This window comes from Aythya marila (assembly GCF_965140915.1).
Source record: "Aythya marila genome assembly, chromosome: 2".
Lineage (NCBI taxonomy): Eukaryota > Metazoa > Chordata > Aves > Anseriformes > Anatidae > Aythya > Aythya marila.
Window position 1 is genome coordinate 26,225,153 of NC_139043.1, and position 246,778 is coordinate 26,471,930.

Here is a 246,778-nt window from a genome sequence, read left to right on the forward strand (position 1 = left end):
TGCCTCTGTGTCTTGCAAAGTGGCAATAATAGCACTTGAAGAAACGTACAGATTATTTAGTATTACACATCACTCTGTTGGCAGAAAGAACAGTGATAAGAGTTCTTATTAGCAGTAAGAGGCCTAACAAGTGTTCTATCAATATCACAAATATCTAGTCAAACCCATCCTCTTGAATCCTGAGATAAAATTTAGTTCTAATGTAGCCCAATATTTTTAATCAAGCCCTTATCTGAATCGCTTTCCTTCCATCTCAGTTTTCATTAATCAAAGCTTGTGTGCTGAATGCTAGTTCACAGGTCTATGTTTAAGCTAGACGGCAATGTCAATAGTTATTTAACTGTTTCCAGTCCTAACAGAGTATTTCAAAGTGAGCACAAGCCATGAGAAAATGCCTCCTGATATGAATAAAGTTGTGACATAGGTCCTTGTACTTTACTAAAATGATGAAATTTTTCTAAAGTGAATTTTGAAGGACAGGGAAAGCTTGAGTTATCTAAATCCACTGCTTCTCTAGGCACTGTATCTGTGTAAGTCAAGAATGGGAAAGAGGATTTTCAACAAAAACAAAGCAAGAAAATGTTTGTTGCTTTTTGAACAGTCTGACAGTGAGGCAAGCTGGGCAGCCCAGAAGAGACAGATGGAGGTAGCTGGCTTTATTTGGAAGACATCCCCACACTGGCTGCTTCTGGAAATGAAATTCTGCATCTGGAAGAGGGAGGTTTAAGGCAGAACAATAGCAGCGTTTTTTGACCTGTTGTAGTGAGGACTCTCTTGCTGAGAGAGAAGAAAAAAGGCTGTCACCAGTGTTCCTAAATTCCCTCTGATCCTCCCTCTTTGCAGTGAACACACTTAATTTTTATTCTGTGGGCACCCAGCCTCACTTCCAAGCTTTGTACCCAAGCAGGTGCCAGATTACTGCCATTGTGGTATCTGACAGGGAGCACAGTGGGATCAGGCTGATTATAGTCATAGGAATTTGCAAGCCGTTAAAAACGCTGGAGAACATCCCCATCGCAGAAAAAAAGACCCGATTGATGCACTTTAATTGCTTCTGTTGTTGGAGTTAGAAAGAACAACAGTAAGCAAACCTTATTATTTGTTACTTTTTAACAGTTCTTTCCTTTTTAATCTTACTGTACTCTATTTCCATGCACTAGATGGAGCTGCCCATATGAGGCATGGGGGTACCTCATAATTTCTTAGTTTTATGAGGTACATATATTATTACTCGTAGTGCAGATTCCTTGAAATTTCATGTTGTCATATAATTCCTGATCATGCTTTTACATTTTCAAAGCTTCAACATATTGGATGTCTGCAAGTGGCAATAAGAAGAGACTGGGTTGTAACACCTGAAAGTCTGAACTTGAATAATAATAGCATAAAAATGGTTTCAGGGTTGCCTGGTGTTTTCTGTTAAATGAATTGTTTTTGCCATTTGGCTTCTCAGTAGAAATGTAGCCATATCTGGCAAATTTTCACTGCACTTCACAGCCTGTTAGGATATTTAAAGTACACATGGGCACAAAGCCTGAACTGCCCTTTCCCACTGGCAAACCTTTCCCACTGTTCCCTCAATGACTTGCCAACAGTCATCAACCAGATTACATTTTTTACCCCTCTTGCTTTATAAAAGGTGCCACCTACAAGCACAGAGACACTTTGCACGTTTTTGTGGCCAGTACAGAGCCATAATTTGGAAGTTCATGGAAATACAGACATCCACTTTTTAAATCGCTCTTTTAACAATTTTAAACCTGTACCCTGATTTCTGATGGGATCCAGTTTGACTGAAAACCCTACTGATTTATCCACGGAGAGAGCATGTAGGTGAAACTAAAGACAAAACCAGCCTAACACTGTTAAGGACTGTATTTTCCTTCAAAATCTTTAAGCATCTGCTTGTAGTTGGTCTGTCTTTAAATGCTGGAACAAGGAGCCCCAGACAGCACAGCCTACAGCGCTGCTGCTGCTAGTCATGCCAGCCTAATGCCAAGAAGAGGAGCCAGAGACCGCAAAGTGGCAACTCGGGACATTGGAAAAGGAAGCAGCACATCTTGATCAGCTCCTGCTCAGCCTCCAGCCAACCATTTATCATCGAGACAGGCTAGTTTTCCACTGTTGCTGGTAAAAGGTGAGGAGAGTTATTTCCTCTGTTGCCTCCTACTGTGTGCAGATCTATCAAGACCTCATGGGTTGCACAAGGTTTAGAAATATGGCAAGTAGGTTTTCTCTCTGCAAACATGACTTTGGCTAAGTATCAACAATTGTCTGCATACAGAATGGTCCTAGAGCATGATGCATTTTGTTAACGCATTCATTGCTAGTCCTTCAAGGCAATACTCAACAGTCAGCATCATCCAGCCCTCCTCCAGACACAAGCTACCTGTTAACAGTCTGTTGTTTGGCTGAAAGGCAGCAATACTCTGCCTTGGGACCTCCAGAACAAGGGACCTCCAGCACAAACTAGTTCCACATCCCCTGCTCTTCTCTCAATGAACTGCAGTAAGATGAGATTGGATTATAAAGAGGAAAAGGTTCAAAGCCAAAATCACAGATATAGGGCCTGGGGATCCCATGGCATAGGCAGGATCTCCATCTCTTTCTGCCCTTAGCAGCTGAAAAGCCAGCAGGGGAAGGAGATGGGTTGCCTGCATCCTTCTTCATGATCTTACATGGCCTTGTCATTGGGGCTGTGTGGAGGATGCTGCTGCTGCCTGAATCATCTTGAAAGAGTTAGGACTAAAACTCCTGACTACAAGAGAGCAAACTCTGCGCAGGTTTGCATGCGCATGGGCATGTGTATGCATTCATGTGTGAGGAGACTTGGGGATAGATCCCAGTCGAATCTTTGCTCTGATTCAGAACAGTTTTTCAACCCAAGTCAGAGTATCAGAACATAAAGTAATACATTCCCGTAAGCGTTTTAGCATCACTGAAATTTTATTTATTCAGAACCACTTACCATCTTGAAAGATCACCTCCTTTCCATAGAACAATATGTTATAGCCCATACACTACTTTTGATGGAATCAAATTAATGGTTGCGAACATGAACTTATATATATATCCCAAACAGAGTGAGACTGAGCACTATTTTTATAAAATGTCTGAAACAGAATTATTAGGGGGTAGGAGAAAAAGTCTGGTCTGCCATGAAAGGTGGCAGCTTTACTTTTAGCTGCAAGCACTGCTGGACCAATTAAAATGATCACAGAGGCTCAGCTCATTCATATATAGGATTTTTTTTTTTTTTTCAGAATGTGCTAAGACTTTTGGCATTGCATTTATCCCAAGGGATAAATGCCTGTAAATTAAACATAGAAGAGTTCAGTCTTTAAGATTGGAAGGAAGATTGAAACGGTCTGGGGTGGCCTGTGCTATTATATACCTTTATTAAACTCATAGAAGCCAAAGAGGCATGCCAGTTTTTCAGTATGCTGGAAGGTTTGCAGAGCTCTTGATGGGCTGCTGCTGCTTTTCTGAAATGCTGCAAGATACAGATGGGTCGGACACAGCAATATTTCCATTTACTTTCAGGATATAGAAGTAGCATTTCCCTGTACTCCCTAGGGTTTGCTCTTCTACTAAATGACAGTGCAGAACATGCTATTAGCAGAGATGCCAAAGCCTAGCTAGCATCTGACACCTTAACCTCCCTAAGAATTATATTAAAGTAGTGGAAAGATCTACCACAGTCTCTATTTGAAGAACGGCAGGGACTTCTGCTACAGCAGATGAGTGGGTCAGAAAAGATTGCTATATACAGCAGCTGTCAGACGAAATTGGTTGGCGGCTCAGAAATTTGTTTCTGACTATTTCTCCAAATGCGTCTTAAGCTTCGTAACACATGAAGTGGAAAGGTGACTATGTACATTATGCATTCCAATGACCTGCTTGATTTTAATACACAGCTAACATTTTCTTAGTCCTTTACCTTGCACAGGCACTCTATGTGCTACTAAATTACAATTAAGGTATTTGAAAAGAGGACAGCAGGGCACATGATGATTTTTACACCACTAGCACACTGTTGTGTTCTGTCATTTCCAGCAAGGGATGGCTAGTGATGCCTTCTGCTTAGTGCCAGAATACCTCTGCATTTCATCCTTGTATCAATGTAATGGATACAGCTGCTTAGGCTATTTGTACTGCAATTAGCACTGAGCTAGGTGATGTCAGTAGTAACTATCAATGGGGAGCTGCACTGCCCGACTACAGCAATAAGCCTACTGACTATTTTTGGGGAGGGGGCGTTGAATGCAGACAAGTTTGGTCAATGAAATGGACCTTTACCTGTTCCTGATAGCCCCACAAAAACCATGAGTTGATCAGGGACCAAGAACAAATAACTCTTAATACCTGAGGAAAAATAGATGGGAACAAAAGAGTAGCAACACTTGCAGAAAGTCTACTTCAGAATAATGCTCTCTAAAAGCGGGAACAGAATTGTGTGACCTATAAATACATGGACACTGGTTCATGCAGTACAAAAACGCCGGTGCTGCTGAAGGGCAGGGCAGAGCCTTGGCAGGCTACAAGCACACAGCATGTTGGAGAGCCCAGGCGAGGAGATGACACTGTGGTCAGGGCAAAGCTGTCTACTGACAGAAAGTAACATAGGTATTTTAACATCCACGCAGAGCAAAACTGACCCTGAAGACCCAGCTGCAGTGAGACCCATCGAATTACATCTACCTGCCAAAGCTGAGTCACTTCTGTTGTTTCCAAATGTGCACGGCTCCCTTGAACTCAAGGGCACTCTGTCATCTGCCTGTGTCAGTGCTGAACAAACCTCTCAGTGCCAGCAGCTCTCATTTTCCTGCTGGAAATCTGGATCCCAGTCTGTCACCTGGGTTCATTTCTCCCTTAGCCCTGCCCTTCCCTGTACTGTAAATCCACAGAATTTCAGTGATTTCTTTCTCTCCCACCTTATAGTGGTTTGCTTGTTGTTGTTGTTGTTTTTGTTGTTGTTGTGTTGTTGTTGTTATGTGTGTGTTTTTTGTTGTTGTTTTATTTTATTTTATTTTATTTTATTTTATTTTATTTTATTTTATTTTATTTTTGGATAGCTTTTGTTTGGGGCAGCTTTTTGGAACACTGAAGGTACAGTTAAAAATAATCTGTAATGAATTACACATACACATGCACACACAGACAGTAATGAGACATCAACAAAGTCAGACTCCTCTAAACTAAAGGAATTTTGACCAGCTGGAAAGAGAAGTAGTAAACTTTTATATTTACATTTGTTTGTGCAGATGTCAGGACACTGACTGTGCAATCTGCAGCTGTTGGGTAGACGCAGTACATTACGTGCCACAGCATTATTCCTGTCTTAAAGGTACGTAATGCAGTCAAACCTGGTGTGACCTTCAGGTTGTGCAGCATTCCAGTATAAAGCTGAGAGACAATTGCTTAATTATTTTTGCTGGATTAGTTAAGAAATTATTTAGAGGGCTTAACACAGGAACATTAAGATCTTCCCAGACCTGTTGTTTAAGACAGCATCTATGTATTATTTCAGTGTTTATGTGACTCCATGCTCCAGCATTCAGGGGCTGAATTTCCTTGAGGATGCAGATGGAGAGAGCAGCATGCCACCCCTCCCTGCACGTGTTGGCTTCTGCACGTTTGGGGGTGATGTTTGGTACTCATGACTTTCAAACTGCATTCCCTGTGGCAGCATACAGCCTCCCAGGGCTCATACTTTTAATATGAGTTTTACAGTGGTTTTCTATTTTTCTCTGTGCAGAAAATGGGGACTCTAGCAAGGGAGCCGCTGCACCTCTCCACAAGCCTGTGCCACCCAGAGCCAGGCCTGCATTTCCAAGCCCTCAGACAAAGTCCCTTGCTCATAGGGTGGGTGGACAGATTTGGGGGGCAGGCAGCTCTCTTCTTTCATCTCTTTCCAGCTGTTTAAAGCTGCACGGACACCTGGCTGTCACTGTTCCCCTCCGCGTAGCACCCACACACCTCTCCTTGCTGCAGGCCATACCCAGCCCTGCCTGGCCAGCACTGAGCTGTGCACCCTGTGTCCCCTTAATGTCCTTGTCCCTCTTCCATCCTCTCACAAGCTTTGGCAGAGGTTTTCTGGCTGGAGACGACAAGGAGGAAGGCTCCTTTTTTAGCTGACCAGGACACATAAACCAGTGTCGCCTGGCCGTGCTGCTGGGTTTGCTATTAAGTGGCAGCTGGTCCTGCCTGGTGGCTGGCACCCGCCGGAGCTGCCCTTTGCAGCCCTGGCTCGATTTCAGGTGAGCTGGGTGTACTGGCCAGGCTGGGGCAAGTGGCTCCATGCCGGCAGGCACAGACTGCCAGCAGCACCTGGAGCAGCCTCCAACATAGGCTTGGACTTCGGCACGGCTCCTTCGAGCAGCCTTGAGAGGGAGGCAGGGAAGGAGGGAATGAGGTGGCGTGACTGGCCCGGGCGGCCTCTCGCTGACTTGACACAAACATGTTTTCAAGTCCCCGGAGCAGCCAGCAGGGAACATGCTGTCCCCGCCGTTTCGCAGCTTCTCGCTCTGAAGAGTATGAGAGCAATGCCGAGAGAGGCACCGCTGCCTCCCACGGCCCCAATGTTTGTCCTGGAAACCAAAAAAGGGGAGAAAAAAAAAAAAAAAAAAAAAAAAAAGGATGGAAAACTGTAAGCAGAACAAAGGAGCCAGCATCTGAACAGCAGCCACGCGTTTCCTGAAGGTTATTTTTAAGGCTTATAATCGTTCTCTCCTTATTTACAGTACTGTTCTGTGTCCTTTTATCTAGCACTGGCTGCAGATCTGCCCTCTGCTTAAACCAGCCCATTCACATACAAGCGTCTGGGGCTACACTGCCTATGGGAGGCATGCTTAGCTTTTTTAGGCTCCCAGCCCCAAACAGCTGGAATAATCTTCTAGCCTTATTGAAGCAGGCCCTCACATTGTTCAGGTTTTGGACATTCTTAATCCTTTTTTTTCTAAAAAAGCCTCAACTGTGTGAAATGAGCACAAGCTGTGGCTGGCCACTGCTGTGTGCTGCCTCCAGGCGCAGGCATGCCCTTTTATCATGGTGGCACAGCCACAAGGACAAACTGACTGTTTTTCTGGGCAGGGACACACTAACACCTCAGAGCCAGCAGCAGCTCTGCTCTCAAGGTTTCCCAGCGTGGACCTGGGCTTTTGATCTCACATGGCTTGAATAGAGAGGCTCAAGGAGATCAAGGCTTGGTGGTTTACCAGTTGCACCACATTGGATTAGTGGGACAAAGCTGAAACAAGAGATGTCAGCTAGCCCGATCCTTTAAATTGTCCGTTTGTGCATACATGTTTCTGGTCAATGTAACTTGAATGTCTAAATGTACATCACATTCTCCTCTTCTCCCCCTAGGTGTGTCATTCAGCTGTAAATTCCTCCAGCATATGCTATCTTGCCATCCACATGACAGGTAACACTGTGATCCTCTTCTCTGATCCTACGCTCTGAAGGAGTTAAAAATGAGTATGTTTGTCTTCTAGAGGCCTCCAGGAGTGGATATGTCTCCCTGTTGACCAGCTGCTCAAACCATTTTGGCTCTGTTCACAGTTCACTGGTGTCAACTGGAAGCTTTTCATAGATTTCAGTGGGCGTAGTGTGAGGTCTAAAAATGAATGATTATTGCTCTAATGTTCATAATTTACATTGCTTAGTAAGTTGATCACAATTTATAGTACACTTTGTACTGCCTGACAAAGAAAAGATAAAGGTTTATCATAGCTTAGAAGCATGTTACAGAGAACAGTGTTCACTATGGAAAGTATAGTCACAGCAGCAGAAGTTCTTGGATCTGCTTATAGACAGCCTATTGCTATATTAGTTATATTCTATAAAAATGAGAACAATAACTGCTTCTGAAAGCTATTGCCTTACAAAAAGACTTTTAAAAGTGAAAACTTAATATATTGTACACTAATGTACTTTGGTTCTGCTAGAAATATTGGCCTTAAAAAAGAAAACTCAAACTTCCAGCGTTAACGTACATCAAAGAAAAAGTAAAAAAGAGCATATATTTTAGCTTTTCATTGTCAACAGCTTTTCTGAACCTCCTCCCTGTTCTTATGAAATGAAATGACCTCCCTCTGACAGAACATGCTGTTGAGGACAGAACTTCCCCCCAGACTCTCATTTCCTATAGCAGTGGCTGTGTTCATTCCTGAGAGGAAATGGGAGGATCCGTGGTTCTTTTCTGCTCTGTTTGACTGCAGTGGTGTAGATTTAAAGTCAAGGCACATCCTCTCCCTTAGCATCAATACTCTCAGGTGGAGAATATGATACTGCTGTAGAGCAAAGGAGAAGGCAAGGACAACTCTTTGGAGAAGGATAAAAACATCTCTTTCAGTCACTGCTAAATGCTAATCTCTATAATATAATTTCCAAGGTCTCCCTGCAGCAATTTGTGGTGCTCCAGTGAACAGTTTTGCCATTTCTCCAGCTGTTTTAGCATGGATGTTGTCATTCAAGAGAATATGTAGAAGGTGATAAGATTTTTTTTGCTTAAGTGAGCTGATCATCCAGTGGCTTTGAAAAATCATCAAAAGCTTTTGGAAGTGTGACATGCACTGTCCCCATCGTTCTGCCACAAAAGATAAACTCAGAGTGTGCACTGACTGGCACGAGAGCAAGAATGGGAATAGCAGTGGAACAGGAGGGCAAGGCCACAGAGGCAAAGCACATGAAGTTATTTGGACCAGTGGAAATTTTCTGGTCATCTCCACAAATAATGCAAATTATGAAAACTTAAGAGTGTTCCTGGTCACATTTTCAAAATGAAGCTTTCTTCATCATGTGTTTATGTAAAACCTGAGGTGAAGTTGATTAGAAACAAGGGAGAGTTAGACAATTTTATATCAGGTCCTAACTACGCACAAACAAGTTCTTCTGTGTCAACAAACCAAATCTAAGTTTTATGCCTGAGCAAACAGCTTCCTATGGTCTGTGAAGCAATGGCACGTTAATATCCAGAGTGGCATAAACCATCTGATCCACCCCAGCACGAAGGTTGAATTCCTCCAATAATACCTCTTGTAAGCAGGGGAGTGGCAGTGTGCCACCAATATCCTTTGCCATGCGTGTTATGGTTTGAGCTGCACGCTACACTGATTGGAGGAAAGGACAAGTATCCCTGCCAGGTATCCCAGACTGTTTACCAGCAAATTTGTTAAAAATCAACCAATAGTGTTGTGGATGGTGGTGCTGCTAGAAAAGAGAAAGCTGCAAGTGCTCAAAAAAGGGCTTTCAATGCAACTGGGTTCTTGATATGCCTAATACTGTTTAATAGTCAGTATCAGATGCAGTTAACTCCTAATTTTCTGTAAGGCTAGCAAGTAATCAGGTGTCCCATGCAGAGTGAGCGTTGCTCCCACAGGCTGTATGAGCTCAGACAGAGCTCTCAGGTGCCTGCACTGCTGCCAGGCAGGGTGCAGAGCCCCAGGTGATGAGCCTCGCTGTCTTCTGCTGCTGTGTGGCACCGCATCCAGCCCCAAACCCAGACAGACCTGTGATGAAAAATGCAGTGCAGTGGTGACGAGCTGCACAGAGGCATCTCCAGGCTGACACAGCTTCTGCAGGCAGCCTGCGGGGTTCCTCTGCAATGTTCCCGCTGGCATAAATATTGCCTGGGATTTTCCATTATCTATCCACTGTGGCCAGCAATGGCCGTGGTGATGTTGTTTTGAACTCGGTGTATCTGCAGCCTCCACCTCCCACAGCCTCCCAGAATTAGCAAGGGGGCCTGAGTCATCTACCTAAACATACACATTCACCGACACTTGAGAAAGCCGAGGGCATCCATACAAGGCGTGTGCATGGGCCTGGTGGACGTGACAAAGGACCTGCAGCAGATCTCTCCTCGTAGGGAGGGACAAATGAGAGGCAGGCCTTCTCACGTAGCATCGGGTGACTATTTTTAGGCAACTGAATTGGCTGGGAGTCAGCTCACAGCTGAAGCCATCTAAATGCAGGTGCCTACATGTGCCCCCAGTATCCATGGTCCCACCACAGGCAGTTGAGCTCAGCTGCTGAAGCCAGGAGAGCTATGAGCTGGCTAAATGGAGGTGTCTGCTTTGGGGGGAGCTGAGAGCCTTCTGCAGTCCTCTGGATAGATCATCCAGAGTGGGAGCTGGACTTTCGCGTAGGCACATACATACTAACATTTATGTGGTTTCATGACAAGATGTTATACCTGGTGTGCTGAATCCTAGGTCAACGTTCTCAGTTTCATGCCCGGACAACTAGGGTGACATAGCACAGAAAGCCCAACGTGTAAACAAAGATTATTTATTTATTTATTTTTACTGGCTTGTCTTATTTGAGCCTCCCAGGCAGGGCCTATCTGGATGTATCACATTCACATAACTTAAGTGTGGCAGCCCAAGCTCTCCCTCAGCTCCATGAGAATGCTCTGCATCCTTTCTCTCTCTCTTTCTCTCTCTTTCTTTCTCTCTTTCTCTCTTTCTTTCTCTCTTTCTCTCTTTCTCTCTTTCTTTCTTTCTTTCTTTCTTTCTTTCTTTCTTTCTTTCTTTCTTTCTTTCTTTCTTTCTTTCTTTCTTTCTTTCTTTCTTTCTTTCTTTCTTTCAAGGAATATATAGGAGAGGTGAAGAGGAGCAGCCACTGATAACTTATACATATTATTCTACTTTATTAAAAAAAAATAATCATTAAGAGTCATGAGAATGTTCCAACCTCACAGGACTGCATTCCAGTCTCTTGTTATGCCATCCAGCATTTGAGAGCAAAGAATTCAGACTCCCTGCAGGGCTTTTCTTCCTCTTCATCCCTCTAAGGTGAGTAGAGAGAAGCGGGGCTGATGGAAACTGCCTGCCACAGTGCCGGCAGGGTGTCCTGCTCACTCTCTGTTGACTGAGCAGAGGAGCAGCACCTGGCCAGGTGCTGAGTAAGTCATTCTGTCACGAACACGCATGCCAGCACAGACACGCGAAGCCACTTTAGGTCCCGTAATACAGGACTGGGATATGGGCATTTAAAATTGTGTTGCCAGCTTCTAGGGAATGCAAAATCAAAGACGTTAACAGAAAAGTGCTCCCTCCTCTTTACACCACAGCTCCTTCTCCCACTGCCTTTATCACCCATCCCCAAAATCAGATGAGCCAAGAAATGTCAAAAACTGCCAACTTCTACCTTCTGTTTGCCAAAACTACTTTGGGATTTCATATCAGAGTGTTACTGGGGGCTATAACCCGATGACTCAAGCCACCGTCACCACTGTAAGGGAAAAAAAAATTGTTTTTCCAGTCTGGTAGTGTTTCTTATCAAAGGTATCAAAGCTTATATTGTAATAATGCTATGGGAAGGACGTTATCGCCCACTAAGGGCAAAGTCTGGTGTATTTGAAAGCTTGGTTAAATGATAGGAAAGAGATGATAACGAACAAGCCCTTATCAGGCGCCGGGGAGATTAATTTGGAGGTGTGCCCAAGGCACTAGTAACAAAATCAGTGTAAGCATTTTAGTTAACGAGCTGGAAGAGAAAACACTGGATGCTTTTGTGTGGTTTCTGTTGACTTCAGGAACCTTTGTAAGGTCCAGATCAGGGGGCAAAGGGGGGAAGTGCAACATCTGCTTATCTTCTGTGAAACCAGAATGTCTTCCAGCCATGGGCAAATTTGCTGATTTCAGTGAACCTCTGACGTACTCAAAGCAAGCCAATTGCTGTACCTCCGGAGCTTTGCTGAATCAGGAGTTGGCCTCTTCCACTCAATGAGTTTATGCAGAGGAAGAAAAAAAAAAAAAAACGAAAAACATTACAACTTCTGGATCCTTCTGGACAGCAGGAGGTTGTCTGGAACTAACAGCCTGCGTGCAGCCTGCCTGGGGGACACCATGCACTGCCTGCTGGGCCACGTGCTTGTCTGGCTCACGGGGGATCTGGGCTGCACGCTGCAGAAAGGGGCTGCTGCCACATCCACAGCGTGCCTGGCTCATGCCTGCACCGCGTGCATCTCCTGAACCTGCCACAGCTGGTGTACAGAACAGGCATATGCATTTCTGCTTGGAAAAAAAGGAGGGGAAGTCCTGTCTCTAGGGTTAGTAACACGGTAAAGGTGGATGGGGAAAACAGGCCTGTTTTGTTTTCTTTTCTCTTACTAAAGTCCCAGGTGCAATTAAGTTGTGGGTTGTTTCTTCCAACACACCTGTACTGATTGATGTATGTCAGGGTAGTGCTTTTCCATAATTCCAAAATATTTGAGGTTCACACCATCTGATCTACTTCGCTGGCATTAGGGGTGGTGGGATAAAAAAAATTAAGAAAGGGAAACAGCACACAAAGCTGTAGGTCTGTAAGTTGTAGATTTACTGCTAGACACCCAGGGTTTGGCTATTTTTCACCTCTTGACTCTCAGGCTAAACACTCATAGGCACTTTTACAGTTACTCTGTCTTTTAAAAAATCCGGGATGCAGCATATTCCTGGGAAAACACAAGCCTCTTAGAGCACCACTTGTACAGGACCTGTTTATTATGGTACAGCCTGTTCTGCCCACTAACCATTGTTGTATTGCAAACTAGCTATTAAAAGCCCGTTGTCCTATTATTCCAGAGCTGAAACAGACTTTTTTTGTCATCATATGGAAGAAGTTAAGGACTGAATCCCACTGGAAGTCTGGACAGTTAGATTCAGTGCATGCTGTGAAGAGTCTCCCATTGGCAGTAAGTTTGATCCTTTCTACAGTAGCAGCCGTGGGTGATGACAGACAAAGTCCTCTTACCAACTTGGCCTCTGAAACCACTCATTTTGGGACTACCACAGATTTACGTTAGACAACATGTTTGTTTCTCCTTCAAAACTTCAGGAAGACCTGTCTATCTCTATTCTGCAGCTAGGACTCCGTGGGGGCAGGATGCATTTTTGGAAGCAAAATGTTTGTGGAAGCAATTATTAAATATGTATTCCTGATCACAGCCTTGAGGTTGGACAAATCAACCATCAGGAATTAACATCAAATGCTATATGATTAGAAATATGATGTTCGCATTAAGAGAATTGCTTAAGCAAGTCACTTAGCAGTGTGTTTGCCCCTCATCTTTGTGGCAGCGAACCTGAAAGTGTTTTTTTGATGACACAACTGAGGCCTAAGCCGGTTTTCTTGGAGGCAGATTTCTTAGCAACCACAAATTGCATGACTTGTGCTGTGTCTGATGCCTCTCAAAACTTCTGAGTGTCAAGATCAGATTTTGAGCTGTTACCTAGTAGCTTGGTAAGACAACCACAGCCAAGCTATGCAAGCTTCTTGCATCATAAGCCAGTTAATTTTAGCAAGGTGACTGTGATGTGTGGGCAATCCTCCTGCACCCCACCACCTTTAGGATGTTGGGTGAAAGGCAGCAAATTGCCTTCACTCATACAAGCTCACTACCAGAAACATAAGGGTCCAAGTAATTTTGTCATTGAAGCTTTTAGAAGAAAGTTGTTCAAAGAAGCCCATTGAAACTCATTGCCCAGATCCTACCTCCCCTTAAATACTTCCTGGAATTAGGAGCAACACAGGATTCAATCTACTTTTGATGTTTAGGACCCCCTGAAACAAGTGAGCTCCACTAGAAAGATCACCAATACCAGAAATTACCTCCTAGAAGAATTCTCCCCCCAACCAAAGAGGACCAACCCCCCAAGAAACAAACACACCAAATCCAGACCTCACTCACACTAAAAGCCGTAATTAAACTTACTGATTAATACTTAAAAGCCCATGCTTGCAGTAGACTTTAAAGAAAAAAGAGAAAGATACTAGACAACCATTAAAAAGATTTTATTATAAAATTATTTAAATATCTACAAACCAGTAAAAGGCTCAAAACTACAAGTCAGGAATAAGAATTCAATAAGTGTTGAAAGACACCATTTTATCTAGGTTGATAGCCCTTAAGTATTTTTTAATACTAAAGAGATTCCACATAGGTTCCTTAAGCACTACGCACATCTGTCTGCTTTGTGAATGTGTTCTGCATATACAGATTCAAAATTACACTTATCCAGAAAGCTTCTATTTGTAAGCTCTAATACACATTTGTTTACAACACTCATGTGCTTTGGCTGCTTAAAAATAGTTACAGCTCCAACCTGGGGTAGCTGCAGCTACGGTACATATATACAGTATATCATGAGATCACAACTCACATTCAAGCGTTCCCGGGTGCAGACAGTATTGTTTGTGTTTAACAACAACTACCTAGGCATTTTTTGTGACCTTGTATTCAATACAAAGTCAAAGTATTCAAGTATATTATGGCAGTGAAAGCAGCTTTTTCACACCTGTATCTTCTAAACAAAGATATTTCACTTTTGTTATCCATTTTACTCAGTAAGCTGAACTAAAATATACCTGAATTGGTGACCTTTGGTGATTGCAGCTTATTCACTGGGATAAGAGTGGCCCCAATGCAGTACTTAAGTCATCATGCTCAGTAATTATCACCAACACTTCAGGGTTTAGTTTTTGAAAGAAATACATCATAACAGAATAGTATCTTCCACTGAGAAGTTTACCCCAAGCAAAAACTTTATTCTAGAAGTTAGTTCTTGCTTTCTTATTGCTATTAAAAATTCGAGATTCACAGTATAGTATGGAGTGGGAGTGGCTTTCTGCCCAGTAAATACTAATCTGTCATACAACTGAGCAAGATGCTTTAAATACTGTATTTGCAACTTCTTTCCAAGGATTGTATACACTTAAGATAGCAATGCTGATCAGCCAACAAAAATTCAAGTAGTATTACACAGCCCCAGTGAACTTTGACTGTACGGCTAAGTAACCTCCATTAGCTTCACTTTATCCTGGCATTCAGCTTACCTTGCTTACAAGGAGGGGAAAAATCCAAAGATGGGAAAGGGAGAAGAGCTTACTGAGAATGGAGTGTTTTCTCAACGGCTCTCTCCCACTAGCACTGTTCCTATGGCAATTCCCCATTTTGCTGTTCTCTACAGTTTTCAGTGTCGTTGATATTTTAAATCTTCACTTCACAAGCCCTTTCCATGACATAGAACAGTTCTCAGAACAGCATTCTACTCCACCACCACTGCTCCTAAAAACCTTTCAAACAGACCTTCAGTGCTCCCAGCTCAAGGCTGAGAATTCCCCATGTACCACATGATATTGTGGTACGATACATATTTGGCAGACATGGTAGTAGGCAGATTTTGGTTTCATGTATCGAGCCCACTAGTCATCTAACAGCATGACAAAAAGGAATCACAGGACAACAGTTTAAGTATACTGTTCCCCATGCCATGCTTGCATAACACAGACCACCAAAACCTTTCAGTACAACTTGCATGTCTCACTTCAGTTCCCAGAAAATCCTAATCTACTTGGCACTTGTTTTCCAGAGTGCTGAGATATAGGCTAACTTTATGGATGTTACAAATAAGTGGCTTTCCAATTTGTCCCTAAAAAATCCTGATTTCCTTATGCACAGTAGCCTTGTTTCACTTGCCTTTCCACGAACAGCTTAAAAATATATACTTTTATAAAAATATAACTCTGAGCAAGGCTTCACGTAAGAACTATTACTGGAATACAGGATTGCTTCTTTTGTTAGAATGGGACTTCCTTATACATGGAAAACACTCTCTCCCTACCTGGCAAGGGTTCACCCCCTCCTTCCCATTCAGGCTGTATTCAGATACTGTTTATAAAACAGCAGTCTTGTAGGCAAGGTAAGTGGCTATTTTCCAAATGTTATAAATACAGCTATAAAGTACGGGTGCAACTATCTACCTGAGGAGTTCTGTAATAAGATGAACTGCTGATATCTATTCTAGGAGAAAAATATATACCAGCTTAACTGATATTTATCAGTATCCAGAATTCAAGCATTAGACAGGACTCAATTGCACGCTTCTACCACATCAAATCTTTGATCACAAGAATAGCCTGAATTTCCTCTATACACACCTCTTCTTAAAAGACATATACTTCTATTTTCTTCAGCCCGAAGTACACAGAAGCATTTCACATTTAATGCATACAGCCTAGGCTATAACATCCTTAGCTTCTTACTCTTTTGCCAGTCCTGAAACTGAAGAATTTGCCTGTTTGAAGGTAGCTAAGTACTTCCAAACATTAGTCCTTGAGAAGCCAGCTTGATCCCGTTGGGTGCCTCAGATACCAACTTCTTCAGAGAGCTGCACTCTGTTTTGGGCCTCTGCTTGGCACACACCAGTCATCCGCCTCTGATGTAGCTTGGTAATGCTTAGAAGCAGACTTGTTGAAGACTGGGAGTTTTTCTACTGATTCTGTTGATAGGGCCTAAAAACAAGAAGAGTTACTCAGTTATTCCCCTCTCAGTAATACCACTTTACAGAAGTTGACACAGTATGCTTCAACTGCCAAATCAGTGACAAAGTTGTTTACACAAATGTTTCTGTAATGGATACTGAAGCAAGTTAACTATAGCATTTAAGTTTGCAATGAGTAATTTGGCAGGACAAATGCCGTGACTTCAAATCACATTTATGCATTTTTATAGGCCTTAGAAGGTATTCTGTAAGCTATTTTCAAGATAATCCTGAAAGCAGTGTGTAAGAACTTTACAGAAGTACAAAGAAACTTCAAGATGTGATCCCTTCCTACTTCCATATTCTTCTGCTAAAAGAATAGCTTGTGTTTATTAGGGAGTGATATGTGCCAGACTATGATTCAATATTACTAATAACCAAATTGCGTATATGGGCTATATGGCAGATGCTGAATAGCAAAGTCTATATGAACTAATACTAAAAATGCCTGGTTGTCAGAGTAAAAAAAAGCACAGTAAAGAAAATGGATCTGTTGCTCACATCTTTCCATTTCTGTTACTTCACTTTTCCCTGGTATTTTATATTCCATGAATCGGTAAATATGAAATCTATCAATACAGGGAACCCCCTGAATTTGATTTAAAGCTCTTAGCAGTATGCATTCAAGTAGACTTGTTATAGCTGAGTTTTTTTTTTTTTTTTTTTTTTTTTTTTTTTTTTTTTTTTTTTTTTTTTTTTTTTTTTTTTTTTTTTTTACTTCTAAGGGCCAGTTAGAAAGTTTACTGGCATTTCTTAATGAAAATGAAGTCATTTTCTACTTATAAGCAGAGAATTTGTTTACTTTGTGATACTGAAGTAGTCACCTCACTGCATTAGTGGAATTTATCAGTATTTTTTATTTAAACCAAATCAAAACACATACCTTCAAGTAGATAATAGCATCTGTTCCATAGCCACATATGGAGTAGAGATTTAGGTCTCCTTGGAAGTATTTAGCATATAGACGGGAAATTGGCAAGCCATACCCAAAGCCAGCCTAAAAAGAAATTAAAACAAAATTATTTACTAGCTCTTAGGACTTAAGATGCCGGAAAGTGTGCTTATATTGGGGGATTGGACTAGATGATCTTTCAAGGTCCCTTCCAATCCCTAACATTATGTGATGTGTGTGATGTGAAAGTGTTCAGAGACTTTAGACTGTTAAAGTCTTTTGCAATTCTCTTAAAAGAAAGGAGTTTTCTAATCAGTTCCACATGCAAATTGACTATTTGAAAAGAATCTCTATTGAGGAGGAAAGGTACATATACAGGTGTTACTTTTACACATGAAACTTCTGTATTTCCCTGCCTAGTTTTTGCTAGCATATCTTGATTACTGGAAGGTTATTACTAGAGTGTAACTATATTCTATACCTATTCCAGTTGTGCTTGCCTCTGCAAATACAGTATTTCTTTTAAGTTCAATAACTGAGAGGAAGTGAAGAACAAGTAAATTATTGTCATTGGAGCAGAAGAAATGAGGCTCAGGTAGGACTATGCTTCCATTTATACCTTTAAAAACTCATTTTGTCCATTAAGCAAGAGTTAATGCTATAAGAGATCTAAGATCTATTACACTGGGTCTTAATACACTCCACAGAGCAGTAGGGCAGATATAGGGTTTCAGTATTTATTAACCTATCAATCTGCCCAATATTTATGGTAACCTCATTAGCAACATGAGCATTAAAGTAAACTTACAAGAGGAGTATTTCGGCCATCATCCATCCTTGGCCTTGGTGCTGTGGAATACATGTAGCTGAACAGCTGCTCAATTTTCCTCACTGGAACACCACCGCCTCTGTCAGAGATCTGATTTAAGAGGAAATAAAAGTTAACTATGATCACTTCCTAAAACTGATATTTAAAGCGCTGGTATTTAAACAAACCCTCCAGCAGTAAGAAGTGCTATTTGTTTCACACCAGATTATTTTCCAGTTAGATAATTGCTCTATATGTAGGCTATCAGCAGAAAGCTTATGCCTTGTATCTTTGATCTGTTGTCACAGAACTTGTAGCAAGTTACTCCAATAAAATTTGCTGTGACATGTGAAACCAAAGATTACATAAAGCCCATATTGTAGCTGGCCAAGAAGATACCTTAATTGCCAAGTCTTCTTGTCCTAGAACGACTGTCACTTCAATTGGAGAGAGGGAAGGACTGTTTTCTTGAAATTCAACTGTTGCCCTCATTGAGTTCTGTGGAAATGAAGGTTACCATCATCAGAAAGCGTTCGATCTGTGCACTTAATCACATCACTTTAATACTCCTGTTATTATGCAGAGGTTGAGCATTTACCATCCACTTCTACCACTGCCTAGCTTCAAGAAAAAACGCTTAGCAACTAAGCATAACAAGAATAGAAGTCTCACACTTAAGACTCCACTTCAGAGATTACATTGTTTTGATGAACACCAAACTAGGCTAATATCTCTTAAATAAACTAAATCCATGAAGTGTCAGCAGGTCTCTAGAAAAAAAGAGTTGAGCTCAACAGTTGCTAAAGACTGTCAGAACTCCACATCCCTTGTTGGCAGCACATAGTTCAGCCCCATTCAATGCATTTCCTACTCCACAGGAAGGGACTACAGCAAAACTGCTCTATAAGTGTAGTCTAAAAGCAGAAGGCTTTCAGAGTGGTTGTCACAGCCTCATGTCCCACTTTTACTCCTTTTCTCCCTTCCCCCAGTTACCACCACATCAAAGTGTCCAAATATCCTCCAACAAACTGCAGTCATTGTTTTCCCAACTGCCAAAGCAATTCCCCCACATAAGAAATCTTTCGAAATCTGTCCTATGCACAGCTCTATTTCACTCAGGTCTAGCTAGAGGTTTTAAATATTGATGCTCCTGCTCAGAATACTGAGGGAAGAAACAGCATATACTGACATACCTTGAAGAGCTCAAAAAGCATGTGAAAGAGATGAGATGGAACATATACAATGTTAATTGGCTCTCCTGGAAATTTTCCTAGATGAAGAGAAAGAGACAAGCAATACTTAGCAGGGAGATAAAATTTGGATACAATACCAACAATTTTTACAATAAGCAAACAAAAACCAAGAAAAAGTTTTAACCTGGGGGTATATCCCCCCCCCCCCCCCCCAAATGAAGGCGTTTGTATACTCATAACAATGCTTAGGTGGTAATCATCACCTGCTTAGTAACAGTTTATTTTCAAGTAAAGTTCAGTTTCATAAGTAAATTAAGTTTAGAGGTTCAGAAGGCTGCCCACAATCAGATACATGCAGGCAGCTTAGACTAGAACCAAGGTTTCTCAGTCAGTAGACTCCCTTTCCCATCTGAGGAGTAGAACTCCTCTCTAGCAACCTATTTTACTGTTACAGCCTAGTCTTCTTCATCTCAAATTTGTAAATACCACCTCAGGACATGTAGTGTTAGAGATAGTGACATCTGAGTTCAAACACAATATACTAAATGAGGCACTTAGAACAAAGGGAAGAGGAACCACCACATAAGTCAACTGGTATGTACCATCATGGCTATAGAAGTGGGAGCCTTTTGATTGAGTAAACACAGCAATTTGATCACAATAGGAAGAGAGACATAAAAGCCCTCATCTTACCATTCACTTGTTTAAGTTTTAGCTCTGGAGACGTTAAGTAATACTGGTCACATAGCATCTTGGAACTTTCAAAAGCATCTGAAATATTTAAAATACATGAAATGAAGTATTAAATGCTGTAGAACCAATGCATAGCAAAATACAATTTCTAACTGCAATAGCTGCTAACATGACACGGACTAAGCCTGTGTTTCACAGGGGATGATAATATTGCACCTATGCTGTGTGCACTGAAACTGAGACTAAGGAGGCAATTATAGCAGTATGGGGAAGTCTTCAGCACTATTTGGTGATTCTGTAAAACAGATGCATCTGGCGTATGGATTAAGAGTAAGTAATGCTGATTTGCTGATTTCAACACCACAGTTTTAATTCCTTCCTCATCTGTTACTTACTAGGCCTTATTCAGACATTTTTTACTGCTGCTTTGTATTTTAGATTCTGTCCTACAAAAACTCATGTTTTGATAGACTGCTTTCAGCTATTTCAACAAGAAACATTCGGCATCCTATTACACTTGCTGGTTACCCATTCTGCTTGCAAGCAGATAAATACTGATCACAGAAAAATTACGGTATCAGAACACTTACCATTCACTACTTCAACAACATCACAGCAAGGATCAATACTTCCAATGTGCCTTGGGTGCCCTGAGCTGGATTTATCATCAAAAAGAAGTGCTGTTTTGGATGAAAACAAATATCGTATTTAATCACAAATACTGTACTATTTGAAAATTAAGTTTATATTAAAACAGTGCAATCATATCATGTAGTCACATAAGATGGTTTGCTGGCAGTGGATAGCCTTTTTAAGATCTAAAAAGGCATAGATAGCACTACGGTGGTAGTATCTGTGTAGATACAAAGGCTTTTCGGATGTAAAGGAGATCCCTGCATTTTCCATAAGACTTATTTTCTAGACTACAGTCTAATTACAGTAAGTTCTCCCATTACTTTAAGTCATGCACTTTAACTTTTCAGCATCAGTTATCCAAGGCAGATCTCCAACAGTTCTAAGAAACATTTGCATTAAAATGTTTTTCACTAAATTGAAGGCAGTGGATTGGAACTAGGTGATCTTTAAGGTCCCTTCCAACCCAAGCCATTCTATGAAGTGTTTCCTCAGTTAAGAATTTCTACTTACTATGTTGGTTCATGAGCATCCGGGTGGAAATACGGCTCATATAAAAGCGATCCAAGAAATACTGAATGTTTTGATTGGTGACAGGATCTACTTTAAACATATCTTTGTATTCAATTACTCCTTGTGCCATTGTAGGGACCACATCATGATGTCTGTTTCGGACTCTAATTAGTGTATCTATAAAGCTAAGTAAAAAAAAAAAAAATCTCATTAGAACTTTGTTCTAAGACTACATGAAGGCAAGCTGTGTACAAAAGTCCTTATCTAATCCAGCAACACAGATAAGTAAAGTAGCCTTAATGTTACGAGAATGAAAAATAGACTGTATTTTTAAATTGACCTATATTGACCTACACCAGAAATAGGATATTTTTAATATAAACAATGTAATCATTACTCATGTCAAATTCATTGCCTGCTTCCTCATGCATAAGAGTTTAAGCAGGAGAATGCAGGGAGTTAAGATGACCCCTAGCTGACAGCTTGGAAAGAAGCAGGGACATGACATCAAGTATATTTTTTGTTGATCTTTGTCATGACAGTTCAGGAGGCACTACACCCTTAGAACCAAGCTGCCAAAGGTCATCTATGTGCAGTATTGCTCAACATATTGTTTGTGAGATGCTCAGCAATTCATGCTAAATTACTAAACTCAGTTCAGGACAGTGATCATTCTGAAGCAACAATATGAAAAATAGAGCATATGATTGAAAGCTCAATGAAACAAATGGAAAACTTACTCAGATAATACTTTTTGGTCATCTGGGCTTTTTTGATGGAACTCAACCAGCTCCATTAGACTTTGGATGTACCTATTAAAAATAAAATAAAATGAATATGATATTTCATTCATCTTGGAACAGAAAAGACACTTAGTATTGTCCAAGTTATTACTCTTAAGAAGTCAGCTAGAAGTCTGAAATATCTTTGAAGTATCGAAGTTCCATCTAAGCATGGAAACACAGTCACTTCTGCCTGAACCCTAGAAGTCATGCAAGTTTTTTCATGCCTGCCACCTGGACAAGAATTTAAAACATCACTTTAACATCGGCTCCTCTTACAGTTTTAGAGAAGAGGGGCATTTCAAAAGAAAATCCAAATAATAAATAATGGAATCCACCTGAGCAAAAGTTTGTCCAAGTCTAATCAGCTTTGTCACAAGCTAAGCACTTGAGCCTCTTTGCTGATGTCTGACAGTCTTGACGCATATTGCAAAGGCACAGCTGTAGTTTGCTAGATTAAGAACGTTTCTGGATCTTACTCTAATGCTTTTGCCCTTTGTGTCAGCCTTCTTTGCAAGTGCTGCAGTTGTGCCAGCAGAGCAAGGTTAAATCAGATCCAATCACCCTGTCAACCACAAGGTGAATGTTAACTGAATTCTAAGATGCATGGGCCAAGGCAATTTGCTACAGAATGGCTGTTCTGCTACAGTTGCATCAGTGAGAGATACAAACAAACATAGAGCCATCTCTTCCATTTCCATGTAACTCTGAGGGTCTGTGCATGTTATGAGAGAAAAGAGCACTGTCTTCTCACTTCTTAAAAAGCAGACAGTTTTGTTCTAACAGCAAATTCTAAACTGTTAAGAGATGTTTTAAAAACAACAACATGACCACATTGCGATTTCAGTTTAATTTTAGCACACCACTCAAGTGTAGAACAGCTTGCACTCAAGCTTTGATGAATGAACTGCATTTCTAGTTTATTTTGTTAGTGTCTTCTGTTACTCAAAAAAAGTCTACAACAACGAAGTTGTTGGAGCTGTGTTATTCTACAGGCCCAGTTCAAGCAGTTCTTACTTACCAGCTTTTTACTAACTGCACTGATGGTGTGCTTAGCAATCTGTCGGGAAGAAGATCAATTTCCCTCAGTATGTTTGCAAACCTCACAGGAAGCTCCTGTCTCAGAAAGGCGAAAGAAGTTCTCTCGCATCCATTCGTTGAGCCTACAAAGCAAATCCAACCAAAGAAAATGTTGTGTGTTGGAGGAAAGAGAGAAGTCACAATACAAATTTCTGTCTCTCTGCAGACTTGAGGACTATAATCCTTTGCAATCATCATGGCAATGCTGGCCAGTTCTCCTGCGCCTGGGTTTGCAGGGCAGCAGGACGCTGCCCACCCAAGGGAGGCACGTTTGTAGGTTTCCCATTTTGCCAGGGGGGCTCCGTAATCCTCCGGGAGAGCCTCCGCAGCCCTGTAAACACGGGCTCCTCCAGGCCAGCGCCGCTGAGAGCAGTCTGGGCGGCTGCCAGCAGGGCACCGCAGCCAGGTACAGGCTGTTCCGTGCTCGCTGCTGCCGCCCCCATGCCCCAAACCCCATTAAGGGCCCCAGCACAGAGCCCGGCAACCGCTGCGCAGCCCTCGGAGGGCGTCTGAGGAGAGGGGCGGCGGCGTCTCCCCTCACCCAAAACACCCCCCCGGCCACCCCCCGGCCCCAGGGTGAGCCCGGAGCGGCTCCGTGGCTCTCACCGAAGTCCAGCAGCTGCTTGATGGAGAGCGGCGAGGGGGAGAAGCGGGAGAACTGCTCCACCTCCCGCGGCAGCCGGCTGCTGCTGCTGCTGCCGCCGCCGCCGCCGCCACGGCCAGCGCTGCCGCTGCCAGCCCCCGCCAGGGGAGCCGCGGTGCGCAGGGCGATGCGAGCCGCCTTCATCGCTGCCAGGGGTCGCTGAGGATCTTGAGGGGTCTCCGAGGATCTTTTGGGATCGGTCGGGCTGTAGCTGCCCTGTGGCGAGCGGCGGCACCGCCGCCCCTAAGTAGAGCCCGCGGCGGGCGGGGCTCCCTCAGGCCCGGCCCCGCCGCCCGTGACGGGGCCTCGCCTCACGGGCGGCTCGTGACGGCCGCTGGCGGGGCGCCCCCGGCCCCTGGCACCGAGCCCCGGCCGCTGACCTTGGGTGTGCGGGGCCGGGGCACTGCCAGGGAGGCTCCGGGAGGCCCCCGAGGGGCAGCGAGGGGCTGATGTCCTGCTGCCGGCCCTGAGGGCACGCTGGTGGAGGGGATATCCAAACGGGGAGCCGCTACGAGGTGTGCAGGCTCCTTCCCTGCGCTAAAGGCAGGGGGTACTGCGGTTGTTAAAAGCCCAAGCTTTGTGTGGAGAGTACGCTGAAGCACAAAGGGAGCAAAAGTAGATCCTAAGCACACAGTTTGACATGTAGGTCATTGCCATAACCCAGGTTAACAGTGACCAAATACCTCCAGACAGCTGCTTCAGTGACGCACTGGCTGCAAATCGCCAAGTGACCCTTACTTACTCTTTCTGGAGCTGACCTAATAATTGATCGGCTGAACCGCTCTTTCACTATTAGCTTATCTTCCAGGGTCACAGATGTGCTGGGAAAAGTCTCAGCAACTTTCCTCTTTAGTGGAGAGAACCTGGAAGTCCAGCGTTGCCTGGGATTTTCCCAGGCTGTTGGGTCTACGTCACCAAAGACAGAGTTTGCACAGCGTCACTTTCAGCAGAGGAGTTCCCAACATCCTGAATCTCAGTCATCAACAGCAGGACCACGATAAAACAACAATACAAAACACAAATCCACAATACAAAATAATCTAGCTTTAATACATACATAAAACTTCAGTCCAAATGTAATATATATATGTTTACAGACAGTGCTGTACACGTTTGTATACATATACACAAATAGGTATGCTTTTTCATGGGAAGCAAGATATATTCCTAAAAAGAAATCTACATACTTTGATACTCAGTGGAAAACACTTTAGCTTATCATTGGATATGTTTTTGAAGCTTTATCTTGTTTTTGTCTTCCTAGTCATTAATCTATTATCACTGCCTAGTGTTCTACTTCCTAGTACTTGCTGTTTTATTATTTTATTGCTGTGTTATTGTTCCAACAGATAGATCAGGTTTTACCACAGTGGTAGAATGTTGGCATATGAAATGTGAAATAAAGCAAAATGAAGGCACCTAATGACAGCAAACATAACCTTTCTGATTTTTCTTGTGTTTGCCTGAAGTTGAAAATCTGGGAACGGATGATGGGGTTTGCTTTTGACTGGTTTAACTTTGCTTACCTGCAAGTTGCAGAGGACTCTTGGAAGTGCAAATATCCAACACAGTTGTTTTAATTATGGAGCATGGGTATGACAACCCTTCTTTTGCTTTAGTTTTTTCCTAAAGCTACTAACGAAGGCAAAGCAAGAATCTCACAATCAACATTTTGCAATAAAATCTGTGTCAAGAAGTCTTCTACGCTATGCAGTTATTCTAAGTTATAAGGTCACTGTTTCTGTTCCTATTGAGATACTTTATTTTAATTTACTGGCTGGTGACCCTGTTTAGTATAAGTAACTTGTATTACCTTTGTGAGTAGACTTACTACACTCTCTATTCTGAACAGAAGAATGTTTATTAGAAATAATTCCTGTTGTTTGTATGTATATTTTTTTCATTACCAGAACTTGTTTTCTGACAGTTTTTCAGGTAGTTAAATGCTGTAAGGGATGAACAAAAATCTTGCATGCTCAGTTTAGCTCATAACAAACCGTACAACTGTAGTTGCAGGAAATATAGGAAACGTGTTGCCTTCCTCAATTAGTGAAAGGGCAAGGCTCCAGTAATTCAAAACTTGGAAGCTTTTCAAAACAAAACAAACTTCTACAAGAATGTTATATACTCACAACCCAGCAACTAACAGAGTTTTATTGCTCTGGAAGAACTGTGTCTCCTTCATAATGCTTCTCAATGTATATGATAAGTAATACCTTGCAGTAGCTTCTAAGCAATATAACTTTTCACTCATGTGAACACAAACAATACATTTGGGACACAATTGCTTGAGTAATGGCCAAGAAAGATAAGTTTTATGTGTGAAGTTAACACTATATGGGGATTCACTGTCAGCCAAGCTGCATGTCAAGAAGACTAGGCTGTGAAAGTTGAACCAGTTCAAATAACTCTACCATCTGTCCCAGCTAAAGTACTGTTTGTTCCCGCTTTCTTTCCTCTCTAAACCACCATTTCCCTCTCCTCATGAAGCCCCTGTGCACGTGACAGCTGTAAGTGCTGGTGTCAGGGAACAGCATTTTGATAGTGAAGAACAGTGTCAGGTTCTGAACTGCAGCATTCATTGGATATGGTCTAATTTCTGCTATTTCAATATTTTGTTGTCCTGAACTGCCCTGGGGCATGTTTTGAAAGGCAATAATAATACTCTCCATCACTCAGTCACAGCCTAGGCAGTGTTGCTGACTGTCCTTAAGGAAATGGAGCTATGTGAACACTGCTTTTTTAGTGCAACAGCGAGGTCCAGACCAGTCAAATGATTGACGCGTGGATTCCTGTCTGTTTTCCCCCTAAATGCCATCCTCTGCACTCAGCTATGTCCCTCATTGATTTTCCATATGCCATCCAGGTGCCGGAGACGCATCGTGCTGCACTGAGGTCAGAGCAGTGTTCCTGGCAAGCCAGGATACGTGACAAGTGGCTGTGCTGCTGGTGTCTGACAGAAGGTCTCTTGGCTGTTTTTACCTTACCTTTTCCTCTGTGGGGACACAAATTTAAGGCTCTTCTCCCTCACCCAGCTGCCAACGAGTGCTAGAAGCACAACGTGCTGTTCTGGGGTGACACCTCTCCTGACCAGCCAGGATATGTGTGATGACAGCTGGTGGGGTTGCTGCTCTTCAGCGAAATGAGCTTTGGATGAGTTTCTCTTGCCTTTTCCTCAATGTGGACCAAAATATGAATCCCTCCTACCTAAACCCTTTGCCAGTTTGCACAGTTAGTGGGAAGGCAATTACCTGTTTGGATTTGGCTGTGGTGGGGCAGTGGTTAGGAGGGCTGGTTGGCCAAATGGGTCAACAGGCAGCGCTGAAGTTCTTCCCCTCAGGGAACCAGGGGAACCTCCCCACATCTTCTAGGTACGGAGACAGCTTCCAAGTCAGCGTTTGTAAGTACGGGTAAACAGTGACCCAGCATGAGCGGTATGTCAGGGTGGAAACTAACAGTACCACTGGGAAGTTCTGAATGTAAATGGAAGCAGCGGTCTGGTGACTGAGGGGTGTGAGTTGTACCTCAGCACTCAAAGAAACTTCCAGCAGCACTGCGGGCAAAGGGCTCCCCCCCCTGCACTTACGCGATGGGATTGATACTTTAATCCGGCAACACGTTTGTGTTCTAAATATTTATGCGTTCCTGCGGGTGGAAAAAAAAGTCAGAAATAGCCCCGCAAACAAGGGTCATATCTTCCTGTTCTCGTCTTTCTATCGGCTGCCGGGAGCTGCCCAGGGCTCCCGGCCCGACAGAAATAGCAGAAGTAGGTGAAAGTTTGCGGCGCGGCACACAAACAGGCTGACGGGCCAGGCCCTGCCGCCGAGTTCAGTGAGGGAAAGGTCGTGCTGCTCGGGCGCTTGCGCCGCCTCATATCTCCCAAAAGTCAAGAGTACAGTAGCTGGATCGCTTTCCTGCCGCGGCGCTGACTGGCAGCCTGCCCGCAGCTGTAAACAGCCTTCAGCATGCCCGTGGCAGCTGGGCGGCCCCAAGTGGGAGACACCCTGACTTCTGGTCGTCGTTCGCGTCTGAAATGTTGTGTTCACTGCTTCAAAAATCAGGGGGAAGGGCAGCGGATTTTCCAAATTAGCATTTGGGAAACGTAGCTAGGGACTCACATGAGATGAGCCGTCGGTGAGCGTAAGCATAGCAAAAAGAGGGAGAAAACAATTCGGGAGTGTAGCTGTACCTCCAGGAAAAAGTCCAGGACACAAACAGCAATAAAACATGACTCATTCCTATTTATGCTGAAAAGCTTGTCACTAGGGTGCGTTGAATACAGGAGGCTGCTGACTAGGTGAGGGAATAGCAACCCTCAGCCAAGAACCCCACTGCAGAGGGAAGGCAGGTGAATTGTCAGGTGGGCTGGGGATGACCTGAAGTATGTAGTTAGACAAAAAATGCCCTTCTCTAGCCTCATCTGGCTACCTTAGCAGTTCCTGTGGAAGAACATGTGCCATCCTCTATGATGAAGGAAAAAAAGGAGGAAAGGCACCATCAGGACAGCCGCTGGTATGGGATGAGGCTGTCTTTACTCTGAACAGCCCTGCCCTGAAAAATTGCTCCTGGGGAAAGGTGGACAGCATGAGCTAAGTCAGAAAAAATGAATGATAACAGGGGAATACAAATTTTAAGCCCCAAATATGTTTCAGCAGAATCAGAAAACAGGTTAGCATTTTTCTGAAGGAATATGGGAAGAAAGTTAGTAAAACCGGATAGTTTGGTTTGAAAGTTTTGGATTACACATCTTAAGAGCACCACACCATGAGAATAAGAAGCTCCACCTTCACCTGTACCCCTTACACTAGTCTTGGGCTTTGTACTGGCACACATTCTGCTTTTCCTTTTCAGCATGAGCCATTCTGGATGAAGATGAGATGCTTTTGCTAATTCTTTTGTATCTGCTGCCCTTGATGCTGTTGTCTGCATCAGGGCACTTGGTGAAGCGGATGCAATGGCTTGAATTTCTACACCAAATGATAACTTTGAACCATTATTCTGGGTTATTTTGTCTGAGGCTGATCTTAGCAAGCATTCTGTTTCCACAGTTGTTGCCTCTCTGCGTCCCTTTCATCAGATCTGTAAGAATTTATTTTCTTTTAAAGTCCAACTTAGGAACTCAAATGAGAAAAGTAGTCCAGGAAGCACTGAGACAAGACGAGAGGCATCATCTAGAAGAGGACTTGCTGCGTTGCTGTCAGGCCATCCTTTCCCAGGAGATGCGAGTTCATGGGTATTACTGGAATGCTGCTTGCTCCTCGTGTTTCAGGTTACCCAAAGGAAGTTTGTTTCCTGTTTGCAACATCATGAGTGTTATTACTGAAGTGTGAACTTGCAGATATTCAAAGACTGAATTTCTATAATACACACGACAGAAGGTATCCACACAGTAAGCTAATGAAATTTTTCTTATCTGATGAAATGCATAACCTCAGGCTACATCATAATAGCTGCGGTTAAATATGAAAACAAAGTTTGTGTGGTAAGAGTCCTGGTAAAGTAACAGGACAATAAAAAAATGTTGCACAGCACAATTAAGATTGTTTGCCACTGGTTCTGAAATAGTACTGCAATGCTTGTGTGTCATATGACTAACAGGCCTCTAATTATGGGTAAATCATTGACTGCAACATTGCTGGAACATTAAGAAAAGCCTAAACAAGGGAAGCTTTCCATTAGTTGTGGGATTGTTTGAATCTCGTGGTATACTAGACTCTAACAAAATACACAGAGTTTCACTATGCAGTATTAGTATGTTTTATTCTTGCTGTAATTCCTTTAATATCCTTTATTACTCTGCACACATTGGAATTTTCAAATTAAATTTTCAATGTAGTGCTCATCCAATAGTCACGGAAATGAAAAATAAAATAACCAGAGCTATGCTGGTATTTGGTTTCCAGGATTTCAATATATGTAAAGTGACATAAAAAGACATACTAGTTTAGTTTTTCTTCATTTCACTGGTTTAAATGACACCAGTATGCTAAATGCATTGCGGTGGTTATGTTTCTATGCAAGCATTCACAAACATATGTCATTTAGTTTCTGTATGGGAAAAGACCCCTAGACATTCAAAAACACTGAAAGTAGGTTTTTAATCAGCATGTTCATCTGTTTTAAAAATGTTCAAAATATGCACAGATACAAATCTTGATTCCCTCCTGTTTGGAAACTAATACATTAATACAAATAATAAAACCAATGACACATTTGCAGGCATTGGTTTCATGAAGCCTTTTTTGGGAAAAAAAAATAGTAACATATAATAGCAGTATGTTACAATATGCTAGTCATACTAGCAGGAGAACACAGTCTGTGAAATGGAGGTGAGAAATGTCTTTCTTTCCTGTGGAACCAATTGAATTACGAAATTAAATGGAAAAAGATGCATTGATAACAATATAGGTTTTCAGTGCACAAAAATAGATTTATCTGAAATGTTCAAGATCTCTACTTACACCTGATAGGAAACATTATAATTTCCCTTCATACAGTCACACTGCTGCTGTTGATGTGTGAATTGTCAAGCCTTCCATTTCACAGCTAGTCATTATTAATACGTACTTAAGTAGGTTTGAATACTTGGGGATTTCTTCATTCCTAGAAAGAAATACAAGCTTACACTCTGGTTCATTCAGCATTGGAAAGAAGTTATGACATTTTAATAATCAAATCAATTAATAAATCTACTTGAAACTGCTGGATGATAAACTAGCGAAGAGAAAACTTGGTGAACAGCACCAGAGGTCTTGCTGGCTTTCAGCAACTGAAAGGGAGGGCAGTGCTTCCCCTGGGCTCGCTGTTGGAACAGCAGTCTTCCCTCTGATGCTGTTATGGAAGCCTGAAAACCTGTTCCTTGTTTGCAGCTCCTTAAATGCTGAATCTTAAGGAACAGTGAAAATGAATTTATCAAAAAATGCAGATGTAGCTCCAGCCAGAAAGGAGTAATCATGTCAGTAAGATACATGTACACTGCTATTGCATGGGTGTTGTGACACTGAAGGGAAGAAGTGTTATCTGCATTTAATCCTACCGGTATTTTAGACTGTCCTAGAACAGAGTATGCATGTAAAATGATGTCTATGTGAATCTCTTCTCATACATGGAAACATAGCATCTTTTAATTGTAGGTACTAAATCCAAACATGGAATCCTTGATGGATTCAAGAATCCTAATTGGGATGTGATTTTATTGAAGGTGACCTTCTCTGAGGCCTTGGAAACAATCAGATTTTGTGAAAGTAAACTAATAGAAACACTCTATCATGTTTTCCATTAAACAAACAAACAAACCAAAAACCTTAGTCAAACCTTCATTACATTTTTTTCTCTTCTTCTTCAGTGTATGGAAATGTTATCCACACTTCCCATGAGAACGACTCAGAGAAGTGGTGGGCTGCATTTTGAAAAGCAGTCTGTAATTTGTGTGACTCCACTGTGGCTGCCTACTAAAGGCCATGAGACTCTGCAACTCTGAGAGACTTGGGTCAGATTTGTGAACCCATTTAGCCTTGGAAAATTAGGTGCTAGGTCTGACCAACATCCTGAATTTCACTGTACTTTTGAAAATGTGGGAAAAATTTCTGCCCCCAGTCCCACAGACAGATGGATTACAGCACTTTGACTCCCAGAGTTTTCTCTTTCAAGTAAAAAGGGGGTGTGTTCCATGTTTAACCATTCCTGGAGAAATCTATCTAAAATTGTACTTTTGAAACATCCAGATAATTCTAGCCCTTTATAGTCAGTTCATGTTTCAAATCTTGTGCCAAATGCTTGAAGACCTTGGAGTAGAGAAGACCCAGAGGGAACATATAAAATTATATAGGAAAGGCACCAATTCACTCGCGCTGAGCAGTAATTTGGTTTGGTTTAGTAACCTGTGAAGTGGTTCGCTAAAATGATGAACTTTAAGGCAACTATAAAGAGTGTGATTATTGATATCTGCTGTAGGTGACCTTTATGTGCTGAAAAGATCATGAGGTAGTCAAGACAAAAAAATTACAGCTTCTTTTTCTTCTTCTCTTTAATGGTCTGAAATTGAAAAATTGGATCTATTGAACCCCAGTTAAAAGTTAGGACAGCCAAATAAAACAAGGCTACAACCCGCAACTTGCAGTTTTCCAAGGATGTTATTTATATACCTTAGAGACTAAATGCTCCTGTTCCAGGGAGTCATGGCACCCTCATCCGAACACAAATCACTTCAGGTTATTTCCATCCATCCGCTGCCTCTGCCATTACCTTTCTCCTCCAGTGCAAAGAAACACATTCCAACATTTCAAAGAAATGGATGAGGGCACAGATGTAGATTATCCAAAGCTTTTTCTCCTGCTCTTTTTTAAGCGCCACGATAGGAACCACGTGCCTCGCTATCTTTTCTACTTTTGAATATCTTTATGGGTGCTTTTTGTTTACTGCTTGTATTAACATAATTTAAACACCTGTCAGCATTGCCAAACTTACACTTGCATTGATCAGCTTGCAAGAAGACATGGTAATGCTTCAGCAGGATAGTTCCTGGTACTCCGTCAGTCTATAGCAGGTAGCATTGCAGATGCATCAGCTATGCAGGTGACCTTTGGACTCCCCTCAGGAGCTTCTCTCACAGTTCTGCACTCAGCATGCCAATTACCACAGTGTTACGAGGGTGGCATTTGAAGTGTGTCACTCAGCATCTTGATAAGGGACCAAAAATGCAGTAGCATGCCTTTGGATATGTCCCATGACCCAGACACTGCCTGTGTGTGCTAGATGCTGGGAAATGGGGGAGGGTCCAGGCCAGAGCCAGGAAAGCATCACCTTTCTTGATTTAAATAGCCCCATAACAATTTCCTTGCAATCATGTCAGCTGAGTTATTTTTTTCCACAGTTCCTTCCCTGTTTCTGTCCTGCCCTCTCCTACTCTTTTCATTTCAACAAATGTTTTCTGGAAATACGCTGACCAACGTGACCAGTGTTTGTAATATATCATTGCCTTATTCTTTCAATTCTTTCCTTTAGGAAAGTTTCTCATTTGTACATTTTCAAAAATGAATTTCACACCTGATATACAGTTTACAGCATGGCCAAAATGTTGTGTTTTCTAGCTTCAGCAGAAATATATGGAATGTCTGATCCCAACTGTTGTGTGTACCTGCTACATAGCCTTGCTTTAGCCTAAAAGAAAGTTTTTATGCCGGTAGAAGAGATTTATTCTATGCTATGAGTGAAACTGAGCTGTCACCAACAATGTTCAACCCAGCCTTTCAAACGCTTTTTTAAGTACTTGTGGACCTGACAGCTGTGTGTCTGAAAACAGGTTAAAGGAAAGTTGTTTACAGCAAAGGACAGGCTGGATGTGCTTGCTATCTGCTGCATTGCTGAAGAGCCTGCTGTAATGTTCTGTACCAGGCGGAGTTCAGATAATAACTGACGTGTTCGTGTACGAGCAAAGTGTACAATTTTCATCAGGGTGGCACGAAATCTTGCTGGCTGTGAATAGCATTATGAATGATTCAGAGACATTGCAGCGTGAGGTATCAGAGAGGAGGGATCACCGGGACATCCCTGAAATGATGGGTTAACATCTCAGCGAGAGGAAAGCTGTTTATGTGTTATTTCCAGTTACCAGACAGTGTGTGAATGACTCTGAGTGAGGTCCTAGTCCAAAGTCCACTATATTCAGCCAAATGTTTCTAGTTATTTCACCTGTAGTGTTCAGTGGGAACTGGATCAAATGCCTCTAAGATGGGAGAGGCATTTTTTATTTTTTTTCATTGTTTTAGCCATATTCAGAAAAATACTTTGGAATCTAATTTGCCTCTTGTTCAGCTTCCTATATCACACATAAACTAATTCGATGAGTTGAACATTATTTTCTTAGGACTGTCAGTCTTGAGGAAGGCAGTGACCTAAACCACATCTACAGCAAAAAAAAAGAATAAGACAGACATTCAAGTTCTTGTTTTGAATCCCCTTAATGTAAGAAATACTTTGCTTGTTGTTTTGTTTTGTTTTGTTTTGTTTTGTTTTGTTTTGTTTTGTTTTTTAAATGCTGTGAGGATTTCATGTTCACCATTTGTTGTGGACTGTCAGAGGAAAGAGGTACGAGTGTCTTGACTGGGACAGACAGCCAAGGAGATCTGGGATCTGTTTCCAGGACCTAGGGGGTAGGAGAGGAGGATGAGCGCCACCATCCAAGTGCACTCAGATCCAGGAGGGAAGCAACAGACACATTACCCTTGAACTGCTGAGTGCCACAGCTGTGTTACCTGTCTCTCCTCCAGTGCCTTGTACAAAGTAGAAAGAAACTAGGAAGGTAGGGTGGAGCTCTGCATGAAAATCTATAACACACCACATTTTGCTTTATGTAGGATTGCAGTGAAGTGAGCCTCCCTTTTCAGCCAACTGTTGGGACCATGGTCGTAGTGGTCTGTTGTATAGCTCTTGTGAGCTTCCCAGATACGACATGTGAGAAACCTTCACTAAAACAACCCAGTTGTGTCCATACAGTGTGGACTCCTTCCAGGACGGATATCCCATGTCATGGTCCTATCAAGGCTCTTTTAGGATCCACATCACCGTGATATAATGGGCTCTGATTAACTGTTGCTATTAGCCTTTAGCACCTCATAGCTAATGGTTGAGAAGACATGGTCTTGCTGATTTTGTTTTGTTTGTTTGTTTGTTTGGTGTTAGGGAGTGAGAGGAACTGGAAGAGGAAGTGAATTGAAGACCCATACTCAAAATAACTAGTCCACAGATGAAAGGTGGATTCTAAGTGCTGCACACTTTATTCCCAGCAAGGGACACAAGCCTATATTTTTCTCAAGAACAGTAAAAGAAGTTTAAACATCTCAACTTTCCTTACTCCCTCTAGACTTTGTGTAGATGCACTTGCTATCAACTTTAACAAGACTATTTTTCCCCGTGGCTCAGTGTTGAACAGTTGTTTAGACTTAGACATTTTACAGATGTAATTCAGTTGCCTGCTTCACCTTGAACTCTGAAACTGGGTACTCAGCAGACAAACAGAGGCAGACCACCTGAATCCAGACAACATGACTTATGAGATATGGCAAAATAAAAAGAAATCTCTGTTTATGTGGCCCGTCAAAGAATTCCAGAAATTGTGTCCTATAAAAAAAAGTCTCTAGCTCTAAGGTACAGAAAATTCTTTGGAAGTTTTTCACACCCTACTCTGGCCTTTTGTATTAATACCTAAATCAAGGTTGTGAGCTTTCTGCCCGGTTAGTCAACACCTGGAGAGAAAAAACCCAAGGTTACTATTTGCTACTGTCTGCAGACATCCAGTCTGAAAATCCAAGTCAATGGAGATATCTCTCATGGTAGAAAGGTATCTAAAATTATCAGAAGCTGAAGGGTTTTCAGAAGGAAAAAAAAAAAGGAGTCTGAGCAGATTGTCATAAAGCCTGATTCTAGGAAATGGTCTGACTGCCTTTTACAGAAGATTAAAGGAAAGGGAGAGAAGACAAAGCTTAGGAAGAGAGAAATGCTAGGGCTTCTTACCAAGCCTATTCCTATGTCTATTTAGCCTTTGCAGCCACCAAATGTTCATCCTAGGGTACTGATTGTAAAAGTAGGAGCCAGCACTTTCGTGGTTATTAAACTGTATGTGAAGATTCCCCTTCTGCTCTTTCCCACTGCAGCCCCATATGTGACACAGACATGTATACATTTCAACCTTCCCCCAGGTGTCAGAGGTAGGCTGGAGATGCTACCATACACGTATATGCTTTCCAATAAGTCCTTGATCATTTCTCATTCCAACCATCCTCACAGGCCTGGGAACCCTATAAGCATCACCACAAATCTGGACTTTTCCATTCATCATTTTTGGAATCCCAGTCCTAATTCAATCCTAACCTAGTCCACTGCAGAGACAGAAGACTGAATGGGAGCTGACAAGGAAGAGTGTCAGAAGCCAGAACAGTTGGCTCTGGGCTATCTCATAGTGCCAGGAGGAGGTAGGCCACAATAAGAGGGAACCATGGAGAAAGAAGTCATTTCTGTTTGACTACCTGTTGGCAACAGAGTGGCTTTGCATGTGAATAGAGGTCAAACAAGAGTGGAGAAGCCTCACTTTTTGGGTGGCATGAGAGGACCTGTAGGGCTAAGGTGAGCTTCTCCTAGAGGGGGCCAAGCACCCCTCCTTGAGGTCAACTTCAGCTGGGCCATGCCTCCTTGAGGTCGACTTAGGAGGGAGCATGAAGGGGTTGTGAGAATGAGACAGATGACTCCTTCTTTGTGCTGGCTTGGTAATGAACCCTGGGAGATTATGAGAGTTGGTGTCCACAGAGGCCGGGAGGACACCTGAATGGAAGACCTCATGCTTTCTCAATAGGAAAAAAAAATAGGGAAGACAACTGCATGTAGATGCTTACCGGTTGGCAAAGCAGATAAGGAATGGGAGAACTCTCCTCAGCAGTGGAGACAGGATTCAGAGGAGGCTGAAGTAAGGGCTGGGCTTGGGAGGCACTGGGGGAATGTTTTATATCAATCTCTGTGTCAGAGTTTCCTAATCTTTTCAGATTAAGGTTGAGTTGGATTGAGGAGCAAGCAAAGGTGGTGGGTCTGAGGTGGACACTTAATCCCCAGTCTCAGCCTTCACTGACTGTGGGCATTATTCAGCACTGTGTTCAGAACCAATATCTTGTGCTTTATTTTGGGGTAGACAGTGGTGGTAGAATTAGAGCTACTGGTAAGGAAAGGAAGAATGAAAGGCAAAATGAAAGAACCTAGAGACTGCTGTGTCCTGGATGATCTTCATGGACATTGACTGTGGTGTTGTTGACAGTACACTTAGATGACATTTTAGTGTACATGCTCAGCTCGTGTTTCATTTTGTTGTGGGTACTGGTCACTTTGCTCTTTTCACTTCAAGGACTATTTCAGATTTATGTTTTTGTTTTCAGGTTTATGTTAGACCCAGAGTGGTTTAGTATGGCCTATGTACTATGGAGTTCAGATGAAGGTTGATATCTAAACAGGCCAACGGTTTATGACTGATATCAGTGAAAACTTCAGTCATAAAGTATGTTGAAAGCAGTGCTTTAGATTCAAAATGGTATTATGAATGCCCACCATTGCTGAAAATAACATCTAAAGCAAAGGGTTTCCTTCTAGAATTATCAGTGAGGTGGCAGCTTCTTTATGATGGCTGGAGTATGAAGCAACATGAAACACTTGAGTTCCTTTTCTGTAATTTTTTATTTTTCATACTTCATATTTTGTATATTGAGTTTTCTGAGGCTGGCATTGTCAAAAAAACATCTTGAGGCTGTTTTTTTTTTTTTTTTTTTTTTTTTTTTTTTTTTTTTTTTTGTCTTCTGTAAACCTGCATCAAACTGTTGTGCTTAATGGGAATTTATAGTCCTGAAAATCAGTCCATGGAGTGGACTGTTTTGAGGAGGGCTCTGATGACAGAAGAGTCTTCAGCAAAGGCAAACTTCTGTGAAAGGATCCTAATCTTATAGTACTGAAAGTCACATTGATAGGATGGCAGGAGAATTGCAAAGAGCATTGTTTGCACAATTCATGTCCTGCATCTTCCTCTGAAACACACTTCTCTCCCTACTCCCATGATCTGTTATGTACCTTTTCAAAGCCAGCAGTCCATAATCCAAATTTAATTAATGAGTTATAGCAAGTTCTGTTCAGAGGAGAACCTCACAATGCTTCCAGGCATAAAGTTAGTACTGACACTTGTCCCCCATGTATAGTCCAACTTTTTGGGTCAAGTCTTTCATTAAATCACAGTTTGTAGTTCCAAGGTAGCTGGAAGGGCAGAGCTTCCATGTCAAGGACTGACTGACATAAAAGTTGTTTTACCACTCATTGTGCTGAGAACATTGAATACAGTCTGTTTCCTTATATTAAAGGACAAATTAGAGGATTTCTGTTCTTAGCGCTGTTCAGAAATTCTGAATTAACCTGCTCCATCAGCTCTTCCAGAGCTTGCTGCTACAGTGTACCTTTTGGAGAGGATGCCTGTTTATTTAACTTCCTTTCACTGGTTGCATGAGTGCATACCTTCCATCTTCTCTTTTCCTTGCTTAAAGATGATTATCCAGTTATTATTACAGAGAAGCTTCTGCAAATGTTATTACAAAGAAGCTTCTGACCTGCTTTGTAAATGATGGATTTGTCCCTGAAAGTAACATGTCTATGAAACAAGTTTTCTTTTAAATACATATTGACAATATATGAATTGTGCATTAACTTCTGCCTTAAATTCTGACAGCATACAGGAAATGAAAGGTATGTACCTGTGGGCTCCATTTCATTTGAAAGGTTGGAGGGATAGAAGGGAGAAAAAAAAAGATATTTTTTTTTTCTGTGGGGGAAAAAAAAATTGAGGAAGTAATGGTAGTGAAAAAAATAATTGAGTGGAAGAAAGGAAATGAGGAAATGAAAGAAGAAATGGAAATAGACTCCCATATGTGTTCTTCCTTACATTTTGGGGTTTTGTTTTACTTCCCTTGTACTTTTGCCTTATTCCATCTTTTTATTTTCTCTGTTGTCCTATAGTATCAGTGACCTAATCACTCTCTTGATAAGATAATTTCTATAAATTGAAAAGTAGAGGTGCGATGACCAAGATACTTTTGAATAAATCTTAAAATTCAAAACCTCCCAGAGCTTAAGAAATATTTTTCATTTATTTTATTTTTGTTTCTTTTTCCAGAAACAGTGCAGTTAAAAAAGAAGAAGGTGAAAGAATGATTTTTACTTCTACTAATTTTCCCTTCAACTTACAAAAATATTTCTAAAATGTCAGGGAACTTTTTTTAAAATGCATTTTTATAGCATTTGTTTCACTTTCTTCCGTGAAGAATCCTTGATTGTCTCACGGTGGAGCATGTTTTATGGTTCTGCCCTGCCCGTAGTTTTGGAATAAAAAATATCTGTGTGAAAGGTTGCCTGCACAGATGCTGCTGAGGGTGAGTGGCAATGTACCCTGCAGGGTGAGGCAGTGCTGCCACCTATGTGCATTCACTCCGCAGCAGTTCCAGACCTTTTCTGAACCTTGACTTTCAGATGAAATTTACCATCACCTATTAAGAGTAATGTTATAGTCGGTGAAATGGAAGAAAAATACTGCTATGGAAGGAAAAGTGTTCATATGCAACCTGTTTGGCCATATCAGGCAGATAGAGGGGCTGGTTTACAAGCCTGATGTTTCCAAGAACCATTAGTATTTCAAACTGGTGACTGCCAGCCTATCTGATCACAACTTTCACAGAAGGGTTTACATTCCTCTCTGAAAATTTTAGCCATTTCTCCCTTTCCTTCCCCCCAAATATTATTTATTTTATTGAGCACTTAGGAATGTTTCACTATATTTCACCTCTCCAAAGAAGTCCCAACCAGTCAACCCCAAAGCAGCCAACCTGGTAAATCAACTCCCAAAAGCTTGGCAACCTTTATGCACTATTTATGCACTTCTGGTGTGCCATATTCTTCTGGTGGACAGAGAAACAGACTATCTTCCTGATCTGGAAAGCTTTATGATGAAAAGTTTTTGTGTCAGGAAAGGATGATGACTAGCTAGAAGTGACTTATCTTCATAGACGTGGTCAGATTTGATCTACCTGGGTAAACATTGGATTTCTGATGATTTTTGTAAAACAGATTGGTAGGTTTTATTGTATGAATATAATATAATGTAACATAACTGACAGCACCTGACAGAGTAAATGACAGAATAATATAACAAAAACAAAACAAAAACTACAAATTTTGAGCTACTATGGGCTACTGTGGGTTATGAGCAACATCCTTTGATGTAACAGGATGGTTTCTCCTGCTCAGGCTCTGTGCTGCTAAAGGTGAGGATGTATCCCGGTCTGTTCTGAGATCAGTAAGGTTTTTGAGGATATCAACTTTCTGTAAGAATTAAGCTCACAGAGCCTCCTTTGCCTGGCAGAATATTGGTGAGAACCGACCCTAGTTCTGCAAGGGACTTCATTGCAATTCTGCACCAAAGATTCAATGTGGCTAGGACAATGAGCATAATAGTATATTATTACCTAGTTTCCACACAACCAGGCTGTTAGCATTTGAGCTAAATATAGACATCGTTAGAGCCTGGATTACATCTGCTGCTTGACAGAAACCCAAAGCCACTAGCTCATATACATGGAAAATATTTAGTTTAAGAACAGTATGAAGGAGAGAAACACGGCTCAGACAAATCAGTTTGTCAGTAGCATGACAGTTATAGTTGTTGATCCTTTAAAAATAGCCCATTTAGGAAAAGCATGCAGCAACAAAACTGTATGGCATTCCTGTTTTACCCTAGAAGAGAGTACATGTATGTTATATCACTCTGCAAGTGAACACAGTAAAATATAAAATGTTATTTACATGGACCTCTCCCCCTCCCTGTGTCTGACATCCTTGAAGATGCATCGTTTTTCTCACTGGGATAGTGTCAGCATCTCCAGAACCCTGGACTCTTTTCCCACTTTAGACAGAAGCAGCTCCTGATCCATCTGCATTTGGCTGAGATCTTGGTGTGCATACATCACAGCATTGACATGCAGGTCAATTTGCATTTTGGCAATTTGTGTTTTGGCATCTGTGCAGAGATGGTAAGGGAAAATATGAACGAGGTGCACACAAATAGATTATGCATTTAGGATTCAAAACAAGTCATTGTCAAACCTAATCTAGACCTGTGATCAAGTTATACCTGTTTTCTCTCTTAACGCAGTGAAATTCTCTAACATTTTTTGGGGAAATGTTACTGAATTGAAAATGAAAATAATATTGTTCTTCTGAAATTATTCTATACATTTTCCATCTAAAATGTTCAAAGCTGTACCAGTCATCACTAACTGAAGGCCTATTCCTTTATTTAAACTGATACCAGCTGAGCAATTAACAGGGGGCAGTATTGCCACTAACTCTCTGTGTATCTTATGCATAAATGGAAGGAAATGTTTTTAAAACTGACAAATGCATTTCATACGCCCCAGTTTCTAGGAACACAAAGCATCTTAAATGGACAACTGATCCTTCTTTCAGAATTACACTGAGCAGTCAGACTCCATTGTAACCCCAGTTTTAGGCACAGTGAAAATAATTGTTAGCAATGCTGCTGCAGAACATAACGGATTGTTTGTCTTGTCCCCCAAAACTAAGTTCCTGTTAAGTGCTTTTAACTAGAGTTTACTCATGAAATGTGGAAAATCTTGGTGTGTACTTTGTAAATATGATATATGTGGCTGTTAAAAGAATGTATGTTGTAGCCATTCTTGGTAAATAATCAGAGAGAGAACTTGGAATTTGGCTAAATCCTGAAGTTACTGTATTTTAATATATGGAGAAGAAGCAACATTTTGAAAAAAATAAATATCCTTATTTTATATAGAGAGGAAAACTTTTTGAAACAGATATAATAACAGTAGATGAATTCTGGCTACTGTTCTTCAAGACATCCCACACCCAGACTTTTGTGGTGATGCAGGCAGGCTATCATGACAGCAAACCCAGCCTGGGTTAGATATACCCATGTGGAATCGTGTGAGCCCAAGGCTGATGCTTGCTGAGATCCTGACATGTTTTTTTCTTATTATGCTGATACTTTATTTTTCATGGTTACTTCTATTTTTCTGCCTTTTACATTCTTGCACTGTGTCATGAGATAAACAAAAAGTATCGTATCATATCATATCATATCATATCATATCATATCATATCATATCATATCATTACATATGAACAACAGGCAGCTCTGCAGGGTTTGGAGAGGCTGTAATTTGCAGGTGCTTTTTTTTTTTTTTTCAAATTCTAGTGGAAGAATCTTTCTTTTTTCCTGGACATTTTGCCCAGTGTTTCCCTTATTAGTTGCAGGTTAGCTCATGTTTCTGATGGTGGCAGTAACGATTTAAAATAAAACAGGAACTCTTAGCTACAGCCCACATAGTATTAAAAATATGGTAGAAGGGGTTCAGTTGCAAGTCCCTTCACCCACAGACAAAGTGGTGTTGACCCCCATGTGATTAGGTAAAGGGAATCTGTGGCAGTTCTGTGGATCCTGTTCAAAGGACTGCCAAACCCATGCAAGTGAGTGACGTTAACAGAATAAATCGCATTGAATAATAGACTCAATATACAGGATAAAAATTAGACAGTAACATCTTCAGGATAATAATGATAATATATTGTTAATATGTTAAACACCTTTCTATTAGAAGCCATCTCTTAAGTTCCAAAGTTACAGGAAACATTACATACTTTTACTCACTAGGAAGGTCACTTATCCGTTGTGCAGTATGTAGTCCTGTTTTTTCCACCCAGTCAGATTATTTATATACGTTAAAATAAGTGGGAAATTTTTAGGGGAGACATTCAGCATTCATTATGACCAGACACTACTTGCTTTTGAAGAAGTACAGACAGTCTGCCAGATAATCACAAATAAGATGTTTATGGCAGAAGCAGCACAGCATGTAAACTCTGGTGTATACATTATGTTCTTCACTTCTGTTTTGCTAAAGGAATAGATAGGCCTTTTGTCAAAACAGGCTCATGTTCAGCTTGGTGTCCATCAGCATCCCCACATCCTTTTTGCTTTCCAGCCAGGCAGCCCCCGGCAGGTCCTGGTGCCTGGGGTTATTCCTCCCCAGGTGCAGGACTCTGCACTTCTGGTTGAGCTGCACGAGGTTCCTGCCAGCCCATTTCTCCTGCCTGTCCAGGCCCCTCTGGATGGCAGCACAACCCCATGATGTATCCACACTCCTCCCAGCCTTGTGTCATCTGCAAACTCACTGAGGGTACGTGCTGCCCCATCTTTCAGACCACTGGGGAAGACATTGAACAGGACTGGGGCCAGTATGGACCCTGGGGAACACTGCAGGTTACTGGCCTCCAGCTAGACTTCACGATCAGTGGATCACCACCCTCTGAAATCACTTCAGCCAGTATTTTATTCCACCTTGCTGCTTGCTCATCCAGCCCATATTTCATCACCCTCTCTATGAGGATCTTATGGGAGGGAGTGTCAAAGAACTTACTGACATCTGGGTAGACAACATCCGCTGCTATCCCCTCGTTTTTATACTTTCTTTATACTTCTTTAACTTGTGGTCCCCTCGCCATGGTTGCCACAGTGGCAGAACTAAGTGCACTGTTATATAATCTTCAAAAAAGTGACCTCTATATAGCCTCCAAATTGGGCCCTCTCAAAGACAGCACTTCATAGGAATTCCCAAGTATGACCGACATTAACAAGCGTACCGTCACCTGTAGGATCGTTGACAGTTCCACTGCAATTTTAAAGGCCTTCGCTAAGAAGTGTAAGGCAATAGACAATATTAGCACTAAAGCCTTGAAGGTTGGGAGCAGGAATTTAAGCCACCTAACCTGTCGCTGTTGCAGAGTGAATTGTTGCTCTGCCACCTAGTGGCACCAAATCACTGGATAGCAGTAATTAAGGCTATACGATACTCGCTTCGTGATGATTCTCACACTTCTAATCTTTCCTCACATTTGTTTCTTTTTTATGTGTTAAAAACTCTCTATAGTAAAAGACGAGCAAACATCAATCAATGTCAAAGCCTTTATGTGTTCTTTATGAACACATTAATTCTGATGTGCTATGAGAAGCCTGAATAAATAGGAAGATCAAGAATACCAAATAACTGTATTTTACTAGCAGTGTATAAGACACCTCAAAGCACTGGTATTTGAACAAACACCAAACACAGAGGTGAGTAAGGAGACAAAATTCAGTGTTTTTGTATTAAGTCATTTAGGGATGGTTTTCTTATCTCCTAAAATAAACATAAAACTTAGAGCTTAAACAAGAATTGAAATGGACAAAAAAATAAAAAAGTGAATGTTGACTTCTCCAATCACTGTTATATCACATACATGCTCTACTCTGAAATGTGCCCATCCCCTGCCATCCACCTGTGATGTCTTCCTGAAAAATATGATGGTTAATTATACAAAATATAGTGAAACTATTTCTCCCATAAGAATTAACATAATAGAAGGTATATGAGCATGGACTATAGAAATATTCATAATTTAAATGCACAGGGCCAGAATTCATGGTTTGGGTGATGGACAGGAGGTTCATCAACTGGGTGAGAGCACTGTGGATCATCGCTCACTTTCTGGAAGATCCCAAGCACTTTGTATGGTGACTGAGCATCCAACCACTTCCAACTATCAGCATTTATTGATCCTGACTTATCTGAAGAGGATGATGATTATGAAAATGTACGTTCCAGTGAGGTAGCAAGAACACTCACAAAAGAAGACTTAGATTGGGCATCTCTACAGGTAAAGATCACAGGACCTGAGAGATGCTGAAGCTTTGGGTAGCAGAACCCAAAACATGTATCCAGGTATCCAGCCTAATGATATGCTGAAGTAGGCCCCAAATGCTTGCTATGAGAATGGCCATGCCAGACTGATCTCACAGCTTGAGAGTCACTTTGTACCTATCTCAGATGGTCTTCAAGGAGGGCGATTGTCTGAAATCAGTTCTGTGGAATGACAGTGGGATGTAATGCAAAAGCTTCTCCTTCAATGTGACACTTAGACAGTAATGCAATATATACCTTTGGTTTGAAGTTTTTCACAATGCACGTTATATGGCCTCTGAGCAAGGAGGATTTTGGCACTGGTTTCAGTATGACCAGCATCGGTTCCTGTACACAGTCATAGGCCCTTGTGGTCTTGTCACTGCAGTGTTGCACTCTTACATGTCCCACGTTGCTCACTGAAAATTTTTGCAGTCTGTTTCAGTCTACCAGAGGTTTTGGGACAAGGATAGGATACTTGCCAAATATGAAGAAAACCCATTAAAATAAAAATATGAAAGAACAGAACTGTCTCAGTATGCATTGAACTTAATTGAAATGGTGTTTCCTGTTCATACATAGAAAAGCATTCTTTAGGTAAACAGGGAAGATATGACATAAAACCTGTATTAATAAAGCAGAATATTAGCTGTCTTCCTTTAGGACAGTCAAAAAGAAAGTACATATATAGGATGAACCAGGGGAAAGCAGAGTAGCTGGTCATCCCCCCGAAAGAGATTTTTATTGATGGCAGAAAGATGACTGCATATTATCTAGACACATATACAGAAGTGTTTTTGTTTTCGTCGTAGTCATGGTGAGAAAACCATGCTGGGGTGAGATAGATTCATCTTCCTAGCATGGAGTGTGACACACAGGTAATGGTTCTTCTTGCACAGTTTGATATTTTTTACAGATATTTACTTTTCTGTTAACTCTATGCCTGCTTTACAGTAATATCGCAAGGATACTTTTAGAGGACAGGGGGAAAAGCAGTACACCTTTATAAAACTATCTACTCTAATGAGTGGTTACAAACACAGAAGTCCCTCATTGTAATAATTTACAATACAACATCAGGTGTGTCTTTCTAGACCCTTATATGATTATTTTTTTCCTTTATAAACTTAACACAGGATTTCTTGGATGTTTAATAGCTGCGTGGGGGACAACTATAGCACCTTTGTAAACTCCTGTTTTACTCCTAAGCTGATACAATACTTCTAACGTGATTCCATGTTATCATCATTTTGCCTTGGTGTACTTGTATTAATAGGACATGAATAAAAGCTGCTGCTGGTGAAAAGGACTTTACATGTGTACCGCACTGCAAAGCCTGACAGTTCATTTTCAAACAGTCATTCCTGCTAATGAGTTACTACTCCTGGATGTTTTTGGAGAGGCATTGACAACATGTGCCAGAGCTGCCAGCTGCACTGCTGGGAAGTCTTGAGACAGCAAGCAAGATCCAGGCAGCACGTATGGGCCGCAGGCAGCCGACAGGCAATTATGTAGGATCAGGTGTTACAGAAAGCTCCGCACAGCAGGGGCAGCCCCAGGAAGAAGAGGCAAGGCTACCTGCCAACATAGAAAGGGGAAGGATTGCTGAGATGTGAGCTGGTGGCACATCATGGGCACTCTCCGAAATACATGGTCCTGAGGCTGGGACCACACAGGACTATGCAGGAACAGGCTGTGAGAACTGAAGTGCTTGTCTTATCCACTGCAAAGCATGCCTTTTGCCTACTCCATGAGGAAACAACCCTTTCTAGGAGAAGGATGGTGCGGTGGGGGGCCTCTGAATGACATAACTCTGGCAAGAACTCCCTTTCCTCCTCCACATTGGGCATCACAAACAGTTTGGGGTTGTCACATTCCCTACGTTGTGCTTACACAGCCCAGCAGGGAGCGTGGGTCCGTAGGTTTCCTACTACAGCACCTACATGGTGCTCTGCCCTGCTCTGCTCTGCTCTGCCTGCATCACAGACGGCAGCCTGAGCTGGGACTGCATTGCAGCAGGCAGGGATTTGGTTCATTCTGCTAGGAACAAGTAATTTAATGCAACCAGGCTGTGCATTTTCTCTTCTTCTGCACAGACCGTTGTCAGATATCTAACAAGCTGTGTGGGAATATGGCCTGGGGGTGGACTCATGTAATTTGGCCATCACAGGGTCTGGCCACCTTGTAACAGTCTGAGGGAGGTAACAGACTTTTGTACACAGACCTCCACCTCCCTAATGCTCCCATCCTCTCCTTCATTTGCACTGTAGCAAAAATTTGCTTGCACCCTCCTACCAGCAAGCAGGTTTCCACCAAAGAGAACTCTTCTTTAAAGATGACCTTGGTCTTAGCTTCTCAGTCAGCAGCTCATCTTTTGCACTGTCGTCTGAAAATGCCGAATGTGCTTGAGATATCTCCTTTTTCTTGTATGTATACACGGACATGGTTTCTTTTCTCCTTCTGTCACTCTCTTGACACCATTTGGGCTGTGCTAGAGGGATGCCTCAACTTGACATCGCAACATCCTCATCTTTGACCATGACCGTCTCTCCCTTCACTGCTCAGAGAATGGTCTTTCTGTGATTGCTGTCATTTATTCTGAGAACTACCCCTGGAGTGACCACCATCTCAGCTGCTGCAGTGCCTGCCAGCCCCTCCATCCTAAGGAAAGGCTTCCTCCATCACCATCACTCTTTGCCCCAGGCACCTCGTTCTAGAGATGCCTTTTTGGTGCAGACGTAGTTACATTATGCATGCAGACAGCAGCTGGGCAGCCCTTGAAAATGGCACTGGGCATGAAATGCCTACCTCACGGGGGATGGATTAGAGGAGATGTGTCAGTTGCATATACATGAGAGTGGCATAGGCTTGCCTCAAACCAAAAATGTCTGAATCGAACTGCCCACCTAGCACAGACATCTCAACACGGGAGATGGACGTGTTATAAAATTGTGGGGAAGTAGTCAAGACGAATCATTGTCATGCACTGCAATGCCTGAAATGGCACTAGAAGTCTGCCCACTTTCAGTCACAAGTCATGCTCTCAACGTCCTGCAGTTTGAGAGATCCCAAATCACCTCACCTTCTTTATGCCGCTGACCTGCTGCTCTCTGCTGAGACACAAAGTGAGGACAGATAGCCTATTAATTTTGGCTACGTGGAGGCAGCTGCCTAATTCTGTACTGAAATGCATAAGTGATCTGATTTTCCAAAGAGCTGGGTATGAAGGCCACTCGTCTGCTGAATTTTAATTTGCATGTCTTGGTGGAACACCCTGTGCTGCCATATCTTCTCCCTTAGGCTTCCTTACTAAGACGGTTACTGTGTCTGAAAGCTCATCACATTCAAGAACAATTTTCCCCAGCTCCTCCACTATTTATTTTTAGATTTAAATAAGAAAAAAAAAATAATCTACAACTCTAGATACTGGCAGCTATTTGGGATCAGAAGCAATGCAGAAATAATCACGCTCACACACAGCAACATTAAATTCCCTTAACCAAGCAGTGATTCAAAGCACTGAAACAAGCTCCACCCCAGAACTGTTTTATCATCCGTCCGCTTTTAAGAAGATTAAGCTGTTATATTTCTCTGCTGCTTTCATCTTCCCTCTGTGAGTGCCATCCAGGCCTCCAGGCAAGCATAGCTGCTTATCCTCATCAGGAGACTTCCAGTCAGGGAAAACAAGAGAGAGAGCAGAAAACACAGGCTTACTTGTTGAAAAGCAGTGGATATGTACGAGGAGAGCTATACATATACATATAAGACTATGCATATATGCTGAATATAGCATAAACTCAGAGCTAGGACACTGCTTGAAAACTTTTGTCATGCACCAAAATATTGACAGCGTGGTCTAAAGAGATCCACATAACCACTATAACAGCCCCTATCATTGTTGTCTCTGCAGGTGGGATATAAGGATACAATTTCCTATTAGTTTACACCAACTAGTCAATCCAATTCATGGTTAGAGCATAGTGGATAGGCTAGCAAAGGTGCCTTTCTTCACCAGAAATATGGATAAGAAATAAGGAGCATTTCAAAGATACATTAGAGAAACACCTTTTTTTTACGGCTCTTCTCTCCAGAATGCATTTCTGCTTCTTTCAGTCATATGAATAATTTGCCACAAGTTTCAATTTGTTGTCAAAAGTACCACTTATTTAGTCTCATACACTTTAATGCATCTTCATGTTGTGTTAAATTAATGTAACACCTTACATGTGCCACAGATTTTACCTTTGGGTGGTACAGCTAAGCTTCAAGTTAATATTTAGTAGGTCTCTGGAATCGTATAAAGAAATGCACCATCCTTTGATGTTTGTTGTTGGTTTTAATCAAACACAAAGGACTGGATTTTAAACCAAAGGTGGTATGGGGAAATTAGACAGGATTTTGCAAAAAGAAGCTAACTACTGCAAAGATCTCTAACCTCTGTAAATTCAGCCATTTCTTTTGCTCCCTTTGACCAAGTTCTTGAGTCATCAGAAAGTTGACACAGACCCAAATGGAGTCATCTATTTAGTAGGTTTTTTTGTTTGTTTGTTTGTTTGTTTTAAATAGAGTAATTCAGTATATGTCTCCTAATCTACTCCTCCAGTCCCACTCCAAGCCTATTTCTCTTCAGGCCCTACATACAGAGCTCTGCAGCCCTCCTTTTGCAGCTTCCTCAGTAGTTCAGACAAGCAGTAACAAAACACTGTAAAACCCTTCAAACCTGAAGTCCTCTACAGGCCACTGAGTTCCACTGGCAGGCAGCTCCGGGAAGTGGCTTGCAGAACCATCCAGTTCCTTCCCCAAATGCCTGGTTTGCAGCTGTGTTTCCAAACTCTTCCCAGTACACTGAACCTTTTCAAATAAAATCAATGAGTTGCATTATATGGCAAGCACTGTTATTTTAAAAGTCAGTAATAAAATTTCCAAAGGCTTTCTTCCTTGCATGCCATTTTCCTTCCTCAGTCAGAAGTGCAAAAACAGAAGCTGGGTAATGCTGTGTTTGAACGGGCAGGGTCTCAAACATGAACTCATGCCCGTGATTCCTATTTCAGATGTGCAGTACTGTTGAGTTTCAAGGAGACACAAAAAGGAGTATTTCTTGGATAATGGAAGGAGTAGGATTCCATAGGATGAATTCCACCTTGAGAGCCAGGTTTAAGTCAGAGTCATACTGCTTGGTGTTGCTCTGCTGAGGTTTGATTCATTAATTTGCAGAAATGTACACCCAACTTCCAGCTAATTGCTGTTTTACTTACTGCTTATTATCATGTAACATTTATACTACAGTTCACCAAGCTTTTCCAATCACAGTTGACACATTAATCTACTAACTACTATATAGGTAGAATGACAGAAGAATTTAGTCTCATATACATAGCAAATATAAAGTGTACTACAATCACAATATATGGTTAACATTGTAAATGCAGTTAGTAGTTTTATTTTTTGAAAGCAGGATGGAAAGAAGGGCACACTGATATTTCTCCTTCTCTTGACCCATAAAAGCGTTCCTTTGTAGAGTCCTATATTGGGCCATACATTGTCCTCCATTCAACTTTGTATCTCCACAGGCCAAAAATCTGGGAAATCTTCCAAGGTGAGGTGAGCCCATCCAAAGAGAAGTCAGGGCTGCAAAGTGCTAGTTGCATGAGCAGTGGGGATGAAGCTGTGGCTTTCTGAAAAAAACATTTCATATACGCATTTGCATCAAATGCTGCTCTATCTGAGCGCAGATATGTTTTCCTCTCTTGTAAGTGTCACTGTGTTCTTAGTCCTCCTTCATTTGCTTTCCTGTAGCCTGAACAGCTGCAAAAACAAAATGAACTGTTGCAGCCTTGCTACTCCTACCCTGGACACCAAAGGCATTATGTGGGCCAGTGCAGTCAGGCTGATTTGTAAATCCTGAAACCAGTACTGCATGTCTTCTAGGTGTCCCAGTTATGTACCGATGCTCCCACAAAACCTTGTTGAAACCATTGTTACCTGACCTTCCAGTTGATCTCTTTGGTGACAGTGTTGTATGAAAGTGAAGAACAAAACAGGAAAAGAGGCTTAGAAAAGAGTCTGACACAAAAATCATTGTTTCTAAGAGCACTCAATTGCAAGGTCTTTGAAAAGTAACGTATGTCTGGACCCATGTGGAACTCACCCATTTGCCAGAGACATGGATACTGCATCTCTTATTTTGTCATTCCCTTCTGAAAAAGAGTTTGTCCTTTATAAGATACTTAAATGCTTTTTCATCTTTGAACATGCATCTGTGCAAAGATCTTGGAACTGGCAATCTACCAATAGCAAATCAACTGGCAGAGGAATTATTAAGTGTCTGTGTGCCAGATACCTTTAAATTCCTTGTTTATATGCTTCTATCTATTACGGATATTCAGACTATGTTGGTTTGCAGAAATTTCAGCCCAGGACTCAGTGATCTGCCCAGAGAACTCTGTAGCAAGCTGTTAAGAGAAGTTCTCCAGTGCCTTCTGCTTAAACAGCTTTTTCATAACTAACCAACCACTCATATTTCTTCCAAGACCAACAAATGGTTCATCTGTGAAGTAAAAATTTCTAAGGCCATGCGTAATAGTGCCCTATAGTGACATTACTGCCATAACAATAAACCTGACTTCAGAAGTGATATTCCACATTTTTTCTGAAGCTTGCTTTGATTTTTTCATTCTGCCTTTTGATCCTTTGTTTAATCCACTGCCTTTGAGAAGCTGGAAGGCATTTTGTAACATCCCCTGTTATTTGCAGAACCCAGGTGAGCACTATCATGCAAAGTGTCTGAAAAGTAGCGCCGTTTCCATTAAGCCTTAGAAATGTCAGCTTTGAAATTAATTTTTAATCTTCCAGTGGCACAAACTTCCAAGAGGGTTTGCCTACTTCTGTTACTTTCTCTTATTCTGTTTTGTGAAGTAGCAGTTGCTGGTGCCTAAGGCAGGAAAATACAATGTACTGATAATTACTTGTCTCATATTGCATCGTAAATGGTTATTGGTTTGTCAGAGCAACTTATACCAATCTTCACTAATAACTTACAAGTGAACAATGCTATATAAAGTAACTTCCAGAAGAAATTATGTCAAATCATTTTCCCTTCAACCTCTTAAATCTAGGAATCAAATGTATTGCACTTATTAATGTCCACGGAAACCTCTACATTTTACTTGTGTATCTGTTAGACTGGAGAGGAGAAACAGGCAAATACCGTATTTTTGTAATTTTATCAATAGACTTTTTTGTTTTCCCACACCATCCATGGGCAGTGATGAGCTCCAAATTTCCCCTTAATCTCCAGTTTCCCTTCAGATGGCACCATGACTGCTGTGTGTACATGTACAACTGACCTCTGCTGGAGAGAAAGCAGCTTGTCAGATGTGAGTAATTGCTAACTGTTTTGCCCTCTGTTGATCTAATAATGCAATCTGAGGCTAAAATAACTACCTTCTGAATTCATAGAGCAAGAACTTTAAATTTAAAGTTTTGAAAATAATCTTAGCTTTGCCCTACTGCACATTCACCTGGTAATTAAGCCAGATACAAAATCACATAATGCCTGCTGGCAGAATATAATGAGTTGGATAATATTATGGATTTGTGTTTAATGGGAAAATGTAAAATTAGTACACATCCCATGCCGAACTGAAATGGCTGGATGTTTCTCATGAAGCTTTGTTAAAAAGATTTTATTGATCATAATGATATATATATATATATTTTTTTTTTTAATAAAGATTTTATCCCTCTTTTGTAAAATTAGTAATGGTATAATTTACCTCCCTAGAACAAGAAATCCACAAAAATGACAAGAGCTTGTGCTGTGGAAGGTTAGGGAAGACCTCATGAGAATGAGGTCAAAGAAAACAGAGCATTGCTTGTAGGAAAATTAGTTATTCCTTCAGATGGCTCTTTAACAAGACTGGTTGTATGTTTTTCTTATGTTCCCAAAGTTCGTAGATTCTGGGGCCACCTACTAAAAATTTAGAGCTAGACTTGCTTACCTCCATCTCCTCAGAGTAGACAATTTCGAAGAGAAGTTGCATATTTTTTATACTACCCTGGCCACTGACATTCTTTCCAAACTCTTTTGTATGCAGTTTTCCATTACTCAATAAGCTTTGGACAAGATCTGTCATGTTTCATGAATAATTTTGTTGTTATTGTTGTTGTTGTTGTTTGTTTGTTTTTAATTTTTTTCTTTGACATTTCCATTTTGGTTCTTTGTTTTATACTTTAAAAAGAGTGGATCGCTCATGACAAATATTGCAAATTTTAAAAAATATCAAAATCATGTCCCATTTGACAAGTTCTTACAGTGCTTTTTAAAACGATTTCTAAGTGAGCTATTGGCAGAACATAAGATGCCATTACTGCAACAAAAATGTAGGACTTAACAATCCTTAAAGACTTATTTATCGTGTGTCAATAATACTTAATAATGTTATTTTAAATTTGTGGCTACTTAGTTTGAAATAGTTGAGAAAGTGTTACAAAAATGTAGGTTTTTGACCTTCATAGTCAAAAGGCAAGAGGACAGAGACACTGCACTCCTTTATGTTCAAAAAATGCTTGATATCATCCTACCATAGGATGGCATGATATGGTATATGACACCATGTTTTATGTATATGAGTCCAAGGAATCTTTGTATAAGAATCTATGTATAAGATATCATGTTAACAATAGTAAATCCCCACCTAGCATCATGGAGAACAAATCTGATTTGTTAATTCAGGAATACCAAATGACCCCAAAGCCCTCTTAGAAACCAGTCTTGAACACTTCAAATCAATCAGCTAAGTTTGCATGGAATTTGCAAATGACACAAAATCCAAAGAAACCTAGACAAATCTCAGGGGATTTATGCTAAAGCTGAAACTAAGACCAACACTTACAAAAGCAACCAGCACCTTCTGCAGCTCAGTTTTGAGTACCTGATTTTGAAAAGGCCTTATTTTCAGAAAGAGTGGCAAACTGCCCCAAACTTGAAATGTTTCAAAACATGTATTTAAAACCACAGACTTTTTCCATGTGCCCCAGCCTGCACAAGTAGAACATGTTGATCTTTAAGGAATCTTACAGGAGAGCAAGAAATGATTCTTTTCAGCTTCAACTCCAATTAAATTGATAAACAATTATTTCATCACCATGTCTTCATCTTCAATGGATGCTGTTGTTTCTCTTCAGGGCTCTTTGTTTCCTGGCCAGGTACAGTCCAGCTGGGTCTGAGAGGAACTGTATGTGATATGAACCCTCGATGGATTTTCAGTGGTCTGGATATACCACAATATTCTCAGAACAGGTCCTAGACCTGGAATGACAGTGGTTGGAGTTAGCGCTTCCCACCAAAATTAACCAAATGTGGCTCAAGGGACACATCTCAGAATGATACATCTCTGACCAGAGGGCTGGATATCAGTGAGACATATGTCCTGCATATTTTTTAAAGAGCAATCCAAGTACCAAGAGGCACATGTTTTCCTGTGGTGTGAGGGCAACATATTTGTGTGTTGGAAGAGGAAGTGGGAGGCTGGGTCGAGAAAATGGATGTACCTGTGCTGGGAGAGGAGCTGGCATACTGCTAGAAGGAGCTTGGCTCTCCTTTCTGGTCCCTGTTCCCTCAGGAACACTGTGAGGAATCAGGGCCAAAAGGAAACCTCCACTGTTGGTCAGCCATGCCCTCATCTATCTGTGAAAGATGGGGAGCATCCACCTGCTCTGGAGCTCTCCCCTTGGTTCCCCAGATGGACAGGGTGGGACCTCCCTGCTGCCACAGCATCTGGCCAGGCTATGATGGGGTTGATGGCCAGGCCACCACGGAGATGATGTTGAGGTGGCTGTGGGGTAGCAATTAGGGGACTGACATCTAGACTGCTTTGAAGGTGGTGGCTAATCAGGTGGCTAATTAGGTCAGCGTGGAGGTGCTGGCCAGGCTGGCGTGGGGGACACTGAGGCAGCCGTGGGGATGATGCTTAAGGTCCTGAGGGGACAATGGCGAGGCCACTGCAGGGCTGGCAGCTGGGCTGCCGTGGTGCACCCAGGCGGGGGTGACACCCGAGGGGAGATGCTGGTGGCCAGGAGGGGCTCGGGGCCTGGGGGGCTGGCGGGGGCTGGCCGGGGGCCATCAGCCAGGGCCACCACCTGCCCCCACTGCCCCGCCCCGCTCGCCCCGGCGGCGACAACGACAATGACGACGACAACGACAACGACAGGGGGTGTCGCTGCCGGGGGCGCGCAGGAGGAGGAAGAGGAGGAGGAGGCGGGAGGAGGAAGGCGGCAGCGCTCGGGAGGAGCCTGTCCAGCGTGAGACAGCACATTCAGCCCGCGGTCCTGCTGCGGGAGCGGGCGGCACCGCGCTCCGCCGAGGAGGAGGAGGAGGAGGAGGAGGAGGAGGAGGAAGAGGCAGCGGCAGCGGCCATTTGGGCGGCTGGCAGAGGTGAGGCACGGCCGGGGGCTGCGGGGGGAGCCGGGGGGAGCCGGGGGGACCCTCGGTGCTGCCTCCTCGCAGGGTGCCGGGAGGCCGGCACCCGCTGCGGGAGATGGGCGAGGTGAGGCCGGGCGGCTGCAGCGGCAGGGAGGGCCGCCGGCACCCCGCACCTGCACCGGCACCGGCCCTGGTCCTGATCCCAGTCCTGGTCTTGGTCCTGATCCCGATCCCGATCCCGATCCCGATCCCGGTCCCGGTCCCGGTCCCGGTCCCGGTCCCGGTCCCGGTCCCGACCCCGACCCCGATCCCAGACCGCCCGTAGGGCAGCCGCAGTCTTTAAACCTCCCTGCCTGTGCCTCAGCACCGAGGAGGTTAAAGAAGAAGAAGACACTCCCCCCCCCCCCCCAAAAAAAAAACCAACAACAACAACAACAAAAAAACAACTTTCCCATCTTTATTTTTTTCATAAATATACCTAATTTTATTTTATTTTTTTTGCAGTGTGAGCAACAGAGGGTTTGCCGAAGTCTGCAGCGACAGCAGATGGAGAATTAGATCGTTTCCAGCTCCAAAGGTAATTCCCTGAAAGGGTGAGAGGCCTTTTTTTTTGCTAGCGCTTGGAATACATTTTCAAAAGGATGTTGTTACAGTCACATCCCCCGGGAATGCCTCTGGGTCAGCAAAAGCGTAAGGCCCCTAGATATTCCCCAGACAAAGCCCTTGTTTCATTGACCAGAACAAAGTGTGGTTCTCCATCAATATTAACATTGGCAAAAAGTAAAAATTTCAGCTGTAACTACATAAAAAATAAGGATCCTAAACAGACTGAGCAATGTAACCTGCTGTTATACGGGGAATGAAATGGAAAGACCTGATGTGAAGTCAGCACGTGGCTTTGGCACTGCACCTAGTAATTTATCCTGACATAGAGTTTTGTCAGCTCTTCGTTTCTGCGTGAGGCCATTGAATTACCTTTGAAATTACTCTAAATATTACAAAGCACGGTGCTGCAAAATCTGTTTTCAGAATGGAAATCCAAATCGTGCATCTATCTCCTGATAGATGGTATTATCAGAGCCTCTGGGAGGAATTTCACTGCTGTTGCCACTGATGTGATTTGGTAAAGTGCCTCATTTGTTCTTGTTACGTTAATGGGAAGAAGTTTTGTGTTTTGCTTTCTGATTTTCTTAAGTTCCTCTTTCCACCTGCTTTCCACTTCAGAGGATATCTCTAGTGGGGAGTCTCCACTACAAGGGTGGATAAAATTCCTTCAGTAATTTCTATGTAGTGTTTCTCAGCAAGAATGGCTTTCTTCAGCATGATTGTATTCATTCCCTGCCTTGGAACTGCACCCAGGTCTTTGTCCCTGGGAGTGCTTCATGTCATAATCATCAGGTGCTCCATGTTGTCTTCCTAGAAACATCAATTTATAGTCCATGAAAATACAAAACGTGTTGCACCTTCCACTCCTCCTCTGTGCACAGACTGTTCTGGGCATTGCGTTTTGCTATCCTCTTCCTTGATTCTTGAAAGACTTATGATGTGCTTACAAGATACCAGATAAGTGAAGGTGCAAGAGATTGTTTAGGGTTGGATTAGTGAGATTTTTCCTAGCTTTAAACACCTCTACCTCACATTAGTTTACCCTAGAACTACAATAACTGCAGTGCCTTCTTATCCGCAATTTAAGAGAAGAATCTTCCTTAAGGGAGCAGTGGTAAACCACACCCTACACAAGCAGCGATTATTGAGAATTTGGAAATCTGTTTACTCAAATGACATTCAAGCAAACACTTTTTTTGTACCCTGCAGGTCCCAAATTAAGAAGCTGACCTTCCAGCTTTTTCTGTAGAAGAAAGGACAGTGTGCTACAGCCCTTCAGTAGCATTTTTTTTTCATTATTGAAATGCATTTGTTTGTTTTCCAGTTTGTGTTTTTTCCAGCGTCAGTTTCCTGGTTCCTTTTATGTTGTCTCGCATAGATAAAAGGCTTGGTTTAGCAGCTGTCTTTAGTGCAGCTACTCTAAGTGATGCACCAAGAACTTAGCTGCTTTGATTTCAAGGAAATTAACAGATCAGGTTTGCTGTTTCTTCTTTTCTTTTGTAAGACAGATTTCCACAATCATTCCTTGCTGCTATCGGTTTTCCAGTCTGGAAGAAGAGAGGGAGGGAATATTGGATAGAGCTGGATGCAATGTGCTGCGGCAGAGGTCTCACCATTGCAGTGGACTGGGCTGAGAGGGAAAGAGATAAGGGAGCAAACTAGGAAAAGATGAGGTTATAGAAAGAAAGAGTATGTATGCTGTTTTTCAGAGCCTTACCAATTTATACTAATGATTCAAGTAATTAGGTGGAATCTTTCAGCTCCTCAAACTTGACTTCCTCTCACAGAGATTTAAAATGTGTTCACGGTCTCTCTTTAGGACTGCTCAGGCTTATTAACTAGTGCTACGTTTCAAGAGCCTCGTTGAGCTCCTTTGGCATGGTTTGACTAACAACAGAAATAGTAATTAGGAATCTTTCAGAGTCTCATGTCTACTGCCAACGTGAGCTGCTACTTGGAGGTGATGGTGGGTTCTTAAATGTAAGATCCTTGCTGTCCTACCCCTGGGCTGTAATTTCCAGGGAAGTTAGAGAGGGCAAACACTGAAGTCCCCACTGAGGTGCATGGGGATATTCATATCTGCAGAGGTGTGATCTCAGTCTTTCTGCAGCCACAGCTAGACATTGTGCAATGCTCTTCTTATATTTTTGTGTTTTCATTTAAAAAAACCTTAAATGAAGCAAACCACGATGACCGTAGATGTGGTTTGTGTATATAAAAGGGACATTTTCCAGCAGGAATACTGATGGAGTGTGCTGGCAAAGTGCCCTTAGTACGGATGCATCTTGAATTAATAAAATAGCGCTTTTGCCAGTGGAGCTTATTTTAGTTCATCTGAGCAACACAGGTTATACAGGTGAGCACACATTTATATATCTGTAAGGAAGCTTGCTTTCCAGATGAGTGACTGTATGGTCTTCCACTCAGCTGACCTATAAAAGCAGGGAGGAATGGTAATACAGAAATGACATGCTTAAAAACAGAAAATTTGAAAAATCTGGGGAAAAAAAGCATCTGAAAATCTGCAATGGCAGCCTGAGGGAGACACTGTCTCCCTCTGAGTCTCGTATAGACAATATGTCCGTTTTGCTACTTGGTAATCAGCCATCTAAAACCATGCTAGCTCTTTTTAGGCAAACATGACATTGGGAGCTGCTGTTCACTTGGCCATCTGCAAGCACTCAAAATAAGGCACTACACAGTATACATGAGCCTGCTCCTCCAGTACTGTTCATTTTAGGTGGCGTAATCTTGCCAACTTCTGTGAGGAATGGCTACTTCCAGGCAGACGGCAGGAGATTCAGGAAGACGTGAAGCAGACTGATGTGTAGGTCTCACGGAGACAAGGCATCTCTCACCACCTGCGAGAGCTATGATGGCCTTGCCTCCAGAGTGATGCCAGGAGACAGCAATGTACGTTGTTTGAAGACCATGAGGCATCTCCAAATTCTTACTGAAGTCAAAAAGAGTTTATGCATTGATTTAACAGTTTTTGGATGAGGTTTTGTGTAAATTCTGCCTTGACCTGCATGCTAATACTTGTGTTACCTGATGATTAAACACTGCTCAGATGACTTGTGATTCTTGGCTGTTAATCTTTAAATACATGTTATTCTATTTTCGTATTTAACACTGCTGCCATACCTGCAGATCAGTTTGCCTGATCTGGAGAGACTAGGGTATATTCTCCTGAGGCACAAACTTCCCTGAAGTCCTTACGGACCCAGTTCAGTCCTACGCTATATCTTCCCCAGGTGTTTGCTGGCTGACCCTGTTTTGCCCTAGAGTATTTATTGAGTAATTCAGCAGCCGAAGAAGGCTCATTTACTGCCACTCAGCAGGTAATGGTAACACAGGCAATCTTTGAAGGATGTAGCATTTTGTTTCCATTGATATCTTCTCCTTTTTAGATTTCTTTTCCTTCTTGCTGATACTAATGTCGCATTCCCTCCTCACTGGTCTTCCCTTCTCTTTTGTCTTCTCTCCCTAGGACAGAACTGGTTTTAGTTCCTCTTTTTTTCTTTTCTTTTTTTTTTTTTTTTTTTTTCCTTCCTTCTGTGGTGTAGTAGGAGTAATTCCAAATCTTGCTCCTCATTTATTTATCCTCATTTTTCACTTTGGTCCAGGAGAAAGACATGGAGGGTTCTGTGTTCAAACAAGGGGGAGTTTTACTGCAATGATACAAAACTGCCTAATATGACTAAATATAAATAAGGATATATAAGGATATACGGATCTATGTGTCTTCAAGCCTGTTGTAATGCATGATTTGAATATTTTCAGGCTGAATCTTACAGAAAAAGCTGTCCCCTGGACTCTGCTTTGTTACTATTTAGAGTGAATCATTGGAGGTCCTATACTGCATGCAGGGAAAGTATGGATCTCTCTTGCTTTAAACTGTTTAGCCCTTCTGCTCTGTATCCATTAACACAGATCTTAGCTTTTAAAGGGCAGAGACAGTGGTATTAAATCCATACTATTCAAGGCATGTCCTTGTTTCATGTTTTGCACATTAGGCCACCGCTGTTAGGATTGGAGTGGTTACCAGGTCACTTGGTAATTGGGGCAAAGACATTTCAAATGATTTCTATTGTATATTTTGAGAAATTAAAATATTTAACAAAACAGGGTCAAATTAAAAAACAAACAAAAGAGACTGCTCTCTAGGATGGCTCCTAGTGTTTGAAGCTGTCCATGCTGGTTTAAAGAGTGAGCATTTAACAGGTTCTCTTCTCTGACTCTCATAGTGCAGACAAAGTCGGGGAATTATCTAATCTCATGTGACTACCTTCATAATGCATGTTTGTCTTCTCTTTGAGCAATAAAAGCGAATCACCATTTTCACTAATCACACTATTCAAAGTTGTATGACATTGTATTTCTTTTGCAAGTTTGTTTCTAGTTACATTTTGAGCAGCTGATGAAACAGATAGTTTTTTTTTTTTGTATCATAATCCTAAAGGATTTCAGTTCTTCATTTGCTACTAAATTAATTCTTTTTTCATTGCCCCTTTTTAGCTGGGAGTACTCATAGTGCTTTGTTACACTCTCATAGCAGTTTGCTACAGACCATCAACTTTTGCCAGTCTTCATTGCCTAGGAAAACAAATTACTTCTGGAAAAATCTGTGAAAAGATATTTCATGTTATATATAAGCATGGATGTAACCTGTGTGATGCATTAAACAATGAATGGCTTAAAAATCTATAGCCTTTTGGAATGAAATAAGAAATCTGACCTAAATCATACCCCCTGGTGTGCAGTTAGCTATTCATGTACATAATCTGCTGCACTTGGCAAAGCCTGTGAATGTTGTATTCCTGCCTTTCAGGATCTCCATAGTAGTAATAATAATACAAAAAAAAAAATAAATGTGCTGATGGGATAGGAGGGTATTGTACTGGAGACAAAAAAACAGTGATGCCATTCTCTGTTTGGACTGAAAGAGCCCGTGGGAAAACTGCCCCATTATTTCCCACAACATTTTCTTTTTCATGGAAAATTGATTAATAGCAAGAAAACACAGGAAAGCCTAGTTTGTTAGCCTGCCAGGGTCTCTTCATATATATTTATTTAAAAAAAAGTGCAAATTCAATACTATTTTTATCTGATAATTATAAAGTATATTGATTTAATTTATTTCTCATACATTCAAAGTGTAGAAGTCAAAAGGTAACAGTAGATTATATTCTTTGGAAGGAGCTAAGATTAAAAAAAGAAGTCTTTGCAGCTTTACTTCTAACGTTGCCCCACACTTTGTACAGCAGCCCTTCCTTTATGTACAAGACACTTACTGATTTTTATTGTTTACTCACATTGTATCCATGAATCAGAGGACAAGGAAGTAAAAGAGCTATTAGGCAGCCACCGTGACACATAAGGCTTTTCAAACAAAGTTATAATATGGCATAATATTAGTATTAGTCCATTTTGGTGTTGTCTTTAAGTCTTTAAGTGAAGATCACGCCTTCTCAGTGTTGATTCAGTAAACTTGGTTAAAGTTCTTCTCAAGGAAATTTCTGATCTCACTAAAATATTTAGTGAGATCACTAAATATTTTAAGAATTAGACATAACTGTAATTAGAATTAGACATAACTGTAATTAGTCAGTGACCTTTGAGTTCTTTGAATTATTTTTCTTAAAATAAGAGGTCCTGTATGTATTTACAAAGCAAAGGACTACTATGTTTTCTCATTTCACATAAAGGTAATTTTTTGCTAACAGGCTAACTGTATTACACACTTACTCCTGGGTTCTCTCTTGTGGTTTTGCAATGATTTCTAGGCTTTTTAAACTGTGCTCCCCTCTTAACCCTCAGGAGGAACTGTGGGAACCAGTAAGCCCATACATTTTACAGTTTAATGTGGCTGGAGACAAGGCATGGGGACCAGGCTGGTTTCTGGCTGCAGTGGTCCCATATTTTAAGAACCACAAGTAAAAGTCAATTTCTGTTCCACAAATATCTGTAGCACTGAGTTCCTTCCCTGAAGAGAACTGGTGGCATCGAACTGGTGTCCTGGGCTCAAATTCTGACCTCAAATTTTTACCTTTCCTTAAAGAAATTGTTGCCCACTTATGTGCTCTATTAAGCAATCTGTATGTATGTCTTCTACAGAAGTCACCCTCCCAGTATTTCCTACTGAAGCTGCTCCACACAAGTATTAAAGCTTCTTTGGGCACAACAAAGCATGTGGGAAACAAAAGAAAACATTCTCGAGCTCCTTGCATCAAGCACCCAGCAAGAAAAGAGTCCTGGGCTCCAGCTACTAAATACAGTGTTGTACTTTAAGATAAACAGTCATTGGATATAATATAAACTAACCCTGAAACAAAGGCTAGAACCTAGGGGCCTCAGCTAGGGACTAGTGTTTGCTCTCTTGCATCTGCTTCTCCTGAGCCAGTGAATTCTGGCAGAAAAGAAAACACTAGAAAATAGCTTCAGGGATTAGGAAAGTACTCTCCACGCCTCTGGTCTTTCTCACCTGCTAGCCTACAGCCACACTAGGCAGGTGGCTTTCAGTCTGAAAGGTAGCTGCCTTCTGGCAGGGCTAACACACCAGCCTCTGAGGGAAGTGTGGAGCTTCCAACCAGTTTCATGCCAGTTTCATAGCTTGTTCAGCACGACGACTTCTCAGTCCAGGACATCCGTAAGAAGCTGGGGTGAAGAAGGGATCTTTATAGGATCAGATGCCCTAAAATGGCCTTGCTGAGCATTGTAGTAACAGCCCCCTGAGAAGCTTTAACTCCTCGTCCTTAATTTGCCTTAGATCTTCCTAGGTAAAACTTGGATAAGTCAGTGCCGTTTGAATCAAAACTTCCTCAAGGCTGGAAGAGTCCCTTCCCTTGTCTTTGTGGCACTGAGTGCAGTGCAACCTTCAGCTTGGCTGGATCTTTTAAGTACTGATCATAGTGAATGCCACAAAATAATATCTCTCTGGTTTATTATCACATGGTACATTCTCTGGGTCAAATATGTAATAAAGTTCATCGACTGTCATTAAGTCTGAATCTCCAATCTCAAAGATTTCAGATGAACATGAAGCTCACAGAGCCAAACCAGTGTTAGAGTGCACAGATATCCTGAATTTGGTTCTTGTTCCCTTCTCATATACAAATTATTTGCAGTTCTTAAATGTCTTTGAAAATATGCCATTAGACATCTGCATTTATAGTCATGTGTTTTTATCTTAGCATATTTTTTTCCACATATGAGGATCAGTAGGGATGACTGGCTCTGGTCCATCATGTTGCTTTTTTACCATGATTGAGGAGGAAACACTGGGCAGTACAAAAGAAATGGTAGTGTTGTTCCTTCCACTTTGCTTCCCTAAAAATGATGAGAAATTGTGTGAGATATTCAACATATTTCTTACAGCAGGAGTTATTGCCTACTTTCTAAATCTTTAGGTATATTGATTTCAGAGATTAAATCAGTGTGTGTAGTTTTTAGTCTAATTACTTAATCACAAACATCAACTTCAAAGTAAAGGATATATTTGTTTTAAGAAAGAACTGATATCTGGGTAAGTCTTCCAGTAAAGCCTGTATGTCAGCAGCATACCTTCTTCGATTACCTGGCAGTTGTCATAACTGGGTTCAGAAGCAGAGACTAGAATGTACATTTTTCATGTTTGGGTAAATGGCTTGAAGTATCAGGTTGCTGGCCACACACCACTGGGATTATTTCTAGAGGATGGTAGAAAAGTCAGAGAGGTCACTCATATTTCCATTCCTCATTTCCATTTTTCTTCCATTCCCCAATAAGGAATGGAATTATATGTTTTAATGTCTGAAGTGTTGGCAGGATGGAGAAGACTTCAGGAGAGACTAACCGACAGCTTGAAGTGTAGTTCTACATTAGCTGTTAGCATACTCCTGGGAGGCACTTTGCTACTGTTGTAGTGAAGATCTACATAGAACCAAATATTCTGTATAGGTTGTGAAGAAGTGACGGTCCATTAGCAGCAGATACCATTGAAATACGAGTCTTGTATAAAAAAGACATGTCAAAGAAATTGAAATTAGAAACATGAAATATTGGGTGCTTATTTGTCTAGACAAGTGATCTTCAGCTGTGGATTAGATTTTGTCATCTCTTTGACATTATCCATCTCTAAAGTCACACCAGTTTATAGCTTGCGTTTGGTTATCTTTAAATATCAAAAATGTTCTTTATCTTGCCAGGTCCTCCAGTTCCTTTCTGAAGCAAGCTGGGAAAGTTGCAAAAGATAGCGTAGAATAGATAACATACAGTCAAACAGTAAAAGGTAACAGAAACGGATAGAGAGGAAAATGAACAAGAATACCCAGAGATCTTCTATTCCACAAGGTCAAAATGTTTTCAGGCATGCAGGTGATTGTTTTATTAAAAACCTCCACTCTTTACAGCTAGGGCAGTATTGCTGAGCCAGATCCTGAGGAGGTACAGGTCAGTGTTTGCTGCATCACTGAGGATCATCTCCCAGCACCATGTGAGGTCATTGTGCAGTTATAACTGTGCTTGATAATGTTCACTGAGGGGAAATCTAAGGCAGTTTAAAAGACCTGTTTTACAATTTACTTGCTTTGAGGTAGTATACCCAGAGAGTTCTGTGTGACTCAATATAAAGGAAGGATATTTAGTAGGAGATAGGCAGCAGCTTTGCTGCAGTGACCTGTTATTATGTAATACTTAGTTTCTTTATAATTCTAGCTGGAATGCTGTGTTTTTCTTACTTATCTCTAGCAGGTTGTTGCCAGCAGCTTGTTCTCTTCAACTCTGATGACTCTTTCGTGGAACTATGCTTGTTGGCATTGAAAAGGTCATTTTAAATTTAAGAGAATGAGGAGACACGAGAGAATGGCATGATGTGCAGGAGTTGCTCCATTGCCCCTAAGCCTAGTGCCAGAAGAATGGGCAATAGAAGAGCTTTGCTTCTATGCAGCAGGACCCCGTAATTCTGCTGTAACTGAGTTCTTTTTGTAGAAGGGCCATTACGGAAGAGCAAGAGTGAAAAAATTAAATGGGAATAGATTACAAGGGAAGCATAATTGAGCAGCTGTGGGCACATATCTTATACCCTGTCAGCCTCCAAATAAATAGGCTAGAGATGCACTGACCTGTTGCATAGCAACCAGGAGGTGCACGGTACCAAATCTCTGGATGCTGTGATTGTAAACCTTTACAGAACAAAGTACAAGACCGTTGCCAATCTGCTACAAATGTGCAGAAGCTGAAGGATAAAAACGTTACATTCCCTGAAATCTAACACTTAACAACTGCTTTTATTTATGGATAAATATACGGATGCAGTGTTAAAAGCCTGTCTGTTTTGCCTCAAGGTTATGTAAAAAAACAAATCTTAGTCTCTCCAATTTTATGTAGTTTCCCTGAATTCATCATACAAGAGACTCTTTAAAATACTGCAACTGCTAAGCTCTTGCATTTGCTAATATTTGCCCATTGTTGTGGTCTAGTAAACATTGATGTGTCTATCTAACAAAAATATTTATGTTATGTGACTGATGTCAAGTGCATATTCTGATGCATGATGGTACTCGTGTATTTACTTAAAAACTGCTGTCAAGGAGATATTTCTAGCCCCTCTTGCCTATTTGAAGTGTGTTTCAAACACTATTTTAAAATGAACACCATGGATTAGAATGCATTTATGCTAGGGTAACAACTCCCTCTGGTTTCTTGCAGACCAAAGATGTTTATCTGCTTTGTATAATTCATACTTCACATCTGTACTTTGACTTGTAAAAGTCCTAGGTAGATCCTATGGGAATATTTTCTATTGTAAAAATGTATAGTTCTCCTAACTCTAGGAAATGTGTTAGATTCTGCAAAAGAGAGATGAATGTGGTTCCTTATTCAAAATGAATCATTCCTTTCTGTAGAAAACTCCATTTGTAATAGTTTCAATAATAGTAGTACTCCCACTCTGCAAAGTCTTTCTTTAGAACCAAGAATTGCCAAGTAATATATTTTATCTACATACTTTATCTTTCAAACAAAAGACATTTTGCAGCTTTGGACTCAAGAGTAACTTGCTTTTTATTAAGGCATTTAAATAATACTCGTAAAGCATCTACAGGTATCAGATCTCTCATATATTTTAGAAAAGTGTATTAACTAACCAATTAATTATGGTTAGCTATACATGCTGACTAATGCTGTATGTAACGGTGTTTGATTAACCTCTTTGATAATCACAGGTGGAGATTTTCGCAGAAGACAACATAGGAAATCACAGAACAGGAAAGACTTTGAGGCTTATGAAGTGGTGAATACAGCTCTACTGCAGTGCAGCTTACTGAATGAACAGCATGTAAAAATTCCCCAACTGCCAGGAAGCAATAAAATCTGTAGGCTTTTTTATCTCCTACTAGCTTTGGAAACTGATGTTTCTTTCAAGATGAGCTTGGTGATGGCAAACAGACGAGATGCTATTCTAGGAAAGTACAGGCTTTAAGAGGAGGGAGATGTTATACCTCATTTTCTTTTTCTGCTAATAAAAAATTTGGACTGTCATCGTTTTCTTTGACTTTGTGTTTAATCTATTCACCATCTGTTGTGTACTTTGTGCTTCTTATATTCATTCCAAGCTATGGACTGAGTATAGTCCACAGGTCCACAAGTACCTGAGCTACCACTGCTTGTACCTCTGTAACTTGGGGTTTTACTCTAGCAAGTGTCAATTTCTTAGCTCTGCAGTTGTCGTAGATCTCTTTAGGTGTCTGTGGTGGTTCTCACTGTTAAGTGCTCATAGAAATGGTCCATGAAAATACCTGCTCAAATATTGTGGTGATGATAATTAATAAATTCCTTGTAGCTTGTTGTAAAACTGTAATGCTTACTGGCTTGTACTTATAGAAGGACTTGCATGGCTTTTAGTCAAATCAAGGGTAAAACACTATTATTACTTGCATCTTCCATGCTTACTGCTGCCACAGAGGAAATGGTCATGAGATGTTGCCACCTATGCAATACCGGTAATGGAGTAGTTCCGCGTGCGCCCCTTGTAGCAGAGAAGTTTGCACAAACACCATTATTATTTTAAGATTACTGTAGATGGCCTTCCAAAGAACTTGTTCCACCCACTGACAGGAATTACAGGAGCTGCTGGGGGGATATGAGGGGTGGGATTCCTCTCATCCACTTTGAGACACTGACAATGGTGATTTTGAGAACTTGACTACAAACCCGGGGCCCTTTATCATCGCTGGGGAGAAGCAGGCAGCTTTGGGGCATGGTTAATCATAGTCTCTTTTAGACATCTGCTTTAGGCAAAGAAGAATCACATCCTAGGATACCCGTCTCTTCTGACTATGCCTGCACTGATAGTAAGGCTAGCTCTGCATTTACGCTGTGGAAGTGCAGACGCAGTGAGATGAGCTCTGTGGATGATGAAGCCCAAAAGTGCAGTCCCCAGGAGCCTCGGCTCTGCATTTGCACATACTCAGGTGGCTGCTGTCAGATGACCCTGTCATATGTAAGTGGAATTGGCTTTATTTCCTAGCCTGAGAGAGGACTCTGGGGCTTATAGGATTCATTCAGGAGAAACTGACAGTTTGAAATACAACAGTCAAGTTTCATTAACAATCATGCCAGGAGGAGCATACTCGTGTATCCAGTGCCTCAAAGAAAGGAGAATTCCTTTAGGCTATGGGAAGTGCAAGCTTCTCCATGCAAGGCAGCTCACATCCAGCCACATCTCAAGAACCTACCTCAGCTCTTGGTCTGGGAGCTGGGCTGGGCTGGGCTGGGAGCACTCTCCTTTTGAGGCAATGTCACTTGGCAGCTAACTGTGTCAAATAAAAAAAAAATGGATCCAAGATAGCGCACTTCCCTTGAAGAGGGGAGTCCAAGGCTGCTGCCCTACTATGAGAACTGTTTCTACATTTAATGCAGTCTTCAGTGTCTTAAATCCTGTGTGCTCCTTCTGTCAGGTAGGTGATTTAATGGCTTCACTCCAAAACGTGCTCCTTACAGCTTCCCTCTGAGCAGCACCTTTTCCCAAAGTGTGGAAAATTAGGTCATGCACGAACCTTGGGGCTGACATTCAGCACCACAGAGAATGTAAAAAGTAGATAATTTTTAATGTTTGCCTTTATCTCTCTTCCATTTGGCACACGGAATGACAGTTATTAATAATTTGTTCCCTGTAATGAATACAGAGTATTAACTCCATGGTTAGTGCCAAACAGAGGGATGGGTACATTAGCATGTTTTCTGACACTTGCTAACCTCTGAGAAAGGTGGTCACATATCCCTGGTGTTCAATTTGGGCTAAAACTGTAAATGGCAAATTTTCAGGTTGATAAGCTGGTTGGGGTAGCTAAGGAATGACTATATGCAGGAAGAAAGTAACTTCAGATGAAATTATTTCTATAAATCCAAACTGGCATCATTCTTTGAAAGAAATTAAATACACCACCTTTGTTGTATTTAAGTTTTGTCTCTTTAAAAATAGGGCAAAGCTATAACAGAATTTGATCACCCTGACTGGAGCATTGTAAAGAAGGGGCCAGGCACTAAGTAGCTGATGCCTAAGTCAGAGAAAAAGTTAGTTTCCCTGACATGAAGGGATTGAATTTTTAGAAAGCCGTTCATTGATATCTGACAAACAGCTTGAAAGGGATGCCAAACCCTCCGGGTTTCTGTCATAAGCCTTAAAATGCATTTGCATATTTTCTGCATAGAAACGGGATTTCGCTTTCTGTTGCCAAACTGCAGAACTAAAAGGATGCAAAAACTCTATCTAGTCCAAAGGGCTTGGAGGGAAACTTCATAATAAGAATTCAAATGTGTACAAAAGATTAGGAAAATGACTTCAAATGGGATTTCAACCATATCTGAGAGACCCGCAAATCCTGAGCAGCCTGGTAGGCAAAATACCACTTATACTGTCATTAAAAATCTCCAGGCATTTCTCACTTAAATATCTTCACACAAATTAATGTTGTCGAAGGTGCTGTTGCTTAGTTTTATTGATTCCAAATGCAAATTTTCTGAGAGTTTTGATTTCTCTTTCTCAGACTCCCGGCAGTATGGCTTAAGTGTCATCATGAATAGGATCGGAGTGAGGGAGGAATAAAAAAATGGTCTTCCTAGTGCACCTGGTGGTGGGGTTTGTTCATTGCTTAATGTCCTTCCTAGCTGTACCATGCACTGAGTTGTTGTAGGTTGATCCAGGAGGCCCCGAGCTGGGAAAGGCGAGCAGGTTCCATGCCAGAAAGGGCAGCTCTGCTGCAGTAGGTGCACAGCCTGCAATGGTCCTGAGCAGGATGGGTGTGACTCCTGCAGGTGGGCTTCAGCTGGTTGCTTGGCTGGTGAGCATCATCACCCGTGGTGTGCTCTGCACACAGACACCCCTCTGGCATCCCTCAGGCTGCCCTTACGCCTGCCATTTGCATTGAACTTTCCTTTTGTGATTCCACGTTGTATTCTGGTCTCTCAGTAGAGGAAAAAGCTTGCAAAGACAACAAAACATTAGGGCTGCTTAATATGCAGGTGATGTTTTGTTGGCAACATCCTCCACATTGTGGGCTAATTATGCTTTTGCATTTTAAGGAGAAGGAAACATATGACTGCAAGAGGAATTGATGACAAGTGAAAGTCCCATATAATTTTTAGCAACTCTATTTACTCTCTGGTTGTCAACCAGCCCAGGGAGCAATATGGATGGAGTTCTCATTTGTATTAATGGAGAGCTGCCGTGTAATTTCCCGTGCATTGAGCAAACAATACACTGCCATTGCAAATACGTGGCGTTGCCATTGACCTGATTGATTTTGAGTTGCAGTGGGGGATGTGGTAAGTGATGTGTGAATTAGTAGTACAGGAAAGGAAAGGTTAATTTCCATTCATTTCCGTGAATGTCTGCATTAGCCAGGGCTGTCTGAAGTGAAGTGCAAAAAGGAAAATCAGTACTGATACAGTTAGATGCCTGCCCATAATGCCATTAGATGTTATGATGTTGGAGAATAAATAAATTATCTGTGATTTAAGTTATGAATCTGTGAAAGACTGGTGAGGTTTCAAAACTGTAGGAAAGGGTTGGTATCACAGAGATCTGATATCTTTAGAGATCTGTCCCTGTTTCTGTATGATATGGCTTCATATCCTTCTACTCCTCTGTTTCAAGGCTCATGTAACACCAGCGTAGGTTGGCAGAGTTTCACAACATGACGAGTGTAACATGGCTTCACATCACTTTCCTACAGAGAGTTGTGTTTAAGATTGAATGGTGGAGGGGGGTCTATTAGTAGCTAAGAAGTGCTTTTGCCAGATTTGCTTGTTTGACTGGAGTTCCCATAGGAAGAAGAGGCACACCTCCTGCCTCTTGGAAGGGTGATCTGAGCACAAGACTTTAACACGTGCCACCTTGTTAAAGACAAGTTCAGCTTTCTTAGGTTGCCTGGTTTTGTAATTTGTCCACAGGCTTTTGGGTGCTGTGGCCCAGCTTTCCCTGGAGAGCATGGAGGAGTTTCCTGCCCACAGCTTGGTTAGTGTGCTCCACTGGGGGGTGAATGAGTGGTGGAGAGTACTGCAACGGGGCTACCGGGCTGTGCCTGGCTGAGCAAGTGGAATGAGAGGGGAATCTGGGATAACAGTCACTCAAGGCACATGCAGAAGCAAAAGCTACCAGATTTTCCAGTTTTTGCCATTAAAATTCCTAGTTGTCTAGGATACATCAGACTGCTTGGGGCACATCTCTTTCAGGTACCTAAAATCAAAATCTGTTTGTGGACCTGGGTCTTACAGGCTGGCAGAGGTGTTGAATCTGATGAAAGTCAAAAGACATCAGTTTCAGTGCATAAAAGCGTTAAAGCATTAGTTTGAACAGCAGACAAAAATGGGTTTGCTTCACAAAGGTGGTTTTCTAATAAAGACAATTTGGAAATATATTCCATGGTTGGTGATGTTCTGGTCTGACTTCCTGAAAATAAAATTACAAAACAAATACTCTGCTTGCTATGATGTATTCCAAGGGGCAGCATTTATGTAGGAGTATATTTGTAGCAATTTTAGAAGTGCTATTTTTGATATAAGTATGTGGTGTTTTTTTCAGTAGATAGGGAAGATGTTTATTTATTTTTCACATTGGTTTCCATATTTTGTTTCCAGCAGAATCAAAATGTCAGACAAAAGCGATTTAAAAGCAGAACTTGAGCGCAAAAAGCAGCGTTTGGCTCAGATAAGAGAAGAAAAGAAACGGAAGGAAGAAGAAAGGAAAAAGAAAGAGGTAAATATGCAGAGTGCCTGCTCATTTCTGCAGAATGGTCTTGCTGAGTGTTGTATACTCCAAGGTATCTGTCATGAGGAATGAGATCCTGAAACCTGCATCAGTCTGGCCTTAAAATCAAAATGCTTATTTTTGTCAAGAAAGTTGGGATGAGGGTATTGCTTTTAAAACCAACGTGCTGTCAGATGACAACAGTTTAGACAACATGATGTGTATGTGTGTATAGAAAGAAAAATTGATTTGCCACGATGCTTTTTGCTGGGCTTTCCTTCAATGGAAAGGGAGTGGAGAGTGCAGAAAGACAGAAAGATGTCTTACATTTTTTTGAAGCCATTACAATCTAAATATGTATTTTGTTCTCTGAAGACCAGCTTGATTACTGGCTAAGGCAACAGATTTACAATTATTATTCTCCAGTAAAGTATAACATAATTGCAATTGCATTTTCATCTTCTGGCATGGGTGCATCTTTCAGTTCTGTTAAAGTTTGATTGACATATTAGTTTATTTGTCCTTGACAATATGCATTAGGTTTTTCATTAAGGGATTTGTACTTCTTTTTATTCAGTCACTTAGTGGAATAGAGGTGAGAATTGACAGGGAGTGGATATTCATTTTCATGCAAAGTCAGAGAAGCATTAAGTGATTATGTTTCTTTTCCTTCAAATGTCAACACTTACCATAGTTTAAAGCACCTGTTATCCTTTACTAATAACTGGTTTCCTTTTAAACTGACACTTTAATATTGTACATGAATTTCATGGAATTACCGTGGAAATGTGATGTGATCCAAGAAATCCATGTTCTAGTTTTGGCTGTCTTTTTAATCTTTTTTCATTTGAGACATTTTTGTGCAATTACCGACACACATCCCAGTGAGGCTTCTAGAGGTGCTACGGGAGTCCTCTGTAAACAAGACTTTAAATGTTAACATTTTCAGTGTTTGTCACTAACCTGTTGATGAGTTAAAGAGATGGGAGACAAGCTAACGTCTTAAGGAACCTATTAAATTCTTTTCTTTGTCCCCTGCCTCTGGTTTTACATCTTGTGGAGATCCTGCTGTGGTTGGAACTTTCCATCCACCCATATAGCCAAATGCAGCTAAGGACACCCAGCTCTACAAATTAGCTGTAGTGCCTGAGCGTGGCACCATAAATGTGGTATGCTGCCTGATTTTGAAGTTTCTGGTCTTCAGGAATGAAGTCTAACATTCAGTTAGATGAGTACATGGTGCAGAAGACTTGTCCAAAACCTCACATACTATAAGATACTTCAGGCTAGCTTGTGGGAACAGCTTGAGCTCAGGTATGTTCTTTTTCTGTAAAAGTTGGAGAGTTTTCCTCTGTCCTGGCTGCATCCAAACCAGAGAAGATGGAGATGCTTCTGAACTTCTAGGTTTTCCAGTGTACCTAGACCAGTATCAACAGCAGGCTGGGGCGCTCTGCAAGTCCCTTATGTCCTATCCTCCGGCTTCAACAGAGAGGGAAACCTCTCTGTTCGGAGGCTAGACAAGATCAGCCAATACAGAAGTAAACATAGGATCCAAAATAGAGAGGCAGGTGCCTCCAGGCATTGTCTATAAGAACTCTGCTGTAATTGGTATATTTCAGGCATGATAAAATAATAGACACAGCCAGCTGTGTTTTGCGTTGCAGCTTACTGGTTACTGCACTAGACTATGAAGTAGAAAATGGGTTCAGTTCTCTTGTGTGCTTGGGCAGCAAGCCTGGTTCTTTCAATGGACTGCTCTAACCACTTGTCTGGAGTACCACTTCTATCCATCTGCCCTACTAAATTAGAGAATGGTGACCCAAATATAAGGGATTCTGGCTAATGCAGATGTTGCTTCTCTTATTTCTGGGTTCTGGTAGGCCTGAGAAAGCCATTCTATGTGGATGAAATTTTTATATATTTATATATATTTTTAATTCAGGCTGATCTACAGCAAAAGAAGGAACCAGCTCAAGAAGATTCTGACCTAGACCGCAAAAGAAGAGAGACAGAAGCTTTGTTACAGAGCATCGGTATATCTCCAGAACCACCTCTAGGTATTTAAGAGGAGCATACTGTGAAGCATTCAGTTCTGCCATAATGAATGCGTTCTTTCTAATAAAGCATGCTTTGCTTTTTTGATTTTTGGCTGTATTAGTGAAGTGAACTCTTCTGTTTGAATGCCCACCATACCATTCACATATACCAGCTCATGGCATTTTAAGTACTTATCATTGCCAGAAACACCCGTTTCATTTCTTCAAGAAATTTTTGTGAATGTAACGCAGGCGGTTTTGCATACCAGTAGTGATTTCTTTTCTGATGGATTAATAGATCTTCTGTCACATCTATCTGATGACCCACAAAATAATATAATAAATGCTGTACTTCATTAGCCCCAAGTTTTGTTTCATAAATACAGATTAAGCGTTTGCTAAGGAAGGAGGAGCAAAATTGTGTGGGAGCTCCCATTGATCTTCTCTAAAAATCAAGCAAAATGGGAGAGGAGAAGTAAAAAGACAAATCACAATTACCAAAAAACTTATCATCAGATCATTATTGTAGATTTCAGATCTGGTTCCATGTGCTTTACTGCTTTTTTGTTGGTGGTATTTCAGTTGTGGAAACTGCAAAGTTTAAAAATACATGTGGCAAAGTTTTTAGTATCTGAATATTGGTTATCTTGATTAAGTTCTGGCTGACACATTGGGTGGCCCTAAAGTGAGAACTTCATAAACTATATTTTGTAAATTATATAGTGATATTACAAAATCAGATACATGTTTAATATTTGAGCATTTAAAATTTCTATTTCAATTTATATATAATTTATTTATTTATGAACTCATTTTATCTTTCAAAGAGGAGCCACGGATTTTATCTTTCTATATATGATAAAAATAACACACATTCATATTGTAAATTATTGGTTCTTAGTTAATTATTATGTATTTGATACTATCAAAAGAACATGAAGATTCACATATGAAATGATCTGTTTTAGATAAACAATAGCATTCTATCCTCTTTCATTCCCTATGTATACACTTACAATTAATATACAAAGGAATCTTTAATTCTGCCTTCACATATGCATATGATACCCTGATCCCACTGTGAATATGGATGGTGTGTGAATATACATAAACAGCTATGACATACCTGTAACCTGCCAAAGGACTGTCATGAAGATGAATTCACTTTTCATGCTGCAGTCATTTCTGTGACAGTCTCTAGTGAGAATCCATATGAAATGTTTGACCACATGGAAAATCCAAGTCTCTTGACAGGTCTGTCATTATACATTATAGAGCATAACAAAATAGTATAAAGTTTCACTCTGCAAAATCTATGAAAGGAAATGCACATGATTTAAGCCAAATGGAAAACTTATTTTTTGCATTAAAACCCCTTTTTGTGTTTTATTCAGTGTAGCTGCTTTGAAGAATACTTGCACTAAACCTTGAATTGAGCCATCTCTTCATTTTAAATATTTTTGAGAAACCATTTTAAAAGAAATCAAGATATTTCTACTTTTTTATTTTTTTACTTCCTTGCTGAAGAGCTTAAACTTGGGCTGACCTTGAGCTATTAACTTCTTTTCCTGTTAAAGGAAACAAAACTGGATTTGCATGAAATATGCTTCAAAAGCCCTGGCAAGCCAAAAAGAAAATCATTTCTAGAACTTTTGCAAATAGTATCTAAACCAAGGGAAACTTTTCCTTGAGTGTTGAAATCATGTCCCACCTAAAATGGCAACCTTATACAACCTAAATTACTTAAGAAAACATGATCACTACAGAAACTAATGTGTATTCTCACCATATTGGGAAATGATTTTAACTAGCTGGATTTCCTTGTTTAGCTTTTATTTGGGATGTCATTTCTGCACTGCAGTCTTAGAACATATCTAGTGGACATTGGCTTTTAATTTAAATGGAAATTTTGAAAAGTTTGCTTGCTCTGTTGCCTCCTTGACATTACCAGAAGAGTTCACTCAGCTTTCTGACAAGACAAGGCCCTGATATTTCTTCATACCTTTAAAATCTTTTGCAAATCATCTTCAAAATATATGTGAGAAAAAAAGTGCTATTTCCACAGATATCTCTTCCAGTGATTAGCTGTAGAATCACATTGGGCTTTCAGTCCTGTCTAAATTCATGTCAGTTTTAACACTTCTAGAAGACTTAAAATTCACTTGACTCTCTTCCTTTTCTTTTTCTTTCCTTTCCTTATTTGCTTTCACCATTTCAAACTCTCCTAATCATCCATCCACTATCATTTTGGTCCATTGGTTTTGATTTGTCTGACACTGCTCTTCATCAGTGCAGTCGCTGCATGTGTTAACATGGGATACCTGTTATTTTCATTATTTAGTCCCAACCCCTATGTCTCCCTCTTCGAAATCAGTGAGCACACCCAGTGACGCAGGCAGCCAGGACTCTGGAGATCTGGGACCCATAGGAAGGTAAGACATAGAGACAATGGTGTTGAATAAATGTGTTTGTTCACTTTGCACTTAATTCCACGCTTTTACCTTTGCTTCCATAACTAAGAACATGCTGTATCTAATGTGTACTTCCGTTTCTGCATTTTCCACTGTGTGTCACCATCCTGTAAGACTGGTCTTAGACGTGAGGTAAATAAGTGCACACAGCAAGCTGATTTTAAAATATGAGACAGAACCTTGTATTGGAAAGAAAAGCTGAGTTTATGGTTCTACAGAGGCCAATAGAAATCTGTCATTCTGTGTAGATAGAAGCTAAAAATAGAGGAAGTGCTCAGTTACAGTACCTGTTGCTCATGTGATTGTTTACAGTAATCTTTGTTCATATAACCAGTCCCCTGTGAAGTCCTGTAGAACGTGTCTTTCTGTGTGTAACAGCAGGCTGTCTTGGGCTCCTACATAGCTGTGCATTGCAGTGTGTGGAACTGGCAGTGGTAAAGCAGAGCTTGTATAGAAGCAGGCTGAAACACCCCAGGACCAACTGGCAATTTTGTCTTAGAAACTGTGGATATCAGAGGGTGGGAGGGAAGCGGCTCTCCTCTTGTGGAAAAGAGTGTAAGGGATGGGCACAAGAGCAACCTTCGTATCTTTGTTCATATGGCCAAAATTTGAAATGCAAGTGGCAATTCCTGAGTAATCCCTTGTCTGGAGTAAAAAAGTAACGAGGATGCTGCTGTTAAAGGAGCATGTGTTCAAGTAAGAAGAGGCCCAAGCAACTATTCTGTGTATTTTGAAAAATGTAAAACATGGGTCCAAATAGCTTGCCTTTTTTTTTTTTTTTTTTTTTTTTGTGTTAAACCAACTCAACATAAAACCAGCTCATCAAATCTGTGAGCCAAAAACTCTGATAATGGCTTGAAAACACAGTGATGGCTGTCTGCAGTAAACAGTTGTAAGGAATAGGTGACATACTTCTACCTACATAAACGCAATCTCACAGAGCTTCAGGTCACCAGGTTTAATACCACACCAGCCTTCCGCTTAAAAAAAATTACAGTTCTGCTAGCTGAAAGTGTATTGTGTTCCCCTTCAGCCAGATGCAGATACCTTCCATTGAGAGGAGGAGGTTGCACAGCTGTTGCTGAAAGCTGCTCAGCCCTTCTCTGTCTACCCTCTAGAAGGAATGGAGTTTGTTAGGAGGGAAAGCTCCAGCCTGTGAGCTTTATCTGTTCAAAACATGGTAAATAGTACAATGCTATATTCATAAGCAAATGCAGTAGACTTCAGCAAGTCAGAATACCTTGAGCAGAACAAAAAGTATTTAGACTACTGTTTAGGATAAAGTTATTCTCCACAGTACTACAGGCAACTGTGACAATGTTATCTGGAGACCTCTAAATTCCTGTTTTCCTTCTGAGCATTAGTGGTGTAACTTTTTTGATCTTAAGATAGTGAAATACCCTTGGAGGAATGTTTTTTAATATGGCCTACACTAGCACTTTAAATTCTGCCCAACAGCCAACAAAAGCACATGACCACATATCCTTACAGAGAACTTCATTTGGTGGCTTCTTCAAAGCTCACGAGGTATTACATTGTGGGGTATCATTTTAGATCCATTTTCTGGATTAGTGAGACCGTACTGGGAATTCCAAGACCTTACTTGCTGTCCACGGGTTTGCTTGCCATCCTCTCTGGTATTCATAATGCTGTGTTTTGTACCAGGACAGCCAAGGGTTTTTGTGCCTGGCCTGACTGATGTGTGGTAATGGAAGTTCTACAGGCCCTGGTGAATCCCTGTAACCAGTGGGTAGCACTGGGTGGCAGTGAGCTTGTCACTGGGTGTGGGTAGGTGTATTCGGTGTGGGTTTGTGTGCAGGAGTACACTTAGACATGCACGTGTGGTGGAGCTGTCCAACTTGGAGAGGAAAGAGGCTGCTACTGCCTTTGAGAGAGGCCCTACTGAGAGCTCTGAGGAAAGCAAGAGATCTTTGTGTGTGCCAATGTGAGATAACAATTGCTGGTGCAGAACTAGGTCGTGTTCATACTCCTGTGAGATGTTGGCACCTGGCAGTTGTCAGACTCAATCTATTTATCAGGTATATCTGAGGCTTGTTTCCACTGGCAAGCACCTGTGATTTCTTACAGAACCGTGAGGATAGTTGAGCTAAATCTAGAAATCCAAGCCACTTTTCAGGAAGGTTCTTGATAAATTGTGAGGGTTCAGGCAGTGTTAAGTAGGCCTTGTCCTGGAACCAAAGACCTCATTTGATTTTACATAAGAAGACGAAAACTATCTGATAGCTTGTTCACGATGGAAACTAGTTATATGGGGAGAAGAAGAGCCCCATCAGGCAATGTGTAACAGCAGCAAGTTTTTTGGCATTGAAGCTGGACAAATATGAAACCAGAAAAAACTTTGTAAAATTTTAATGATCAGACAAATTAATCACTAAAGTGATTTACTTAAAAACTCTATTGGATCTTCTATCACTGGACATTTCTCATTCAGGATAATGTGCCTGCCCAACAGGCAGATAATAGCTCAAACAGCCATTCATTCAGAAGAGTCATACAGCTTTTTGTTGCACAGGAAGAAAAGCTACGTGGCCACAATAGTCCCTTTTGGCAGAAGATCTATACATGAGTAGTGCTGCCGGCCTGCAGCACCATTGTCCATTATCTCCAGCATAATAGCTCGAACAACATTGCCTTTTCCCTGATGACATTAAGCTTATTAGCAGAAGGTGTGGGGAGGACTATGTAATAGCACTAAATTATGGAACCATTTCTGTCCTGTGTAGCCCAGGTTTTTATGTTTTTTTTTTTTTGGTTTTTTTTTTTTTTTTTTTTTTTTTCTGCTTGACCTTTAGTACCATGTTGCTATTTGTCATAGCCTTTTCACTAAGGACAACACCAGGTTTCAGGAGCATTCCAATGTCCCGTTTGATACACGGCAGGACAGTGTTACAGCAACAGTAAGAAAGACCATGTGGTAGATGAACAGTGGTGCTTGGAATTACTTTGAATGCTTTCAGTTGGACAGGACAGGAAACTTTTTTTTTTTTTTCTTGGTTGTAGTAGGGATCAATTCTGGGTGAGCAGTGATGTGTTATACGTTGATTCTGGAAGACTTTACCATAACTGTAAGCCTAAGAAATAGGTTTGGCATGTGCTGCTCTTTGTTACGAAGCTGCTCCGAACAGTTCATTACAGCCCTATTGCACAGAGAGCAGTTTTCCTATTTCCACATGGCTTTGCACACCCTGCTTAACTGTCATAAACCAGTGCCCATGGAGAGGCATGGTTTTCTAGTTATCATACCTCATACATTCTTACATCTCATCTCCTCAGCACTCACAGCTTCATCTGGGGGAGTGTACAAGGACAAACCTTACACAGTGCTTCAAAGCTATGTAATGCAATATTAGGTCTTGTGGGTTAAGCCAGCTTTCTGGAGGAGCCTCAGTACCCTGACACAGGTAGAGCCAGAGCACTAGGGGTCTGCACTTTGCATGCAAGCTCAACATAAGACAGTAGAAATGTGTCTCTGCTGAAAGGATGAGCTCCTGTGACCGAGCAACTTCCATTGCTAATATTAGCCTGCTCTGGTGTGTATCCTTGTGTTATCTGTAAGGTGTCTGTGTGCTCAGCCTGGTGTATTGCATGCTTGGAGGAGCTCCATTTGGGGATGAAGGTGTGATTTAGCCATTTGGCCCATTTTTTTCTCCTTTCTCCTTAGCTGTTTCTGTATGTTCCCAGTTGGATTCATTACCACACAGTTACAGGTTTGCACAGTGGCATCCCAGTTACATGTATTGTCGAACTGGGCTTTGTGTGCGTGTGAGTGCAGTGAAGCTCCATGCATGTAGCATTTTGCACTGGAACACAGGAATCCCATTAGGCTATGTATAAGGTTTCCCACCTTCCATCTGCTCAGTAAAATGCAAAAGGCTCAGCTGTCTTGGACATGTAAAGGTTAATGGTTGCTTTTCTTTCTGCAGCAACTTCATCTGTGCTCTTTTGATTTCTAACTTGCATATTTTGCAGCCCATATGTTTAGCTACCTGATTATTTTGTGGGCTACCACAAAGGCAAAGATGATAGGAAGCATTCTGAATCTTCTGGTAGCTGCTATCAAAGAGTGGTTACTTCAGTGTAGTCTTCTATCTGCGGTAATATAATTCAAGCATCCAGGTTGATTATTTCATACTATTTCTCTCACAGTCCATTAGTTTTGGTGTTTCTGTCTAGCTACAGCTATGCGTTCTATAATTGTTGATCTTGCTTGGATTAGGGCACTACATAATACTTAGTTTAAATGGTTTTTACGTGGATTATGTTGTTGCTCCATTGACAGCACAGTTTTTGAAATGCATTTGATGCATTGAAATCGGTTAGCTTCCTTCAGAGCCTGCAGTTTATTTGCAGTAAAGCTTTGCAGGGTCAGTCCTTGTAAAGATGAAGCTGTAAATATTTAATGAGAGATAGTGAGAAAATAACTTTGAGCATAGCATTAGGTAGCAAAGAAAAGAAAAAAATAAAGGGAAATCAAATCTTTCAACGAAGTTCTGTAGCAGTAATGTGCAATTTCTCATAGGAGTTAGACCACTATGTAACCCTGGCTGTCTCATCATCACTGCAGTTTTTTATTTCTAAGTGAAAAGCTGCAGCCATCCTAGGAATAGAACAGCTGTCTGTGATGCTGGAGGGCTTTTCTCAGGGGAGCTGTATCGCCTTTGGTTGGGGCTGTTGGCATGCTTTTTGTCCACTGTGTCAGTTCATCTTGCAGTGACTGTGACCTCTGAATGTGTCCCCAGATTGTGTTCCAGACAGCACAGTAGCAGCTGTCACATCAACTTGGATGTTCTTACTGACAGGGAATCAAGAGCACGTCTTCTGTTCTCTTACTCTCTTTTGAAGTTTGCTGACAATATTTGTCTCCATCTGTGTAAGTTTTCATCGAATGTGACTCTGAGTTTCTTCCATCTACTGTGCATGCTTTGAGCCCCTTGGGTATAAAAAGAATACCTCACGATATGTTTTCTTTCACTGTCTTGATGTCTACCCTCAGTTTGTATTGACCTGATGCAGGGAAAAGCAGATGTAATTCCAGACCTTTTTCTCTGCATTGTGGTATTTACTCCTTTTTGTGCAGTTATTCAGTGTTCTGCTTTTATACAATGCCTAAACACACTCATTGGATTTAACTCTACATTGCATCATGTCTGAATCTCAAACATAAACATTTCTTCTTTCTCAGATAATACAGTCACAGGAAAGGAGGTAGCTCTGGAGCATCTGGGCACTGAATGAGTCAGTGCATGGCACTTACTTAAACAATATATTTACCCTTTTGCAGTTTTGTGTGTAACCTTGCTCACTGTCAGCCAAGTCAAAAAAAGGTACATCGAGTTAATAAGCATGTCCTTTGCCACGTAACAATTAAAATCGTAAAGAATTTTTTTGCTGATCTCTCGTAAGTGTATCCAAATGTCACTGAAGTCTTTATGTTCTGTGCTTTTCAGACTTTCTGCCTGAAAAAACAGACTTTGCAACTCAGCTTTTATTTTCACTGTTTTATTTTTAAACAACTCCTTACATAGTCAGTAATAAAACACACTGACAAGCTGAAGAAAGGGTACCAGGATGCCACTCCCCTTTTTAGATGCCTGCTTTGCTGTTTAGACACATGCAGAAGGCAAAGGAAGAGGTTGGATCCTGTTCTCTAGTTCAGTTGTACAGGAAGGTTGGGTTATTGTAGTGGATTGTCTTTTACAGTCTCTGCAGCATGTTTTCTGTAGTCTCTTTAGGTACAGAAAACATCTCTTATAGACCATAATAAAAACACATTTCTGTAAGATCTGCTAAAACCACTGCCACATAACCACATTGCCTAGGGCTCAGCTACTTTATCATTAAGTAAGTGCATTTGACAGGTTTTCTGCACTGATGCTGTTCATCATTGCTGCTTAGCGTTAAATTCTCCACACTTCATTGTGTTACCCATTTCACAAATGACAGGGATCCTCCATAAATGTGACCGGTACAAGTGGGTCTATGTTGTGTTGCCCCAGGAGCAGCAGCTTTAACTGTTATGAGTATCAGATTTATTTATTTATTTATTTTAAGACCAGTTTATATGTGCAAAATGGCTTTTAAATGGCTGTTTTACTGGCATACATATTTCATAAATGTGCTGAGCCAAAGGGAAGCACGGAACAATGTAAAGATTTGAAGAGAGCTGCAGGAAAGACCAAGGGAAAATAGCTACTTTATGGTGATCTTCACTTGAATGGTGTTTTATTCAAAAAAGAAGGTTTTTGACCCTAGGGACTGTTGTGCAGCACAGACATGAATCTGAGTGGAGAGTCAACAGAAAGGTTTGTCTGGCGGCTAGAGGCACATGAGGTAACCCGTGGGGTTGTCGCTCTGTTTTGGTGGGTTTGGGTTTGGGATGGGATGTTTGTCATTACAAGATAAGGCAGAATTATACATCCCAGCTGTTCAATTTTCTCCTGTATTTACCATGGTACCCTCCTTGGGATCTCTTGGCACATGAGTTTCATCTTGCAGTTTCTTTCAGTGTTAGAGGCCAAACTGTGCCTTAAGTCTTCCTGGCCTGAATCTTCCTGGCGTGTGTGAAGCAGGAGTGACCTGGGGGCATCCGAGCTGCCTCAGCTATCATTGCTGTAGAAATTCACTGAAATTCACAGAAATTCTCTGCTTTTTAAAGCAAAGCAGCAAATCTCTCACATTTCCCATTTGCAACCCATTTATGTGACAGGAGCAGTGCTGGCCAATCCTTTTCCACAGAGCACAGACTGCTTGGCATGAATACTGCATGGAGCTGCTTGCAAACGTCGGGGCTTGCCCTATATAGGTCCATACATACAGCTGGAGGAAATGGTGGGTTTCTTGCATCCTGTTCCCTCCTTTTGTGCCTGCACAAGAACAACCATAATCCTACTCCTTTACATTCAGTGTATATTTAGCACAAAATTTCTGAAGCCTCTCCCTGCCGATTTTTTTTTTAGCCTGTAAACATAAGCAGACACCTTCGGGACTGATATTTGGCAGTCGCTTTCAAGTGTCTGCACATCTGACCTAGAAAGCAAGGAGTGTTTCTCAGTGCGTGCCAGTTACAAAGTCAGAATGGTCCATATTAATTAGAATCATCTGCAATCCTTTTAGCATGTGAGCCTGTGGCATCATTAAGGATTTTTGTGCTTTCATTCCTGAAGGATGGATAGAGTTCAGTCCTCCAGATCTTTGATTATTTTTCTCATTAGCAAGCATCTCCATGCTATAAATTAAAGGAGAAGGGAAGATTGCCATTCCCAGGGTGCTTCATAAAATGCCTTGGAAACCTGAGCCCCAGCTGCATCCAGAAGAAAATAATATTAATGTTTAAAGCCCCACTTAACCATTTAGATTATCAGCAGTAATTATTTTTCTGTAGCTTTTTCCAGGCATATCATGCATATATTTAGTCAGATAATCAGATGATTTGGGGGACTAATACAATAATGCTTTTAGAAAAAAAAAAACAGGTCATTTTATTAATCTTTAAAACAACTTACTTGCTAAGGCCAGCTCAGCCTAAGCAGAATTTCTCTTGTATAGAATCTCATCTTGATTTAATTAAATTTTGTGAGATTATCTCTAATGTTAAACTGTTTAACATAGTTAAACTGGTACAGTTTGTACATGTAGACTTTTTCTTCCTCACAAGCCTGCTGAAAAGCTCCTCAGAAAATACCCATTCACAATTTTATGTTTAATCTGGTAAAATAAAAATAGACTCTGAGTAGCTATTTCAGTAACTCCTTTTTTAGGAATTTTCTTCAAGTCCATAAAATGCAAATTCTTGCTACTGGAAAGATTTCACTAAATCCCCAGATCTAACAGTTCTAAAGCAGAATAAATCTAAGCTGGTCTATTAAAAGTCAGATAGTAGTGTCATGAACATTTTTGACATTTTAACTGTTGATGTGAGAAAATCTAACATTTTGATAACTGTCATACAGTGAGTTCTTGTTTTCAGTTTTCTATTTTGTAGCAAAAATCTTCTCTGCTGGAAGGATTTTGCTGTTTCTGTTCATACACATAGGTGCAGTATCACAAAATAAATTGTGTAAAGGAAGGAAAGCATCAACTTTTCTCCTAGCTAGTCAGTTACTCTGACACAAATGTGAAAATTTGCCTTTTTTTCACCTTCTTCAGTTGAATAATACCAGACAGTATTGTAGCTTCTGGCCTTCCTGGTAGCTGTTTGCCTCTTCTGAAACACTATGGATTGTCTTTACTAGATTTGATTAATGAGTATAGCCTTGTCCTTTAGGGGACTGTTTCCAAAACCCCCTGAAGTTTTTGAGAAAACTTTCCTTATCTACACATCCTTTTGGATCAAAGTGCCCCAATGTGAGTACTGCAGTTCCTTTAAAGCATCTGCAGGACCTGATAACATTTCTGATCATCTGAGTTCTGTTTTGTTGCTTAGACATATTCTTGGTGTAAAAAATAAATACAAATATATATATTTTTTAAAAAAGAGTTTTCAAACCGCTTCAGGGTTTGCTACAGGAACAAAGTGACTTGTGCCTTCCCCCTCCTGAACATGTTTTTTATTAATGCACATTCAAGATGACACTTCATGCTATCCAGCACTTACAGTAAATCTGTGTGAATTCATAGGCTCAGCAGAAGCTTCTAACTCTGTGACCTTTTGTCCTCGCAGATACTGCCTGCTGTTCACAGTGACCCTTCTGGTAAACCAGCATAAATTTCCAGACTAAGAAAGATTTCTGTAGTTGTAGCATAGAAACTGTGAGAATGACAAGGCTCATTACATTGCCAGGAGATCATATCCTGTAAAGTAGACCTGAATCAAAAGGACAGACTTCAAATACATGAAATAAGTTCAGCAGATTGGATGAATTTAAGTTCTGATTTACTTAGCTGAATTCTATGGAATTAAAATCAACAAGGCGTTTGTCCTGTTATATATCCTTATAATTAAAACCACGCCAGAATTGTCCATTCTGATTTAAATTTCAAGTGGATTTTGCAAATTATTAAATACGTTCAGCAATATAGCCTTGATTTAAGAAGGATGTTGAAATATACATAGGTTTTAAATATTACCATGTCTATAATTTTTTATAAATATACCTTAAAAAAAAGAGTTTTTTAAACTCATGCCCTTCTGAGAAGTGCTGCTAAGGTTGCCAGGCAGCTGAAAGACAGTGTTCTGCTCCCAGGGAGGTCATAGTTGCTCTTTTTATTGGTGAAGACTGGAAGTCTGAGGTGTCAGCCTGCTTGGGAGTGTAAATGCAAACCCAAGTATCTGGCTGAGCTCCAGCAGTGGTGCCAAACTCCTTGTTTGCTGAATGCATTATGGCATTTTATTTTATGATTACCAGCCCAGCTCTGAATACAAGAATCCACAGTGATGTCTGGCCATTCTGCTATACGTGAGCATCTGCGTGTAAGTGAGCGTCTTGTTGAGAGGCACAAACCCTCCCTAAATGCTGATAACCATCTTGCTTATAATGTGCTTCAGAAAACAAGTAGCACAGGGAAGGTATTTTGTTTTTGCCAATCCTTTCAAAGTGGAACAGATCCGCTAAACAGAGCACAGATGGCACCAGAACAGTGGCTTAAATGCAAAACACCAATTGAGGCAAGTGGCACTTTTCCATCTCTGAGTAATAGCTCTGAGTCTTCTTTTTCTTGATTTTTTTTTTTTGGAGACATCTTAAGTGTATGACAAATATCAGAAAGTGAAAATTACAGAGGAGAAAATTAAAATTACAAAAATCTAGAATGAAAGGAATAAAAACAAACAGCTTATCTATACACTTATATGTTTTCATACGTGCAGTAGTTTCTCACTGACAGTTTTCTAGTCTTAAATTCATTCTGGCAATGTTCAGACCTCGGGGAAAAAAAGTCTAGATACACAATAGATTACATATTAAAGTTGAAAATAATACTGGATTGTAATTTAGGTGAAAATATTTGGTATCATATTGAAGAAATGCATTTAAACATGTCTAAATCCTAGTATTTTACCAGCAATTTTAAAATAAAATCTCACAATTGTTATATCTGGTATTTTTAAGAATACATGAGTTGGGTGGAACCTATTCTTCAATACATTATCCATATGCAGATGCACAGTTATAATGTAAGCAGTGCCGAATCTCATGGAAATTGTGATCTAAGCCTGTATTTTAAGCATGGGGCTCATCTTTGCATCAAAGTAAGAAACAAGAGTCTCTTTATTCTTTACTAGTTAGGACTTTTGCCTAAAAGCACTTTTTTTTTTTTTTTTACTGCTCTTTTTTCCAAGTTTGCTTTTTTTCAAGTTGCATTTGAAGTTAGAAGAAAAGAAAGCAAGAAGTAGGTGGAACACTGCAGGCTTTCAAACAGCTTTCCTGTCAGAGCAGATAGCATCTTGACTCTTCAGCGCGTGCTAGCAGAGGATGAAAGGGAGAGCACTGAATCACACAACCCCAGAACTGGAAGGCTGAGGTTGGGAGGCGCCACTGGATGTTGTCTAGTTGAACACTTCTGCTCAGAGCAGGGTCACCTAGAACAGGTTGCTCTGGCCATGTCCAGTTGGGCTTTGACTATATAAAATGATGGAGACTCCACAAACTCACCAGTACCCTGGCTCTTTTTTCCTCAGAGCTGCTCTCCAGCCAGGCAGCACTTGGCATGCGTGGGGTTTTTCTTCCCCAAGTGTAGGACTTCGCCTTTCTTTTCATTCAGCTTCATGGTGTTGCTGCCAGCCCATTTCTCCAGCCTGTAAAGGTCCCTTGGATGGCACAGCCATCTGGTTTATCAGTGATTCCTCTCAGCTTTGTATCATCTGCAGACGTGCTGAGAGTGCACTTTGCTCTGTCCTATAGGTAATTAATTAAGATATTTAACAGTATTGGACTCAAACTTCACCTGAGGGTACTCCACCTGTGAATGGCCTCCAGCTGGACATTGTGCTACTGACTGCAGCCTTGTGAGCATGGCAGTTCAGCCAATTTTCAATCTCCTCAGTGTCCACTTACCTAGTCCATACTTCATCGGTTTGTCTATAGGGATAGTTTGGGAAAAGGTATCAAAAGCCTTACTAAACTTGAGATAAACACTATTCACTGCTCTCCATAAAACTAGTCATTTTGTAGATGGGTTTATGGTTGGTTAAGCACATTTTCCCCTTCATAAATCCATGCTGACTACTCCCAAACACCTTTACTATCATGTCCTTAAAAATACCTTCCAGGAGGATTTGTTCCTTCACCTTACCAGGGACCAAAATGGGTCTGAATGGCCTGTAGATTTCTGTACCCTCTTTCAAACACAAGTTAGATATGCTCACAGTCCCACCATCAGTGGCCAGGGAAGGAATAGTTTCTTGAGAATGGGGTGGCAGAGAGGAAAAGTACCTGTGCTGCTCCGCTGTGGGGATATAATGTAGGTACTTTAGTGGCATGGTCACCCACCCCAGTTAGCTGGCCTTTCTCCCCAGGTTCCCTGTGGACAGCCACCTCTGACACTGGTTGGAGTCTAGGTTGGGTACTCAGAACTCGTATATGGAGCAATCTCCTGTCGTTCTGCTCCTGTGTAGGAAGCCAGTGATGACTTGTTTCCCTGCTAGAGCACTTCCTTCAAGTACCTGAAGATAGAAGGGTATAAATACCCTTGCTACCTTGGACAGGGAAAGTGACAGTAGTCATTTCTTCCCAACATTCATATGATTATGAATGATAGGAAGAAAGCATTACTCTGGTAAGCAAAGGCGGTTTGAGACTTGATATGCTGTGAGTGACTCCCTCTTCATTTTTTGTCTTTCAGTTTGGGAACAGTCTGTATTTTGCTTAATGGGGTTGGCCTCTGATCTCTGAAAACATCTGAACAGTTCAATCTGTGGAGCCACGGCACACTCCTTCAATGTATTTTGGGTTAGAAGGGCACAGTTGTTTTCCACACAAGGGATCATTGTAAGATGTTGCTGTTAGTGCAAAGGAAGATGCTGGAGCTGGGATCTGTCCCATCCAATGGTGTTTCATTAAATAATGAAGTGTATCACCTAGTAGTACCTGGTGATAGGAGATGCTGTAACATGGTATTTATTTTTCTTCAGTTCTGCTTGAAGGAACGATTTGCAATGCAGCAAAGAGATTTCTACCCTGCAAGAGGCCCCTTGGAAAAGCAGGGTTTGCTGTTACTTCTGTGAGTAGCCTTTTTCAAAAGCACAAATTTTCAGGCCTGGCTGCTCTTGACCTGGGAAGGGAAAGTGGGGGGAGAAGAGAAGTCATGCAGAACACATGTTCTGCAGCATCAGCAACAGATGAGGGAGGATTTGATTTTAGCTTCAGGGAAGAAGAGACAGAACAAAGCTGCCAACATGCTGGATTAGGGCATTTACCAGAGCTGAGCTGTACCACAATCTGACCATAATTCAGGGTATTAAATATCCTTTCATGATGAGGTCTTAATAAGTGTATGTGTTGGCACTGATGCCTTACATGTTTCATATAGTATCATTAAGGCCAGATTCAAAGTTTTTTAAATCAGTTGAGAAGTTCTCACAAATTCCAGACAGTTTTAGATGATAAAAGTGATGTTTCATTAATGCATTATGAGGTTGGGAATTTCCTAAAAGAGTTCAAATGTTTTATTTTATTTGTAGTTTATTTGTTTTAGCCTTTTCCACATTTTTAATCTACATAAACAACATGATGCAGTCAGAATAAAACAGTCTGGAAGTAAGGTTCCACAGGGCACCCTAACACATGGCAGAGTGTCTGCTTTTCCTTTGTAATAATAAATACAGAAAAGGGAATGCTTCTGTTCAAATGCCTTTTACTTCCTTAAATTTTGCAATAGCTCCCATCCTCTTGGAATTCTGTTCTGAATATCTCCCTAAGGCTGTGGACATGAATTCAGAATAGAAAAATGTAACAAGTTGCTTTACCATCTAATCTTTTCTTAAATGTGTGACATCTTGGTCTCTTTCTCCCCTTGCTTTCTTCTTGCAGGTTATTCCCTTACTGACTGGGGAGAAAGAAGATGCATTGCATCAAAATGAACTAGTACTTTTTCAGTACAAATAGCTGAAACAGCAGCAGCATCTAAGAATGCTGTCCTAAATTCCTGAATTACTGAGATCATAATACATAACAAATAGAGAATACTAAAATAGAGGATCTAAAGGCATGAAAACAGAACATTTTAAAGAGAGGTAATAACACCTCTACCTTGTCTACTTAGTGCAAGATCTTAAAGTCCTTGTTCCCTTCATGCTGCTTTAGAGCAATCTGTTGTTTGATAATAGTTAGTTTTTATCCTACGATCACTCAAGGGCAGCCGTTGTTCACCAAACGTGTGGAAGGAAGATTGATAGCAGGGCTATTGTTTGTCACTGCGTGGGAGACTTATGTAGCAACCAGCTTTGAAACAATGGGTAGTTCTCATTAAAACAGTGTCTCTGCTTTCTGGGTGATGGGAACAGCCTGATCTGGCTTAGTCCTGGCTGGGACTCCCATGACCAGTGAGTTTCCTTCTGTGGAGTTTCCAGGGTCTCTTTCCATGCCATGTGCACTCAGTTCACCTGAAGAAGGAGGCTCAACTCAGGTGGACTCCAGGAGATTTGTGGAAGGACAGTAATGTGTAAGGGAGCGCTGCTTTTAGCTGCTGTATAATGCTCAAGTCTCTTTTCCCCATTAAAATGTGGCAAAATGCTTTAGATCTCTTCTACATAGACCTGTGCCAAAATCCATTCACCCTGTTCAAGGGAACTTTTCCCAAATTATGCTCACTCATACTGAGTGGGAGCACCTGTGCTTGACTGCTGAGCTACCAGTCAAACAGTTCTCCTAGGCCCATGCACTTGTGTTTGGGGTCTGCAATGTTACTCCCTCTGCCCCTATCTTTGGGTGGCCAAAGTCCCAAAGCCAAAATCAGTTTTTATATATGAGGAAGAAAGAAAAAAAAGAGCAACAATACATAATCATTTTCTTAATGAAAAAATAAATCTTTTGGGAAAGAATTTGTGTACTAGGTTTGATAAAGGTTAACACTGATTTTTCACCCAGATCCAATGGCATTTCACAATCCTCACTGAGAGTTGTCCACAGCAGAACAAACATAATGATAATACTCATCCAAACGATCAGGGAATGCCATACAATCTGCTCTTCACAAACAGATTAGCTTTACTTTCCTATTCCAGGTAACAGCACAGGCTAGTTAACAGCATCTCTGTGTTGCCAGTCCATCAAGAATCTGTTTATTTCTTCTCTGGTGTTATTGCCATGGGAACTGGCTATACTGCAGGTCCATATTACATTTCTCCTGTTCACTCACTTTCATTTTGATCTGCAGACATTCTTCAGGTAGCAGGAAGAGGCAAAGGGCAAACCAGTCTCCTTCCTCGAAGCCTGTAGTTGCTCCCTGATTTAAGCGTAGCCAATTGCATCATGTCTCCTAGGGCAAGACTTGGGACCTGATGATCTGCTACCTGCAGCCTCAGTTTTTGCAATAACGTTGTTCTGCTGAGCTTGGGAGGACAACACAGCAGATCACTTCCTTATTTATTTTTCAAGACTTTTCAAGTTGTAGCATGATACAAAACAAAACAAAACAAAAAAGTATTATTTGGAGTACAAATCTAAGATTTTATTATTATTATTATTTTTGGACTAGGGGTTGAATACATATCTTTGCATTGGAAATTTCCACAACAAGTATTGCTGTGCTCATATTTGGGGGATTTGAGTGCTGTCTCAAGTGTGTAAGGTCTCTAAATCTATTTTGTTCAGGCAACCAGCTGAGTGTGAGGTAAATGTGCTCTCTTGTAACTTGGTCTGGATTCTCAGAGGTGGACTGTAAGGTCTGGGTCTTTGCAGAGACCTGTTGCAAGCTCTTGCTTTAATCATTTGTTAATGGGGTTTTTCTGATGCAATAGTCTTTATTAGTCTTCCCTTGGGAAATTTTGTACATTTGGAAATGAATGGAGGGGGGAAATAACTGAAATGAGTTATGTATATTTTCTTGTAAATGTTTGGAAAGCCTTTATAAGTAGTCCCTAGGCAGCTATAACATTAGAAATAGGCATATGCATAGTGAGTCCTACTGCATGTTACTGACCTTGGTGACATTACAAGGCATTTTCACACAGATAGCATTTTTAATGGTGTGTATGTAATGCATTAGACACTGATGCTTTTGCATTGCATCAGGCATTCAGATCTTTATGTCCGCTTACGTTTCTGCCGCACTTGAGCTACAGTCCAGTTCAAGGGAAAATCATCTGTTTTTTATTACTTCATTGTTTTATCTCTAATCCTTTTGTAATACTGTTTCATTTTAGAGGAGTCTTTCTGTATCATTGTAGAATCTTTAACGCCAATACACATCACTATGGATCACGATGTCTTAAGAGGAAAAAGTACCCTTACACTGCATGTAATGCAGGCACCTTTTCATTACAATTCTTCATTGTTTTTGTACATGCAGGATGTTGAGATAGATTATCTTTCACTCTGACATAACAAAGTGAATCACATGCCTTTGTCTGTCTCACTAGAGGGTGAATTAACATTGGTAATAGAACGGGTACATTTACTGAGTATAGGAGTGGCAAAATTGTATGGCTGTATGTGATCTATTTCTAATCTAATTGAATAACTTAGTTTATATGAATGATTCATTGGCAGAGGTTGCTACTGTTGCAGAAGGGCTTGTGTAGATTAAAAATGGCTAGTTATATGGTTGGGTTTAGCTGGGTGTGATAAAAGTGTATTTTCTGTATCAAAATATTATTCAAAAGAAATGAGTGGAGTTTTTAATTTTGAGGACTATCATTATCTACTGCATAGACATGACTTGCTTGCTTTAGTGTGGGAGTGCTTTCCTTTACTTTAGCCTCTGCTAGTGAGTACAATGCATTATCTCGTGTTCGTATCGCAGAACAACGTGGCCACGAGCCACACTTTTATTCCTGATGCTGTCATGGACAGTTCTCTTGCATATGATGTATGGCTTCATTAGGAGGAAAAATAAAGTAAAATAAAAAAAATGAGTAGGCATTGTTGAAAAATTCTTGAATTTTTTTAAAATTTTCTGTGACAGTCCCACATGACCGTAGTCCATTAAGAGACTGCCATCATCTGATTTCTCCAGATGGGTCATTCCCCTCTCCCCCAGAAATTTTCTGTGGATGAAAAGAAGTGGAATTTATTTGTCCCAGGTGCCTCCATAACACGTCAGAACTGGTGTCAATGTGCCATTTGTTTGTGTTGTTTGTACCCAGAGAACTCTTTACAGGATGGCTTACAGTCAGTCTTAGGAGTATACAAAGGGTTAGACTGCTGTTCAGTGGAATTCAGGGCAAGTGTTCAATCCATTTGATCAAAACAAACCAAACAAACAAACCAAACAAACAAAACAAAACAAAACAACAACAACAAAAAACATGATTATAATAAATTTTGCCTACAAATTGTACATACTGAGTGCATCAACCATAACTGGAGAGTTAGAAGTCTTTCAGGAAAAAAAAAAAAAAAAAGTTTTATTAATTAAAATCTGAAAAGAAACCCAGCTTCTTCCCTTTTATTTACTGATAACATGTAATTTTAATAGTCCTGTCATAGGCTAGTAGTAAACCTTGTTTGACATACTGCAGCTTGCCCTTGCACTTGGAGGTTGAATGTTCTACGTACAGCATGTAACTAATGAGATGGGGTTTTGTTCATCCTTTCAGTTAATTCTGTGTGTTCTTTTTTTCCCCCCGTTGTGCTGCACGGCTGATTACCACCCTAGGACCTTGCAATGGGACACAGACCCCTCAGTGCTGCAGCTCCAGTCTGACTCTGAACTTGGGTATATGTCAGCTCTTTTTGTTATTCATTTATCATTTCTTTGCAAGAATTATGTTGCAAATGCTTCCCAGTTGAGCTGTATTTATGTGATTTTCATTTGCTTTGTGGACTCAAAAAGACCATAATTTAAGTTTCTTTTCTTTACTTTAATCAATAAGAAGCTTCAGCAAAGACATATTTGTGGAAAAAAATAACGCTTTGAAGGAAGCTCATTAAAACATAAGCTGCTGTTTCTGTTGCCTGAAACACAATACAAATAACTATTTCATTACAGATGAAATGTTATTATTGTGGCACTTCAATGTGCATGTACAGTTACACTGCTCTTGTTTGTACCTGTTGATTCAGACTTTTCTTGCTGAATCATTTGCAAGGTACTTTTGCTCCCTCCTTCCTGTCTTTGCCATAGTTATGTTGTTTCCCCCCTTTCCTCAGGAGCTGTATATGCATTTATAATTGTGCACTTAAATATGATCACAGTCCAAGGGTAAATGCCATATTATTTGACTTGAGGTTAATCAAGCATTTCCTACTTACACTAGGGCTAAGATTATTATTCTTCAGTTTGGGATGGAACTTCTCTACCCCAAGTATCTGGAAAAGTTAGTTACTTTAGATAGAAGAATCTAACTGGTGCAGTTAACCAAGCGTACCAAATTTTTACGTTTTAAAAGATCATTATATTAAAGAACAAAGGTTCATGTTTGTTGTGAATGTAGTATAGCATCATCAAGAAAATCCTGATAGCATGAACCGTTTCTCTTTTCTACTGTGGGCAATCAAGGAAAGTCAGAAACAATAGCTTTTCTCTGGAAGCTTAGCTAATGTCAGTACTGTGTTATTGCTGAAACTCCAAGTACACAAGTATGGCTTGGTAACTGCAAAATTATGTTTATACACGTTTCTCAATCTGGATCACCTGTGTGATCACTGAAGTTATTAGATTGCATTGGCAAGTGAAAATGCTGTTTATTAGCATCTCAGACTGAATTTTGCAGTCTTTTCCAGATGAGAAAATTGGTTGCTCTGTTTTCAATTACCTTGAAAAGTAGCAAAAGGAGAGAAAATTAATAGTATAGGAAAAACAGCAAGACTTGAAGATATGAAATGCCTACCTGCAGACATATTTAGGATAAATTGTTCCTCTAAAAAGGAAAGGTAAAGGTCCTTCAAGCTCTTCAGAACTTGAGTCATAAGCAAAACCATATCTCTGTGCTGAAGAAGTTGTTCCACTTGTGAACTTACAGTCTCTGCTGTCTGCATCTCCAAGCAAGCATCTTCTGTTTCGACTAGTTCTTGGTGTTTTCTCCCCAACAATTCATGTGAAATTCATTCACCTTTCTCTAGACTTCAAAAAAAAAAAAAAAAATCAAAGATTTTCTTTTAATTATTGATTGACAGTGCTCTCAGCTGCACTTGGGGAGGCTTGACTGCTGACCAGGAAGGAAGATCAGAAGTATCCGGAGGGCTTTCTAGGCAGGCTTTCTCCACACCCAGAACTGTTTTGTTTGTTATTTCCACCTGAGTGTGACTTCAGATAGATCCAGATTCTGCAACATCACCTGGATCATATGAAAAAGGAAAAATTTCTCAAGCTATTACAGCATACAGATATGTTTTAGAAATCTCAACTACCCTTTCCCAGAAGTTTGGATTTAAAGATGAGCACTTACAGAAGCAAGGTTCCTCAAATGGCTGTGCAAGGCAAGGTGGTTTGACACATGTAAAGATAAGCCTGCATATAGCCACAAAACCTTAATCTTCTAGAAGCAGTCAGTGCAAAGACAGAAAAGGATGTCAATGAGTGAACCCACAGGTATATTCTATAAGAGAAGTCCTGTCCCTTTTGAAAGAAAACTTCAAAACCAAGGCAGAGTTAAGACAAAGAACCACACTTTCCTCTGGTGTCATGAGACTAGATAGAAAAATATCAATACAAAAGAAATCCTGCAGTCAACATGCAAATGATGTGTTTAGCTAAATACTTCCAGAAGATACATCTTTGTCCTCCTGTGGAAAGAGGAACCAATTTTAATGTATAGGCATTAGATACTGTCTTCCTACTGATGCATTTTTGAAAGGAATCCTTAAAGTTTATGGCCTCTCTAAGTTGAATATTCAGCAAACTGTAAATGAAAAGAACTATGAGCATCTCAGATGGAAAGTATGGAAGAGAAATAGAAATAAAACATTTTAATGCTGCCCTAAGGAGAATTAGAGACCAGAACAATTATAGTCCATGTTTGAGAGAGTCCATGTACTGAAAGGATGTTTCAGTTGTCCCTAAGTGCTTGAGAACAAGAGTTAGGCCAACTTTTAGTTAGATAAGAACCATTGCAGGTTGATCATCAGGGTCAAAAAAGAAGAGATGATGTTCCTCCAAGTGAAGACCTCTCTGCCTTCACCAGTAATTACCAGGATATGAGTAACTCTGTACATTTGTACAACCATCAGCAATTACTGAATTATAAATGTTTGAGGTGAAAAATTCGATATATTCTCTCAGCACAGTGTTCTGGGGTGGTAGTAGCTCACATCTTGGTTAACAGCCTACACAGAAGCTAACCCAACTAGCAGTTACATCCAGCTCTCCAGTAGGAGCAATATTCCCCCATCCCCAGTCAGTCAAGGAGATAGGGAATGGCCTCATGTGAAACTGTTGTTAGAATTAGCTGAGATTCTAATTAGGCCTAGATTAAACACGTAATCAAAGCTGATACTTAACCAGTGAAGAAGCTCTTTTGATGAAGGAAGCTTAAGAATCTCACTAAATGGAATCAGTGGTTTGGGGGCACTGGAGGACTGATTTTGAAGGAAGTCTGACCAACCAAGTAGGCAACAGAGATTTTCCATCTGGTGTTGAAGGATAGAAAGCATTTTGCTGGGTAGGGTATTTATTGAAGCTTGAATTCATACAACCCCCTAGTTAAATCAGCTACAAAAATGTAGCAGTACTAAAACATTTGTTAGCTGTTACAGATTCTTGAAGTGTAACACAAGCTGCAGAAGTTTTTCTGCCCCACCCTAGAGGATTTTCAGACAACCATTGCTTTTGTTCGTATTGTAAAGTCACAGATGTTTGTAAGGAGGGTGACTTGTTATTTTTTCCTCTTTTAAAAGAAGATGCTTAGAGCTGTAACAACTATTACTACTCTAATTGTTTGTGATACAGCTGATTCATTCTGATTACCCATTGAACCAAATTGCATTCAGCTTAATAAAAACTCAGCCAGTAAACCAGATTAGATAAATATATAGATGATATAGCACTAACTAGATTAAGAGTTCAGTAGGTGTCTTCCAATGATGACAATTTCCTTTTAGAGACTCATTTACTTTCAGACATCAATCTTAACTGAATACCTAAAGCACTGTAAATGAATTAGATTTAAAAAAAACAAAAACAAAAACAAAAAAAAACACATTGACCTCTGTTCTTCTCACACTCTGGAAGACAGAGGGGATATGGATAATGTGTATGAATTTACTGCTTTTCCAAATTGCTCTTTTTAATAACGTGGCTGTTCAGAAACACTGTGTCTGTGAATTTATCTCCTCTAAATGTGTAAGCATGCTTGCACGTGTTGATCTGGGCGACTGGACTTATTTACTAGATCCATTTATTATTTGCATATTTTTTTGTCTGCTAAAAGTTGGCATTTTTTCCAGTAAAACATTTGCAAGCAAGTCTTTATTTATTCTTCCCTCCCTACAGACAGTCAAATAATATTCAGGAAACAAATTGATTTCCCCAGCACCATTGAGTGAACTGTGTATGACTAAAAGTGTTCATGATCCTGTTCAGCTGGCTCTCTTCTTCTTATCCAGTCACACCATTATTTGGCTTTACTGATATGGTTCATATGGCTTGTTTAAACTTAGGGAAGTAGAAAAAGAAAGCTATACTTGCCCCGTTCCAGGTGTGTCTCAGAGCTTGCATTAAAACTCACAAACTGGCAGCAAATCCACTGCTGATAATTCCTGTGGAAGAGAGAATCTCCTTTATGGAAATTGCTCACCCCGCTCATTTACTACTCTCAGATGGACATCTAACACTCCTAATCCAGCCTACTTTACACCTATAATGTCTCTTCCACTGTTGGATATCTCAGACTAAGAATTAAATCTCTTGAACAGGCAGAACATTGTAGTAATAATAGTATGAAAGAGAAGACTGTTTTGTTGCATGTTACGAGGGGCATGAGCAGGTCATTTCTCCCATTTACAGTCCCTTTCAGCAGCACAGTCTAGGTCCAGAGGCATTTACTAACTATATTTTATTATGGCAAATGGTTACCAGGTTAATTTTCTTCACTGTAATTAGGTGCTTCTCATACATAGTGCATTGTGTTTCATCTTAGCAAACACTGAAGTATTTTTTTTAATCCTATTCATAAAAGCAAACACTTTTGTTCCTGCTACTGATTTACTCCTAACAGTAACCTTTTGATGTCATGTATTCCATCTTAGACGCAGACTGCACAAACTAGGGGTGTCAAAGATTACCCAGGTTGATTTCTTACCTCGGGAGGTGGTGTCCTACTCCAAGGAGACCCAAACACCTCTTGCCACACATCAATCTGAAGGTAAGATGATTCCTAATTTTTCTTTCAAAAGCATTTTCTTAGAAAATAAGTATTCAAGTAAGACTAAAAGAATGTAAAAAAAATAATACTAAATCATAATATAGCTACTTACCACATATTTTCTGCAAGCCAGGTATTGTTTATGTGATTAATGGTTGTTCTGGTGAGAATAATTATAATAATGACTCTAAATTCAGGTGGAACCAAACTGCTTTTGGCTTACAATGGGTTGTGCTTAGATAACAGTATAATGAGAACATATTTTCAAATAAATCATTATGAATGTAATTTAAACAGTGCTTTATCCCACTTTTTGCTTTTTCAAGGAAATTATTCATTCTGTGCTTTGTAAAGAGGCAGTGATGGAGAGTTGCCCTCATGTATTTGGCGAGTGTAATTGTGTCCCCCTCCAGCAGGTTAATCCTAATAGAAGTTAGTTTAGCCGCATGTGCTAAAAAAGGAAGCTTATTTACTTTGTGGACAGTCCTGCTTTCTTTCTGCTGACAGTTGTATTATCTGTACTCGTGGAGCTGTTAATTAACTGTTTGTCTTTCCTGCTGACAAATAAACATGGAGGGGTTAGTAAGAGAGTACTGTACTTTAACACTGTACGCTTGCTAGTGTTGTGCTACAGAAAACTGATTGCAGGTAAATTGAAACTCTTTAAACTGAATATGAAACTAGAAATTAGCCCGACATAATTTACACTTTATTACAGTCAGGAAGAAAAAGAAAAACTGAAGAGAGTCTTGGTTATAATTTTTGCTGAAGTTACTGTCAGGTAAGATAGAGCGATAAACACAGTCAGCTTTTCTTCTGCAACTGGGTTTCCATTTTTGCCTCTGAGAGACTAGAAATTAAGACTCTTGAGTTAGATACAGATTCTGCTTTCCCAGACCACAAATTTACCTTAGTAATCTGTTGTCTGAAATGGTGCCTTCATCTACAGCCAACCCAGTTGCTTAGATGCAGCTTCATGAGCAACACATCCTGACAGCTTTGCCTTCTCAAAGGGAGAGGCTGCCTTAGAAGCCTCCCTAGTTCAATCCAGCTCATTTCTGCTCATCTGTCTGAGGGCTGCTGAAGCCCAGAGTGGATCAGGTTTTTCACTGACCAGTGGGACATGATCATGGAGTCATTGTTAGATAAGATGGAGAAGATGCCCTTCCACCCTAACACAGTACCTTTATCATGTGCAAAAACCTATGGATACAGGGATTTGAAGACATGTCTTTGTTTTACCTCTCCCACACCTGTTAGTGCAGTACTCAGTACCTACCTGCTTTTCTGAACAGGCCAACCTCTCTTGAGGAAGCAATTTCTTCCATTAAGTTGCTCTTGGGTAGTATTTATTTTTTTTTCCAAGGATTTCTTCAACAGTTACAAGATCTTTTTTTTTTTTTTTTTCTTTTGAATGGACAAGAGACCAACCTTCCACCCTTCAAGAGGAAAAAAAAATATATATATATATATGTTGCAGTGAAAGGTCGAATGGTGATAAGTGGTTTTGGTGACTGGGTTTATAACCTTTTGTATGCTCCGTGTTGTCACAGTCAAGGAAACTACACCAACGAAAGTGAAGTTTTAATATTTAAACATAGCAAAAATATTACCCAATCACTTCTCTCACATGAGTGATTGAGAAAGTTGAATTTACTTCCTTTCCAACCTGCTGCTAGGGAGTTCTCTATGGATAAATTGGAGAAATGGAATGTCACCATGCATCAGTAAAGACGAGTCATGAAAATTTGATTATTCAATTGAAATGGTACTTAACTGGAAATTTGCTAGAGGGTAAATAAGTTCTGTGACTTTGGCCTTCCAAGTCCAATGGAAATTGCTTCTCAGGTTTTCAATCCCCTCAACCTCTTTATGAATGCTGAGCCCCACTCAGCCCTGCTCTATACTTGAACAGCAAACAGAAAAACTCCTCAGGAGAGCAGTTTTGAGAAGTCTCTATGCTGTTCCTGTGCATTCATGTGACAAAATATAGCCATCATCTTTTCAAGAGAAATGGTTCAGCCATTGCTATGGTTATGTGCTCAGTTGTTTAGTATCTGTAGCTTTAGAGTTTGAGAAAGGGAAAAATAAACCACTTATTTACTTAGATAAGTCTGACTTCAGGTTTCAGAATTCACTCTTCAGCTGCCTGCCTTGGACACCAGAAATCTCAAAATGCAGGATTTTAGAATGAGACTGTCATACATTTGCTTCTGGTTTGAAAGAAGACAACTAGTAATGGTACAGCTGGATGGAAGAATCTTGCCTGTATAAGTCACCAGATTGTTTCTGAAATCTCAGTCTCAGGTTTTCTGCAAGTTGTTTCTCTGAGAAAGAAAGAAAGAAAAAAACTCTGAGGTACATTAGACGTACTGCCATTTTGGAGCTCGGTGGATGTAGGCCTCTGTTGTAATGGCTATTCCCCACCAATCATTATAAAACTGGTAAAGGAAAGCTTCATTGTGATAAGTACAGTGTGGTGCCGGAGAGCCAGATGCTATGAGCACTGAAGTCTCAGCTTGTCAGCTGCTAATTTTAGAAGAAATAATGTGGCATTATTCTTCAGTGTATAAAAACAGATTAAATCCTCTTTTCAGAACAGGTAATTCGCTTTATTTCAGAGAAATAATGACATGTCATTTCCCCCACCCACTATATTATTTAGGGAGATGTGTATATGCATCATTCAACCCTTTGATCACAAGTACCTAATTCTTCTGCTTTATTTAGGTCACAGTAAGCTTCAGCCTTTTCCTTTCTTCCTTGTAGGATGACTTCAAAAACACCCAGATCTTGGCTCTGGAGCTTGAGAAAAAAGAAAAGAAAAGAAAAAGTGTTCTTTATTTTCCCCTCCTCCTTCTGTAATTGAACTTAAATTTAGGTATTTGTAGACAGTGAGAGACATTTCACTTGTGCTGCCTTTTCCATTCTGGAGTCAATTAAGACACAGACTATGCCAAGCATTTTCTGAGAGGTCTCTGGGACACATTCCTTTACTGTATAGAGGCTCCCCCATTGCCCCAGAACAGCAGCCCCATGTAGCCTGCAACACTGGACCCTCCATAGCACTGCAGAACTGCCCCTTGCTGAAGGCACACCTTGGAGAAAGCAGCAACAGGAAAGCCCCATCCTGAGCTCTGCCCAGGATGAACTACTCACTGCCATACGGCAGTGGGAGGAAGTTTGCTTAAGATAACTTTTCAGGTAGGAAAGCAACCCGTACACTCAAGCTCTGCTGGGTGCCTGCCTCAGGTCCAGCCTACCACTCTCCTACATCTGATGGGCCAGGAGGTAAAGTCTCTGAGGAGAACAGCACGTTGTCCCTGCACTGAGAAGAAAGGTACTCCTCTGGTCTGCCTCACCTCAAAACCAGAGAGGGCAGCAAGAAGAAGGAGGTTTGTGAGCTCTCTGGCTTACCTGGCCAGTATCAGGAATGCCATTATTCCTTTTGCATGAAGTAGAAACTACTTCCTCATCAATTAAGTGAGATGTTTTCACCTTACTGGCTTCCCAGACTGTCACTGTAAATACGTTTGTCTGAAATGCATTTCTAGAAAATTACAGATCCCTCATACAGGAGAGATCTGGATTTATAGAAAAATGAAGGTCCCTTTTACTTCACCTATTGATCATCTTCACATGGGGAAAAATAGTGTCAGCATACGCACCTCACGAGCAGGGTAATATTGTACATTGCAAGAGTTTGCCCAGTTCTGGCAAAGAACACAATTCAGACCCATGCTCCAGTTGTTTATCTGCTGTATCCAAATAATGAGAATATTGCAGATATTAGGGAAAGAAGTGAAATAAGTTCTCTATTCCATTTGGAAGTAGACCAGACTGAAGTGGCAAAACAGAGGTAAAATTTCAGAGTTTGGGTTGGCTTCTGCATCTCTTTGACATTGCAATTCTCTGAATGAATATTCCTGAAAGCAATACTTATAAAGTGCTGAGGAAGGAGAGTCGGACTCTGCTCATAACCTAAGATTCAGGGTCTAAGACTAAGACACATGAATTTAGGTATCCATGTGAGGAAACAAGTGATGGTGACTACTGTAGGATGAACCAAAACTCTCTCTAGGCCCCAGCGACTGCCTGGTCTAGGTCTAGGTCTTGGCCAATGAGCTTAATAACAGAGAGCTACATGGAGGCATATTAATGTAGATTTCTCGTTTCCCCCCAGTTGCTGAGTGAGTTACATATGACTAAAACTGCCATTCACTGGCAATGTATGAGAGCTGTGTCCTACTTTAAGTTTTGGTAATCAGATGAGGAGTTACCAGTGACTAGGACTGACAAGCCCAGTTACCGTAAAAATGAATCAGGCCTCTGGATAAAATGTATTTATTAAGTTATTTTTATTTTGATACTCATGAGTTGAGATTCCCAGGTTTAAGCAGCATTGAACTCTGTCTCTGTCTGTCTCATAAGACAATGTACAGCAGATTCTGTGCCCCATGTCCTTTACCTGTGACTGTAGCTCAGCTCTAGCTTTGTGAATGCATTTGGTGCTTAAGCAGAGCCAGTCTCAGATCTAAGCAAGATCTTACCTGAGCTTTCCCATGCCCAGTCTTTCTAGAGCTCACAGATCAGCAGCTGGGCGTTAAGTTAAAGAGCTTACTTTGTCTTTTCCCTTCCAGGGAATCTTACAGCTCAGCTCAGTCTGAAGAGTGAGAGACAAGCCTGGACCCAAGAATAGCTTTGAACCCCTCATTTAATGGGAAATATGGATGTACATTTCTGCATTGCCATGCATGCAGTGTTTGTCAGGATGCATGAAAACATGTGCAATGGAAAGGCAGAATCTGGGAGGAAAGCAGAGACCTTCTGTTGTAAACAAAAGATGGCATTAGAAAGTAGAGCAGAACTGGGACATAAATTACTGCTTTAAAATAAAAAAGACAAACTGAGGATGAATCAGTGCTACAGCCAACTTCTGGTTTTAAAGAGACAGCCTTTTTTAATTTTTATTTTTTTAAGTACACATTAGTACTAATGAACACTAATTTTGTAAGAAAAATATTATGATCTATCGTAGGCAGTATCACATATCATTGGCTGGTTTCAGTTAGCTATAAAAGTCTAGTTTGCCTTTTCTTCTCAACCCTCAGTCCAGCAGAGTCATACTGTGGATGTCAATGGCTGGCATAAACACCCTAATTCAAAACTGCTTTGTTTGATTAAATCAACAAAGCTTATTTTGTACTGTTGTACCAGACAGTACAAGATTGGCTGCGACTAAAAAGAAGCAAAGCAAAGATTTGAAGCGTTGCACTGTATAACAGCCTTTCAGTAATTTCTCTATGCCTGTCACAGCTTCACAACTGCTCCCCCTTTTCTAGATTATGAGATTTCAAAGGTGAGATTTTTTATTTTTTTATTTTTATTTAAATTAGTCATTGAAATCTTTCAAAGGCATTCAGGCAGCTCCCTCTGGTGGTGCAGCAATGAACCAACACATCGTGCCTGAGGGATGCTGTAGGTGAGTGAGCAACACGGGGATTATGTGTAGAAAAAAACACTTGCCTTATCTCTGTCTGAGGCAAGAATTGTATTTAATAGAAGTGCTTGAGTTGTATAACTGAAAAGCTGTATGCAGGTGAGTGATGATGAAAGAAACATGAGAAGAGACCAAGTCATTGTATAAAAAGTTGGGGGAAAAAAGAAAAAGATACTATCTAGAAACTTAAAAAAAAAAAAAAAATCAGTTATAGGTGTTACAAAAATGTCCAGGGGTATAATATACTAGCTCTTTTCTTGCCAATCCTTTCTTGAAGTACAATTGGTAAAGTACAGTTTTTATGAAGTACAAATCCTTCAGGACAGCCACATTAGGCAGGTACAAGGCGTGGTGGGTCTGAGCCCCCCTCCTAGCAAGCTACAGGCAATAGGTGTGTACCTGTAAAGGATTTCTTTTACCAGAAGCTCAGAACTTTTTGTAGTAAAAAAATGAGCTAGGGCTTCACTTTGGAAAATGTTTCTCTGTTTATTCCTGTGCAGCATAATATATTTGGCTAAACAGTAACAAGGGTTTCTTCTGAGTGGAAGAACGAAGAGGTTGTAGTCTGTGGTCATTCATGGGTTTGGTATTTAAGAGCAGGAGCAGACATCGACTGCCTAATGTCCTAAAATAAGCTATGTATGGGCTAAAATAAGATTTCTGTAAGACAGTCCCAATCCATTTGTAAAAGCTGGCTGGTTACGAGCATGGTCTACTGTTTATTTATCGGTGATAGTTGTGCAGTATTTGCTTCCATTCTCCCTGTTTCTCCTCCCAGGTCCTCTGTAAAGACCTCTTGAGAAGGGTGTTTCTTATGCTTGGGATGGTTTTCAGATGGTTTTCAGCTGAGAGCACTCTTAATGCTGAACTGTTTTGAGCAGGCAGATTGGAGAATTTATTAAGCATCAGTAATTGTCTGGGATTTATCTGGTAAGAACTGATTTAACAGAGACAAGATTGGTTTTGGCCACACACAGTAGGAGGTTTGAGAAGGGAAAGCTCTTTAAGGATCTTAGACTTCTTCCCTGATCATGTCATCACATGGGGACAGAACAGTAATTTTACTCTTTGCAGCTCCTCCACAAAATCCAGGGAAGCTCTTCTGAAAAAATCAGGCCCATGTGCATCAGTTTCCTGCTCCAGAGTGACCCAGGCCTGCTGCAGCCCCTGGTTTCTCTAGTACAAGGTAACACTGCATTAAAAAACAAAAACAACAACAACAAAAAAACATGTCTAGCAGTCTTCTGGAAGGAGAACAGACACACCATGGCTGTGCCTGCACCTTCTCTAAACCATTCAGGCTCCAGAAGATCAGAAACAAAACAGAAAGAAAGCTGTGTCGTGCAGAACCCAGCCTGCTCCTTTAGCTGCAGTGGAAAATGCGTAATTCAATGAGATCCTGGTACATCTGGCGTCACTTGGTGGAAAACAAGAGCTCTGATGTTAGCAGTCTTGACCTCAAAGTACTTGAAGTAGCCGCAAGTCATCTCACTGTGCCTTTGACCCACCTTTTTGTCTTGACATCTGAAACTAGCAGTGATCCATGAGTTCAGAGAGAAGCCCGGTAACACCTGTATGTAAATTGCATCCTTTGTGGGCTGAAAATGAAAACCTTCCTCTAAGTCTTTCCTCTCTGGAAAGGATCCTGTCCATGTTTTACACATGAACAACTGTTATATGTTCCCCTCAAGCAACCAAATAGTTCTGAAGTTATTTGCAAATATACGACTATCACTATATTAGAATTGAGAGCTTTAAACAGAAGGAAACTCTCCCTCTAATGAACAGCACCATAATTTGTAGAGTCAACAGTAACACAGTAGCTGATTTTTTCTCTATATGCCATTTTGGTATGTTCCTAGTTCTCACTTCACCATATTTATCATTTCAGTAGTGTTTGAATATACTTTAAATTATAAATTATGTTTATGAAAATGTAAAATGGGGGGAAAGTTGGTTTAACAGTACTTCCAATAGAACAACAAAGACATAGATTTTCATTTTCTTCAGAAACAAAGCCTGCTTATTCCTACCACCCCTATAATTCCTTCTTTAGCCTAATGGATGATGCCTATTCAGTGTATACAAGAAAATTAATACCCAGCACCTTCTATTACATGTTTAGTAAGCTTTGGCAACCCCTGGCTTTGTAACATGGACCAATTCTACTGGAATTAAAGACAAGATTAAGAAAAATGTGCATTTCAGAAGTAGCAGTTATTAATCCTCAGTGCTCTAATTAGCACTTAATCTTTCTAATCCTGTAAGTAGATACAAAATCAGTGCTGAAATAGACACAGGCTGTAATGTAAAAAGCCCTTCATTAGTAGTGTAAAAAAAATGTACTAAAAAAAACATTGTTCTGTTACTTCACACTTCTCAATTTGCTTCTTGGCACTTTTCACTCAAAGAAGGGGAAAAGATCCACATGCCCAAATCCCTTCTTCTGTTTTAACCCATGCTACTGATGTAAATGATCAGAAATCACACAGCTGAAAATTCTCCTGTTCGTCACTTCTCTATCTTCAATTCTATAGCCAAGCCCCTACTTAAGGAGCTGCCCAATTGTGCCTTTTTGTAGTCCCTCTTAATTGGCTCATTTCCATAGGAGAGGACACCTGCCTTGGAGAGCATCAGCTGCTTGCCCTCAGCCTAACTGGAGAGGGAGCCAAATGGCTGGCTTGGGGAAAACGAAGAGGTTTTGCCAGGCACCACATTACTACCCGCCTTAGAGACAAATGGGGGATGCACCCCAAGCTGGGTCTTTGTTCACCATCTTCCTCTCCACGGTCTGACCCCAGCACCTGGGCAGAGCCTTCCAGTGGCAACCCTGGGACCCCCTTCTCCCTCCCAAGGACTGCTTGCAAAGCTCTGCAAAGCCTTTATTTCTTGTAATGACAGGTTGTAGATCTGATCTGCAGCGCCTGAGAATTCCCCCTTCAAAATCAGTAGTAGCTGGATCTCTTCCAGAGAATCTTTTTGCTTGCTCACACACACTTTCAAGAGTTACTACGAAAACTGAAGAAACTGGTAATGAAATGAATATGTCAGTGAAGTAAAAGTCTGTGTGAATTCCCGCTGACCACTATTAATAGAAGATGGAATTCTCTTCTGCTGCAACACAATAGACTGTCTCCACAAATAATGTCTCTTTTCACAGGCCCTGGCTGTCTCTTGCCCATCTATCTTATTTTAAATAAACTTAGCATAAATTCACTCTAATAAACTTAGCATAAATTCGCTGTAAGCCACAATTAATTCAGATGTATGTTCTAGCTATTACTCTCCAAAACAGTGCTCTTTTTTTCCTTCTGCAAGTTAGTGTCCTACTGAAGGCCCACAGAAAATGAAAAAATAATCAATATTTTTCAAAAATTTGTTGCACTCAAGCCATAGAGCTTCACACTTATTTAAAGTCTATAGCTGCATTGCTGCTGTGGGTACTCTATTTTTTTTCCTCACCCCTTGTGAAAAACTTCACAACTTGCCTTGTGAAGTTTGCCATGCCAGAGTTCAAAATGGGTCCAGTTCCTTTAATTTCGGCACAATCAAATCCTTGCATGTATGAAAACCCCCACTTGTCTCAGCAGTAGCTGCTGGGTTTTGAGGAGTCTTGCAGATCTCACTACTTGATTTGGAGCAGGAGTTTTTTGGAGGTTGGCCCCAACTGTGGAGCTGGAAATTTTTTGAAATTGTAGTCCTTCATCATGGTTGTTTCATATGTCATTTCTAGTTACCTCCACCCACTTAGCTGCTATGAAACATAGAAGGCACTGAAAATTTTGCCTGTGACTACATGAAGAACTCCCTATGCTCTGGTGCTACATCATAGATAATGTGCAGGTTGAAAACAGATCAAATTGAACTTCCAGAACAGAGCCTCGAAGTTGTGTTGAGCTGTTGTCTTCACAAATGAAAGCTGTGGAGCATGCATTGTGGTGGTTGACACTAGCCAGGCGCCCACCCAGCCACTCTCTGCTGCCCTCCTCAACAGGACAGGAAGATCATTTACCAGTTACCATCATGGGCAAAACAACCTCAGATGCAGAGGAAGTGCCTGGAGCACCTCCTTCCTCTCTTTCTGCTGTGACAGTGGTGTCTGCAGGATTGTTTCTGACACTTTTTTCTCCTCACTCCTTTCTCTGCCATATGATATTTTGCCCTTTCTAAAAGACATTTTCCCAGAGGCATCTCCAGCTGACAGGCTCAGCTGTGTCCTTTGGTGGGTCCATTGGAGCTGGCTGGAACCAGCTGTGTTGAGTGTGGGGCAGCCCCTGACATCTTCTCACAGATGCCACCCATTCAGCCCCTGCCAAACCTTGCCACCTGTACCCAATACATACACATATTTAGAAAAAAATGATAAATTAGTAGCCAATGATGTTTCATGAATTATGTGGCTGGGATCAACTCTTTGTTTTGCCTCACAGGTGAATGCTTTAACCAGTGAAGTGTTGGGGGATCTGGACAAGGTATTTTTTGGACTATCTTTTGGTACAACCACCTTTTGGTTGTAACATTTTTTTGTTGTTATTTTGTTTTGTATAATCTGTTTTACATTGGTATTTATAGATTTGAGACAAGGACTTAAAGTTACTGATTAATTTGTGTCTTCTCTGTGTAGTCTGGTGATAGAGAATTTAGTGATAGATTTGGTTCTTTGGAGGAGATCTATTGCTGAGGATGTTGAGAAGTTGTAGAAGCTTGCTTCTGCTCAGGTCAGCTACACAGGCTGTATGTTACTGGTGATGACTGTAGAAAATGGTCCATAATGCCTGTCCCTACTGGTATGGACTGGGTCATCCCATATTAAAAGTTTAGGAGCAGTCAGTTTTATTCATACTGCCTCTTGTCAGGCTCATAGTATACTGCGGTAGCTATCCCATCATCTTATACAATGAGACAGCACGAACCCTTTTTGCATGCATGTCACACACCTCTAATCCCCAAGCAAATTATGCTTGGGGTTCTCTTGGATGGATGGTTCAAGCCAAGAAAGGAATCCAACAAAGTTTTCTGAGGTGGAATATGGATCCTTCAGTCTGTGTCCAGGTTTCCAAACTAATGGAACTGCTGGGATGGGTCCAGATCTGAACTGGGTAGGATATAACTTGCGTACAGTTCATACTGATTAGGAATAAGGGTTTCTTCTTGTTTGCATTTTACTCTTTGCTAGATCAGGTGATGTGAAAGCTTGGATTTAGTGCTGGGGATTTCAAAACAAGCATGCATTTTAAGGATGTAGGATTTGCTGATTAAGCTAAGGTAGAGTAGATTTACATCTGGGTCTCAGTGGTGCAGTCATGAAAAGGTGGTCGGTGGAAGAAGTGAGCTTATGTTTTCAAGAAGGCCTTGGACACAGTTACAGTAGAGCATGCAGGCATAAGTGCTCCACTGGTGATGTGTGCTTGGGAGACATCGGTCCTGTGATTTCCAGACTAGAACATGGAGGCAGACAGTGAAGAGGAAATGAAGTTGGTGACCCTCCTTTTCTTATCCCTCTGGTTTGTGGACTGAACTGTGTTAAAAAGTTATGGTTACATTTATATAGCTATTTAAGTATTTACCTATAGTTATAGTACTTAGTCTTATCTTTTTACTAGTACTATATCTGTAGATGTACAGATACTTGTCAATGTATCTATAAAGGTGGCCCACTACAAGATCTCACCTGATAGTCTTGAGGACACAGCAATGGTGAATGTCACGAGTCTTATCTGTATTACAGTCTAGATGTAATTCAGGTCAAATCACAAACTGAGTTAGAGTCACCAGAGAAATATAAGTATATCTCTATCCCCAGGGGAGGCCACTAACAATCTAAACATGAATAAAGTAAATTCAGAGCAGCCAAATATGCTATGATACTTTTCTATCAGATAGCTACCTGATCTGGCAGCATGCTGATACTCATTCCCAAGCTAACAAGGTACATCCCTGTTGAGATACTGCTGTATTTCAATGTAATTATATTCAATGGCTCTACTGTTAGGTGCTTGACCTATTTGTTTAGGTTTGCCATGGTCAAAAGAGTGAGAAAGACCCTTCTAGAAGTCCTATATGCTAATACCTATAATATTTATCATAACACTGAAACAATTACCTTCCATTTGTGCCTTTCTCCATTGCCTACAGAACTTAGCCAATATATTTCAATTACAAGCTTCATTTTTAGATGGCTGGAGTTAGATGAGATAATTCTCACCATTTTGCAATGACAGCATGGACAAATGCATTATGCGGTGTTTTCTGTCAACCTCTGAAACAGTTCTGGGACTGTTATTACTCTTATTTGTTTTCTTCAGCTCCTTTATCCGTTACCTTTGAAGTTGCTTGTTGTGCCTGTGTGAAAGTGAAGTAAAAAACCAGACATCTTATTTTCCTCTAAAACCTGTGTGATTGAGAACAGTGCTTCTACAGCTGCTATTTAGACAGTTGGAGTGAGAAAAAATAGAAAAACAACTCTGCTTTTTTGTTTCTTCAATTAAGTACTGGTTTCTTACTAGACAGAATACTTTAATGTGTAGACTCAGTGTAGCACACTTCATGTGCTAACATTGATTTTGATCTACCCAACTAATCTTTGTATTGTATAATTGCTCAAATGCATGTTGCTGTCTCATCTTGCTTAAGGCGTATGTCTTATAGTAAATGTGGAAATAAAATCAGACAAATTATTTGGTCCGAAGAGCACTGAGCATCAAATGGATACCGATCTAAATCTAAAATTTATAGCACCGTGACTATGAAATGGTCAGGAAAACCACAGGCCTGATTTCTGAGGAGTAGGAAGAGGTACATACACTTTTATCTGCTCTTTCCCCTCTTTTGACAATATTACATAGATCGTGGGACTGTTCATGTGACCTGTGATATTTCTTGTATCTAGGCAAAGTACAGAAAATGAAGATCCACTCTTATGTATTAGCTATGCAGTGAGTATGTTTTCATACCTAATTACTGAATTAGTTAGTTCTACTTTACAATTATCCTTAATAAGTCTGGATTAGGAATGGTTAGTAAAAGTAACTTTGCTGTTTCACAGTTCATCAGCTTGAGATAATTTAGTAACAAAGACTCATGTTGCAATCAGGGAAAGGACTCCCACTGACTTCAATGGGACCTGGACTGGGACCAAACTGAAGTGCTTGCCATGAGTCTAAATAGCTGACTTTGTCACTGACTCATCATGTGAAACCCTTCAGTACATTGTAGAATCATTTTATTTGGATTTGATTAAACATAAAAGTATTTTGCAAGGCTTTCCAGCTTTGAAAAACAAAGTCATTTACATAAGAGCTAAGCGACCACATAGCTATCCTCTTTTACCCTGGTTAATAGCCTTAATCCTGCAAATATTTATGTATGGTTTTAGCTCTGTGTTCATGATTAGTCCCCAGGAATATATGATTTTCTGACAGGCATATATGTGTTTGCAGGAGGAGGTCTGGTGCCATAACATTCATTTGCTGTATACAGCTTTGCTAATGGACTGTAAGCTCTGAAGGGCAGGAAGTGTAATTGTATATCATAGTTATTAGTATGGGACATAGAGGACATGCCATAAAGAAATACTGATCATGACAAACTTTTACATATATGTGTATGTGTGTTTTAAAGGAAAAATATCCTTCTTCCTTATATTTTCATGTCAACTCACTTTGTCAGCTGCTAAAAATGTGCCTTTTATTATTAACACCTTTTATCGATCCAATGAACAATAGAAACTACAACTGTGCTCCATGACTGGCCACATCTTGCAATGATTTATAAATGTCCCATATTAAAAATAATACACTTATTCGAACTTTTTCAAAATGTCCCGGCGTGAGCTAATGCTTTTGTATTATTATTAGTTTTGACAAACCTGATTGTGTGCTGGCCATTGTTAAAGGGTTGTATCTACCCCCACACCCACTGAGAGACAAAGAATTTTTAATGAATTTAATTAAAACTTTATGTGGTTTATGGTGTTCACCTCCAGCTGGTGTGCCATTCTTCTCTGGTGAATGAAGTTTCCTCTAATGCATAATGATGTGTTTTATACGAGGGATGTTTGAACCCCCTTCCTAGTAGCCCTGAGGTAGTTTCCATGGTATGACACAGTGGTGAAGTATTTAAAAGCAGGTCTCTTAAACTTAAGTGAATTATGTATATGGTTAAATGCACATGCATGAATGCATAGATATGAATCTTAAAATAAGTTCCAGAATACTTTTTTTTTTCTTTTTTCCAGAAACAGTCCTTGTGGGCTAGGGTACATGACCCATACTGCTAAACACTTGCCTGTACAAATGGCACATTGACATGAAAGGGTCTGGTTATTTGACTACTTGTTTTGGGAGTAGGAAGTTAAATAACGTAGTCCCCTTTGGTCAACACAATGGAAACTGACATCTATACCAGACACAAGGTCCTGCTGACGGTAGGTGCTCCTAGTGCTGCTGTAACAAAAACGAACAGTAACATGCAGATAGTCATGTTAGCAAATATTTCAGTGTGTTTTATGAGACACATTGAGACGTTGCAACGAGCTGGGTCATTCTCATGGCTAGTTAAAGTTAATGTTGGAATTTTAGTCCTCCAAATCTCTCGTGCTGGTGGGGTTTGCATGCAGTGCCTCTAACAAAGACAATGACCTGTCTGCCTTCGCTGCAGACTGTTCAGTCAATGTTTCTTCCACTGAGAATCGAGGTCTTGCTAAAGAAGGTAAGTTGCTTATTTGTTTTAGACACTTGCTTTTCAAAATCTTGAGTCTGGGTGCGGCCAAACTGAAATGCAGAGCTGTCTTTTTGTGGTACTTTGGAGGCTGAGATCTCAGTTGTGCAAGAATCTTGAACAAGTTCCCCAGGGAATGAATGAAGCAAGATGTCTTCAGCCAAAGGAACAGAACTTAAGAAGAGCTCACAACTCTACAGGGAGTTGTGTGATCCCTGGAGAAGTCTCGTTATCGGAATCTACAAACTTTCAGTGGTTTTGCAGACACTAAAAAACTCGGATGAATGTGAAAAAGGCATCTTCATAAATAATGCCTCTTGTTCTGATGGTTGTGATAATTTGAATAGGAAACTGGTTACAAAATCACCATCTGCCAGCACCTCCCTTTTATATTATTGACCTACTCATTGACGTGGGGAGAGCCCTCTATATGGCCTTGTTGGAAAGTGACTAATAGGGGAGGCTTTCCAGGAGGTGAACCTTCAGTGTTTCAGCTGAAAAACAAATAATCAGTGCTTATCAAGAGATAAGACCAGTTTCTTGTGAGGAGGGATTTCAGATTTTGAATAAAAGTGTAATCTCTAACACAGTTTTCCAAGGATTACACAAAAATAATAATAGCAGTAAATCAGCATATGTCTTTTTCTCCAACTGATGAAGAAACAACATGATACAGGAGAAGACCAGCCATATGCTAAATCAGGAAAAGGCTTTGGAGAAAAAAATAGACATTTGGCACTTGGTGGAGTGCCAAAGAACTTAAGAGCTGCAGACGCATCATATGCTAAAGAATAACTCCTGGCTCTGTGGATGGACAAGAAGTCAAGATGAATAGAGCATGCAGGCGGATGAATAATAGATTGTAAAAGATGGAGAAATACTAAAAGGGAAGTGAAGGAAGTGCTGAAAACCACAAAGACATATTTGTATTTTCCTAAGAAATTAAGAGAATGCTCCTGGAGGTGGCAGAGGGAAAGGATGTGAGGAGTTGACATCCTGCACTGGAAGAAGTCTGACCACGGACAATGAGTCATTTTGTTGTATCGCTCCTGATTCCAGATGCTCTGATTTTGGTATCTCCACTGCTGTTTTGCTCTTTAGGTAGAGTGAAGGAGAAGTAAACTTGGTCTGGTCAGCTGCAATGTGCTCTTCAGAGAAGGTAAGGCTTCTGTCAGGCACCACAGAGAGCTCTTGGATGAAGTGTTCCAGCAGCTGAGCACTTGAAGATGTTCTGTCTAGGGGGCCGAACATATGTATCAGGGTAGAGCTCAGTCTGTTGTCAGCTGGGACATTAGGTACTGTGCAGAGGCAGTGTAAATCAGAACAACCCCGACTTAGGCTGGGAGTGGAGGTGCAAGTCTCAGAACTGCCACCATGCATCCTGGGAAGTCTGGCTCTGGGGGTGGGCAGAGCTGGATGAAAGGAAGGTTGCACAGCTATAAGGGCATCATTGCACCGTGCAGCATGGGGGCGTTCACTTCTCTAAACAGTAGCAGTCAGGGCACCAAAGGCTCTACAGCTCATCTCTCGTGTTATTCTTTGCCTTCTGTTCATGTTGCCAAGTATTCAGGCTGTGAGGTTCCTGTACATATTCCTCGGCTCTCCAGCTCTGAAACAATGCCATGCTTATCTGGAACCTTTTATTCCTGGAGTTACTTTTGATGAGCAGTTTGGGGAACAAAGTAAAAGAAAATCTGAGGACTAAGACTTGGGACTACAAGGGTAAACTTGGAACTGCTTATGTGCATGACACACATCAGGCTGTGAACACCGACAGTTTTGACACTAGGCCAGTGTGTCCTTTGCAGGCATGAACAGAAAGGCAGAACTGTGTGACAGCTTTAGAGTCTAGGTGTTGGTTGTAGTCCTGCTGTTAAAAGCAAAGAGAGGAAAAAATCAGGTAGGAGAGAATTAAAATTCCCGAATCCATGATTTATTTCCATGGTTCGTAGATTCTTTGTACAAGCTGACTAATTAACAAAGGAAGAAGATGTATGAGAGTCTGATTTGTAGCAAGTTTTATTAGCACATGAAAATGCCACAGCATGGTGAGGACTGAAGAATGAGCTTAGCTTGAAAAAGGGGAGCTTTCTCAGCTCAGCTGAAGGACAGAAGGTCAACCCCCCCTGCCACAGTCCTTATGCAGAAGGGCATTTTCTGAAATGGTGCTGCTAAGAATATTGGTGTGATGAGTCTTGGAAAAGCCACCTTGAACTCATGGATAAGTTCCTTTCTACTTCTTCACTCTTTTCTTTTAGACCCAGCCTTTCCCCTAATTGACATATTTCCCATTACAGAGTCATGATCCCTGTTTGCTCCACTTTTGCTGTACTCAACTCACTAACCCCATCCATCCTTGTTTCCAGCTCAGACCATGCACTGAGTTTCTGCTAGCCCAAGGCCCCTGCTCTCAGGAATGCCCTACATGTCAGGAACCCAGAAATTCATTTCTCTGTGGGGACTCAGAACCACCACCAAAACTGCATCTGTCTTCTATTCCCACCAGACCTGCTCTTAACACCATGCCAGGCTCTGCACTGTGTCATGTCCTACAGTCCTTGTGCCCGATTGCTCCAAACTGGAGCACATCACTCCTCTCCCTTCCAAAGGAAACCAGGGCACTGAAAGATGAGGCAGGTGCAGGAAAGATGTGGTCCATGAGTCTCAGCTTGACAGGTTGCAACCAAGGTACACATCCAGGGATGTGCCACAAGAGAGACTTCTCCTTCAAGGTAAACTCAGGTCTAGGTTTAGGTGATCCAAGTGGGAAAATTCTGGGTGATTTGAGCCAACGCTGGAATTTGGAAGCAAATCTGTGCACAGATGTCCATAGTAACTGGTGGCAGGACACAAGTGGGAAACAGAAGCAGGAAATCTGTGCAGCTCAGTCTTTCACCCACTTTAGAAGCTTATTGAAGGGCAAAGTGATTTAGTACCAGATAGGGCATGAGGAAATATTTTACATTCTTGTCTATATATAGAAGTGCCCATTTCTCTTTCTTTGCTTGCTTTAAAAGTGTCTTAGGACTCAGCCATGCTTTTAAAAGATGAGTTCCTCACGCTCTTCTGAGCTTACTGGTACTGCTATATGTACCGTTGCAGGACAGCAGCATGTGATGAGAATTAAGTGATCTTTCAGTTGTACTGTCTTGTGGCTTTGCAGCTGAAATCATGTAGTCATTGGAAAAGATATATATCTGGATAGACATAGACCAACTTGTCATTTTAGTGTGAAATTGAGTCATTTTGATGAAAAACAATTAGTAAGATGCACTATCAATATCCTTTAAATATTCTTGGATTGGAAACACTGATTCTATCAGAATAGGAAGATGATTTTATGAAGATAGAAAACAATAGAAATAACAGACTTTGAACAGTAATGGGCATTTAAGAATTCTGCCTGTGTTTTCCTTTGTCTCTGACTTCAGGCCAGATTGTCTCTGTGTGGAATGTCCTTAAAAGCATAAAGAAATTATACCACATTTTCTTAAGAAGAAATATGATATTTGGCTCCTGTATTTTCCTTAAATGCTTGAAAATCCCTGGATCAAAGCCCACAGAATCTCTCCTGAGGAGAGATTTGAATGTGGATAATTATGCAGGAAACTATGAGCACTTTTATGTTTTAGCTTCATTTACTATTTAAGTAGAAGTTAAAATGAAATAAAAAGATGTATCATGTCTTATCTTGACAGGTTTTTTTTCTTTGTTTTGGAATCCAGTACTCACACTGTCTCTGAAGACATAATGAAAAATTTTATGTAGAATTAGTTTAAATCTTTCCTCCAGTATTCTTTTTATTGAAAAATATTCTCTTTGAAAAGCAAAACTTTATACAAAGCTTGCCAGTATTGTCAAGATGACACACTTTTTGGTGACCTTTGCTAAATCTGAATAAATATTTCAGTCACTTGTGGTTGACTTTTTTTCTGCAGTTCAGAAAATGCTATCCTATGTGATCAACAAAACACATGAGCACCTCCTTTTCCGAGGGCAAATTTTTCTCTCCTAAACTCACCCACCCATCTGAAAAATGCAATCTTTAGCTTTGAGCCCTCAGAGGCTCTTGGGCCTTTCAGTGAAGGGACAGCAGTGAAGAGTCTACTCAGGGGAGGAGGGTGTGTACAGCAGAGGATGTAATCCAGTTGTGGGGCATATTAATCAGTCTTCTGCATAGGATATGATTCGGTCACTGTTTTGGCAGTTCAACATGCTCCTTTGATCACTTTGCATGGGATGCCACATGTAGCTAACCTTCTGAAGGTGCATGTCGTGTAGCCAGTGAAAGCCATTCGCTTCACAGACTCGAGGGCAGAAATATTCACTGAAGCCAACTACAGAATCCTCACTGACACAAGTGAGATCAAGGCTTTACCCTATGGGTCTGAATCCCCTGCATAGCCAGGCTGCTTTACGGTGTTGTGTCAGACTTTAAATCACGTTCATATTGGCTGTAATGCCCTTCTGCACTCCCAGGGCTGCACAAAACAGCTTCCATCTACCCCAAAGTGAGGCCAGAATTGGCATGCATTTGAATGATTTGCCCTGAATTGATAGCCATTTGAACCATAGTGCTATAGGAGGAAAATCAGCAATTACACTGAGGCCTCTTCCCCCTGCCCACCCCAGCCCCACCATCCCATTCCCAGGTTGGCTTCATTAGGTTCTGCTGTGAGAAGGATAGCCCAGAATTGATTCCTCTTAGATGTGGTACTGCATGGGGGATGAAGAAAAGCACCCCACCCTACAACTGCAGCTGGTCGGCTTTGGGTCTGTACCATGCAGTAACAGCCTGAAATCAAACAGCTCTCTGGGTTTCCTTCCAGTATAGAACCGATTCATTTCAGTGGTCATAATTTACAAGGTGGATTAATGAAAAAAGGCAGAGGATGTGTATTGATCAAAGTGCTGACGGTTCTTCAGCCTAAGGCTGACTCAGGAAATGATGGTCTCTCTGCCCTGCTGCTGGGATCTCCTGCTTTATTGAGGTGTACATGCATGTGCTTCATATCATTAGTCGGTGGCACGTTGTGTAGTTATAAATATGCTTGTTTCAGGTCAGGATTTAAAGAAAAAAGCAGCCTCTATGCTTTGTTGTAATGACGGTGTGCTGTCTGCACTGTGTCATTTTCTTTACCCTTGTAGTGGGATAACATACAATTAGGGACTGATGTCAGCCTGTAAAATTTTGGTGTAAAATTTTGGTCGCACCAAAATACCATACTTCTTAACAAAGCTGGCAGACGTGTCCTTTGGCAGCAGCTGCTTGCCATGTGATTTAAAACTTCCTGTCACTATAATTGATGTGTTTTTATTCTTTCCACTTCCTGAAGCCTGATCAGAATTAAAATTGCTGTTGGAATTTCCTGTCAAAGCAACTCATTTATTCGCTGAGCGGCGCACTGACAGTACTTTGATTGGACATTGCCTTCAGCTATTCTCAGGCAGAGAGATTGCTGTGAATTATGCTCCGTGCACAGGTTTGACTTCCATGCATGCCACATCTGCAAATATATACAGATTGTCCATCATGTGGTAACCTTGTCCTAATGAAAACTCCACATGTAAAATGTTAATGATTTGAATATCAAACTTGGCCACCTGCTGGGGCCCTGGCTTTTGTGTTTATTTAGGAAACCCCACTGAGTTTTCAACTGATCGTCTCACCATAACTTCTGCATTGCCTACCAAAAGGGCCCTGGTGTATTTCTGCGCTAAGGAGAATTTACACCCTTGTGCAGCTTTCCTTTAAAAAAGCCAACATTTATGTTTTGTTTTGTGTTTTTTGTTTTTTTTTTTTTTTTTTTTTTGTTTTTGTTTTTTTTTTTTCTTTAATTTTCTGTTTCAGTATGCAATCTGCATTCCTTCCCAGAGGTGGCTGTGTTATGCCGCCGTGTGGCAGTCCTCAGCTGCTACTTCAGAGTTTGCCCAGTGGTTTGGGATCATTCAGGGTGAAAGACACTGTATGGATGCAAGTTGTTATTATTTGCAGCAGGAGTGCAATGCGGTGCTGATGCTGCCCATTAGGAGGATAAGCCATTAAACTCACTGATGGGTGAATTTTTCAGTTACCCCATTTGTAACTTCATTTTCCTGTTAGAGTTGCTAGAGAATTATAGGTTATTTTGGGAAGCTGAATAATGGATAAGTATTGGATTGTTCTGCAGTTATAACTGACACAAAGTCATTGTCACCTCAGAGTAGAACAGGTATAATGATACTTACTTAACTGCCTTTGTAAAGTGTTTTGATAACCTAGGTTGAAAGGTACTTACAACCCTGCAAAGTATTACTATTATTATAAGGGGCAATATATTATTTTTAAAGTTTTAACCTACATTATTTTGAGGTTGCAGGAGTCATGTGCAGTCTCCTATCCTTGGCCAAACTGGAAGCAAGTGCTCTTCCAATATTTTAAGTAAATGACCATGACAGCTTTGGCTGGTAGCAGTGGTGTGAGATCATAATTGTCTGTATGGGGTTTGCACTCTACCTGCAGCTTGTGGAAGCAAATCCCAGTGGACTGTAGTTGGTGGCATAAGCTGCAGTTGGGTATTTCTAAAATCTACCATTTTTCCCACATTAAAAAAAAAAAAAAAAAAAAAGTCATTTTTTTTCCAGAACAGTTTCTTTGTACTTCAGTACTTGCCTTGTACTCATTATGTCTCCTTTGTGGTCAGGAGCTTGGTCTTTTTACTTAACACAGAGACAAGCAAACAGCATGTCACCTCCAAGCCTCCGTGCCTGCAGGAATAGAGCAGTATTCCCATGCTATCCAGCTGGAAAAGTGGGAACAAGCATGCAGGAGTTTTGTGGAGATGGGAAAGCGTAGTTACAAAGTAGAAGCTGTGAAAGGGAATCGGTTTGTAGGGAAACAGATGTCCACATGTGGAGCATGAGGCAGGGCAGCAGGAGCCCCACTGGCTACTCCTTGGTGGAGGAGGTAGAGCCGAGACATCTGGGCAAGTCGAAAGGAAACAGCATGTTTAAGCAGCTTCAGCAGGTCAGTCACTTACCCTAAGCTGACACCTATTTCTGTCTGAGAAGCTGTAGAGATGAAGGAGACTGCACGCTTCAAGATGTTTGTAAGAAGAGGCTCAGGGTGAGCATCCAGCCCTGGGCTGGCATCCTGCCTCCATGCATGGTGAGGGAGGGCATGCGTGCAGGTTCCTGAAGGGGAGGGGAAAGGATAGTCAAAGCCAGTTCTCCTCGTTTGGCATTTTTCTTTTTTTTTTTTTTTTTTAAGGGGGGAGGGGGGGCGGGCAAGGATAAAGAGCGAGGTAAAATATGAAACACAAACAAATAAAGGCGGTGTGCTGCTTCTTTAGCTGCCACGTCAGCCCAGCTGTAAATGCCCAGTGTAGGAACAAGCCAAACCAACAGTGCTGAAGGCTCCAGGAAAGACATAATGCTGACACGACAGTAACTGAGTTCCCAACTGATTTCAATCACTAGATAAATATCAGTTTCAGCCCTAAATGGTATTCCCAAGTAATCGTCCAATGCCCAGTTGGGCTGGAACGGTGTTCCCTTGGAAGCAGCTCAGGCCGACTTTAACTGCTGGGGAACGCGTGGCCAAGAGCAGACTTATGTGCTGGAGCCTGAAATGCCATTAAACAGGCTGTAGTCAGGAGGACAAAATGCCTCATGTTTAGTCTAATACACCATGGGACTTGTTTGCTACAGTTACAGTATTAAAGCTGTAATTATAGTCAGTGAACCGCAGATGTACTGTAGCCATAGGGTTTACACAGGGTGTTATTGCAGTAGAAACCACCCCCAGAAGGTTATAAGTTCATAGGGTCATTTCTCCTCTCTGTTTAATCAGATACTCAAGCCTACAGACTTCTTCATAATCATCGTCAGGTATTTAACATCCCAACCTGTTTTACGCAGTCCCCTCTGTTTCATTTTAATTTCTGTTTCTCTTTCAAAACAAAGGGTATAGCTCAATGCTTGCATATGATTTTGTATTAAATTTTTAGTGTGAAGTGCATTTCTATCATGTGGCAGTTAGACAGAGATATGTCACTCTGCTCCAACACTGAGCCACAGCTCTCAGTAAATAATAATGTAGATCCTTTTACTTGCATGGAGATTGAAAATCATAGCAGAAAACATGGATTTTGGTGCAGGAAAGAATAGGAGTAAACTTTTTGAGACAGTATGAGAACAGTATATTTGGAGATGGCATTATAAACATTTTTTTATAACCCTATACCAAAGAGATTCAGGATTTCTGATGCTGCCAGTGACCCTGCATGGTGGCAGTCTGTACACAAACAGTCTGAACATGAACACAAGTGCTGTGCTGGCAGGTATAGGTGTCAAGTCCAGATTTGAAGTGACTGAGGAAAAATGTCAAAATTCATATTCCTTTTGCTCCCTGTGCTTGACAGACAAAATTTCATATTGAACCTAAAAGAGATGATAGCTGAATATTGACTTTCCATTTTAGCAGTGAGCATAGCCATTTTTTTCTTCTGATTAAGCAGGACTGTAATGGTTACCATGTAGGAAAATATAGGTAATATTAAACTGAAATATGTCTGTCTAGGGATCCATTCATTTCCCCAAAATAGCCAGTTTCTATTTATATATGAATGTCTGTATGTTTATATATATTTAAATGCCCCATTTGCTACACTGGTTTTAGCTTCTTGTTAGCATCACTTCTTGTTAGCATGATGTTCTACAGCACAAGGCAGCTGGAAAAGTGAAACGTGTTCAAGAATTTATGCAGTGTCTTTACTTTCTTTCATTAAGAGAACTAACAATAATAGGTGCATATTATAAGTTAGCAGTGTTAAGCAGTATGTTATAGCCATGTCTGACAGACATGTTGTTTACATTCATATTTTATATTGGTGAAACTGTAGCTTTTTTATCAACATGACATTTTTCAAATGCAATATTTATACCTCTTCTTCCATACAGAGGAAACTTAGTCATCTAAAAACATGATATGTTTTAAATCCACTTGTCTCCTTTTCAATAAGAAAATACTTCAAATTACTTCCCCAGCAAAATGCGTAAGTCATCATGTTCTGTATCCCAGGCCTTCTGTTAACCGACGAGAGAAAAATTTCTCACCTCATACTAACAATAACCCATCTCATTTTAACATGGCTGAAACCTCCTCTGTGGGTGTGCATAACCCTTGCTCGTTGCCTTAGCAGTTTCTTTCGGGCTGTGTATAACCTCATTTTGTATGTGCTGTCTCTGCTAGAGTCAGTGGGAGTTGTTCAGACAGAGCAGGGGTGGTGGAGCACATCCTACCATTTTCCCAGAGGAATATCCTTGCTTAAATTGTCTGACTGTGGTCTCTGTGGGTCTTAGAGACAGCTAAAAATGCAAAATCGTTTCTTACCTATGTATGCCCCAGAGAGATCATGTGGTACCAAGCTCCAAAGTTTAATTGCACTCTATGCAAAATAATTATGTATGTGGCGTGAAAAGACATCTCTGTCACTAAAGTAAATAAATATACAAATAGATAATCAATCCAGCTGAACATGATGCCCATAAAGAAATACAGGCTGCATAGAGTAGTCTTACTGTAGTACAGTCAGCAGTACAGTGCACAGGAGATACTCGGTAACATAAATGACAGTCTGCATCAAGTCTGAGTTTACAGCCAGTGTAGTACTTTTATTTCAACAGCATCCAGGACCTGGTATTTCAGAGGAAGGTTTTCAGATGCTCAGAACAGCAAAGGTGGATAATTCCTCTCTCTTTTCATCACACTCAGAAAGATCTCTGTCAGTAAGCTGAGATTGCTTAAAATGCTGAAACATAAGGTTTCTTTTTTGTTTGTTTGTTTTTGTTTTGTTTTGTTTTCTCCCTGATATTCTTTCTTTCAGCGTTAACTATTCCAGCCCTGGATATTACTACTCTTTTACTCTTTCAGTACATGCCTATGCCCTCGTAAGACCATAACCCCAGCAACATCCTGTCATAATGAGCTCCAAGGTCCAATTACACCGTGTTTGAAAAAAGTATTTCCTCCTCTCAGGTTTGAATTTGCTGCTGTTCAGTTTCACAGACTATTCTCTTGTTCTTGTTTAGTGCGATAGCAATTTCAAATTGAAGGTTGGCAGCTCTGTGTTATACACACACCAGTACCTGAAACTTGCCCTGGTCTTCAGCTGTTTGCAAATATTGCAAGCTTTTGTCATATTCACCAGTGGATCAAATCCAAAACTGCAAGAGACAAAAACTCCACTTGTAAATAGAGAGTGAGAATGGTAATGTAGGGAGTGTTCACCAGGTCAGTGGTTAGTTGGGAGAAGGTACTCTCCTAACCTTTTCCTGTGTGCTCCTGGTGAAGCCTTAAAGGGATGCCACATTTATTGGTCTTTGAACCAGAGATTTCTGCTTTGTTCTCTGCAGCCCCTTTGGAGACTCCAGCTGCATCCTGATCTCTGAACACAGCATGTCTTACTACCTTTAGATGTGAAGTGCCTCCTTTCCTTTAGCTGCTGGGGTTGCCTGTAAAGTCAGGGACATCTCTGCACAGCAGCAACGTAAGAATCTAAGGTGGGATGTCTTGAGGACATGCCCATTTCAGTCTGTTGACCACATGGAGAGCCCAGATAACTTGCTTAAATTGGACTAAATTTTGGTAGGAGAAGACCCATCCTGAATCCATGGGCAGCAACTGTTGAGCAAACAGTGGTGGTCGTTGGCCCACCAACAGCATCACCCATCACGCATTGACAGGCTCGGCAGCAGACAAAGTACTTGAAAGATGCTTTGGGAAAGAGAATGAACACACAGCTGACTATTTGCTTGGTAATCAATTTCCAGTGGTCAAAAGTTTCCTTCCATATTTAGATGATGAAAGTAATGCTAGACAGCTCTCTGATTACTTCCTATTTCATACCCCTGCAGGTTGTAGAAGCATTTCTCTTTTTGCTGTGCTTATGTTTCCTCAAATTTTCACAAAATACGAGGTCATAACACAGAAATAACTCCATGCATTTCAGACGGTTATTAGTGTGTAATTCTGAATCTATTTTAGAAGAATATGCTTGTGTGTGCTTGATGATGAGCTGATTCGATAATTAGATTTCTTCTCTGCATTGCCATGTTTTCTAAAGTACTAAACGGGAATTTAGTGACTGTGTATTCTAGAATGTTGCTAAGTGATTAAACAAGAAAATTGTTAGAACAAGTTTGGTAAAGAACCAGGGAAAGTTGCAAACAATGCAAAGTGCATGTAGTTTATCTCATTTTTGTGCAGTTCAGGCAATCCATTAATTATAATGGAAAAAGGTATGAGCATGCAGACAGGTTTGATAGACTGCTACATTATCCTAAAGGATCATTACTGCAGTCAGAAGAAGAAAGAAAAAAAAGAGTGGCTCTGGTGGCTGTATGGCTTTATAGGTTGATTGTGTTACACGCTGTTGGTTCTGCTTTGGAGAGTGATATTTTTGCATGTCGTATTCTCTGCAGTGATGAACTAAATGCTAAGTTTTCCTTTCATCTGCTTTGCACATCTCATTTCAGCACAAGGATTTTTATCCATATGTTACACAGCTCTGGGTATGGAGAATTACCAATAAATTAATGAAGCTAATTTTTATCCTGACGTACATACTGAACACATTTGATCCTTATCACATCATCCCTATTCTTTGTAAGCTCTCTGTACTATTTTGTCCCATTTTTTCTGTTGTTAGACCTTTAGTCACAAGAGCATTGACTATATTTTTATGTAGTTCAGCAGTCTTCTTTGTGTTGCTCATTTAGACCTATGGGATGCACCTTTTTTCCAGTAACAGTGAAATGCAGTATGATTTCAGGAAATGCCTATGTGGTCAAATGGCTTTGATACAAGTACTTGCCATGGGAGAGCTGTTCCTGGCGAGTGGCTCTGCCAACAGCCCTTACCGTCTGACCATTGCGCTGGGCCTGATAACAATGAAATATAATTCATTCTGGTGGAGGGAAAAAAGGACCCACAGATGTCAATCACGTTGCTCAATGCTCTACTGAATAATGCATGGATGCTAGAGTACCACGGAGATGCAGATTATAGAAGGAAAAATAGAAAGGGAGCACCTCTGTGGGAGGAACCCGGGGTTCTGGATGGTGTCCTGCTAGGATTTGGCCAGGCTTAGAGACACTTCAAACATGTGAATTCTCCCTCTGTAAATATAGACTGATTGTAATCACCATATAAAAGGAGAGTCCCTGTCCATCCGACCCTGACTGTTGTATTTATAAGTGCCTGTTCTGTTAACTGGTGCCGTCAGGAAGCGGGGAGCCTTACGCCATGCACGGCCCCCTGCAGTGAGGCTCTGGGAGCCCAGCTCTGAGTAGGCCCACGGAGCTGGGAAGGAATGCAGTGCTGGGAGAAAGTTGCCTTCTGAGATGAATTGTTGTAGCTGTTTCCAGACAGAACCTGGTCTTGTTTTCTGCCAGTAAAATAAAAACAGCTGAATTAGTTTTTGGGTATGAATTCCTTTGGCACACTAAAAATCTTTGCTGTCGCAAGCCAGCCATTCTTCTGAGCCCATTATGGAGATACACCAGAGGAGAAGGTACAATAGATTGATGCTGCACTCCCCCAGTTAGTTCTTTGGGAGATAATATTAACTAAAGGAATTTAGAGCAGCCCTGAGGCTCCTCTAAGCCATGAAACATTGCCACTGGCTGCAAGGTTTGGGAAGGAGGGAGGGCGTAAGGGTGATTGAAAGGTATGGGAGCACGGTTTTAGGATCCGAGCCAAAGTTACTGCAGTTAGGGGAAGTCTTTCTGTTGACTTCAAAAGGTTTTGAATCAAGCCCTAAGGATGAAGGAATTGAAGTCTGACTGGTTGAATTATAATACCAAAAGGTTTTAGCTTCTCTGACAGGGGTAAATTTCATCCCTCCTTAGCTGTGAGACAGAAAGAAGTGTGTGAAATGTGCTATCTGCCCCAAAGTTGCCATTCTACTAAAACTATCAGCTGGCAGGCTTTTCTCTCTGTTTGCCTGGGGTGCTGTGTATGATCCTATGTGCTTTTGTGCAAAGTGAAGTGGTTTCATGAAGCAAACTCTCGTCCTGTTTTCTGGAAAAATGAGCTGGGTAGTCTATTCATAGGTGCGGTTGGTTGAATGTAATTTCTTGTAAACATAGAAAAATAAACTTGAAATTCTGTTGAGAACTTGATAAAGGGGAGTTCAGCTTAGTGCCATTAGAAAGAGTCTGAGTTTTGTGGAGATGGTATTGATGGTATTGATTTGTTTTCATATAAACTAAAAATTACAGCTGAACATAAGAGCCAGTTTGACTTTCAGTGTCCCCAGGGAATTGTCTCTTTCTCTGTAGAATAAAAGCCTGGAAGTCTCTTGCAATCATGTTGTCTCTTTTGTAGACTTTGTAAGAGTTTGGTTGTATTTCTTTACCTGCAAGAAAATAAGACAAAATCCTGTTATGTGAATTTATATTAAGGAAATAGGTTATTTATTAAAATTTTTCTATGTAAATATGAAAAGTATTTGTAGGATCTCTTTTTTTTTTGTTACTTTTTTTTTCTAACTTAATTCCATATCTCTAATAAAAAAGCTGTAGTTAGAAAATCCTTTCTTTTAGTGCTGTTATTAATAGCCTGTACATATACAAAGCTGTACTTGGGCAATGAAGGTTCTTTTTGACTCACAGAGAACTTAGTGAAGAACTATGATAAGCACATTGTTTATAAGGGAAAAAGATATCTGTAGTAGTGAAATGCTACAAATAGTTGTATAAAATGAAAGTTACAAATTTGTTTCAAACTACTACAGTGGTTTTGCTTTTGGAATTGGGATTTATTTTTTTATTATTATTTTTTTAATTAATCAATTAATTTTAACCTGAAAGAAGAGTTTCTTGTATATGACATTCGGGGATGTGTGATATATTCAAGTATGCAAGCTGCTTTTTTACCAGTAACGTTTTTTGGAATGTACTGAATCAGTATATTTTGAAAGGAAAAACACGTTAAACCAATCAGTTACATGAAACTGAGTTCTGTGTACTGGGTGCTAACAGCAGAAACCTCACACAACACTGGAGCACCAGTTTAACTGTTTCTTGTGGTCTAGCACACAACTTGGCATGTAGGGCATATGCCTTTGAGATGGACTTTTCATCAGGGTGAATGACATCTCTTTGTAATGTACTCCATGCAAAATCAGCAAAATAGCAGTCTTCAGTTTCATCAGTTATATACTTTCCAGGCAAAACTGTGTATTTGCACAGAGACACAAAGTTAAAGAACAGAAAAGAAAAAAGAAAAAAAGGAGAAAAAAAAGAAGAAAAAAAAAAGAAAAAAACAGTTTAACCACAAACATCTTGATAAGTATACAGACATGTATTCTCCTGAGGCTTTGCTGTGCTAAAATGTGGAAGAATCTTGAACTACTGAGCTGGTATGAAAAATGAAATTTAAACCTCTACCATTGCATTTCTGTTGTTGATGTAGTAACAGCAGTACTAATATTCCATTTCTGTGCCTTTAAACTCTGAGTGGCAGTGTTCTTTGCAGGCGTTGGTGTCCTTGTCCCTGCTCTTTTAACATGGACGCTGCACTGCTGCAAGTGGTTTGTCTCGAGTAATATGAGCCAGTGGCAGAATCAGGACTTACCAGCCACGTCCTTCAGTTTTCTTTTTTTTTTTTCTTTTTTTTTTTTTCAGCTAGACTATATTGTCTCTGATTGTAACGCTGGAATGGTAAAAGGAACTGATTTACAGTATTGCAGAAGGGTTTACCTAGAAAACTACAGGGAAACAGCCAGTAGAGTGTGCTGCTCTCTTATGATGAAACAAAAAATAAATAAATCCCCAGTTGTTCCTTTGCCTAAAACCACCTAAATATCTTTTCTTTTTCTTATTTTTTAATATAAAATTAATCTTGCCAGGTTAGAATTTATATCCCTTTACCATTGCCTTTTCTGGAGCAGCAATCACAAAGCCAGCAGATAAAACAATTCTGAGGCATGGGGGAGACCATGAACCCAGAGCCAGAAGTACAGTATAGGAGAGCAATGGAGTCAGATTATCTCATTTTTCCTTCAGTTCCTATTCTGAGAGTCCCATTCATGAAGGTCCAAAAAAAGTGTTTACATTTCCCCTGTTCCAGCTGACCTTACCAGTTATCCTCTGACCCTGTGTTATGATCTCAAAACATCTGTGAAACCCTGGCAACTTCAGTATTTGGGGGAGGGGTAAGGAGGGGGGATTGAGGTTGTACAGGATCTTTCATCGCCTTTTGCTTCGGTTATACAGACATTGCAGTATTTTCATGCCAGAACTTGCATAAGAATATTTAAAGTAGTTTAATGAATTGTTTCTGAAAGACTCTGTGACACTGTTATATTATCATTTACGATGTTGTCATAAGGGTTTGGTTTTTGTTTGCTTTTTTTACAAATAATTTATTAGAAACAGCATTCCTCTATGTGTCCAAACCTTTCCCTACATGGCACTTTCCCACCAACTGGGGATGGAGGTGATGAGCATCCTTTGCAGCTGGTGGGTGCCACTCTTGGCTGGCTGACCAGCTGGCACAAGATGCATCGTGACAGCATGAAAAATGTTGTGCATTGGCAAATGAACCCATGCCTTCTACCACGCATGCTGCATTTGGGCTGGGAGTTCAAAAGAAGAAGGCATGAGTCATGCCTCAGAGTGGATGGTTTTTGCTGCTCACTATAATTTGAATCAGCCTCTATCTTTAATACAAAAACTGGGAGAAAAGATTGGAATAGCTCTTCATCTTTATTTCTGGTAAAATCAATAAATAAACAAAAGGAGGGCTCATATCTTCCTAGGTTCCCCAGTATCCCCTTTGCAGTTCAGCTTGTTTCCAGACTTTTGTATAACAAGAGAAGATCTCTCCAGATTAATATTTTGGCTTTGTATCAAAAAATACTGTCATTTAAGACAAGCCTGTTCCACTCATACGATCTTAATTATTTAACTAGAAACATGAAACTTGAAAAATAAAATTCAGTCTATCAGGAAAAAAAATTGACTTCTACATCAACAAGTTGAAATTTCTGGAAGCGGAGAAAGTGACCGTAATTAAGAAGATGGGCTCAATAGTTAAAACTGTAAGTGTATGTGAGATCAAAAGACACCAATACTCAGACGTAGACAGCTCTCTGTGGCTTGTATAAACAAGTGCTCCTGTTGTTACTACCTCTGTTGGAGCTGCAGGCATTGTAATGATCACAGAAAACACTATGGAAAAGGGCAGATTTAGCAAATGCCTAAGATGACTGAGGGAAGATCACAGCTCTTAAGACATTTGTTTAATTTTTCAGCCATATATTTAGCAGGACAGGGCTGTACTGACTGAAGCTACCATGAGCCTGTAGGGACCTAAATGCATCAGTGCCGGAGGATGCAGCAAATTTAGCATGAGAGTCCATGCTGCCTCATGTGGGTGCCATTTCTATTAATGTGTAGAGGAAATATTTCCAGTGTGATTTCTACAAAATACTCTGGCCATGGCAAAATGTGGGTGCTCAGGCTTTGCCTCTTCCATATGCTGGGTGTTCCATGAGCACAGGTTGCAGCATGGCTCGTGCATGGTCCTGTGGCTGCACAGGGAGCGTGGGCAGACACAGGGACTCTTGTCCCATCCTTATCCCCTGCCTAACCTCAGTAATACGTTGTGTAGGCATGCCATCAGTGACTCCTTACCAGAGGAGTTTACATTTCTCTGTCTTGATGTTGGCCTCAGTCTTGGTGACAGCCCCTCATTCATATGTCTTGGCCAGAAGACCAGACCTGTTCCTCCTGCACTGCATTAATGAAACATGTTTTCCTTTGCTGCCCACCTTAAAACAACATGAACAAAAAGAGCACAGATGCACTTTTACTGTAATCTGTGGGAAGTGCACAACTGACATGAAGATGGGTTTTCGTTCTGCTTTCATTTGGGGTACTCTAAGATCTGATTGTATAATGCCTTTGCGGTATTGCTGTGCATATGTAGGATGAATTCATTACTCTAGAACAAAGCATATAGTGTTCAGGAGGCAAAGTCAATTGTGCCTGGCTTAAAAATATTTAAGTTAATGAAAAACGTGGAGGTGCAAAATATAGTAGGTTGCTAAATGACGGTAGGATGTAATCCTAAATAATGCCATAAGAATCAGTCAGAGAACATCTCGAATCCTGGTGTTTTTCTGTGAGGAGGAAGAAAATGCAAAGAGAGTGTGCTTTGTGTGCTTGTCCTTTGCCTGCATGCCTTTGTAATATAATTACTAGGTAAAAACGTAACTCTGTAAGAAAAACATGGCGTGTCTGAAGTAAGTACTGCCTACTGCATGCGTGCGCAGGAGCAGAGGCTTCTGTTAAACCCCTTGTGTCTTGATGCAGCTTGTGCAGAAGGTGCACATGTTTTATTAACAGCAAAGAACATGACTTCTGCAGTTACATAAAGACTCAGATTCTGATGATCAGCATGCTGTAGTTGGTGCTGTATTTCTTAAAAAGTTGGTGAGAACAAATGCTGCTGTGGTACACACTTCTAACAACACCCACTATCTGCTTCCTTGGCGCCTCATCCTCTGCTTTTATATGGCTTGCTCTTGTTTAAAAGAACAATATATCTTCAGTTTGTTGCTAGACCCTACAGTTGCGTAAGGCTGTCTGGGGGTGATAGACGGAGTTTCCAGAGGATAATCTGAAACATCAGACCGATTATTCAGCTGTTGACAAAACAGTTACCTATCCCAGGCAGAGGAAGTTCATCGCAGTAAGACTAAGCAAGCTGGAGCACTCCAGACTTGGGGGAGAGGAGGGCTGCAGCATGCATCTTTTATACAGCAAAAGCAGTTGAGCATGGATCGTGCACTGGGACTCTGATTTTCCAAGGTCAAAGCTTTGCTGCCTCCCCAGCCGGCCGTCACGTTGACGTGGTCAGGGCACAACATGCGTGTGGTTAATTGCGGGTGGCTTTCAGCACCCGTCCACAAGAACTTAAGACCTGTGTCTCTGTGTGCATAGCAAAACACCTCAACCAGTAAGCTCTGTGAGCCCTGGTAAACATCTGTATTTATACACACACATATTTGCACACTCCTGGTGTACTCCCACCATATAGGTTTTGTCTGTGTGGATCCTGGTGTTTGCATGCCTGAGGGATGGCTGGCGTGTAAAAATCGCGCCCACAGAATTATGTGTGACTAAACCAGGCTATGCTGGGTCTTTGGAAATGTGGCATTTGCTGTTACAGAGACATACTTTTTTTCCCCAGAAATAAGTGCAAAAGTTATGCTTTGGTAGTGGGATCTAGGTTCTCCAGTAAGAGAACACATTTTTTGACCCTTAGGAGACAGGAAAATGAGCAGTTTTTGAGAAGTGCATCAAGCTAGGTATGAGTAGATTTGTGACAACTATCCAGAAAGATTTACCTAGGTTTCCCAGCACAGGCAATTTACATTTTAACTAGCATGTGGTTACATTTTTTTTCTCCAGGTTTAATCATTAAACACAGAAAATCTTAATTTCATCAAATGCAATCAAAGAATTTTGTATAGTAGCAATTAAAAGTATAAAACTAGCATTCGAGCTACAGCAAATTAAACAGCTGCATTGGGGTATTTTTAGCAGTCATCCCAATCAAAATGCACAAAGGGCTTTTATTTGTTTTAAGCAGTATCTGCTGGATGTAGCTCTAGTTTCCGTAATTCAAAGGCCTCACGAAATATACACGTGTACTTTTTAAAATCCAGTTACCGATAAACAAGAAACTGTGTTTTTTCTACAAGGCAACTTAGGTGAAAAAGTTCAGAGGGCTCGTGCTGGCTCAGTTGCTTTTGCAGAAGGGGAGCTTCCAGCTATAGTTGAGCTGTTTAAATAAGGAAACCAAGAACTACTTTGTTGTTTCTGTTACTTTTACTGTACTTCATGTGTGGCATTGAGTTTTCCATATTGTAAATGCCACACATGAAGTCAGAGGACCTTGGTTCTCATCATTCCTAGCTCCTGCCACGTTGTGGCAGTAGGTCTTTCTATTTATTTTAATATTTTTTTTTACTGAAATGCCCAAACTTTGTGTGTGTGTGTGTGTGTGTGTGCAAGTCAGCCAACAGAGCCCTACATAATTAGCTCTATAATTAACCAAGTGGTAGTTCTAAGCTTCAAGTACCAACATGTTCCACATCCCAACTGTATTTAGACATTGAAAGAATAAATTTGGAGGAATTTTAGAAGCCTGTGCAATTTTGAGTTGCACTGTGGGAATTTGTCTGCATTCCTCTGCTCCAGGAGATAAAAAAGCTCCCAGTCTTGTTGATGCTACCTTGAAGTATAGAGTGCCTTTCTGTCTTGACCCCTGGAGTCTTTTGGCCAAGTGTTTGGGCACAGGATTTAGGGAAAAAACTCACAAAGGGACAGAGTGGGTCCAGGACACAAAACTCTTCCCTGTAGGCATGTGTAGAGAACGGAGTTTCTCTCCTCGTCTTCTTCATTTTTTATTTTTTTTTATTAAAAAAAAAGAGTAAGTGACCATCCTAGGCATCTGTTGGGGTAAAGATCCTACTTTGTCTACTAAACACTATAGGAACCTGAATCTGGTTTTGTTTTTGTTTTTGTGTGTGTTACTGGTCTTATGCTCAGAGCCCTTTCATTCCTCTAACCTCCTCCATCTTCCTCTGTTTCAACCTTTATTTCATCTGGCTTTTGGGCACTCCTGATGTTTTACAGATCATCTCCTGTTCATCAAAGCTGTTCTCCCTCCCCTAGTGATTCAGTTTGTAGTCTCTCATGAAATGCATTAGCTTAACGTTAATGAACTTTCACTAGTGCTCTTTCCTGTTACTTGCTGCCATGAAGCATCAATCAGTATCACAACAGTAAGTGCTAGTTTAGTGTGGATGACATCCTTCGAAGGAGGGATGCAGCTGAGGAGGTGAAGGGAAGTGGCTATTTAGAGCTCAAGTCATCAATTAAATTACTCAGTGATAAAGTCACTGTCTTGTTCCTCAGCGATGCTCATGTCATGTCGCCGTGTGGGGAGGTAGCGATGCATCATTGCGCTCTTGTGTTTTGTGATGTTGTAGCAGCACTGGATTTGGGATGGTGCCAGCATTCTGCGAGCTTTGCAGGCACAGGATGCTATAATGAACAAGAGAAATAATTACTGAACCTCCCCTCCCCCTGCACTGGGAGCCGGGCCTGGAGCTCAGCTTTCCTCTCACAGCACTTCCCAGGGTGACAGAGGCGGCCTCCTCGCTGCTACCAAAACCACACACTCCGGCTGGCTGGAGAACATGTTTGCATACATCTTGATGAATGTTTAAGGAAGTGGCATTCTGTTTTTCACTGCACTTCTGAAACCTTTCAGCCGCTGCTATAAATAAACAAAACGGGTGTTGCTTCTTGTTGTGGGCTGCTGCTATCAAGCTGAGGGCCCTGCAGACCTTGGCCTAGCTGTTTGGATCCCTGGCATCTGACTAAAAATTTGTTTGGACATGAAAGGAAGGGATGGGATGTCATCAACAGCTTATCTGAGAGGGTTTTGCAAAGGAAGTGTTTTCTCGGAAGACATACAGAGGCAATAGTGAGTATCACAGAATTAGGAAAATACAGACATTCAAACGGAGAGCAGCAATCTGAAGGAAGGATGGGCACGTGCACCTGTGCACTCCCGATTTACTTCATGAGCCAGCTTCCTCAATCACCGCTTATTGGCATGGAAAGCCTAGAAATATTGGTGAAGCTGCTCTTACACACTCAACTAGGAAAAACACGTGTGTGCTGTCAGCCAGTCCTGGCCATAGTGGTGTACGGTGGGCACTGTTTATCGCAACTCCCATTATTAAACATTTCTCTTGCACAAGGCTGCTGCCTCTGAGTTTTGTAGACTCATGCTTTTGGGAACTGCAGCATGCGCTGAAAGCCTTTTTGCTGTTAACTGTTGGCATGAAAATCCCTACCTAAGTGTATGAAACACATGATTGCAGTGGCATTAATTAAAAATACTTATCAGTCTAACCTGTTGCCAGTGCCTGAAGAGGTTTCTAAGGGATTTCACCAGCAGCACTGCAAATTATTTGTCAGTGAATGATGAAAACATTGGATTGTTTATACTTCAGGGATATCCTCTTAATAAGCGACTGCCTGCCACCCCCAGTATTTCTCTCCCCCTTCAGAAAGGTGTCCTAAGGTGGGGGTCCATTGCAGGAGTTAAGGTATCATGTTTATATTTCAGAAAGCAAGCCGAAACCCTTAGGTTTGGACTCCAGCTGCGAGAAGCACACATTTAGAAATTACAACATTGGTATTGGCTATCTGGAGCTTTAGGAAGTGGCTGAGAGCTGGCAGTCAATTAAAACTGGGCTGTAGTTCAATATCAGAGTTATGCTGCCTGTTTTTGTAGGATGTATTTGAATCCTGGGCTATGCTGCAATATGGTTTTGATGTAGAAGTATGTAAAAAGGAAATGTAACCCTTAAGAAGCTGTCTGCATTTTCTGGTACAGACAGGTTGTTCTACATAACCCCAGTTCAGGACCGTATTTGGGCTGAAAAGTTGCACCCCACATACTGTGGTTCAGACTCTGATCCCATTTTTTCTGGTGTAAATGTGGGGTAAATCTGTCAGCTTTACTCCTTTGGGTGAGGAGCTGTGTTATATGAATGTCAGAGTGTCTCCACAGTCTGTCTGTCTGTCTCTATCAGAGTGCTGGCTTTGGCATAATGTGCTGCTCAGTGGCACAAATAGGAGAGTGTGCTTCTGTCACACCAGGCAAGATGAGTCTGTGTATCCTAGCAAGGAATGTGCCGTGAAAGATCTAACCGATCGCAGCAAACCTCTGTGCCCAGCATTTTTAAGAAGCTGGTTTATACAGCTGACTTCACAGCTGCTTCTATGTAAGAACCCTGTCTTGTCTTTTACTGCGACACCTTTCAGTGGTTAGGATGCTATCCTGCAGCTACACAGATTAGGGCCCTAGAAATAATTTGCCTTGTCTATTCCCTGTGAATGACTCGCCCAGATCTATTACTGCCATTGCATTTGGCATTTGCTGGAATCTTCTTGCTCCTGTCAGAGAAAGTTGATAATATTCTTATTCCAGAGACTTTTTTTTTTTTTTTTTTTTTCTCTCTTTTTTCCAGCATGGTTTGGGGCTTGTAACAAGAGCATTTGGGAGCATTTGCAGCACTGTTGTGTGTGCATGAAAAATACCACCTCCTGGCCCCATGAGTTGGAGAACAAGTTTCAAAAAGGAATATTTGCCCTAAGGGCCTTCCCCAAAGACACTGAAACTAATTAAAAGGCTCCCATTAACTTCAAGAAGTTTTGGATCTGATCCCTGGTGTTTTTGTTTTCTGAGAGCTGACTGTAACCACATTTTTCAGACCATGGTGTGAGGCAGCTCAGCTCCAATGGCATTCCCATCAACTGATGCCCCTTGGAACAGGCCACAAATGTGTAAAACAGATTCGTCTGTTTACAAAACCATTCTCAGATGAAACCATTTAAACTCACTTTAGAAAGAAAGGAAATAATCGTTCCATTTGCTTTAAGGGTTAATTATGCTGGCTAACTAGACTATGTAATAAGGAAAGGATCCAGGGATCTTAGACCTAGGAGTGAAGTCATGCCCCTTACCAGTAGAGAAAAGAATGGTAATTGCCTGCTGTGAGTATGAACATATTTTGCTGGCTAGCAAAGAAATGGCATTGACAACTGGCAAATCCACTCTTCTGAGGAAAAAATGTATTTTTGAGGCAGGCACATAGCCAGCATTTTCATTCGGGAAGTCTCATAAGTGGAATCAAAACTCTTGCGGAGGTAACATGAAACTGTGCGTTAGAAGGTTGTTTTTTTTAATCCCACATTTAATTCTGTCAACATTTCATGCTGGAATAAGAAAAATATTCCTTAGGTTGGTTTTAGTCAATTCCCCTCGTCTTTTTTTTTTTTTTTTTCCTCTCTTGGTTCCTTTCTCCACCCTCTCCTCAAGATTTCTTTCAGCAACATACTCGTTTAGAAAGCCTTTAGGCCTTTAGGAGAACGATGATACGCTCTCTTCTCAGACGTGCTATGGGATTGTGCCCCACGCTTTGAACCTGGCCCAGGTTTGGCGATGTGCTGATGACCACAGGTTCACACAGGAAGGACACTCCGGATTTGTCCCAGCTTTGGGGAATAGCTACCCATTTGGTGTGCCCCTGACACATAACGTCTTCTGCAGCTCTTCCTACCCTTGCATTGTGGTGGCAGTTTTGAACCAAAATCAGACTTTATAAAAGCTCCAGGTGCTGGTGAGATGCTCTGGAGGTGAAGGGGCAGAGCTGAGGCTGCCAAGATGGGGCAGGTCTTACCCAGTGCATCTAAAGCAGTAGGCACAGTAGTTAATTATTACACCGTAATTACGGATAGAGTGCTAGGGTCATGTCTGTTATATGTTTACGCCTTATTAAGGTGTAAGATAAGCCGACTTTCTAATTGATTCTCCACAAGCCCCAAGGTGGCCGCAGTGGGAGTTGTTTGGTATTGAGGTCTTCTGAATGTCTTCTTTACATCATAGATTCACGCCTAATTTTAATCTAATTGAAAACCGAGCATTTCTGAAATATTAACCCTCTGCTTTTGTGCTTAAGGAGTTACAAAGAGCTGGAACTTTGGTCATAAATCTGTATAGGCCCTTAAACAAATAGCCTGGTTACCCAAAGTGCTGAGCATTCAGCCTTTCTTGGTTGGTTTTCTAGGGTTTGGCCTAAAAAAAGGGCTGCTGAGCTGAGCTCCCATTCTTTCCTTTCCTCCCACTCTTTTTAGTGGTTTAAACTGTGTTCCTCTCTATAGTGCTTCCCTTTGCAGTCATGTCTGCTGTGTTTCCTGTATATCACTTCCAAGTGATATTACAAGCTACACTCAGTTGCACACAGAGTTTGAAATCACAGGTGTCCTGATAAAGCTTCATTTTAGCAAAATCCTTTGACAAGCACATTTTTAGTTAACCCTCTGTTACACTTAGTGCCTATCCTGGTCTCTTAATGCTTCACTATATAGTTCGCAGTTAGCGTGTGCATTTTGGTATTTACCTGTTAGATGAAGGTCACCTTCTTGCTTTGTACACTCTGGTGAGCAGCTGTCAGTTAGCAATTCCTTCTTGTCAACAGACAGAGTTTAATCCAAGAGGAAAGCTCCCTGAGACCATTTCTTTGTACAATTCCTTTCCTCGGTCATTACTCCTCCTTATGACTTGAACACTGCAATAAACGCTCTGTTGTTGAAAATTTACCTTAGAAAGCCCATTGTCTTCTGATCTTCACTGATATTCTTTGGTGTGGTTCTTAATCACAAGGAACCTTCACTTAGAGGAAATAAAATATCTGATGCCATAAATTTCTAACAGAGCATCTTTTCTTTTTTTTCTGGTTTTAAGAGACCCTGTAAGTGAGCATTCCTATTGCCAGCAAATTGGTTTGTTTGGGCTTTGTTATTTGTTGCAGGACGAGTAGCATAACAAAGTACAAATGTGCAAAAAAATGTTGTGTAAGGGAGGAAGAGCTGTTGGAACAGGAGCTATAGGATATATTAACGTAGCCCTTTTTATGGGTAAGCTTTACAAAACGATTTGGAGACAGGAAATAAATGTTTTAGTTTCTGTAGAAGTGATTTGCTGTTCTTTTTGAGATTTTTGTACCGACAGTTTTCAGATGGTGCTGCAGTGGCAAACCAGAAAACAAAATCAAAATTCCTGAAGTTCTTAGAAGAGTAAAAAAATATCAAATGATTGTTATGTGCCTGGAAGAAAAATAGTGTTTTAGTAGTCTGTCTGGATTTCCTCTAAACAAAGATGAAAGTCATTTCAGATGGAACTCTGCTTAGAATGGATTGAGATTTTTTTGCCCTGCATTGTTTGATAGCGCTGCCAACAAAGTATACTTGACGGAGGTAAATGCTAAAGATAAAATATATTTGTCATTAACTCTGGGAAATATTTTTGTCTTTTTACAAAAGCATGTATAATAACTGTAATGGGATTGAAAAGTGAGGGGCATACAGAAGTCCTTTTTGAGTAAAAGACACAGTGCACCTGCCCACCATTTTATTTGGCCTGGGTATAAATAGAGGGCTTTGGACCAGGTTGCCATTAATCTCTCATCTTTCATTATTATTCAGTAATTTAATACACAAAATACTTTAAGTGGTATATTACGACCCTTTGATTTCTAAATGATTTTCCTTGCAGATCTTTTTCTCCCTGTCTGTTTCTTGCATTCCTCTGCACGTGGAAAGTCTGGATCTGCTAGCAAGGCCAGAGCAAAGTTTTCTGAACAGAAAACAGTTCACCTTTACTTCTGAGTTGTAAAGCACCTCTGAAGAGAGGCTAGACCCTTCTAAACATCAGAGGAGAGCTGAGAGTGAACAGACTTTGCAGGACTGAGTCCTTCAGAAGCAAGGCTGGCTTTGTGCCTGAACTTGCACTCCCTGAAATTATGAGAGGTGTGAAGCAGAGCTTTGCTCACGGTGTTTAAAAAAAAAAAAAAAAAAAAAAAAGAAAGAAAAAAAAGCTTCTGAATGGAAATGAAATGTAGGAGGAGGTTCTAGATGTGTTTCATTATTGTCGACCATGGAAGAATGTGCAGAATTAAAAGAGCAGCACTTTTCCTCTCTTCCTCTACTAGATACAAGTAACTGCCACTGTGGCTAGAGGACACTGGACTATCAAAAAAGAGACAGAAACACTATGAGGTTAATTGTTTGTTCAGAAACACATTTAGCATTCTATTAGTAAGTGCTGGTAATAGGAATGTTCAAATAAAAAAGCCCACAGATTCATCTTCTGTCCAAAATTCAAATGACTCATATTTTTGAAGACCTGTTTAATTTCATTTTTAGTCAGTTTTCACAGAATCACAGGATGGTTGAGGTTGGAAGGGATCTCTGGAGGTCACCTCCTCATCATTTTCCTCTAATGAAACAAAAATGTGGGCAAGCTGCAAAATACTTTTTCTGACCTAGATGAAACCTGAATAATGCAGAGATTTGAGAGTGAAAAGATTTTCTTGTGAAATTTCCAGAAAAAAAAAAAAAAAGAAAAAAAAAAAAGACGTTGGAATGAATTCCTCTAAACTTGGGAGAAACATCTGAACTTTGGGATATTCACCAAAACCAGACTTAAAAAAATAAAAATAAAAATAAAAATAATAAAAACAACATTGAAATGAATGTTTATGAAAGACACAAGATTGACATCTGCGGACATCAAGCATCTCTGCTTATGCACTGAGCTGCTGGCAGTGTGAGTTCACACACACCAGCCTGCCAATGCTTCTTGGTCTGGGCTGGACTGATGTAGTGCTTTTCCTCAAGTGAACTGCATGCCCCGTGTCCACAGCCTTGTAACTCTTCCGTTCCACTGAAGGACAGCTCCAAAAAAAATCTCAATATTCCCTTTATAAAGTGTTGAAAATATCTCCCTGGTGAGCTTTATCATTGACACCAGTGGAAGCTGTTATTCTGTTATCTATTTTCATTCCCTTTCATTTGTGTCTTTCTCAAAATAGGTAACTGACTATTATTTTGGAATAATTCCTCCCTGAAATCTGCTGGTACAGTGCACATAATGGCTGGGTAGTTTCACCTCTCAGTCTGGCCTCCTGTGATTTACACCCATGGCTACTTCTTCTCACAGATGTGGCTGGTACTTGAAAACACCTACTCGAAAAATCACAGTTCATACCACCAAAATCACCCAAAGCATGGATGCACCTTAATTGTTGGACAGAAAGCTTGTCTCTAAGAATTAGAGACTCATTCTTCAAGACCTTGTCCTTTTTGTGAGACAACCAACCCATGTGTCAGGTAGTAGAAACACCTGTCCTTCAGGCTTGGAGCTCTTCACTCCATTTCATTGCAATCCTGTACTAGAAATAGGTTATGGACCTCTTTAATAATTGCCTTCTTTTGTTTGTTTGTTTTTAGTTAATAGGAAAAAAACAGAAACACTGTAAACTTAGTTCAAAGGGATCTTGGTCATCTCTATTTCCCCATCCAGGGGAAAAGGGGTAAAATCTGTTTTGAGTTTAGCTATCAATCTAGAAGTAAATTAAATTAAATACAAAAATGTTTGAAAGCCGAGTTGTATTTCATTCCAACTGCACTGCTGATTTAAATGGGGGTGGTAGAATGGAGAACGGGCTGAAATATTCAGCGTTTTTATGATTAAGTATCCCTTGTGCCCCCCCCCCCCCACACACACCTCCTCTGGAAACAAAACACAAAGCATGTTTGGAACAGCTCATTACTGCTGCACTTCAAGGCCCCGATGCCTGTTCTATTAAAGCATAGCCCAGAGCAAGGTGAAGTGCTGAGCTGCACCAGTGCAGGTTAGCACTGTGTGTTCGAATGTGCGTGTGCATGCTTGCACGTGCACGAGACGTTGTACAAACGCATCATGAGAGCCAGAACCTGTACATGTTACAGTGGACTTCCAGGGCAAAAGAAGGAAAAGAAAGAAAAAAATGTTTCCTGAAATACAAAGCGTGCTAGTGGAATAAAATGCTGTTTGAATGATCAGTGGGCAGAAGGAGAATAATGCTATTTAAAGCTTTCCAAGGGCAGGGAAAGAAAACAAGTCTGGCCTTTAATTCTGAATTCCGTGAGGAGGACAGGGGGGCAAGTGTATCTCTGGTATTTATTTCATGTAAGGATTCTGTACTCTACAAGCGGTCTCTGTCACCAGTTTGTGTTGAGTCTTATTTGGTCCTTACAGTGGCAGCCAGGCTCAGCAGGGTGACTTACATACCAACTGGAATGAGAAAAGTGACAAGTATAGAGATGAAGGCTGCTGCTCACCAACATGTAACAGAAAGAAATAATATGAAAGAGCATGTTCCTGTTCAGCATACCCGGAAAGTTTGGCATTAACAGCAGTGGCATCATCCTGGAATAGCCTTCAAGCAGTGACACTTATTCAAAACTTGGGAGATCTTATTTGTATTCCTGATGGTTAAGATCTTGATTCAGTCACACAACGTTTTGTGTAAGGCATGAGATCAAACTACAGAGCCCAAGTTTCAGTTCTGTTCACTGACATGGGATATGTCTTTGTAATGAGGGTCCACAGTTTGAGCCCGTGCATGGAACTGGTTGAAGCCACATGGTGCAGAGAACACAAGCACGCATCCAGACTTGGCTATATAGGAAAGGATAACACATCCTAGACTGGGGACTTGTTTGCCATTTCTCCCCTTACATAAAGGATAGAGAAAGCATTAGACCAAGTGCTGAGCCTTGGACTGACCTGTACCAGGAGTCCAGACCGAGTGTAGTACTGGGATCTTTGGGTACTGCTCAGCAAGTGCTGCAGTGGGATGCTGGGGCAGCAGTACCATTTATGTACCTCTGATGAAGCTGCTTTCCTTATTATTTGTAAACAGCTCCTGAGTGCACTACCCAGAAGCTAGTGAAAAAGTCTGCTAGATTAACCTGCACTGATTTTGCATCCGCTTGTACGGGATGACATGTATTTTTAATGCTAATTCTGCTGCATCTTTAAATGAGACGTCTTTTACAATGTAATTAAGAAACCCTTCTTTTCGCACAATTGTCAGCTCGCACTTTTCCCACTTTGCTAATGCCTTCAATGCACAAAAGCCATGAAGAAAATCTTTCCGTGACATGATGGCATTACCAGCTCTTTTCAAGTGGGAGGACTGTACTCCTACACAGCAGATTTTCCCTGTGTTGTGGTATTCATGCAGCAAAGAGCTGTACTTCTGAAGGGTTTCTTGTTTAAGCTCTTTCATGCCTCTTGCCTTGGAGACTTCTTTCAGACTTGTAGCCAAGAGGAGGTCAGGAAGTGCTCCGTGCTGCAGCTTCTTTTTCTGTATATGTTTCTATGTGGTTCTCCACAGATCCGTGGAACACATTCCCTCCCATCTCTCTCCCTTTCAGAATAGTTTAGGTTTCATTATTTGCAGATGGAAAAATGACAACTTGACAAACAGGAGGATCTTTTTATTTGAATCATCATCTTCTGTAAGGCTCCCATGTAACGTAGCATGGTGATATTGAGAATGCAAAACACTATCAGATTTTATTTGTCCGGTGCATGAAAAATAAACTTCTGTGCACATTTCTATATGAAATTATTTTTAGTTGTCATTCTGCTGATGGAATTTGCCCATCATCATGACTTTTGGATTTAGCCAAATGACCGACGCATTTACCGATGCATTTGCTGCCATTGATTTTAGGGCGCCAAGTTTGGCTTTAAAAAGTCTGTATTTCCATCCCTTTTGTACTTATTTTTCATTGCTAAGCACACAGACTAACAGCCAGGGATAAACGAAATCTTGAAAAAGCCACTAGGAATTCAGCAGCCCGAACCATCCCTTCTAGCCCAAGACACACAAGCTCCATTCCCCAGTTTTGTTTATTTTTTTCTTACCATGATTTACAGCCAAAACAGACTAACCATGCTTGCTTTTCAGATCCTGATCACAAAACCAGGGAAAACTCTCTTGAACTGAGCAGGACTTTTAAGCCCTTGTCTCTCATAGTTCCAGGTTCAGTTAACCGTGAGCACAAAGTTAATCAAGTTTCATGAAGATCTGGATGTGATCTCAGACTTGTGAGTAGGAGCTCTGAAAAGTGGTGAAGATTGAGGGCAGTGCCCTGCCCTCTGTTTGTGCTAAGCTTCTCTTGTGCTTCTTTCCCTGCTATTAAATTGCTGTGCAGTAGGGGAAATGAAGCTCTGAGAGAGCATGAGGCCACAAGCCAGAACTGATACAAAATCTTTCAATAGCAGATGCAAGACCGAGTGGTGGGGAAGGATGGGACAGGCTCAGAGATGAACCTGACATGGAGCAGAGTGATCATCTCAGGGAACCAAAGGCATGCACCATCTGGCATTGCCCAGCCATCACCTTTCCATTCCTCCAGCTCTGCTTCCACCATTGCTAGCCTGCCTATGGGAGGGGACAGTGCTTCCCCTTTACTCCCCATGAGTGCAGCACAACTGGGGTGCTTTCCTACCCAACTGGCTGATATGCCTGTGACTAAAGCCAGCTGACCCTGTAACACCGTAATCAAGAGCAGTACAGCTCAATTTGTATTATGGAGCTGCATCCATCACAGCTGTGGGGTCAGCAGAGCTGAGCTTAGGGGCTGTTAATTAAAGAGGACATTCTTCTGCCTTTCTGTACTACTGGCCCTTGGGCACAAAGGATGGTCTGACCACTGATTCGCTACTACATTTGCGTTTGTGTCCACAGAAGATATAGTGCACCCAGAGGTCTCCTGCAGCATCCCCATTTTCTAGCACAGCGGCTGAGCTTTGATGAGACTTGTGATCACGAAAGCCAGCGGTAACTTCACAGCAGTGCATGCTGTCATGAGTTTGTATTAAGAGCCAGAAGCAAACCTGTAAACTTTCCCCTACCCTGTGTTACTGGAATAGGTGTTTTCACAGAAATTGATGTCATGGAATCAAAACAAAATGCTTCATTTTTGTCTGTATTTTGCTCTGAATCATGGTTGTTACTGCAGTATAACAGAGTTCTGCTGTTATCTTCCACCTTCTCCCTCCACAAATCAACCCATAAAAAACCTGTCTGGATTTTAGCCACCTGGTTATAGTTAGTTTCTTATTTTAAAATAGCTTTCAAAATAGATCAGACATTACACCGTTAAAAACAATTTTCCCTGTAGGTATTGAATATCAGACAGGGCTTGTAGTAATAACTGATAGGTATCTAGAATAATCTTCAGTATGGACTGAGACTACAAAGATCTGTCAATCACTGCGTTTAACTTTAAACACAGATGATTTGAATTCATGTTAGCAGCATGAGGAAGTCAAAAAGATGGAATGGTGCTGTCAGAGAAAAGATGATAGGATTACCTCTGCTGTTAGCCTTTCCTGCTACTTGTTTGAGATACTAAATCAAGGTGAAGTTTATGAAAAAGGCTACAACAGGGGTTTCTAACTCTTCATTCCTGCTGGGATTTTCCTATTATAAATCTGCTGTCAGAAATAAGTGCTTTACTTGTGGCTTAATTTTATGCAGGCACAAACACCTTGGTTCAACACGTTTTGCCAGAGACAGTCTTGACTGTCTTAATGCAACAGAGTCCTCATTAATGGGAACCTGTGAAAAAGAAAAATGCACACATGCTCTTTTGTCGTCGGTCATTCATGAGCAGTCCGATGAAAACTGAAATAAAACATAAATCCCGAGGTGGTGTGGAGCTGGTGTGGAGACATGAATGTTTGAATCGCACAGCTTATGTGAATTATCCATCTCGGAAGAACATTACACTCCACCTTTTGAATGAAGTTCCATTAATGTGGTGGAAAGCTCACAGTTTCTATTTGTTCTGCTGTGGCTGCTGAATTTAGCACTACCCCCAGTGCCCACCCCCAAAGCAAACACCTCACTTGTGGTGATTTTTCCTTTTTTATCCGACTATGTAGCAGTACAGCAACTAAGACAATAGTTTCAGAGAGGCTCATCAGACTTGCTCAGACAGTTCTCATTTTACCATTCAAGGGCCATCAGTACAGATCTGTGCTTAGTTGTACTTTGCTGTCTTCATAATGCATTTGTCCTGTTCATTTGGAGCTCTGCATGAAAAAAAAAAAAAAAAAAAAAAAAAAAAAAAGCAGGACCAGTCCTCAAATGTGATAAATAACCATTTGCACATTTCCTCCTTGTTTTGGCACTGTTTAGTGTGCTGTGCTTTCAAGTGTGCTCCAGGTAGACTTGTCAACTGTGTCTGTTAGCATCTTCTCAGGACAAGGATGTAAATTTTGCCTTCAGGCACTTAGTACTGCAAGTCCATCCCATCTAAAGGAAATGATTAACCTAAAGTCACAGGAGAGGGAATCTCAGATCACAGGAGAAGAAACCTTGCCATTGTTCATCACAGTAATGTGTACGCTGTGCCGCTTCTGTATTGCTTTAATACCAGATTTAAAAATCCTCACTCAGATAAAATTGCATCACTTAGGCAGTGACAGACTTAGAGCTGGGAATCCCTTCTTCATGCAGTGTGGTGAAATTTGAAGTTTCAAAATATAACTTTGTTTCAGTTTGGAAGAGAACTCAAATATATCGAAAAACCACCTTAAATAATTTTTTTCCTTATTTTCCACTCTGGTCAGTAATGTATGTATGTTTTAACAAAAAATATATCTTTTCATTTTGATTTTCTTCATCTCCTATTTCACAACAGACCAGAAGAACCAAAAAATGAGAAGTGCTTTTTAATGGAAAGTCCCCAAAATTTCATTCAGAAAAGGTTAAAACAAGCCATTTTGATATTGGTAGGACTCTCCCTTCAGCTTTCTTTTTTAATCTATCCCCTTCCGTGAAGAATGTGGCAATGTTTTGCAGGAGACTAAGGTTTTATGCAACTATGTCTTTTTGACAGAATATGGCTCCAGCATTGCTGGATTTCTTGATCAGCTCTAGACGGAATAGTCAACTGATGAAATAGAGTGTGCCAAATGCTTCACTTGCTGTGAACTCATTGGCACATAAGCACACCGTGTTTCCTCAGACCAGGATGACAAACAACCTCTTGCAGGCTGGCTTGTGGCATCCCCAGTTAACACATGGAAACTTTGCAGCTGTGAGTTGTGTTACAGCTGAAGGGATGTAGGAGCTGAATCCAGTGAGATCTTTCTTTCTGTAAAAAAAAAAAAAAAAAAGCCTACGCTGGGATGCCTTCCTAAGTGAAACACTATGAGGTAGCATAATCCAGATTATTTGATCTCTATTTTCATGTGGTTCTGTTGACTTGATGCCCTCATCTGTACCTGAGACCTCCTGCAAGCTGTCTTTGCACTGTTTGGAGAGAAGTGGTAGGATTTTTCTTTATGGGCAGCCTGTTGTACGGCACTTCAAAGCATCCATTTTCCAAAGTGTGAAAGATAGAAACAATTTTCCTGGTGAATCAGAACTGTAAAGTGGAGAGAAGTGAATGCTGGTGCCCGGTTGCAGTGCAGTTTTATCATGCCCTGCATCCCAAGTGCCAAATGGAGTCTGCCTGTTTGCATCGTTCAAAGCTATTCAGCTCTGACGAGCTTGAACACTACACAGAAAAGCTGTGAAAATACCTGGTCCTCAGAGCTGCAGTGGGTTTTCTAACCCTAGCAATCTGGGACTTGTTGAGATTGGGGCTGGATTTTATGTTTTGTAAATCGGGGTCTCAAGACCCAAGTTCTCAAAAGACATTCAAATGTTCACCTGAGAATCCAACTCAGAGAGCTTTTCTGTGTCAAGCAGGTATCTGCAGGTGGGAATGGCTCTCTGCATGCGCCAACCGCTTGATTTCAAGTAGGGGATTTTTGATACCTGCCTCGGGAAGGCCGATGCCAGGGAGGCTGGAGAGGGGCCAAGAGGAAGGAAGAGGCCTTCCTCTGGGGGGGGCTGGAGCCTTTGAAGCATGGCCCCCAGCAGAAAGAGGGGTGGGAGCAGCTGGAGCCACCCTGCTGGGTTGTGGAGAGGAGACGGGGGAGGCTGCGGGCTGAGGGGACAGCAGGGCCAGGAGCAGGGTGCCCACCAGGCCGCTGGGGGGGAGCTGGCTGAGGGGTTTGACAGCTTGTCTGACTGAAGGAGGCTGAGCAGCCTCCAAAGCTGCCCGGGGCAGGCAGCAGCTGAAGTATCTGGCCAGGAACCAGGAGACCAGGCTTTTATTCCATTGTCTGCAGCTATTTCAAGAGCGGCTTTGGGCACCTTGGTTTCCCTGCCGCCAAAAAGTGTTGCTCACTAACGTGCCTTGGTATCCCTGAAACTGAGATATCAGGAAAGAGTAACCTCTGCACTCCCACTGTGGTAGCACAGAAAGGGTGAAATTAAAACACAGCAAGTTCAAAACTGTCGGAGGGAATTCCTTTTTCACATAGGCTGATGCAAATCAGGGCTAACACCGATGACTAAGGTGAAGTGGCGTCAGTGGGAAACTGAATTAAGCAGGGTCTGCTTGGTGCCTATAAAAGCAATAAGCACACACTTGTAGCACCCTGACCCAGCCGTTCTTCTGTACTTTAATTTTTTAATAAAAAGATTTTTTTTGCCAGGGTTTCTAAAGACAAATGGTGAAATGAACCTTTGCTCATGTAAAATGCATTTGCCACATGACTAATGGTTATTTTTAAAGTGCTGAGCAAAGTGTATACATGTGTGTGTCAGGGAGGCAAAGAGAGAGAGGTTTTATGTATTTGCTGTGGTAATTGTTTATGAATATAGTTATTTTTTCCAATTATCCTTGTAATACATCAGCATTCTTGTCTCCATTTCTCTCTGTTGAGGTTTGTGTATAAATGCAGAGATCTGCGCTCTCAGATGTCTCAGTTACAGAGGTAAATGCTACATTTTAATCATTGATCTTTGTTTGTAAAGAGCCATAGAACAGAGAAAGTGAGAGAGATTTGTGGAAAAGTTGGAGTTAAAAGTTAAACCATGGTCATGCAAACAACTATATGGCCATACAGCTAATTTCAGGGTATTGGACCAAAATGTTACCTCATGTCCAAAAAATAGAGAAGAGAGGAGCTTTTAAAGGCCTCCCAGTCAAAGAGCCCATGCTGATGCTTAGAGGAGAAGTTAAGCCAAGAGTCAGCTGGCAAATTTGACCTAACATCTATCAGTGTAGCCAAGAAACTGACTGAGACACAATATGGAAGCGGAGAATTAATTTATTCCACAATGGCAAGATTTTATAATCTTGCTCAAACATGATGCATGATGGAAAATAGGAGAGGTGGCCTGTGGAGTATAATGTCATTAGCACTTGGGGTAAATGAGTCTGTGAAGTCCTAGACCCTGTGTGTCAGCAGTAAAAATCCCACAGGCCTCGCTCGGTCTGCAGTGTAGTTAATGTTTTAAGTACCTAGTGCCCAGCTGAGGCAACGGTCTGGGATTGACCTCCGAATCAGGCACCGTGCAAATGCCAGATACATCATCTGTGTGTGTGTAATATGAAAGCGGCTTTTGTTTTACAATTGCTGCTAGTGCCATAGGTTGTGGGGACTGGTTTTCATTAACATACTTAGGCTTTTGTGCTTTAACACTATTACATGATCTGAGGGTTTGAAAATGACTTGAGCAGGCCCAATCCACAAAGTCTGCCACGTGTCTGGGTGCCCTTTCCCAGGACAGGAGTCGTTTCACGTCGCTGGCAAGGCGCGACTTCTTCCAGCAGCACTGTGGGGAACAACCTCTAACAGGTTTCAGAGGATGTGGAAACCTGCATGATTTAGCAAACCCCTTTTCTTCCACACAAATGAAGTGTCTCGATGGCTTTTTTCCTCACGGATAGCACTATTGGGGTTGTACTCCAGCAGTGTATATTAAATGTATGCTGTTTGGTTTTGGAGCTAGTGGTCTGTAAATGCTGCTGTAAGGCTTCTGCTGTTCCACCATTATTTCATGTTGGCATTTTTATTTGAAGGGCCAACCATGGCCAAGAAAAGGAAACTTCTGTACTTTTCTTTTTGTGCTACATCTTCCAACTGGAATATTTTCAAGCACAATAGAATTGAACATGAGCTTTGGGGAGGGAGGAAGAGGAGAAAAGGGAATCGGCTGGAAGAGATGATGACTCCAGTGGGGCTCTCTGCAGTTTAGTTCTCTGGGGACTGAAAAATGCTTTCAACCAGTGTGATGTTGCAACAGTCCAAAAGAGGAGAGAAAAATCCATGTCTGGTCTAGACCGACCAGAAACTAAAAACAAGGGACACTTTGAATTCTGAGACTCTCACCACAACTGAAAACTGTGTGCAGGCCAAGTAACTGGAAAATCAGTTTCTTGGGTTAGAGAAATGCTTCCCTGAAGAATCACAGGCAGCTTTCCATTTTAATTAGTAAAGAAACGATTACGTTCTGAAGCATTGATTTTAATACTTGAACCAGTGCAAAGGTTTGCAATCAGGGCTGTGAAGAGATGTGAAGAGATTTGAATAGTTTAATATGGAGCTTTGTGAAATGCTACAGTAAAAGAAATTTTTCTGTGACATTTTCTTGCCATTTGGCTGTGATAGTCTATCATTTGTCGCAAAATGGAAAAATAAGATCTGTCTTCATAATGTACCAAAAAGAAATCTGACTGCAAACACAAGTCAGGAAGAGGCATAGGAACTGGAGCTGAGTGGTGAAACCCTAGATCAGGAGATGATTATGAGAAATCATATACCAGGAGACCTGAGAATCCCCCAACCAGGAGTAATTGAATGCAGTAATTGTGAAGGAGAGCCTTAAAAAGAAATGTTGACTAAAAATTGCTTATGGGGTACTTTAAGTGTTTTAAGAGGGAAGTGTAGTAAATTTCAGGACATATTTTTAAGTGGCAACCATACAGACATGGCCTATGCTGTAGGCAAAATAAATTTTCTGAGCTAAATTACTCCTCTCAGTCAGTCCAGCTATAGTGTTTGTTTTCTGGGTGAAATGCATATTTTCTTCATTGCGCTGGTACAGGGATGGCTGAAGCCTGAGAGGAGGATGCTAGGGATCTGCTTGTAATGCCCAGCAGTATCACCTGCTCCTTATAGGATAATGGGTAAACCTTTGCAGAGATTTGCATTGCAGAACAAGGGATGGGATCAGAAAACTCTTTTGAGATGTGGCAGACTGATATGTAACTAGTATTTCACTTTGCAAGAAACAAGAAAACAGTTTTGTCTCTCAGTCCTGCACTTTTAAAACTGGTATATTATGACTAGGCTGCTCCCTGTGGAAGATGTTAGGCTAAATGCATTAATTCCAGGGAAAAGCGTCCTGCAATCTTCTGGATTATAGTGGTATACAAGTGCCCAACATATCTATATTGTTTTGTGGTTAAATTCTAGTACAATATTTTCTTCAACAAGATTCATTCAATATACTTGAGTCTGTTAAAACAAACATGAGTCATACAGCTTGTATTTCATCAACTTGTATAGCCTCTCTTTTTGTGTTACAAAAAAGTAACAGGGCACTTCAAGATAAAAGACAAAAAAAAAATCAAGGGAGATTGAAGATGCCAACCAGTCTGTTGTTTTGTAGCCCTGTGATTTATTCTTGCTCTTGCAGAATTGCAGTCAAAACAGATACAGACAGACCATTTTTTCTGCTCAATTTAAAACAGTGTAAATGGAAAGTGAAGGAAGAATCTCACATGCTTCTGCTCAAGTCCTTTAGGTGCCATGAACATACAGGAGTTCCAGACATTCATTCATCCACTTTTGCTCTTTCTTTTCCTAATGTTCCCTTTTTATATGGCAGATATTCATGCTATTAGAAAGCATGACTCTGTCCATGAACCCTGTCGTGTCCATGAACAAGGACAAGATGATGTGTTGGGAATGTGTCATATCAGAGATGGGGAACTTTAGAAGAATAATATGGAGCTTTTTAATGATTCTTTTATGCAGTTAAGTTCCTTTCTGGGAACTGGGCAGAGATACCTTGTATGCATATGATTTTTGCATGCAAATCTGCTTGCAAGCTCAGACTCACATGAAATTCTAATCTGAAATTTGTTGCCTGTTGCACAGAGCTTAGGCTAAGATCTGTTCACCTCTGGTTTTTTCCGTATTCAGCAGTCAGTAATCTTCCCTGCCTTCACTAGCTGAAATATATTTTAGGAGGCAGCTGCCTATTGCCAAGAAGAGCCTGCATGCGAGAATATTTCCATCTGGTATGACTAACATGTGCCCAGTGTACGTCCAGTCTCACATCCCACTCTGCAAGCAAAATCCACTGATGAATTAATTCTCTTCTTGCTTCAAAGGGCAGTCAAAAGATGAAAGTGAAAAACTGGACATGTTTCAAAAAATTACATTATATGAAAAATAGGCCATTCAGCCAGATTGCAAATCATAGATTTTCAAAAATGTGAAATGTCAAGCAGTCCTATTTTAAAAAGTATGTGTTTCCTTGCTTGTTGCATATTTTGCTAGTGATGGAAAAAATGTATTCAATAAGGAAAGATAGTGTTTTAATTTTTTATCGGGATAATGCCAACAATATTTGAATTGTTTGATCCAGGCTTATGTCAATATAAACATGATGCATTTGTCCTTGCTTAGTTTGTAATTCTTTCATATCAGAAACAACAAAATTAATCTGAACAGCTGTAAATATAAAAGTGATGCAACAGTTTTTGGTATTTCACAGTTGCAAAATTAAGTCTGCTTCTTGTGAAGACACTTGATTTTATTGAATTTCATATGCATAGCTGAATGTTCACATGCACTAAGGGAATGTCAATGCTGATATAAAACCCCACAAAATAACCTGCTGACTTCTCATATATCCATGACTTAGACAATAACATATATAATTGTGATGCTAATTGAGTTGCTATTTTAAAGATGTGCCTTTAATGAAGGTATTGTTTGTACCTACCCAAAATTAAAAACAGAGCTGTCAGTCTAATTCAATATAGCCATCAATACTCAAAACAATGCACAGAAGCTGCAACTTCTTAGCTAGTCTTAGAGGTGCAGGTCTGAGGAAGTGTAAATCCTCCACCCAAGAAGAATGCACAGCATGCTGCCTGGTGTTTAACTGGTGGTACATATATTAATAGAGCAGATGCCTATAATTACATAAATCCTCAGGAAAAAAAAAAAAAAAAAAAAGGCTGTTTAGTAAGCTATTTGAGCAGTACCAGTGCTAACTGCCTAAAACTGGTAATCCAAAACTCAGACAACCAACAAAGATAAAATGTTCACCCAAGCAAAACAAAAAAGCAAATCATCTCAAGAATTAATCCCTGAAGCCAATGTCATGTGAAGTCCTCGCAGATGTAGTTATTGTATTCTAGTTTGTCCTGAATGTGCCCAGTATTTTTATACGGGGTCTGTCTTCCTAAAATCATCTGTGCTCTTTGTGAGTATTTGGTCCAGTTCAGCACATCTGGGCTTTTCCTCTGCAGGTGCCAGCAGATTAGCTGCATGTTTGCAGGGGTTCCCCCTCCATGTACTGGGATTTCAAATTGGTGATCCATTTTGATCCTTGCAAAGGCCAGGCTCATAGGAGCTATCAGTTGGGCAACATTTGAAAATAAGTAGTTTACATGCAGATTAAACGAAAACAGGTTTGGAGGGAGAGGTCATACTTTTTTATTGGAGCTGTTTCTATAGTTGGAAGAAAACAGGCAAGTTTTTAGACACGTGAGACCACCTTCTGGTCTGGAACAGAAGCAGGAATGTTCAAAGCTAAGTAGGAGCTGAGAACAATTGCTCTGCTTTTATTTCATTATGTTAAACAAAGCACTGTTAGGACTAATTGGCCACCTCCTAGAGCCCAGAGAGTCATCAGGCTCCGAGTTAGGAAGAAACGGTATTTGGTCCAGCTCTGTCAGTCTGCATTAATCCCACATACGACCCCACCAGCTTCAGCAGACAAACATCTTGTTTAACACAAGCATTTAACGACCATTTCCATTGAGAAATGGTTTATTTACAGTGAAAGGCAGGGTGGCCTTAGTGGGCAGGACTCTAGGCTGAAACTCTGAAGTCAATTCTCACTCTTCACCTAGCTGCTGGTCTACCAAGTGATCTCCAGTGAGTGGGGCTATGCGTCAGCTTCTGCGTGGTAAATGGGATAATAAAACTGGCCTCCTTGCGAAGTCCTTTGAGATCTACAAAGAAGTGTTACACGGCGGCCATACACTTCATTACTAGCTCTTTTTTCATGTGGTTCCTTTAATAGACATTTGGGTTCTGATTTAGATCGTCTGAGCAGGGTGTAACACTCCTGGTGTTGGTGTGAGTCTGTGTTTACCAAATGTGACTAGGAGACTCCTGCTGCTGCTATGTGAGCAGCTGAAAAGTTATTTCTCTAAACTTCCCATTGTTGGAAATGCTCTTAAACAGGGAAAGGCTATTTGTATTCAGGAACTGCAGAGCTGTCTTCACCTCCCTGCACAATTTCTGCTATGGCATATCCTATCCGAACAGGCATATGTGGAAACAACTGGCCATGTATGCACTTACAGACTCTCCGGTAAATGTACAGTAAATGTTATCTTTTTCTCATTTAAGTAAATCACAGGAAAACGAATGCCAAAGCACTTCACATTATTCTATAATGTATGCACCATCAAATGTACATGTGCATAACCATCTTTAGGCACAGTGGCAAATGTATGTACTACGAACATCTACAAGTGTGTATGCATCAACATGAAATAGTGCATGGTATCCAAAATAAAACTATGGCAAATAAACATTCAGGTTGCAAAACCAAGCTACATTGGATATTCCAGAATACAGGTTTCCTGGGCATCCTTAAGTAGCCATTTAGAATATGTATGATGATACAGTTTTAATTACATGGTATCATGTGGGGTTTTTTTCCTTAACAGATTCTTGTATCAGCCAGTTAATAGGGAGTCAGTTTTTTAACCCTTCTGGTTTTTATCTTCCTCCACTTGGTGTTCTGACCTCAGATCTCATTTCAAAGCATCGCACCGAGCACAGAAAATATTGATCGCCTTCCATGCTTTTGTTTCTCTGGTGCACCCTTCCTCCAGTGTTATTTTCACCATGCAAAAGCACTGAAGCACAGGGAAAGAAAGGACAAAAATGTCCAAACCACAGCAAATAGTCAAAGCTGCATGCAAGAGATCCGGGAGCTTTCAATGCGCAGCATTTCCATAGCGCTCTCCACTCAAAGCACAGGCCCAGTTGACTTCAGCTCTCAGTACTTCTGCATTTCAGGCCCCACGTGTCTCTTGTTGAGCACCCAGAAAATGAGGCCAAGCACTCAAGAGGGAGGAAATTCCAGAGTGAGGTCATCATGCCTCCACGTGCGGAGGGGAGGGAGGTAATCGTGCCCAGGCAATCCAAATTCTGGCATTTGCTAACATTTTAGCATTTGGCTCACAACCATATCATTCTTTTTGCTGAATTTTTCTTTGTGTGTGTATACGTTTCTCTGTAAATACATGAGGACATCTGAACTGTATCAAACCTGCTACAAGCTCTTGCGCTGCCTTCCCGGTAAAACTAATATATTGGTGTATGCGCTCTTAGAAAAAAAAAAAAAAAAAAAAAAAAAGCATGGCATGTGTTATAATAACCTTTAGTTATTTTTCCTGCTGCAATTAGATCTAGAAAACTCTTGGGAAACTTGGTTTTGATTGTTCCCAGAAGGGAAGTAAAGAAGATCTACCTTAATAGGTGCTGAAGTATCAGTACAGTCCCCTGCTCCAGCTGTGCCACAGCCATTCGGTGCTTCTCTGCTTTAGAAGCAGGAACTGGCAATCAGTCTGCCTCCCAAAAACAGGAGGATCAAGGACTTGTAGGGAACAGTGATGAATTTGCTTCATTTCAGTCTGGAAACCTTATACTAAATCTAAAGTTTTACGTTTGAGATGTCATCCCTGTGCCTCAGCAAATTACATGTCAGGCATTGACAACCATGGCATGCTGCCTTAAAAAATCATAGTATTTTCAGTTAAATATTTATTTCTGTCTGCTTTCTGCAAGTTTTCCTAAACCATTCACCTTTTGAAACTTCCCTGCGCAAGCAGACAGGTTGGAAACAGGTTAAAAATGGAAGCTGAAATCCATACATAAACCGCTGGCTCCAAGAGCTGGTGCTCGAGGGAATGAAAACTCGTAAGGCGAGACTCACAAAACTCTTGTGGGAGTTGGCTTCATTAGGCACCTACCAGAAGCGTGTCTGTGTGCATATATCTGCACACCGTTGCGATCCTATCTGTGGGTGCATGCATATCTGAGGTTAGCAGAGCGTTCCCTGCCTACCCTGCCGGTCACTCCTCTTTCTTCCCACACTTCTCATCTGCTCCTGGGGAGTGTCTGTCTCCTTTCTGCATCCCCGTCCCCGCTAGTGCCACAGGCTGAGGGCAGAAGGAACCTTTTTTACCCCTCCTCTGTGTGCACACCAGGCAGCTTCCCTCACTCTCTGCTGACCAAGTCGGATGCTGCCTGCCTTTCAGCCAGTGGACAGAGCAATGTGTGTACTCTGCCAAGCTTAAATGCCCCGGCTTGCTGTCTGAAAGCTCTTTCAGTGAATATACAGGGTACCTAGGGAATCGTGATTGCCAAGAGAGGCATCAAAGTGAGTGCATATCGTACCTTTCCCCCCTTTTTCTGAGCTTTCCCTCTTTTCCTCACTAGCAGCAGGGGAGTGAGGGTATATCTTCTGCCAAGATTTCGTCGTTTTCCCCAGAGGGAAGAGCACACTGTCCATGCTGAGACACTTCCTTAGCTTTGTGGCTAAGCCATGCTTTGCAGCTGAGATGTCAGCTAGCAACCAGCGCTCTGTGGGCTTCTGGGAGGAGTCCTGGGGTAGGCAAAGTGGTGGGAATAGTATGGTGCCTATTAGGTTATTGAAAACAAAATGCAGCTGTGTGTTGCTGTTGGCTGAATGCAACCTGTCAGCACCAGCGTCCCCCCAAGAAGCTGGGACCGATCATAGCCAGCCTTCGCAGAAGGTGCCAGTAGCCAAGCAGCTTGAGGAGCATGACACGTTGCCCCCTCCCTGCTCCCAGGCCCACTGTTAATGGGGTGGTGTTAGAGCAGTCGGCGTGCCTGGAGAAGTGCCACATCCCGAGGAACCATATGGTGACAGGCGGATTGCTCAGGGAGCCCCAGAGGACCCACAGCAGTTTTGCTGATGGCTGAGTGCCCCAGGCCAGGAGAACATCATTCCCTCGTGTGGCAGACCCACCCAGGGCGCCATGTGTTTGCTGTGCTGTGATGCTATGTCTTTGCTTCATAACCATTCCCAAATAATCCCTGCATAGCCCATAGGCTTATTTATCCTAACTGTTAATTACAGTAACTCCCTCTTTTGGGATCACCTCTATTTTTTCTCCCCTCTCATGAGTGTGAGTGGGTCAAGTGCAGGCTGTGGGCTCTGGAGAATGAATCATGTTGCTCTAGCTGGGAACAAGTAAGGAGATTAAGCTAGATTCTGAGATATTTTGGCATATTACTTTGTCTTTCCACCTCTACTGCATTATATTTTGGTCTGGACAATCAGAACCTTTGTAACTTCAAACAGACGTAAAGAAAGGAATGAATAGTTTGCCCTTCTGAATAAAATGACAACACGTGAATGTGGGGAGAAAAGCAAAGGGAGAGAGGCATTTGCATAGGTCAGGAAAGGTCATTAAAACATCTGGCAGTGGTAACTGACATGTGTCACATTTTAGTGTTCATTAAATTCATATTAATGCAAGAATGGCTCTTGGGCTCCAAAGGCTGCTTTTGGTTGCTGTGTTCCCCCACTTGCCACTGATGACTTTTCAGAACTGTACCATGCCTGTTTGCTTGCTAGTGGCAGCTGACCTGAGGTCAGATTTCTATTTAACCCCTTCCTGTAGGTCAAAAGACAAATTAATCTGGTGAGAATTGAATTGGAAATGAGGTGTCTGGATAACAGGTGTCCTGACTGCAGAATAGCTGCCAGGCTGAAACGTGTTTGCATCTGTTCTTATGCCATCCAAAAAGTCATCTCTGAGGTCAAGGAGACATTCAGATGACATCTGAGATGGGAAGTTGCCACAGGGGGCACAAGGGGCAGGTGCCTTGTGTTAGCAGATTATCTTGCAGTCTTGGGGAATATTTCTGAGAGGGGCACTTTGAGTATGAAGTAGGCATGTTCATTTATTGTGCACTGTGCTTTAGCTGTGTTTGCTAACAGATTATAATTATAAAGGACATACATTGTTTCCCTTCTACCTTAAAGAAAAGAATCTCACAATTCCTTGTCTTCCTTTTTCTAGAGGATGAAGACGATGAAGAGATGGTGGAGCCAAAAGCACAGGATGACTTGGAGACAGAAAATCAAGACCAGAAGCAGGAAGTGAAAGAAGGTACTTTAACAAACAAAAAGAATTCTGTTACAACATTAAAGGGCTCGATCCTACAGGTAGTTATTCTCATAAGTAGTGTCCATTAGAGAGAACACTGCAAAGTTGAAATGGTCACAAGTTCTGTTGATTCAGAACCACACAAATGGCATAAAAGCAAAAAATTGTATCCCATTGACCCAGCACAAGACCTCAGCTGTTTAGAGGAAGCAACTTGTCCTCATAGTTTGGGATCCAAAACAGAGATTCTTGGATTCCAGGACAGGTGCTTACATGTCCTCTGGTTTAAATAGCCTACTTAAGTGAAAGATTTAAAATGTGAATGCCAGGCATTCCAGCAGCTCCACAGACTTGGTTGACCTTCAGAGATACTCACTTAGAGCCTGTAAACTGTCTGTCCACTCAAGAGGGGAAAACTTACACCTAGTGGGGACCAGGAATCTTCCAGGGGAAAAAAAAAAAAAAAAAAATGTAGACTATCACAATCAAAGTTTTTTGTTTTGTTTTGTTTTTGTTTCTGTTTTGTGGGAGCTGCCCCCAGGGAACTTCAGGTCAAAATTGAAGCCAGCTCTTCTATATTTTTGGACTGAGACATTCTCCATTGTTACAAGGGACAGAAATTCAGGTTACAGCTTCTTTCTGGTACAGGTTTGTGTCACAGGGGTGCATGCCAGCACTGGACACACTAGATGTTCTGGGTGTCTCTCATTTGCTTCCTTCTTAATTAGAAGAGGGATGTGAAGTTTGGTCTTCCTCATTTGGGAATTTACTGGAGTATTGGCTATTCTGCAGCAGCACTTTACACGGTCAACACTTACCCTGAAGTGAAATAGGGGAAAAGGGCTGAAATATCAGCGAATTCATTATGAGAGGAGATGAGCTTCTTGTCCAACATTTCTTAGCTTGTTATTGCCAGGATTTCTCACTATGCTGCTTACCCTCTTGAAAGATAACTTACTTGCTTACTTCAGGTAGGGCCTAAGTCACTTCTTGATATGGTTATCATCATCAGGATGATTCTGTGACATGTTTTTCACAAGACAGTCTCAGTATGGCAAACATACAGAGTAGGTTTACAGAGAAGGCCATGAACTCATTGTCTGTGAATAAGCAGTGGATACTTCCTTCTCATCCAGGAGAGTTTGTCATGATTCACAACAGTGACAGAGAAATCGGAGTCTGATGTATACTGACCACATTTCACTCTCCTCACGCTGAAGTGAGTTACGGTACTAGTTTTGATTATAAATTGATCTTTCTTCCCTTTTAAAAGCATCATGGAAATCACCCATGCATAAGCCCTGCAGTGCTCATTGCTCATTTGGTTCTCACAGAAATACGGAGCGGGGAGCTTGCTCCTTCGTCCTGCTGCTGCACCCACTGCTCTCAGTCACTGCTGCTGCAGGCAGAAGGGAGCAGTGGCAGGAACAGGCATCACAGGAGCGTCTGCAATTGCAGAGCTGAAGACATGAACGAGTGGCATGGCAGCACAGAAAAAATTTTTCCAAAAACCTGTTTTCCTCCCAAAACAGTGGGGGCAGTCTACACATAGGTTCTAGCAGTCACTGGGCTAGCACAGTACCTCTTTTCTTAATGACAACAGGAAGCCATAAATGCTGATATCTCTGCACTTAAACACAGTCCTCAGTTGCTCTTGTAGTATTCAGCTAACAGTTGATCCCATCCCCATTTATTGCCACATAAAAATAACGCTAGTGCTTATAGCTGGGGAGAAAGCACAAACTCCTGTAGGAAGAAAAGAAGAAAAAAGCTAAATGCATTACTGCTTTGTTTTCCTTCTTCATGGTCTTTCAAGTGAATGTTTTACATACTTTGCTGACCAAGCACTATCTCCAACATCTTCTATTTCTTCGCTGTGTTTCAGTCTAGAGTAAGTGCTTTCCTTCCCTGCCTGGCAGACCACAGGAACAGTAGCTGAACGGGGTTAGTTTAGCACTAGTCCAGGACACACAAACTGCAAAATGCAAAAGCAAGGCACAGCTTGTTTGAGCAGATCCAGCTCTGTGAGGTGCTAACACTTGATTGGGTTCAAGGAAGAAGAAAGGATGTTCATTCACTGATAGAAAGTGAACATGACCTGCAGTACATGTCATGACAGAGATTAAATAGTGGCATGCTGATGACTAGTATTAAATGCTGTGAATCAAATGAAGCAATTGTCCCCAAAAATTGACAGCGATCGGAGTCCCATTTTTAGCATTTAGTGTAGCTCTCTCCCTGTTGGCTTCAGCCTTTTCACCAATAAAATCCTGTTTTCCTCTCTGTTGTAATCACCCTTCTCATGTTCTGAGCAACATTCAGAGTTTGAAGCCATCGTTTGTGTTTCATGGAAGTGATTAAAACCATGTTACAAGTCAAACAGGAGTTTAGAAGAACATTTCCTGTCGGTCCTGCACTCTGTGCGCCTACTCAGAATTAATAGCTTTTCTGCAAATTAGCACATAATGGGTTAAAAGCATGTTTATGTTGGCATTAAGTACTCTGGCTTCTTTTTCTCTGCAAGGCAAGACAATATTTTGCAAACTTTTTAAAGAATCTCTAATAGATATTATAGTGGCGCCATTCACACTGCTATATAGTAGTTAAGGCTGTGTCAGCACTTCCATTATGAATCCTGTTTTTCAGGGATTTATAACCCAGCCGTAAAAATTTGCTCTGGGCTGAAATTTGGTTTCAGCTCAGGGAGCACATTTTTAACAGATTAAAAAAAATCAGCATGGCCTTTTTTGAGTTATAGGAGTGTAAAAAGAAAAAAAAAAAAACATGGGAGAGAGAAGTGTTGGGAGAGAGAGGCAGACAATTCTTTCATGAAAATAACTCAGAAATAGGTCAGGATGAAAAACAAAGATCGTTCCTTCTCCCTCTCCCCAAGCCAACGGGACAGGAGTGCTCTATTTTTATAATGGTATTTTAAGAGGAAATGTGATTTTTTTCCTTCTCTCTCTGTGGTTTATAGGTAGTCCCATTTAATTCTACAGACGTTTATTGCACGCTTAATTTCCTCGTCTTCCCCCTGTGTGCCCTGGCGCTACTCTGCTGGGCTGGAAGGGATCGCATGGCTGCTGGCAGGGCATGGCCTTGTCCCAGTGTCACCATGAGGCACCTGCAATGGGGCAGCCCACCTGGCACAACCCCATGGGGCAGCATTTCCCCACCCTGCAGGCACAGGGGGCAGAGCAGCAAGCCCCACAGTGTTTTTGGAGCAGGAGAAGGCCTGGCAGGCCAGCTGCTGAAAACTTGGGCCCCCGCCGTTTTTCTTCCATGTGGCTGCTTGTTGTCACCCATGTCTCAGGCTCATGGTCTTCCCAATCTGCTGGGAAGAGCCAAGTGTGGGATACCTGCTGGTGAACTGGGCCCGGTCCTGCCCATTCCCAGCAGTTCCTGACCACATAAACAAGAGACTGGTCCCAAATCGTGGCATCAGGTGGGATGGGGCTTTCCACCGCCAGAGAGCTCCGGAGCTCCACCTTAGGCGCCTCTTTGTGTCAGTAGAAACCACATGAACAGCGGGACGGGCTGGGTCTTGAAAGTGGGCCTCAGCCTGCAGTTATCTGCAGCCGTAGATATATCCACAGAAACTTGTGTGTGATGGGGGAGGCTGGGATCCGCCGCTTCAAAGGCCCGCCGTGCCCTCCCTGGACGTGTGCATGGGCTTTGTGTGGCCATGCTGCAGGTGGGGGAGATGGCTGCGATCTTGCAAGCATCAGTAAGGGAGAAACAAGGCAGGTGGCTGGTTTTGCCCCTGAAATCTTGCTGGGGTTTGTTAAGAGACTGCAACGCCACAGTTTCTCTGCTGTCAGTGCCACAGCTAGGTCAGGAGGGCCCATCCGTCCTGGTAGCTCAGCTCAGACATGCTCAGGGGATGGTTTTCAGCACACACGGACCCTAGAGAAGCTCATTCAGTGGTAGGAGCCCTGTCTGGCAAAGCTCTGAATTCAAGGCTCCAGACTCTGCTTTTCCAGCATTGGAAAATTCCTAAATGTGCCTTGAAATCTCCCTTTATACGTTCAGAAATTGTGCCATGCAGGGACTTGTGCTGTAAACCTAACACAACCAGGACATGGCACGTATCAAACTAGGACATGGTGTATATCAAGCCTGACATGAAAGCAAGAAGCACAAGAAAAACAGGAGGATCACAGGGAGACAGGGACTAAAAGCTGCTGAGAGCCGATTAGCACCTTGCGGTTCTCACGCTGTGCATTTCTGCCGTACTCAGTAGTCAGCACATCTGAAGTTTACGTGGATTTAAATACACACTAAAAGAAATAATGCAGCTCTTAAAAGGGTTTTTACTAATCTCCTTCTGTCTCTCATTATATCTCTGTGCTCATAACAAGGCTGCTTCCTGCTTTACTGTTTTTATTAGTTCACCCTTTCTTTCATTCACTTACTCTTTCTGTTCTTTTTTTTTTTTTTCCTTTTTTTTTTTTTTGTCTTTAATGCACTTCACATATTTTGTCAGGTTTTTACAATTGCTTAGGCTGCAAGAGAATATTTTTCTATTCTATTGTACTTACCTAAATGAGGGTCTTTCTCTGTTTTTTAAATATCCTTTTGGTTCCCTAGGGAGAAGACTTGAATCCTGTTTTTTTAAATATTTGTGAATTTGATCCAGCACTGCTATCACAACTATTTATGTTGTATTTACTACAGTCCTGCTTCTGTCAGATAAGAACAAGACTGGAGCTTTTTTTTTAGCCTAGCTTCTAGCGATCCAAGGAAATGCTTTTATATCCTTTTTTCTTCTTTTCTCTTTTCCCTCAAGTGTTGAATAAATCTGCTGTTTTCATGTCATGTTTGATCTTTGTTACATATTCTAGGCCTTTTTGTTCATGCACAAGTATGCAATATCTCCTATCCAGCAGCATCCTCTGTGCTTGTACATGTATAACTTTACAGCATTTGTATTTTAAATGTAAATTCCATCTTATTTTGTACAATATTATACATTAAAATGAGTACAGGGCTCCTTCAATACATGTGAGTGACCTGGGAGCTCCGGAGGCAGCGGGGCAGCACCCTGCTCATGGCTAAGCTCTAGTGGCTCTGTGACCAGACGGGATGCTTGGTGGCACTCTTGGGGTCAGGCAGAGCTCGGAGGTCCCATGTGGGCTGCAGCACAGGACCTCTTGCAGTGAGCTGTGCAAGGCCATGGGCTCAGTCCAGCTCCTCCAGCCGGGAAGCAGAGCACGGGCACAGTAGCTTTATTACGAAGCTGCTGAACATAAACGAGAGCAAAGTATGGGGCTTCCTTTTTGGGAACTCTCATTGCACTTCAGGCAATAAGCACGTAACTTACAGCACTGGTAAGCTAAGCATCACACTGGGCTCTGCTAGACGTGGAGGGTTAGATGTAGTTTGTTTGGTTTTTACTTTAGGTAGAGCAGATATTTGAAGGCAATTGCTGTATTCCTACCTAGAATTTCTGGAGATATTGTCACATCACATAGGTCTCTGTGACAAAACAAAACAAAAAAATACTTTGATCAGCCACTTATATTTCTCATAGCTTTCCTTGAAGAGAGTCTATGTCTCCTGAAAGCTGAGATCAAAGTAACTGTAAGCCTCTAGATAGGAAGAGAAATTGCAGAAAATTACATGGATTCTTTTATTTTATTCAAGGTAATGGACAGTCAGGAAAAAGGAACAAGGGGAAAATGGAAGTGGCTCTGCAAGATAAATGGTTACAAAATCTTCATATTTGAAAGAACAAGCTTGTCTTTTTTTTTTTCTTTCTTTTTTCTTTTTTTTTTTGCTTATACTCCATGTATTTGCAGTAGTTACAGAAATGTTTTACACTGGAAAAAGTAATGATGTTAACATTCTTGTAAGAGATTGCCTCAAATAAAACTTCAGAGGCAGACGAATGAAAGAAGAAAATAAGGTTAAAATATGAAGCTTAATATCGCCAGGGGGCATCTGGTGTGTCAGTCAGATGAATGAGGTAAGCTGATTTATGCCCTACAAACTTTAGCCAAGGTGTTTCTGATGCCGAAGAGGGTTTAATAGGCTGCTGGCCTCCCACAGATCACTGCTAACTGCTAGGGAGATTTTGCTGAGGTAGAACTGCAATCATTTGTGTCTCCATTGCTTGTGAACACTCCACAGCTCCCAAGCTGTTTATTTTTTGCCTTTCCCCTTTCTATTGATTTTTGGTTGTACTTTCTTTGCCAATCCAAGTGGGCAAATGACTGAGTAATAAATTTATATTTCCAGGCTGTAGAGAGTATTTGATTTAGCGAACACTTTTTAGCATTTGGAGCAGTTTAAAGTGAGTTTTCCAGTTGCAGTTATTTGCTCCCCTTTTATGCCATTTTGCTGCATTGTCATGCTTGTTGTCTTTGATTCTCGGAAAGTGATGCTTTAGTGGTGACAGTGGGATATTGCCTCATTACAGCCTTCCTTGCCAGATGAGTTCCCTCTGTGCCAATTCCTATTCAGTAGGGGATGGTGCAATAGGTCAACCTGTACTTTTTGCTAGTCATTCTTTTTTTTTTTTTTTTTTTTTCTTTTATTTATTTTTTTTTAACATGCATTGCTTCTGTCTAAAGCACTTAGAGTCAAATTGTGCTCCCACCTTGGTAATGGTTGCTCTGCTACTCAGGGGGACCATGCAGGGGGACAGAGATTTTCTCTGGATATGTGGAGCTCCACGGGGCCCCCTAACCTGGTGGCAGGAGGCAGAGGGCCACAGCCACAGGAGATCGTCAGAGGCTAAAGTTTCTAACTTCCAAGCTGCTTTGTCTCCCGAGGGCCAAATTGCTCCTCCACCTTTCGCATTTTTCCTGCCCTCTCTATTTAGACTGGATGAAGTGCAGAGATTTTGTCTATTAGAGCAAAAGCTTTGACCAGGTTAGGCAAACCTAAACGTGGTGATAACAGCCTCTCCCGACCACAGGGAGTGCTCTAAAAGCAAATACCCTGAAAACTGGGGGAGCTGAGTACTGCAGAACTGCTTTACTGTGCCAGTGCTCCTGCCTGTAGTTGCTCCTTTGAATTTCTCCCTACCCCTGGAGCTGGCAGGGGAGTCATAGCCAGTTCCTGCCTCTTCAGGCAGCTGTCAGCACAAAAACCTAGCATGAGCTACGGGGAAATGGGATGGCAAGCAAGGGCTACATCTCTCCAACACCTGAAGGTAGCTGTGCAGCACAGCAACTGGGAAATAATTTTGAAGTGCAGCTCTGAGCTGTGTCACTCCGCATTTAATTAAACGTTAAGATACAGCAGGGCTTGGAGTTAAACTTTAATGTATGCTGGGTGTTCTCTGAGGCACAGTGCTGAATTATCTTTTTTGGCTGCTGGTATTTTAACCCAGTATGGCCTAGGGAGACTGCAAGGTCACTTGCAAAAGCAAACACCTCAAATCTGTAGTGCGAGGCCAAATGCGGGAGACCTTTGGTCACCAGTTAAACTCTAAGTACAAGCCTCTGTAATTTTGCAATAAATCTGTCTGTTTATTGAGTGATGTTTGTGTACCTAATTATGAATTTGGAACAGTGTTCCCTGTTAGCATAATTCCTATGATGCCAGCAGAGCTCTTCGGGCTGGAAATGTGACACAGCTGTAAGGCTGGTTTGGTGTAACTGCAGAGATACTCATGGCATTTTTTGAAATACACATGCTTCTGAAATACAGCTAAAATGATTGCTTAAAATCACAGGTAGGCAAAGGCATAATTGATACACAGATTTGCCACCTTATCGGTATGACCCTGCTAGTGTAATTGAGAGCAGTTTTACAGTGTAGAGCAGCATCCCAACTTACCTTCCCACAGTTGCTCACATTTTAATTGTAATTTACCACCAAGTCATAAAACTGATGGAGAGGTGAAACTGGTGCATCCTGATTTTTTTCAGACGAAGGGTTTTACTGGCAATACCCCTTTGGAATTTCACACCTACATCTCCATGTATGTGGAAAGGAGCAACTTCATCCTGCTGGCTGCACAGGGACATGAGCTTCCCCAGCCCGCAGCCTGAGGCAGCTCCCACCCCTCCGGGGCAGCTCTGCCCAAGCTCTCACTCTTAAGATTGCTTTGCAAGGAATAAATCCGCCTGAAATAAAATGGGGTTTGGTCACTCGCTTTAGATTTTGCTGCCTCGGAGAATATCTTCAGTTATTTACTTCAGTGCCTTACAAAAGCTCTAAAGCGAGGACAAAATTTATCAGTGACACCAAGAAGAAATAGGAAGAAGTGAAGGGAGAGATTATGAGAGCCCTTTTAATACAAAGAAGTGCAGTATAAATTGAGAAGATTATTTTATCTTTGGCTCCTCTGACAGGTCCCCCGTTACATAAGTGTTCTGCTTTTTCAAGTTAGGTATTGCCTAAACGTCAGGCAGAGATTTCCTGAAATAGGAACGCTGCGTTTATTTAATCTGGGGCTTTAAGTATTTTCCATTTCAGAATAATAAATATGTGAGATATAGGATCTCTTCTGCGTAAAGTCTACATTCTGGGAACATACAGGAGTATGTTCAAACATACTGAAAAAAAATCTTAGTCATGATTTTAAGAGTAAAGCTTTAATTTTTGTCTTGACAGTACTACAGCAAGCTTTCCTGTCTAAAGAAACTCCCTGAAGATGTTGATTCACTTGGAAAGGAGTAAAATGTCATACTCTTTAACTACATCTTTTTGTTTTCCAAGCTCCTCCCAGAGAACTGACAGAAGAAGAAAAACAGCAAGTTCTCCATTCAGAAGAATTCCTGATATTTTTTGACCGGACAATACGTGTAATTGAGCGAGCTTTGGCTGAAGATTCAGACATATTCTTTGACTACAGTGGCAGAGATGTAGAAGAGAAAGATGGGTCAGTTTGGGGTTTTGTTTGCTTTTGTAAAATAAGCTTATTAAAAAAAAAAAAAAAATCCAATGCCAAGAAACCTTACTTTTGAAACTAAACTAAACATTTTAATAGCTAAGAAAAGGGTAAAACCTCTCCTTGAAGTCCTGGGTCACTTTGTCAGCCTAAATTATTTTGTAAAATAGCTTTGTGCTTTATCACTGTGTTGTGGTGCTTTTTTTTTTTTTTTCTTTAAAATGTTACTCAGATGGTTTAACTTTTTGTTTCTTTTTTTTTTTTTTTTGGATGAAACTTCAAATTCTGAAGAAAAATATGAATAATTGAAACACAGAAATATGTGTGTACACATGGATATGTATATGTGCACGTGTACATTCCAGCAGTATACATCTGTGTACTTAGATTATGGCATTTTTACAAAAGCAAATTACTGTTGTTTATATCATACTGCTGCACCAGGTCTGTAATGGATCCCGCTATGGGATGCACTGTGTGGATGGAAACGATGATGTCCCAAAGTGTCTGCAATCCAAACACATAAGACTGGAGGTGACAGGTTGCAGATTGTGCAGTTTATAGGGGGTACAAGAAGCAAACCTTGTTAGCACAAGAGGAAGTATTTAGGTTTCAACAGCTTTGTATCCATTGAAGCCTCGTGGCAAATCAGGAGCTGTGTTGTGTGTTAAAGTTACTGCATGTTAACCCTGTGACCAGCTAAACGCATCCCTGCAGCAGCATTGCACCAGCACTGAGCTTCAGCAGGTTCTAGTGGTGCCAGAAAACGTTTGCCATCTCCATGGCCAGGAGGAGATGCTCTAACTTCATGATTTCAGCAGTCAAAAATAAGAGAATTTTGGTTATAGCTTAGATGTGAAGATTCAGAAAAGGGGGTGCTGAATGCCAGGTCCTGAGAGACAAAGGCGGCAGGGGTGGCCCAGGGTGGCCCAGAAGAGCCAGCCAAAAAAAGAGGCAGAAAAGCAGCAGAAATTAAGAAATCTGTTTTTGTGAAATACTTGTAAATCTGTTCCATAGTGTAATGTCGCTACTCCCTGCAAGGCTGTCAGTGAAAGCAATTAAATGAAGGTGGCAGACTTCTCCAGAAGTTAGTCAGAAACTTTTGCATTGATTTTCACAGCATTTGAACCCTGCTTCCTCAAAAAAGTGTCACTTTGTTTGGATTCACAGAGATGTTCAAGCAGGAGCCAACCTTTCCTTTAATCGTCAGTTCTATGATGAGCATTGGTCGAAGCATCGTGTCGTCACCTGTATGGATTGGTCTCTTCAGGTAAGATGTGAAGCTGGGAGATATGTTTCTATATAGCTTCCAACTTCTCCCTAAAAAAAATATGGCCAGGATAATTTTGCCACTCGTTCTGCAGAGTATAATGTTATTTGTTAGCTAACAGCAGGGCACTGAGTGAGCAAATGCATGTTTCTCCATAACAAAGAGTAGGGGGCAGTAATGAAGTTGTCATTTTTGTATATGCTACTTGGTCTTCAAAATCAGGACTTTAAAAGTTAACAAACCTAACAAGACTAAGGAACTCTCCTTTTTTCTTCCTCCCTCCACTCCTTCAGCACATGGAATTCCTTTTAGGGCAAAAGTTTTAAAATTAAACCAATTAAAATAATTAGGTAAGTAATAATAATAATATACATAATAATATATAAAAATAAAAATAAGGAGGAATATATGTTAATATACTAAATATATTTTAATATACTAAATATATATTTTAAATATATATTTAGTATATTATAAAAATATATATATTAAATATATATATATTAAATATATATTTTAATATACTAAAACCCCAAATATGAACAACTGAACAACTTTGACAGTTGTTCAGTCCATGACCAACTTGAAAAGGCTGAAAAAACATCTTTCTAAAAATGTTGGGTCCTCTCTCCAAGCTGTGGGAGACAAGACTGCAGCTGCCCAGGCAGCACGCTACAGTAATGTGCCTGGAAGGTTTCCAGGTTCTGTGCGCTGCAAAGCACTGTCATACTGCAAACTAGGACTAGAGAGCTGCTTAAGCTTCCCAAAGCCAGCACAGCCACATCAGCAGGGCACAGAGATCAGGTTAATTAGTTACTCCACTGGAGAGCTGGTGTTAGTACACACACATCTCCACAGGTCATAGTTTGACCGAATGTCAAATTCATTTGGTCGCAGTTTCTCTCCAGCTGCTGTCATCCTCTCTGCATCATCCCTGTCGGCCTGTTCCTAGGTGCCAGCCTGGAGCATAGCAGATAGTTTCCTTGGGGAGGAACCCAGGGAGCTCCAGGATCCTTAGCATAGAGCTAAGGGCAAGCTTTGCTTAGCCTAATTGTGGAAGAAGTTGCTCTTTCTGCACCCTGTTAGATATGCCTGGGGACAAGGAGGGTGTTTAAGGCCACATATGAGCTGAGTAGCACAGTGATTCTTCATCTGTCACTCTCTCCTTCCCTGTAAAATGGCAGCTGGGCTCCTTCCATCATCCCGGGAGCTTCTCAGGGTTGGTGGCAGTGGACCGTCTGAAGGAGGTGGCAGGACAGGAGCGTAAGCATTGCTGGTGTGCTGAGCAGGCCTCGCAGTCTGACTGTGGTTGTGTGCACAACAGCCAGCTGCAGACTCTTCAGAGTTTAGAGTCTGCTTGTGACATCCAGCTCACGCCCTGTGTGCGAAATGAACGATTTACCCTTTTGGTTTCATACAAAATATCAGCTTAACAACAGGTATGCGCTGATGTGATGTGGGTGGCCTTTAAGCACATATGGATTTCCACAGAAATCAAATCTAAGCCTGAGGAAACACTTATCTTAGGTTGTTCACTTGTTCAGGGGCTGGAAATTACATGGAATTCTTATCTGATATTTTCCTAACAGGCAGCTCGTACTGTATTCCCAGGGCAGCAAGAAAAAAAGCCGCCTCAGAAGAGCACTGCCAAATGTAATTGCTCAGCCCCTGGGGCACACAGGCATGTTCTGCTTCCCACCTCTTTGTTCCCGGGTGGCCCCTCCTGCCTTCCCCTCCGTTAACTCCTCACACTCAGCTCCCCAGCACCCTACGGGGGCTTCTCCACCATGGGGGCTCCCGCACGCCGGGGGCTCCTCCGCACCACCCCGTGCCGGCCTGGGAGGAGGCACCACGACTTCTCCTGCCTGCTTCGAGGTGTGCAGTGGTATTTCACCTAACCACCAGCTCCTCTTCTCGCACACGCTGCAGGCCGCGGCCGTGTCCAGTTTGCCAAAGGACAGCTTGAATAATCATGGGAACGGCCGAGCACATTGCTCAATTTTCTGCGATACAACTGCTGCTGCAAAACACCCCGGAGGCGAATAGAAACTTAATCAAACAAGGGAGCTTGATGCATTGATTAAACAAGTTTTTCTGTTCCGAGTCACATGTAAAATATGGCCCCGAACATGTGGGATCATTCATACCATTAAAGCTGACCCACCAGCCCCTTGATTCGTTTGCAGAGCAAAGGGAAAATGGGCGAAATCCTTCATCAAGGATCTAAGGGAAAGGCCCAGCAGAGCGAGTGTAAACAGAGCGTGGGAACACCTTGCTTTGTCTGCAAGGAGGTAACTTAGCTTGCCTAAAGTCAGGAAAGCCGCAGCCGCGGGGTTATTGCCGTGTCCCTCTCGACTCGCAGGCAGCAGCCTTGACTGCTTTTTCACACAGCAGCATTCCCACGCCGCTCTCAGCTCTCAGTGGCAGGACAGACAGGCACCCAGCGAGGAGCAGAAAGCTCTAAGTGCAAGCTGATTGAGAAAAGCATCGAGGTTGTGTTGCCAGCATGGATTTGTGGTGCTGCACTTGGCTCTGTTTCTGTAAAGCAGAAAGCTTCTTAGTGCTGCTGCCCAGCTAGATATGACCCCACCGTCTGCGTGGAGTTGAAACTGCATTTCCAGTCCGATGCATAAACTGTGATTGCGAAACCTACCGGCAAGATTTGAGTCAGTGAATACCTGAACGTGCTCGGTAAACTCTCTAGAGGCATGAACAAGCCCCAGAATACCTGGAAAGTGGTGCTTCAGACCTGGTCACACAGCCTGGCTGGCTGCCGGTGGCAGGGCTTGTCACTTCTGCCTGCCAGGGTCACTGCTCCTTCGAAACCGTGGGCTCAGCTGCTGGCGCCGATGGTAGCTGACCTGCTTGGTAAAAATGAGATGCACTGGCACAAGCCTTCTGCACACGCTGTTTACTTGGACCGGGGCCAGGCTGGGATGAGAAAGTTCAAAGAAGGAACTAAGCTGACTGTTCTGAAGTGGTTGCAATCCCCGTCGTGGGAGAGAAGAGGGTGCCCAGATGGGGTGAGAGCAGTGGGGGGCAGGCTGGCAGGGAGGCATCTGGAGAGGTTTACCAGCAGGTGTGGGATTGAACCACTCTCAGGTCTCCCTCAGTTCTGGAGGAGGGCGAAGAGGTAGTTGGTCTGGCATATGCTCCAAATCCCATACAAGTTGTTTGGGTGCCCTTATGAGCTGTGCCACCAGACAGGGTCTGGTGGGATCTAGGTACCTCTCAGTCAGAGCCCCCTTTTTCTAAAAAGGGGAAGAGGCAGCTTTGGTGGCCACATGCTGTCACTGGTTCTCCCACCCACGGGTCTGGAACCTGGCTCAGGTCTTACAGGGAATGATGACTTTGAATAGAAAAATCATCGGCTCCGTGATGTATTATCCATGGAAGTGTACCCAAAGTGGGAAAGAAGAGCTGCTGATGGCAAAAATTACAGCTGCACGCATTATTTCATCCAAATGGATTTTGAGATCAGAGGGTGTCCAATCCCACTGATAATGATATAAAGGGGCTTTTGTAATATCTAAGATGCCTGGTGTGGACCAAATTCATAGCTCCCGGTAGCACCACTGGCAATTCCTTTGTCCTGCTTCCTCTACATCTACCAGCTGCGTGGTTCCCCTGTGAAGTGGGGAATGGTTTGGCAGGAATTTACCTGGGAAAGGCAGAGAAAATGATTTGCAGGCATCATTGTGAAATTTTGAGGGAAAGCATTCCTAGTTTACAAGAAGAGAGTGTGGGTCCTGTGAGCGTGGGCTGCTGGCTTATTGGCCTGCCAGATCCACGTGCTCTGCTCCAAATGTGCCATAAGGTCCACTGCTATGTGTGGATTATTTAGAGGGAAGGACAGAGGTTACCAGAGGTGCGGAGTGTCAGAAATACAGGGAACTGGGTGCTGTTGTACCAGCAGAAAGTAACTGTTTTGTTTGGGGGGGGGGGTAAAGTGTTATGTCTTTGCTGGTGGGAGCTGAAAAGGGGACTTGAAGTATACGAAAAGAGCCCAGAATATACTGCAGAAGTGCCCATTGTGCAGAAGGCTGTGAAGTGTGCATAATGTAAGCCCTTTCTGCCAAGTTTAAACATGATTTTGTCTTAGCAAATGTTTCAGCAGGATTAGGTTAGGCTGTGTGGAACAGAATCCCAGTGTAACTATCATCAAGTCAATGGTATTCTATGAGTGATACTTCAAACTTGCTGTTCTTTTACTAGTTTTGTTTGTGGTCTTTCAAAACAGCACAAGGTCATCAACAGAGCATGAAATACTGATGTTTCATATATGATATCATGTGTATATATATATGTATATATAAACAGCAAATACATATGTGTGGTGCATATCTGCTTATATACATCAGTAGATAATGGCTGTACAAGAAAATACGGATCTGATTTTGCAACAGTCTTACTAAGTCAGTGGAATTTGAGGTCACCCTGTGCTTTATCAGATGTCCTCAGCATCTTGCAAAATTGAGCTTCTGTGAGGAAAATGTTTTGTTTTGCTCAAGAAGAGCTTTTAAGTCTTTATGTATAAGTGAATTGGAGGAGTGCATAGTGAAATAAGAACAAATAGTTCTCAGGGATGCTGAAGAATTGTGAATTTCAGAATAAGAGCAAGCCAGTGCTGTACTCATACTGGTTTTGTTACCAAAATCAATTAAGACAATGGTTTGTCCCTGAAGAAATGCTTAAGCAAATTGCTCAAACCTTCAAATTTTTTCCTCTTAACCAAATTCCTTGCTTTGCTTTCCCTTTATGAATATCCTTTTAGTTGTCTTTTCTGAGAATTTATCTACAGAAAATAATGTTGCCTTTGTGGTATGTGAGAATAACTGCAAGGAACAGGGGCTTTAAGGACATCAGGGACCAGCAAAATAGAAAAACAAAATGTAGCTAAATCGTACGTATTATAATTAAAACCAGATATTCCATATGTAGTGTGAGATTATTTCTTTCTCATTTGATTTTGCACAGCTTCATCATCCAGCTTATTTCATTCTCTTTTCCTTTTTTTTTTTTCCTAGTACCCTGAGTTGATGGTTGCATCTTATAACAATAATGAAGATGCTCCACATGAGCCTGATGGGGTAGCCTTGGTATGGAACATGAAGTTCAAGAAAACCACACCAGAATATGTTTTCCATTGTCAGGTAAGACGGAGGAAGCCATTAATTTCATGCTAGACAAAACAGAGTTTACTACATGGCGCATCTGCCCACTGTTTATACAAAGAGGTTGAAGTTAAAAATAAGCATTTTTGGAAAAAGTACAAGTGGCAGTCCAGTGTTTTTAGAAGGCATCCAGCTCTCTTTAACAATGCTGCAAGCCTGTCAGGGACTGCGTGCCGTTCTTTGTCTATTTAAAACAGTCCCTAAGAGATTTAGTTTATAAAACCCTTGCACTTATGAAGTAACTGTGGTGTACCACTTCCTCATCCAGGCAGCAACATATGCTTTCCCACCCACGTTAGCTTCCTCGCATCCTCTGTACTCCAAGCTGCCTACTGTTGCCTTGGCTCTGCTCAATATCATGTTTTGCCTGTAAAATTCCTAAGCACAATGTGCATTTCTGGGCATGCGTCTTACAGCTTGATGGAAACTGTCTCAATTACAAGGATTACTCCACCAATTCCTGTTTGACTGTCCTGTAGGTTAGCAAACCAGTATTTCCCTTCACTCAGTGGTACTTTATGACCATGCTGTTTTGAAAGTCTGTAAACAATTGAAAAATAGTTGGATGTTTTATTTTCTTAGGTCTTTTTAATTCTCTTTTGCCACTGCTTTTCTGTGTGAAGTGGCACAACCTGATATTGACAGAAATGTTCTGCTCATTGGCTCTATCTCCATCAAGCTATCCAAATGGTGGAGCAGGGCTTGGGCCAAATTTCCAGCCTCTTTATTAATATCCTTCTGTGGTAATTAAATACAGGACAGTGGCATTCAAAACACCATATGGAAAAGTTTCAGCAAGTAAAACTTAACAATCAGAGATTAGTAAAATGCAGATTATACTGCGGTAAAAATTGCTTCTCTTGGAAGGATATGTATTACCTGGCTAATTGTGTAAGCTAAGTGTCATTTTACATTCAAGGACCAAACATCTTTTTGAACTAAGTTTATGTTTGGACTTGGGTACATTATCAGATGTAACATAGTGGGAGGGAGTTGCTGGAATTGAAGTTACTGCTTCAACCCGATTAAGTAACCTTTAATTCTGGGCATGTTTTTCTAATTTGCTATACTGAAAAACAACTTCACAAGGAGTCTAGGCCTGCATAGCAAATATGCCATACAGATTTATATACATATATATGTGTGTGTGTGTGTGTGTGTGTAATACCTTTGAAATGAGAACTTGCATTTTTCTGGATATCATATTCAACAGACTGATGTGTTCTTTCAGACTGCTTAAGATCTTAGCTCAGATCCCATCCTAGAAATTCTTCTAGGATGTATATGCAGCTTACTGTTTTAAACAAAATATTTAGGCGAAGAGATCGCCCATTGCTGTTTTGGAAGAATAATCCTTGAACTAGATTGATTTTGCAAGTTAATAACCAGATTCAGGGTAGCCCTACTGCCTACACAAAGGGGAGATTGACTACAAACATAACAATGTGTTCTGTTAATTAAAAATTCTATCTAGTTTTAAAAGCTGGTGCACTTAAACAAGGGAAGGTATGGCTCACTAAATTGAACTGAGATACTGAGACAAGCCGTACTCTCTATTAGAAAAGCACACGTAGGGCAAAGTGATGGGTAGAGGTTTGCATTTGTCGGGCTTCTGTGTAATTCCTCTATTAAGTTGCGTGTCCTGAATTTTAGCATGAGAACCATAAAGCATATGAATTTTGAGACACATGTGGCACTGTGCTTTCTACACATGTAGCACACATGGCACCATGCATCCTGGACTAATCATATTTCAGTGTAATGAAATCAGTTCTTGTGTTCATGGGAAATATTTCTTTTCTTGGTCAAACTCTCCTTAGCTAATTTGCTTTATGAGTTCATTAGGAGCTGGAACCATGTTTGAATTACCATTTTCAGGCTTCTGACGTGGAATATCTTCTGCATCTCCGTATGGATGGGATTACCTGCATGAGATTAAATGGGGAAGCAAAATGCATTGAGTGTTGGTCTCTTGAACAAAGGCTTTGTGCTAACTGACTCGGATGGAAAATGAGAAAAAAATATCTTAGCCCAAAGTTATTCAGTTATTCTGTTAGTTAGTGGAAACCAACTGTATCATTAGTTAGCCCCATGTCATTTATATTACTATTTTGCAAGAGAAACATTCCATCGATTCAGTCATTTCTCTAGGTCTTCTGTGAGACATGCCCGATTTTTCTTTAGCAATACATGACTTTTTAACAGTGCAGCCCAGCAGCTGTGATGAACATGCACATTATTGTTACAGCTAGGTTGCACAGGTATGACAAACACACATTACGTTTAGCACATTTTCACAATAGATCTCTGGTTTCTTTTCCAAAGAGTTTCCATAAAAATGTGGTCTGAATAAACACTATGTGAATGTGACTAATCTTTGCCCTTCAGTTCTTGGGCTCAGAGTGAGATACAAACAAGTAGAAAGTCATTTCAGATGTGACATGTTGAGGAACTTCACCCCTTCTGTGAAGCCAAATCAATAAAAAGGTTTATGAAGCCATTTCTCAAAAAGGTCTAAGAAATTCTACCACACGAGTTCTGGTAACATCAATAGGAAAAGATATGTGAAACACCTCTGGACAGTTAAAGAGTTGAGTGAACTTCAGCAGATAGAAATTTAGGTAATATTACTTCCTTGTGCACATTTAGTAAATTCTTGAATCTAGGAACCATAATGTTCTTTCTGTTTCCTGGGATATTACAAAGATTTAAACAAGTTGATTACCAAGGAGTGTCTTAATTTTCTTTAACTCTTCCTGACTTACTGTAGTGTTACATAGGATTATTGAAAATGTCATAATCAGACCAACAGACAGGTTTTTCTAGTGCCTTCACTGAAAGATGCTAGAACCTACAGGCTTCTACTGAAGCTATCCATCAGCCATGGCAGGCAATGATACAAAAATCTATTGACTATGATATTTTTTTTCCTAACTCTAGTCAGCAAAATGATTGATTTCAGTCCTTAAATGTGAGGGATGATGTATTCTCTAAATGTTTATCTTAGCTGTTGTCAATAATGATGTTACTGTTACAAAATTCTTGCCCAATTTGAAGTCATATCGGGCTCATTAATGCTGCGTAGGTGTTAGTAAATTTTGTAGTGCTACAATATGCTGTGCCACAAATACTGGCTTTAATTCTAGTTAGTATGTATTAAGGGAAAAAATTACTATCAGCCAACTGGACTTGTTTATCTTACTCATTAATTCATGTGAATTGTCATATGATCTATCAAATCCTTTCTAAACAAAACAGTCCTATTGGTTTCTACTCTTTCATCTTGTGGAATATTTCCTTTCTTCTTCTACTTCTACTCATTTTATTTTTGCCCTTCTTCAGCTTTTTATATTTCTACTTTACCCAGTGATGTGCTGCCAGTATTTTAGCTGGGAGTCCCACAGATTTTTTCCTCTATAGCTCATCATACATCTCTTTACCACAGGGTTAGAAATGGGAAAGCAAGGAAGAGTGCGGGATTGGGCAATTTGTTCATTTGTTTTCCTATGCAAGCAAAAAAATGTTGTCTCGGAAGCATAATCAAAGTAGAAGGGTGATATCATTTGCCAAAGGAATGGATGCTCGATGCTTTCCCTAGGTAGCAAGGAATAAACTGAGCATGTCATTAATGCTGCAGAGTGCAGATTGGGAATTTCCTTGTAGGGAAAAGTCAGGGATGTCCTCTTCCCGCACGCTGGAGCATCACAACCTCTTGCTGTAATGCAGTGCATTCCAAAAGCAAAAACCAACCCTTTCAGAAGCACTTTATGAAACCCTGTGGATGAGTCATGCCTGGTTGGGTTGGTTTGGCAGTATCCAGAGAGGCAATGAATTCCAGCAAAGACATGGAAATCACATTGACTCTCCCTCCGTTTGGTGGGGGAATTTTAAGCAGTAGTTCACACTGCTTCTCTCAGCTACTGTTGGTCTGCGTTTAGATGAGGGTGACGAAAATAGTATGGCAGGGTTATTGATGATATGACTCAACATGTGCTCAATCCTATATCGATTTATGCAATGCACGAGGCTGGCCTGGGGTGTGATTGTTCCTGTACTACCGGTTGATAGAAGAACTTACTCTCTTAGTAAGTGCTTACATGTCCCTTTTGTGTTTTTTCCCTAGAAATAAAATAAAATAAAAATTTACGTTACCCATTGATTATGGGGATTATTTGTAGTACAGTGCTCCTTGTTTATGTGCTACCGGTCATCTCCTCCCATGATGTTGCTCCAATTTCCTGGGAGGCTGATCTAAGCCAAACTTTCTAAGCCAAACTATCCTAAAATATCTAAAAGTTTGCATCAACATCTCTGGTGGAGTGAGGCAAATGAGAACTCCAGCTGTCTTTGCCCTAAAAAGCTAGCTGAAGTTTGAGCTATTATACTCTCCCTCTTGGCAGGGCCTATAAGCGTGGGTACAGTGCTGCTGTTATACCAGATTTGCTAGCTTTTGGATTAGAGCTGGTCTGCAGGGATGAAAGACAAAAGAGAAAGAAATAATCAGTGGTTCTAGGGGACTGTAAGGTATTACAAACCATTTCCTTTCTTCTGGAGCTGAAGAGGGGTTATTAAAGTTGGCTGAGGTATCTGGACCTCAGCTTCAAACATCCATCATTTCGTAGAAGGAGGGGTAGAGCAATGCAGCTGAAGACATTTGTGTCATGCAAATAAACCAATTTGAATCTTACTTTTTCATGTGGAGGACTCTGCATTCTGTTTGGAAAGGTTAATGAGCCCTGCTTTCTTACAACCACTGTGATGCTGGAAGCGACAAGAAAAAGAATAAAAGACTACATCATTTTGATTTATTTTATATTATTTCCTGATATATTAATTTCCTCCTTCTCAGCTATGTCTTTTGCAAATGTCTCTAAAGTGCAGTGAGAAGTACAAAGCTGACACTTAGAAGTAACTCCATTCAGCGTATTTTTGAGGAAGGAGAGCATATGTGAAGTAGCTTTCATTTAAGGAAGCAGTAACCATTTAAGAGCTCTCTCAAGGAGTCAGATCGACTTTTAGCATAATCACAAAAAGATTTCAGCAGTATATCACTTTTAATAGCTGCAGCTATTTCTGTCCTTTTCCTAAAACGCCATGCAGTCAGATTTACTTGGTTGGTTCCATCTCATTACTAAACTGTCAGGGCTTTTTTTTTTTTTTTTTTTTGCGGTATATGGGACTTGTGTTTTCTATTTTAATTTCAAGAAAAGCTGTCCATGCTTGGAAAATATTGGTGGATTGGGTACAGAAATCAGCCACTCAACCGCACCACAAAATGTTTCATTCTCCCCTGGCTTTTTTGTAGTGGCTTCTATACACTGTCATTAAGTTATGTGTTTGACCACTCTTCATTGCTTATGCTGGTGTGGTCTTTCCCTTTTCAACTGAATGGATGGAGTCAGAAATGTGTATCTTAGAATTAGATGCACTGAGGTAAGTGAAGGGCTGTATTTAGTGGCTGATATTGGCCAGAGTTGCCTTTTTTTTTCCTGATTTGGTTCCTTTGTTGTTGTCTGCTCTTTCAAAATCAACATAAATTCCTTCAGATGTGCTTTTTGCTCCAGCAGCCTGCCTCCTAAAGGTGCTGAGTGCCCAAATCCACGAGGCTCGTGTGTGGAGCAGGCTGAGGTAACAGCATGTATGACTAATATCCTCCTTCTCCTCCAGCCCTTGAGTTTCCTTCTCTGTGGAGGCCAAGCCAGAGGTCAGTCCCTCCGCAACTCTAAAATTATGAAAGTATTACAACAAATATAATTGTTAAGGGGGTATGCTTGGAATATTTAAAACCTAAGGATTTTTGGTGATAATTATATTGGTGTTTTTCCACAAAGATTTACTCAGTTTGTTCCTGCTACCTACGTTTCATGTGGGATTTAGATGCCTTTGGAAAGATGCTACTTTGGAAAAGGCTTTTTCATCAACAAACGTTTACAGAGTGGGTTTGATGAATTATCACTGAAACTTGGTACACAGTAGGAGAACAAGAATCAATGGAAGAAAAGAGGTTCAGATTGTGTGTAAGCTAAAACTCTTTCCCCATGAGGACAGTCAAGCACTGAAGCAGGTAGTCCAGAGGTTGTGCAGCCTCCACTGTTGTCTCTTCAAGACTGGATGAAGCCCAGAGCAACTTGGTCTGATCTCACAGCTGACCCTGCTTTGTGCAGGATGTTGGACTAGAGATCTCCTGAGATTTTTTTAAGCCGAATTATCCTGTGAGCCTATGATCCTAAATGTGAAGTGCAATCTGCCTGGTTTTGTAGCAGTTCTCTGGTAAGTGGACCTCTGAATGTCTGCCTGTGAAGATGCTGGGACACCTCTCATACTGGTAGTGCTCCAGGGCCCAGGGATCCAAATTTGGTGGAGAATTTCTGTAATACATACCAAAAAGAGTTGAAAATGGAATCAAGCTTCTTCATAGATATAGAAGGGTTGTTTTGTTTTGTTTTGTTTTGTTTTTGTTTTCCATTTCATTTCCTGCTGTGTACTGTTGGTAGGATGACTTTTGTAGAGCTCTTATCTACCTGTTCTGCAAAACACATCGTTGCTCTTACACTCGTGTCCACAGTCATCAGCACACTGTAATAATTCACGCAGATGAATAGGTGCACCATTTTGCATTTAAATTTGGGGAAATTTCTAACTGTCCTGTTGGGAAGAACGGTTTTAACTACAGCTAGTGATAGAAGGATATATTTATTCTTACTTTAAAGAATAAAAATAAAAGCAATAAATATTTTTTGTTTTGTTCTGTTTTGTTTTGTTTTCTCTGTCCTGTTGTGTTTGTCCAGACTGGAACACAGGAGTGCAGAGCAGAGTTTGTGCTGTGAGGATTTCAGTAAACAAGAGCCCATGTTTGTCCTCTTAGGCTTTTGTTTTAGGTTCTTCCTCCTGTTTTCAGCTCATTGGAGTTTACACCACTTCTAGCCTTTGGTGATTAAAAATAACTATTGTTTGGCCTGAGATTGCTGTTCCAGTACTTGTAGAGAGATTGTGTGTGAGTCAGTAGAAGTTACACCCACACAACCAAAGGATGAATGTAGTCTTTGGAAAAAGCTTCTCATGCTCTCAGGTGAGAGAAGAGAGTTGCCTTCAGCCAGTATGTAGAGGAGCCAAACAGGACTAAACATACAAGAGACAGTCTCCTGTCTCCCAGATGCTACTGCACTCAGAGACATCACTGGGGGAGGACAGAAAAGAAGCTGGAAGTGTATGTTCTGTCCTGAGTGCCACAGTCTTATCCAGTCCTGAGATCGCCAGCATGAAATGCCCCAGGTGAGCCCCGAGTCCTGCTTTATTGCTGAAATGCTACAGCTGTTAATGGGGTATCTGCTGGCATGTGCAGCTCAAAAAAAAGCATGCCATGTTTTCCACGTAGCCTTTTAATACTAATCTCTCTTAAAACTGACTTTGTTTCCACACAAAACCAAATCTTACTATTTTTTATATTAGGACTGGGAGAAGGAAACCTTTTTTGGAGAGAAGCTAAGCATCAGTATTTAGATAGAAGGGATGTGAATTGGGTCCACAGAGTTGTATGCCTTCCCTTGGATTCACCTTTATCTTTCCTAACCCTTAGCAAAGCTGTTTTTTCCATGATGACTTTGATCTATTGTTATCTTGTGCAGAAAAGCAACACTCCCATCAAAGCCAGTGTGTGCATTTTAACAACATAATTGTATGCCATATCCCATCAGTCTGTGAAACGACTGCTCATACAAAAGGTGGGTGCAGTTTCCCTATTAGTAATTAACATTCTGAATTACTCGAGGACTGTATTTACACATACAAAGTCTGTTAGCAACAGAATGCTCCTTCGCTTAGAGCAGTGCTTATCATAGATCATCCTCGTTTGAAACTAAGATTTCAATTATGAATCAAATAATCAGGAAGTGACAAATTTGTGAGATTTTTTTTTGGATAGAAAATTTTAGGCGGATCCTGCTTCTAAGCCTTTTTTTGGAGGGGGTAGAGTGTCATACATTTAAATGATATGCTGTCACTACTAGCTATAGTGTTAGGCTTTATGTATATTTTAAAGTAGTGATTTGTAATGTATCTGTACTTAAATATGCTATTTCTCTTCTTCAATTTCTCACATTCTTCCTTTCAGACCAAATACAAGAGACAAAAACAAAACACAAATATCAAGTGTTGGGTACTCTTGATACAGCAGGCATTCTGTTTGTTGTTTTTTGTTTTTGTTTTTTTTTTAAGTCTCTCTATTTCACTGATAACTTTCATTGTACCTTTCTGAATTACTGGCATCTAATACACAATATTTAAATATAATGCAACTTGCAGAAAACCTAACCTTTGGATTTGCGGAGTTAGACATGCAGTATTTTTAAACTTTAGCTAGCTAAGGGAAAAAAAAAAAAAAAAAAAAAAAAAAAAGATCTCAGTCAAAAACTATATTTCATAAGAGAAAATTATAGTGATATTGATGGTTTGCCAAAACCTCAAGCAGTGACAAAATCCACAGTGTCCTGAAAGAGATGCCTTTGCAAAACCATTCCTTTGCAGATGGCTTAGATTATTGATACTCACAAACACATGACATTATTCGTTCAACTGAAAATTTTGGAAAAGTCTGTTGATAAAAAATGCAAATTTGTCATACTATCCCAAAATCCTGGGGGGGGGAAAAAAATCACCTAATCCTGCAATTGTTCCTGAGGGTGTTTTATAGTTTAGTAGTTGTTGATATGGTTACATTTTAACATGACCTGGTGTAAAATATTTTGAGAAAGGAAGAGAAAAAAGAACATAACTTTCCTTTGTTGATGCAAACATTACATTTTATGTATATCTGAAACTCCCAGTGCTGAATGAGTTTGGGGTGCACAAGAAATGCGGGATCAGATGTGAAATCACTAAGTAACAGGGATCCTTCCACAGAATTTTTTCCATAAAGGATATAAAATACCATGCAATTCCCTAGCTGCACTGCAAATGATAGATAAACAGCCATAGGCATGACTTTTCTGTTTGGGTTCTCTAACTGTTCTCAGTGCAGGCTACTTGCAACGAAGAGTACATTTGGTCCAAATTCAAGAAAATTATTTCACCTCATGATTTTTGTCTCTGTGGGAGCTCTATGTGAGGAGTGAAGCCTCTTTCTGTGTTACCTGGCACAAAATATAAAACAGCTACTCTTTTAAAGTGCTGTGAAAGGCTCCACAAACCAAGGAATCTGTCATTACAGCCTGGGATGCAACTGTCCTCTGCCTTAGGTCTAAAATCAACAGTTTTCTGCCCTCTGTCCCCATGGCTGGGTTACTGACAAGTAGTTCCCTGAAAAGAACTTTTGTATACAGGCAACATCGATTTAATGATGATTAACGCTCCATGCTTCCCACAAAGGGAAAGTAGAAGCACGTGCTGGCTGGCTGTGATACCGATATTATCCTTGGAAGACTTCTCACATGGGGCAGAGTCTTCTGGAAGCCAGCAAAAAGGGGAGTCTCCGTCAGCCCACTTGATAATTCTTACTGTATGAGCACTGCTCTGCATAATGATGCTGTATTTGCTGTCACTATAATGGTAACTGTAAGAAATGAGCCCTTCTTAGAAACAAGTGCCAGTGTGAAGTGTTTTGTGGAAATTTCGTGATTCGTTGTATGGGTCAACCAAACAGCGGGACCTTGCAGGGGAGGAAAGTGGGGCATGAAATTTCCTGAAACTAAGGTGTGTTTGGCAAAGGGGGGATTACAAATAGGGTGTATAATGGGATGTAGTCTTGTCGTGTAGTCTACACGGCCTTAGCTGCTCCCTAATGCTCTGCTTGGTGCAGAGCCGAGCTACTTAAAATCAGAATTGGTACAGGAGTTTCCTGTAGGAGACAGGAGCAGTGCAGAAGCAACTGCTCTCACCCTCGTTCTTAAACACAGACTTGCCTATGGTGTCTTCTGCATTTCCCCTAGATAGCTGTTTATCTGTGCCTCTCAGTCTCAATCCTCATATCTATGTGCAATGTTTAATTAATTTTCAATTATTTCCAATTATGCAGTGACACTACGTATAAATGATACATCAGTGAAAGTGATGGATTTGGGCAAATATAATAGCCTGTCAGTCTTCAGCAGAAGCTACAATTAAATCAAAAAGATAAGAAAAGATTACTGTAATTATTTTGACAATGAACTGATAGAAGTTTGCCCAAGTGACATAGACTGCAGAGTACAAAATGCCAATTGCTTAAGAACAAGTAAAATAAGACTTACTGTTGTCCCTTTGCTCCCTTAGGACTTCCTGCTGAAGTTACCTGATAGCCTTAAGCTGGAAAAATAAGTGACTTATCTCCAGGGTTGGGCAAAGCTCCACTCAGGCAAAGACTTGTAGTATCTTTGAGAAGTGAGAGGGGTCCAGATTTGTTTGGTTCTGGGCTCCCCAGTGCAACAGGGACGTGGACATACTGGAGCAAATCCAGCAAAGGACCACAAAAATGATAAAGGGACTGGAGCATCTCTTATATGAGGAGAGGCTGAGAGAGCTGGGGCTGTTGGCATGCAGAAAAGAAGGCTTGGGTGTATCTTATCAGTGTGTCCAGTGGGGGTTTAAAGAGATGGAGCCAGTGCCAGTGATAGGACAAGAGGCAGCAGGTACAATTCAAAATGCATGAAATTGTTTTTAAACATAAGAAAAAAATCCTTCACTGTGAGAGTGACTGAGCACTGGCACAGGTTGCCTACAGAGGTCATTGGGTCTCCATCCATGGCAGGAATTAAAGCCGGAGTGGATGCAGTCCTGGGCAGCCTGCTCTAGGTGACCCTGTTCTGGACAAGGGCTTGGACCAGACAACTTCCAGAGGTGCCTTCCACCCTTGACAACTGAATGATTCTGTCTCTGATGTTTCATGCTCCCTTTCCCCTCTCTGTAGCTCTGACGTTGTGCAGAAGTCAGCTGGGCCTCGACTGTCTCTAATTTTAGAGAATCGTACAGGGATCAGATGAATGTGAGAGCCTCTTTTCTTCCTCCTGAAAGGATGTCACTGGCTCTCTGAAGTCCCTAATGAAGAAAAGCTGTTTAGGAAAGCACTTACCAATGTGCTTGTCTCTGAGTGGGCTTTAGAGTCACTGAAGTCACAAGGGACTTAGAAGAATTATCTACAGTGAAGTTCATGGATAAACATCCTTACGAGCTAAGATGGACTTAAGTATATAGAGAAGTTCCTCCCTCAGCTGGGGCCCTCAAGTTCTCTTGGTGTGGTGCATTCAGCCTTCTGGCTGTGTTTGTGTATTCGTGACCTGTGCACTTGGTGGGGTGGAGAGAGCAGGCAGAGTGCTGCACTTGAGATTAATTTGCAATTTGAGATTAACTTGCAGCTCTCTTGTAAGGAGCTGTGACTGTGATGCTCAGCTTCGCAGGATGAGTTGTAGGGAACTGTTCTTGCAGCATTTGTAGTGGCTTCTAAGCCATCTCTGGCTTTGTGTAGTTTGATCGCGTGTGTGGTTTGGGGAACTGCTGACACAGAAACCACCAAGTTGCCACCACAGCTCAAGAACAACTCATTTCTATTCCTGTTCTCCATGTCTGGAGTTTGCTACCTCTGTGTGCTCTGCGAAGCCCAAATCTGGCATTTCCAGAACTTGCCATCAAGTGATCATTTGTTTTGCTTTCTCTGTGAGGAGGAGAATCCAGAATACATTAAAGGATGAGCTGGCAGACATCAAGAGCAGTTTTATTTGCTACAGTTGTACAAGAGGTCAGTGGCTTAGGATGCAATCTGGTCCACATGAAGACTAGAGGGGAGGAACCCTTCCATTGCCTCCAAAGTGTTTTGTATCAGTTTTTATGAATTTTAATAAAAAATAACATTGAAAGATGCTTAAAGTCTCTTTATCCATCCTGAGAGTTAGGCACAGGGGCGGACTTGAACAAACTGTATGAGCAAATAAACTGTTGCTTAGGCAAAACATTGCTGGGACAGGGCTGAACCTAACCTACTTAGGCCATCCGTATCGCTGAGATGATGCTAATAGGAAAGCATAGGAATAACTGATATTTATCCGGTGGCACCTTTTTTTTTTTTTTTGGCCAGAAATTTCTGGAAATGGACATCCTGGTACAGTCTGCCCTTTTAGGGCAACAGGATGCCTGGCAAACCTAGCCCATACCTCACTCTCCGGGGGTTCTCTTCTGCTTTTGAATAGTGCAAGATGGGGAGTACCCTGGACTGGGATCCTTGAGCTTGCTGCTGCAGCCAGGCTGTGGCCCCAGCAGAAACCAGCCTCTGGGGAAAGGAAGCATGGAGCAGCAAGAAGCTGGAGTCTTTAGCCTGGCAGCTGGGACACCTTGTGAGCAGGGGGCTGAGCTGCCAAGGGTATATCTGTGTTTTATAGTAGAGAGTATTCAGAAGTAATTCAGAAAAAGTGACCAGAACTCCTGAACTTGTCCTTCCCAGCCAAGTTCTCCAGGCGTTTGCAAGATAGAAGTCACTTCAGCTTGGCAGATACTTTTGCCTGGAGTTGCCTAGCTGCAGCACTTTGGAGGTTTTGGTTTGTGTGCTATTTTGTGTATGTGTTTTTCAAGCCCTCTCATTCATTTTGCAGTGCTTAAAATACTGTTCCACTCCAAAACCACTAGGATAAGATAATGAGTATCAACCAAAATAGGCTAAACTAAACTCTTCCTTTTATTTTATTTATTTATTTATTTATTCCACCATGGACTCTTTTCTTTATCTTATCTTTCTCTATTCTGCCATCCACACACATGAATAATAATGCGTGGAAATGCAAACTGTGCTTTAAGGCTACGCAGATGGAGATGGCTTTTGAAAACTTGTCCTATACTTAACACACTGCCTTTTTCAGAACCATCTGGCACTGAACACTGCAATCTCTCTGCCCTGCTTGCCAATAGGAGTGCTAAAGAGAATGAAAAGGAATCTGGAAAGCATCAGTTTTCATTCTTTATTATATTATCAGCATGTACTTACAATAGATTTAATATATACACAGCAGCCTGTACATAGGGTATAGTTTTCAAGACAGTGTATAGCATTAGGGATATTTGCCACAGTTGTTGCTGGAGTCTTAGTTGAACCATCCATAAAATTGTGCAAAAACCATGTCCTTAAGCATACTTCTTTAGAGTCTGAGGGGAATGGAGAATTAAGCATTTCAATGGAGTTGAAAAGTCAAATGTAAAATGTTTTGTTTGACTTCAGTTATTGTCCCCTTATGAATTACTGCAGACAGTTCATTGTAACTTATTTTACTGATCTTCTGAACCAGATGAAATCCAAACCCAACTGAGCTAATATGCAGCCACTTCCCTGGGAGGGTGGTCATTATTAGAGAAAGACAAGAGTTCATGGTTTGGTTGAGATTTTTTCCTTGGGGTAGCTATCTGTGTTATAAACAGTCCTTTCATATTCAATGTTGAGTCCAATAAGTCCTTTACTGATTAAAAAAAAAAAAAAAAAAAAATGGCTGACAATTATAACCTGACATTACTTACTGTTGAAAGGAAAACTGTGTACTTTCTCCATAGCAGAGTGTACAAGTAGAAAATAAAAGACTCGCATCTTGCCCTGAATTAACAATGGAATATAGTTGGGGATTGATTGTTGGTGAATCTGAATTTTGGCCACTGACAGGCAGAAACTGTTAAGACATTGATTTATATTCCAATGATTATGATCCAGATTTGCAAATGTGGTTAGGTGCCTAAAGACAAGGAGAAAGGCAGGCAATGGGATTTGCCAGAGCACTTGCAGAACCTAAATAAATATCTTGTGTCACCAACCAGTGGATGGACACCTTTTGTGTTTGAGATGTTTTTTCAAACAGAAGCCAAAGCGAGTAACAGTAAGTGTGAGCACAACGTTAAGGAGGTTTCATCACTAGAAAATTACACAAGCTGCAATTCACCAAAGATTTTAATATTTAAAATCTCTTGGAATTTCCCACTGTATGGAAACAGCAATCACTACAATCAAAAGTGTCAGTAGAAATTCAAACACACCAGACAACTTCTGTTGTTTGTCTCAGGTACATGATGACTTATTTCTAAAGGATTTCTTTTAGGTGATAGGAAAATTCTGCCACCAGACACATATTTTCAGAAGGCAACCAAACATTCTTCAGAGTAAGAACTGCTTCTTACCAAGTGGCATTTCAGACCTGTGTGCCAAGAAAAATGTTCATGTAATGCTATTATGTGTTAGATCCTAGAGGCCTTAACCAGATTGAGATACCTTTGAAAGACATTTGTTACAAACCCATTGTAACAAAGCAATCTCAGACCCTTCACTAAAGACTTGTGGATAATTTCATCAAAATAATTAAGAGTGCAGATGTATAACTGTCAGAGTATCGTTGCCTAAATAAACAGGCGAGCCAAGGAAGTGCTTTCCTCTCCATTTAATGCACATGCATACAGACATTAAGGATTTGACCCTGCAATTTTGGGAAAAACAACAACAACAAAAATTTCATGTGCTTCTTATTTCTCCATGCTTTAATTCTTTCATCCTTGCTCTAATAAAGTATGATATTCAGTAAAGGCTCTATTCTTAGGCTTGCATGTATATGTAGTAATTGAGGATTATCAAACTGATTTGTTGTTGCAGTCATGGATAAACACAGGCAGAATCCCCCCATATCACATTTGAATAGTAGCATGTTTATTTGCTTTTTCAATACAGCAAAAAGTCTCCCTACTTTTCTGAGTCATCGCAACACCACTGAATGAACAGTATTAGCAAATACACTTTCCAAAAGAGCTGAAGTGCAGATTTCCTTTTGGCAAGGCAGCTTGAGGACTTTGTTCTGATTATTTTATTCTTGTAGTTACACAGGCTGAACCTGCAGTTACAGAGATGAAAGTAAAAGGTTCAGCTTTCTGCCCTGCTGAAAAAGGCAGGCAAGAGGCTTGATGTTGCCTTTCTGCAGACTCAGGCAGAGTGCTCTTATTCTGCTGCAATGCTCAGATGTCAGCACTGAGGTTAGATGTCAGACTTACCTACCCTGTAAACTCAGCTAAGAAGGAGCTGTGTTTCCTGACCTACTCTTTCCCTTCTTTTTTAAGGACTTAGTACTTTTTCAATAAAAATAAATTTAATTTGTGGCTACATTTCAGCTCTATCGGTTTGATGGTATAAGTGGAGCAATACCAGCTTTGGATTTAGAGCAGTCGTGTGGCTGCGTCTCTCTGTGCAGCTTTCATGTGGTCGGGTGAGACATTCTTAGAATCCCCAAACATTTTTGAAGATCCTAAACTGGAGACATTCACAATTCTTCCCTCCCTTTCTACCATTAATCCTTCATGTTTTAACAAGCACTGAAGTTAATACAGCCTACACTCTTTCCTGTCACACTGGGCCCCCCTCCCTCTTTTCTTTCCCTTGAATAAAGCAATCTGTTCTTTCCAGTCCATACTCTTGTAAATCAAAGGGATAGATGTCAACACACACCATAACCAAGTATAAACTTCCTTTTTTTAATTAAACAGGATTTTGACATTTGGTTTGAAGAAGTGTTTCTTTGGTTTTATTTATTTTTTTTAAATATGTGAAGGATGTCAACTGCTTTTATTTTATTTTTATTAGAAGCCAAATTTTATGTGGTACCACAGATAATATCTAGCACAAGATCTTTCAGATGCTATTTCATAGTTCAATAGGAAGAGAGTCAGGGGAAGTAATACAGAATATCTTGGAATTGAAGGCCCTTGGAATTTAGAATTAATCTCTTTGTTAAAGGTTTCTATACACAGAAATCATGTCTTAGGTAACTTTTCAAACTTAACTGGGAAACACAATTTTATTTGCGTTATTATCCTCTCCACTGTTTGCTTATTATCTCATAATTATACTTGGACATTTATGTGAAACCAAAATATCCAGAATTATAATAGCTGACACTAAAAATATGTAAGACTCCTGGAGGGAAGGTAGTTGTCATGTCAGTGTACAAATCCATGTATCTCAGTAGAGAGGGCAAAGTCAACTGAGAATTGTCTCTTTCAAGGTATCTCACACCTTCTTTCATGGTAATAGGATGCTAAAAAGAGGAACCCGTGTTCTGATCTGATACCGCTGCTTTTCCACTCTGATTCTCAGTCCTTGGTATGACAAGAAAAAATGACTTTATTTAGTATCTCAGTTCCTGCCTTGTTTCTAGATGATGATTTTAATCCACCTGTGAAGTTGAGGTGTATCATCTATATCTGTCCTAGGGTCATATATAAGTGTGTGTAGTGTCTCCTCATGTAGGCATGAGAAGACAGTCTCCTGATTGCCTGGTCAGAAGATGTGGCAACTCTTGGAGGGACTCTGCTTGGACTCTTCAAATGCTCTTGTTGATGAGCAGTTGTGGGAGCAAAGGATTAGGAGTAAAATATGTAAATATTGTAAATTATTGTCTTTATTTATTTCTCAGGAGAGGAGGCATAGGTGGTCAGAGCTTCAGTCCCTATTCTTCAGTTCCTTTATATAAAGTACTATGGGTTTGGCACTTTTGCATGGTTCTTGCTAACAACAGTACCACAGCTTTGTCCCTGTACTCTCTGTCCCTCAAAGCTAATTCCCTGAAGCTTGATCTGCTTCTTCATCACAGGCTTTGCAGCGCTCGGCTGCAGTTAATTTTATTGCCTACTGTTGTCTGTGTTAGACTGACCTGTAGTAGCGTGCCACAGACTGCAGCGCTCTTTCACATGTGTTTGCTCAGCTAGAAAATCTACCCAGGAGTTTCCTGAGTGCCTGCTGCAATGTAACCTGATGTTTTGGAGCCAAGAAATGCCTGTGAACTCCTCCGGTCTCTTCTTCCCACTGACAAAGTATTGTCTGGAGATCCATCTGGTGTCAAGTGTAGTCATATGGCACCAGTATGGCAGCGCTGCCTACGGGGGTGGTTTCCTGCAGAAGAGGTCTCGCTGAATGCAGTAGTTGTTGGCTATTTAAAGTCATTGTTTAGCACCCAGGTCCTTGTGAACTTGTTCAACTGGTGGCTGGGCAGAGTGCCATCCGAATCTACGGACACGAGCACAGACGGCTGAATCTCTGGGGCCTTGCACACATCAGATGTGGGTACTGAGGTCAGGCTTCTCAGTAAGGAAAATCTAAACGACTGTCTGTCCTGAGCATGTGTATCTGTGGTTGAAGGGATGTGCCATCATTAATCCAAATCTGGGCTGGATTAAGCTTCGAAAATAAAAAACAGCTCTGCCAGCCACTTGAAGAGGGCTTGGGGCCTGTTTCAATCGAGTGCATCGGCATGGTGGGAGGAGGCGAAGGTGGCTGAACAAAGCCACCACACCACCACTTCTCCCCATACAGGGTGAGACAACTGCCCACGAAGGCCACTGGGACACACTGCTTTGTTCCCGCCAGCTGCAAGCCTCTGGAAGGGATGGACAACATTTATTTTTCTGAGAACAGCTTTCTCTCTGCTGAGAGAAAGAGCAGGGCCATGCCATGATCCATTTCCTAAGCTACGTTTTCAAAGCTCAGTGTCACAGCTGGGAGCAGAAGCTTTAGCACTTGGGAGGTGGGATCACCTCTTTGCCCAGCAACAATCTCAAGTGTATCAGCAGGGCCTGGCTCTCCTTCTGCCCAAACATTACTCTGACCTGGAGCTAACTCAGACCTGCTTGTTGGGTTGTGTGAGAGCGGCTCACCCCTGCAGACAGGCAGCAGCACAAGCATGGTGGCACCCACCGGGAAGCCATCGCTAGATAAAGGAGTAGAAAAGCTGGGTGGAAAATCACAAAGCCAGAAGTGCCAGAAGAACTCTGGCAGGGATGTTGGGAAGGCTAAGGAGAGGCAGAGAAAGCTAAACCCAGTAGACTACATTTGCATAAAGGGAGAAAACACCAGAGTGTTAAGCTAAAGGGAATAATGACATGATTCACTGCACAAAGCAGTTCAGAAAAATGAAGGTGACCAAGCACTGGGGGTTTCTGGGCTCTGGAGGGTGCTGATGACAACTTGCAGACAGATATTCTGTGGTACCCACAAAAAGACCATGCTGTTTACCCCCTGTTCTACACGCTGCTTTTATACTGTGGACACAAAACTCCCAGAGGAATTCCCTTCTGACATGGCCCCTCTTAAATTTCTTTATGCATTGTGGCCATATACTGTGAAACCAGCTGCTTCTGTCCTTTGCAATACGTTACCTACACATATACAGCAGGTAAAATATAGCCTGTTGAAAACCTGGGAAGCTTTACTGTTACTGGAAAGTGCTGTGAGATTTCCCTAGAAAGGTGTGGAAGAAGTACAAAGAAGGATACGCTGTCATTTTATAACCCTACCATGTGTTGGTTCTTCCCCCTTTGAAGTCAATGGCAAAACTCTGTTTTAGGGGAACAAGACTGCCTGAATCTGCATCAAGACGCAGCCTGGAGGCAGAAGAGGCTTACAGGGAATGGTTTCTGCTGCTCTCCCTGAGCACAGAGCTGCTCAGACAGACTGGAGACCTGTCTGCCGCTCTTTCCCATTAAAGCTAAGAAATTAATGCTTTTAAAGTTCTTAAATGAATGGGCTGGATCTTACAGCCCTTACTCATCTGAGTACTGCCATTAACTTTAAGAAAATAATCACTTTATTAAGTGCTATGGAGTAGAGTCCTTAAATTGTTAAATTCTAATATCTGACAGAAGTTTTTCCTCGGTAGAAAAATAATATTGCCATAATTAAAAGGATGTGCACATTTCATCAGCTGAAGAATGCAAGTAACTTTGGAACAAGTAAAACTAGAAGCAGTACAGAGGGCTTAGGTCCGTGTCATGTCTGTAGGTTATTTTTGAACTTTATGAAAAACACACTCTAGCAGTTTATATCCTGACCATTCGACTGTATTCTGGGATTCTGAATTCAAAAACATTCTAACCATGAAAACACAGCATTTAAAAATACACTGTCCACTTGGCTACTTTGCCAGGCTTCAGAGTCTCCCAAAAGTTTGTTTCGGACAAACTGAGAACTTTGTTGTGGAATGACTGTTTGAATTGGGGTTTCTTAAAATATATGTGGAGCCTTGTAGCTGCTGTGGGGTGTACACAGCGGTGTAGCTGTACTATTTTAGAATCATCTGGCTATTTCACTTCATGTAAGAATATCTGTCAGCTTAGTTATAAGGAATGAGCGGGGTTGATTAAAACAACTCATGAAGCCATTAAACAAAGAGATAAAATGTAGAACATGTGCTGTAGGGTCGTTTTAATTATAATGTATGGGGGTTCTGTGGAAACCGGATGGCAGCTGCATTGTAGCTGAGTTTTAAGTCCCTCTTAGCAGTACCCAAGTACTGTTAATCAAAGGTGTGTTGTTTTCTTTTTCTTATCTGTAAAGCTAATAGGTCTTTTGGAAGTGGTGGTTGGGACCTACCATTTGTTGCTGCAGCTGACCGTAGTATATTATTGCATTTAAGTGCTTAGATATGAACTGAAACAGACAATTATATATATGAATCATCTAGTCACTAGATACTAGACTATATAACATCAGAGAAATGTATGAAAAGCTTTAGTAGACCAGAGAAGGGATCAAAGATGTCAAATTAACACCCTTGAAATTTCAGAGAAAACGGGAAAGAAAAAGGTAGTGGCAACTTATGTCATCATCTTGGTGATTTTATTATTCTTGACTTTACTGGGTCAAAAATACAGGTTGAATATATTGCTGTATGATGTAAGCATTTCTGCTAGGTTATTTTAGCAAAAGATCTGGCTTTAAACAGTGGATATCAGCCAGCCACATGAATTCAGTAAAAGCTATTTAAACAGCACATTTTGTTTTATTCTTATTAACCTAGTTATAAACATCAAGAGTTAGCATAATTAATTCCAACCCTATTGGAAAGGCTATTAAATCTCTGGTGTAAGAGCTGAAACCAGTCTCTAGGTGCTAGAAATCATGATGAGGCATAGGAAAGCAAGATGACCACACATCTGCCCACGTCAAAGTTTTATAACTCCGTCTACTCTTGCCAGAGACAGGATCTTCAGCTAGGTAGACACTGGGTCTAGTTCAGTCTGGCAGCTCCTGTGTTCTCAGTTCAACAAAGTTTACTTAAATGTCTGCAATGCTTTTCATGCAACTGAAATGCAGTAATACAGTTAACCCTTTGTCACTGAATTAAATGGAATAGGAATATCACCACTTCAGAATATCCAGTCATTGAGCTATAACAAAGATTTGTTACCAACACTGGTTGGAAACAGTCAGAAAATGAAATTTTAAGAATGTGACCACTAACAGTGAATTTAACTTTCTGACTGCAATTGCCACAGAAGTTAAAGTCTTGCTTTGTGGCTTGTAAGCATCACTGAAACTTCCCATGGAAAAATGACATTTGCTTCTGTTTGCAAACTGTCCTTATTAGTATGTGAATTCTCTGGAAATTATATGAATACTGTAACTTTTGCTTTCCAATTTACATAAAACAGAGACAAAACCAGGACCAATTATATAAAAATGGAAAATAATTCCTTAAAAAGAGAAGGGAAGACTGAAGGAGTTACTGATTGTTGCTGTTGGCTGTAGCATGTTGGCACATGAAGGTTCTGGGGACTGTTCCCTAAAGGACTTCAGAATTTGTATGTTATTTTAAAGAGACTTGAAGGAGGTAACTGGGACAGATACCAATCTTCATACTGACTTGTGGAGCACCCTACCAGATGGCAACTGTTACACCAGTCTGGCTCCTCAGCATTCCCAGTTAAAGAAAATGTGCAAAGGCAACCCAGCTGTCATTAAAATGATGAAGAATTCACTTCTGCTCAACCAGTGTAAAGGAAAGTGTGAGTCCCTTAGAGAAGGGCTTTTCTGTAGCAGAGAAATCAGACATTGATCCAACAATGAGACTCTGCTTGTCAGCCAGTGCTCTCAAGGCAGCACACCTCGAGGTGCACTTTGGAGGGCCTCTCACAGACTCACCTCAAATTGTTTGAGAGTTAAAAGTTGGAAGAGCAATAGAGAAAGCAGTCTCCCTGCTGAGAAATTGTGGGCCAGGAGCCTCTGTTGGTTTGACATCTGGTCGCTTGAAGTTCTCACTTTTGGAAAGGAAATGGAGCACTTTCCTATCACTGTTAAGGAGAGAATATCTCAGGTACCACTCTAAAACTTATCCTATGGTTCCTATTTTTCCTAGGACTGATGGAACTACACATCGGAGGCTCAAAATTAGTTCCTTGCATGTGTCCTATTAGCTTTAGCAGAATTATTGGTGTGCAAGGAATGCAAATAGGAGTCATGCGCTAATTTCTAAAGTACAAAAAGCTAAGTACAACGTGCTTCCTTAAGGATTACTGAATATGACTGGCCATCTAACCCCTCTCTTCTTTTCTACCTGTTTTACTCCAGTCATCTGTGATGTCTGTCTGTTTTGCCCGCTTTCACCCAAACCTGGTTGTTGGTGGAACATACTCTGGCCAAATCGTGTTGTGGGATAATCGCAGTCACAGGCGGACTCCAGTTCAGAGAACTCCTTTATCTGCTGCTGCTCACACGGTAAGGCTAAAAATCACCTCATCCTTTCCTTAGAGGAATTAGTCAGCAGGGAAGGGGGGATATCTACTTGTGTCTATAATGCTGGTAGCCACACAGATGCAAAGAGAATTTTGGCCCTTGAAGGGAAAAAAATAAATTAGGAGATGTACAATCACCTACTGAGTTAAGCCATCACACTTCACATGGTCAGGTCAGGAGATTATCCTCCTTTCCAAGGAAGAGGGCAGGAGCAGTTACAACACTTGAGTGAGACCCCTGTGTGCCACCACAGTGGCACTGTGAGTATTGCTCTCCATTGCCTGTGCGAGAGAGCCAGGTTACTACAGGGACTGTGTGTTTGTCAGTCCAGCACGACAGACAATTTGAATCATTTATTATTCTCTATTTGTACAAGAGTTTGTCTCTTGAAACAGGTTAGGCACCCACAGTGATCTAACTGAGTCTGGCAAGTTGTGCCTTTGAAGATTGTGAGGCAGTTTGCTTCTGTTTTCCAGTAGAGAAATACATAAATCTCCTATTCCAGACAGGACCATAGGGCAGAGCTTGCACAGCGAGGGGCAGTTTGTTTCAACAGAGTGACATGGAAGTGCATTTTGCCAACACACAAACATATCTGCAGATAGAGTGATGATGGCACAGGCAGGACTCTGGTGATGTTTGGGAGGTAAACAGGCAGAGCAGTACAAAATGCTTGAGAAGGAAGAGTTTCGCCACGGTAAAAAGATTGTATCTGTAGTAGAAGATGCTCTTACACTGCAAAATACCCATATTGTGCTGGAGAAAGAGAAAAGTCTAGATGGCCTACTAAAGTGTCCTCAACCTACTGTACTGCTGAGCTCCAGTCCATCCTGCCCTGAGGTGCTGAGCATCCTTGAGCTCTCTTCTTTGAGAGTTTGGACTCCGACAATTTGTATGAGCTGGAAGGTTTACTCTGTGGATGGTAAACGTATCTCATCTTGGGACCGGCCTTGGGACCATACCTGAGTGGGAAGTGGAAAAAAAAACATAAGCTGAAAAGAGGAAAAAAATGTAATTATATAAGAATATGGTAAAATGTGCAAGATTTCCTGAAACATAAGAAACTGAACTACACAAAGCAGTCCGAAAGACAATAATCTTGTTCTAGCAGAAAGGAGGATCAGACAAAGTGATAGATCTTTTGCACCTCCAGCTTCTACAGTTGTGTGATTCTTATCTTTGGAATTTGCAGATCAAGGTTCAGCTTTTACTTGACTGTGACAACATAATCCCTGGAGTTAAAAGACAATGTCTAAAAGCCATGTCATATGAATTAAAGCAAAAGATTTGATGTGGGGCCAGTATTATGATGGCATGCCTCTCATATTAAAAAATGACAGGTGTGCACAGACATGCTTAGTGGGCCAGGCGGTACAAATATTTTTCCCTAAATTTCCACTATCATGAATGTTGATGTAATAAGCTAATGATCTGTGCCATGGGTTGCAACTTCAACATTGCTTTTCATTTCCCTAATGTTTTTGCTCATTTTATCACCAGTAATGGTGTTCAATCTCCATGAAAGGAAATAGTCTCTCCTGGAAGTGCAATTTAGAGATGTAGTAGACCAGAAAACTAATGGCAAGAAACTGACTATCACTGAAAATTGAACAACTGGGACTCAAAATCTAGTGGAAAAGAAAAGATTAATGGGAAGTAATTTGTTTACACTCAAAAATGTCTAAGACAAAATTGTACCTCCTGGAATTATGTATTAAAATGGGTTTATTATTGCAATAGGACAATATGTGATGTTTTGTTTCTGACAAATAAAAATAAATTACTTTCTGTTGTGGATGCACACTTTATGTGCAGTCGTGGATTAGTATAAATAAGTGTTTATACAGTATAACATGAGGAAGCATGATGTTTGTAAGGAGTGATCAGATTTTACAAGAAAAGAGTGCTTACTTTATGTTCATATATAGAAATCACTTACATAGACTGCAAATGAAGTCTTGGTTGCAAAAGGCTGGCTTGAATCCTAGCTACCAAGTAAAAGGATTAAATTAAGACAACTCTGCTGTGGCAATGTTACTTTGTGCACTGCTAGTTAAATGAGTTGAATAGTCAGTTTTTGATTTGTACTTATGCCAGATGTGAAAATTTTGATTTTTCTCTTTTCTTTCTCTCACTTTGTTCATTTGAAACAGATAGGTACGGTGCTATCTCTGACTTAAACCTTTCTGCAGTTTAGTCTCACTGACTGCTGCTTCGATTCACCAGGAAAGAGAATTCTACCCGCAGCTTACTCACTAATTTCCTTTCACACCCACCACACATCTGCACTTGGGACAACAGGAAATTTTAATTAGGACAAAACCCTGTTGCATGATGATTTCATTTCCAAAATAAATAAAAGCAAGCTGGCAGCGACCCTTTGAAAGGAAGGAGCCTGTTTAGACTTTCTGTTACATACAGTTGGTTGTCTTTTTCATCCATTCTCCTTAGGTCTTTTCATTTCTGCCGTGAGCTTTATTGTGCATGAAATTGATGGTTGGCAACCTTGATTAAAGCCAGACCTGGCACACAGAGGTGCTGCTGGAATGACATGGCTCGCTTTCTGCCTTCCCCCTAAATATTCGAGCTGCAACGCTGGTTGCATTTGCTCCCTCCCACCCCTTCTGTCCCCACTGGCCTTCTGGAGGTCAAACATCCATTAAGAAACAGGACTGTGCTAATTTCACACATCAGTATGCACTAATCATATTAAGCACCGTGGTAATTAGCTCACCACTAGTCCGTCGTAGGAGTGGAATAACATGAGATGCATGAGAGGAACAATTTGGGGTCCCGTGGATGATCTGATGTCCATTTGATGGTCTGGGGGAAACCAGCTCCATAACAATCCTGAGAGAGAGAAAAACCAGTATTTAGAGTGGAGCTTGTGATGATTTAGCACTCTCTGGTGTGTACAGGTGATGTCCGAGCAAAGGCACCATTTCAGGAGCAGTGGCCAACGAGTCCATCTTCAGCACATGCACACACTCGCTGTGCATTCAGATGTGCCCTTTCTGCACTTAGAGGAAGGGACATTTACTGGGCCCGCTCTGACATCGAACCTGGCCGCTGGCCAGTGCTTTGAAGATTTCTGCCTTTCATTACTAGCTGCGGAGGTGACCAGCATCAAGGAATTTTAAATAAGTGCTAGTTCTGTCATTCATTTCTGTAGGACCAAACGCTAGGTTTCAACCCTACATGGAGTTCCCTTAAAAGCTATGTAGGGATCTATTGTAAGTTTGGTCCCAATTTTCTTTAAATAAGGAAAATATTAATGAAAAGCTTTTTTTTTTTTTTTTTTTTTTTTTTTTTTCTTGGAGACAGAAATCTTCTATTGACCTGCACAAGAGGCAGAGCATCACAGTTTTTCTTTGGTGTATATGTCTTACCCTTAATTCATCACTATCACTTGTACTGGTCAAAGGAAATTAAATTTCATTGTTCAGTCTGATTGATTATTCACTGTGGAGATGGCTGAACTTGGACCATCCCTCATATGTCACCATCAGATATCAGATGACACTTTAGGCTCAAAACGTTACCAGGTTTCTTGGAAAATGAACAGACCAAGTTTCATTATTGCATGCTAAGCGGAATTCAGCCTCTGTGGACCAACAATGTGACGAACCAGGTGTAATACCCCAAATTTAGCCACTCTACATTTGTAATGACAGGTCTAAAAAAAAGTTATATTGGCCAATACTGGAGAATGCTGATGGACTAGTTCACATTTTTCTGTGGAAGTACATTTGCAAATATTTAGCACGCAAGCCAAATTCTGGAAAAGTTCAAGTTTTACACAGCTGCTTTCTACAATAAAGTTTTCATTTTGATTCCATTTGGACAATTTGCCTTTTTCTGCCAGTTATTTTCAATGTCAAAAGCCATCAGCAGAATAATACACGTCCCTGTGGGTGAAATCTCATCCACATAATTCAGTATTTTCACAGCATTACTCAGCTGAGTTGTTTTATGGTGAAGAAAATGAAACTTTGAAAACGTTTCCACCTCCATAACATGCCTAAAAATTAAATTAAAAAAAAAAAAAAAGTTAAATTTGTATCTCATGAAAGCTGAGTCCTGTGTTTTCTAGGCATTATGTGACTACTTAATCATTCTTTACAATGACATAAGAAATAGTAAAAATGTGTTGTTGAAGATGTGAGAATGTCTCTCTGATTTCCAGTGTTAATGTGTTTCCAGCACCCCGTGTATTGTGTCAATGTAGTCGGAACACAGAACGCACACAATCTCATTACCGTCTCCACGGATGGCAAAATGTGCTCCTGGAGCCTGGACATGCTCTCAACTCCACAGGTGGGTTTGTTTTCACCTATACAGGAAAAAAAGCAGCTTCGGTAGAGCAGGATACCTGCTTAATGGAACATAGCTCCTAAAAGCCAAACCTCACATCCTATACAAACTAAAACCAATGGATGCACTTGAAAGAGTACAGCTTGCTTCCAGCAGTCTCTGCTAAGAGCCAAAACCCATTTCCTTTACCACAAATCATGTAATTATTGTAATACGTTAATACATAGGTCAGTTTCAAGTGAAAATGAAATAATCCGTTTTAAAGCACGGTAATTACAGAAGTCGCCTGTGGTATAAATTGTACTTACTCTACAGCATTGTTTAACAAATATGGACTAGATTGCACTGCTGCTGAACATACCCTAGGCATTCATTTCCAAGGCACAAAAGTCAGAAAGCTTAGTTTGTTGCCTGCTTTCAGTAGCCAAAGGAAAAAACAATGCAAATCAAAAGTTTCAGAGCTAACTCTCCCCTCTGGAATGTTTATTGCTATTGTCTACCTCCCCTCCCCCCTCCCCTTTGTATCAGAAATGAAAGGAAATCCAAGAAAATTGTCCAAACCACTGGTGATTATAATAATGGAAACTAAACAAAGAATCTGATGCTGAAAATGCTCTATGGAAATCATCTTTAAAGTGTTATCTTTTGGAGTAGTACATTTTCTGTTCCAACCCATCATTCATTTTTTACTTCCTTTTTCTTAGAAAAAAAATATTTTATTGCTGTTTTTATTAAACATCGTAGGATCTGATCTTGTTTCAAAATGCTGAGTAGAAACTCCTTTTAATGATTCCATTAATCATGCATTAATGTGCAATTACTCTTGAGTTATTTGCTTTTCAGTGTTGACACAGAATGTGGGACTCCTCTCTCCTACCCTCATCTGTTTCAAGGTCCATGTCAGGTCCAAGCTAGTCATTTGAGTTCCTTTTACAGTTAACGCAAAGAGAGACTAGGCACTTACAGAGGACAGTTCCTCCCATCCCAGTGTGAAATACCATTTTAGATATTCTGGGTTACAGAACTGTCATATTTGAGACTGTAAGTTGGTTCTGGAAGTCATCCCATCTAATCAACTACTCAGAGGCCAACTTCAAAGTTAGATCTTGTTGCTCATGCTCCTCTGAGACAACATTATGGGTCTGGTATTTGTGCCCTGAAACCATGAGAAACCACTGCAATTCTGGAATAAAAGTGGAGGCATCTAAAATGGTCCAGACATCTGTGTTTAGGCACCTGAATCCCTTGCCCCATTTCTCACTTAAACATGGCAAAGCTAAATCCCACCCGTATGTGTTCACTTCCTGGAGCACTAGATTTCGAGTGAGCGATTTGTGAACATCTCAGTTCCAGAGCTTCATCACTCAGATGGAATTTCCCAGATCCAAAACTGGCTTTCAGCAAGGCTGGGAACACACCCCGCATTACGCTGAAATCTGGCGTATGGCTCATGGTGATCTTGAAAAGCAAGGCCTGGGACTTGACGTCAAGCTATATGCCATAGCTTTAAACTGGGAGGAGTAGAGTGTTGCTGATTTGTGTCAGTATGAAACTTTCCAAAGACACAGATCCAGAGAACTCATGTACAGCCACCATGTAGGCACTGGGAGGAGAGAGTCCACCACAGTATCTGGACGTATCTAAAGAGACACTAAATGATGACCTCACCCCAGAAGATTTTTGCAGAGATATACGGCCCGCAGGTGCTCTGCGAATGCATTTTCCACATCTTATTTTGCCTTTTTAATAGACGCAAGTATATTTGAAAGAAAAATATAAATCAAGCAAGAGTTTCTCTGTGGATTTGCAGCCCTCCCCTCCCACAGGGACACCCACTTTCTTTAGCTACAGCAAAAATCCCTTCTGATAAAAATGCTGCAGTCTTTACTGCGAGAAGAGTAGCAGGCTAGGCATTTTAAACATAGAAAACATACGCACTTAAATAGCTGCAAATGAAAATTGGTAAATCATCCAGCCCCTTTGTGGATTCTTGGGTTACACCATTTAGGCTGCACAACCAAAAAGCTTAGGGTTGTGCAAAAATCTGCTCAAAGCAGACAGACACATCTTGCAACAGCCGCAAACTGCTCACGCTGGTTGTACTTGCAATAGCAAAACGGGCATACTGATTTACTTTGAAATATAGCTAGAAAAAAAAAAAAAAAAAAGATATGCTCTCTGGTTTGTAGCTTGATGCTGGGTTCTAGAGAATGTTTGTGGTTACCTCAGAAAATCTCTGAAAAACAATGCTTAGAGTGGCAGGAGTGACATGACCCCAGCTTTTTAATGCTGTTCTGCAAAGTGACAGATGTCACTGATAAACGCTTCAGGTGCACATGACATTACATGTGTTTCCTGAAAAACAACTGATTTCAGAAATGTTTGTAAATAGAAGGGTATTGCATTTTTTATTAGAGCCTGGGGCTGGCAAGTATAACCATTAAGGTATTATCTTTAGTTTCTGCACCATTACATTGTAAATTCTCACCTGTCATCTCTGCCTGATTTACGATGATGTAGCAAAGACCAGTGCATTGCAGCTGCTCTGAAACACATGACAGACAGCGGCAGGGATGGCAGGAGCACTGCATCCTCGTTTGAGACATTGCATTTTCTTGCCACGTCCTGTGCAGAAACCAAAATCGTGTGACTGGGTCAGACAATTCCTTCTTCCCTTCCTGCTGCTCTGCATAACATTTAGAACTGAATTAGAAAAATAAATAAATAAATAAATAATGGAAAAAACAGCCAAAGAAAGTGAGAGCTGTGGAATAATAATGAATAATGGAATAATGCCTTGTTTTGATAGGAGAGCATGGAGCTGGTGTACAACAAGTCCAAACCGGTGGCGGTTACAGGAATGGCCTTCCCAACCGGAGATGTCAATAACTTCGTTGTTGGCAGTGAAGAGGGAACAGTCTACACGGCCTGCCGGCATGGAAGGTGACGTTCAGCATTTTCTCCTTCTGTGATACTGTCTGTCTGTGCTGGTGTGAGGTAGCCAAGTGTGTGTGGAGAGCGTTTAGATGTTTTTTCTCTTGGATCAACAGGATCTGTGCTGCTCTGCTCTGCAGCAGAGGGATGGGAGCTGCCCAACTTCACGCGTTGGTGTCACGGCTGTTTACACGGGGTGCTTGCCCCAGGCTCCCTTTGTAGTCAGTGGGGAGCAATAACTGCTGGGAAGGTCTGATTTCTCTCACCTTTTTCAGACATCCACTTGAAGCAGAGATGACTGGCACCTCCGAAATGCCTCCTTCTCAGCCGCGATTATAACGGAAGTCTAGACAGCTGGCTCAGGTGTAGCTGTCTCAGTCTGGGCAAGTTGAATCAGGCCCTAAGAGACAGTTTTGTTGCGGGGTAATCAGGCCTAAACCACTTGTGAGAGATGGTAATCCGCTTTATTTTTTACCGTCCTCGGCTTCATCTTTGGTCTCCACAGGCAGACAGCAGAGAAAAGCCACCATGGGCATGTATGTCTGTGTGTGAGAAGCAGAGCACGGTACTTGGGGCCTAATACATGGCCACCTGTGAAGCCGGACCAGAGACCGAGCTCTTGGCGGGCAGTTTGGAGATGCCCAATGCCCACCCTCTCCTGGAGGGCAAGACAAGGACAGTATCCCATCATCTGGCTGCAGTCAGAGCCGTTTTATTTGTCAGACCTAGCCTCAGCTTGCCATGCAGACACATGAGCTTGGGCAGACCCTCTCCCAGGACTGATATGCTGTGCTCCCTCACACAGCATAGTTGTTTCATGCTACAGTGAGTCAAAAGTCTGCACTTGTCCCTGAAAATCCTCCCCAATGGAGGCAAGCCAGAGAAAAACACACCAGGACAGAGCTAGTCTGCCTGCCCAGGCCAGCACTGAGGCCAGCAGTGAATATGGAGCAAGCAGTGCTGCTCCAATTTTCCTGGGCATGCCTCACTCTTCGGGTGTGTGGTTGACTGTAACCTGTCCTGGGGGTCTAACTACAACCCTGAATGACTGAACTGCTCTTTCTCAGGCCCTTGAATTTGTATGCATGATGTTTGTTGTTTTTTTTCTTGTCTGACTACACCAAGGAGGAGGCTGTTAGGATTGTTGTTTCCCAGGGCATCCTTTTAACTCAGACACAAATTTTACCTCAGTGTTGTTCAGGAGGGTTCAGCCTTACAGTATTTTTGTTCCTCTGCCCTAAATTTCTGAAGATAACATGTCTGACTTGCCCAGGCAGGCCATTAATACAAGACTTGAAACAATGACCTGGGAAAATCTTAGTCTCTCAAAGATTTTCTAGTAACATTTGGAACGATAGCTGAAATACTGTTTTTCAAAGTATAGATACATCTCCTAATGACAAGGATCTGAGTGCTTTGCTGTTCAGCACTGATCTTCTCTCTGCTTCTAAGGTGCAAATCCACGTTCATAATTTAAACAAGTTCCTTATTTTGCACCCTGTAAACTTTTTAAGGCTGCAGTTAAGAGCAAGAGACTCTCACCACAGGCCGCTGCAGAGATCAATTCCTTCTGTTCGCTGCAATGATCTGCAGGATGCTTGTGCGCTCTCGTAGCTTCTGGTAGCAGTTTCATCCTCTGGGACACTTGAGTGGCTTCTGTAAAGAACAGACTTTTTCACTGATAGATTTAAAGCTGACCCCTCACTTCTGTAGTTTGCGATACTTTTTGAATTCCTGTTTTATCATAGTCCCCGTTTTGGTTGACCAAATAGGCATTGACAGTGGTTTAAACAGTGGTTTAAGATTGTAAGGCTTCTATTACAAGTTCCTAAAGTTGTACAATCACAGTTTTACATATGTGTTCTTCAAAATATTTTTTATATTAACGTGTGTTTTTTTTTTCTTTAGCCTACTGACAGTATTGCAATATCATGTCTATTTAGGCACTACACTGGTAGGCTGTGTGGTGGCTGATGGTTTGAATTAGTCTTGGGCTGCTGGGATAAATGAAGCATGCCCAAGGGCATTTCTCACTTCTGATCTTTCAAAGGTGCCTGGTTTGTTCCTCACAAGAGGAGGAAGGTGTCAGATCCTCTTGTTATTCCACCTTTTTAGCAAACCTTCTGCTGACCATCAAAGAACATGCTCTTAGTCCGTCCCCGCCTGTCTTCCCTAAAGCTTTTTGCTGTCATCCCCATTTTGTTTCCAGAGGCCCGTGTGTTCCTCAGCACAGCACAGCAGAGAGCCGTGGTATTCTGGAAAAAGGGGTGTCAACGCCTCGCAGATACGTGCGGTGCGCCTGGTGCTTGAGAAGTTCTCATCTCACCAAGTGCATGGCAGGCCGACGGGGATGAAACAAGACAAGTTTTGTACCGAGCACCTCAGGCACACACGCTAGCAGCATATACTTACTGCATGGGCTCCAGGGGGACCAAGGGAGGCCACACGCCCATGGTCAACAGGAGAGTCTGGGGACACCACGCTGGTGGTGCTGATGATCGGGCGAGGGACTGGCCTCCCTCAGGGCAGCTCTTCAGCTCTGGGGCCTCTGTATTCAGGCTGGCAGCCTTGTAAGAGCTGTGGCTATTTTTAAAGCCTTTTCTTCCCTTGGCAATTTTTGTATAATCATGTAATTAAATAGGTAGTTTCATCACTTCCCTCTCTGTGTACAGTGTGAGACGGAAGTGACAACCGATTTGGCATCATTTGCTTACAGGAATGACAAAATTGCACGTGTACATAGAGTTGTACTTTTTCTTCCTAAGGACTATTCTAGCCTCATGCTGGTGCAATGCACATCTTCCCATGTTCAAGTTAATGACTGTGATCCCTTATCATGCGAATAGTTCCTTCATATTTTGTGAAAAGGGATTTGCTTCCTAGTGACTTGACTGACTGCTGTGCAAAGTTATTTTAGATATTTAAGAGAAAAAGAACTGCAAATTATAAGTCATTAACATATTTGCATTTTTATTTTAATGGTTATTCCTTGTAATAATGGTATACTTAGATGTATAAGCTGTAGTTTGATTATAATTTCTAATTATTTTATAATTATACATAAATGATATTTCATGCTATAGTAGTAGGCAGTGTACGTAAAAGTCAGTAATGCAAGTCTTGAGAAGTGAAGGGAAAATATCTCCCTGGGCTGGATCCTGAGTATTAATTGTGCCCACAGCAGTAAGCCTCTGCAGGCAAAGGCCTTAGCGAAAGGAGAGAGCTCTATATATTAAATGGAGCTTTAAAAGGAACAAAACAAAATGATCTTAAAAAAAAAAAAAAAACAGATGTTAACTCACTTTGAATGAAAATGTCTCTTCCTCCTGCAGTAAAGCTGGCATTGGTGAAATTTTTGAAGGCCACCAAGGACCTGTCACGGGAATCAATTGTCACATGGCAGTGGGCCCAATTGACTTCTCCCATCTCTTTGTCACATCTTCATTTGACTGGACGGTGAAGTTGTGGACCACAAAGGTAAGAAAATAAAACCGGGATGTGAGGAGTAATAGTACTTGTGCAAATGCCGTTGTCAGAAATGTTCCAACTGAAATTCATTCACTGAAAGTGTGCTTAGGAAAGGCATAGTGATATGACTGTAAGTGAAATGCATACCCAGTGTAACTATGTCAACCATGTTTGCCTGGAGCCTACCCTATAAAGGTAGTTTCAGCTGGCTTGCACTTCAGTATTAACCCTAGTACTGAGCAATTTCACTAGGGAAGGAGATTAGGATGCCTTGTAGTGGCAGTCATCAAACAATCCATCCAGCACACCTTGTGCAGGCTAAATTGCCAGACTAATACTGTGCACCGTGACAGTGCAGCAGCAGGAGCATTTTCTTCTGATGAAGCAACAGGGGAGGCACACGTACGGCTTAATGCAATCAATATCCATCATGACATTCATTGCTGTAGGAGGTTTTCATAGCCAGAAAGTATAAATCGTCCCAATGACATTAGACACTGATGGCTGGAAGCCGGGAGGAAATACAGACTGGAAGTTACATTCATGACCTCCATCAGTCTGTTACTGACTGCTCTGTGGATGCGGCCACACAACCTCTTACAGGGAGAGCACTGCGAACAATGGAAATGAAGCTTTGAATACCCACACCCCACAGAAGTGTATGAATATAGACTAATGGCAGAGGGAATAAAAACTGCAGGACAGATTAAACAGGCCAACCTCTTTCGTTGTGCTAGGTGAAATACAAGAAGTAAAATTCTAAATATCTAAGTCATCATATTTATTCATATTTTTTCTTTCCTGAGTACATGCTATTAGTTTCTCAGCGGTGTTTGCTGTATTTTTTCCATTTTTAATAGTTATTTTTGTCGTACGCCAGAGTAGAGAATTGCATTTAAAATGCCAGGCTTTTGTCTTCATCATGTTTTCATGTCTGTGTTTGGTTCACATCTTGAGCTGCACCCAACAGATTTCCAGCTTTGGAAGTTGACCCCAGCCAGGAAATATCTCAGCGTGTGTTCCCCAAAGACATCAGGGCCTGGAGATGCTGGGACAGATGCTCAGCAAATGTAAATACAGAAGTGATCAGAGAGGGCCATGTGACAGCCTTGTGCTGAAAGCAGAAGCACTGTTATCTAGATAATACCTTGAATTAGCCTCTGTAGTAGGTTCATAATGCATTTGTTAATGGTCTGATCCAATGCACATGCTAATTAACAGGTATCTTTGCCTGATGAGCAATGACCATAGCTGACAGTTTCCTTTGAGTGTTACATTTTAGCAAGTTTGTAAGGAGGAAGGTGCATGATTTACCTAATTTGTACTATATACATCAGTGGACCCAGCCTCAACCAATGCAGAAGTGGTCCTGGGGGATGGTCATGGGTGGTAAATATTGGAAAGGGCTGCAGGATAACCCTGTGATAGAGAGCTGGCTGGGGCTGGTGAGGCTCTTTGGTGTCTGAGACAAGGGAGTGCTGGGCAGGGGTAATTGGGGGCAAGGGAACATCAGATAGCTGAAGCTGAAGCTAAGTAAAGTGAAAAAAAAATCTGGGAAGACTTTGTGGAAGATGAGAGGCTGGTACTGAAATACCTGTACTCCAAATGTACATGCCCAGAAAAGTCTATGATGAATATCAAAGCCATAGCTTGAGGCTGAATATGTCAATAAGGATCTCATCCATCTGTCGTTTAAATGAAATTATATTAAGGAGTAAGAAGGCATGTTGTTGGTTTTTTTTGTTATTCTGAACTCCTGGGATGTCAGAAGTTAGTGGTAACACTAACACAGCATATTTTGGACACAAAGACGCTGCAGTTAGCAGTACAGAGTTATCCTTGTGGAAGAGTGCAGTGCCAAAATGGCTGGGTCAGATGCTGTTCAATACAGTCAGTTTTCAAAGAACCAAACCATTTAAATTTCTAATACCTATCAGGCTGTGGCTCATCTGGCAAGAGGGACTTCCTGAGAAAGCTGCTTGACCTTGCTGATGTGAGCAGGAACGGGCATGTGACACACCACAGCACCATTGAGCTGGAAGCAGTGTTATTGCTGTAGTGGATCCGCTGCTCGCTTCTGGAGCAGGTTTGAGCAGCAGCAGCTCCAGGCTGCAGCACTGCTAGCCACTGCCCTTTGAAGATATACTCTGAGGCACTAGGCAAGTTCTTGCAATGTGATGAATGTTTTCTTCTTCTTCCAGTCTGACTCCTGCAGAAATTTCTTTCCACACTATCTCTTGGCTGGAGTGAGTTAGGGCTCTCTCCATTCCATTTCCACAGTCAGGGGCCAGTTGATCAGTGGACTTTGAATAAATCCATTGGCACATTTGATTATGAAAAAAATAGTGGATTACTATGAAGCTTTTGAGTATTACTCCTGGTTTATAAGACCTTACTCAAATTGTTTTATTCCTTTGGTTTCTTATTTGTAAACTTAATCTCTCTATCAACATCCAAAGCCATGCTGCCTTCCGGCTTCTACCGGTGTTGTCTACTTAATCCTGTGCACATTATCCTCTTTGGTCATGAAATTCAATTCCTTTCTGTTTCACAGGTTCAGAGTCAATGTCCAATTGTAAAGTGAACCATAAAAGCTCTGTGTTTATATTGTCTATTGATGTGGTGTAGCACCCTGGGGTGCTTACAAGAAAGGCACTTTCATAGCAGGCATTTGACTGATGGATTGAAAGCCCTGTCTCCCTTAAAAACTCTGGATTGACATTTTATAATCTGTTTTTGCAGTTAACACATTTTCCATCCCAACTGCAGTTCAACGAGCTGACTGCGAATAAGGTTTTCCCTAACGGAAGAATGAAGGTTTTGCAGATAACACTAATAAAAGGTTCCTCTTATCACCCGTCATATTAGCCAATAATTAGATCCTTGGGTAAACAGTAAGCAACCAGAAGCAGTAGGAAAAGAAAAGTAATTTGCAAAGATAGTCACTTGATAGCCAGGGCATTACCTGGTTCCTGCTGAAGTCAATAGGGCTTTCAGCTTGAAATCGTGCTGTACTACGTCAGTGAGTCTGGGATGCAGAGCTGGCAAAGGAAAGTCCTGATGTGAAGTGTCTGTGGAGCTCTGCCCCTAATTAGGTATCGTTTGTACGACGCTTTGAAGAGGTAAAGTGCTAAGTGGAAATGCTAAGTGTTGCTAATTAATTAAGCACTAATCCTCATGAACGAATAGCATGAGGTTAAATAATGAAATGTAAGTATTGTTATTATTGCAGCAATTGCTGTGTGGAGTGGGGATTTTTAGATATTGTGTCAAGGGACAGAAGCTAGCCTGGAATTGTTAAAGCATAGCAAAACAAGCTAGTTTCAGCTAATGCCTAGAAAATGGCTTGTTTGCTGCTGAGGGAGTTAATAAAGGTCTGGGTAAAGAGATGGATTTTGTTATTTTTTTTCATCCTTCACATATCTCGTTTATCTCTTATCCTTCTGTTGAGGATAGGTGCTAATGACTGAGTGTTTCCCCTAATGCATCTAATATCTAAGTCATACTCAGGTGGGCAGCTGCCTAGAAGAGAGACTGGAGTAACAGTAGCAGCATTGCTGTCTCCCCCTCCATGCTTATCTCCTTCCTGCCCAATGTTAAGGAATGGTGGTGAGTGTCATACTCAGAGGGAGGGATGGGGATGAGCAGACTGGTAGTAGGACCACTGCAAAACCATCAGCAAGGACTAAGTAAGCCAGAGGACGTGTGCCTTCAGCAATAGACTATTTTGTGTCCATGCTCAGCTTTGCCTTACTAGCATATGCATCAGTGGTAGCTCCTTCTTCCTGGTCCCCCTCCTTTTCTTTTTTTCTTCTCTTTCTTGTGCTGTTTTCTTTTGGTGTCTGCAGTCCATTGTAATATTTGAGAAACCACATTTTAAAGAGAAAAATTCGCCTTTCCAGTCTATGTGCCTTATGTACATTTCTGTACCTTCAATATCTTATCTGTTCACTCGTTATCTTGGTATGAATCAGTCCTGCCAATTCTTGAAGTAAAGGATTTTGCCTTGAACTTTCATACCTTCCTACCAGCATAAGACTTCAAACTCCATTTGAGTCTACAGGTTAAACATGATCTCCTTGGAGGTCAAGCCTTCTGCTAGAACAAAAAGAAGCACATGTGGTGCTGTTGTCAAAGACTAGTAGGAACTTTAGCTATGTTCCCCAAACCCTTCCCCAAAAAGCCTGGCTGATAGGAACTGATAGGAACAACTTGATAGGACTTACTGTGATGAAAAATGGTATCGCAAAATGAATCAGAGCATTACGTGATTGTGTGGATTAGTCACCAAGAGAACAATTCACTCACAAATAGGCAATTTTTAAAGTTTACAGGGTCAGGTTGTCACTTTTTGAAGATTAATAAGTTACTATTTTTTACAGTACAAATGCCATGTATCAAAATACCTGGTTACTGGCTCAGATGTTTTCTTGTATAATTTCAATCACGTTAAGTGGGTGAGTGAGAGACTCTTGTGTTACAGATAGCATTGCCTGCAGTTAAAGATCCATGTAGAGATATACTCAAATACTATTCACAATAAAAGGACAGTAGACTTAGTGAACTATTGCAACAGTTTGGTGAATTCTTCCTCATGAAAATTGTTCTTACCTCTTATTGGAAGTGATGGGATTAATGACTTAATGTAGTGAAGGCCATGGTGGCTAATTAGAGTTGATCATTGATTAGAGAAACTACCATTAGTGGTTAATAGGACAGAGTTTTCCCCTGTCTTACAGAAGACGTTCCTCTTCCAGTGAATGTGCAATTATTTATGAAGAGCTCCACAACAAGAGCATCCTGTAAGCCCGTGGTTTGGGCACCGAGCCATGCTGCAAAGGACTGCCTGAGTAAGACTTGAACATGTGTCTTCCCTAAGGGGAGGAAATGCTGTGATGATCTTGCCATTTTGCTCAGAGCTGCATCTCGGGTCTATGAACAACTATGGATTTGATGAAAGCAGGATCTTCTTGGAGTAGAGCTTTGATTTTAATGTGCTGACACTTCCTGATGAAAACCAGTTTTGTCCACTTGGGGCCAGCCCTGCTTCTCCAGTTTGTGACAGGATCAGACTGGTCTCTGGAGTGGTGAAATGCAGAGGTTTCATAAAGGATCTCTCTGAGGCCTTGAAGTGGGTGCTGCTAGGTGGAACTGCACAGGGGAGTTGGGGGAGGGTGGAAGTGTGTGGTTGAATAGCACTCGTATGTGATGAGATCCTCAATTCGTAATTTTTGCTTGATCCAACACAAAAATATTTTGGGGCATTATTTCAGGAATTATTCACGTACCTTATCTTGTATACTCTTAAGTAGTTTTGATCTGGATTGAGTAAAAAACAGTCTTGAACCTGTTCATTCTTGACATTATTTTCTAAGCTTTCCTAAATTTGTTGGGCCACATTCAGTCTTCTTATATTAGCACAAAATAGTAACTTATTAATCTTCAAAAAGTGACAACCTGACCCTGTAAACTTTAAAAATTGCCTATTTGTGAGTGAATTGTTCTCTTGGTTACAAACGACTACAGGTCAATGACTAATGGACTTTAGATCTGTCTTACTGCATATTGGAAGTTGGATCCTCTTGGATCCTTTAATATTTTGGACATCTGTCCTTTGGTTTCTTACACAGCTGAATCCGAATGCAATCTCAATCTGTCTCTGGTACCATGGTGGGTTGGTCATCTTACAAGGGCTCAAAGAGTTTAGGGCGGCATAAGAAATAACATCAAGAGGAAAATGATGAAAAGAAAAAATATACGGTGAGGGAGACCAAAACTTTATTTAGTCCATTGTCGGAGCACATAGACTGAATATGGACTGCCCTCCCTATTTTCTTCTCTCCCTCTCTCCCATTTGTTTTGGTGGGGATCAAATGTCCAGCTCAATGGACTACTTAACCCTTCTTATTTCGGATACCTGGCTGGAACATCCCCCCCTGGCTGGATTACAACATGGAGCTTGTTTGTGAATCTGCTCATAAGGCTATCACTTTCCTTTGACAACACTTACTTTTCCAGCACAAGCTTTTTCTTTTTGATAAAAGCCATTAAAATGACTAATCTGATTAATCACTGTCCAAATGCTAATTTTACCTGATTATAGGGGAAGACAAAGGATGATAAAATAGTATGCTGAATTTCATGGAAATGGTCTCCCTGTGGTGTGAGTTCAGAATTTTGAGTTTTGTCCAAAAACAAGGCAATGAATGAATTTGCTTCAGAGCTCACTTTCTGTCAAAAGGCCAAGCTGACTTGGGGAAGAGGGTGGAGTTGCCTGTTCAGACAGGATTTTTTTAGTTTTTGCCCTTTACCTCTGGAGCCAGAGGTCTGGCTCTCATCCAGCTGTACAAAAAAGAAGATTATGGTATTTTCTAGGTAATTTTAAGGAGCAAAACCAAAGTGAAGTCAGGTGGCTTGAAATCAACCCCAAGTTCTTCACATGAAATTTTTCTCATGATTTTGGTTTTCAGTGTAGCCATATTTGAAAAGTGATAGGAAAATATTCCTCAGCTGGCCGACATATTTCATTTACTCATGCCAACCATGCTGCTCCTTTGTGAATCATTTTGTGAAGAATGGCATACGCAGAGAAAAGTAAAAGTCATCTAAAATGCTGAGGCTGTTCCAAAGAATTCACTGGGCTAACCTTTACTTCAGAAAATCCTAAGAGAAATCCAGCCGTAGCCAGTGAAAGCTTTATTTGCAAATGGAAAGTGGAATTTGATTTCAGGAGTCCATATAATCCATACAAAACAGAGTCTTGATTCCTTTTTCCCTGAAATCAAAATGCAAACCTCCCACTGACTGTTCTGGTGCAGAATTATGCTGAAGGATCAGGCTCGCATGTAGCAGTGAGCCATTTCAGGAGAATTATCAATATATAAAAGCCAGGATTTCTTCACTAATGGAAATTTTCTCCCACCTGCTTCATGCAGCAGTCCTTTCTCTGCTATGCGAGAGACTTTTGTTATCAGGAAAAAAGGAACCGTATTCAAAATCCTACAAGATGGAGTTCTCTTCAATAATAATTAGCCTCAAAATCATTGCTTGCTGACCCATGAAAGCTCTGCAGGCATCCTGGTGGTAGCAGCTACAAATACTAATCGGGACTGTTAGCAGACAGTGCTGTCACATCAGGCTGTTCTGCAATATTCCCCATGCTCCTGCCTGCTCTTGCTGGCACTTGGAACACTGAAGCTGAAACAACAGAGTTGCTTGAAAGCCTAATAATTCTCCAAGTCCGCACGCAATGCTGGGCCAGGTACCCTATGATGAAGCAGTATTTTCCATTAGAAAGAAAACCTGAATTTTCCAGGGCCTCATACTGAAGGTTTCAGTCAGAGTGACGGGGGTGGGATCACAGCAGTAACGATCCCCTGAAACCACAGCTCCATTATCCCACTCCCCTCCTTGCCTGTCGCACAAAGTAATTTTCCTGTACCCAGCTGGAGCGGCAGTGGCATGCCTGCAGGCAGGGCTGTGAGCGAGCTGGAGGAGTGGGGGCTGCAAAACAGGGCAGGCAGTGATCCCAGCACAGAAGCACGGCTGCAGAAGAGCATACCTGGCCCTGTAGTTTAACCAGGAAGGACAGTGGAAGGAGAGAAAAAGGTGGAGAGGAAAGAGAAGGAGCTCAAGCTGTCTGTGTTTCTGAATGCTGGGTGAGTGAGCTACCGAGTTGAACAGCAGTAATAAAATATTACTGCAAGATTTTTTTGTTTCTAGAGCTTTTTCCAGGAGTCAGGAACACACGTGCCTTAGCATTTGGTATGAACAGAAAAGTTGGTAGGCAATTGGAGCTGAACTACCTCTCTTTAGCAGCCTGAGGCCTGAGGCAGGGAGACAGTCCCACTGACTCAAGCAGGAGGTGGCCTCTAAGTGAGTGCTGCTGCCTCTCCTGCCTGGCAGGGGAGCCCTGTCACAGCAATTTGGCTTCCCCCGAAGCATCCCACTCATCTCCAGCGCTGCTTCCTGATCCCACCTGTGTGGGATACAAACAGCGGGTGACGACTGCAGGTAAAATACCACATCCGCCCTTCTTCAGTGTTTCATGTACGCTCTGAGTAGGGTTTGGTGATTCTTCCTTCTGTCAGTCTAGCAAAACCGTACCTGACTCATATTCCTCAGCAAGTCCCCCAAGTGCTCCTCTGAAAAAAAAATCCCGGAAAACAGTAATATAGAGGCAGGAGTAGGAGCGACAGAAACTGTGAATCAGTTTGCTAGGCAGGGACAATAAGACCTTTTATAGTTTTGAGCTTCTTAAAGAAGAAACTGAGCTGTCTTTAGAAGTAGTTATAAATTCCAAAAGAAAATGACATTTTTCAAGTAATCTGGTGATGGAAGTGCACAGTTAGTAGCATAAGATGAAGTGCTGGCTTGCTTAAATCATGCTTTAAATAAAAGGTGGAAAACTTGATTAACATTTAGCAATGAAGTCAGCAGTCTGAGGAAATACAGAACAAATGGCAAATACCTGTACAGGCTTCTCCGCTGTTTTGATCCACACAGCACCCAGCTTGATGTGGGCAAGTGGAGCAGAAGGTATTAACCTCAAGCAGTGGAAACCTGTAGGCACAATTTTTGCGAGTGTGGAGTAAGAGGGACTCCAGACTGGGAATAAAACTGGATGATCTAAAATGTAAAAACAAGCATACACCAGTGGGAACTGGTGAGAAAAGTGGGCTGGGGAACACTGTTCTCCATGGTGCCTCACTATAACCCAGTCTGCATGTTAGCCTCCTTGTACAATCTTTCCTCAGCATGTATTGTAGAGTTTTGAGGCCTTACATACCTCCTGATGCACTGTACAGTTAATCTGTGGCAAGCAGATCTCAATCAATTTTATTTTACATCAGTCATCAAGTAATACACATTTATATCTAACTCACTGAAAATAGTTCCCCAGCTAATGTACAGTGGTAAAGAGGAATGCCGTACCTCATGCTCTTTTTCCTGAGAAAATAGGAAGGTCTTTTTCCACTGAGTAAGTGGAAAGGCAGGGTAGAAGACAGCTAGAAGACCAAAGAGAGCTGTCATCTGGCAGCACAGCCTGAACGTGTTGCATCTCTGTGGAGGACTCAAAACAGATCATGAGGATTAACCAAATCAGCAGTTTACCTGTCAGTGTAACTTCCAGGCTATCTCCACAGACCCTGAAAGCTCTGCTGTCTGGCTCTCTGACGCTCCTAAAAGTCAGGTGATGTCTGACTTTCCGAGCTCTTTTATGCTTTTTCTCCATGCTAGAGTATTAGGCCTTAAGATTGGTTCTCATTAAAACCGCCTGTGCCAATCATCAAACCTTTTTTTTCCTTTGCTTCCTTCTTATATGTTCACCCGTGACGCTTTGACTTTGAAGGAAACCACAAAAATGTAATCATCATGTTATCTCCAGACTGGTCTGCTCCCATACCCCCTTCCCTTTCAGTCTCACCCTTGTCCCCTCCTCCGTCTATAATAATTCCCACATGTTTATGCAAAAATACTACAGTTTTTTATTGTTGTCAATTAAGAGAGGCAACAGTTTTAGCATCTCTGCAAGAACAATGATTTCTAAATGTGAAAAGTTTTCTGCCTTGGTGTCTACAACGTTTAGGATGCCACAAAACAATCAGTGTAGTAACACTACAGTACTTAAATAAAACAGGGCTCCTAAGAGCATAGGGATCATTTCCACTCTCACTTCTTCCTCCCCTCTATCACTGTTGAATCTAAAAAAGAAGCCTGTTCCTTGGTTCACGGATGCAGTTTTACACTTGATTTAGTGACCTAGTCCTCTGACAGTGAGGTGACACTGTGTGAAACTGTGTAACTGGATGCAGGTGCTATCATCTCTGAAATGACAGAAAAGCAGCGTATATGGGGAGTTAGTCGTGTGAGGCACTGAGCTCTCATTCCCACTGCTGTCATTAGGAGGTCAGGATTTTGGAGAATTTTCTTCCTTACATTTTAAACAAAAGAAGTGCGGTGCTTCTAACAGCAACGCTGCAGACCTGAGGAGTAACAGCACAACAAATGGCTGTGTTTCCATTTAGTTCAACAGGGCCAGGAAACCAATCCCATCTTGGAGAGTAATTATTTTACTAACCACTGACTTTGCATTCAGCATCATTAATCAAAGCAGAGGGGGCTTTACTATTCAACAGCTTGCCTTAAAGGTACTGAATCATAATATTTAAGAATACTTAGTGGTAGTATCTCTAGCCCAATACACCAGTAATTGTCCATACATACTGGAAGATATGTTACACTATGGATCACACCTTGCAGTACTTAGAACGTCTACACAGGTCACAGCCCAGTGAAATGTCCCGTGAGCCCCAGAGGCTCAACTGTAGTTCAGGACTGAATCTGACTGCCAACAGGAATTTAACAAAAGCTAAGGGAGTTACTACTCATATAGCTCAATTTAGTGCCCCTCAGTCAGACAGTGAAATTGGGGGGCTAAAGTTCAAGAACATAAACGCCACGTTTTGCTTTCCCACTGTCATCCATGAAGGTCTGTCTCTGCTTGGAGAAGGTGGGGCAAGACTGCAAGTTCTGAGTTGTACAGTAGCGGGGTCTGGGGGATAATGATAGCCTGTGGGGAGAATGCAGACAGGCTTTGCTGAGCCATCAGGGATGTACCTGTAACTAGCACCTCTGATTTATAGCTTCTAGTGCTAGCTCTTGTAAGGCAATTTAACAGTTCCTGGGAGTACTGTGTCTTCTAAAAGTTAGTGTAATCTGAGCTAAACCAAGTCCCATAAACATACAGCAAAAGCAGAAGATGTTGGATTATCCAAAATTATCATAACTATTGGAAAACAGATTTGGGGAAAACATGGCAGTCCAGAACTGGCAAAATTCCCATTGAGATCAATCAGTCAGAATAAAAAACAAGGCATCGTTGACTCCATACTGAGTCAAATGGAGAACGTAAGGGCTTACAAGAGTAGCAGACCCTTACACACAGCAGAGGACTTACCCCCCCATCACAAGATGTCTGCATAAGTAACCCCAAGCACCTAACACCTGGTGGCCCAGAAAGGAGACCACCGAAGGAGGAAATGTCAAGACCGGGATGCAGCTGATCCAAGGAGTATTCACCTCAAAATTCCCAGCAGCTTTTAGGTTTCACTTACTCTGTCTGCATCTTTTGGGTTGGCCTAGCTAAGGTGTCCCTCTCAATACAGAGAAGGCTGGGCCTAGCACTTAGGTCTATGAAAAGAGTGAAAGTACTCAGTTCCTAACCCAAGTGGAAGACCACAAGCTATGCCCTATATTGGTATCTTTTGCATCTGGTCAGTTTGGCTCCTTAACACTTGCCCTAAAGACAGTGGAGTTTTACTTCCCAATGTGAAGACTTCAATGAAATGCTACTGCTGCCTTCCAGTACTTCAGGAGAGCTTATAGGAAAGATGGAGGGGGACTTTTCACAAGGGCTTGTAGTGATAGGACAAGGGATAATGATTTTAAACTAAAAGAGGGGAGATTGAGATTAGATATAAGGAAGAAATTCTTCACTCAGAGGGTGGTGAGGCCCTGGCACAGGCTGCCCAGAGAAGCTGTGGATGCCCCATCCCTGGAGGTGCTCAAGGCCAGGCTGGATGGGGCTTTGGGTGACCTGGTCTGGTGGGAGATGTCCCTGCCCATGGCAGGGGGTTGGAATTGGATGATCTTTAGGGTCCCTTCCAACCCAAACCACTCTACCACTCTGTGAATCTAACATGTTACCTATGCTGGAAGAGATGTTATCTTTTGACACCACTTTGCAATTTTAATTTTATATATATATATATATTTAGTGAATAAAGGCTAATTATACAAGTTGCCTGCCATAGGGGCCAAATTTCCCTCTTCCCTTGTTCAAGGGCCAGACACAACAGCCACTCTGCTCGGGAACACTCTGGGACTGCTCTGTCCAAGTGCCCAAGAGCCAGAGTTTGAGCCTAAAAAAACACGCCACCTAGTTTGGAAAGTTTCTGTGCCAAGGATTAATGAATCTGTCATATTTGCTGCACACACAGAAAAATTAAATTTGCTTAAATCAACTTACAATACTGCACCACATTCATGGCTGTAGTTAATCAGCGTCAGCCAGAACCAAGGATTTTGTCTATTGTCTTTACAAGAGGAGAAAGTGGAGTGAAAAGAAAAAGGAGATAGGATGCTCAGTAAGTGGAGAGTATGGTGTCACCATCCATCTGCAGTGTTGAAGGTACAGTCTAGAGAAGTACCTTTAGGTGGAGCTGACACCCACAGAAATTGTGCCAGTGTGTAAAACACTCCTTTCATGAAACAGGCAAGGCCAATTGCTTTTTCCATGGCTTTTAAGAAGTCAGATGCTAGTTAAAACCTGTGAATATGTATACATTCCTTTATATGGCTAATTAGCTGCTTTATGTGTGGCGCCTTCTGGATTAAAGCAAATTCTATGCAAATAAGCGGAATAGACTGGTCAACTTTATACGTGGAAAAAAAATGCTTCTTTTATATAAATATCTACTATTTTTTTAAGGTGAGTTTCTTATTTCATAGACAAGTGCTAATTCCTAGACAGCTCCCACGTATTTAAAATGTTCACTCTGCATTGTTCTTTTAAACAATGACTGACTGTATACAAACACTGAGGAGGAACAATAGATTTTGACTATCTGCTTAAATAAATGAGACAAAAACACGTCTTAGAAATGGCTTTTTCACTTTTTCCGCTAAATGCTCAATTTCTGTCCTGCTGAAATCAATGGCAAAACTCCATTGATTCAGCAAGGCCAAGTTTTCACCCCAAACAGTCTTTTTTTTTTTTTTTTTTTTTTTTTTTTTTTTTTTTTCCAATAAGTAGATTTGGTTCAAGTCTGTCTGAAGATACTGTTTTAAACTATTTCTTCTGTTCTATTGAGTAACAGAGCGGGTTGATATTTAAGAATGAAAGCTCATCAAGTTTAAATTTCAGTTGTTTTATAATAATAGCCATATGTTAGTTATAGATTGTGTAAGTCTGAAGTTTTGGTAATTTAAAACTGCTTTAAAGTGACCTTTACATGGTTCCACATTTCAACATTTTCTAGAAGTGGTTGGTATCGGTCCTTACTCATAAATCCTTACATTAAAAGAATCTGCAGGGCCTGGGCCCTTAGTTAAGAGGCTTATAGTACGGAAGTCCTGCAAACATTTATATACACACTTAATCTTACAAATCGAGTCTTCACATTGAAATCAATATAACTGTTCTCAGTGGGTGAAACCAGACAGGATGAAATGTTAGGTTTTAAGAAAGGTCACTCTCTTTTTAATCATTGAAGACAGGATGCTAAGCAAGAGGGACATTCAGCCTGATCCAATGCAGTTGTTCTTTAGTTAAAGGGTGCAATACAGAAAGACATAGTATGGGAAATGCATTTTTTTTCCCCATTGAACAGTAGACAAGCTGGGAGAGCAGATACACTGCAGGAACTATGAAGGCTGTAGCCCAGCTGCACTACCACTGCCTGGTGCTGCTGTATGATGGGTCTCTCTCCCTTTTTTCTCAACCATGCTGCAGTTGATCTTGCCTTTTGCTTGGGCTACTTACATGGCTGCTGCTGCTGATGATGATGACGATTATTATTTTTTATTTGTTTTTTCCCTATCTTGCTCCACTGCCTATTCATCTCCGTTTATTTGTGTCTCGCTCTTTGTATGTCTGAGATCACTCTAAAAAGATAAATAATTTTTGTCCAGGTTTTCGCTCTGCTTTCATATCTGACTGAATATTTCCACTGTTAAGTTAAATGCAATGCACACTGCGTATCTGCTGTGCTTTTCACCTCAAATACCATTACTCAGAAAGTGTTTTTCTTTTTCTAACAGGGAAACTGAGGCACACTAGCTAAAGCCATTTGCTAGAAATTGTACAGGAAGACTCACAGTAGAGCAACATCTCCTGACCTTTCCTTTTAATGCTTTATTTTTTGGTCATGAATTAGAAAAGAAACTGGCAAAACTAAAAGAGCATTAAAAGTGTCACACTCAAAATAAGATCAAAACAAGCTTTGATATGTGGACAAAAAGGAAACATTGATTGAAATCTGCTCTGGATTGATTGATATCTTAATAGTCCCTTTACTTCTATGGAATTTTGGTACTTCTCCCATGACACTTAATGTTAAAGTGCTATATGTGCTGCACATTTCCCATGTCTAAGAAAAATATTGGCCACCTAACAGCTGGCCAGATTTCCTTTCCCTTCAGTATAGTATTGTGCTCCATGCCCATTTTTCCAGCGTTTAGATGGCTGATGTATTTGAACCTAATTTTCAGTGAAAACATACAATGCTGCAGATAGGTATTGTGGCTCTGTATTGACCACTCTAAATTCTGTTCCCTGGTTCACAGCTGAAGAGATTCACTCTGAAATTTCCTATGAAATACCTCTGCCTCTTCAAAAGCTGAGTCTTCATTTGGCCCTCGACCCTGCATATGCTTTAGCATGGGCATGCAAGTAATTCCATTAACACATGTAACTCCCTCCACTGGCACTGATAATGTACTAAGCAGATACATATGTTTGGAGAGTTGGGGTTTGTTTAAGTAAGAAACTATTCTTGTAATTTTTTTCCTACTCTTTTGCAAAACTCCAGCTTTGGAAAAAAAAAAAATAAAGTTGTTATATAAATTTGAGGTAATAACCTCAAGCTCTAATTTAATTTTATTGTCACATAAAACAAAATGCTTGATACTCTTAGGAAATGCATAAAAGCTATTAGGCCAGTTATGAACATTTGGGACCTGGTCGTATAATCATTCAAAGTGTCTTTCGTTAATCCAGATATAGGGAAAACTGGCCTATGGAAGCCAATCCCTTAGCATTTTTAGTGTTGTTTTTCAAATGACAACATCTTGTAATTAAATCTCTGAGCACTTTATTATAGTTTTGTTACACCTGCGGTGAATGAAAATATTTTTAAATTATTTACAATATGGTATGGCAACAAAGCCACTTGGTGTGAATCCTCCCAAGCAGCGATGAAGGACGGTAGGCGTGCGTCCACGCGCTCTGCCATGTGCTGCTGCCCAGACATCGAGGGAAGCCCTATGTAGGGCTGGAGGACCGAACACAAAACTGGCAAGGACCTGGCAGCAGGCAGAGATTAAGCTATTTTATTGTGCAAAATTAACAATATACGAAAGGAAAGCGATGTAATGATTACAATCAGCTGCTTCACGTCCAGGAAAAAGTGTGTCACGGCCACGCAGCGCGGTGCCAGCACCTGCAGCGCCGTTTCTCCCGTGAAACGAACAGAGGCGTGCTCTGCAAGGAGTGTGCTGAGGTTGGGGGCGCCCTGTCAATCCCATTTGGGGGTTTTCGGAGTCACCCCGTGCCACTCCTGGTTTCTGGCCCGAGTTTTCACCAGGCGCAGGTCCCGTTTCTGCAGGTCCCCGCCGAGGAGCTGCTGCAGGCAGCTGACGGGCTGAGGGAGACAGTTAACAAAAAAAAAGTCCCATTGTTTAGATTTCTGTCACAAGCCGCGAGAACACTTAATTCCCTTTATCTCCTGAGCTTTCATTATCATTTAAATTTCATTTCCCATTAATTGATCAGGGATTAGCGAAGCCATTACGCCAGAATTAGACAAGCCGGGCGCGATGAATAATTCATCAGGGACAATTACAGCCGCTTCCCGCTGTACTCGCTGCCTCGCCTCCCCACACACCCCGCCGCTGCCTGCCGGGGCCACCCGCCTGCCCTCTGCGCCCTGTCGCGACAGCCGCCCCCTGAGGCGACATGACATGACGTGACATGGCCGGGCCGGGCCGGGCCGCCCGCCGCTAGGTGGCAGCCGCCGCCTGCGGTGCGCGGGGGGCCGCGGAGCCCGGCTGCCGGTCGCCCTCAGCGGCTCCATGCGACCGCGGGGGCGGTGGGGTCGGGCCGGGCCGGGCCGGGCGGGTGCCTGCCCGCTGCCTGCCCACCCCCGGGGCTCCGGGCTGGGGCTGGAAGGGGGCGCCCCCCGCCCCGCCGCCCCTCACGCCGGGCATCTCCTTCATCCCAGCGGACAGTCGCTGCCCCCATTAAGGCGCGGTCCCCGCCCTCCGCGCGGAGCTTTCATCTCGGGGCAGTTTTATGGCGCGCGGTGAAATGTGCAAAGTTTTTAATTAGCCTCGCCAGACAGCCCGAGGCGGCACTAGCGCCACGAAGTCTTCACGGCTGCTCTCTCCGCTCCCACAGCACAACAAGCCGCTCTACTCCTTTGAAGACAACGCCGACTATGTCTACGATGTCATGTGGTCGCCCGTGCACCCCGCGCTCTTCGCCTGCGTGGACGGGATGGGGCGCCTGGACCTCTGGAACCTCAACAACGACACCGAGGTGGGTGAGGGCAGGGCGAGCCCCGAGCCCGCACGGAGCCCGCAGGGAGCCCGCAGGGGGCGGGCAGGGCACGGCAGGGCCGGGCCGGGCAGGGCAGGTCCCGTCCCGCTGCCGGGGGGAGCCGGGCCGCCCCCTCCGCCCTCCCCGCCTCCGCCCCGCTACCTGCGGGGGCCGGGGGAGGCTGCGCCCTCCCCTCCCCTCCCCTCTCTCCTCCCGGTTTGGGGGGGGAGCGCCCTGGGCTCCTGTTTTGGGGCGCCCCCGGCCCCTTCCCGCACCCCCCTGCCCCGCCCGCGTTCCGCCTTCAGCGGAGGGAGCCGCCTGCGATTTTCCGGCCTCACCTTCCTTTTTCCCCCTTTCTTAAAGTTTGCCCAAATTGCGGCGAAACTTAAGCGAAGGAAGCCAGGGGTTTCTGTACGGCGGCAGAAAGTCACAGCTCTACACCTCACTGATGGGGAAGGGTTAACCAGAGGCAGGGCAAAGCCCCTAATTTCAATAAAATCATGTTCTAAACACGCCGAGTACCCCTTTTCCCTTCCCTTCCCTCCTGTTACTTCTCCTCACCCCCCTCAAAAAAAAATTGCTGCAGGTGTATATTGACAGTGTGTTTTCTGGATTTCATTTTCCTCTGGAAATGTTTTTCAATAAGAAAACAGCATCACCTGAACTCTTAGATGGCCAGCAATCAGTTGTCAGAATAAGAACTGAAATATTTTTCCAGAACTGAAGTCTCACGGATTTTTATTTAATACCGTGTAAAACTAAGAACGAGGGAACGTAAAAGTAACACGTATTAACTGATGGTTTCTTCATTTCCAAAAAAAAAAAAAAAGGAAGACTGAAGAACAACCAGCCGTATTTTCCTCACACACCCTGTTTTCTACAATATTGTTTTGTTGTTGTTTTTTTTAAGATTAGTTGTTCATTAATTCATCTTTCCCATAAACACAATATACATTTCAACCCAAGTAAAATACAGGCAGGGTTTATGGCTCCCAGTGAATGGTGCTTGCCATAAATAAGCACGGACAGGTAAGAGGAACCAGCACTGCGAACTGCATTGTCAAGGGGAGCAGCAAGGCCTTTTGAAGTGCTCTGAGCAGGAAGCAGCACAGCCTTTTTAATTAGAGCACATACAGCTGGAGGATATACAGGAGGAGTCTCTTCAGAATTTATTTTGGGAAGGGAGGGACATATCCTTCAGGTGTTCTCATTAATGCAGGCTTAAACACAGAGCATAAAACCCAGTGTTTTAAAAAGAAAAAAAAAAATAACCCTTTCCCCCCAAATACCAGGGCTGAAGTCCTGCTTTGCTTAAAATCAACTGATGTTTTGCCATTTAATTCAATGAGACCATAATTTCTTTAAAAAATAATAATAATGTGGACTGCTTGATCCCATTCCCATCAATAATAAGGCTGTACGTAGAAAACTGCTGCTGTGTTTTCAGTGTGTTTACATATAAATACATAGGAACATCAGCAGAAAAATAAAAATTAACTTCAAGCTCAATCCTGCTTTTCTTCTGCATGTGAGGCCACCCTGATTTCACAAATGATCTCCACTGAGAGGTTGAAATCTGCTCTCGTGATGGGAGCAGAATGAAATTATTTGTGTGGTACCAGAGCTTTGTATTTTTATGAGAATTGAATTTGTGTCTGGAGGAAGAAATACCATTTGGTCTCCTTACTAAGCGCTGATAAAGTAAATTTAAAAATCTCTCAAAACGCTAAACTGGCAGAATTTGAATAGATGTAGGGTTTTGTTATGTGAGAGAAGCAGTACCAGACATACAAATACCGCTGAAAGAATTGTAAGCAGTTGTTTTAAACATCATAACTGAAAGTGATTGTTGTTTGCTGTTACCCTCTATCTGGTAGGTCATACTTAGTTCATAATTTTCAAGATTTCTGCATTCGATTAAGCAGTTTAATTCTGCTTTGCTGATTGCTAAGAAGAAGCCTGCCAGCACTTTTGCCTGTGCATTAAGAAATCTTGTAACACCTATTATTTTTGACTTTTAGACGTCAGATTGGTGATGTCTAAGTATTTATAAAAACGGTAGAAAATAACAGGTATATCAATGGGTTTAACTGCTAGCTATTGATAAAAACCTCTGCGTGAGAACCAGATGTGATTGTTGTTAATAGTTTTGTTTAATTGAAGAAATAAGGCATGTTATTATTTAGGTACTATTTTTATAAACCAATTAAGAAAATAGCTGGTTTTAGTTCTGATATGCTACCTTCAAATTTTTGAACTGTAAAACGGTTTATGCTAGCGTTACTCCCCATATTTATTAAAAACTGTTCTCCCGCATACTAGGTGCTTTCTAATCAAAATAACTAAAATAATTTGCCCATACCATAGATTTAATCAATCTAATTGTTCTTAAAATCTCCGTGTAAAATAGCCAGGGGTATTTGTATGCTGCATTTTGATCTATGGATACCAGAAGTGATTTTTGTAGTAGTAATGTAAATCATCATGGTTGATTTATATTTAATAAATCAATATAAAAAACTTTAAAAAGCAAAAAACAAACAAAAAAAAAAAAAACTTCCCACCTTTATTCTTTTGCAAACTGAATACTGAATATTATAGGAATCAGGATAGCTTCAGGTTAGCAAATGCTGATTTCTTATGTATGTGTTCATTACATTTCTTGTTTTGATCGAGCTTGGATAAAGTCTCTAGGTTATTACTGAATCTTGGTTATAGGTGAGGTTAAAAGCAGCTTATAGATAAAATTGCTTATTCTTGCTCTGTTATATTGCTTTCAAACATTTCAAACATAGGGCACACATTTCAAACGTATTGTGTGCCCTGCCTTAGCTTTGAAAATATGAAGATGGTGTCTGTTTCTAAAAACAGGTAGAAGATCTATTTGCAAGCAGGTTTAGATGTTACATAAGTAATAAAAGTGTAAATATATATATATGTGTGTGTGTGTATATATATATATATATTCCTACCATGCAGGTTTTTCTGACTGCATCTTAATCTGTTACCTTGTAAAATCTTATTTCAAAACTGTTAAAAATCTGACAAGCAACTTCAGAGAATTTATAAAGTATTTTAAATGTAATTTTAGCAACATAATGCTACCATTATAAAATAACCTTGTATCTTTAAAATCTAAAATAGGCATGTGTAATTTAACCTATCACTTCTCCAGGTAGACAAATCTATTTTAAGATACTATGGTTTGAATATATTTTATTCCGTATCACTGGAGAAAAGGTTTTCTATTTAGATTTTTAAACACTATTGCATGGTTGCTTTTTATTTTGCTAGATAGTTTTGTGGAATAGTAATAGGATTTTACAAAACCATTGGGTTTGAAAAAAAAAAAAAAAACCATGGGTTGTGTCTTGTGTCTGCAGCATGCATGCTGCTTGTTTTTATGTGGAACACTGCAAGAATGCTGTGTTAACAACAAAAAACAGTTCTGGAGTTACAGATTTCAGCCTTCTGAAAGATTTCGTTAAAAATTCAGTGCCTTAAATCTAAGCTGTGTAGCTCATTTGAAACAAATATCTTTGATCTGCAGTTTTCTGAGAAACGTAGCTGGGTAGTGGATTAGTGCTCGAAAAATGTGGCATTTAGTCGTTGTTTGAAGAAACCCATTTCCAAATGTTATGAAATTAATTTTGGCTGGAATTAAAATAGCTTTTATTTTTTTTAGAAATCAGTGATCAGAAGGGTAAAACTTGCTCATTTTTTAATGCGATGGGATCGTGGCTCAGTGACCCCACGGCAGATTGGAGCCCTCGGCTGTAGCGCGCTAACGAGTAACATACTTGGGACGGGGAGCGGGAGCGTGCCAGCGCTCATCAGTGAGGCTGCCTTGGATGGACCTCGGCCTTGCACAAGCCAGGGACCAGGCCAGCAGCTTATTTGCATCTGAATGACTTCCTAAAGGGGGAGGACAGGATCTGCTTTCTGATTGTTATCCAGCCTTATTTCTACATCGCCTACAGACAAAATCCTTTTTCATTCCACTTGCGGGGCTGCCTAAAGGGGAGTTTCCTGAGTCCTTTATGGAGAAGACACCTCAGTTTGCCAGGCCCGGTGGGCTGGCAGGTACCTGCTCGGTTTGGGCAGGGTCTGTGACAGGGAACATCCAGGTGGGGAGGTGTAGGGCTAGCAGTGCCCAGAGCCTCAGGCAGCCGCAGGGGTTGGGCTCCCCGCCGCCACGCACCCCGCTGACTTGCCGAAGGCCGTAGAGCTGACAGCAGGGAAGCTGCTCAGTGTTTCCTTTAAAATCATTTTTCTTGTGGATCTGTAGAGCTGTCTGGCAACTACCGTATAACACTATAGCCTGGGAACTGAGGTGAAGTCAGGAAAAATTCTCGAATTTTTGACCTGGATTTTATACCGCCTCCAAGCTGCTCACTCCCCTCATGCAGCAGCCTGCCCACAGTGGGGACCAGAGGATTCCCGTCGCTCCTGCAGAGGTGTCCCAGGCTCTGGCTCCTGTCCAGCTGCCTCTTGTTGCCAGGACTGTTCTCCAGCTCCACCTCCATTTGTAGATCCCACAGCATCCCCTTGTCCCCATCCCAGCGTGTGCCTAAGGCCTGTTCCCGTGAGGCGGTCTGGTGGGGGAGCCGCTATTGGAGCTCCCATCCTTCCCCTTTTGCCCTGATCTGAAAAATAAAAGCTAAAAAGCCTCGTTCAGGAGGCTGCTGTGCCAAGCTGCAGGCTCCTTGCTCAGGCAGGTTCTCCTGTTAAAGGAGCTGGGTGGAGCATCAGCAGGCTCACAGGCCACCGTCATTTGTCTTATGAGGTGACCTAAATCAAGCGAGTGATCTCCCTATCTGGGACAGACACCCACACGGTTCCTTCCTCCTGCAGCTCCTTTTGATGCCCTCATTCCAGCGTAGATTACAAATACTTCTCCTAAGATCGTGTTCTTTATTCATCCCACATGTTAACCAGCGCCTTGATGTATTCTTGCGGGTCACCTGTTAAGTTTGCCGGTCGGCTTGGGGCAGGGAGGGAGTTTGGAAATTAAGCAGCATCCAGGTGTAGTTCAACAAGAAGAAGGCTCCTGGGAATACGGGGATGTGCAAGAGAATTGTGGGAATGTGCTGTAGGAGTTCCTAAATGTCAGCTCAGCTGTTCTCGCCTTCTGCTGTGTCCTCACTGAAGTGATTAGCTCAGGACTCTTCTTAATTAGCACCTGAGCTTTGACCTCTGCATCTAGCTGCAGAGGTGAGTATGAAATCCAAGGTGCATCAGGGATTTGTCTATGGCAGGCAGATTATTTGGGCCCTGCTCAGAAGTCAGGGTAGGACTGAAGCCAAGTCCTACCCTCAGTTGATTCTTGGTCATAAATCAGTGAATTTTGAGAAAGAAGGAGACGCAGTTTCATGTGTCTCTGCGTTAAGGGGTAAAATTGTTTCGTTTACTGCCTTTTACAGTAGAAAAGTCTTCCCTACTCGTTCTAAGCAATCTCTTACTCTTTCTTTTTTTTAGCACATGATTGAAGAAACAATGAACCCTCTTCTTCTCCTCCCCCCTGACGAGAGGCTTGTGACTCACCCAGCAAAATAGGACGTTCAAAACTGACCCCTGGGTCTGCAGGCAGCGTGATTTTATTGTCCTGTCTGTTCCTATTGTTTCAACAGGTTCCCACAGCTAGCGTGACAATAGAAGGAGCTTCTGCCCTCAACCGTGTCCGCTGGGCCCAGGCTGGGAAGGAGGTCGCAGTCGGTGATTCAGAAGGCCGCATATGGATCTATGATGTTGGAGAGGTATTATTTTTATTGTGTTCAAAGCTCAGGTCCTGCAAGTCACCACATCCAAGTTTGAGAGAAGATCTTACCTTTTTAGTCAGTAGGACACCTCCAAAGAATATACGGTCTATCTTTCAGCAGAGTCCCTGTTGGTTCGGGTTGCCAACAGCGTGTTAGTTGTAAAGCTACCATGCGAAAGAGTAAATAGTGAAAGTGTCAGGAGGAAAGTCTTTTTTGAAAATATCCAGCATTATTTATTTATTTACTTATTTTTTATGTACAGTTGGAAAATGTTTATAAAGGAACACAAAGAGGAAAATATAGGTACAAAGAGAATCTCTTTTGTTCTGAAGTTGGTCCTGTAGGGTTCACCTTTTATATGCCAGCATCTCTTATTTCATGACTGGCATAATGTTGTAGGCTTCTCTCAGCATGACATGTACAGAGTAAGAGGCTGTTGTTTTAGTGCTGAATAATGGTAAATATGTTTGAATATGTGCAAAGGTACTAAAAGGAGGAAATGAAAGGTGTCATTGTGGAGGATGGGAGCTGCATGCGTGATGAAGGGTATGTGGGTGCTGAGAAATAGCAGGATGTATATTCTGTGTCTGAGGCTGCTCTCAATTCACCCTACTACATATTGTAAAAGCCATCTAAACTGCAGTATGTTTGGCACTGATAGAATCTACTTCTGTGTTGATGAATAAGGTATAAAATGTTCTGTCGGCATTACAATTCCTTGGAACAGCTAAGGGTGAATCTCTGAGCAATCAGCTTTTATGTAGAGAATTTGTTTTCTGTCATTATCTGTGATAGGATACTGAGATATTCATCTCTACACAGTAGGGAAACATTATGGAATACATACAGAATTATCTGTAACTCTCATAAAGTGATTTTATGGCCCATAGCAAAATTGCTTGTGCATGACTCATATTTTTGGATTGCATTTGCTTGTGCAGGAGTTGCCTTTCCTCACAAATGTTTGCTGAAACTTTGTGCTGTATTGTTAGCATAATCTCTAAATTGGCTGAGGTTACTGCATTCAGACTTCCACTACAACACTGCAGGTCAGGCTGTTTTTGTTTATTTTTCGTTTTGCATGACTGTTCTGAAAAGGTGTTTTTTCTATCTTCAAAGTGATGTGATAGGCTATGGAAATGTCTGTGATGACAGCACGATTTGATCTTGTCTGGGAGTCTAGACAGGCTCCAGAAATGTGTTTTTTTGCATATCATACACCAGGCCATTCATAGGATTGTTTATCCCTGCAAGCTCACCCAGGAGAAAATAGATTTACTGTTACTGTGCAGGAGAAGTAATATTTAAGTTTTTGGCCTTTTCCTCTCTATAATCAGAATGCAACTTGCAAAATGAGTCACACTCAGATCAAAAAGACAGTTTTCTATTACTTGAGAAGGAAAAAGAAAAGAGCCATTCAATGGTATTTATTTGCATGAGCCCTGATCGGTTTCAGAGTAACGTGCTCTGCTTCGTGGCCGTTCTGTGTTCTGTCTGTGCAGAGCCCCAGGCTCTCCAGCTCAGCTCCATCCCTCCTTGCACAATTGGATAGATGTCCATCCACATAGCAGCTGACAGGTCACAGGCCGTTGCCACGCCTCCTCCTCTTCTGTAATGAAGGAACTCTTTAATTTGTTGCCTGGTTCCTTCTGACAGCATCAGTCTCTGCAGTAATTCCAGCTTCAGATGCTGCCAGGGCTGCTGTGCTGTTAGGGTGGCTTTTTCTGGTTTAAAAGAGAAGGATGCTCAGCTATTCTCCGGCACAGCTCTTGTCACTATAAAGCCTGAAGTGAGCTGCAGAAATGCCTTGCAGTTTGACAGCCTAAAACTGAGGGCTCAGGCAGTGAGGAATAGCTTCTTCACTCGTTAACCCTCTGTGCTGGTTCATAAAGAGCCCTGTGATGAGTTATTTTATGGGCAGTCCTTCTCCCCCTGTCAACAGCTGTCCCGAGCCATATCCTTTGCTGTCCACTTTTTGTGCTGGTACCAGTAGCACACAGCAGACCCCACATTATGGTGAAGGAGCTAAATCAGCAGAGAAGTACTGATTTTTCTTTTGTTTTGTTGGGGTATTTTTCTCCATGAACTGACTCAGTATGAGGGCAGACAAGCATCAGTGACAGCAGAAGGGACGTGATGCGGGTGTGTGGCTGTGAGCTGGCCCACACGGCACCTGGCAGTGCCCAGATCTCCTCTTTGTCTCAGCTGTGTTGCAAAGCCTGACACACAGCCACGGCAGATGACCTTTCAGCTGCTGCACCCCACCCATCTCCTCCAGCACTGACTTCTGAAAAGGCCTCATCACTGAAAGAACTCAGCCCTGCCTGACTGATAACTCAGTAGCATCCATTTATTTGAAGGTGCATCTCTCTGATTTAGGACGGCGAGCGTGATTACTTGCATTAGAAAGTCAGCAGGCCACTTTAAAAAGACCCTAAATATCTTCAGCAAAGACATCAATGCTCCACTTTTACTGCACCCTTTGAAAACCTTTCTTTTCTCGTGGGTGATTCAAATTATCATGTTAGATTAGCTGTCAGTTCATAAAACATTGGCTCAGTCAAAAAGGTCTGGATATATATGTTACCGTGCTTTATTATCATAGAATCATACCACAACATCTTTGAATTTCACATTACTATATAAGCAAATTTTCTTACCTGCTTGAACATACAGATTTGATCCTATGAATTTTGATCAGAGCAGAAAACATGGCGCTATCATATCATTAAGGAGTAAATGTGATATGGATTTTTACTTTGGTAGATTCATTGCAGTTTTAAAGGCCTGGAGAACACTGATTGCTGCTGGTAACCTATATGGGGTAAAGCAAAACCATTGTGTGGCCTAAGTGAAAATGTAACCTTGCATCGTTCTTGAGGGCAAGGAACTGGAGGAAGGGGCTGTTTTGCTTGGATTGCTTAGGGTTTGGCCCTTCTTGAGGTGTTACGCAGTCACAGTCATTATGACACAAGATATGGCAGAAACATGAAGAAGGTGGCAGAGTCCATGATCAGGGAGTTAAAAATACTGGTGACATTTTCAGTTAGGCTATATGATGTTATCTGCTTATAGTGTGTACTCTTAGTTGTTTGATTTCAGCATCGTGTCTGAAAATAACTGAACACATTTATTTTCACAGTGAGGGGTCTATTTTCTCCTCAATGCATGTGCTTTATGCCCATTAGCATTAATGGGAGTTATACACACACTTCCAAGGGAGAAGAGACTTAAATAGTCCATATAGATGTGCTCTTGTGGATCAGTAACCACTGATTTAAAGACTGTGAATTACAAAATAAAAACCTAAACAAACAACAACAAAAAAAACAAGATTGTTTCAGTGTGATGTGATCGTAAACCTAAATAACTTGAGAAGAGGATATAACCAGTCACTGTAAATACTCTTTATGACAGGTAAAAAGACACAAACCTTTGCTGGTCTGGTAGCTGAGATATTACTGCGGTGATAGTACGTAAAATGTGTTTTATCTTATTTAGTCTTATGGATTACTTACAGGGCAGCAAGTTTTCTATATGGTAAAGTTGATTTTAGCAGAACATGGACCACTGACTATAGATTTATTCACACGTCCAGATGATTGATAGTTAGACCTAACTGCATGTCTCTTCTGTACATGTATTTTCTAGAAAGCTTGCTCCCATTGTGCATGCTTCAGTGATGTTACACAGTTGCCGCTGTCATAAATATTCTCTAACAACCACGTCTGTTGCTTACCTGGCTTATTGAGAATGCCGTTTGCACCTCTGGTTGTGAAAGAAGCAGCTTCTCTTCCACCTTCCATTCTTTCTTTTTTTTTCCATTAATCTCTTCCTGGTCATATTTTGTTTGCGTTGGGAATGAATAGATTGAAACTGGAAATCAATGATGTATTATTTGATTGTAACAGAATATAAAGTAAGTTCAGTGCAGTATTGGAGGGTTTGAAACTAATCACCAGGAGCTTATTACTGATTTTGTTAAACCAGTTACAGGGCAACCCACTGCATCTGTTTGGTGGTCTTTCAGACAGCTGATTCCAGGCGTGCTTTTCGAGGATGACTGGTATGACAGGTGAAACTGGACTTTCCCTAGACCATCCAGGAAAGCTGGCTCTGCCGAAGAAAGCAATTACATGGGATTCTTTAAACATTTATTACCTCTGTCCTTTATTCTTGCAGTGAAATCAGCATCGTGTTGACATTTACACGACTCCGTCAGGTTTCAGAGGTGACGTCTCTGTAAGCTGCTTTGCGGCTGTTGCACCAAGCAGTGTGTGTACTTCCCCATTTGCTCCATGATGGATGTTTGCTCTCTATCTCATTTTCAAGAGCATGAGCAGTGAAGGAGGAGCTGGCAACTGCCTGAAATACGTGGATGTGTTGGTGCCATGAGGAATATCCCATTGGTTCCCGTAAAATAAATCGCTTTGATTTCAGCAGCCTGTAGCAGCTGTTCTGGGATTCTTGGGGTTCCAGACAGGGAGACATGCATATTCATGAGCAACTCTCGCGTTTCAGCATGGCTTTTTAGTCACATGGCTAGAGTGAGTGGAGAAGGACTGGTACTTTGTAATCCTGTCTTGAGATCCCTGAATTTCACTATGGATTTCATACAGAAAACATAGCCAGCTTCTTTCGTGCAGCTGAATTTCTGTTGTGCAGAGAGAAATATGAAACTAGGTTTTATGTCATTAACTTATCCAGGTAGATTTTCCAGTAGGTTTACTTTTGCCATTGTAAAGCTCTTGTAGAGCATATATTGAGTGAGGAAATGTTTTTGCTACAAAAGCAAAGCTGAGACTTACTATATTTTATTTTCAAATCTGTGTTGAATTACAAGTATTCTTGGAACACAGATAAATGGCTCACATACATATCATGAAGGCAAATTTGAGCAATAATAAGAGGTTGTGCTTACAACCAAGTTCTTTTCAAAAGCATACAAAGATCAAGCCAGACACAATAGTTACAACAACCAACACAATCCAGGCATAAAGGATGATTAAATGGATTGTGAGGCAGAGCCTCAATTTCACCATTGATATTTTTGCTGTGAAGGCTGCAACATTGGCCTCGGAGGGTTTTAAAAGCATGTATTAACAAAGCAGAATCTTTTAAGAGTTGTTGGAAAATGTAAAGAACTAGGGTTTTGATTTGCTTCCCCTCTGCCCCCAGTTTTACAGTGTTCAGTCTTGAGAGACTTTTAAAACTGGAAGCTCTTAGAGATGACCAAAAAAAAGGCAACGACAGCATATTGGGAACTCTAGTTTTATAGTTAAAATAGTAACTGAAATATTGAACAGAACAAGCTCTTTGTCCCTCATCATTTGAATTTAGACTGATACAGGCAGTATTCACAAAGGGATTTTTTTGAAGTAGGTTAAATAAGAACTCCCTAATGAAAAAAATGCACTAGTTTGAAATCAGTCAATTTAATTACTGTGTTTTATGAAGGCCATTACCCATTGCTGATTACTAGGGTGATAAAATCTTTAAGCTTTGGTAGCCTCCATAGGGGGTGAGCCGATCTAAGTAGAGCAAAGTCCAGTCATTATCACCCTAAATACTTGTGTTTCTCATTACAATATTCATTACTTTAGGTTACTGTGAATGCTTTGAGGTCTTTATGTAAGCACTGGTTTATTCTCCTGTAGAAAAACAACATTGTGTTGATCAGTTCAAACCAAACATTGAAGTACTTCTGCAGTTCAAAACAAGACCTGGCTATATCCCGAGATCTAAATGCACACATCTATGCCTGCGAGTACCCGTATACACTCATACTGGTGACTGTGGGCTTGTCACTGCAGTCTAGTTCTAGTCTGATGAGAAATGGAGACAGAAATGAGTTGTCTTTAGTTTTTCAGTCTGTTTTGGTACTTCAGTAGGCTTCATCACAGCAGACTGGAATAGGATCTTGTGTTTCTAGTAATCTCTTATTAGGGACGTATTTTTCTAGAGGGAAACTGAGCCATGCAGTAACTCAACAGACTTACCCAAGACCTGCACCTGGGGGCTGAAGCTGTTTATCTCCAGTGTCAGCCTAGGGCCATGAGGTTTCCTTTCTCTGGCACTTTTCACAGGTTGTGGTGCCTTGCTGCTATGCTGCCCCTCTAAATTGCCATCACTGTGGCCTCCTGACTCACAAAGCAGCTTCACAAAACGAATGTTATTTAAAAGATGATTTGAGCATTGTTTCCCTTCATATTTAAAAATGCATGTATTTTAAAAGGCCATTTGAAATATGCTCGTCCGGGAGAGATGTGGGTCTGCACTATTAGGAAATGCGACTAGCCTGCGGAAAGAGACTGAAGAACTTGGTGTGACTAGCTGAGGAGGTCTGAGCCTGGTGGGAAGATACGTATTCCCACATGAACCACACATATTAGGAGTGCTTAGTCCCAGAGGGGGCTAATTTCTGGAGCTGAGGACATGGCTGTCACCAGAGCATGTGGCTGCAAGCTGACCAGAGGATCACAGAATCACAGAACGGCTGGGAGGGACCCCAAAGATCACCCAGTCCCAACGCCCCTGCCATGGGCAGGGATGCCAAGATCAGGTTGGCCAAGGCCTTGTCCAACCTGGTCTTGAACACCCCCAGGGATGGGGCATCCGCAGCTTCTCTGACCGTGTGTTATCTGAACTTCAGCTAATATTTCAGACTATCAGAAGACTGAAGTTCCGAGCAAGTAGGGAGGGTGGGGAAAAAACATCCTCTCAAGGTGGAGCTTGTGATGTGTTTGATTGTGATCTTGCAGTAGATCATACTGGTCACACAGGGTCACCTTCCTGCCCAATGCCATCATGTACACTTCTTCATGGTAAAGATGGTGTTCCTTCTGTTTTACTATACATATAAATGAAGTTCCACCTTCCTTTTAGAACTGGAAGTTTATTTATTAAAGCTAAAGGAAAAAGTACCAGATTGTTAACAAAGGTATCCTGTATCTCATTTGTTGATTAGACAATAGAGGTAAGCAGGCATCAGCAAAAAGAGCTAGAAAAGGAGGATTATGTAGTCATCCTAAAACTTAAATTAATTCTTAATCCTTATCTTAAGGTAATATCTTACCAGCTCCCCAGAGAATTTCACAGGGTGAAAAGACATGAATTTCCAGTGTGATACAGATACCTTTTGTAAGAATTCCTCAAGCCCTCATCGGATGAAATAAAAAGCTTAAAAAAAAAAAAAAAAAAAAAAAAAAAACAACCAACCAGCAGAAATCTGGCTCCAGTCCTTTCTGTTCATTTGCACACTACTTTTAAAGCCGACGTATGTTTCCTTTTCCCTTGCAAAGGCCCAGATTCTCCCCCTGCAGAGAGGATCAGAGGGAACAAGCCACATGTAACAGGAGTTAATCATGTAGCTTAATGCACTATTAGAAGGCACTCAGATAACGAAGCGCCGAGAGTGGCAGAAGAGAAACTGTAAGAGATCGTTCCCTCTCTGCACAGGAAAGCCTGCAGGACGGGTGGAGGGGAGGGCAGTGTGTGCCAGTCTTTGTGTAGGTATTTTCCTGCTGTAAAACAATGTAGAGAAGAAGAGAAAGAAGAAAAGGCACGCACTGGATCTGGTGTACGGGTCCATCCACTGTGTGTTTATTGTATCTGCAGCAGTGGTGGCTTCACTAGTAGCTCCTGAAGAGGCTCAGAGGAAAACACGATCTGGGTCCAGGCTTTTCATGGTAGATGTACGTGAGGCAGTGGAGGCAGAGTAAATGCTGTAGCTAACCCGCTGTGTTCTGGACCTGCATCATGTAAAACTGGTGGGAAACAGAGCTCAAGTAAATGCACACTAATAGTTTAGCAGGGTATGTATTTTAAATACCTGGTTAGGCCAATGGGTAGTGTTTTCTCTGAAAGCTTTTATCCCCTTTCTGATGCATGTGAGGAAAATTTTCATAGCTTTAAGTAACGCGGAGTACGGAAGGGAAAAAGTACCAAACGCCAAATTTAGTTTAAACTCAGTTTGTATGCAGCAATTTGCAAATCTAATTGAAATCCGTATGCTATCATTGTGGTGTTAAACACTTCTGAAACAAGAGCTGCTTTGTATAATTAATTTTCTTCATGATGCATCTGTGGTTTCAACCTGTTACATCCGATACCAGTTTTCATTTTGGGAATCCTTAATTATGTTTCTAATTGTTTTTTTGTTTTTTTTTTTTCTTTAATGTTTAGCAAAATGGTATTTTGAACATGAAAAACTAATTCATGGCTTGGAAGGTAACGGTTACATTAAAATACCAATTGAGGAAAGCTGAGCCCTAATGCATCGTATTCAGCAGCCAAAACTCCACATGCAGTGTTTAATTTAAATATGAAATGTATTTTTGCCTGTGTCTGAAACGAAGGGAAAAAATGTTATTTCGTGGATGAGCTTTTGTAGGTAATAGATGCAAAATGGAAGGGAAGAAATCCTCAAGGAAAAAAAAAACTTTTCCAAAAAAAAGGAAGAGCAGTTCATAGGCTAGCTTTGGTGGGAATCCGTCGGCCATCTGGGAGCCAGAAGGCAGTGGCAAAAACCCTTTACAGTTCCTGTTGTGGAGTGAACCACAGAGTGGACTTGGCTGGCTTGGTTTAAAAATAAAAAAGGAAGCAAACTAAGCTGAAGGCACCACGATTTGTTTCCTCCCTGAGGCAGTGGCCCTTCATTCAGCTGGACTTCCAAGGAGACACCTTGGCCAGTGCAGGTGCTCCAGAGGCTGAAGTTCTCGTATTTAAAGTGAAAATGATAAAAATGATGGGTTAGTTCTTCCAAGTCAATGTAGTTGCCAGGTATTGGAAAGAACAACAGATTGAAGGCTCCTTACCATCTCGTTTGGATCCATTTGGTATTTCTACATTTCCTAGTGCAATGATAATTGATAATATAATTGGGTAGAGATGGAGTTCTTATGTGATCACTTAATTCAGAGCATTAAATGTCCTGAAACTAAGGAAAAAAAAAATCAATGGCTTTAATTTCTATATTAAATGTATGTCCATAAATTCCACTCTCAGGACTAGGATCCTCATGGGAAACCGATCTACCTGACTTTTTTTCTTAACCTGTAAATTGGTGGCACTGCAGAAGTGGTGGAAAGGTAGGAACTGTAACGTCTTTGCTGCTTAGGACACCTCTTCTGTAGCAAAATTACTAGTTTTTTTGAAGCGTGGCAGATGCTCTTTCTGTTTTTGTAGCTGCTGAATTATATTAAATCTCTTTTGTCTCCAAGGACCTGAGAAGATCCGTAGGTGAGGGCTACCACAATGTGCCTGGCAAAAGCACTTGGGTGTTCTGTGGAAATCCTGTAGTTTAAGAATAGTCCCTAAGTTTATAGTTTTAAGTTTGTATTTTACAAGTAGGAGGTGCTGTAAGGAAACAATAGTAATCAAAATTTCAGCTTTATCCTCTCTTTCAAGAATCTTGGAGTTACTCTATATTTTATCTTCTGTAGTTGATATCAAGTGCAGCATTTTTATACAGTAATTGAGGGAAGAAAAATCAGTTCGGTAGCTTGGACATCGTTCTTTCTAATTATTTCAGGAGAGTCTGAGCCAACTCTGATATTATAGGTGGAACTGTAGTGTTGTCTACAATTAAAGATACTTTCCACTTCCTTATTTTCTTTTTCATACGCCCAATCAAGTTCTAATCCTCCAGGCTGAAATTTTCTGTAATTGGTGTTTGCTTCCAGCACAGGTTTCGTGTTGTGTTTTTATTTTTTATTTTTTGATAAAGATTAAAGATGGTATCATACTGCAAAATGAGTAACATTTAGGGGAGTTAGCCCTAACTTTGACATTTCCTATCTTTGAAGTGTTAAGAGCCTGCAGTCTTTCTGTTCTGTTAACGTGCATTTGTGTGTCTCGTATTGTATAATTTACAGACTGCGTTTTAGTCTGTTCTCCTGTTAGCCTGGCATCAAGATGACTGCTAGAGACAATGATGATCAAGTTTAGAAAAGAATTAGTAGGCTTTCAGAGCTTGGATTCCTATGTAGGAGCTTAACCCAGGGCATCTTTGCTCTTTACATGTAAATTATTAAAATAACACCATTGTTTGGTTTGTATTCAAAACACAATTTGCCATCAAATATGTAACAATTTAGCAGCTACTGTTCTCCTTAGGAGAAAAACAGGAATTTTGCTGAAATTATGTTCTGTTTCTGTTTGGGATTAAGCTTTTTTTGTCATATAAACTAATATTTTGTCTTCTTTTTACTATGGCAGCACTAGTTAAATCAGAGCCTGCTGGTGAACTGCAGAGAAATAAATCACAACAGACATTAATCTAGATGAGGGCTAAGTAATTAACTTCATGGAAGGGTGGTGTATACTGTGTCTGTGACACTAGACTGACTGCTGTGCATAGAATAAATGCAGTATTTAGGCTGCCTATGGTATTCCACCCCTTCAATTAAGTAAACAAATATATATAGAGCTACTCTGGAGTGTATCCTTTGTGGTCTAAACACTGTATCTTATTAAAATCATCTGCATGCAGTATGTGGGGTTTGAGTTCCTGCCAGTGGTTTCATCCATTGTTAGCAGTGATGCTCGGCTCTCCCAAGAGTTAAATACAGTGGTACTGCAGTTATGTGAAAAGGGTGCTCTTGGTTACTTTGGTGGCCATTCCCTCGCATATTACCTCCCACTTTGTTTCCATCCATGTGTGTGGCATAGGGTGTTGCCTGGAAAAATATAGGCTTTTTCAGGAAAAAAGAAGTCCATATAGGTTGAGAAAAATGTCAAAGGCATTCTGTAATGGGTTCTGTGGGGCAAGACCAGGGCCAGAATAGGTGCATGCCTGCTGACTCTGTGCGTGTGTGTATCAAGCCATTTAATATTTACATCTGTGTATCTGTTTTTACCTCCCTGTCAGTGATAATAACATCTGTTGAACTCTGGAAGATTAAGATCAGTTGTTTAAAGGAGAACTATTGCTCTTGTTTCTGATTTGTAAGCATTATGATCGTCATCCCACAAGTACTCCCTTTTACCCAGAGAATTAGACCGATTTGTCTGTTCTACTTTGTAGAAAAAGATCAAGCTGAAATAGTTATATTTTATCATCATAAAATATTTTTACCTACAGTGTCATAAATGCATTCAGATGTTAATCCGTTGCACAAAGTATTTGCAGCAGATTTCTTTTCAATGCAGCACGTAATTTTAGAAGGTGATAAGGACAATATAGGTTGACAAAAATTCTACCTAGGGAAAAAGAGCTAAAATGATATTCTTCCAAAGCTGCATTTATTTGGTGATGTTATTAAACTGAAAGAATATAAAGATGGTGATAAACCACACACAGAGATAACTTAGTGTGAATTCTGAGATTTCAGTCATTAAACTTGGTTTGCCGTACTTGCTGTTTTTCACAAACTCAAATTAATCTGAATGTTTTCTCATGCTTTAATTAGCTAGCTCTTCAAAGAGTGATTAACCTGCCTTTGTCAAAAATTATAATAGCAACAGAGCATTTTAGATATGAGGAGCATGAATTTTCATGTCGTTTTGATTTTCCCTGTTGAATGTGAGATATTTTTTTTTGCACATACAGCTCTGTCAAAGTGGAGAGAAGTCAATAGGATTGTCTAAAATAAGAGCAACTTTTACCTCCAAACAGCAGAAAACCCAATTGCAGCTAATAAAGGATGCACGTTGGTCAGAAAGTTCCTGATCTCTTGGAGTACACTGACTAGCTAGAGAAACCCATCGCGTAATTTAGGTCAGAATAAGGTTTCCTACATGAAAAAATAAGGAAATAAAAAATAAAGCATTGTACTTACATAAACGGTTTGAATGGGTCACCTATTTTGGACTCGGGAACCTCTATCACCCTTAAAGTGTATCTTGGACCACCATGCAGGCTCGTCTGCAAATGTCTAATTGAAAACAGTGTGTGGCAGTACGGTTCGGCAGGCCGTCTGCAGACCACAGACGTTTGGCAGATTGCTCCAAGCCGTGGTGTAACGCTTCATTTTCAGATTCTCCTTTTACACCTGTGTTAGGGAACGTGTGTGTTAGAGGCGATTATAGATGGTTTGGGTTGGAAAAATGCAGTCCTCCAAATTAACCCAGGAGTCGGAGACGATGTTGAGAAAGGCTTTCCTGCGCCTGTTTTTCCTTTGAGGTATCCAAACTCCAGGTGAAGGTGAAAAAAATATAATTATTAACCTGGTGATTCGGATTGCACGGTACTTTCCCCGGTAATCGGTGCTGCAGTTTGTGTACCGGTACCACAGTGACAGGTAAATTGACCCAGGAGGTACAGTCATTAAAAAGAAATAAAATAGGTTGAATACAGTCTACTGTGCTCCTTCTGAGAATTTGGGAAGCCATCTACTCCAAAGTGCTGCTCTTGAAATTGCTATTGTGTTTTTCCTCCCTCTTAGGAGAGTCCGCAGCCCTCACAGGAGAGCGGTGCTGGACAAGAGCACGGAGGGATGGAGATAGAAAGAGTTGTCCACCCTCATCTCAAAAACTTAGAGGCTCCAGGAAAGGCAGTGAGCCAGGAATCAAGTGAAATATCCTCATTGAATAATTCATTTGCTGGAAAGTGTTTTTTCAAGGAAGCTGAAGCTATACAGAGATTTGGATAAATTGAGCTTAAACACTTTCAGCAATAAAAAAGATGGATAGGAGGGGAATATACTGAAAAACTTAAAATATGTTATAATATCTAATTTCAACCTCCTGGATAGATTCCTCTAAAAGCCATATTCAGAGGTTGGATTTTTGTTTTGTTTTGTGGTGGTATTGTTCAGGCTCAAAACCTTTTTTTTTCTTTTTTTAATACACCTAAATTAAAAGAACAAGTGTTACCAGGTGTTGAGTCTGAAAATGAAGTTAAATTTATGCTGATTTGTGTCTTCGGGCACTGTTTTTCTGTTGTTTTTCTGCTTGCTTGGGCAGCCCAGCACTAGCCGGCACAACTGGCGGTGTTGACAGGTGTCTGGTGTTGGGCATCTCCTACTCCTGAGTCCTGCATGAAGATTTTCTGAGCATTAATGTTCGGTGGAGTTCCCAAGAGCACAGTTTCTGTAAAAACACAGGAAATACAGTTTGTGTTCGCACTATGTCTGGTGTGTGGATTGGAAGCTGTGCACACTGAGGAAGTCCCTGCCTCGATAAGAAGATGGAGGAGGCTGTTCCCAGTGAAACCCCCATTCATGCTGCCACGTGTGACTGGCTTACTTGGTGAGACTCAGGGAGGGAGGGAACTCCCTTATTCTCTTACCAGAATGCGTATAAGCCATCTCCTTAGTCAGTGTTAGGATCAAGAGGAGTGTGTTTGTGGTTCAGGGCTGGAAGACTAGCAGGTAAGTGATGTCCTCGGCTAGGGCGATCACCCAGCTAACACCAAGGCCTCAGGAGTTTTGGATATCCAAAGGTTCTGTGGTGGCACTTTGAGATCAGGGTTTTGTCACGCCCAGGGTACATTGTATGGAATTTTGATCTGTGGGCCAGGCAAAGCCAGGTGAAGATCCTGGCTGTTGCTACCCTTGAGTCTGGTTATTTTACCCTTTATCTACAAGTGCAGAATAGGCACACGTTGGAACGATCTTGCCTTTAAGCTTTACAAGCCTTCACAGAGTCATAGAATATCCCAAGTCAGAAAGGACCCATAAGGGGCTACTCCTTGCTCCACACAGGACCACCCAAAAACCAAACCATGTGTCTGAGAGCGGTGTCCAAACACTTCCTGAACTCCATCAGGCTCAGTGCCGTGACCACTACCCTGGGGACCCTGTTCCAGCATCCAACCACCCTCTGGGTGCAGAATCTTTCCCTATCCCCCAGCCTGACCCTCCCCTGTCCCAGCTCCATGCCGTTCCCTCGGGTCCTGTCACTGTCCCCAGAGAGCAGAGCTCAGCGCCTGCCCCTCCGCTCCCCTCATGAGGGAGCTGCAGGCCGCCATGAGGCCTCCCCTCAGCCTGCTCTGTGTGGGCTGAACGAACCCAGGGACCTCAGCTGTTCTTCTTGTATCTTCCACTCCAGACCCTTCAGCATCTTCGTAGCCCTCCTTTGGACACTCTAATAGTTTTGTCCCTCTCATATTATAATACCCACAACTGTATGCAGTTGCCTGTAAGCTGTAACGTTTCTAAGTCTACTGTAGTTTCATGACTCTGAAAAAGATAAGAGAGAAAACAAACACCCCTCTGTAGTTGATCTGTGTGACCCAACTAGACAAATCCTGTCTTTCCAAAATTAGATGTTGTTGAGACCATCTCCAGACTTGAAAGCTCAGCTCGATGCACTACCACCAAAACAGAAGGGGTTGGGAGTGATACTGGAGGCAAGGGGCTTCTGGTTGACGACAACTAGCAGGCAGGGTCCAGCTATCGCTCGCTGTGGGAAAGGAGATGAATAAGAGGAGAGAGAGATCTCAACTCCTAAATTACAATCCTGTTCAGCACACAGCCAGTCTCATTTTTTGGGGTTCAGCTGAGCTCACTTTGCATGGGGGTCTAGGGCTGCCGGTTGGGAGGCGCTGCCCAGGGCGGGTTTCCTTTACCAGCAGTGTCTGTGCCGCACCGTTCGCTCAGGAGGAGCGTTCCTGGTGGTTACCTCTTCTCACCTGAAGTCTGCATGTCCGAAATCAGAGTGATGGAGTTGGTGGAAAAACTAACTCTGAGAGTTTGCATCACGTAAATCAGGTTTTGAGTGCCATCAAGAAGCAATTTGCGGACTAGCTGAAATAAAACCTTAAATGTGTGTAGTGTTTAGTGTGTTACATGTTATTGATCATATATAAACAGTTATAGATACTGATTTTATAGATCCTGAGTACTTTTGGAGGAGTATTTTATGGACGTGGATCGGAGGGGGGATCTAAAATGGTTAGAGTGATATAAAAAAAAGATTTGATTTTTGAGAAATGACAGGACCCCAGTTGTACTGAGTTAAATAGCTTCACCCAATAAAAAATGGAATCGATGTTCCAGCATCTTGATGTTTTCTGGTACTAAGTTCTCTCTCATGTAACCAGATGAGCACATGTAACTTCACAAGCAGAAGCAGGTTTATCTGGGTGCATAAACTCGTGGTTACACTTGGAGGTCCGTAGGCTTGCAGCCTGAACTCTTTTGATATTTCAAAAGCCAGACAGAGGACAAAACTACCCCTCTTCCAACAGCTGAACAGACAAAGGCTGGCTAAAGTCATCCCATTGCTTTGATAATTCTGGCTTTCCTCGTTAAAAGTAACATCTGATGCAGCCTAAATATATCGTAGTATTTAGGCTAAAGCAGTGTGGGTAATTTAGTCAATTAATTAACAGCAGGTAGCGCTTACCTTCCCTTTGAAGGGATCAAAGGAAAGCACTTAATAATGTTTATTTTCTTGTTCTGCTCCATACCTTAGTGTCAGTTCATTCAAATAACCTTATGACCCAAATGTTAGTGTAAGTTATTATATTACCTTGTTATGCTTTGGTGAATGTTTCTACTCCGTGTAGAGTCTGACTGCTGGAACTCAACACGGGCTGCTTTGTAGTAAGTGGAAGTGGACAGAAAAATGGCAAAAATGCCAAACAGGTGAGGAACCCCTAAATAGCTCTAAACCCCTGCCCTTCCTCTACAAAGTGTCTCCTTGTTTCTTCCACCCCTGTGCTGGTATTTGCCGTGTAACTACTTCAGCAGGAAGGCCAAAGAGGAGAGTCCACAGTCGGACACAGGCCTTCAACATTTGTTGGTGTAAGTACACACAGTTGAAAAAACTTTTATGGAAAATGACTGGAAGGGGAGCGAATTCATACAAGAATTTGAATTGGAGTTTGTGGATGCTTTTGTTTTTATTTGTGGTCTTTTGCCTTATAACTTTTGTGGTTCAGCTGTAGGGACTTCACAGAAAGAAGTAGGGGAATCAAAGTCAATTTTTCCCTTGACTTCAGTATTGCCAAGGTTTCCCTCTCCATCCCTGAGGAATTTCTATTAGAGGGGTTTGTTCTACTAACAGTCTGCTAGCAGGGCTGGCCCCTCATTGAAAGCATGACGCAGTACGTAGGATTTAATAAGGTAAAATAAAACAAAGATCTAAGTAATTAGATTGCATGTGGACACTGAGCGTTCTCATCTGTGTGCTGATGGCCTTCACTTCAATCATTATTCATTATTTCACTACAATCATAACTGTTTTGTCAATCGGGACATTAAAAAAGGCCCAGTCCATCCTCCATCTGTCAGCCAACCGTGTTGCCGACCTACATTTGCAGGGAGATTTTTCAAGTTTGAGAGTTTTCAAGCTGTAATAGCCGGGACTTTGATTTTATTTGTCTGTGGCCATGCTGTGGAGTAGAGGGAATTAAATGATCTCAATGTAATAAATACATTGCATTATTTTTTCTTTCAACATATTGCCTTCTTGAGCCATTTAATACAATGTAATGCCATTTGGGATTTAAAAAGACAAGAAAAAATGAGGCTTTATTAAATTCAGAGAGTCCTTTGACTAGGATATTGCTCCACTTTATATAAGTCTCACTAATTCCTAGTAGGAAAATCATTAATGTTTTCATTCAGCAGTTTAATAAATGACAGTGTCATCATGAGAAATAACATCTTTTAGGGCACCAGCAATAGGTAACAGCAAATTTGCTACACAAATATGTTGAATGCATCTGTAACAGAAGGATCTTTGCCTCATCCCTTAGCTGACTGTGTAGTAGCTTGCATAGGAGCGTGGCTGTGACCAAACCTGTGCTGCAGATACTTCCTCCTGTGTTGCAAACTGACCTTCGCTTTGGTGTTGCATTTCCTTCTGCTTAACATTCTTCGAAGCACGGAGCTTGCTTTCACCTCAAGACTACAGCAGACCCGCATCTGTGTGTGTGAGACAACTGTCTCAGAGGGTTTGCTCCTGTAACTCCCATCGCTGTTTCCTAGAAAAGGCTTGGAGAAAAGTGCAATGAGTGGAAGGTGGAGAGAGGGAAACCAACCCAGCAACACGCTCGGGGCTCATCGCTTCACACTGATGGCATTTCTTGGTCAGTAACTGAACTGTGTTATATCCAGTATTTTAGTAGGCAAAACCAAAGTTACCCTGTGCCAGCCCTTCACAATGCAGCTGAGTCATTGGAATATGCAATGTATATAGGAAGCTTTAAAACGTACACTGGATTTTTCCCCAAAATACTGGCTATAGAGGCAAAGCTAGATAAAAAATAGTTGAAAAGCTCATTGGCTTCGTTGAGATCTGGAGGAGGTGTTTAGATCCAGCACTGCAAATACCCATCCATCTGGTTAAGGTTTAACTTGGAGCAGTTCATGTGGACCTCTTTCGCACAGGGGTAACATCAAGCTGATTTGCATGTTCTTGCTCGAGTTGGGTGTGCTAGTTCATGCACTGCCTCCTTTTCTCAGTCTCAGCTGCCTGATGTTTTGGGGGTGTTTGGGAAGAAGTAGGGCAGTACAGACAACACTGGGTACCACAGGCTGGATTAGCTAAGGTCTTACTTGTCCTTTAGTCTAAAGACGTGCTTTTGCTAAGGTGTCCTACAGTTTACTTTATGCCCTGTAGTATGTCACGTTGCTTCTTGGTTCCAAACAGTTGCCTTCTTCATTACCAAGCACTGCACAGGATCTCGAAACAGCTCTTTGCTCATGCTATGTTCAGGACACGATCTGAGGGCTTGAAGATGGCAGTAAAAGAGTGCTTGGTTAATGTGGGTGTTTGTTGCCATTTTCTGGAATTGGAGTTAATGAAAATGAAGTTTGAGAAAGCTGCTTGTTTTGTTTTGTTTTCCGTAATTAGCTCACTCCTACTTTGCATTATCTTCCAGAAACTGGAGTTTGGGTATAGCTAGAACCGACTGCAGTGTTGTTTTGCCGTATCACTGAAGCGTTTTGACAGGAAGTTTAGCTGTTTGGATTACACGTTCCTCTTGAAGCCTGATCTTCAAGAGCTCTTCATCAGAAACATCGGTGCTCTTAAATAGAAATGGATCTTGTGTGATGATCTCGAAAAGCAGACTGTCCCCGCAGCCCCCGTTGCTGTCACGTTCCCGCTATGATGCGTTTTTTGTAATTGTAAATTATTTAATGTAGACGAGGGCAACCCAAATAACACAATGTATGTATTTTACTGTTAAGAGCTTTAATGAACTTCAGGAAAGTGGTTTCAGTACGTTGTTACCTTGCTCATGTTGACCTTGGTCCTGCAATGACTTGTGGGCAGCGCGCGACTCTGCGGTGACACGCGCGTGTGTGCGCTTGTACAGGCCCAGCCTCTCATCATCTGGGAAGCCTGACACGTTAACAAAGGGGCTAGGCTTCGCAGCAAACGCTTCAGCAGAAAGCTTTTCCTCAGGTTCACAGCGTGTTAACGCCGTGTTGCGTTCCTCCCCCAGCTGGCTGTGCCGCACAACGACGAGTGGACCCGTTTCGCCCGGACCCTGGTGGAGATCCGCGCCAACCGAGCGGACAGCGAGGAGGAGGGGGCCGTGGAGCTGTCGGCCTAGAGGAGGAGGAGGACGAGCAGCGCCCGCCAGAGCAGCCTTCCCCCGCCGAGTGTCTGGTGTTCAGTGTCCGAGTCGGTCTTGCTGTGGCTGTCGCTGCCAGTGTCCGTGCCAGCATCGCTCAGAGCATTCCGTATTAATCACACGGCTTTGCACAAGGCTGAAAATATCCAGAGCATTTTCATACTTTATATTTCTGTCTGAAAAGTAAGGAAGAAAAGACAAATCAACCCTTTATGGGTTTAGTTGTTGCCTTTTAACTACTTAGTAGCTGTATTTAATAGCTAGGAACCCCTGGTTAAACTTGTGCTCACATTGCCCTTCTGGCATAGTCCTATTAAATCCATATGAAGCCAGATATGATTATGTGCAGATGTGGTGTGCTTCACTGTATGGGACTGGGCCAAAGACTTTAGATGTGGTGTTTCACATGGTGACTTACATTATGAATGGATGTACTATATGAAAGTTGCTGCTCCTTATTTATTGCGGTGTGCTGCATGGAACATATTTATTTGAAAGCATTAAAATAAACGATCCTAAAGCATGTGCATAATGAGAGAACTGCATTGTCTGTGTGCTGCTGTAGAGGTTGCGTTAACGTCCACATAACAACTACGGTACATTGGTCGTGCTTAAGATGTAAGATCTATAAAGGTTGGCTTGAGTGGATGGAATGAGTTTCTTTTCCTTTTCTTCTTCTTTTTTTTTTTTTCCTCAAGATGCCTATTATTTCTAGGCACTTTAACAATATTTCAGATGCAGTCGGTCACTGATACTTGTCATGCAAGTTAACACTAACAGTCTGACAAAGGGTTGTGGTTCCCGGGTGTGACACGAGTGTTGCCAATAAAACGTACCCAGCCTGTTCTGTCGCAGCGTGGTTCATCTTGCCTTGCCAGCAGCGCTCGGTACCGGGCACGGGGAGAATGCGACTCCCTGCCTCGCAGAGCACTCCTGCCGCTGTGGTGTACGTGGGTGCACTTGGGTGCTGTGCGTGGTTACTGGGGATAGGAAAGGCAAAGCCTCTTCAAGCTGTCTTGAGGGACAAATTCGGGTAGGAGACAAGGGTTGCAAAAATCTCTGTGTATGGAGCAAGGTGGTAGGCACAGACTGTGCTCCCTGAGACCCAGTGGGATGTGGCCGAGTGCTGAGGGAGGCGGGGAGGCTGCCAGCTGAGCACCGCAGCAGCACCAGGCTCTAACAGAGGGGCTCAGGGGGGCAGGTGAGCACCACAGCCAGGAACACAGGCGAGTGGACAGCAACGAAGAGGCTGTAAGCTTGCAGTCATGTTTAGGGCCATATCAGCATCCCGAACCAGGGGGAGGTTTCTGCTGGAAGCCAGAGCCGTATAAGACAATCCATCACTTGGAGAAGCTGGATATCCCTTGTCCTCTTGCTTGGTAGTTGGAAGCAACTGCACAGGCTGGGTTTTTGTGGTGGGATGCGCCATGTCCCAGTGCCTGCGAGGCTGTGGTGAGCAGGGCGCTGCCCCAGATGAACCTCACGCAGCACAGAACAAACCTGCCAGTAGCACGATGGGCACAGTAAATCCACACCTGAGAGCACATGGCCACACTGCAAGAGAGCACACAGATGCGAAGGGAAAGGTTTAGACCTCGTTGTTTCCCATTCATTGTAAGCAGTACACTGAAAATAGCAAGTTTGCTTCCACAGTTTCCATGTTGCATTTCAGGTTTTGGAACTGAAGTAGGGGAAACTGCATTTACCTTCCAAGCTCTCCCTGCTTCGTTGCACTAATAGCTTGTAAATTGTCTTATGAGATGACTCAGAGCAGCTCCAAAATCTGCTGCTGTGTGCAAATGGAAGTTGTACCAAAGGTCCTCGTTCTCTCCAGCACAGCAGTGGGGTGTCACAGAGCAGAGGCAGGCATGCTTCCCAAAACAATAGGGAAAAAAAAAAAACAAAAAAACAACAAACAAAACCACCTTATTTTTTCCTCCTGCCTCTTCTTTGAGCAGAACTCATCAGGATACAGCAGGAGCAAGGGGAAGCTCCAGATTTCCACAGAGCAACACCGTTGATGGGCCCGTACATGCAGCAGAAGCAGATGGCAGTGAACCCTACAATAACAAACCCTACAATAACAAACCCCACAACAACAATCCCTACAACAGGCAGCTGGGCCTTGACGCCCCGCTGCTGCTCACCACCTCACCACTGCCGTGTGGTGCAGTTTGGGCCCAGCCCTTGCAGGAATCACTGGCAGGTTTATTTCGTTAGGGCAATTGTCCTGCTGCTGAACAAATAGCTCCACCTGACCGGCTTTCTGAAGGAGCCAGTGTGAGAAGACACCGCTCAGGGTCTGCCTGGTAGGGAGTGAAATACAAACCCAGCCTTTATTTTCAAGGAGCACGAGGAGTGTGCCCCATCCTCTCGTGATGCTGCCACCTGCTCCCATGGGGTGAGAACGAGCTGCAAACAGCCCTGGCTCTGCTTTGGGGCCGTGGCACCTGAACTTTCTGCAAAGTGAAGGCCTCAAACTGAGCTCAGATGGAGCCAGAGAGGGCTGCATCACCGGCAGGGGAAGAAAGTGCAAGCTCATCAAGGGCGATGCAGCAAGCAGCGCAGGAAGGTGAGCACCGTGGGCTGAGAAGGGCAGGGCTGACTCACAGAAGAGCTTTAGGACGGGGTGGAGGACTCTGAGGTGGAAGAGCCGAAGGTCCTGTGCTTGGTGAAGGGCAAAGCAGCCTCCCTCAGCTCCAGGGCCCAGCTCAGAGCCACAGCAATGTGGGTGAGAGGCAGAGTAGGGGTTTGCTCTGAAAGGCACTGTGCGGGTGGCACTGGGGATGGGCACTGAACGTATTAGCTAAAAGGGGCAGGAGGGTTATTTCATCCACAATGTTATTCTTCTTCATGAAACCCCATGGAAATAGGGGGAGATAATGGTCAGAGCAGACAGTGCATGGCACTGGCCAGCCTGGAATTTGGCCAGGCCACAACAAAAAACAGTGTAGGCATGGAGTGCCAGGTCCATGGGCTTCAAAACCCATCATGTACATAATGGCACTTGGACAAGGGCTGTTTGAAAGGTGAGGGTGACATGGGCTGCCTCCTGAGCCTGAGCACACAGACCTCGCCAAGGAGCAGCCGAGTACTGGCTGCTGGAGAAGAGGCTCAGCAGCGTTGCCTCAAACCTTTCTTCAAAGAGCCCAATGCAGCAGGGACAAGCCATCATCTGCAGGCACTAGGCGGTGTTGTGTGGTGAATCTTCCAAGCTGAAAGGTATTTCCTTCAGGGGGTTTAAAACCAACACCCGAACTTTCATTACGTCTGGAAGCAGAGGAGCTACCACCCTGCCCTGGACCATCAAGAGGGCTTATTGCAGATTACAGCCTGGAAACAGATTACAGTGCCGTGGAAACACCTGGGAATAGGTTTCTTCCCACAAAATGTGTGGGAGAAATTCTAATCCGCTTCTGAGTTTTGGCACCCTCAGGTACAAAGCGGAGGCGGCGGAAGCCTGGGAACCTCTCAGGGAGCTTGAAACCATCCTAGCACAGGATGGTCCCTGCTGACCAGTGGCAGGTGGAAGAGGTTCTGCTACCATGAGGGCAGCATCAGTCTCAGTGAAGGCCACAGCTCTTCTAGGGGCAGCAGCCTGGCCTCAGGATGCTTCCAGAGCTGGTTCTTCTTCAAATTCATAAGCAGAGCCACTTTGGCACTAGAAGGAACACACATCCAGAGCATACCAGTTCCACAGTCTGGATGTGAGTGAGCACAGAGACCAGCGAGCCCTTGCCAAAACACCTTGAGATCTTGGAATGAGTATTTCAAGCAACACCACTGCTTCCTAGTGCCGTGAGGAGCCGCGCAAGGAGCAGGCAAAGCAATTACCACCCATCGTAAAATGCCGCCTGTCTGCAGCGTGACAAGCACCTTGCTCACCTCCTCGTGTCAAGCTCCTCGTGTCTGCAAAGAGCAATGTGGGCGGGAAGAAACCCCTTCATCCCAGGCAGCTTCTGTTCTTTCTGCCGTGTTTGAAGCTCTCTGGAGACGCTCAGAGTACAAATGCCTTGCGATTTAGATATTCCCGACCATTAAATAACTTACGAGTGATTACCGGCTCTGGAAATTGTCTTCCAGCTTATGCAAAACAGGGACAAGGTTTCAACTGGGAAGCACCCGGGGCCTCAGCTTCACAGCAGTGCCTGAGCAGCGTGGCCGGCCGAGTCCCTCGGCCCCGTGTGGGGCGAAGTCTGACGGCGCTGGTATGCCACGGGGCACGCAGCAGGGGCATCCCCGAGCAGCCCGTCCCTGCTGAAGCACGATGCGGAGCGGTTTGTCAGGTTTCCTGTATTTAGCAGGTTTAGAAAAACCTGCCCAAGTTATTTTTGAAGTCTGTGGTATGTTTGCTCCCCTGCGAGCTGCTGCTGTTAGGGCAGCTTAGACCCAACCCATTCCCCGGGGACCAGGCAGAAAACCATCCCTTGGCTGCTGCATGGCTGAGAAACACAAGAGGGGCCTGCTTGAGAGCCTCCCCCAGCCTGCTGTCACACCAACGGGTATCACCAATATCCCATCCTTTTTGTTTTGTTTTTTTTTTTTGGCAAGCCCACTCACAGGGAGGTGGCAGGACTCACAGGCAGCCAGCGAGGTCACATTTTATCCAGTTCCTCCCAAGGCTTTGCATAACTCGCCCAGAAGCCCCGAGAAGACAAACATCTAAACGCTGGC

The 246,778-nt window shown here is 41.6% G+C and overlaps 2 protein-coding genes across 5 annotated transcripts; one reads left to right on the forward strand and one right to left on the reverse strand.

Moving 5' to 3' along the window:
* Window positions 1-13,758: 13,758 nt before the first annotated feature.
* On the reverse strand, window positions 13,759-23,780 carry PDK4 (pyruvate dehydrogenase kinase 4). The gene is made up of 11 exons (XM_082754556.1): window positions 23,511-23,780; window positions 22,846-22,987; window positions 21,783-21,854; window positions 21,043-21,227; window positions 20,487-20,576; window positions 19,897-19,974; window positions 19,204-19,280; window positions 18,410-18,508; window positions 18,011-18,121; window positions 17,194-17,307; window positions 13,759-16,281 (listed from the first exon to the last, which is right to left on the reverse strand). The coding sequence occupies exons 1-11, from the start codon at window positions 23,689-23,691 to the stop codon at window positions 16,150-16,152; spliced, it is 1,281 nt and encodes a 426-aa protein (XP_082610682.1). The 5' UTR covers window positions 23,692-23,780; the 3' UTR covers window positions 13,759-16,149.
* A 30,412-nt stretch (window positions 23,781-54,192) lies between these two features.
* DYNC1I1 (dynein cytoplasmic 1 intermediate chain 1) lies at window positions 54,193-242,951 on the forward strand. Of its 4 annotated transcripts, none has more exons than XM_082755280.1 (18): window positions 54,193-54,306; window positions 54,799-54,871; window positions 70,018-70,135; window positions 72,069-72,183; window positions 74,504-74,594; window positions 91,407-91,466; window positions 95,936-96,051; window positions 153,977-154,066; window positions 162,737-162,899; window positions 164,079-164,178; window positions 169,206-169,331; window positions 190,669-190,815; window positions 195,037-195,150; window positions 197,957-198,090; window positions 201,414-201,558; window positions 217,730-217,870; window positions 223,501-223,626; window positions 241,973-242,951. In XM_082755280.1, exons 3-18 carry the CDS (start codon window positions 70,028-70,030, stop codon window positions 242,081-242,083), a joined length of 1,887 nt encoding a protein of 628 aa, XP_082611406.1. In that variant the 5' UTR covers window positions 54,193-54,306; window positions 54,799-54,871; window positions 70,018-70,027; the 3' UTR covers window positions 242,084-242,951. The 4 variants fall into 4 exon arrangements, with proteins under 4 accessions (XP_082611406.1, XP_082611408.1, XP_082611407.1 ...); XM_082755282.1 differs by having other exon boundaries at window positions 74,537-74,594; XM_082755281.1 differs by having other exon boundaries at window positions 70,021-70,135.
* The last annotated feature ends 3,827 nt before the right edge of the window (window positions 242,952-246,778 follow it).

Excerpts from the sequence above, each read along its gene's own strand:
- DYNC1I1 (XM_082755280.1), top strand. The coding sequence starts at position 70,028 with ATGTCAGACAAAAGCGATTTAAAAGCAGAACTTGAGCGCAAAAAGCAG. Across the intron at positions 74,595-91,406 it reads GATCTGGGACCCATAGGAAG|GACCTTGCAATGGGACACAG; the intron begins GTAAGACATAGA and ends TTACCACCCTAG. Across the intron at positions 96,052-153,976 it reads TGCCACACATCAATCTGAAG|AGGATGAAGACGATGAAGAG; the intron begins GTAAGATGATTC and ends TCCTTTTTCTAG.
- PDK4 (XM_082754556.1), bottom strand. The coding sequence starts at position 23,691 with ATGAAGGCGGCTCGCATCGCCCTGCGCACCGCGGCTCCCCTGGCGGGG. Across the intron at positions 19,975-20,486 it reads TGTTGTTGAAGTAGTGAATG|ATGCTTTTGAAAGTTCCAAG; the intron begins GTAAGTGTTCTG and ends TAAATATTTCAG. Across the intron at positions 16,282-17,193 it reads ATGCTATTATCTACTTGAAG|GCCCTATCAACAGAATCAGT; the intron begins GTATGTGTTTTG and ends TCTTGTTTTTAG.